The sequence below is a fragment of the Labeo rohita genome, chromosome 20 (genome assembly GCF_022985175.1).
Source record: "Labeo rohita strain BAU-BD-2019 chromosome 20, IGBB_LRoh.1.0, whole genome shotgun sequence".
Lineage (NCBI taxonomy): Eukaryota > Metazoa > Chordata > Actinopteri > Cypriniformes > Cyprinidae > Labeo > Labeo rohita.
Window position 1 is genome coordinate 152,497 of NC_066888.1, and position 288,358 is coordinate 440,854.

Consider the following 288,358-nt stretch of genomic DNA (forward strand, 5'->3'; position numbering starts at 1 on the left):
ACTTTAACTCTGCTTCAGGGTTACTTTTAACACTCTTGAGTTTGAAGTTAAATAAACTCTCAGGAGAGTTAACACCAGGCTTTTTGCTGTGTACGGACTGTCTCGTATTTGCTGATTTCCACCCTCAGCCAGTTGTACGCTGTCCGCCATTTCGCTGTAGCAAAAATAATGCTGCATAAGCAGTGCAGGTGTTTTGCAGTTAGATTTAAAAGTGAACATAAGAGTCTTCATTTTCTCCTGGCATCAGAGCCACTGAGGATGCAGTCAATTTTTTTTTTTTTTGTACTTTAGATTGTTATCCACATCGGCGCTAATGATGTTCAACTTCGCCAGTCGGAGATCACTAAAAATAATGTTAAAGAGGTGTGTGAACTTGCAAGTACGGTGTCAGACACTGTAATATGCTCTGGTCCCCTCCCTGCTTATCGTGGTGACGAGATACATAGCAGACTGTCGTCAATGATAGGCTTGATGTCTAAGTGGTGCCCACAGAATAACATAGGTTTCACAGACAATTGGACGAGTTTTTGGCCAGACCTGACCTGTTGAAAAGAGATGGTCTTCATCCCTCTAGGGGTGGTACCGCTCTTCTCTATAGAAATATGGCACATAGTCTAAGAGTTTGCACTTGAATAACTGGGGCCCAGGTCAGGAAGCAGACAGACTGGCTAAACCGACCGTCTGCTAGCTGCCTCACGTCACCGAAATCACAAAAATCAATTAATTCTCAGCACATAGAGACTCTTTCACCTAGATATCATACTATAGAGACTGTGTCTGTTTCCCAAGCTAGAAAACACAAAAAACGTCCAAACCAATTTAAGAGTAGCAATTTAATTGATGTTCAACAAATAAAATATGTATATAATACAGAGAAACAAATCATAAAGCTTGGCTTATTGAATATCAAGTCCCTTTCTACACTTTTTGGAAATGATATGATCACTGATCATAACCTAGATGTGCTCTGTTTGACAGAAACCTGACTAAAACCAGATGATTACATTATTTTAAACAATTCTACCCCCCAAGATTACTGTTATAAACATGAGCCACATCTAAAAGGTAAAGGGGGAGGTGTTTCTGCAATTTACAGTAGTACTTTAAGTATTTCTCAGAGAGTGGGCTTCAAGTATAACTTGTTTGAAGTAGTGGTGTTTCATATTACATTATCCAGAGAAACAAGTGTTAATGATAAATCCCCTGTGACGTTTGTACTGGCTACTGTATACAGGCCATCAGGGCACCATACAGACTTTATTAAAGAATTTGTTGATTTTCTATCTGAGTTAGTGATTTTAACATCCATGTTGATAATGAAAAAGATGCATTGGGATCAGCATTTGTAGACATTCTGAACTCTATTGGAGTTAGACAATACGTGTCAGAACCTACTCATTGTCGAAATCATACTCTAGATTTAATATGCACATGGAAATGATGTTAATGCCGTTGAAATTCTGCAGCAAAGTGATGATATCTCAGATCATCTAGTCTCGTGTATACAGCTAAAACTGTAAATTCAACTCCTTGTTACAAGTATGGTTGAACTATCACTTCTACCACAAAAGACTGTTTTGAAAGTAATATTCCTGACTTATCTGAACTCCTCAGCATATCCAATAGCTCAGAAAATCTTGATGATGTAACAGAAACAATAGACTCTCTCTTTTCTGACTCTCTCTAAACCGGATCTGGTGACCCCTGATCTAAACTAACAACATGCATGTTAGACGCTATTCCATCCAAGCTACTAAAAGAGGTGCTTCCAGAAGTCATAGATCCTCTTCTGAATATTATTGAATTGTCATTATTAGAATATCTCCCCAAAACCTACCAACTTGACCCCAACAAATTAATTAATTACAGACTAATCTCAAATCTCCATTTTCTGTCAAAGATACTAGAAAAGGTAGTATCCTCACAATTATGTTCCTTCTTACAGAAAAATAGTATCTGTGAGGATTTCCAGTCAAGTTTTAGACTGTATCATAGTACTGAGACTGCTCTTATTAGAGTTAAAAACGACCTGCTCTTAATATCTAATCCTGGTTGTATCTCTCTATTAGTGCCTCTTGATCTTAGCGCTGCATTTGATACTATTGACCATAACATTCTTTTGAATAGACCCGAAAATTATGTTGGCATTATTGGAAGTGCATTGGCATGGTTCAAACTGTACTTATCTGACCTTCATCAGTTCATGGAAGTGAATGAAGAGGTATCACAGTGCAGTATAGAGTACCTCAAGGCTCAGTACTAGGGCCATTAATTTATGCGCTTTACATGTTACCCTTGGGAGATATCATCAGGAAACATTCAATTTTATGCTGATGATACTCAGCTCTATATTTCTTGGCAGCTAGGCGAAACATACCAACTAACGGAATGCATAGTTCAGATAAAAAAACTGGATGATGAGTAATTTCTTACTGCTAAATTTTGAAAAACATATTTAATTATTGAACCTAAAACCTCTGCATGTAATAACCTAAAACACTGTCTAATACTTGATGGATGCTCTGTCAGTTCTATGTCATCAGCTAGGAACCTAGTGTGTGCTATTTGATAGCGATCTTTCCTTTAAAAGCCACATTTCTAGCCTTTGTAAAACTGCATTTTTCCATCTCAAAGATATATCGAAATTACAACCTATGCTTTCAGTGTCAAATGCAGAAACGTTAATGACTTCAAGGTTACATTATTGTAATGTTTTATTGGTTGTTCTGCACGCTTAATAAACTCCAGCTGGTCTAAAATGCAGTTCTTACTAGAACCAGGAAGTATGACCATATTAGCCCGGTTCTGTCAACGCTGCACTGGCTCCCTATTAAACATCATATAGATTTTAAAATTTGCTAATCATTTATAAAGCCCTGAATGGTTTAGCTTCTCAGTACTTGAGCGAGCTCTTATCACATCTCACATCCGCTGCATTCTGATAATACCTAGAATAATCAACTGCGGACGGCAGATCATTTTCTTATTTAGTGCCCAAATTTCGGAACAATCTACCTAACACTGTTCGGGAGGCAGACACACTCTGTCAGTTTAAATCTAGATTAAAGACCCATCTCTTTAACCTGGTTTACACATAACACATTAATACATTTCTATAATTAAAATCCATTACAGGATTGTTAGGCTGCATTAATTAGGTCAACCGGAAAACACTTCCCATAACAGCTGATGTATTCATTGTAAGAAGATTGGCATCTTTGCTAATATTTGTCTGTTTCATTCTTATTCCGAGGTCACCGTAGCCACCAGATCCAGTCTGTATCCAGTTCAGATGGTCCTGCAGTCCTTGTACCAGGCCGTCAACTACTTCAACTAGGTGAGCCCCAGAGATGGATCCCCAGTGAAGACCTCGTCACCTAGACAGACATCGGCCAAAAGCAAGACCAAGAGAACCTCATGAGTCCTCTGCACAATCTAACTTTGCTGTAACATGGAACAAACTGCTGGTTCGTCTGGCCAAAAGAGAACTGCCCCCCCAACTGAGCCTGAGTCTCCCAAGGTCTCCCAAGGCTTAGCTGGGAACACTTAATGTCCAGCAATATCATATACTATTTGAACTGAACTGAGCTTGATGATAACATCTCTGAATTCAATGATTAACTGCCTTTAACTGAAAATTGAGTGTTTACTGTTGTCTTTTTGCATTATTGACACTATTTAATACTGTAAAGCTGCTTTGACACAATCTGTATTGTTAAAAGCGATATGTCACGGGGGCAATCCCCAACCTACTTGCTTCAAAATTAACAAAAGATTACTTACAAATAAAGAATAATTAATACAAACAACAAATAACTGCTTGCAAACTGAAAACTATTGGTTACGGATTACAGGGGAAACTAATTATGCTCAATCTTAGCCGCTTGGAAGCAAGAGCTCTGCGGCCCAACTAATTACTCACACAATGATTCAAACGTACATCTACACTGACGTTATTCGCAACACTATACAGTCAACAAGTTGTCTGGGGCAGGAGACAGAGGACGAAACAACGAAGCTTCACAGCACGCTCTCAACAGGAGCTCTCCATAAATATTGCTTATTTATACTTCAGCGACTGTATTCAGTGAAACTTTGTTCTCCTTGCGGTGAAGTGCAATAATGTATTGGTTTCCCTTCTTCCTTTCATTGCAAAAACATTTAAACGTGCTGTGTTCAACCAAGTCTTCACCTTACCAACTGCCTTGCTCTCAGTTGTTGAAGCCCTAAAAGCGGATTCCAAATCTTCAGTACTTACCTTGCTGGATCTCTCCGCTGCTGACACAGTTAACCACCAGATCCTCCTGTCAACCCTATTGGCAAAGGGCATCTCAGGAACTGCACTCAAGTGGTTTGAGTCTTACCACTCAGATAGGTCCTTCAAGGTATCCTGGAGAGGTGAAGTGTCCAAGTCGCAACGTCTTACTACTGGGGTGCCCCACAGCTCAGGTCTTGATCCACTTCTCTTCTCTGTCTACATGGCATCACTAGCTTCTGTCATTCAGAAACATGGCTTTTCATATCGCTGCTATGCTGATGACACTCTTTCATTCCATCCTGATGATTCGACAATAACGGCTTGCATCTCAGCTTGTCTAACAGACATTTCTTGCTGGATGAAGGACCATTACCTTCAACTCATCCTTGCCAAGACAGATCTGTTTGTGGCTCCATCAAACCCATCGTTTCATCACAATTTTACCTTTCAGTTAGGCACATTAACTGTAACGTCTTCCAAAACAGCCAGAAACCTTGGAGTGTGATTGATGACCAGCTGACTTTCTCAGACCACATTGCCAAAACTGCCCGGTCCTGCAGATTTGCTTTATTCAACATCAGGAAAATCAGGCCTTTTCTTTCGGAGCATGCGTCACAACTACTTGTTCAATTTCTTGTTCTGTCCAGGCTGGACTATTGCAGTGCTCTCTAGGGATGGGGAGTTGACTTCAAAAGAGTCGATTCCTTGACGCTGAATAGTCCTAGAGTTGGAGTCGACTCCATAACTTTCCCTATACTGATGAAAATTCAAGATGCTGATGCTGAAAGCTATTCTGGCTCAGATTTGTGTAGGGGATTGGTTCGTCACTGTAGACCTGAAGGATGCTTATTTTTATATTCAGGTTGTTCAGCAACACAGGAGGCCCCTCAGGTTCACCTTTGGGAGAAAGGCGTGCCAATATTGAGTTCCTTTTGGTCTGTCTTTGGCTCAATGGATGTTCACAAAGTGCATGGATGCTACTCTGGCCCCTGCTCAGTCCATCATGTCTAGGTGGGCACAGGTTGTAGGCTCCTGGGTCTCATGGCAGTGGCTCTTCCTGTACTGGCCCTGGGGCTCCTTCATATAAGGCTGTCTCTGTGGTGGATGAAGCTCAAAGGAGTTTGCCCCTTGTGGCTGGCCCACCACCTACTGAGAGTGTTGCGCAGTTGCTTTCACACACTCTCAGTATGGCGGGACCCTCACTTCCTGTTGCAGGGGGTCAGAATGGCCTCTGTTTGCTGTCAGCAAGTTTTTACAGTCTCAGTGACCGGCTGGGGCATGGTCTTCGAGGGCAGACTGGCTTGCAGTGTCTGGACAGGGGAGTTTTCTCTTGTGGCACATAAAGAGCTTGAAGCTGAGAGATGTCTTCCTGGGAGCACTTCTTTCCGGTGCTGACGGGTTGTCAACATTGCAGTGGTGTCTCAAATAATCCATCAAGGAGGTTTGTGGTTGCGCACCTGGGACAGGCATGCATGCCACCTCCTTTGGGCTCAGAACAGACTATACTATGTAAACATAAAACCATGTCTGCATTTGTGATCATATAAACGACAAACAAGTGCTACTCTACACTGCTCAACTCGTAGTGTTTGAGTAGTCAGTAGCAAATTCTTTACAGGCTTACAGGCTGTGAGTCAGAAGTGCCAGACTTTTTAGAAACAGCCTTTGTGCACAGCCGGCCTTGTACTCTCCCAGGTTAAGGAAACAGTCTTCTGTAAAATACGCTGCACACTCAAGTATTTGGGTTGTACTGTTTTGGAACAGAGTTGTAAATACAACTTAACCACCTACACTACCGTTCAAAAGTTTGGGGTCAGTAAGACTTGTAATAGTCTTTAAAGAAGTCTCTTATGCTTATCAAGGCTGCATTTATTTGATTAAAAATATAGAAAAAAACAGTAATATTGCAAAATGTTTTTACAATATAAAATAATGTTTTTTATTTTAACATACTTTAAAATAGAATTTATTCCTGTGATGAAAAGCTGAATTTTTATCAGCTGTTACTCCAGTCTTAAGTGTCACATGATCCTTCAGAAATCATTCTAATATGCGGATTTATTATTAGAATGATCAATGTTGGATAATATCAACAGTTGTGCTGCCAAATATTTTTTGAAACCTGTGATTTTTTTTTTTTTTTTTTTCAGGATTCTTTCATGAATAACAAGTATATAAATATTTTATAACAATGTAAATTATTTATTATTAACTTTTAGTAAACTTTTAATTATTAACTTAATACATCCTTGGTGAATAAAAGTATTAATTTCTTAAAAAAAAAAAAAAAGAAAGAAAGAAACAATAAAAATGTACTAACCCCAAACTTTTGAACGGTAGTGTATTTCTAGTTGTGTCCTCTTTTGGAAGGCCAAACAAAGTAGTTTTGCTTCCGCAATGAAATAAACAGCATCTCCACAACAAGGCAGTGGTGGCGGCAACAAAACTACAGTGAAAAAAAAAGTTGCGACTTCTTTCTTGCATATACATTTGGGTGGTGTTATGCAAACCTGAATCTTAACTTTTTAAAAAAAAAATATCTGGTTACACTTTGTTTTGATAGTCCACTTTAGACATTCTACTAACTATAAGTAACTCTGCAACTACATGTCAACTAATTTTCATTAATTTGCAACTACATGTCTACTAACTCTCAGAGCAGACTGTTAGGTTAGGTTTAGGGTTAGTAGAATAAGTTGACATATACTTGCAAAGTTTAGAAGAGTGTTAGAAGATATTAAGCAGACAGTCTACTAATACTCTAATGACTAGTTGACAGTGTTGGGGGTAACACATTACAAGTAACGCGAGTTACGTAATAACATTACTTTTTTCAAGTAACTAGTAAATAACGCATTACTTTCCATAAAAAGTAACTAACGTAATTAACGCAATGTAAGTAACGCAAAATTGTAGTGCATTACTTTTAAAAGTAACTTTCCCCAACACTGCTAGTTGATATGCAGTTGCAAAGTTACTTACTGTCAGTAGAATGTCTAAAGTTGGCTATCAAAATAAAGTGTTACTGAATATCTCTATGTGGGTTTGAGACTTTAGTCTTTGCAACTTTATGGATCCTATATATGCATGAACAGCTTGTAACACTCCAAAGATAAAGGAAAACATGAAATTGCGTCATATGATCCCTTTACGTTCTTTCATGTTCCAGGGACTGCGTAGGGGACTTCCTGTCGAAAAACTCAGGGAACGGTCAGGGGACTGGATGCTGAGACACCAGATGGTGGCTCAGATTTGGAATCTTTTTGGCAAGGTGAAGGTAGATCTCTGGGGATAGATGCCTTTGCTCTGCTCTAAGACTCTAAACGTTTCTGCCAGTCAAGTTGATTCCAGCAGTTTTGTGCAGAGTAAGAGAGTGCGAGGTCCGCCTTCTCTTGATAGCCCCGTTTTTGCCATCCCAGATGTGAATCATCCAGATGTGAATCATCTGGGCCATCCCTGGAAAGACCTGCTGTCCCAACACCCTCAGCCCGAGATATGGGTGATCGGTAGTAACCTCTGATCTACCTGCTGATGTTCAGGAGACCATTGATAATTCTAGGGCTCCTTCTACTAGGAGGCTTTATTTTTCCAAGTGGAAGGTTTTTGAGTCTTGGGGTTCGGCTCATGTAGTAGACCCAGTCAACTGCCCGATTGGTTCAGTGCTGGAATTTTACAGCCGAAAGGGCTGCTATCACTTTGTGGGTTTATTGCACAACTAGTGCTGTTTATCGAGATTTGGACAAAGTACCCTTAGGTAGGCATCATCTGGTTTCTTTCATTATGCATGGAGTTAGGTGTTTGAGGCCTGCATGCTCTGTTAGTGTTCCTTCCTGGGACTTGCCTGTTGTCCTGGAGGGCTTATCAGAGTCACCTTTTGAGCCTTTGGAGTCAGCTCCTGACCGGATTCTAACCTTTTTTTTTTTTTTTTGGTGCTGGCTTCTATCAAGCTTGTGGGGGCTTTGCAGGCTCTCTCTGTGAGTGAGTCATGCATGGAGTTTGCACCTGGCCTTGTTAAGGTATTTTTATGTCCCAAGCATGGTTATGTCCCCAAGGTCTTGTCCACATCATTTCGCTTCTAGGTGGTCGTTCTTCATTCCTTTTGTCCTCCTCCTTTTGTCGTCCTTTTGTGGGCGAAAGGCTCCATCTGCTCTGCCCTGTACGAGCATTGAAATTTTATGTGGATCTCTCTCGCCAGTAGCGTAAATCTTCCCAGTTGTTGGTGTGTTTTGGTGCTGAACATAAAGGACTCGCCGTTTTGAAACAGAATTTCGCTGTGGGTTAGGGATGCTGTCTCGCTTGCACATGAGGTGCAAGGTCTTTCTGCACCACTAGGTATTATGGCTCACTCTACCACGAGTGACATTTTCAGAGACGTTCCCCTGGAGGATATCTGTGTGGTGGCAGGATGGGTCCTCCCCTTCACACTTTTATCAGGTTTACAACCAGGTTTTAGACGCGGATCCTGGTTCCCAGTTTCTCAGGACTGTAATAATGTTTGAGGGAGTTCAGAAACAGTGCTTACTGATATAGAGAATAACTCCCTTTGGAGTGGCTTTGTACTTTGCAGGTCTTTTTCATGCACAAGCAGCAACATTACGGACTAGTTGAAAATATAAAAAGCAAATCGAAATTTCTGCTTCTATATTTAATCACCTGGGTCTTGTTCTAATGCCCCATGACCTTTTGTTCTTAGACCACAAAAAACGAAGTCTTGCTCGTCATTAATCATACAATTGCAGTGAACAGCTGCCACCTTCAAGCTTTAAAACAAGATGCAAAACATCACAGCAAGCACCTCCTATACACACCAATTTCAAGTCTTGTAGTCTCTTACTATGAGCTGGTAAGTAGAATCAGATGTGTTAGATGAGGGAAACATACTAAGTATGTAGTGATAAAGCTCTCCAGGACAGTTTTGAGAAACACTGAATTAGAGCTCTTTGATATTTCACTTGTCACGTCACGCTTTCTGAGTCCAAGCCTTCTTGTAAATCCCAAAAGTAAACAACAAACAGTTTTCGATACATCACAAGAAGAAGCTAAAGCACTGAATATAATACAGATAATATTGGTTTAATTTGGTATTTATATTTTCACACCACAAAATTTTATTTTGATGAATTTGATTAGCAAGAATTTGTAATTTATATGAACATTTTGTGATGTATTTGTGCTCATCTCTGCTGATTTGACATTATAGTCAATCTGCAACACCTTTTAGCTCTAAGTGCATTTATGATTTATCACTGTTCTCTTACCTTATTGCTTAACTAGAACAAATCCCATAGTTATAAGTGTGGAACAATGCCTTCCGGAGTATTGAAATTCATTATCAGTATTTTTCAGTAATTAATTCATTAATTCAGTATTTTTTTTCTACTTAACATTTTATGTTTAATTAAATGTGATAGTTTACAGTGTGTTTGTTAAAAAGCAGTGGAATCAGGACTTTAGAATTGTAATAACAGACAAATATGTGCATGTTGTGCATTTTGTTTTTATTTTATGCAATAATAATCTTTCAAAGCTTTAATGCATTCCTTGTGCACAGTTATAGGGACCCAAAACATTTAGTAGCATAGTAATATTTATACTTATAATTACAATTGTAAAGCATTTTTGTAGCTAAAACTGTAGAGCACTGCGCTAAAGGTCACTGGTTTGATTCCCAAAGAATGCAAGAATTGGTGTATATTTTATGAATGCAATGTAAGTCGCTTTGGAAGAGGTTTCTGCCAAATGTGAAGATTATGCATAGTGATTTCTGTTCAACCATGCTGAATGTTGGTAGCCCATTCTCCTTATATGTTACTTGTTGGCTACTAATCAAAGAATGATACTGTGTCACTAAGCCATAATAAGGAGACTCACAGAGTAACATTAAGGAACCAAAATTGCTAACCTAATTGTTCAAATGACTCGTATCATGTGGATCCTGAATGCACAAACATATCTTGGCATCAGTTTGGCATTTCATGCAATGACAAAGAAAAGAGAATCAATTCACTCTTGTGTTATTTTTCATATACATGATCTACAGGAAAGGAATTCTGAATAAAAGCAGTCCTAAAGATTCTGAATTTGTCTTGATTTTGAAAGCCCCTTATTTGTTAATTTTTAATACTGATCTAATGTATCATCCAAGTGTTTATCACTATAAATGTTTGGTTGTCCTCACTGACATCTGGAGACATGAAACTTCATGTACTCTGGTGGGGTGGTGATCAGACTATGCAAATATGCTCTTCATGTTTGCAAACTACTAGTTGACCCAATGTCCATATTGTGTCAACTTAAATGTTACACAAGTTGCTCACTGCTCTCAAGTAATGCATTATACAAAACACTGATTTTGTTTTCCTAGAAAGAATTTATTATATTAACTATATTAATATAATATAATGTTACATTAAAAGTACATACTCTTGTAAAAAAAAATGCTGTTATGGACACAACATATTTACCCCTAACAGTGTACACAAATGGCTTTTGCACCAGAGGAATGCTTTCATAGTTCCTATAATTATATAACTACTTTCAGAAATACCTGCAAATACCTTTTGGCGTGTACACACTGCAGGTGCAGGATTCTCATTTTTAAAACGTGCATACGCTACTAAGCTCAGATTTGATCTTAGGGTGTACATACGCTTAAAACCACACCAACGTTCATATGTATAAAAACTGTCCTTGATGTGAAGATGTGCTTAGTGCCACGTCAGGGTCAAGACAAACATACGTTAGATTAAATGTAGGACACTTTCTACGCAAAATTTTAGAACTAAGGCCCCATGTGAAACTGCTTTTTTTTAAAAAAGTCCAGGCACTTCTGAGTCCTCCATCCTCCAGTTGTTGAGGTTGTTGAATAGCGTGCTTAAATGACACTCTTATTCAGCTATTAGTGCCAAGAGGTCCTAATAGCTCCTTTACCTTAAACAGTAGCATATGGCATTACTCCAAATTGATAAAATGTTAAATTCAGTCACAGTTGCTTTGGGTGAAATGTGTGAATATACACATTAGTACCCTTTGAGTGGCAACTGTTGTACCTAGAATGGTACCCATTTTTCTGAGAGTGTTTCGATTTTTCTGAGAAAACTGAGCATAACAAAATGTTTATCAGTGCTTGTCAAAATATATCAATTGGAGAGAATGTCTCTGCTTATATGCATCTATCCCCACCCACACTGTCCTGTTTGGCAGTATCCATTTGGGACTAAAGTCCTTTAGGTTGGCCATAAATTGAAGGTTTTCCCACTGACCACAGCACTTCAGCGGTCCATTTAGATTGTCCAGCATGGATTTCATCAGAACGGTGGTGGCTTTCACCTTGTTAGCTGTGCTCGGGCAGGCAGCAGTAGTGACTGAGAATGGACTTCCTTTTCACTGGGACAAAGCCCCAAACGAACTTTCCAAGCTGGACACAGTTGATGGGGTGATCCAGGTAAAACCATGGGACTACTTACAGAGGATGGCCTTGTACAAGCTACTGATCAATTCCACTGATCCCTACATGAGCTCCATGGGCCCTGGAGAAAAGCAAAATCCTCTGTGGAGTCTTCCTCTACAGCTGGGCTGGAAGCTCAGATCAGGTACGATCAATGTACCATTCTGATGTAACAGCAGGAATCAAGCTTTTTATGATTTAAAATAGTTGTTTGAAGCTAAACAGTGTCTTTTGTTTATTATCAGAATCTAATCAGCAATATTTTTCTATAATGAGGAACAAAACCTGTATGTAGACTATAAACATAAAAACACAGGAATCGTGATATTGCAAATACTGGTGAGTACTAAAGCAGTTGTGTGTGTGACATGCTTTGAATTTGATTGGAGATTAATTTCTGAAGAACTCAAACTGAACACCCTTCTAGATAGCTACAGCACATGTGTATGTAGTACTGAGAGATACTTTTACCATCCCTATCCAAACTAGTAAGCTTCCTCCCCAAAAAGTCCATCCCCATTCTGCAAGGCACTGAGAGACTTGGTTGTGCTTATACAATACACGACCCTTAAAGAAATTAACAACTAAAAATGCAGCACCAAAAAATAAAGACACAAATATGCATTACAAGTAAAAGTAGGTTGCAGTAAATAACGGAATACATCATGCATGTGTGTGCTGAGTTATAGGAACAAAAATGTCCTCATAATGAAGGAAAACTGAAAAATGTCTCTGTATAAAAACCATTAAATTGTGTATGTGTGAATAATTAAAATACATTGATTAAATAATTGGGTGAAAAAGCTGCCTTGCTTATAGATATGAATGTAAATATGAATACATATGTATTTGTGCTTAGGAAGTCTATACGAGTAAGGAAATGTAGCTTTAGTTGTCAATTTCTTCGATTTATATCGCAGGCCGGCTGACTGACCCAAGTTCTGGCAGTAGCAGCACCTGTGGATTGGAAAGTTCAGAACCGGTTTGCATCTCTCCTCAGAGCTGGTATGCCTGTAAGTGCAGCTCTATATTTGCACCACTAGATGGATGTAAAATGAACCGTCCTGTCTTTTCTCATTTAGGCGCTTTCTCTCTCTCTAGGTGTGAACTACTACTTGTCCGTGCTTCCGTTCCTGGCAGCGGTTCAGACTGGTGTAATTGGGAAGGGTGAGATTCAACTGAAAATCGAGGTTCCAGCAGATGTGGCTCAAGATTACTGCTCCAGCTACACTGACTGTTCCACCAAACATCCCGATGCCATGACTAAGTGGGAAAATCTTTTCCAGGTGTCATTTTTCTTTCTTTTTTTTCACTCTCTGTAGATGCACATTTATGCTGAATTCAGGTAAAAATGGGAGTTTTTTGCCATTGAAATGACTGAGAAAACATGTCCTAATTACATTTGTTCAGTTAGCAGATGCTTTATTTCCTAATTGAAAATAGTTTACTTAAAAAGACTGCTTCTGTAACAAATACTACAGACTAAATACAATGCAGTGTCAAGCAGTAAGAACAATTATCATCAGGGTTGGGGAGTATCAAAACACTCTGTAGTGCCTACAGAACATCATCATACCCGTTTGAAATAGTTACTTTTTTTTTATACAGCCTAATATCAAACCCTATTTCAAACACAATTTTGGTCTTACAACATCAAACCAATGAAATAAAAAAAAAAAAGAATAACAGGATTGGAAAAGTCATCAGTCACTTGATTTAATGCATCGTAGAGACACCTTTTGCTTTAATTACAGCCATCTTTCTTTGGATATGTTTGTACTAGCTTTGCACACCTTGGTTGGGGAATATTTGCCTATTTTTCCTTGCAGATTTGCTCAAGTTCAGTCAAATTTTGTGGCAATGAAATGCTCTCTTCAAACCCATCCACAGATTTTCGACTGGATTTAAGTTAGGGCTCTGACTTGGCCACTCAAGGACGTTCACCTTCTTATCCATAATCCTTAAGTTTTTTTGGCAGTATGTTTAGGGTCATTGTCGTGTTGGAAGGTGAATGATCTGCCACCACCATGCTTCACAGTAGGTATGGTGTGTTTTGGGTGGTGTGCTGTGTTTGCTTTTTGCCAAAAACAGTCCAAAAACTTACATTTTGGTCTCATCAGACCATACTGCCCTTTGCATGAGGTATCAGACTCTTCCAAAATTGTATTTGCATAGCGCAAACGAGACTGAGTTCGACACTTTTTTTTTATTTTTAGGAAAGGCTTCTTTTGTTTTGTGTAAAGCTTGGTAGATAGTTGTCACATGCACAGACTGACCAGACCCAGCCATAAAGCCTTGTAAGTGCTCTAAAGTTGCCTTTGGCCTCCTGGTAGCTTCTCTTATCAGTGTCCTCCTGGCTCTGTCATCCACTTTGGACAAACGACCTGATCTAGGCAATGTGCTGGTGATGCCATACGCTTTCCACTTCTTCATGATGCTCTGAACAGTAGTCTGAGGGATAGCTAAAGCCTTTGAAATGTTTTTGTAGCCTTCTCCTAACCCGTGTCTTTCTACAACTTTATCCCAGAGGTCTTTTAAAAGCCCTTCCCAATCGGGGTGAATTCTTTGCCGTACCATGCGCTACTAACAGTGGAATCTTCAAGAAACAGTTATATCCAGAAAGCATTTTAAATTACCAGAGTTATTATTTAGAATTTTAACGTTATTTTTAATGTTTTAAAGTTTAAAATGTTATTTATTTCACTAAAACAAATAATGTAAACTGTAACGGGCAATTAATGTAAACAGCAGTTGGTGATTCTTCAACTCCGCAAAAGCATCCTAAGCTGCAGTCCTGGTCATAGGTTTCATACCTCTTTCATAATAGTTAAGATTATAACAAATTTAACAAAATAACTGTCCTGAATAAGTTATTTCACATAACAGGTGTTTACGCAAACTCCACAACCCCAAATAAGTGAATTTATAAAAATTGCCCCATTCAGAAATTTATATAGCCTTTAAACTGTCTGTTGTTATCTAGATGATCCACGACTGTTTTCATGTTTTGGTTTACACACCAGGCTCTTAATGCATCCTGTTTCCTTCTTAAGCATCAGTGAATTAGTATTATATATTATTTAATATTATTAATAAAGATTGTCCGCAACCTGTGTAATCTAACAGAATTTGTTACAAATTACTTTTAAAAGACTTTTTATCTGCTTTCTATCTGCTAGTTCAGACTTCATAAGTTTGTCAATTCTCAGGGGGAGACGAGGGGAAAAGAGAGAATGACAAGTTGTTTTTTCTTATCAGAATTTTCAGATTTAATCTTGGAAATGTGAGAATAAAGTCAGAATTTTTATTGTTTTTTTTTTTTTTCCATGGCTCCATAGACTGCTGCTTGAAAAACATGATTTTCTGCAACCAGATAAGCTCCGCCCACAAAAAGTCATCACTGAATTGGTTCTATATGGTTCTAATGGTTCTATATCTGTAGGTCACTAAGTAATAATGTAACGTGTAGTTAACGCTAGTTCAAGCACATATTATGAATTTAGCAAAGGGACTTTTGCTAACCTTTGCTCTTATCCTTGTTCCCCTGTAGTCTTTGAAGGACATCAGTCACTCTGATGAGACAGATTTAATCAAAAAGGACAAGATTCTGGGATTGCTGTGGGCAGCAGAAGAGGCGTCTCTACAAACGGCCTCCTCGGCCTGCAGCGAAAGGTCCATATATATAACAACCCTTTTAACAAATGTTGCTCAATGAGATCATGCCATTTCCTTTATCAAAACATGTGGGGATATTCTTCCAGCCTTGGTTTGGCAGGTACCTTATATTGCAATCAAACAAGTTTTAAGGCTTCTTTAACTCTGTGCTGTAGGCAGAAGCTGTACTCCTCTCCCGAGGTGCGGTTTGGACAGAGCTGGCTCAGCTCAGCAGCATATGTAGCAGCTGTTAATTTCCACGCCAACATCGAGAGGTCCGAGAAGTTTATGGCTCCTCTGCCGAGCCGAGTGCTGCAGGAGTCTGATAAACCACCCCACATTGCCGATCTCAGCGCTGAGGAGAACCACACACTCTACATTTTCGGCTGGATGCACAGCGTGAATCAACTGCTTAGTAAGAATATCAGAGGAAATGGAGGGAGAGAGAAAAGTTATACATTAGAGATCCAGAAGTCTGAGACCACTAGTCAAACTGCTTCTGTGCTTTTTTTCCATTTTTAATCCATCTTTTTTTGTGTCCATTAAGTAAAATTTTAAAAAGTAACCACAATGAAAGTCTATTCAAAATTCTGACATGGAATGACGTGTGAGTAAGTGATAACAGATTTTTTTTGTTAGCTATTCCATTAAAGACAGCAGTACTGGAGCTTCATGAACAAAACCTGATAATCCTGTTCTCCAGCAGGATTTTAGATGACTTGAGAAGACTTTTGTACCATGCTACATGTGTTTGTAGCTCAATATATTGATAGAAAGATTAAAAAGTCTAAATTGTTTAGTCTAACCAATATAAATGAAAACCTCCAGTCTCGGGTGATTAAGATCATTATCTTGATTTTGTTTGAACAGGTGGTTCCCTCTTGAATCTCTGGCGGAGTGCTATGTGTTCACTTCAGGCTCGGGAGAAAGGTCAAAGCCTTCTTCAAGACCTCATTCTTGACCCCAAGTTCCCTGGATTCAGTCTCATGGGAATCCTGACAGAGATGACCACCAGCTGCTGACGCATCATCTGCTGACATCACTAATAAGCATCAATAAATATAAACACTGGGTAGAATAAATCTGCTTCTAGCTGTAAATAAGAGCTGTTTACAGCAAACAGCTTATTTCAGCCGTTTGCTGTGTCCACAACAGCTCTGCATCCCAGATAATTTACCCTGACAGTGTAAACATGCATCATTTGTGTCTTTACCAAAATAAAAAAAAACAGAAAAAAATCAAACATGGCTACTTTCCATCTCATTTATTCAAAGTAAATCCAGACAAAATGCAGAAGTGTGATGTTTCTTTCTCCAACCCCTTACAATTATATATATATATATATATATATATATATAAACAGACTGTACAAAAAACTGCCTTCTTTAGGTATGAGATAAATATAACCTTAAGGTAACAAAAAGATTGATTCCTTCATAAACATTATATAACAGCTGTGACCGTGGCAGTACCCTTTAGATACTAATATGCACCATTAAATAAATAACGTATAAAAGTGAAAGGGTACCACCCCAGTGACAACTTTTGTACCTTTTTTTCTGAGACTACATTATCTACAAGCCATTCTCATTAAGTATAGCTGCAGCCTGGAGAAATACAAGGGCTTTATGCTGGAAACCTCTAAACACTTCACTGCAGAGGTTTGGCAATAGAAAAAAAAAAAAAAAAACAGCTTTGTTGTCATTATTGCATTTTTGTTCAATGCTAATAACATTTAACATTTTTAATTTAATTTTAATTCTCGTGTTGACCGGGTGGTGCTGTATTCCATAAAAGCAACTGTAATACAAAAACACTAATTGGCTGGCACACAAATGTGACATCAGGTTAAAACAATACAGCCTTGAACGTATCAGTAAACAGATACTAAAGGGAGCTTTTGGAATCTGTACAGTGATGTGCTTGGATTTGCTTGGACATGTGGAAGCACTGAACTCGAGTAAGAGCAGGATGATAAGTCCCTTGTAGCACCACCTTTAATGGTTTAATAATATTTGAATTTTTGAATTTGCTAGGAAGCGCACTTCTGTGAAGACTGACAACAGTTTGCAGCGCTCTGATTTGCATATTTGGAATGATTGATGTAATTTTAATTAGGGATGCACGATATTATCGGACTGATATCGGAATCGGCCGATAATGACTTCAAATGTAAATATCGGCATCGGCCCGATATGAAAAATTATGCCGATATGTTTTGCCGATAAGATGAATATGTTAACTCACATGTGCTAAGGGTGTGCTAGGGATTAGATCACGTCAGCAGTGTGGCTCATTCTTGAAGCAAAGTTTTGACTGAATGAGGAGTAGATTCACTGTTTTGTATCGCTGCATTTAAACTGAGAATACACATACAGAATGATGCATAGCAATAGCACGTGCAGTGGCAGCAGCGGCTATAGGAGAAAGCGCGCCGTTGTTCCATTTGGGATAATTTACTGTTGCCTGTTTCATATCCAGTCACTAGATCGCTAAATGCACATTTTAAATGGTTTTATGGTGCTCTTTGTTGTATTTTGAAACCCAATGGCTGTGTTTGCACATGACATGATCTGCATTTAAAATAAAAAGTAATTACGGCGCGCGGTCAGTGAATTCTCTTTCTTCGGCGGCGCAACGGCAAAACACACTGTTGCTCATATGAAACATTTTTCGTGAATATGACACAAGTGAGGTACAAAGCATTCTTTATAAGTTAAATAATTGGTTAGCAGGCAAATGTTAGTAGCGACCATGCAGTGGTCATGGATTCATGCAGTTCGAGCCAATACATTTAAAGCCATAAGCGGCTGTGTGTCCTGTTTTCCCGGTTGGTCACGAATTGCCACAAACTTAATAATATTTATAGTTTCTTTTCACAAATCATCACCGTCTCACCCTTTAATTTCGCAGGTTTGTTTTCTTGTCATTTACTTTTAATCCATGTTGTCGGATCATTTATGCGGGTAAACTGCGTGTGGGAAATAAAAGATTTCGTGGCAATAAATTAAGAATTCGTTAATACGACTTTTTAATTCGTTCCCTTATTTTACAAATTAATAAATTAATAAAACGTAGGAACGAATTAACAAGTTGTAGGAAATAATTATGTTCGTGTCCCGCAGCCCTGTCAGAGCGCAGTGCACCGTATAAAATAATTAGAAATTATAATTAAACATGACTTAGTGACTACATTTCTATTACTTTCTTTCCATGTTGAATGCCTTTGTATTGCAGGGCTCTAGAATGATCAAAACTGTCACTTTTTTTTTTTTTTTTTTTTTTTAAATGTGCAAGTTAAAATTTGACGTGGTCGCACTGCTCCATACAGCGCGGGTTACAGAGTTACAAAGCCGTGGCATATTCAGGATTTCACTGATCACGCAAAGAGTAGTTTTCGTTGTGAGCGCTTCGGGTGTAGAGCCTGGTTTGTATTTGTAGTGTCAGCACGAGCCAGGTGGTGACGGCAAAAAGGACGCGACTATTCTGGAAACGATGGCGGACGGAGGATTTGGTTTTCGAGTAGGGTAAAAGACCGCTTGTTAAACCAGAGAAGGTAAACATGTTGGTATTCTTGTGCAAAAAAAGTGTACTGTTTTGCCAGTTGGTCACGAATTGCCACATAACTTAATATTTTTATTTTCCCAAATCCTCACCGTCTCACCCTTTAATTTCTTAGGTTTATTTTCTTGTCATTCACTTTTAATCCATGTTTTCGTATCTCTTACTGTGATAAATTGCGGGTGGGAAATAAAATATTTCGTGGGAATAAATTAACAATTCATTAATACTACATATTAATTTGTTCCCTCATTTTACAAATTAATAAATTAATAAATCATAGGAACGAATTAAGAAATTGTAGCAATGAATTATGTCCTGTTCATGTCCCGCAAAGCACCCTCACAGTCACCCAGTTTAGTTCTACTTTTCTGTTTTCGTTTTGAAATGTTGTATTCAGATTGCGAATTCGAAAGTGAAAGCATCCGAAGTTCGGCTTATAACATAGCAAAAGTGAACTTAATTTACAAAATTCAGATCATAAATAATGCTAGTCTACTGATGAAAAAGAAGGGATTGAATGTAAACCACTCATTACTATTTATTTAATCCTAACGAATAAGTTATTGTTAAAAACTAACTTTCCAAATAAAATGATATATATCGGTATCGGCCAAAATGAGATGAAAAAATATCGGCATATCGGATATCGGCAAAAATCCAATATCGTGCATCTCTAATTTTAATCATTCAGCCTACAACCCTGTTGAGATTTTTTAAGTAGCAATGGCTTCTCTGATGACTACAAAAAAAACAAAAAACAAAAAAAAAAACAACTGCTTTAACAGAATCACATGCCCTGGCTGCTGAAATGAGTATAGTTCAGTTTACTCTTATTTCTGCATTGTGACTGTCTTTTTGTTGAATAATGTTTTGCCTGGAAATATATGTCATAAATGGTACAGAGTAAATATTTGTATAAATATGATATGTAAAATTGGAAGCATATGTATTGTATGCTTCACAGGACTGTTTCGTTACATATAGTGTGCCAGTTAATACAAGCACCATAATGGATTTAAAAAGAATATATAACATGCAGTAAACTCAGACCATCAGTTGACCAAACAAAGATGATGCTGAACTATAGTACTTTAACCTGTTTACTCGAAGCTTGGCATTAATCCCATTAAGAGAAGCATTTCCAAAAAGCCCAGATTTGTATCTCGCGTCTGCTCTCCTAAAGGGTTAATATGTACTTTCTTTGCACTGTAATTTAAAAAGAATGGAAGACCGTAACCTAAAAATTATTTGCATTCTAGCAGATTTATAATAACGTTATGCAATTATACGACATACTTGTTATGGCCATGTCAGTCACGTCATGTGAAATTAAAATAACTGGTGTTGGAACACAGCCATAGTGAACTCTGTGTGTTGAGCCGTTGTCACCACAGTATACTTATATTGTGTTACTCGGTTTTCCTTTGCCCACAGTAACATTTTGTTCTTGGTATGTCTTTCTTATGCTGTCAAGCTGATCTACATCTATATATTCATAATCATGCACATCGTTGTCATCATCGTCATGTTTTGTGATGGATATGTTTTCCAGACTTCGGCCCTTGGCAGGATCTGAGGGGGGAATCAAACGCCCACTTAAAATTTGGGTGAGGACACAAGGACACATAAGCTTTAAAAGACAGCCTGTTAAACGTGAAGTGTGTAAATGTATTAAATACCTTCTCTTGTTCAGCCTAAATATGATAATTATAAAATAAGCCCTTGTTTGAGTTTCTTAAAAAGTGTACATAGTTCTGTCTGAACATCTTGACTGGCCAGCATAGCTAACTGAGTTTGGAGCCAATGGCCTCATTTATAAAACATGTGTACGCACAGATTTGATCTTAGAGAGCATGTACACTAAAATCCAAGCCAATGTTCAGAACAGTCCTTGACGCGGAAAAGTGCACTTCAGTTGTAAGCAGCTGTATGCACAGTATGTACGCAAATTTGAGAAAATTTGAGAAATGATCTTAGAACAAATGTAGGACGGTTTCTGCACAACATTTGATTAATGAGGCCTCTGGAAACCTGTATGAAAACAGTCACTATTTTCGTATTTTGAGTTGGTGATGCTAGAAACACTGAAATTACACACTTCATATTTAACATACACTGATAAACACTAAAGAGGGATGAAGCAGAATGTTCCTACCTTTCTGCAGTTTAGGTTTTTGAAAAGTGACTGGACTACTGGGAATCTTTTTGTCATTTCCATTTTTTGTGTCACTGCATTGCATGAAGTCATCGTGCTTAAAAGGTTCAACACAAAGACTCTGTGACAGGATGACAGAACATTGTGAAATTACACATTGTACAAGTGAATAGTTTGTTAATGGCTTCAGGATTATTTTCACTAGTCTTTTCAATAGTCTTAGTACAAATCATCAACAAACAGATCATTAAATATCATAAATCATAAATAAATATACATTTTGAATAAATGACTTTTGAGAGTTTACAAAAACAAAACAAAACAGTTGTGAACAGTACTAAAACTAATAAACAACAACAAAATATCTTGAGGACAAAGACTCTTTTCTATTAAACTATGATGTCAACACATTACGTAAAATGCAATTATGCAATGTTATATTGCTTCGCAAAGTGAGCATAACAGCAGCATATACTATAACATATATCATTATAGGCCAGGTTTAAAATGCAACAATCAGTTTTATACAAGTTCTAACAACAAATCGCTTTGATGTCTTTCTGTTTTCCCCTTGCAATGTCTGTAAGGTTGGCCTATACAATAACATCTTGATTAAACAGTTCAGTCCTTATTGCATTGTCTTAGTAAAATAATCCACTAGGAGGCGCTCAAGGGTACTTCCATCAAATTTATAAACCTTCTACCATATTTCTGTCCACTTTACTGTTGAAATAGCGGCTCTAATATCAGCTGAGGGGTCTTTATTTATTGTTCTGTATATAAAATTAATGAAATTTGCATTTAAAATGCAGATCTGCAAGCAGATCGTTTCACATGTGAGGAGATCTCTGAATATATTCTGACATTCATTATTAGATTTTTCACATTTTGTTTCTGTTAGACTTTCAGATCTCACACATTAAAATTATTTTTAACAATTATTTCTAATGTAATGCAATGTTCTTCACTTAAGAGCATTCCTGTCTACAGACTGAAATACATTTCTCATTTACAAAGTTAAATCAGTGTGAATGTGTTTTTATATGTTTTTGTATTTTATGGAGATAATAATCAAAGATTTTGATGCTGTACTCCAGCTCTACCAAGTGTCAGTTGATATAGACTCTTCACAGATCATTTCTGCAATGGCTTGGCCTTTTCTTACAAGTACTTCTCTGGATTTTTCACGATGTGCATTGGGCCATTGTCTTGCTGGAAGAACTCTTTGATTCTTAAATGCAGATCCAGGCTTCTTGTTCACTTACGATAAATGCACTCCTTAAGCATGTGTTAAATATTCTATTCTGTGTTAAATTCTGTCTCTGTGTGAAATAAGATTACAACATGAAGGCATCTCATCATGAATGAATCGTGTTTGACATCTTATGTTTCATAAACCTGTTAAATTAATTCCTTGTAGAAATAAACATCATGTTTGTTTTTGAGTTTTTACAGTTTTGATCATTGTGATTTTTCATCTGCTTGTAATTTGCAATATCTCTAATCTGCCAAAATCTAAAACACACAAGTAGTAGAAGTGCTTAGTACACATCTTCAGTTTTTTTTTTAAAGCAGTTTTGTTTGAAGGATTTTGAACAAAAAAAAAAATGTTTTGCTCGTTAACCATACCGTGGGTAAATTTGCCAAGCATTCTTTATATATTTTCTTTCTTTCTTCTTTTTTTTTTTTATCTTAAAGCTTTAAGTATTAAGTATTTTGTGCTTACAAGTGTTCTGTGAATGGAACTACTGCACTTGCCTTAGCATGAAACTCTCGTACTGTATATCTACTCTCTCATTCTCTCATCAAACCTATAGTGTACACAAGCTTTTAAATACCACTTCAGTGATTTACAGTAAGCCGTTTGAATCCCATATAACCTGCATTTTTGATTATTTCTGTTAAGTCAGGTCCACTTCACAGCTTATTCTGGCTAAGAGACACATGCCACCCAAAGATCTTGTTTGGATATTTGCTTCTAAGGGCTTTAAACTAAATTTGCCTTCACGTATGTGAAGCCACACACTTTGGCAAATCCAAGAGTTACTTTTAAATCCAGTGATAAGTCAAAGTTTGTTCCCTAGCATACTGATGTAAACGTGTATCTTGATGCACAAAGCCGTCAGACAGGAACTGGTGATTTCAGCCTGCTCTAGAAATTTTCTACGCAGTATGCATCAGATCTTCTGTGCAAGGTTCCCACACCTTGGTTAACTTCAAATTTAAAGACCTTTCCACGACTTTTCAGGTCCAATACCCTCAAATTCACTTAATGTGGGGATACATTTCAAGTGAGAGCAAGGTTACATCGTGTTACCTTGTAAGATACATTGTTACAGTTTTTATGTGGCACACACAACTATGCAAAAAAAAAAATGCATTTATTTTTGGTAATATGAAAGAGATCTGATAGAAATGCATGTAGCTAATGTAAATCAAGCAAACTGGTATGCATAGGCCATGGAATGTTGGCAAAATAACACAATAGCAGACGGGAGGGAATCATGGAATTTTTCCAGAAAACTTCTTGGACAAAATAAATTGAAGCACTTTCAAGGACCTGTATCTATGTATGTTTATTTTCATACTTTCCATGTTTTCAACTTTCCAGGGACTTTTTTTTTTTTTTTTAATTTACAGACTCATTTAAATTACAGACTCAAGCATTTCAAGGACCCATAGGAACCCTGTCTGTGAATGGTTTGTGGATGTGCTTTCTAATGGTGTGGTTACAAAATACAATGAATTACACAGGAATAACGACAGCGAAATAAACATCCTAAGATAACCTTACAAAAATTAACCATGGTTTTATTATAGTAAAAGTGTAGTAACCATGTTTTTTGGTGCATTGATTACCATTTATATAACCACAGCTTTACTACAAATACCATGGTTAAACCATGGTTAGTGTAACTTGTGGTTACCATGGTTTAACTATAGTAACTATATATATATATGGTTTTATTTGTAGTAAAACCATGGTTAATTTTCCTAGGGGACATTCTACCAGCTAATAAGGAAGTCAACTCTAAGCAGCAGAAAGCAAAAAGGCAGTTTACCTGTGGAGAGCAGCTGGAGTTCTCACTGTTTGCGCTCTCAGACCTGGACGACATCATCTTGGGAGGCCGTGGTGGAGGGTCTTTTGGTTTTTTGGGAGGCCGTGGAGGGGGTGTGATGGTAGTAACGGCGTACCTCCTGAGTGTGTAGTAGCAGTCCTCTGAGATCTCCTCTATGGCTGAATTTCCACTACATACTGGACTCTCGCCATCCCATCGCTGTTTTACATTGAGGATCAAGTCTGTGCGATTTACTGGCACCTCCCTGATCTCTGACAGGTCAGTGTTCGAAATGAGGAGGCAAGGGTCAGAGATCTCCTCCTCGATGTGCAGACCAGGCGCTCCAGCCAAAACGTCCACCTTCAAAGAGAGGTCACGCACAGACACTTTGACGTTGAAGGGCAGTGGGAACCATCGGCATATTTCCACCATGGTGTATTGACGCTTATCTTTAACAAGCTCCATGAATCCCCCCTCTAAACACATGGGGAGGCGCACAGGCTCCTTAACCTCCTTCCCGTGGCTTTTCTCTGTAACTTTCAGACATTGAAAAGCATCAGCTGCCCTCTTAGTCCCATTGTGCGAAAGCGCACAGCTTTTGCCTTTTGTCACTATAAACTCATCTCCGGCACTAACGGAATCTAGCCCGTTGTACACGGACTCAAACTCCCTAGTGGCGACCACGCGGATCTGTTCGGTCTCGCTGCGTGCCCGTTCCAGATCGTAGGCGGTGGGGAATTGCCGCGGCCTGCGTTTGAAGCGCCCGTTGTAGGACTCCGGAATAAGAAAGTGTCTTGTTGATTCACGACCCATTTCCGAGGCCAGTATTCGTTTAGCATAGAAAGCATGATGAATGATCACGTGTTCGGAATCAAAAAGCGTTTCCAGTTCTGGCGAAAGCTTGAAATGCCTTTCACATGACAACTTGGCCACCACAGGAAAAAAGTCTGGAGGCCTCTTGAAAATATCTGTAAGGGAGAGAGGCTGCACAAAGGAGTCACAATCAAACTGTTCGGTGACATCCACCACCTCCACGTCCAAATTTGATGGGATGACCAGAATTTTCTCACTGACTGTAGAGAGAAAGGGTTTAAAAGAGTTTAAAAGTTTGTAGGAGTGAAAAAAGTGGGCTTTATTCATGAGATTTTCTGTGTAAGCCAACTACCTAAACGCTTTCATACAAACATTGTTTCACTGAATTGAATATGACAGTTTATGTATAAATGGATTTATAAACATGTTCACAAAGAACACTTTTAACTCATGTTGAATAAAGCCAAAGACTGTAGAATACCCTTAAAGGGACTTTGATAAAGCCTAATGATTTTCCTAGCTAAACTTCATCTTTACTGATTGGATTACACAGCAAAAACATCTACTAGCCCTAAAACTAACCCTTTTTTACTATACACTTTACTATAAGGTCCCTTTATTTAACATTAGTTAATGAATGAATTAACATTATCTAACAATGAGCAAAACATGTGTTCAAGCATTTGTTAACCTTTGTTATTGTCAGTCAACAGTCAATTGTTAGAACAAAAGGAACTTTTGATTTTAATAATGTATTTGTACATGTTGAAATTAACATTAACTAAGATTATTAAATGCTTTAGAAGTATTTATCAGTGTTAGTTTAGTTAGATGTAATTATCAGTCACTAATTTAGTTAGTGTTAAAAATGGAAACTTATTGTGACACCAAAATCTCTAAATCCTGAATTTACTTGAGAAGCAAAAAAGACTTATTTGATCTCTTGCCTTAAGAAAATCTAACTAAGATTTAGGGTAATATTTCAGATTAGGGAACACTGTTCACTATTAACTAGTTGCTTATTAGCATGTGTATTACCAGCATATTGGCTTTTTATTAGTACTTATAAAACACATATTAATGCCTTATTCTGCATGAGCTTATTTTAGATCCCTTAAACCTACACTATACCTAAACTTAACAACTACCTTACTAACTATTAATAAGCAGCAAATTAGCAGTTTGTTCAGTGAAAACTCTTAGTTAACAGTGAATGTGTGTTCCCTAAAGTATTACCAGATTTATTGTAAAAAGTGTACGGTTACACTTTATTGGTCCAGTTCTCGCTATTAACAAAGCATTAACTATGGCTTTTGTCTCAATAAACTCCTATTTTGCTGCTAACTACTAATAGTTAGTAAGGTAGTTGTTAAATTCAGGTACTGGGTAGGATTAGGGATGCAGAATATGGTCATGCAGAAAAGGTGCAATATAAGTGCTAATAAACAGCCAATATGTTAATAATAGGCATGCTAATAAACAACTAGTTGATAGTGAGAATAGTTCCCTATGCTAAAGTGTTGCCAAAATTATACATACCAGAAAATTAAAAGTGAAAGCAAATTTTCCCCATACCATTGACAAATAATTTCTTCTTGATTTTAACATAAAGCTCTTTCAATTTTGTTGAATTTCTCGTAAACAAGACTTAATTGTTGGTTCTTTTAAAGGATGCTATTTTTACAGAAAACAAGACCAAAAAAAAAAAAAACTTAAAATTAAGAAAACTATTTGCTATAATCCTGTTATTAACAATATTTGTGTACACTACTAGAATAGGAACGAAACTATTGTCATACTCACGCTTTGTGACAGCCTTTAATTCATACACAGGAGTCAACTTCAGCTCTCCAGATACATTCTCCAGCAAATTCGAGAATAAAAAGTCCTTCTTGGGCACAGTTTTGACCTCCGTTACTGTCCTCTGTCTACCTTTGGAGATTTTCCACTCCGCTATTTCTTTCAGGTTATAAAATTGGTTGTCCTGGCACTCTGTGAAGTGGCCTTGCTGGGAGAAGCTCAGGCTAAAGCAGAACTTGGGCTCTCTGTGTAGCAGTTCACATTGCACACATCCACCGTTGAGCTCATGGGTGACAGCAGTAATTCTGAAGCTGTCTCCCTTCCGTATGACGCCCTGTGCCAGCGGAATCTCCAAACCATTGAGGAATACGGGCTGGGACAGTCTGTGGGAGCAGACCTTCACTGAGTCTGCTATCTCTTGTATGCTTCGGTACGGCTGACTGTCAGCCACTAGTCTGAACAAACCTGTCACACAGAGTACAAAGTCAAATCACTCTAGGAACAAAAAGTGGCGACAACATAGAGAATGTGGATAATGAAAATAATACAAACACATGAAGCTTTTTTAGTGAGTCATTAACAGGGCCATCATACCACTATTATTCTGGATGGTGCAATGGAAAAGAAAAAACACTATTTCTGTCCACTATCCACTATATCTGACTTTTCCCAGTGAAGATGGAGATTTTCCTCTACAAGCAATTCCAGCACAGCAAGATTATCATGGAAAACACTACATTGGACAACTTTAAGTTTAAGATCAGCAGCTGACCGTCACAGATCATAAAGACAGCAGGATTAAACCTCTGCACAAAAATGGTAACGCAGCAATGACTTTGCTCTAATTATGAACCAAAGACAGTGCAAATTTTATCCTTGCATATTAATCGCTGTTCACATCAGGTTCAAGACAAGTCTAAGTTTAGGGGCCAGTTCTCACTATTAACTAAATATTAATTACGACTGTTGCATCAGTAACCTTCTAACCTGTTGCTTATTAATAATTTGTAAGGTAGTTGTTAAGTTTTGATATGGGGTTGGATTAAGGGATCTAAATTATGGTAATGCAGAATATGGCATTAATATGAGCTTTAAAAACATTAATATGTTAGCAATATGCATGCTATTTAATAGTGAGAATTGGTCCTTAAAATAAAGTATTGCCTATATTGTACAAATATAAAAAATGAATGATCACACTTTATTTTAAGGTCCAATTCTCACTATTAACAAACCATTAACTATGACTTCTGCCTCACTAAACTACTAATTTGCTGCTTATAAGTAATTAGTAAGGTAGTTAAGTTCATGTATTGGGTAGGATTAAGGATATAAAATACGGTCATGCAGAATATGTGCTTTATAAATGCTAATAAATAGCCAATATGTTATGAATAGGCATGCTAATAAGCAACTAGTTAATAGTGAGAAATGTTCCCTATACTGAAGTGTTACGAAATGAATATATTCAAAAAGTTCATGTTATGTGACAGAATCTGTTGCATGGCCAGAAGCAACAGATTATCTTATTTATTTGATTATTTAACATTTATTCGAAACATTCACCGACATGTAAAAAAGAATTATCATGGATGATCAGATGACGAGATCTGCAACACGACTTCCTCCATTTGCGTCTTTCGGACCCTCAAAGACTGAACAAAATAAAGCCGACATCTTACACAAATGTGAAAGTAACATGCATACGCATACTTTAAAATACGTTTTTGTTGTTGTTAGCCTGTGTTTCATGTATTTGCAATTATTGTACGTATGTGAACTTTTTTAAATATTCCATTTTAAACATTTTAGTTTAAGCATTTAATCTTTTGTTAAGCATTACCGAAACAGGGTTAATGAATTTTGAAGTGAATTTATTAAAAAACAAATGTATGTAAAAAATTTCAACAAATGACACAGAGATAAATTGTGATTTAACTGAGCTGTAAAAGGTGCTTCTCAAACAGACTGATCAAGTTTAGCTATTTTCTGTTGTTTTAAACAGACACATTTTAACCAATAACCAGATCACTTGCTTATTAAAGATACAAACAATTCATTTTGGAAGTTGCATTTCAATAAGGAAAAAGTTAGTATGACACTAAAATGTAATTTGAAACAGATATAAAATATATATAAAAAAGAGAGGAAGAAAAATGTGATGGTGAGAAGGGTCTAAAGTTTTAAAATATCTACTGTGCACTGAAACTCCGTTACCTGGATATTCCACAGGAATTTCAATCTCATTGTTGCTGGAGGTCTGTGCAGTGAATCTGGTGATGGTGATTTCAATAATTTTTAGCAAATCTCCTGTTGAAAGAGAGCACTCTCTTCCAAACATCTCATACACGCAGCCTGAAAAAGAACAATTTGTTAGTGTTAAAATACACTGCAAAATTTTCAGTATTCCATTTTGTTTCGATTGCAGTAAAACTATTTCTTCATAGTTCAACACAAGCACTGGAGTGCTGTTGTGAGCAGTTAAATGACATCACAGAAGACATATTACACTTAAAGGAACTAGAAAAAGATCAGAAAGAAGTGGGTTTCCGCTCTGCATCGTGTGGTTTGAAAATAAATTTAATGTTTCTTCAACTGATAATTTCAGTAGTTTTCTTGCTAGTTAAACACTTAAAAAAATTATAGTTTAATGACCTATTTGTGAAAGCTGATATTGGTTCATATGTGAAAACATGCCCATATTCAAAGTTTAAAAACAAACTGTATAACAGGATTATGTTGCGTATTTTGCCTTTTATTAAAAAAAGAAAAAAAAAAAATCGAAAGCAACAAGGTTATTATGAATTATCATTATCAAAATTTCACCATTTCAACATGCTGTTTCTCTGCGGCAAACCATTTCTCACCTACACCATTAAACGTACACAAGCGGTTCTAGATTTTACAGTGCTCGAAATGCTAAATTTCAGCTGTTATTTGACTCTGAGGAGAAGATGAATTATGAGCAGGTAATGCTGCAGTTTTACTCTTACCTTGACAATATATTCCCGACTGGATCTGAAGCACTCTGGGGAACATTTTAGGATCCAGAAACTGCGTGAATTCGTGCAGCGTCGTAGCCATCTTCAGCTGCGGTTTTTCCAGGAGACACTTTTAAAGCTCTGGATGGGCTGAGAGACGAGGCTCTGTACCTCGTGAATCCATAAAACGTCCCGTGAGAGGGTTAACGGAGGGCTAGATGTCAGAGGAACTCCCAGGATGCCCTTTGCCCCCTCCAGACGCCCCTTTAGCTCAGCAGTGAAGACTGAGAACAAAACTGTGAGGCATCCTGCGCAGCGGAGGAGGACAGGAAGCCGAGTACAGCTCAAAGACCACAACTCAACGCATTGTTAAGCAAAGCTGCACCGGGTATCTGCAAAAATACTATGACATACACAAATCCCACATCCTCTGCCTGACTTCATGACATCAGGGCCAAATGTGAGCGAAAACAACAGGGATCCAAATCACTGAAACAATGATCCATCCAACACCACCGTTTCATTACACAACACGTCACTTACTCACTTTTATAGTGAAATTGTGCTGTTTTCAAAGCTGAGAAACCGTTTTAAAAGAATTCATTCCAAATGGGAGGAAATGCATTTTTTTAACATGTTTTTTTTATTCAAAGTATTTTTACTATTTGACATTACAGCCATAAAGCCAACAACTACAGACAAAAAATACATAACTTATTATTTCACATGATGGATTTTTTTGTTGTCGTTTTGTTTTCTATAAAATGTCCAATCAGCATCAATACTGGCTGCATCTTTCTTCTTAAATTGGCTTCGATCCTAAATACACTAGAGTCTAATACTGTATATATATTTTTTAATGCATACACTTCATTGTTTGTGTTTTTTTTTTTCATTTCCAGCACAATACAAATGTGAAAACATCAGAAAAAATAGAGCTCTTCTCTTTTCTCCTCAGCAAAGGAATAATTCACAATCAGTTACGTAAAACAAACCACGATAGCATGTAAAAGATTTCAAACAAAAAAGAAAATACAATTTTCAAATACAACAAAAAATAACACTACTTAAATCTGTCTGGTACATAAAAATCTACAAAGAGTGTCTGCAGTGAAAATTTCGGCTAAACGGGGAATGATAATGATTGTTTTGAGCTTTCAAAAATGCAAGTAAACAATAAATACAAACAATGTGCTTCATCCCTATAGACATATTTACACAAGTCTTTGGCTTATGGTCATCGTCTGCTACCGAAAAACAAAAGAACACATAATAAGCCAGCCATTTAGTGCGGAACGCAGTCTTCTCGAGCCAAAGTTACACGCTCTCCATCAGTGGATAAACATGTTTGCTCTTTCCTTTCGAAACAATGTCCATTTACACGAGTACTACTATATATGTTTATTAACAGGAACAGTGATAGACACAAAGAAATAAAGAGTGTCTTCGGCATGCAACAGCTCGGGCTTAGTGTTTCAAATGGCTGCACAAAAAAAAATAGAAAAATAAAAAATGTTTATATATATATATATATATAAAAAAAAAAAAACATGACCTCGACCAGGTGGCCGGCACTTGAATTTCGTGAAAGTCAACACAGATCCACAAATGGAGACATTTACACGCCACTCGCACTCCGTGTCACATGTAAAGTAAACCGAGTGTGCGCTGCTCCAGAAACAAACACATGAGTCCGTATGAGATGACGTCTCCATTACGACGTCTCGATGTACTCCAGAGCCAGATCATAGCAAAAGCGATACTGCTCCTGCAGAGCGAGAGGGAAAAAATGAGCTTCACTCTTAAGCAAAACAACAAAGGTCCAGATTGTGGCAATGATGAACTTTAAGTAGAGCTTAGGACAAGTACTGGCAGACTCTCTGAAGAGCTGCAGAGGATGTGGTGAAGCTGTGTGAGCCGCACCATTTGAAATATCGAGCCCTGATATACATCCGATGGAGACTCTCTTCTTTGCGCTAAACGGCCAACTAACACACATATGTGAATTTTAGTATTCAATAAATAAGGAAGGATAAAAATAATATAGATTTCTTTTTTTTTTTTTTTTTAAATTAGCTTTATAAAAATGTGGGCTTTATATGATGATTTTTGGCTTACATTGTATTAGACTGTTATTCAGTAATATGTTTACATTTTTATTTGCATTTACTGTGAATGTTTAGTGCTTGACTTGATTCCCCCCCCCCATCAGTATTTTTTGCTGTTTCCAATAAAATATCTCAGCATCCTTAAAACAGGATAAACTGACTTGAGATGCTGTGTTTTCAGAGAATGTACCTTAAATGCAGTTTATTTCTCTCAGCTCACACAGCATTATATTGTACATTTTACTACAACGTTTCTCAAGTAAATGTATCTTGTTTTAAGGATGATGAGATATTCAACAAGACAAAAATACAATGTTACACTATATTTTAGTACTGAGTGACATGATTTTCATGTTCATGTTGTTTGTTTAGGGTTAGTTACTCATAATTGTGCATAATTTACTGTTATTACTATACTACATGTAACTATGATTGAGTGATTTGCTCTGCCGTGCAGAGTGCAGATGTTGGTGCACGAGGTGCCGTTCATACCGGGCTGTCCACCATATTGGGCTTGCTGTTCCTCAGACTCTTCACAGCATGAAAGACGTCAACAACGTTCTGGCGCTTTATCATTTCACACACAATACTGATGGCACAGAACATCCCACTGCGGCCGCCTCCGTTCCTACAGAGATGAAGAGAGATGAAGAGATACATGTGTGAAATGAGGTGCGTGTCTGCACTCCAGCACACTTTTCCACTGTAACAACTGTGTAAACGTCCTGTATCCAAACCGACATCACACACATGAGAAGCCCTGCTCAAGAGCTATGCTTTTTTCCTACTACTAACACCTTATGGGTTTGCTCACCGGGGTTTCCCTTATGAAAAAGAAGTGAGCTTCATTTTATCAAAAGTGCATTTGTAGTGTACTTCAAATCTTAAAAGTACATTTTAAAAAATGTACTTGCATATAATATTATATTTATTAACTAAAAAAGGCCACTTAAGTGTATTTAAAAAGAGACATGACTATTTTTCAGACTTAAGTAACTTTTAAAAAGTGCACTTTGTAATGATGTAAAATTAAGAGTTTTACTTTAAATAACATTATAAGTCATGTTGTAATAATATTTTGTCATGCCATTGTTTTGATGTGTAAACTAACATACCAAAGCACATGCAAAGTACTGGATTCAAATTAACTCCACTGTATTATTTGATATTACATTTGTAGCTAATATATTTAAAAAATATCTTTAACTCTTAAATGCACTAAATTGCAACTTCATTGCAAATGTGTAATTAAAACAAATAAAACAAATGACAAGTTTCAAGCAAAATTGAAACTAAAAATGATCTAAAATATAATTAAAGTATATTTTAGTTTATCATAAATGTTTGTAAGTACATTCAGCAGTAAAACTTGAATAATATATTAAGACAAATAATTATGAAATTACATATGAAGATGCACTACATTTACAACTCCTTGAGTGGATCTGAAAGCACTCTAAAGTTTAGCTAATTGTATTTAATATAAATTTAAACTGTAATACATTTTCATTCATTTTTTTGCAAGTGTTCTTTTAAATGTATGCTGTACAGTGGTTAATGATGCTAGTTCACCTACAAAACGAAACGAAACAAAAAAAAAAAAAAAACCCACAATCTTCAAAATACCTCTTTTGTGGTCAACAGAAGAAATAAATTCATACAGTTTTGGAACAGCTTGATGGTGAGTCAGTGACAACAGAGTTTTTATATTTGGTGAACTACCCCTTTAAAATTTAAGCCACTATCATATCAACATTGTTTTATGTGTCAAAGTTAATTTTACTCATACAGCATAAACAATTTAAGCATAAAGCATAAATCATTTTATTCATGCTTCAACAAATTTACCTGATATATAAAAGGACAAGTAATAGTTTTTTTTTTCTGATGTGTGGGTGTGAGTAAATCTGTTATCAGTGAGAGCAGTATGAGAGTAAATATTTCTTCACAGGCAATACATTGACAGGAAATACGGAAGATATATTAGAGGAAGCTATGAGTAGACTTTGTGGTCTGACTTTTTGTCCATTCACACGTAATACTGAAGCTACTGATTAATAATACAGTACAAAATAGCTGCTTTTGTTCACTGTAGATCTACTCACAGGCAGTGTATAATAGTGCGACCATCGCCTTCCTCGCATTCCTCCTGCCATTTGTCCACCTGGAGGATCAGTTTGAGGAATGAGCGCTTGGAGGCAGGGACTTCCCTATGACCCGCCCATCCCAGGTACTGGAACTGACGGACCATCAGGTAACCTTCCTGGGGCTTAGGACACACACACACACGTCAATGTAACAATGCACTGCATTGATGTATGTACTCTGCACTTTGTTGCATTGGCAAAATAATCAATGGGTTTCAGGACATGTGGAAAAACTCACCCGGGTCAGGTTGCATATCCTGAAAAGACGACTAATGACATCACAGTCCATAGAGCAGGATATGCAGTCCACCTGTACAGGGCCGTATCTTAGCATCCCCTCCTCCGGCCAGTACTGAGGACAACCCTGTGCACACCGATTACACACGGATCAAACACATGTAGGAGTCACTGACAGTAACCCTGGTGTTGCATTAATGAAATAGTTTAACCAAAAATGAAAATGTGCTGGAAATGTATTCCCCCTCAAGTTGTAGATGAGTTTGTATCATCTCATCATCAGATTTGGAGAAATGTGTCATTCCATCACTTGCTCACCAATGGATCCTCTGTAGACAATGGGTGCCGTCAGAATGAGAGTCCAAAGAGCTGATAAAAACATCACAATAATCCACTAGTAAACCAGTCCATCAGTTAACATCTTGAGAAGAGAAATGCTGCGTGTTTGTAAGAAACAAATCCATCATTAAGATGTTTTACCTTTAAACCATCATTTACAAATCAGTAATACATAATATAGCTTCCTCCAGTGAAAAGCTACGCTGTGTGAATCAGGAGAGAAATATGCACAGATCAAGCAACAGTTTAAAGCTAAAAACACCTTAATGACAGATTTGCTACTTACAAACACGCAACATTTCATCTTACAAGACATTAACTGGATTACTTGTGGATTATTGTGATGTTTTTTATCAGCTGTATAGACTCTCATTCTGACGGCACCCATTCACAGCAGAGGATCCATTGGTGAGCAAGTGATGTAATGCTATATTTCTCCAAATCTGATGAAGAAACAAGTTCATCTGCATCTTGGATGGCCTGAGAGTAAGTAAATGTTCAGCAAAATTCATTTTTGGGTGAACTATTCCTTCAAACACACCAAAGAAATGCTCAGTTTGGCTGAACATAAACAAATTGTTTTTGACTTCACCTGATCTTTCATGTGCTCTGATTCCTCAAATATACATTGCATGAACACATGAACATACATGAACATTTTATAAGCACTTTAGCTTTAATCTCACCTGAGCCAAGTCGATCTCGTTGAGCATGACGATGGAGGTGCATCCATAATCATACACCAGCCTCCAGAAGTCCTTGACGGTGTTGGGTAACGGATGCTGGGTCACAATGAACGCGGCCGGCTGCCTGTAGCTCTGCACAACATAGAACATAATGTACTTCCAGCAAACACTCTGCTTTGTGACACTTACGCACAACAAAGACGAAGATGGGACGTTTTTCAAGATGGCCAATGTGTGAATGTGTATGATCATGCAAGGACCACAGTGAGCGTCATGAGAGAATGATATAAACGTGTGTCGTTTCCTGTGTGTGCGTGTCTTTGTCGATGTGTCAGTGTGACAAATGTACATCTCTGTAAGTGATTAAATGCATTCATTTTTCTCTGCATGCTGTAGCAAACCCAGTATAGAGAGGTTGAATGGAAAGTGCTGACATACCACTAAAGCCACGAAACAAATCCAGTCTAACAGAGGCAGAACTGAATCAGAAATTACCTGGTATTCTTCTGACGGCTTGGTTAAAAAAAGTCCAAGAGTTTGTGAAGCGTACGAGGAAGCGATTTAAAATTACCCTCTAAAATCACAACTTTTTGAGTTCAGCTGTCAAACTAGCTGATTCTGGCTGTGCCATCACCATCTCCCAGGGTCAGAGGTCATCAGCTGTGATCTACAGATCTGTTTTGGAATGTCACTGACTGAACGCACTCTCAGATATACAGAAGATTGTGCACACTGAAAAACAGTGCACTACATTAGATAGACACGAGCTAATTCACTACAGTACTTACACAAACAGCCATGACAAATGAAGCACTAGGAGATGGATGCACTGTAACTCACAGATCAATCTAGAAACTAAACAACTGCATTCTCAAATTAGAAACTGAAAATTCACACGTCCTCATGTCATTCCAAACCTATTCGGCTTGCTCTCTTCTGTGGAAGACAAAAGAAGATTCGGAGCAATCTTTAATCTTTAAGTTTTCCATATTATGAAATCAGGCAGTGACCAAGAGCTGTGATGCTCAAAACACACTAAAACTAGTTCATACGACTCAAGCTGCAAGACGTCTGATGCCATATGGTAGCTTTGGGTGAGGAGCAGATTTGTATTGCAAGTCTTAAAGGATTAGTCCACCCAAAAATGAAAATTTATCAATTATTTTCTCACCCTCAAGGGATCCTAGATGTATATGACTTCCTTCTTTCAGACGAATGCAGTTTGAGTTTATTAAAAATTATTCTGGCTCCTTTAAGCTTTATAATGCATCATCAGTCTAAAACAAGTCCAATAAAGTGCATCCATCCATAATAAAAAGTGCCTCACACGGCTCCATGGTGTGAATAAAGGCCTCCTGTAGTGAATCGATGCGTTTTTGTAAGATAAATATCCACATTTAAAACGTAATATTCACGAATGCATGTGAGTCTTGCACAAACCAATGTTTGTTTACAGGAGCAAAGGAAGCAAAGTTTCCTGACTTTAGCAAAGGAAAACCAGTCTCCTCTTGGCTTATATCGAAATCCTCCGACATTTTACAAATCCTTGTTTTGTACTTCTAATTTGTGAGCGTTGTATTGTTTTGCTCTCTCCAATGTGTGTCCACGTTCGTTACTTCTGTTACGTCCTATGTCATCCGCCCAGAACTTATTTTGTGTACAACTGTTAGTGCAAGCTAGAATAAAGTTATTATTATGTTTTAAATATGGATATTTTTCTTATGGATGGATGCAATTTATTGGACTTGTTTTGGACTGATGAAGAGAAACACACACCCATTGCATTATAAGCATTATACACTGAAAGAGCCATAGTAATTTTTTTTATATAAGTCCGATTGCATTCGTCTGAAAGTCATATACATCTGGGATGCTTTGAGGGTGAGTAAATAATGGGCTAATTTTCATTTTTGGGTAACCCTTTAACTAACCCTTTAAGGTCCTTGCACACTAAATCCAAAATTTTCGTATGCGTTTTTTAGTATTCGTCAAAAATCGTCACGCACACAACGTCCCTGACGGTGGTTCTGAATTGTCAAAACACCTTTCAAAATGCTTGCTACGGATGCGAAAAACGCAAAAAATTAAACCTGATTCAAATTTTTTTATGACGGACAAAGCTTTTGGAGGCAGTGTGTAAACGTGATTGACACAATGTGAGGCTGTATTTATTTTTTAATGTGCAAAAGTTTTGGACTCAGTGTGCAGGGACCTTTATTTGTGCTTGCGTTCAGTTAAAAGTGCATATGGACTATTTTTATGGTGGTTTCTTGTCCTTTTTTGGGGCTTGACAGTAACTGGTCACCATTCACTTTTGTTGCATAAAAATGAACATCTCCAGATGTTTTCCACAGAACGATGGAGAGAAAAAACTATCCAGATTTTGAATGACTTGAGGGTGAGAAATGATGGCACACTGTTCAGTGTTTGGGTGAACTTGTCCTTTAATAAATGACAAAAATTAACACTTTAAAGCAAGAGATTCACACTTACACTTACCTCACCCTTTCCAATAATGTTACTAAAATAATTTGGACTTTATTATTTTTGAAAACCCAAATGAAAGAAAGTTCAATTTAGGGCCACATACAGCCATCAAGAAGAATTCATTAATTACACTACTGAAAAGAAGCTAATTGAATGCTTTATTAATTCAAGACAATGATCCACATTGACACTACCACCATGTTATGCCACTCATAATTGAGCAACTGGAATAGGTTTGAAAGTGGCCCACTCAAAGGACTTGCCACCTGGATTTGTCTCTAGCTTTCTGTAGCTCCGTTCCAAAATCCAATGAGAGATCTCACTGTCTACTACCTACACTGACAGCTGCGCACTAAAGCAGCATGGAAACTCACAAATGACTGTTCTGAGATGCTGCACATTGGCACACAAATAGTGCACAAGGGACTCGACTCAGTAGAGGTTGATGTTAGCACGTTGAATTAAGAATCCACAGCACAAACACTGGAGTAAAATAATTCAGTTTTTATTGCACTGAACTGTTGTTATTAATATGTAATAATACTACAACTTTTGGTAATACTTAAAGAAATGTATGTGTATTTAAAACAGACATTTCTCATTCATCAATTGTTTCTCTGAGCTCAGCACGATGACTTCTGGGACTGACTGATCTGATACACACAATGCTGACTAAATCTAGGCATCTCAGAAGGTGCAAAGTTAAATTGCCTATCTTTTGGCTGCCCTCAAATGTTGCTTCCGTCAGCAGCTCACTAGGTTTTGGAACAGAGCGTGTGTCTAACATAAAGGAGACGAGGAAAAGTGAGAGCGAGGAAGCCATACTTACATCCATGAGCGCTGCATTGATGTAGTTACTGCTCTCTCCGTCGATGGTGATGAGGAAGGGCAGGCAGCGGTCAGGAGGGAGGTTGTCCATAAAGCGGTTCTTGTCGTGATTTCGAGGAAGGAGTGCAATGCTGCAATCTTCAGGCTGAGGCTGAGGGGTCACTGAGTTCAGCGTCTGGGCAGGAAAGAGGAAAAAAGCAGGTGAGGGCTAATTCTGCTAAGAATGGAAGTCAGATCTTTTGTTGTTAATGTCAAAGCTAAGCGTCCAGTTAAACTGTACGGTCTGTCATTTGGCAGAAACTAGTCAAACGAAGTGATCGTCAACATAAAAAGGTTGCGTTACATGCTTGCATCTTCAAATGCATGAATAAAATGATGCAAGAATACAAGTATACAAAACTTTATGAGAATACATTAATTACAGTGTTTTGTGCTGTAAATTATTCCCTACCAAGAACACAGAACCACCAAGAGATGTTTAGAAACCAAACACTGAATGATGCTTCAGCTCATAGCAATATTAATAAAATCATGTTTGATTTGTTTACTTTTGAGTTATTTATTTATTTATTTATTTGTGTTGGGTCTCCACTTGATGTCCATGCAAAATCTGGGTGTTGAAGGAAAGCCAGTAGAAAAGTAAAGCAATAAATAAGAAGAAAGAGAATTTGTTAGGTACCTGGAATTCGTCTTTGAGGTGGGAGGAATTGCTCTGAGAATCGATGCGGATCATGTCGTAGTACGCGGCTTTGAACTCGCACACGGGAATCGCCGTCTCGCCACACAGACATGCCTCCAGGATGGCATCGTGGATGAAAATGTACTGCTCCTGGGAGCCAGAGGAAACCAGGGGTTGTATGTTGTCAGTGCACATGCTTTCATTTTTGACAACCTTATTAGTTTGCCTGACATGTAGATGATGGAATTACATGTGTAGAATGAACTCTGAATTTATACATCATAGCAGCAAGGCAGATACTACAGCATGGCTGACTGCTTTTCTGTTGTTGTTGCTGTAAATATTGCAGAAATGCAACAGTGGCCCTTAGTGGTCAGAACTGAGGTTTCATTCCTCTAGATGTTTTATAGAGGTCAATGCAGCTACACTGCAGACCTTTGAACATGCATTTTCAGATACTGGCAGTAACAGCAAAATTGGTAATTTTTTTTTTTTTTTGTATACCTAATTAAATGAAAACGTGCAACCTTGGAAGCCAAAACAAAATATTAACATTATGAATTATATAACCAGTGGTGTTTTAAAAATACATTTAGTAGGGGATCATAATTTAAACACACCTCAGTCTGAACCATGTTGATTCGTCTGGAGCGCAGAGCTTTGACGCAGTTGTAGATGTCCACCACCCCCTCTCTCTCTGCCATGTCCAACATGATGTCAATCACGATGTAACATCCTGTCCGGCCGGCTCCCGCACTGACGCGAACGGAACAGGGAGAAAAATCATCATCTGTCTTGTATCTATTTCATCACTGCTTAAACAATGCACGGCGAGAGGCAAGAGCATGTGACTGTGAGCAGTGGCTCACAGTTTTCTAAACGCTACTCTTTTAAACATCAGACCTCTTCTTAAAGTTTTATTATGTACAAAAAAATAGGGTCTCAAGACATTTTTTTGGATTAAGAACAAAACATTTGTGACAGGGTGCTCAAAAAACTGAGTGTGACTGCAGTAACACTGGTGCTGTAAAGGAGATACAGTTAAAGATACAGTTAATTTATGTAAACTGTCTGAAGCAGTGGTTTTCTCCTGTGTATGAAATTTCCAAAGCACTTTTTTTTTTTTAAATACAATAATGTGTACATCCTCTTAAATGTGAAATAAGTTGTATTAAAATCTAGTTTACTTCAATTTCTTTACCTTAATGTCTGTTAAAATTATATCTGTATTTTAAAACATTAAACACTTGTTCTACACATATAACTAAAAAAGTTTATTTGATTATTTAGTATCGAGTAGTGCTGTCATAACACCAGTAAAATTTCCCAATTCTTTGCACTGTTTTTGATACAGAATTTCTAAGTGTGTTAGTCAATTATTAATGCTAATAAAAAGTACAGCAAGCAATATTTTCAGAATACGTACACACTGCTTTAAATTCAAGTGAAAAATATTAAAATAAAGAACATAGAAATACATCACGTGATAGAGCAAAGACTGTTTTTATTATTATTAGTTAGCCATCACTGATTGGTTTTCTTTTTCTTCTTTCTTCATTATTCTTTCAAGAATTATGCATTATATAATTTGACACACATTTTTTTTTTTTTTTCTTGTCTGTTGCTACAGTTATCTTTGTCAATCATTGCAATCCGCGTTCGAAACAGACCTTTGCTGTCTGACTGAACTGCGACATAATGCCACGACAACAAAGATAGTAGCAATCAAAGACTGTTAACCAGTTGAAAGGAAAAGAAAGCTGCATCATGGGATTGCTCTTTTTTTGTTTGCGTGCAGCAATGCAGATGAGACCACATCCTGTTCTTGGGGCATGAACGACAAGCAACGTGGTAATGTAAAATGGTAAAATTGTTTCTGCCAGATGTGTTAAATGGGCTGAGAATCAGAAGTACAAAGAATCATGCAAACTGCTGTGACTGACCAACAATGTCAGATGTGGACGCTGGTAGACTGAAGTGTGAGCATGACAAAATAACAGAACCAACCACAAGACCATTTGCATTTGCATATGAGCTGTGGTAAGACCCTAAGAACAGGAAATGATGGTATAAACAAATGACAATGCATTCTACTCCACAACACAAGAATAGATCTCAGCAGAAACGGACCTCCAGAGTCAACTATGCACTGCTTAAGAGAAGTGGATAGAAAATGTCAAGCTGTTGATCTGTGGTTTCTTCTGATGCTGTACTGATGCATTAAAAGAACAGTTCACCGTTGCTGAAAATGCACTCCCCCTCAGGCCATCCCAAATGTAGATGAGTTTGTTTCTTCATCAGATTTGGAGAAACGCAGCATTGCATCACTTGTCAAACAACAATAATGGATCAACAATGGATCCTTTGCAGTGAATGGAATCACAACAATCCACAAGAAAACACTCATTTTGACGGCACCCATTTACTGCATAAGATCCAAGAGTACATTTCCATTTTCATTTTTTTTAAATCTGAAAATAATTCTGAAATCAGAAAATCGTCTTGTCTTCAAACCCGTACAAGGCAATTACGATGTTTCATTAGCAATGTATTTCAGTGGCCACATTTACACATAAAAACCGTTTCATTTTCTCTCATTCACACATGCAACGTCTTTCCGTTTTTCTGCAAATTACACTGCAAATTGTCTTTAAATACTACAGCAGGTTACATAAATGTTTAAATGACCTCTACATTTCCAGCGCAAAGGCTGTATGTGTGAAGGTGTTGATGCAATGCAGTACCTGCAGTGGACGACGATAGGCCCAGCGGTGGGAGGGTTAGACATCTTAACTCGTCGGATAAATGACAACAGTCCCGTTGCGTGATATGGTACTCCATGATCGGGCCAGCCAGTGAAATGAAACTGCTTTACCTCTCGCACCTCATTAAACCCCCTCTGTGAAAATAAGGACGAATATTCACGAAACATCTGAGCACCTAAAAAATATACTGGCCCCAAAAGGTATCTGGACATTTAAGGTCACACTAATGGCAATATACCACTGCAAGTGTGGAGAAAGATGCAAAAGTGCATTTTACAAACAAAACATTTGTTTTGTTTGTTCAACCCCATTTAAAAAAGGGGCTGAAATACTACAACAACAGATGCAGTGTTGAACATGAAGACAGTCAGTGTTGTTCAACTTTATGTATGTTTGTGGTTTGTGGACAGGGTGGTGAATTTGAGGAAGAACTGACTTAATACATTCACTGACAATCACCAAATAATTGTTTTAAAAGCATATGTATGCGCAAAAGTGACGCTAATGAAAAGAAAAGATCCTGCAGCATTTGACACACGCAGATACAGACTCTTCATCTAATGAAGTCACACATTTATAACTGTGACCTAAGTGTTTAAAAGTGTCCAAATACTTTGTGTGGCCACTGTATATGGAGTTCATGAAGAAATTAAACACATGTGACCCCAGACCACAAGACCAGTCATAAGGGTGATTTTTTGAAATTGAGATTTATACATCTTCTGAAACTAAATAAATAAGCTTTCCATTGATGTAATTGTTAGAATAGGACAATATTTGGCCGAGATACAACTATTTGCAAAATATTTATCAAAATATTCAGAAAATCGCTTTTAAAGTTGTCCAAATGCAGTTCTTAGCAATGCATATTACTAATCAAAAATTAAGCTTTGACATAATTACAGTAGGAAATTTACAAAATATCTTCATGGAACATGATCTTTACTTAATATCCTAATGATTTTTGGCATAAAAGGAAAATCAATCATTTTGACCCATACAATGTATTTTTGGCTATTGCTACAAATATACCCGTGCTACTTAAGACTGGTTTTGTGGGTTTCATATTTCCTTCAGGGCTACAGAATATTAGTAACAGTTGCCATATTTGACAAAAGGTTTAAACAATAAACTTTAAACATGTTCAAAACATCTCACCCTCTCCAGAGTGAAAGTCCTGACAACGTATTCTGCGAGTGGCTCGACCTCCACAAATGTCACTTTGAAATCTCCATAAACTTCAGCATCATCGGGCCAGTACTTATAGCATTTCACCTACAGGAGGATGAGACCAATCAAACGTAAAATACAGAGGCAATCACATGCACTCTAATGCAACTTCTTGCATGTTTATTAAAAACAACTAATTGAATAACTTAAATACAGTACATATCAAGTGATGCAAAGCTAACACAGATGCATCCTGATTCACAGCAGTCTAATTTATGGATTAAATCTTAAAGTTGAACATTTGTTTAAATCCTTTAAGATGCGAGTCCTATGATATTGTGATATAAAGACTGCTGTGAAATCATTTCAAATGCTCTCACCTGTGCATAAGGATATATTTAAACAAAACATCCACAACATGCACAACTGTACAAAATGCATACATAAACATGCTTCAACCCTTTGAGAAGTGTTACAAAAGTTTGTTAGTATTTCTTTCTTGATTTTAAGGGTGAAACATGACCTGTTCCTGACAGGCTTTGTACGATTCACCCATTTTTGTCACTTATCATCACAATACGATCTGGTGGCCTGGATTACTAGTCCTCGTTCACTCTTCAAAAGGTTTTTGCAGGCAGGGGCCTTCAGGTCACATCACAGAGCACAAAACCACACAACGGCCCCTCAGCAGGCAGAATAGTGACATACCCGGCCCACCTCCACTAGGTTGGTTACCATGACGATACAGGCTGATTGCTCTTGCCAGATCATCCTCCAGAAGTCGTACACCGTCTCATGGACAGGGCCTGTGGGAAAGACAAAACTTCAGCTGTATTTCTCGAAATGTTTTTGTTCGATATCAATCATAATTTCAGTTATCACATCGTAGAAAAAAAAAACTGACAGATTTTGCATGATATGTTTTCTGATAAATAATGTTGAATGTTTTGATGGTATATAACATTTGTATCATTACCCTAGTAAAAAAGTAATGGATTTAAAATGCATTTATTTTATACTAAGTATATTTTCAAGTCTATTAACATATTTACTGACATATTGCTCAAGACGTACTGATATAAAAATACTGAATCTCACTATCGTTGAGGATTGTATGATCTTTAAATAATATCGGTCTTTAAATGCAAAATACTTTAGCACAGTCAAATATACTGAAGTATATCTTTAGTTGGACTTCAGCACTACTTTCGCACAATTAAAGTGCATTAAGTACAAAATTAGTTGTTCCAATTTTGCAGACTTTAAGAATACAATTGCAGGGTATTTTTATCAAGTACATAATATGTAAATGTATTTGCAGTATACTTAGCATGAAATAAATGTATTTTAACTACATATTAGTATATTTATTTTTCACTAGTGTAGCAAGTCCATGCACTGTAATCTGGAGGATATTATTCTGGATCGTTTACTGTAAAAGTGGTGACCTGAATTTATTACTTTAAAGATATATTTCTAAATGATTTAACCCATATAAAGTAGTTTTGGTGGTATAAATTAAAATATGTCAGTTGATACAGCATTTTTTTTTTTTTTGACTTAAAACTAGTTCTTGTAGATGTTCACATTTTTTAGGTTGCCATTTTTTTCATTGCTTGCGCATTTGTTGTTACACAAATGTTTTCGGTGAATTGCAGCCAAGTGAAAAATAAATAAAATTTATAAACAAAAAAGCATGAAATCAATCTATTTTAAATACAAAGTATACCACAAATACATTTACATCTTATCTACTTGAAAAAATACCTTGCAACTGTACTTTTAGCATACTAATCTGGTATATTTAAAGTCTGCTAAATTGGAACAGCTAATTTTGCACTTGCACTTTATTTGTGAGAAAGTAGTGCTGAAGTCCAACAAAGGATATACTGGAGTTTATTTGATTGTGCTAAACTGGAACTACTGCAAATATACTTTAAGTATGCTTTAAATAATATCAGTCTTTAAATGCAAAATATTAAAGATCATACAATCCTCATCAACAGTGACATTAAAACATATTTTAAGCTTAATACTAAGAAATGTGCATTGTGCACAAGTAGTACTCCAAATAAAGTTTAATTACAATTTTTATATCAGTAGGTCTCGAGAAATGTCAGTAACTATGTTAATAGACTTAAACTATACTTAGTATAAAATAAATGCATTTTAAATCTATTACTTTAACTAGTTTACATGTAAACATCTGTCAGTTTTTGTTCTTGGCAACAAATCAAAGATGAATTATTTAACAATCCTCATTTACCTTGAGTTGCAATGTAATGGCTGGGCCTTTGATATCCCTGCAAAAGCAACAAAAATAAGGATTTTGTTGAAGGCAGCAAACAATTCAAATCTGAGAGTACTTCATTTAAAATGGGCTATGCAAAACTGGTTTCGTTTTGAGACTTGTATTCTCAACACACACACCACGATTTCTACAAATCAAACACACACTCTGCAGGGAGACCCGACATCAAATCCCCCCTCCCACGAAAACTAAAACACACGACACCAAAATCATGAGCGTTAACTGAAACACAGGCCAGGGATGTTAACATGCATGACGTCCACGCACGGGCAAAGCAGATGAGCTGCAGCATGAGGAAGAGCGACAGAATGGAGCTGGGCGTGTGTCTGCGCAAGCGGCTCCATGCAGGTGAGCTTCAGGGCATGGAAAGGTGAGACAGGGAGGGGAAGTGTGTTCGAATGTGCCTACAGTGATACTTACATCCCTGTACAGCCAAATCTACCGCCCCAAAATCAACCGCATAAGAGTGAGAGAGAGCACAACAATGTCAGTGAGTCAGCAAGCACCTCCAACAAGGAAGAAAAGAAAGCTGTAAATTGTGTATAGTTGAGACAAAGGCATGCATAAAAGACCTCACATACGAGGGAGGGAGAGACGTTTCTCACACGTTCGCCAATGGAGGAGGAGGCGGCATCGCCACTTACATCAATGTAGTTGGCATTTATGTAGTCGGAGGACGGGTCGTCTTCCATTGGCTGCAGGATCACTCGAGAATGATCGTCTACAGCGCGACACACGGCAAACAGAGCAGATTCAGGACAAAAACACTCTGGGCTCTACTGTTCTGTTGGCATGATGCTGACTGTGCGCTTAATTGATAGTGAGCTGTGAAACAGCTCTTACATTGCATGAAAACTGGTCATATTTCACCTCAAAATCATTTGGAAGAAATGCATCTAGCAAAAGTGAATTAATGTAAAATACTGAGAATTTGGGGGGAAATGTGTTAAATTTATTTTTTTTTATGTGCACAATATGATGTCTTGAGATGTTGGGGTGAAATATGACTTGTTCTTGATGATCATCCTTAAACCACCAGTACATGATGGTTTTCTAAAGAACAGAACAAATGTTCTCCAAAAGGTGATTTAAAGGAGAAGTTCACTTCCAGAACAAAAAATTACAGATAATGTACTCTCCCCTTTGTCATCCAAGATGTTCATGTCTTTCTTTCTTCAGTCGTAAAGAAATTATGTTACTTGAAAAAAACATTTCAGGAATGCTCTCCGTATAGCGGACTTCTATGGTGCCCCCAAGTTTGAACTTCCAAAATGTAGTTTAAATGCAGCTTCAAAGGACTCTAAATGATCCAGCCCGAGGAAGAAGGGTATTATCTAGTGAAACGATCAGTTATTTTCTAAACAAATTGACAATTTATATACTTCTTTACCTCAAATGCTCGTCTTGTCTCGTCTCTGCAATGTGCATGCGTAGTCTGTGTAATCCGGGTCAGTACAGTTAGGGTACGTCGAAAAACTCTCAGCACGTTTTCTTCAAAAACATCCTACTTCGCTGTTCTACTGTTTTTTTTTACTGTTTTTTTTTGCATACTACTTGGTACCTCTGCAGCGATGTAGGAAAATTTTAAAAATGGGGAAGGAAATGAGAGGGAGGTTTTCAACATACCCTAACTGTATTGACCTGGAAAAAAACAGAGAAGACGAGAATTTGAAGTTTAAAAGTATATAAATTGTCAATTTTCACTAGATAAGGCTGGGATCATTTCAAGCAATTTGAAGCTGCATTTAAACTACATTTTGAAAGTTCAAATTACCATAGAGGGGGCACCATAGAAGTCCACTATACAGAGAAAATTCCTGAAATGTTTTCCTTAAAGAAACATAATTTCTTATCGACTGAAGAAAGAAAGACATAAACATCTTGGATGACAAAGGGGTGAGTACATTATCTGTAAATTTTTGTTCTGGAAGTGAACTTCTCCTTTAATGACTACAAAACCATCTAAAGCAGAGTGTATATTAACAAGATATTAAGTGCAGTAGAGAATATCCTACACTCTTACATGCAATGATGTTCCCGTATCGATTCTTCGTTCGATTTTGCTCTTTCTTTGCTGCATCCCAGGAAGCAGACTGACCCTCAAAGAAGCTCTAGAGAGAAACAGAGAATGAATTACAACACAGCCAAGAGGAGTTTAAATAAATCAATATCCTAATTTACTCATATTTTCATCATATTTGACAACATCAGCACAACACAGTAGTTTTAATTTGCTCTGTGTGCATGAAAATACATGTAAATTTGATCACTGAACAGTTAAGGAAGCATCAGGCGCTCTCAGCAGCCGAAAACAAAACAAATTTTCTGCATCTGGCACATAAACTCAACTGATCAGATTGTGGTTTCACAAAATAAACCGCCAACACTCTTCCTCTGTAACCAGCAAACTGATGACTGCAAAACACGTGTGGGTATAATGCTCTGAAGGCGGGGTTTCAACGGTTTCTTGGAGAAGTGTGACATTAAAAAAATAGTTCACACAAATGTATCATTTCATCACTTAGTCACCAATGGATTCTCTGCAGTGAATGGGTGCCATCAAAATGAGAGTCCAAACAGCTGATAAAAACATCACAATAATCCACACCACTCCAGTCCATCAATTAACATCTTGTGAAGCCAAAAAGTGTAAAACTTGATCTGTGCATATTTCTCTCCTGATTCAGAGATGACTTCTTTACTGGTGGAAGCATTATTATGGATTATGAACTTATATTTGAAGTTAAAAAACAATCTGAAGTTAAAAATGTCTTACAAACACATTTTTTGGCTTAACTGATGAACTGGAGTGATGTAGATTACTTGTGTCAGCTGTTTGGACTCTCATTCTGACGGCACCCATTTACTGTGGAGGATCAACTGGGATGCAATGCTACATTTCTCCAAATCTGATGAAGAAACAAACTCATCTGCATCTTGAAGGACCTGAGGGTGAGTACATTTTCAGCAAATTTTCATTTTTGAAAATGTTGAACTTTTCCTTTAAAATGTTTTCATAGTCCATCTGAACAATGGAAGACAAGGGTCGTTTCAGGAAATCTGTGTGAAAGCGATCTTTATTGTTTCCAGTTAACATCACTTAAGAGTTTGTCTGCATATTACACGTTCTCACAGTCATCGGTCTGTGTGTACATGCACTAGGGTGACAGCTTTGACTGTTGTTTTTTAGCGTGTCATGAGAGCGGCGCGTTTGCAGCCTAACCTCATACTCCTCCTTGAAGCCGTAACTGTCGGAGGTCTTCATCAGATTGATGTGCTGCAGCAGGTCGGCCACCCGTATGGCAGGATGGAGCTGTCCGGTCTGATAGGGCGACTCTGTGCCCTCGCAGTGGTACCGCGGGATGTCCAGCAGTCTGCTGTTCTCGGCCGCTGCTGTGTGGTTCTCATCTGAGAAAGGGGTCGGGAAAGATTTATTGGAACGCACACTACAGGCTTTGGACAAACCTTTGTACATGCTAAGCTCAAAGGACTCGACACACACACGCAAAACCTCACAAATGCATATATAATCCCAGAGTTGTGCACTCTGAACAGGACAGAGGCGTTTCTTCACACACACTTACCAGTTATAGGCACTTATGGGGCAGCGGGAAAGAAAAGAGTTGTTTAGTTCAGCGTCAGCTCAAACACACGGGCTCTGTAGTACAGCTGATGGGGTGATATGGACTAAACATATACAGAACACAGCTACAGGACACTAAGACGAGGGGGAGCACAAACAAAGCCACCTTCTACATCACATCCAGACAGTTAGATTTGCTAAGGCACTTCAAATTTCACTTTAGCTGTAGTTTTTTTGTGGAGGTGTAAAAGCCACACCGATATATATATTTAGACACATAAGCTGGACCACAAAAGATACCTCTGAATATTATCAAATGCACAGGAATCGCAACCACAGGAAACGATTTATAAGCAACCCCCATCGATTCTCGAGAACAAAGACGAGTGCACATATTAGTGTTGCTTCTACACAGCGTTGGCCTACATCTTGACAGAGCCACTTGTAAAGGTAGACTTTGATAATCAGACGTTATTCGGTCACAGTTTATGAGGGACTGTAACTTGTCTTCATCGCAGATGTCAGAAAGACGCAGCTGTTTGGATCAAGTGTTGTCCTCTACACTTCAGCACTGTCTCTGCCAGAGCCGTGGCCTAAAGGGATGTTTTAATACCCCACCATCATCATCATCATCATCACACCACTGTAAAAAAAAAAAAATGCCTTTCTTTCTAGCTTGTTCTGTCATGTTAGCTTTATGTTAGCATCTGACACTGTTAACCCAGATGACTGGAGTTATATTAGGTTTACATGTAAGCTGTCAGTTCAGTTTCGGCATCATCCCACAAGCTCCGGGAACACTCATAATGTCATGTGGGTGTGTGTATGAAGAGGCTTTGTTAAAACACACAAATTAGTGCTTCTCAGTTGATTCTGCTTTCAGATTTTACATTAAGCATCTGGTAGTCCTTAAAATGTTTAATTAATGTGAATCTTTTAATGATAAATTTTAGCATACTTCTAAAAAGACTAATGTACTTATTACGGAAATAATATACCTTAAAAGAAAATATATGCAAACTGAAAGTACTGTAATGTTTTCAGATACTTAACACTTAATGCTTAATGCATGTTCATTTAAACTGAATGAAAAAGGAATTTAAATTTTAAATTTATGTTAAATGCAATTAGTTGAACTTTAGAGTGTTTGTGAACCACTTAATTAGGACTTCAGTGCATCTTCATTTGTAATTTCATAATTATTATTATCTTTGGTATATGGTTAAAGTGTTACTGCTGAGCATTTTTGACAAACTAAAATATACTTTACTGTCAATGTCATTTCTATTGAAGCTTGTATATCATTTGTATTTTAGATGTACTTGTAACTGCACATTTGTAATAATGAAGTTGCAGTTCAGTACATTTAAAATGTTAAATATATATTTTTAAAAATAAATTACCTTTAAAATATAAAAAAGAAAAATAATTAAAATTCTAATAAAGTACTAAAATGTATCTAAACTGGTACATTTAAAGTCTGCTAAATTTAAACAACTAATTTTGTACTTGATGTACTTTAATTGTGAAGAAGTAGTGTTCAGTCTAACTAAAGGTATACTTAAGTATATCTGATTGTGCTAAAGTGAAACTATTGCAAGTATACTTTAGGTACACTTTAAAAATGTTGCATTTAAAGACCAGTATTATTTAAGGTCATACAATCCTCATCAGTAGTGACATTAAAAAATTTTTTAGGCTTAATATTTAAAAAAATGTGCACTGTGCACAAGTAGTACTCCAAATAAAGTTCAATTTATATCAGTAAGTCTTAAGTGACATGTCAGCAAATGTTAATAGAATTAAACTATACTTAGAATAAAAGAAATGCATTTTAAATCTAGTACTTTTTACATTATTACGATGTGCACCTTTTAAAAGTTACTGTGTTAACAAACATAGTCAGTAGTTATTCCTGCTGTCCGTGACCCATCAGACCTGCAACTCTTTTTCTGGATCACAACCCACCAGAAACATTGTGATACAGAGTAGATAATGTGTGTGTTTACTTTAGATGACCAAAAGTCCTAAAAGCCTCCATAAGTGATCTAAACTTGACACAACCTCTCTTTGGGGATATATGGTCTCAATAGCCTTATATAAAAACAATGGAAAACTACACTATGTCCTCGTTTAGCAAATGTGTGAGTCCACAGTAGCAGAAACACAGTACGTTTTCTTAGTGACACACACCGTCATCACCATTCGTCTCGCAAGACATTTGTAACATTCTGGGATTTGATTCTTCAAGCACAGTAGTTCTCGATCCGCTCCTACAGGCTCCCTGCGCTGCATGTTTTGGATGTGTCTGATAGAACTCGTCCATCGTAGAGTCCACCCACTGAACCGGCCACTTCAGTTTACAGTGCAATACAGGAGGAGCCGTGGAAATGATTGAGAAACCCTGTTCTATGTAACACAACAGGAACATGGTGGGGAGGGGGGCTACATGAGTGATGCATGCTGGGTAATGAAGGTTTTTATGTGCAGCAGGAGTACTCAGCTCAATTCAGTTCTCTACTGAAGAAAAACTCATGACTTGACATCAACTTATTGTGGGAGTAGTGTTTGGCTGGATAAATTAAAGATAACATGAAAGTGCACTTCAATTCTATAGCATAATGTATAAATTATGTAGGGAAGAGTTTGATTTTATTCATTGTGATTTGATTAGGTTGGTATATAATATTAGTTCATATGATTTTCCTTTTTGTTATGAGAAGGTGAATACATGTTTACGATATACATCATGAAATCTTTTTTCTTTTACTGTAACATGCATTGATTTAATATTAGCAAAGTAAGACCAAATGCCATATTAAAAGGAAGTAAACTGATTTCATGTTGCCTTTGAGCCATTGCACATGTTGAACTGAATTGCTCTGTTGAAACTCCAGTGATCCAGTCACAGACATGGGCACACCATACACTGAATCCTCACCTAATACAGCTGTTGGCACGAGAGGGTCATTAGGCACTGCAGAGAAACATGCAGAGTTATCATAAATAAAAACACTAAACAAATTCTCAAGAGCTGAGGATGTTCAGAAACTGAAATCAGTACGGGAGTCTTACTGCTGCGTCTGCACTTGAGATTTTACTCATGTTTCAACAGAAGTGCTCGAACGTGGGTGCGTTTTGCACGATCACGTAATATCAGGTCTGTACTAATAACTAACCTGGATGCTATGGAAATTGCAGAGGTGCACAAATCAGATTAAATGCACTTGCATTGGGTTGGGCATAAGAGAGAGGTAAATAATCTAAACTCCTGGTGTTATAGTGCAAAACGAAAATATTGTCATTACACGCACTGAACAGGCATCACTCTCTTCAGGCACGTTTTTACAATGTTTCCTCACACATATGAAGTGGAAGTTTCGAAATCCTCAGACAAGCTCGATATCATTCTACAATGTTCCATGTTGACAAAAGCCGAGGCCCGAAATATACTTTATTTTACACAAGCTGTTCTGGAGGAGTTGAGTACTCACAGCGGTTGCTGAAGTTGTGCGAGTCCATGAAGGTGACGGACATGGGCTCCTCAGCGTGCAGTGTGCTTTGGTCCGCATAACTGCGATCCATGGAGTTGACCATGTGCGTCATCTCCTGACGGGTGTTTCCGATGGCGTCCTTACGCTTCTTGGCGAGCTTCCTGATAACCCAATTAAAGAAAGAACCATTAAAGACCTATTGCTCCAGAAAACTGTATCACTGCACCCTTCACCCCACCCAAAACACCCACATTTAGGAATAAACAAAACACAGGAGAGAGAAGAAGGGATGATCCAATAGGAAAGCTTTAGTTTCATGATACAGGACAACTTTTACAGGAAACTTTTAGGAAATGCTTGCAAATTAGTGGATGAGATTCAGAGAAATAAAACCATGCCTGCTCAAATTGCTCTCTTTGTTACTGGAACATGTTATACTATCAAAAGAGATGCAACGTTGTTGTTAAAAATTACTTTTGGCATTCATGAGGGATCTTTGCTGTCTGTGCAGATCATTTTGTGATTGAAATTGTAATTCAAAATGTTTTAAAATGTGATCTTATTTTCTTTGTGTATATGCATTGGTAAAAATAGCTGTTGTATCTGTACTAACGTAATAAAACTGCAGAAAATAATGCTCTTAATCAGCATTTTTGCCTTGTTTTCATGAATGTAGAGCTGCAAGATAAAATGTAATATAAATGTGTTACAGTGCAATCAACCTGCAATCAAAAAAGATTAATGTGTCAAATCATTTTTTAGAGAAGATTACGACTGTCTGTTATTTTTTTTCTATTTCAAAAAAATATCACAAAAATATTTTACTTATTCTGTAAAATGTACATTCAGAATACAAACAGATTATTTGTACAAAACGACATATGTCTTATCTTATGCAATTTTGCTTCTTAAAACAAAAATGTGTAAAACAAGACTAAACACTGATCAAGACTTTTTTTGCAGTTAAGAGATTTTCCATGTCTGTGTCATTGTGGCAAATATAGAAGAAAATGGTTTTATCGAAACCAAAAATATATTCACTTTTCATGGTTTTACTTTTTATAAAAGTGACATGTCATGAAATGCAATGTGGAGTGTGAAAGATGATTTGTAATGCAAATGATCCTATTTATTACAAGATTTCGATGCTCTTTTCAAAAATAATAGATAAAAGCAGGAATATCTTGATATTCTGTAAAGAGGTTTTGTATAGATGTCACAGGAACTGTTGGAAAGCCATCAAAGCAGCGCTTGAGTCACCTGCTAGATAGTTTTAGCTGCAGACTAAAGGCCAACCCGGGGACACATGAAAAACACCCTCTTCACCAAATGAATGAACGGATGAGTATGTGAGGATGAGAGGTGGATGGAGACAAGGTGAGTAACTATTCCACACACACACACACACACACACACACACATGCACACACCCAAAACCAACCCCAAAAAAAAAAAAAAAAAAAAAAAAACAGACGAATAACAGACACAAGTGCAGCATTCTTTTTTCAAATAACACCGCTTGGATGCGACCGTCGCCGAGCATGTCCAAGAACTACTACAATGCAAAGGAACGTGATTGGTCAAAGCGATTTGTGTTTTCGCTTGAAAAAAGGATACTGCATCTTTAAAAGACTAACAGGACTAACCATAGACAGAGAGCAGGGAGCCCTGCATGTAAGTCACCCTTTTGCTTTTGCTTTGGTCTGAGCGTCTCTGTTACTTACAGGTAATATGAGTACGAATAGTAGCTCCTCCTGGCGAGCGAATGAGAAACAGCACAAACAGATGAAGAGATATTGGTGAGAGCAATGTGGGAATCAACCGTACCAACATAAGCAACAGATAACTAGTCAACAGCAGTTCTGATGGAAGCTTTTTTAGCCTGATCTCTTTCGCCCTCGTTGGTGGCACTCATCGAAACATGCACGTCTCGTACATTTGCGTGCAATCTGAAACCCTATTTACTTGACAGTCGTCTGGTAGAAGGAGGAAAAGAAACAAAACGAAATCAGAGCATGCAAAATCAAAATCTCTGGCTGCTCGATTTCATCATGCATTTCAGGCGCGCTGACTTGATAAATCACTGCAATAAATCTTCAAGCACAGATGATTGAAAAATATTAAAAAAGCCATTTTTAAAGAAAAGAAAAAAAGCACATATGCGGAGCACAACCAAAAAGGCACAAAGAAATAAAATAAAAATGCTGCAAATCAAATCGGTAAGCTGCTGACTTCCTGCAAAATAAGCAGCGTCAATGACCACTGTTTTAAAGATGCAGTATCTTCAGTTTGACCGGAAAACATTGGCAATCTATTGCTCAGTTGGAAAAGAGCCATTTATATTTACTGCTGTGTGTCGAGGTTCAGTATTTGCACATATTAATTCATTTTAACAGGATGGCGAAACACGCAAAAATGAAGACGCCACAAACTAAAGGTCCCACATTTGTGAAATGTGCTTAACGGTGCACTACACTCCACCTAAATAAAGTTTGGTTAGTAAAACAAAAAACGTTTTGTTTGAAATGATGTCTGTTTACATGAGACGAAGACTCAAATACTGCTCACTTTGTCTCAGAATAAAGTAATCGTGGGCAGATCCAGCCAGAAGCTTGCACCTTTGTGCGACGCTGTAGCCACAATAACAAGTGTCAGTTTAACACCCCGTGTTGTATTTCTTGTTTAGCAAAATGAATGAAAAATGACTTTGAGCACCTTCTAAGTACTACTGCACAGAATGAATGAAATATGGAGGAGGATGAAGAATCAGCCTAATGCTCTTGGGTCAGGGTGCTTTATCCCCCACAACACAAAATAAGTAACACTTTCTATGAAGCCCATATTTATAACACATTATAAGGATATTCTTAAGGCATTATAATGAATGCATAATGCATTATAAGAACCTTTTAATATATCATCTTGTAAATAATCATAACAACAGCTATGGTACAATTATAATGCTTACGCATTTGTGGTTATAACCTTTAAGAGTATGATTATTTATAACACACAATGAACACCATATTAAATTGTATCTTACTACATCTTTTAAGTGGTTAGGTGTGGAGTGCTTTTGAGTGTTCTCTGTGAGGCTAATATTAATTTTGATGTGAGCTAGTTAATAATTTTAGCTGACAAAATTGTAATGTTTATATGTTAGGTTACATTTTATTTTGATGCTCCCCTTAGTCTACTGACTATATTCGACTACGAGCAACTTTGCAACTACATGTCAACTAACTCTCAGTATTAGCAGGCTTATGTTAAGGTTAGGGTAGGTAGAATGTTGACATACTTGCAAAGTTACTTACAGTCAGTCTGTCTTTTGGGGAACCATCAAAAGTGTTAGCATACATTTAGCAGACATACTACTAATACTCCAATGACTGTTAGTTGACATGTAGTTGCAGAGTTACTTATCAACTGGTGACTAAAGGGTACCATCAAAATAATCAAACTGATATTACAGTAAAAATAGTTCAAAGCAAATGTGTCATATTACAAATTCATCTGATCTGATATCTGATCTTATGGCTGTTTGAGAAAAAATATTATTATTATTACTATAAATATACTTACAAGTGCTCATTGATTGCTTTAAGTAAAGTAGCATATGAAAGACGGCAAGATATGAGACTTATAATACATTATAACTGTGAGAAATATAATCCATTGCAACTTAAGTGGATGCAACATGTTCATTGTGTATTATAAATCATCATACTCTTAAGGTATAACTACAAATAAGTAAATATTATAATAACATTAAAACTGTTCTTATGAATATATAACATATTATAAGTTTTTCATTAAAATGCCTTAAGAATACCCTTATAATGTATTATAAATATAGGCTTCACAGAAAGTATTACCGTCAGATTTTTTTTTAACTTTAAAAGCCCACTCAATAACACCTATTTATTGTCCACTTCTATCCCCAAACAGCAGCCACAGCATCACCACAACACACACAAATGCATCCCAAATAGAAAGAAAATGATATTGGATGCACATATGACTGCTTAAATCAGCGTAAATAATATGGGTCGAAAGGTTCGAAAGATCCCTGAGCCTCCACATTTATTTGTTATTAAAGGTTATTGAAGCTTCCTCTGTGCTGCCAGTGCAACAATGAATATAAAGCATGAACTGTGTGTATTCGAGAGCGAAAGCAAGAGACCTTCAAAACTCAACGGCACTGAGCTTCCTAACTAGAACTTAAAAAAACAGAGACATGGGATCTAAGGTCAAGAGGGAAGGATGAGGGAAGAGAGAAACAACACTCCAGCAAGAGCAGGATCTTTAGGGAAAAAACATGTCACTGGAATTTAGGAAAGAGAAGATCTGGACACGAAAAACTGTCACAAGCTACAAATTCATGTAGCCTTTCTCTTCAAACAGAATCCTTTCAGCCGTGTAGTATGTACTTAAGAGTCTCCTTTCAAATGATCAAATGAACACTCCTCTTCTCTCTCTTACAGGAACATTTATGAACTACATTTGCCATGAAAAATATCCCAACGTCATTAAAACGCAATAAATTCACAGTCTAACAAAACTGCATATGATAACATGAGGGATGACCTTCCTGCTCTAACATATGATGAAGTGAGTTTAAGTTTCCCTGGATAAACCTCACTATTTCTTATGTTCACAGTGTATTAACAAATGTGAGTCTTGTGAGACAACCTATAGGCCTAATTGAATTACAAAAAAGAGCTTTTGCAAATTATACCAGCTAATGTTTCCAGTCTGGTCTGTTATGAGCATTGATTTGTGTTTGTACATAAGTGGCAGTGCTTTAAACAGCCTGCTGTTCAAGAAAGCACCACATGATGGAGCCATTAGACAGAAGCAGCAAGAGCCACTGAGAGAGCAAGAGAGAGAGAGAGAGTTAAAGTGAAAGTAAGAGTCAAGCAGGTTGAGTTTGTCAGATGATCTGGAGGAGGCGGACATGCACATAAAGCACACCCCTATCAAAACAATCAGCAGAGAGGAGCAGAGCACAGGCTCTTACCGCATTTACGCAAGTTCATCTGAACTAAACAGACTGTCTTGCTTTAGACTCACACAGCCACAGAGAAACAGACAAGCGGTTTCATGACATTTCCAAACACACACTGTTCTATTCCTTCATCTCACAGATATCAAATACTTTCTGGTGAGCCCTGTGAATGTTCACTACACAGACACACATCAGCTATTTCTACAGTGCTACACTGCAACACATCTTACATACGGCTTTTCTAACAGACTAATGCTGATTCATTCAACAAAAAATCACTATCAATACAAATAAACTACCTACAAAAACATGTGCAAGGGGTTTAATTCAGTGTTTACACTATGGTATTTCATGCAATGGAGTTGTTGTCAGAACTTGTTCAAATACGTAATGAAAAAATAATATCAAAATAAAAAATAACATACACATGATATTTGTAATTTTTTTTTAGACATATGGAATATAAATTTGCTGGATATGTTGTGCAACATTTAGATTTAGCAGGCACTTTGATCCAAAATGCAGTGCATTCAGACTATTCTGTATGAGTATACGGCTTCTCTGGAAATCGAACAGTTCCTACATCATGTTCAAAAGTTTGGGGTCAGTAAGATTTTTTATTTAATTATTTATTTATTTTTCCGAAAAACACTGAATGCTTTTATTCAGCAAGGATGCATAAAACTAATTAAAAGAAACAGCAAAGACACTTATGTTAAAAAAAAAAAAAAATGACTGTTTCCACAAAAATATTAAGCAGCACAACTGTTTTCAACACTGCCAATAATCAGAAATGTTTCTTGAGCAGCAAATCAACATATTAGATTGATTTCTGAAGGATCACGCGACACTGAAGGCTGGAGCTTCACAGCAGTAAATCACATTTTACTACACATTTACATAGAAACCACAGAGTTTAAATTATAATATTATTTCACAATATTGCTGTCTTTAACGTACTTTTGATCAAATCAAATGCAGCCTTGCTGAGCAGAAGAGACTTCTTTCAAAAACAATCAAAAATCTTACAGACCCCAAACTTTTGAAAGGTTGTGTGTATTTGAATTGGTGTGCAGTTTTGGTATGAACTTATATAAACACCCTCAAGATACAATAATATGTTCACATCAGTAAATAAATAATGAAATGTAAACGGCAGAGGGCATCTGTTAGAGCGGACAATACGATTTCAGAACAAGCACTATCTGAGTCTATTGGAGGTCCTCATACTGTAAGTGTACATGAACGGGTTTGCTGTGTGTGGATCTGATTCTCTTTTAATGGCTTTAATTGAGATTTCGCCTCGTTACGCTGGAAGGCAGAGGCTGCCGAAACGAGCGGCCCCTCGGTGGCGTGTAGTTGCTGACAGTAGTGGTGATGTGGCCCCTGCGGCTGCTCCCTGGGTGCTGATGATGTGATGAGATGGCGGTGGAAGGAGGATGTTGGTGTGCTCGTGGGCATTTCAAGAGCCAACACAAATGTACTGTAACGGCACACATTCAGAGAGCCAAATGTCTGTATCTTACCTTTTCTTCACCAGCAGGATGGCCACGAGCACCAGGAGAATGAAGACCAGGACGGCAGCGCTGATGCCGGCAATCTTCACCACTTGGTCGGTCTGTTTGGCCGGGTCTGGAATCACTTCCGGCTCCTCTGTGGCCCCTGAAGAGAAAAAGCAAATCTTTTTAATTTAACATTCCCTCATGTAAGTGTTAAGTTGAAGCCTAACAGGCTTAGCAGTTAGCACACATGCTCCAATGCAATGAGACGAGCTGCAAAATATGACAAAAGTGTTTGTTTTTTCTACAGAGAAGCCGAACTAGCACCCAAAAAAACCAAGGTCACATTTTTTCCATTAATGCTAAAACTGTTTGCGCAAGCTTCTGTTACAGATGTACTTCTAAACTCAAACATCATGAAAGTCTTCTGACCACAACATGAGCTTTATTTGTTGCTTCCAGCTCGATTAAAATGCCTGGATGTTTCACAAACTGCCATCAGCCTGCTGTGTGATATCTCTCTCTCTCGCTGCCAAAGCATAACAGAATGGGTTGAAAATGACTGTCGGATATGTTTCTCCAAACATTGGCAGACAACCACAGTATCATTCCATTGTTGAACGCTAATATTATTACCTGGCACGAATACATAATACAGAACACAAAAATGAGTCTGCTCTAAAAATAAAAGTATGAAACAGTTCAAAGAGAAGAGGCTGCCTCAGAGCGCAGCCTAAAGAACAGAGTGTGAACGATACCATGTTGAGCTAAACAGAACGTAAAACCTCTGGGACTCCATAAGCTCTGTAAAACACAAGAGTAAAGCCATCATAACTATACAGTGTATTCTCCAGGCCTGTTCAAATCACTGTATACTGGAGTCCAAACTGCAGCAGAGAACACTGGGAATCCACTGATTTTAACACTGACATGCAGATGCATGAATGGCTGAGGAGCGGCATGATGCGTCATCTATGGTGGTTTAAGACGCAAACTGATTGGGGTAACACTTGTGAAAAAGAGGTGTGTACTTACAGATAACATAATATCACTGAAATAAAAGGCTACGTAACTGCACTTTTATGACAGTGTTGCTTTGTAATCATGTCAAATTATACATTTTGCGTCGGTGCCAATAGCGTCGCGGTTAGTGCACCGACATACAGTGCAATTGCGCTCACGACGACCCGATTTCGAATTCCGGCTTGTGGTCCTTGTGATCCCACACCCCTCTCTCTTCACCCAATGCTTTCCTGTCTGGTCTACACTGTTCTGTCCAAAAAAAGGCATAAAAAAGCCCAAAAATAAATTTTATAAATTTTGCTTTATATTTTAAATCATGTTTATAATCTTTTCTTATGCATTTATTCTGATGTGTTGACTAACATACTAAAGCACATTTAAATGATCATTTTAGGTGTAGTGTGTTAATTGAAATTACATTTAAAAGTAATGTATTTTAAATGTGTAACTACTAGGATGCACCAAGCTGATAATCGATATTGGACAATAAAAAAGCAATTATCTGCACTATTGGCTATCAGCCCACTGTTTAAAAACAGGACTAATTATATCCTGTCAGTCAAACAGCAGCATAAAAACATGTCAGAGCCACAAATTGTGTGAAGAAAATGTTTCTTGTGTTAAATTTAGGGCATGTCGAGGTTAAAGCTAAACATTTTATTTTTCACATTTATGTAAGTTCTATCTGATCTTATGCACCACCCGTAGTTCAAGTCAGGGTTGCCAGGTCAGTGATGTTCCCTTCACAAAACATTACTTACGTGCCTCCAATTTAATAACCACAAAGAACTTTGTGCTTTGTTACTATTGATAAAAAAACAAAAAACAAAAAAAAAAACAAAGTCTCTGCTTTCAAATTCTGTACATTCTATCACAAAATTTAAACACACTCAGATGTGGTGTGACAGATCACTGTAGCAGCTTCAGTTCAAACGACAGCACTGTCTTTTCCGCTTTAATACAAGTTATAGCACAAAATAAACATGAATGAACATCATCAGGTATGTTGAAAGATACAGTCCAACTTACTGGGATGTATCATGTCTCATATGATCGCTCAATCAGCATTTAATCCGAAAGAAATATGTCAAATAAAAAAGCTTAATGTTGCATTTACCTCAGGAAAGTTATCCAGTGTTTACAGTTGGTTAGTTAGCTATAAAACACTGGAGGGAGCTTAATTACTGTTAATTAAATATGTATATTTGAATAAATCTGTCATGAAGACAAGTTTTTTTTTTTTTTAATGAAAACTACCCTATGACCAACTGAGTTGTATACAAATGTGTTATTTAAGTGTGATTATTAAATCTGAAAATAAATAGTATCGAATATAGTAGTCTTGCTGTTCATTGTAACTTCTCATTTACCAAATCAGAGGGTTCTGTGTATAGTTTACAGCAAACAAACTATTGTATTGGCAGATATCATTCTGAATAACTGGCATGCAGTTAAATGTCTGGAAAAAAACATTACAGTACTTGCATGTATATTCTTACAAAAGTATATTATTTCCATAATACATTTTTTTTAATTACGCTAAAGTGCATTTCTTTTTCACAACTATTTTCTATTTCTTTCAAAATGGAACAGGGTGAACAGAGAAGGAAACAGTTGTTAATAGAAGCAATTGTAATTAGTACTTAAAATGTCATTCGTGCACAAACAAACTCCTGTGTTTGATTTATGAAGTTCACTTTGAATAGATGATTCTGTATGTGTATATGAAGTTTACAAAGCAAAGTAACAAGAACAAAAAGCAGACAGTTAAATGTTTAATAGCCATTATCTGTACAACAACTAAGCAAAAGGAAATTGCTTGCTTTTTCAGTACAAACCCAGTATTACTCATTGTGGTGTGATGCAGAGCGTCTGCTCTAGTGTAAGTGTACTGCAGTGGTGCTTTGGGTCTGTAACCCTGTCAGAAATACATCACCGCCGACTGAAATACTTCTCACACACCGTTCTAACAGCAAAACTATCATTACGGCATCTACGGGTATTGATCCGAACCCGCTGCTGAACTCCAGCTCGGTGCGGATGACATTTATGGCGGTCTGGATGCTGACTCCACTCACGGCTTTGCCTGTAAATGCCGCATTGTGCGATCTGTCTGGGCAGGAGGAGTAAATGGATCTCCGGTATGTCCTGAAGCTCTACTATAAGCTTTTAAGAGTGATAAGGCAATGACCCGCTGACATGGGCCTCTTAAATAAAGCCATCAGCTGTACTCTCCTGCCTCTGGATCTGTGGGGCAGCTTATTTCTACCCAACAATAACACTCAAACAAAAGCCAAGCCCCCGTCACACAGCTTCTCTATTCTTTACAGCACATTTGGGCGAGTGAGCAGCCTAGGGTAAAATGGCCAAGACGCAGATCACTGCTGCCCTAATGCACCGGTCCTTCATCATCAAACCACTTTCTTCCTCTTTGCTTTAAGCACTGACCACACAAGTGCTGCGCTAGCTTCAGATGCCCTGTCCGCATGACACAAATACTGATGAATGTCAAAAACACACATATCTCTGTCAATAACAAATAACCTAGGCACGATCTGCAGAACAGATGTTAAACAAAGCTAGATACTCTTATTGGCAGCTACAGGAAAACATTACAGGACTGGGGAATAAGGAGGTTTTGTTTTGCTGCCACACTACATTCAATTTTCATCTGCACTACCAACATTTCCACCTATCAAAGGTGGTATTTTTTTTAGCAACATAGTTTTGTAAGCATCTCTGTTATAATTATAACTGCATAAATACTAGAATTACATTATATTATAAATATGGAAATACATTACATAACTATAAAACCCAACTAATGTTTTGGCTAACACTTTTTAGTTGACTATAATTAATGTCTAACAATTGTTGAACTTAACTGCAAAAATACTGTAAAAATGTGCATACCATGCCTTTGTTATTTAGAAAACCTGAATTTCTGAATTTATTTCTATGAGCACCATTTTATCAAGCCAAAAAACAAACAAACAAAGGCTTCTGGAAATCCATTACATTATAGGTCTTCAACCCTTGGCATTAAATATTGAGCTGTTTTCAACCCATTGTTTTCAACCGTTATTATGTACCTTACTGCACATTTCACGGCAGTTTCAAAGTTGAATGTCTAGAGAGTGGCGCTAAAACATGCATTCAATATGTGACCACAGCACGTTTTTATTACATTGGTACAGGCACGTATTGATGCTTTTTTATTACACTGCTTGAGGTACGTACAAGTGTAGTGTGGCTGTCCAGAATTCAAATATCCAGGAAGTGTTGCTAAAAGGTTAATGCTCTATCATGTTGGAAATATCCCCTACACCAAACCCAAACCCTTAACCTACCCGATAGCGTTAACAAATGCTAAAGTGATATGAAAACACATTTGTTGATGCAGCCGTGCTATTTTAACTTCCTTATGCTGTTTTTTGAACCGTAGTTTCACGGGATTCTTACTGGAGATCTGTGTATATGTGGTGTATATGTGATGTTAACGTTCAAAGTATCAGTTTTCAAATGTCCCAGGATGTTAAAATTGTTTTAAAGTCATAACATAATATTCTGCATGTAATTGTGCGAAAATGAGGGTTTATTAATTGAAACTCTGGATCTGTAAATCAATACTTTGTGTGAAAAAGAATAAAAGTTGTCAGAGTTTTACTGCCCTTTAGTGTTCATTTCAACTGGAAACTGCAGCGAATCGTATATGAAGAGCTCTTTTCCAAAACGTGATAAACGCCATTTTTTACAAAATTGAGTTCCTGCCAAAATCAGTATTGTATCTGGTCGGCATTGAAACCGCCAGTCTCCCTTTTCTGCAAAACACGATACATCTGCTCAGCCAATCACAGCGCACCATTTCACGCATTGTAAACAGTAAAGGCGGCGCTTTGAATACACCCCGCATCCATAGTTTTCAATGTTGAGTAATGTATCACAAACATATCTGACGAATTCTTTCATAAACAAAGTGTAGAGAGAGTGTAAATAAGAGATTCATTGTGCAGTGTAGAGTGTTTCGTTGATTATAATTTTGTGAGATTGCGATGAACTAAGATGAGTGACAGCTTTTAATGATTTTTAAGGGAGTTTGTAAATGAGATACTGATTTAATACAACAGTTAAATAAACAAGAAGTTAATATCAAGTGACTTACATTGTCTGACTATAACACTATTGCCTGATTTTGCTCTATTTCATCTTCAAAAATAGTTTGAAACAAAGTCACAGCTGAGCCCCTGCACATCTCCATTCAAACACAGTGATGTTTCGTTTACAAATGAACGTGCGTTTTCTAGTAAGTCAATAAATCAATTACCCATTCATAAAAAGAGTCACTTGCTATATTCCTGAATTAATCAGCCCGTTTGAATGAATCAAATGTATGATATGATTCAGAAATTAAATCAGTGACTTACCGCCACCTACTGGCAGTATTTAATTTTTATCTTCTTTTTAGTTATTAAAATCATTTAATATTTCTATGTTCACATTGTATATTTAAAACATTAATCTCAACAAAAGTTTACGAATTTGTTTGCACTTATGCCAGCTCTTTCCATCACTTATACTCTCTCTAAAAAGAAAAAGTAAGCACAGACCCCTAATGGATTTATTGCATTTTGGGGAAAAAAAAAAAAAAAAAAATATATATATATATATATATATAAAATATTTATATAAATCTTTGAAAAATCAAAATCTAGATTTGATATTATTGTTGTTATTATAACCTAAAGATGCTATGTGAAAGTTTAAAACAGAAAATAGTGGTTTTCATCTTCTTTGTAAAGAAAACACATTTTTACTCAAATTAATCAAAATGGATTTATAGCGTTTTGGAATCAAGCTCTTCATATTTAGGTATGTTTTTAATCAGTTTTACAGAAATGTATTTAGAGGCACATATTTTCAATGAGCCTGGGTAGGCTATTTTACAATAGTGGAATCACTTTACATATAGTGGTAGTATTGAATATATTTGGTTAGAAAATGAAGACTATGTCAGAGTTTTCATAATCTGGCTTTGAGGTGATGTTTTGCAGTTCTGTATACATAATATTTTTAAATGTGACATCATCACAACCAATGAGTTTGCTGTTTAACTTTTAAATAGTTTGGTTTAAGCAAGTCTTGCACCATGAAACTTTCAGAAACCCTCCACCTCCCCCAGCTCCACCTGTATACATCTGTTATGGCTAATTTCGGCATGTAAAATTATTTCACTATTCTAAAATAAATTACACAATATTCAACTGATTTCTGCTGGCTCATTATGTTCATGCACTGTATTTCTTATAGTTGTCTTGCAATTGTTACCTTAAAAAGCTATTTCTACTTAAAGGAGCTATTTTTGATTTAACCTGTAAAAATAAGTTTTGTTGGTACAAATCAATGCATTTAGGTGAATTCAGTGATGTTAACATTTTTGACCAGTTATTTATATGTTTTGGGGGTTTTTTTTCCCCCTGTGGATGAATGTAATTTATAACCCTGTCCCTCTCACCCACAGGAAAAGCAAAGACTGTAACCTTACTGGCAATCACTTTTGACATTTGGGTTAAAAGGTGATTAATCGGCGGTTCGGTGTGGTATAAGATGCAGGCCTGTATTGGTTCAGACAACAAATTTTGCCCCCTGCCAGAACACTTCTGTTTCTGTCAGCTCTTATGAGTCTGATCTGAGAGAAAAACACTAGGAGCAATTCAATGGAAATTGGATTACGTCCATTTTGGAGATAAAATTCCATGCTTAAAAACAAAAACGTATTTTTGTTGCTAAACAACACATGACGTGGGCTATATCTAATCCGTTCTGGGAGTGCTCTGAGCCGCGGGCAGACTTTTATCATTCGATTTCCTGCTGAAAAACAATTAATGAAGAGCCAGAGGAGGAAATAATGTGCAATAACTCATACGAGACACAACCGAAGGTACTGTCATTACCGCAACAGCACACTGACAATATATATGTGCATCACTCCATGCAGAAAAACACATCAGACATTTAGCTGTACAAATTGGCAAGCAAAAATGTACAAGAAAACTGTATGTCCAATATGCAATTATCATTTATAAGTCTTTAGATAGATAGATAAGACAGACAGACAGAAAAACATCCACAAATAATCACAAAATATATACAATGTATAACAAGAAGAAGAAGAAGAAGAAGATAGACAGAAAGAAAGAAAAGAAACTAAAACTAAAAGCTTCTGGGTTGGTTCAGTCTCACAGTCACCCAAAAGGAAAGGCCGAAATATTCAGAGCTGAATATTCATACATTTCACAAAACAAAACAAACCACTCAAATCTGGGTAGTGATATTAAGGAATACAAATACAATGCTTGACCCAATACCATTAAATCCTTTGTGAGCACAGTCCTGAAGCAGACATACAAAACAAAAGGGCTGCATCTGCATAACAGTGATGATTGGTAGATGATTAAAAAAATTGCTTAGTAGTTTGCTCAGAAGTTCATCCAAAATTAATTTAAAAGTACAGATAAATATTATTAGAAATGTACTTACTAAAATAATCTAAATATTCCTGAGATATGGTATGACTGTTGTCTCTCAACATTACATTACATTACATTGTTGTCCTCTTCTCCAGTTTCACATAGTTACTTAAAAACCAAAGCAGCACAGCACATCACACCATATGGGCAGATTAATGTCAAGCACTTCCAGTCTCCTGTTACTGTGGGTATGGATTATTCATTCTTTATTTTATTAGCTGTGTTATGAATGGCAGTGAAATGCTTTGTCTTCAAAGTTATCACACTGTTTCTAGAAGGACTGAGCAGTACTACCAGCTCTCTACCATCAATTTAAAAAATATAATTATGATCATTTTACCACTTCTGTATCAGGACATTACCACAAATAGATACTTATATAAATATTATTTTTGCAGTATACTGGTGCTCTGCAGTCATGTAGTCACTGATCACCTTCCAACAGAACACGGCTATGCGCTCATCATTGGTCTTCTACTCTATGTGTGGTACTGATTCCTTTAACTATATTCTTCTCTAGTGTTTATTGACAGTGGAGTAATAGCAGTGCTCACAGTGTGTTTATATGTCTTTTGTAAGCTGCTGACCTGGTAAAACAACACTTAGCTCCTCTGTATATGTGTATAGGGCTGAAATGACTATGAACTTGACTTAGGACAAACCTGTGCTGAACCATGATCTTAAAGTGTTCTCACGCAAGGCAGTAGATGTGTTGCCATTACCCTTCAAACTGTGCAAATTGAAACTGCAAATTGCAAATACGCCTAATGGAAACAAGTCAATTTTGCAGAAAGTCCCTTATATCACAAAAAAGTTTTTGTTCTATGATGAGGAGATTTTTCAGGCATTTCGCAAAACTGCAAAGGAAACGTTTTTTTTTTTTGCATTTACAGGTCACCTCGCGTACGTAAAAAGTCACATGATCATTCTTTAATGTACTATAAACTCAAAAAAACAGCTCATGTATTTACTTGCCATTAAAGCTTTAGACAACCCCTTACTTACACTGCATTATGGCTCAGACACGCGCCACTCTCGCCCTAGAAGCGGCTCTCTGCGCTGCTTCTGTAAAGATAGGCACCTATGTCTCCTACGATAAAAATTTATGGCTAGTGTGGTGGCTGTGATATACATAAATCTATTAACATCCATCGCATTATTTATTGCGAGAGGAAAAAATTACATTTTAGTCGCATAACATTGGTTAATGGAAACTGTGTCACTTCACAACTGTTTTTTTTTTCCTGCTAAATTTTTGTGCAAATCTGTAATGGAAACACATCTAGTGTCACATATCAAATTTCAAAATTATCCACACATGCCAGACTGTAGAATCTGCCAAATTAATGTGCACAAATACATGCAATCCATTTCTACTTGTATGGAGGCTTAATGGCATCTACTGTTTAGTACAAATGCACAAATATGCATTTATTGCACATTAAATGACATATAAATATCACATACTGGGCATTTGACATAGCAGTATACATATTTTAGGGCATGTGTTTGAGGGTGATGTTCATAAATGTGATGCATACGTAACTGCTACATGCTTTGAAACAGAATGGATAGTATCAAGCTTTGCAGTCAAGCTTTGGCCCGTCTATCTGTGGCCCTGTTAAAATGTTCATCTGTATTATCAAACACAGTCCCATTGCATATACTAAAATTGCTTTTCTATAACTCTGCTGAAAGCTCAGAGCACACTACACCAATCACCCCCAGAGTTCAGATGACAGAATTAACCTGCTCTTACATCATAACATCAGAGACAGAGAAAGATTAGAAGGAGAGAGACTGAAGAAAAGAATGGTAGATTAGTTTAAAGGGCTTACCTTTAAATGCCAGTTTCAAACATTGTGTTTTACTTTCCTGAAACAAAAACAACAACAATTTACAAATCAATTCTGGAAACAATTTTACTAATAGAGCAGAATCATATAAAGATGTGAAAATGATCAACATATTGAGCAGAATAACAGCAGCAGCTTGTAATGCATGTTGTGATTTTGAAACATTCTTCAGTTGCCATAGTCAAAACATTGGAAGGCCATATTTTCATATTTTTGGCAGCATTTGACAGAGGTGTGATTGACCTTGTGATCTGTTTAACAGTCAAACCATCACATGTACTGCAAAAGAATGCACAGTGCAGTCATGAAAAGGCCTGAAGCAACACAAATGGCAGCTCAAGGACAGGACAGATCAAAGGACTGTGATTCTGTGTCAGTCCTGTCACACATTCCTAGTCACTGTGTGTGTTGATATGAGGGATGTGTGTGTTCATTTGTCATCTGCTGACCTTTTCCACACTGCTGACCGCCTGAAAGTAGATGTTGTAGTTTTTGCGAGGCGCGAGTGGGGCGTTCCAGTAGCCGTGGTACGTCTTGTTGTCTCCAACAGTAAACGGCAGCGGTTCTGGGAGATTCCTGGGCGGGAGCTCCGCCGCGAAGTAATACGGCAGCCCGGTGCTGGCGGCGTTCTGATAGGACACCGGCTCACGGTAACACTCCCCGCTGCCGGCCTCCCGCCGTGCACGGTGTGGGTTTATCTCCCTCACGACAATCTGATAGGCACTGTTGATGACGGACAAAACATGACAGCCTATCAAAACTTTAGTCTTTTCTCTCTCTCTAACATAATCATACACAGAAAATCAAAAAGGCATCATTTTTTTATACAAAATAATACATCTAAGCTCTTGTTAAAGGTGTTTGAAGGAGAAGTCCACTTCCAGAACAAAAATTTACAGATAATGTACTCACCCTCTTGTCATCCAAGATGTTTATGTCTTTCTTTCTTCAGTCGTAAAGAAATTATGTTTTCTGAGGAAAACATTTCAGGATTTTTCTCCATATAGTGGACTTCTATGGTGCCCCGAGTTTGAACTTCCAAAATGCAGTTTAAATGCGGCTTCAAATGATCCCAAATGCAGTTGTAAACAATTCAAGCCAAGGAAGAAGGGTCTTTTCAAAAAAACAATTGGTCATTTTCATAAAAATAATACAATATACTTTTTAAATGTCAAATGCTCGTCTTGTCTTGCTCTGCCTGAACTCAGGGTATGTCAAAATAAACTCAGGGAGGAAATACGATTGGAGTTTTTGGACATACCATAACTCTCTTGAGGCAGAATACACAGAGTTCAGGGAGAGAAAGACAAGATGAGCGTTTGAGATTAAAAAGTATTTAAACGAAAATAACCGATCATTTAGCTAGATAAGACTCTTCTTTCTTGGCTGGGATCGTTTACAACCACATTTGGGATCGTTTGAAGCTGCATTTAAACTGCATTTTGGAAGTTCAAACTCGGGGCACCATATCAGTCCATTATAAGAAATGGAGAAAAATGGAGAAAAATGCTGAAATGTTTTCCTCAAAAAATATAATTTCTTTACAACAGAAGAAAGAAAGACATGAACAATTTGGATGACAAGGGGGGACTCATTATCTGTAAATTTTTGTTCTGGAAGTGGACTTCTCCTTTAATTCAACCGACCATTTGTCTTTGGAAGCTGGAGGACAAAATCTCCTCAATTGGTGTGGTTCCTATGTATGTTCTACCGGTCGCTAAAGTTGCCATATTTAAATAATTTTTACTAGTTTTCAATCTAATTAGACAGATGATGCATCAATTAATTAATCACTTATTAATATGGGCTGAGAAATTACTTCCAAAATCATGGCAATTACTGTGTTAAATGATTCACAACAAGTAGCATTAAAAAGAAATATTTTGATTCAACAAAGAATCTATTACACATAAACGTATAAGGCTACAATGTGGCCACTAGATTGTTTTCAGAAGCTGCATCTGCAGTGGCGTTTAGGTGTATTTACAAAGACTGTTCAGAGATGGCATGTAAGCATTTGAACTGCAATTAGCATTGCATAATTCATGCTATGAGATTAATGGATTTTAAAGGGGCAATAATGGGTTTTAAAACAATGATGGGTAAAATCAGAGAGCAGTGAACGGGAGAGCAGCACAAAAATATTTTTTGCATTCCCATTTGCTCAAATAGAGACACAATAGAGACACAACAGTTCTGCTGTCTTTTTTTTTTTTTTTTTTTGTGATATTGGGCAAAAAGAGGCAATACTGACAATACTGTGTCTAATACTTAACATAACATTAACTTTTTGTTTATCAAACATATAAAATCAGTATCACATTTGCAGTTGTGCAGATATTTGGGGGAAAACAGCACTCTTGCTCATCTGATATTGCTAAACTATATCATATGATACAAATATAAGACAAAAAACAGAAAGGCTCATTTTTGCCCTCATATCTTAAATTTTAGGCTCATATAACTGGATTCAAATAGGCTTCATCACGCAGTCGTTTGTTGTCCTGCATCGTGTTCATCAGCAACTGCATCAATGTAAGATGATGGACAGGTCTGGACGAGGCGGATGCGTTAAATGCCTTAATCATTTTAACACATTATTTTTTTCCCCATAATTAATAACATAAATTATTGCATTAAATTGACAGCCCTAACTGTTACATAAAACATCTTGAAAAGACTGTAGAAATCATTCTAATTAGAAAATCTCAGGGAAAACTCTGTGCACTAATGGGCTCATGTGCATCACATCCCTGCTACCCTTCACATTCCCAATGCTGTTTTTCTGCATTTTCCTTACTTCACTGAATTTAAACAATAAGTAAATAAAGTCTCTCCTCCTCCATCTGAGTGTGGCTGTAGGAATGAGTCTGTCACAATGACAGCTGAATTACTGAAAGACTGTTTTCAAACCCAGCTGTGACACAGAGCCTCAAACCAGTCAAACACAGAGCAGAGAGAGGAGGAGGAGGAGGAGGAGGAGGAGGAGGAGGAGGAGGAGGAGAGGAAGAGGAAGAGTCAGGCACAGCTCAGATCAAATAGGGATCTTTGTGCAAGTGTTGAGAGGAATATCGAACAGCTGAAAGAGACAGAGATGGAAGGAGAGATAGAGAGAGGGGCTTTATGAGCTGAGAAACACAGGAAGTGAATATGGGAGCAGTAATGTCACCAGCCGCAGCAGCGGCTCATTACAGCACAGAGAGGAAGTCTAATAACGTCTGGAGCACAGATGGAGGATATGAGGAGTCCGAGGAGTCACAAACACACACCTGATAGGAGCTCCTTTAGCCTGGGCAGGTTTCAGCAGGACCGTGATGGTGGTGGCCGTCTCGTTCAGGGACGCCTCCGACCCGTCATACTCCTCTAGAGTAGGAGCTACACAGACAGAGAAAGAGTGAAAGTGTCACCAATTTTCCCTTAATAAAATTATGTGTTGGGAAAGCTTCCCTGAAACTGTACTTTGTCGAGTTACAAGCTATTCACAATTTAAAGTAGTTCAGCTACAGTCTGCTAGCCTTCTGAAAAACAAGTCTGCGCAAAAACAATGAGCATCTCAAAATGCCTGACAGTATGAAACTTATAACATACCATCTATACACTGAAATAAGCACTATGAAACACAAATGCAGTAATAGTGGTGTTTATTACAACTTTTTATTAATATATTACATTTCCTTCATTTTATATTTCAGATTTTCACTTGTCATTTTAGTTTAAGGTGTGCTTTTGTCATTTTTACTAGTTTTTAAGGTGTATTTAGCATTACTGTATATTTTCTTCAGTTCTAATTTTTGTATTTTTAGTACTTTTTACTTATTTCATTTTTAAGTTTTCATTTTATACTTTATTTATGCTCTTTGATTTATCATTTTTCCATTTCAGTTAGCAAAAATGATTTTTGAAAAAAGACAACACCCTCCTTATGATGTATTTTTTTGAGCCAGTTTACTGAAATTAACCAATCTGGCCAGACCAGACAACCACTAGTACTTGGTACAATTTGACTAAAAAAATCCCCCTCAAAATATAAAAAACCCCTCTAATTTCACTCTACGTGAATAAGCAATACTTAAGTCGATTTGTCTTCCTCTTCTTTTCCAAAAGCCGTTTTTTGCTTTCCTCAAGCCGTGTATGTTTTGTTATCTCCACCTACACTTCTCTCGCTCTCAGCAAATCTGAAGTGATGGATTTCTGAAATGCTAGAAAATCACATTTCCCCTGATCAGGTCTGAATTACATCTCAGAACAGTGAAGAACGCAATAGTGTCAGAAGCCTGAGGGACGGGTGATGAGGTTACGCTCCTCATCGCTCATTAGCAAAACACAGAAAGAAGCTTTAACATCAGATTCAACTAATTGTGCTGAATCCAGCCTGTAATTTTAGATCATTTCAAAAATAGGTGCAAATTAAAACAAACAAAAGAAAACAAGAAAAGGGCTTGTTTTTCCTTATAGAAAACATCAACAGCTGACTTTGGTGAATCAATCAAAAGTTACTCAAATACATACTGATTACACAACAAAACATTCTCAAATTACATACACTACTGTCAGTTTTTTTTTTTTCTTTGTAAAGAATGAATATTTTTATTCAGCACTGATGCAGTAACATTATCAAAAGTGACAAATAATAAAGTAGTGTTATTACAAACACTGATAATATTCAGAAAAGTTTCTTGAGCAACAAATCAGCATATTAGAATGATTTCTAAATGATCATATGACACTGAAAACTGGAGTAATGATGCTGAAAATGAAGCTGTGGTCAATTAAATGTTAAAATATATCCCAAAAAACATTTTAAACTGTAACAACATTTCATAATATTACTGTTTTCACTGTGTTTTTGATCAAATAAATTTTAACTCTGGTGAGCAGAAGAGACATTTTTTTAAATAAGAATTCTATTGACCCAAACCTTTGTAAGTAACATTAAGTATTTGTAAGTAAAAGTGTATTGAGGAACTCCACATCTGTTAAAAACAACCCTGACAATAAAAATAAAGGCGCTTTAAAAGGTTCTTAATAGCGATGCCATAGAAGAACCATTTTTGGTTCCACAAAGAACCATTCAGGCAAAATTTCTTTAAAGAACCATCTCTTTCTTACCTTTTTTATAATCTGAAGATCCCTCTTTCGTCACAAAGAACCTTTTGTGAAACATAAAGATTCTTCACATATTAAAGGTTCTTTGTGGAACCATTTAAACAAAAAAAAAGGTTCTTCTATGGCATCGTGAAGAACATTTATTTTTAAGAGTGTAATGGGCTTGAGCAAATGCAAAAAAATCAGTTCTCTCTCTTCTACAGTTGTAGAAGATGAAATTCTCCTGGCATAATGTAGGTGACTATAGATATGAGATATTGACATCACATCACTGATCGGATCAGATCTGATGCAACAACGTGAGCTCACACATACCTGATATGTTGGTGGTGACGTTGAGTGTGGTTGGGGGTCCGTATCCCTTGCTGGTACTGGCCCGGATCAGGAACTGGTAGGTGGTTCCAGGGTGCAGCTGTGTGAAGTTGTGACGTGACGTGTTCCACGGTAATGACACCAGAACAGGCGGCCGCAGCAATGGCACTGACGGGTCGAATGAATGCACGCTACTGTAGCTGATCTGGAGACAACAGAAACAACATTGCTAAAACATCATCTCGTTCAAATGCATTATATATAGGGATGGTTCCTTTATTTCAGTTTTTCCAAGAAAAAAAACAAACTTATACGTGTGTGCTTTTGATACATTAGTCTTCAGGTTTGTGCTCAAACAACACAACACAAATCTGACCCATAAAACACAGTGGACTCGAAAGAAGACACTCCCAGCATTACCTCATATTGGGTTATAATGCCGTTGGGCTCCAGAGGCTCTTTCCACTGCAGTGAGATCTTATCCTCAGATGGAGTCGCTCTCACAAACTCCTTGGGAACTGGACCGGGCACTACAGCACAGACAGACACATACAAGGAGGGAAATGATCACTCAACAAGCACTAAAAGCAAGCAGAAGTGGCTTTAGCAAGAGAATAATGCTGGATAGGATGAAAGCTTTACCTCAGTGGAAAATTTGCCATCAGATTTTTAGCTAGAGACTGACATGTGTTTATGATGACCAGTGCTGATAGGCAAAATGAGGCTGATATGCAGCACCAGGGGCATCACTAGACCCTTTTTACTGGTGCATGAGCTGTGCTGCAATAAAACATTACTGATAAATCCTTATCTGATGATGAAGATTACAGTGTACCAATCTGATCATATTTCAGCAATCATGCCATGTATGCTTCCTATCAGCTGTTAGAAGCTGGTGATTCACAAATGAGTCACTATTGATGTAATTGGTCAAAAGTGTTTGTTAAAACGTCTGAAATTGTTAATGATTCAGGTTGATTCATTTAGACAGTTCACTCACTGACTGAATCATTTGCAGTAGTTTCTTACACTGAAATAGTGTAGTGTAATCAATTGCAGGAAACAAAATGTGCAAATGTTTTCTATTGTTTGTCACTGATGAAACAGCTTTTATTGTTTACGAACGACTCCATACTGTAGGTAAAAACAATTTATATTCATATATCCATAACAGTATCAGAAAGAAAAAGCATAAATATGGGGACAATGTTGAGAACGGCAGCCTGACGCAAAGGCTCTTGCTTCCACGAGTGAAATTATTTTTGATGACAAACATAAATTGCACCTAAATGTGAATTTCTTTTCATAAGTAATATTAAATGTGGACACAACATTGAGTCCGGTCTGTGAGACTACGTGCATTATAAGAACACACAAATCATTTTGCAGGAAAAAAGGGCCATCAACACAACAGAGGCAGAAATGATGGTACTCTGGTAGGAGTGTGTCATGTCATCAAAACACAAAAATGTTAGCTTCGAAAGTCATTTGCATATGCACGGATGAAAACAAACGCCGTTCTTGTTACCGGCGCACACCTAAACCTGGCTTTACCGGCATTCAGCCCGTGGAGCCGCTGACGGTGGCCTTTATTGTGCTGCAACGCTATTCACGTCAAGACGCCTGACAAAAAAAGTTGTGCAAGCGATGTGCATGTCCCAGATGTGTCAAGAAATCACAGCAGCATCTTCACAGCATCTAACCCACTTATGACTGTCAGGTACGCTTGTGTTCAATTGTTCAATATATTCCTGCCTTTATCCTTATTTGAATTATTTGCCTCACTCATCTCATCTTCTGAATAAAAAAGTTATATTTATACATTCTTGACACGTCTTGATCTGTTTCTGTTGAGAGAGATGTTACACAAAGAGGCTTTAACTGTCAGTGTAATCATGTAAACATTTTAAATGGGCCAATGCTGCACTTGATCATTTGCATATATTGTCAGTCACCTGAACTTACAGCATTTCAGCAGATCAGTGTGTTTCTAAGCGAGATGTGAGATCTATACTACATGGATAAAAGTATTGGGACAGCCCCGTTTGCAGTTATAACGGATTTCAGTCTTCTGGGAAGGCTTTTCACAAGATTTTCGAGCGTTTAGCCTAGCATTGTTCAAAATGTCTTGGTAAGTAACTGGAAGTAAGGCCCCATACCACTATTATCCCTCCACCACCAAACTTAACTTAATCTATCAGACTGCCAAACACAAAACAGGTTTCCACTGCTCCAGTGTCAGTTGTCTTTACACCACTCTATACAATGCTTAGCAATGTACTTAGTGATGCGAGGCCTGCATATAGCTGCATGGCCATGGAAACCCATTCGATGAAGCTCCCACCGCACAGTTTATGTGCTGATATTAATGGCAGTGGAAGCTCGAAACTCTTCAGCTCTGGAGTGTTGGTGACTTTTACACACGTGCGCCTCAACGCTCGGTGACTCTGTGACTTTACGTGGGCTTCAGCTTCAAGTTGCTGCTGTTCCTAAACGCTTCCACTTTCCAATAATACCACTTACAGTCGAACATGGAATATCTAGCAGTGATGAAATTTTACAAACTGACTTCTTGCAAAGGTGGCATTTTATCACAGTACCACACTTAAATTCACTGAGCCCTTCAAATCACTGATGACCCATTATTTTGCACAGATTTTTGCAACTGCGGACTGCATGACTAGCCGCTTGATTTTATACACCTGTGGCAATGAGTCTGATTGAAACACCTGAATTCAATAATCAAAAGGTTTGTTCCAATACTTTTGTCCATATAGTGCATATGGATATTGGGCAGTTTTATGGTGGGATTACAGATTCTATACATTCGGACCTGGATTCACTATTCGTGACATGGATACAAGAATACATGTTATTGTCATTGGCTGTCACTGCAAGCCCTGAGCAGAAGTGTGTCCTACCAAACCCAGGCTCTATTCAAATTTCCATTGGTTTGTTCAAAGATTTTTTGCGGAAAATATTTGGCGTGTTAAAATTGTTAACTAAACAGTTGATGGAAATGCCATTTATCAATAAAATTTCTCATGTGTCGACACAATCTTTTTCCATTTAACTTTAGCACATAAATTCTGTTTTGATAGTTCAAATGTCACAAAAATTTGTTTGGAAACACTTTTCTCTGTTTCTCTGTAGTTTAAAAGCGCATTAAATTATATTCATAGTAATAAATTATATCTAAAAATATGGTAAGAAATCTTAATTTGATGTCTCTTTAGTATGCTGCAAGTTAAAATGTATTCAATTTGTACAAAAAGTAAGTAAAAAAAAAAACACTAATTCGACTTTATTATGACAATAAACAGGCTGCGCTGTCGAGTTAGTAATGCTTAACAGAGTTGCCGACACAATCACTTTTTTTTTTTTTTTTTTTTCCCATGTAGAAGTCGGAACAACTTACAATACTTCTTCTTTTGTGGTCATTTATGAGACATTATTTAAAACTATTTAAATATGTTTTCATTCACAATAAAACCAAACATTGTGCTTTTGTAAAATAAACGAAACAAAAAGGATGCCACTTTCTCAAGAGCGCATCATAAAAATGAAACAAAATTCTGCATATAGGCTGCTACTTGTTGCACAGTTTTTTTCGTTCGTTTTGTTAATTTATTAATTATTTAGAAAAAATATATTTCACATACCTATTTATTTCTTTTATATATAGCTTTATTATGTTTTCTCCATTTGCAGAAGCACTGCAGGTGCGGGGCGATTTCCAATATAGTCTAATAAAAGTTAATCAGAAAAAAAAAATAATAGTACACCTGCGCCTGTTAATGAACATTGCTTGATGCTGAAGTATTGAAATATTCTATAGGCCTAAACTAAAAAAAAAAAAAAAAACTTCATGACACTTGTTAAAAATAGTTTTATGTAGGCCTATACAATTAAATAATAGCCTATATAATAAAGTTTTTTCAAATAGATGAAGAACAGGCTACTAGCCTATGTAATTTGTGCAATAGGTGAAATTATGAATGGATACAGCTCAAGGGCAACTTTTTTTTTTTTTTTTGCAATACACCAAAACTTATGCGACAATTCATTTTTTTTATGGATGACGTCATCACGCACACCATTTTATCGGTAAAAAGCCAGTTGGATGGAAACAGGCTGGAGTCAGCAAAAAGTTTTTTTTCAAACTGGATGGAAACTTGGCTAATGAAAGTTAAAGGAAGGAGAAATGTCGTCAGACCATCTTGGGCCTCTTGCAGGTGTGAACATTGGATTATTCATGGCTGCTCACTTGTTTTACTATATATCTAGACTTTGGTTTCACTCTCACACCGACCCTCCAATCGAAATCTTGATGGTTCACCTCAGTATGGAGGAAACAGAGAGAGGGCAAAAATGAATTCATGTCAGACTCCCTTGTGCCTGAGCACTTATCTGTGGACTGACGGCGTGCTGAGAAACTCAACTAGCCAGAGTCCAGAGCCAGGTCACTCTCCTTGTGTGTATGTTATCATACAGTGAGAATAAGTGGTCATCTGCCCTACACAGCTGCACGGAGGGACGCAGCATATTAACGCTATACGAAAAAGAGCGAGTCAGCACACCTGGACCAGCAACTACAGCACAATCACACGACACACCAAATGAACCTGTACTAAGTCATTCTAGCTCAGTGGCTCTTAACCAGAGTCCACAAGGGCACCTCAGCAAACTTAAAATAAGACAAAATAAGCTCTAAAATAAGCTAAAACAACGAAAAATCGAAATATTTCTTATTCTGAGGCAAGACACTACATGCAAACCTTTGTTTTTTCATGCACAGTTCAATTTTGAGCTATTTTGCTTCCATAACTTGGGATCGACAACCGCATTTATTGCGAGTTTCGAAATACAATTTACAATAGTCTCAAATACCATCTGTAAGAACGCGCAACGAAAATCATATTCATATTCTATTCATGACTATTAATCTATTGGATTCATGATATTAGTCAAAACGTTTACCCTATTCACCTGTAGGGTCTTTTGAGCCTGTGTCTGAATGACAACAACAATGTGTCTAAAACATTTGAATTCTCCACTGTAATGTGATCTTGTGCATAACACAGGACAGTTATTGGACATAGAGTTAATTTTCAAGAATAATGCAGAGAAACGCTCAGAAACCGATGACGCAGGCCTGTACTTTCCAGCTAGTCAAAACTTTGGATTTCCACCATATATTAATAACTTTGGTTTTCAAACCAGAAGAATGAACAATAGAACAGTTTTATTCATTTTTATTCAATAAAATGCTAAAATGTATTCATTTAAATTTTTAAGTATTTGAATGATTAATATTGTTGTGGTCAAAAAAGGGTTGGGAAGTGTCTGCTATACTGATGTGAATGCTCATACCATCCTCCTCCGTCTGGATCACGGTCTCGTCGCTCTCTTTGCGTCCCTCCGGGTTGGTGAGGATCATCTTCAGGCTGACATTGGTGTTGGGCGGCAGGTTGCCCACCACGTGTCGGGGGGCTTTGGGGTCCATCTCCAGGCAGTCGGCCTTGCTCTGGTTGGGGGTTTTGTGGTAGTGGTAGCAGATGGTGACGTTGAAGGTGTGGCAGCGAGTGATGTTGTAGCCCAGCGACTCCCAGTCCACGGCGATGAAGCGTGCCTGCGTCTCTGCGATCTTTAGATTCTTGGGTGTCCGCATGGGTTCTGAGAGAGAAGACGAGAGACGGGTTACACTAGCAGACACGGTTCACACTCAGCAGGGCTCGTATGCTGAAACACCTTCACATATCAGGAGGAGAACTAAATGTACTTTGGTGATTCACAAATACAGCTCATTGTTACAATGCAATTCAGAAGTTGTCACCCTCCTGGAGGCAAAATAAAAGTGTGATGACATGTTACAGACCCATTCATTTATTTCGATTTGTTCCACAATTGCTTGCAAAATCAGCTCATCTCACTCCGCATTTTTGTTATGACTTCTATGTTTTTCCTTCTGCATCTGAGAGATCTGAGTTCTGGACAATTCATGACATTTTATGCCGACATCATACAGGTCAATAAGTTTTACTGTCACCCAAACCATTAAAAACAATATATTACAGATCTTATAAATGATTTATTCATGTTCATGTGTAATTATTTCACCTTTCAGTTTTGAACTCACAATGGTAATTCAGAATTTCATGTCTAGATCTTCCAGTGAAACTGGTGTCGCTTGCAGGATTTCTCCAATCATTTATTTCACCCTTTCTTGCCATCCACTGCAGTCTCATACTCTCATAATCTCAGCTACACGTCACGATACTTAAGTTTCATAGCAACTTTAAAATTCTGAAAAATGACAGATCATTTCATCACTTTTTAATGACAGGATTCATAGAGATGCCTTGTTTAGTTTCAATCTCTGCTTGAAAAGCCACATAGACAAACAACAAGAGTAAATGCTGCAAACCCACACAAACTGCAGCATTTGGTTTTAAATTTCTCTTATTGATGTTTAAATTAAAAAAAGGTTGAAGTGAAAAGCGAGAGCGAACTGGTACGAGCGGCGCGAGAGAGAGACGGGAAGTGTTGTGAAAGCAAATGAGGCACCTGTGGACCAGATAAAGGCTCCTTCATACACACACACACAGATGCAGACATTTGAGGCATCTCTAAACTAGCCAATACATCAGTGAGAGAGAGGCTTCTTATAACGCCTCCCCATAATGCATCAGTGCAGCACTCCGAGATGGCTTGTAATTACTGTAACTGAGTGATTCACCTGTGCCAAACAGTTCATCAGTGTCATTACTGCACAAACACACACACTGCATCATGCAACAGCATGCAACGCACATACAGCCGTCTACTCTCTGGGACGAAACAGAGTTTTTCCATGCTGATGGCTGGTTATGAGATGTAGATGTAGATGGTTGGTTATGATTGTATGTCCAGTACGCTTTGACCCTAACGTTAATCTTTGACTTAACCTTAACTCTATCTAAACTGTAACCTTCGTGTACAGCCATAAATCAGCAAACCTCTCAATAAAGTCTAGCCTCTGCTCAAACCGGGTCTATTCCAAGCCTTATGTAACCTCTGACCTGAGAGTCAGGCAGGACTGAGCTGAGGTGTGTGGGGTCAGTGACCAGATGTTAAACACTCAATCTAGTATTGAGCTGTTGCTACACATGGAAACACACACACATCAATGCAAGAGCCCTCTAAAGCTTTTTACAGTCACAGTAACAACATATTTTCGTGCAGTTTGCTTAAAATGTCTTACACATTAAACCAGATGTGCTATTATTCAGATAATATGAATCGTTGGTTTGAATCGTTCAGAGTATGATCTATAACATGCATGAATTTTCATTTCATGCCCACTTTAAGAGATCCAGTACTACAAAATGTTGCTACAAAAAGTATTGTTTTTAGAGAAAAGGTTTGGGTTAAACAACAGACAGACAAGGATCATCAGAAGCCCAACACAACATCACTACACTTACTACATGACTATTTGGCAAATCAATAAACAACACAAAATCAAACACTGATAGGCCTGTATATTAATATATTTTTGTTAATATTCAGATATGCATATAATTATTTTATAAAATTGTATATATTGCACAAGGATAAAACAGCATGGCGTGATACAACAGATGCAGAAAATCAGCTGAAACGGTCAATTACGTTGTAAAGTTTACCAGTAACTATACACACATTTTGGATCACAGAATGCCATCACAGTTAACTGTTCTAGAAAGCCGTGTAAACGCCAGTGGCAGGTGAGAGAACATGATGCAAGAAAAGCAAACTCTGGGGAAAAACAGAAGCAGAAACCCAGATCAGTGGGTGACATGTGAACTGAGCCACGCTGAGGGCAGAAGACTAAATGAAACAGAGAAAGGAAGTACACACTCTCAGTACATGCAGCGCGGCCTGGGTGGCAGAGGGTTACACACAAACACACACACACACAGCTCAGGAGGCCCTTTCCATGTAGTCTAATTAAAACGAGACGCTCTGAATACAGATGAGGAACTTGTTAACACAGAACAGTGATTGGCTGTTTGCTCTGAGCTTATTAATAACAAAGCCTTTCTCATCATCCCTCTGGGTGACACTTTCTCTGACTCATGATTGTCATGAATCTTCACGAAAGCAAAGAAAACAAGATTTTTGGCCTGATATTAGAAAGAGAGCAAAAGCGGTTTCTTTTCTGTCATTGTAGCAGGTGGATTGTCAGGTTGAGGAAAACTTGTATCATTAGGCAGATTTAGTGTCAATGTCCAATAGATGCGTTTCTACATTTAAAAAACAAACAAACAAATAAACACAGGAGTTCTAAGACAAGCTTTCAAAGCTTCAGCTTCCTTTCATTTGATACTCTCACTCAAAGCACAAAACAGCCAATCAAATCACTGCGCTGAGAAACCCTGTTGTAATCTGCCATCAAACTAACTGAACTGTCTGTGACATAAAGGGATCTAGAATATGGAAATGCAGAATAAGACATTAATATGTGCTTTGTAAGTACTAATGACAGGTCGATATGCTATTAATGTGCCGTCGTGAGGTCAGTTAAAACATATTTCAGTAACTGCACACTATGAATCATTAGTTAAGTATCATTAAACAGTCAATTCATCCAACATTAATAGGCATTAATAAACAGTTTATAAATACAATTATAAATGTTTTGTTTCTGAGCATATCTATAATGTTTAATAACTGTATTTTCATACTTCATTAATGATCAATTTATCATTTCAACAATTACATTACTTAATACTTGTCAGTGGTTCATAAGATCATTTAGAAAGTGTAAGTAAATGATTAATAAACTATTTAAATGTACATTTATAAACCTTATTATTTAGACACAGGCTAATAGTTGCTCGGTGTGTTAATAAATGCTTTATAAACACATATTCCTGCTGTAATTCATGATTAAGTCAGGTAGTTATAAAACATTTAGTAGTTGCCAGCCATCTGTTTTTGTGAGCTCATCTAAAGTGAGGAATATTTATACATTGTAAAGCATTTACAAAGGAGATTTAAAGGCTCATTTATCTTCCAAACAGAAAAGTTAAACAAACACAACACAGAGGAATACAGAACACAGAAATATTTTTTCAAGATGGAAAAAATGAAACTGCACAACTGTACACTCGATAAAAAATGTCATATAAACCTCTGCAGTTTCACAGAAAAAAATAAAGGTAACACTTCATTTTGATAGTCCACTTTAGACATTCTACTAACAGTAAGTAACTTTGCAACTGCATGTCAACAAGTCATTAAAGTATTAGTAGACTGTCTGCTTAATATCTTCTAACAGGCTTCTAAGCTTTGCAAGTATATGTCAACTTATTCTACTAACCCTAAACCTAACCTAACAGTCTGTTTTGAGAGTTAGTAAACATGTAGTTGCAAATTAATGAGAATTAGATGACATGTAGTTGCAAAGTTTCTTACAGTTAGTAGAATGTCTAAAGTGGACTATCAGAATAAAGTGTAACCAAAATAAAATAAAATAAAATAAAATAAATATATTCAAGTGTACAGTTTTTTGCATGAGTTCTGTATCTTTCTGTGTTGTGTTAGTTTATTTTTTTTTCTGTTAGGAAAATAACTGAGCCTTTAAATCTCCTTTGTAATAGATATGCTTAAAAAATAAGAACAATGCATTTACAGCTGTATTTATAAACTGCTTACTAATGACTATTAATGGTGGGACAATGCTTTATAAAGGATAAACTGACTATTTACTAATGCTTACCTAATCATAGCGTGCAGTTATTATAAAGTGTTACCGTTTTTTCTGATATTAATAGACTTGCTGAAGTATTGTTGAAGATGCCAGATTTGTAACTACGCTTTGACAGCCGTAGCTGCAGTGAATTTAGAAAAGCAATTTATTTATACAGTCCAACAGCTTCTGTTACTCGCACGCTAAAAAGTCTGGAATTTCATTTGATTTTATTTTATGTTAGGCTTTTGGCATTTCGAATGTGAGAAAGAGACAGGCAGCCGGACAGAAAAGTCTCCCCAAGGTTTTTTTGGTAATTTGGAGCTCTGCCACCGGTGACCCTGCAGGATGACAAAACATTTGTCAGGACTTACTTACGACCGGCCCCTCATTGCCACCGTGACAGAGCGGCGGGAGAACCGCTGGCGGAGCGGCCCCGGAGGTCAGACGCAATAGAGGAAGAGGCCGACGGGAGACACCTGTTGACCTCTCCATTCTCCCCTCACACATCTAATAACAGCTCTCCACAGTAATATTCAACCCTCGTCCTCTCATTCTCTCCACGTTACAGCTGTACGCCGCTCGCCTCCGTCTCAGCCAACACGCTTATTCAGAAATAATTGATGAAAACAGAATCAAAGAGAGAGGAGGAACACGACTGAAGAAAGCTAAATGTAATAAAGCTAAAGACACGTCTCCAGGGCCAATTCAGCTCAAAACATGTCATTACGGAAGTGTCAGTCATCGCAGGGAGGGTTTGCTCGGCCTGATGTATCGCATCCTTCTCTGCTGAATCACAGACAAAAACGACGAATGCAATCACACAGTTTCCAAACAGCGCTCATTAAAACACACTCATTATTCTCCAATCTTCTGCTAATTCTGATCCCCCCCTCCCGGACTGCTCTGCCACTCTTTTCTGATGATTAAATGTATGTATCTACAGCTGTGATTGTATTAGACGAAGACAAACACTCCCCAATCGATCGGCCACTCGCACAAGCACCAATCCTGATGTTTATTCTATTAAATGAGATTTTTTCATCAGGATTACAGCAGCCGTACACTGTACATACAGAATCCTAATAAAGCAATAAAGCAGGAGAGGCTGCAGCGGGCGGTTTGACCCGAGTCTGATGTCACGCTAAGAGCCATTTTATTTCATGGATTTGCTTCATTATTTGTGCTGTAAATTTCACCCCACAGTGTTTTAGATGTAAAAGGAGTCTTGTGGTAATGTCTACTATAAAATACTAAAAATGAAAGGTGCTTCATTTCATTTGATTATTTTCACTTTTATTTGGAACATGATGGACACAAACCAAACGATCTGCCGTTTTGTGTACTTCTCATTTTAACCATTAATCATGATTGATATAGATTTGATCCAATGTTTTGTATCTCAGAATGTGGCTGCAAATGCAATTCAGATACTAAGTCACAAGTTTTATAAAACAGTGTAATAAGATTCGACCAGCTGGACAATACAAGAAAAGATGTTAAATCCTCTATTGTTTCATACAGAATTGTTCTATAGTCTATACAGTATTGAATGCAATTACATTCACAGAAGTAACTGTAATTAAAGGAGAAGTCCACTTCCAGGACAACAATTTACACATAATATACTCAACCCTTTGTCATCCAAGATGTTCATGTCTTTCTTTCTTCAGCCATAAAGAAATTGTGTTTTTTGAGGAAAACATTTCAGCATTTTTCTCCATATAATTTACAACAATTTATATACTTTTTAATGTCAAACGCTCATCTTGTCTTACTCTGCCTGGACTGTGTTTTTCCGGTTCATTAAAGTTAGAGTATGTCGAAAAATCTGAGATTGTTTGAAGCTGCATTTAAACTGCATTTTGGAAGTTCAATCTCTGGGCACCATATCAGTCCATTATGTGGAGAAAAATCCTGAAATGTTTAACTCAAAAAACATAATTTCTTTATGGCTGAAGAAAAAAAGACATGAACATCTTGGATGACAAGGGGGTGAGTACATTATATGTAAATTTTTGTTCTGGAAGTGGACTTCTCCTTTAAATTACAAAAGAAAAGTGATCCCTTACTTTATGTTTTCACATGTAAAGTAATTAAATTTTAATTACTTTAATTATTTACCTAGTAATGCATTACACCCACCACTGATGTCAACAACTAAATTAGCCATGCTCCTCTTCTTGTTATGTGTACTCAACAGCCAATCTGTGATTTGCAGCACATTCACATGCTAAAAAAGCCTTAAAACGGAGAAGAAACCATCTCACGACTCTTAGAAACTCTCGATGGCGATCATACGATTGTGGATCTCTTAAACAGGAGGGGGCGGGACAACGCGACCGTCGTCGTGGAGATAAGGAGATGTCACTCACTGTCGAGTAAAACCCACGAGAGAGGAAATTTATATGCATCCAATTCACACCCACGACCCGTGATCAATTCAGCCTGGCTGGAAAAAGCGTGAATTTAAGTGGCGAGCTGAAGGCTGATAGATCCCTGACATCCTCCATCAGTTTAAATGTCAAGCAAGCAATAAAACGTAGTGGTGAACAGCAATGAATTGCTCTGATTTGGCACGGCCCATCAAACCCAGAACCACACACACACTCTCGCACACACAGATAACATTTTTCCTGCCAACAATTACCAGCCTCCCTTTTCCTGTCTCTCTGAGCCGGGATCAATACGAGTGGAGAGCTGCATTAAGTTGCTAGATTAAAGCATTACTCCTCTGTAATAAAGCTTTATTGATCAGCCACTCCATGATCAAATCCGAACACACTTCCCTCAGACACATCCACACCTCACACCGCCCGCGTCAGCCGGGATTTCTTCGCTCCACAACAAGCGCCACTGTCTCAAAATCACACTTCCTCTCTGTCCTACACACTCGAAGAATAGTCTGAGTGAAAATAGCAAGCTGTGTTAATACGAAGGAATTTTCTGTACTGATTTTTCACAGGTGTTTTCCCCATATTTTGAATTACGCATTGTGTTTTAGGGTTAACAGAAATGTCTGTAATTTTAAAAGTCCTGGCAGAGAATGACTAGTGCCTTTTGCGTTTTTTCTTGTATTATACCTGCTTCACATTAGTCATAAATTGATAATTATTCAACGGAGACTTGAAAACAGGGTCTAAAACATTTTGGTGACTCGAGAAAACTGGCTATGAAACTCATTGTACATAATTTCATCATAAAAAAAAATAAAAATAAAATGGGGTAATGCAAATTTAATTATTTCTGATTGTGCTAAAGTGGAACCACTGCAGGCATACTTTGGGTACACTTTAAATATCTTACATTTAAAGACAATATTATTTAAAGGTCATACATTCCTCATCAATAGTGATATTAAAACATATTTTAGGCTTAGTATTAGGAAATGTGCATTGTGCACAAGTAGTACTCCAAAAACAGTGTAATTACAATTTTTACATGAGTAAGTCTTGAGCGATATGTTAGTAAATATGTTAATAGACTTGAACTATTCTAATTTTAGGTCCTGTTTGGAAACGACTCAGAACTCCCAACATTTGTGACAAATATTTTATCTTTCACTTAGGAACAAAAAATCTGTTTGTAAAGTATAGTGCTGAATGTTATGCATAAATGAGAGCTATGAGCTGGAACACAACAATTCAGAGCATATATTTATCTGTCCTGCTGTAGATAAAAAGAAATAGTATTGTTTTACTGGTCACGCTGTGTGTTTGTTGTGAAGACAATGCAATACAAAGTCTATTGCTTTGTTTTATGCAGCGGTGGTCAGTCTGTCTTTCCAATTACATTCCATTCAGTCTGCAAACTCACATTATTTCTGTGTCACACTGTAGATTCATGCACTGCATGTTTACCAGAGTTCTTCTCTACCTAGTGTACACTACGAAAACTCTTGCCTCCAACCAACAAACCCAGCACGGAGTGACATTTCAAGACAGCAAAGAGCAAAGCCATTGATTTCATTAGCAAGCGTTATTGTTTCCCATGAGGCAGTGCTTTGTGCCATTTCACAATGCATCAGTGTCTGTGGATACACACACACACACATTTACATAGAGGCTGTGGCTGTAAGGCGGTCCGTCTCCAGCCTCAGTCCAGCAGCACAGATCAATGGTAATCTCATTCACAATGACTTCTCAATGGCACAGCTACCTGATGAATAGACTCATCGATTTGCTGTTGTTCTGCCACTTCACGCAGGTGAAAACACATCAGCTCTTTTTGAATTAGTCTGTATGGGAGGAAAATGATTCCCAACGTGGAGTGGAGCGGCGGCACAGACGTCTCTTCTGTGCTGCTTTAAGCTGAGGTGTGTCCAAAGTGAAAATCTGAAGACACATTTTCTGAAAGTGAGAGTGGTGTTTGTCTACATTAACCTCACTGCTGCAACAGTAGGGTGTTGGGATTTTGTCATCCACTAAGCGAGAATATTAAATCTAATCACTTAGTAAGTAACATATTATATCAGTCGTAAGTTTATTCACAATCAGTGATGCTTCTGTTAAGGCTGTTTAAAACTGTAACTCCATCTTTTCAAACAAGACTAATTTCTTTAGAAAATGGCAGCAATAAACCACAAAAGCCACATGATACAGTGTTTTCTGCATATTTACCACTGTTCTTGTTGATTTGGTGTGTTGCCCAACAGAAAGCTGCTTGATTTGAAACTGACGACTGTGTCAGCTGAGCTTTATACATTTTTACATTTTAGCTTTCACTGAAATTTTGCATGCATGACTGCACCTTATACATAGCTCACAAAAGTAATTTAACAAAAGACAGAATGTTAAATAATAATTCTGTGTGATAAGAAGGGTTATAAAAGATCTGAAATAAAATAAAATATAAAAAACAAACTAACAAACTTTTAACTATATTTTTGGCTACTTTTTTTTTCAGATTTGGCAACATTTCTCATTTTAATTTGGTGCACTAAAATAACTACAACTGAAATAAAATTTAATATAAAAACTATATATACATTCAATGCCATTCAAAAGTTTGGGATCAGTACATTTTTTTCATGTTTTTTTAAAGTAGTTTCTTCTGCTCACCAAGGCTGCATTTATTTGATCAAAAATACAGAAAAATGTTGTGAAATACTATTAAATTTTAAAATAAGATTTCTATTTGATTATACTTTAAGATATAATCTGTGATCAGAACAGGATTTTCAGCATCATGACTTCAGTCTTCAGTGTCACATGATCCTTCAGAAATCATTCTAATAGGTTGATTTATGATTTATGAAACTTGTTTTTAAACACTCTTGGTATTAATAACAATAATGATCTGAAATAAAACTCAGGATTTTTTTTTTTTTAATTTGTGGTTTGGCAACACCCAGCAGATCAATAATCAAAAATCACTGTGCACTCCAGAATTGTGCAGATGTGACCCTTTCCTCTTCCTTACTAATAATATCATCACGTCTGCTCTCTCTGTTGACTTTGTTCATAAAAACAAGAAGAAGAAGAAGAAAGCGGCAGCAGATGAGGAGAACAGTGTTTGCGTGTGATCCTGCAGTCATTTAGCATTCAGCTCTTCACCGGCTGTCGAGCGACAGAGTGATACTTCACTTCCTTCAGCAGCATCTGAAGATGGCTTTAACCCACCAAACACGTCCTCCGACTACTTCAGACTAAACGAGCGGCGATGAGCGAGAGCGCCTGTGTATAAACGAGAGCTTTACAGGGGCGACACTTGATCACAAAGGCAATTTATCCTCGAGTCCACATAATGGAGCAATGAAAGAGAAAAGTGAAAGAGAGAGAGAGACCAGAGTAATAGGAGGCATTTCATTTAATTGCAGTAAATTGGAGGGTCAGGGAATGTGAATGTAATTTTGAAGGGCTGTTTATCGGACCGGCGGATCTTAGAGCCGACCGTCGAGCAGATATTGAAAAGCTCTCCCGCTAGAAAAGGAAGACGAGAGATGGATGGCTTTCCTCAAACAGAGCCATTCAAAACGGACTCGTTCAATGGCCTATTTGATCCCTCCTTATTCGTTTCATCGACGCGTTTGCTCCAACATATTTGGCCAACACAAAGACTGTCTGCCCACATACTTCCCATAATGCCATTACTCAGGGAGCCGCACATGTCCAGCACAGTGTAATCACGGGTAAAGATCCAATACTGGTTAGCTTTAATTATGCTTTTACACCACAAGTGAGACTCCCTGTGGGCAGGAGGAAATAGAAAACGGCCGAGAGAGAGGTCTGTAATGGGCTGCGCTTCATAAATTTCAAGACAATCAATGCAGCAGTCTGCTAATGGCGCGTACATTAGCTAAGAAACAAACACGCGCACACACGGAGCAGAAGCACACCTATCTGACAGTGTGCACTCCTTAAAATATGACACTATCAGCTCTTTATTATCAACCCCAATTTGGCCTCTAAACAGCAGTTGTTTATGGTAGATCGACAGACACGGCTCGTGTTTGGACTGTAAACTCTGACCAACGAGAATTATCGCTCTGTTTCACTCGTCATGGGCAGTTTATTGTTGCTGCAAACTGAATTCTGCTTCCTAACAAATGTTATGAGCTTGAATTAACAAAGAGACCAGTGTGCTGTAGGGCTGGACTGATCAATTAATTGACTTTAATCAGTTTTCATTCTAATGAATCAAAATTGATTCTTAAATCCCAAGATCGAAATTGGTCTAATCTTGAATAAAACTTCATTAAACATTATTTGTACCCAATAAATCATGATAAGCTTTGTTACTTTTGACGTGAAACAAAGCTTTTAAATTCTGTCAATTTTACTGTAAAACACAAACAATAAATGCCGTTCTGATTCTCTTTGACATGACAGCTCACTGTAGTTTGAACAACATGTGAAGCTATCATCTCTTCATCTTTAGTACTGGTTACAGCAGCAAATAAACATGAATGAACATCAGAAGAAACAGGACAACTAAATCAAGTCTCATGTAATCACTCAGTGTAATCAATCAGTGCTTCAACCACAAAAAAGTAAATAAAACAATGCAAACAATGTCATGTAATGTCACGTTTACCTCAGAAGAGACATTACAACTCATTAGTGTTATATTAATTATATTTTTATTTAATCGGTTGTCTTCATTTTAGTTTTTTATGACAGCCCCTACTTAAATGTTTATATTACAAAAAACTAATTGGAGAAGAAACAATTATATCATTAAAAAGTTACTGTAAAGTTAACTTGTGTGTAATTTAAATGTTTATATACAAATCAGCTATTCATAGTTGACGGGTTTAGTTGAGAGAGATTGTTTTCCTTGAGAACAAATGATATATAACCAAATTAAACAATGCTGACTTAAACTAAATCAAATTGCAAGCTTGTGAATAAAAAATAAATTTCCAATGATGAAAATGGTGTCAATACTCAGTCCTAGTGTGCTGGTTAGCTGGACAGAGGTATCTGCTAGCACTCCCATTCATCTAAATGGCAGTTGCTTGGCTGACACAGGACCCCAGGGTGTTTGTGATTTGAAGCTTGCACTCATTGACACTCGGTTCTGCAGCCAGGGAGTTTTGAGCCAATCTGAGCTGCTTTAAAGATTACGAGCTCGAAGATTTTTTTATATATAAAAATCTCACAGGGGCAATCTGGACCAAAGTGACCAGCCAAACCTTGACCTGTTGATGGAGCCGTGGCTTAGCGCTTACGCCGCCTTCTCTTCCAATTCTGAAAGGCTGGATTTTGAACTTGCAGCTTTGAAAAGTGCATTAGAACGGCACTCGATGTTGATCTCACTGCCCTTTTCTCCCCCTCATCTCCTGTACTGTCAATGGAAGTGGCAAAAAGGACAAAAATCTTGTTTTCTGCGTGAGACCATGTGAAGCATAAAGAAGAATCATCATCTCAGACTCACGCTGACTTCTGGAAAACAGCAGAACACGTGAGGAACGAGACTGATCTCACCTGATAACCTTTTAACATCACAGCCGTTCTGCGTAAATCACTCTCCACAACGAGCTTAACGCAGCTTTTATCATCAGCCTTGACACTGACACCGTATCAAAGAAAAACTCACTTTTTTCTGTACAGATACTGCATTTGGCAGAAATGCACACAAAGTTACCTCCACCAGCACTCATCCTCTCAGCTCCCGGTTGATGGCGGCTGAATCGGCATGTAAACACCTGTAAAGAGCCCAAACGAGGCTGACTCGAGGGATGAATACATAACGAACCCTCACCATCTGCTAATTACTGGAGTCCAATCAATTCATCAGCTCCTCTTACCGAGCAGAAGCCTGCGTCTGTTCATTACGCTGCAGTGTCCGTTCTGCCTGCGGGTCACCCAGAGGAGAGAACCATCACATCTCCATCACATCGCCACTCATTCCCCAAATCATAAACCAGGTAAATAACAGAACCGATAGAGACTTTTGCCGAAACCACCTGCTTCTCTGATGCGTCCCCTGAGAAAAGACCCCATTCATTTCACATCAGAGGAGATCTCAACAACATCTCACACTGTGCTCAGAAAAACTCTTCCAAGAGTGATCTTAACTGCGCTTACTAAATGTCAACTATGGATTTGTTTCTTTTCATTCATATACACTTAGTCATTTAGCAGATGCTTTTATCCAACACTACTTACAAATGAGGACAATAGAAGCAATCGAACCAACAAAAGAGCAACAACATGTAAGTGCTGTGACAAGTCCCGGTTAGTCTTACGCAGTAAATGTATCAAGCTTTTTAGGGGTTCAAGCGTGTAGCACTGAAATCCTATTGTAATCATTAGAATGGCCAAGGATCACCAATCTCCACGTAAAACTGATCTTGCAGACCAAACCGTAAGTAGTATAGACTTGAAACTTGGAGGAATGGTAGTACTCACACTGCCAACAACGTCACCAAGGCTCACCCCAATTGGCTTGACGAGGGCGCTACAGTGATCAAACATACGAAATTGCTTATAGCTCCTAAACAGTCAGTCGCAGGCTCAAGTGTATTATGTCGTTGGAACATAAGACAAAAATGCATGCCTCGGATTCGATCGTGAGTCTGGCGGAGTTTTCAGGTATTTTGGATTTTTTGAAAGAGCTACCTTTACGATCTAGTCCTAGGTTGCCACACTATTGGAACCAAACCAGTGCAGAAGATTCTCTAGAGAGTGAATATCAACAAAAAGTTCAAATTTTGATTCACCGTCACAAAGTGACATCAAAAGTAGCAGGGCCACTTTTGGTAAAAGTCCTGTAACTCCTGAACGGAATATGCCAAAGTCATAACTCCTATGTAAGAGCTCAATCTGAGGTCACAAGACAAAAATCATGGAGCTTGGCCACATGGTGCCGCTATAAGGGAAAAAACATAAAAATGACCTATCAACATGAAAATTGCTATGCACGGTCTTGGTCCAAGGTGCCACAAGTGTCTATAAGGAATTTAGCGTAGCTGGAGGCCGATCGGAACGGAACCTAGTGGGCCTGTTTGACTCACGGCCCCAAAGGTCTGTAAAAAATTATCAAATTGGCGCGTTTTTTGCACATGCACGAGATATGCAAATCATGTGACAGAACTCCTCATTCTGGACAACTTTGCCTCTAGAACCACTGCTGTCAATCAAATTGTTTGTTAAATGATTGAGAAGATGTACAAAAAAAAAAATTTTTTTTGCAAACTAGTCCTAGGTTTTTCGCTCAGTCTGGAAAAAAACACTGCAGTACAATTCTGTGGACACTCTTGGTCAATAATTACCAAAAATATGTTGAAATTTACCCTTTGGGAAATAACAGTTGTTTAGAAAGGGGGCTATCCAAATTTACCCAAAATCCTATTAAGCCTAAAGGTAAACTCAAAGCTTCACGAAACTTGGTAAGCATATGCGACAAGTGATTCTAAACAAGCATGCAAAGTTTTAAGGAGATCGGACCACAGCTGGTGCTATAACAGTCACAAATGTAAAAAAAAAACAAAAACAAACAAACAAAAAAAACAACAACATATTTATATGGCAAATTACCTGTATTTGCAAAACTTGCTTTTTTTCCAATCATTAATTTAGGTGGTTAAAGGCTTGCTAAACAATATGTAATGTCTTGTGCCATATTTGCTTAAATGCCTTAAACTCGAAGTCCAGTAATTGCTGCTTGTACCATGATATCTCAGTTATGCTTTTGTGTATTTGAACTCACGACACAGCATTGAACAATGGCATATGGTATCAACCCTGGTGTGACTTGTCTTGAATATGTACAAACATAGATGTGAGCGCTAAAGCAGATTAGAAGATTTTCACTGAATAACATCTTAAATTTCAGTCGGTTCCCTTTTAGATTATAGCACATAAGTCATATGGACATTTTCTGTTTTGCCAAGTTTATGATTTTGGCAGCCTGACAGTCACAGGTCATTATGAAAGAGAGCAGCATGGACATTCTGCTGAACATCTTTGGAACAACATAAAGGAAGACAGAATTGAAAGTTTCTGGTCAATTATTCTTCCAAGTCCTCCGAAGTATAAAAGAGGAACATTTGAGCGCTAACATTTTAACTTCAGGAGGGGGGTACAGGAGACTCTCAGCGCCACACTTTAAAATCCTAATAAAACCCCACTTCCTGCTGCATATCGTTTCACTGCGAGAGTCTCTGCGGCTTCCCTCCATCTGTCTGTCTCTCGTCTGCGGGACTATTAGAGTGTGAAGAGCTGGATTAGTTTAAGCTTTTTCCATCATCATATGTTTTCTACTGTCAGGCCTCAAATCTCCCTCCCGCTAGGAAGCACAGAGGGCCCTTATGTGTTCCTAGGCAACCAGGGACAGCCCATAATCTTTGTTTTGACAAATAAACAAGGGAAAGAGTGAGATTATGCCGCACGGGGTGATGGGAGGTTTGTGAGCAGTCCTTGTGCTGTGCCGTCTCATCTTCTTCATCTTGCTTCTGCCACCTGTCTCACACACGCGGCCCTGCGCCGCCAGCACTGGGATTGCTTGATAGTTGACACATAACCTGTCTGTGAACTTATTATTTCAACATCAAGACTGGATTAAACTGCCCACATGTTTGGAAAAAAAGGTATAAGAGTTGTCACTGGGGCAATATCCTCTCAAAAAGTAGCAGTATGTACCATTTAAGTACTAATTTGCACCTTTGAGGTACCAATATGCACACTCTAGGGTTAAATAAAGCACAAAAGTGTGCATTTTGAAAAGTTACCACCCCAGTGATGACTTCTATGCCTTTTTGTCTGAGAGTGAAGTTCAAAATGCAATTAAAATCGACTCTGTTTACTGTCTGTGGTCTTTTTGTGCTTGATATATTGGTACATTTTATTCTAAAGGAAAAAAGTTGCTTTCATAATATTTTTGTTTATTAAACTGAACAACTTTCTTCAACTCTCAAACGACTCTTCAGGCCGTGTGGGCAGAAGTTAAATGAGTTACGAATGCAACTGCCAGAATGCCTGAAGAAGATGCCAGAATGACCAGCATGCACTCCAGTTCTACATATTTCTTTTCAGATATATTTAATTGTAACTTGGCAAACATAATACTTTGTTATCATTCTAAATGAGTGTGTTGCAATATCATAATGATTTTTATACTGGCAACAGAAAAAAATATGTTTATATGGGTGGTATGTTTATCCTTTTGATTTGATTACAGATGTAGTGTGTAGTTTCTGTACCAAATGTAACTGCAAAAATAATGTGTTCAAAAAATGTTTCCTCGCTTATCTTCCATTGGTCAGTCAATCAGACAGTCCCGACCCAATCTTACCCCATTGGTTGAGTCAACCTGAAAATGTCTTACTTACCACACAGTATTGCATCATCTACTAAACATCCACACTTCAGCTTTAAACTAAATGTTATGAATGAAAGTTCATTAATCCTGCTGACTGATTTACCCAGATTACCATTTCAGACTGATTACAATGGCCCCGTTTGTTTCAGTTCACTCAACGCCGTTGATTTAAACATTACAACCGCACAATCTACAGACATTAAATATTCAATCCAGTGCTTTAGCTGAGAGGAAGAGGAGGAAATTCAAAAGATCCAGCGTTCTTTCAAGGTGTGAGAGTGCATCACACACACACACGCACAAGCAGGCCTCAGTGCATCCCACACTTGATTATGTTTCACCTTTTATCCTCCTCTGACAAGCGCTAATAAATCACTTCTTCAGTCGCGGCGGACATGAGAGAGCGAGGGAGGGGGAGAAAAGATAATCATAAAAAAACAAGCGCGTCGCCTTCCACTGTCTCTCCCTGAGGGAGCGGATAGAAAGAAAAGAGAAACGAAAAAAAAAAAAACTAATTCACACTATTCCCATGGGGAAAATGAAACAGTGAGCGTGTCACAGCAGCATCATATCAATTACCCATAAAGCAACGGGGCAATCTCGCAGCCCCCCTTAACGATCAACACCACATCAAAATTTTCAATTAAGCGAATCGTGTAGTGCCTTCCATACCTCTTTCTGAACATGTGCATTACTTCCTGCATCGCTTTTAGCTTCTGAGTTGGGTGCAATTGAAAACACTTTTCCCGATGCGTGCACTGCACACACACACACACACACACAGTGTCACACAACCTCTCCAGAGAGCTCTATTACTATCAGAGGAAAGTGAAGCAGGGGCAACAGATGGAGATATTGTTCAGACAGAGAATGATAAATTCATTACATAATGTATCGCCCATCTATGCGCTGTCTCATCTGGCCACTGTTTGCATATTGCTTGATTAATTTTCTGCAGCACTTTCAATAGAGTCACCAAAAACGGTGTGTTTGTGTGTCTGAGAGCGTCGGCGAGCAAAAGCACTTGTGTTTTTGCCATTATTGTTACATTATGGACCACATTACCATATAAACTCAATAGCTGTGCTGCACAACCTAGAGAGCGGGCCAACCAGACGCCATAGTAAGGCAGAACATGACTCTGAAACTAGGAATGTCAATGCATTCAGATAAATGGACTGCCGTTCAAAAGCTTGAAATAATTAAGATGCTTGAAAATATTTTTTTGCTGCATTCCAATTCGCCTACTTATACTATGCCCTAAAAGTGTTAAGAAAAAATACATCTGAGAGTGTAGCAGAGTAGTAGGCAAGCTTTGGTACATACTACTTCGCCATAGTTGCGTTTTTAATGGACGCTCTGTTGCTTAATTACATGCACCCTGTAGCTGTTTAAACTGCCCTGTCAATCATCTTGTCAGTCAGTATAATCCACATTTCATTTATAATTTGATTCCTACCGTATTAAAGAGAAATAAAGAGGCACTTTTGATCTACCAGTCGCGGATCTTTTATGCTGAGCACTCTGCTCATGTGCTTGCATAATAGGGGTGTAATGATACATGTATTCATACCGAACCGCCACGGTACGTGCATCTCGGTTCGGTGCATGAGGCCTTACAACGAATACAGGCAATACATCTTTAATCCAGAAGGGGATTAAATGCTGATTTGATAACCGCAAGCAGAAGAACAGCGAATGCCAGGAGTTGCGCACTTGAAAACAAAGAACACTAGACAGTGACCATGTGCTGATTCTGAACGCGTCTCTCACTGACAAAGGAGTATAACGTTACATTAAAGGCTTGCTGTTTGCGAAATGGAGCTTTGTGCTCTAATAGGATGTCGCTTTCTACCATTTGAGTTTACTTTTTGTCACAAAACTGAACTGAAACTCAGCAAATATAGGCTACGTTACGTGTTGCACTGTTTTTTGCCCTTGTCTAACAGTTAACTAAATTAAATGCCAAATATTTATTCCTTGTATGTATATATGTACTGCAGATTTTATAGCCTATATATATTATAATTTGATATAATATTTAGTGTTTTCACATGTAGGTGGAAAAAAAAATGTAATCTGTACTACTGTCTGTTTAAAATAAATGAAAAGAAATCTAGCATAGTAGTTTTTTTTTCTGTTGTACCAAAATCGTATCGAACCGTGACCCCCGAACCGTGACTTCTGTGTACCGTTACACCCCTACCGCATAATGACGTATTTAAAAGTTAATGACCAAACGTATCATTATAAAAGTTACAGTCTTGCTGCAGAAGATATATAATGTGGATAACATTAAATACATATTTTTCCATCAGGTTAGATATGATTATTTATCACTTAAACATCTTTCTCTACTTGTCCGTCGTTCGCATATATTCGTCATATTAGTATTTTATTTTTAGGACTTTTTATGCGTGTTTGTAGTTCTAATCGAATCCTCATCCACCACCCAATGTGTTGTGTATTAGCTGTTAGAGTGTGCATCAATCTGCACAAATTCTAACCAGAAGTAGTAGACCATCTGAGAATCTTTAGCATACTTCTATAAACATACTACGATTTAGGCAATATTATTTCTAATTTTAAATACTATTTAGGATAGTATGCGAATTGGGGCGCAGCATTTGTTTTTTTGGAAAGAAGTCTCTTCTGCTCACCAAGACTGCATTTAATCAATCAAAAACACAGAAAAAACAGTAATACTGTAAAATATTATTACAATTTAAAAGAACTGTTTTCTACGTGAATATATTGTAAAACGTAATTTATTCCTGTGATCAAAGCTGAATTTTCGGCATCATTACTCCAGTCTTCAGTGTCACATGATCCTTCAGAAATCATTATTCTGGGAGCATAATTGTATTTCATAATAATAATAATAATAATAATGACAACAATGAAGAACATTTTTCAGTAGCATTATAGTAGCTCAGCTGTTTTTTTCAGTGCATTCACATTCAAATAATCCTTGTACAGATGCCTGCGATACATCCTACAATATTCATTACAAAAAAGTCAAATGCTGCTGTTCAACAGTATGTTTTTGTTGAATTGTTGAGTTTAATTCCCTAGTTTTATTAATTTATCTGCTCAACTCTATCAGTGCGATCCTCAGTTTTTGTGCGTGTGTGTGAGATAAACACTTTAGAAACTAGAAACTAATGTGATAATATATTTAAAAAGATACTGTTGCTCCCGTCTTACATAGTTTGACTACTGCCTACAGCTAACAAGTTCAGTGTAGTTACAGTAGCTACTTTTTATTAGTAGCTTGTAGTGTGTTTTCAAAATAAGTCTCGTCTTGTGGAATGGGATGTCAGCAGGCGAGGTGTATCCGCTTGGAGATGTTAGAAGTCTTAGCATAATGAGGAGCTTTAAAGGCCGGAAGCTCTTGTTCATGCACTAGTGCACTCATGGTGATCCGCGTGGAGTGGGAGGAAATGAACTACACTGCACTCGTGCACTGCTACACACACTTACACTGAGGTAACGCTGTACTTTAACCATTGTACGTGCCATCTGGACTGTTACATACAAAGCAATTCCTTGAACATACAACACAATTCACACCATTGACAAACTTCACAGAATATAGTAAGTAGGCCTACTAGAGCAGCCAATTTCATATAAAAAATACTGCATGTCTCATACACTGTGTGCAGAATTATTAGGCATGTTGATATTCTGGTCATATTTTTTTTCCAAACACATTTTACCAATTCCAAACCACATCAGTCTTAATAACTACTGTTAATTTTGTGTTTAATCATTTATATGTGATATATAATTGTCCGTGAAGGCTGGAAGTGAAAAACTCCTTATATTCAGGTGTGCAGAATTATTAGGCATGTTTTCGTTTGCAGCTAAAATGAGCCAAAAAAGAGATTTAACCCAGACTGAAAAGTCCAAATTATTAAATGCCCATGAGAAGAATGCAATACTAATGCATTACAAGAATTTGCAAAGTTAAGGCTTGACCATTGGACAGTGAAATGCTTGTTGAGTCTGCATGGTCAGAAAAAACAGGTGGAGAAGAAAAGATGCATGTTAACTGCAAAAGAATCAGGAATTAAGGTGAAGAATTAGGTGTGACACCATCAGGAACCGTTTCCAGTTCTCCAGCGCCACCATTTTCCAGAACTGCAACCTACCTGGAGTCTTCAGAAGTACAATGTGTCAGGTTCTCAGAGACTTTGCTTGGTAAAAAATCCTAAAAAATGCCCCTGACTTAATAAGAATAACAAGCTGACGTCTTGTGAAATACATGAAGACAGTTTTTTTATATGCTTTAGAGACAGATAAGTTGAGAGTGACTCTTGAAGGACAAGCATCACATCCTCTTGTACCTCTGATTCAAGAATTTATCTTCTAAAATCTGGCAGTAAGTTTTGGGAGTTCATGTTTATTCCACTGATGTGGAATTGGTAAAATGTGTTTGGAAAAAAAATATGAACAGAATATCAACATGCCTAATAATTCTGCACACAGTGTACAGACACACTTAATAATGGATTAATCTCTAAAATGAGCATGCCACATTAAAGAGCATTGGGATACAAATAATGTTACGATGTTATAACACAGAAAGCATAGATTGATGGATACTGTCACCCCAGCCCTGAAGTTATCATATATTCTGATTTTCTGTCATTCTGTCATCTCAAGATGACTTACAAGAAATAAAACGGAGAACAGATCATAAGGCATGAACTCTGTGGGCTTCTGTATGTGAACTTCAGATCTCTGTACTGTTCAAGCATGCTGGCATTTTCATGAATTAATCACTGCTGTGTACGTCTGCACAAGATTCTGACAGCTTCAGTTCTGCACTGAAAATCAATGTACATTCAGACGGACTCCAGTACAAACGCTGTCCATTCGCCAAGAAATCCCTCACTGTTCCCCACGTATTTTTTTGCGGCTGCCTTCAGTGAGGATTTTTCCCCCGTGGCCGTGTGTGCGACACCGCTTACAGCAACATTGATCAGGGCAGAGTGAACTTCTGAAGCAGTAAGAATGGCATGTGCAGTAGATTACCTTTCCTCTGACGGGGTAATATTTGGTCACAGGGCTCTTTCTTCACGTCATGTTTTATTCATAGGGTTGGGGACCGGCTGTTGGTGGAGGCTGGGGTGGACTTCTGTAATATATTGGGGTTTTATTGTGCAGGGAGATTGAAAATGTTGAATTCAGATTCGGCATGTGGAAATAGGCCGTGGTTTATGTGTTTTTTTTTTGCCTGAGGAAGTCCACTGTAGAAGCGTGAGACGAGAGAGAGCGACGGAAGGCAGATGAAAGGCCAGTAAAAGGTAAAACGGACCTCGTACCTGCACTCCAGCAGCATGTTCATCCAATTGGCTTTTTTGAAATTCAAATGAGGGCTGTTGAGGACCTGATAAGCACGTAGAGTCAACACACACCTTAACCACTACACTCGCACAGGATTATGGGTAATAAGGGCAGGGAATAAATATCATTATACGTGCACAAACTCACCTCTGCATGCCGAGGTGAAGTGAGTAAAACACAGGGGACAAGAGCACATGAAGGGGGTGATTTAAAGGGACAGGTCGATCAGAAATCAAAGACATACAAGCAAAAAAGGAGAACATTGTAAGACACTTCAAGCTGTTCTTTTCCGTACAATGCAAGTGTGTAATGAATATCAAAATGCAACACTACATGCAACATTTCTGTCAATCCAAATGAATCCAATCCCATTTCAGATACTGAAAGTTCTGTTTATATGAACCCTAACTGTTGCAATCTGATCCAAATGCTAATTTTTGGACAGAGAAACCCCTAGTAAAAAAGCAATAGATTTAAAATGCATTCATTTTACTAAGTATATTTCAGGTCTATTAACATATGAACTGACATATTGATTCAGACTTTTTACTGATATAAAAATTGTAATTAAACTTTATTTTGGAGTACTACTTGTGCACAATGCACATTTTAAGCCTAAAATATGTTTTAATGTCACCACTGATGAGGACTGTATGATCTTTAAATAATATCGCTTTTAAAGGCTAAATATTTAAAGTGTACCTAAAGTATACTTGCAAAAGTTCCACTTTAGCACAATCAAATATACCTCATATATCTTTAGTTGGACTTCAGTGCACAATTAAAGTGCTTTAAGTATGCCAAATGTACAATTGCAGGGTACTTTTTTATTAAGTACATACTATGTGAATGTATTTCTAGTATACTAAGCATGAAATAAATGTATTTTAAATACATTATAGTATATTTATTTTTCACTAGGGACTACAGTAATGTCACAGTGAACATGACTGCCATATTTGCCTTGATGACATACCTAAAAAAAAAACAGCCACAAACCAGTTCATAAGGCATGAATAAACATAAACCACTGCTTTCAATGGGATCTGAATTTCATTGGGAAAAAAAGAATGTTTGTCGCTGGAATCTTGTTGCGTTTGTTGTTTTTGCTGCTTTGTTTTCATTTTCTGGGTGGAAAAAAATGTTCCCTTTAAGATGATTTGAAAATATGGTAGCACTGATCCATTAGGCCAACACTTTTGTTCAATAAATGGCCTACCAGAGCGTGTTTCTATGACAACTTTTTCCCCATATGAAGCCATTAAAAGACCTATAAACACCTACAATATGTTAAGAGTGGAGAAAATCATCTGAATGCTCAAAAGACACAAGCACCATTAACATTAATACCCAGCGCCAGCAAAGCGTGGCAAAGAGCTCAAATAAAATACAGCGTGTGGCAGGAGAGGAAGTAATTTCCATTTAAATAACGTTCTCTGGACATAAACTGATAATCTCCAGGCTTTATGATGTTTGTCTGCTGGATCTGCAGACCTGCGCTCTTTATGAGATAGGCTTGGACACAGAATATTGAGTAAATACACAAACAGAACCTGCACTCCTACGGTAAAGCAGCAAGCCGAGGTCTAAAGCGCTAGAAACTAGGACATGGGAGTTTCAGACAAACACACAAACGCACGTCTAATGAGAGAAGGGAAACAAATGAGTATGTGGGGAAACTCAGCGATTTTATTCCCCTCCACCACACACACACACTCAAGGAATCTGATCAATGTCTTCGAGACCTAATCAATCGTCTTAAACCGCAGGCTAATGGGCTTAATGACCTCTTAAAATCTTCTATGGATTGAATGTTAAAATTAAGGTTATTACAGTTGCCTTAAAAGACTGTACAAGTGCAAATCATCTCCCGGAAATCGTTAGTGGACAAAGCGCCACACGGAAGCTGCTGGGGTGAAAATCTAGCAGTCAGGTTTATTTAGTCAAGCGCTTGCACAAACACACTCCACATAGATTGATGAACAGAATGGAGTGCACGTGTAACAGAAACAAGTAATGATTTCTCTCATATTGGTGAGCTGGCAATGCGCTAAATACAAGTAATTCAGGAGAGAAACACATAATATTCTGATAATAACACACCATCATATTACTTCAGCTTACTCACCTGAATAGCACTTTTTTTCTCTTTTACATCTGAGAAGTTGTAATTCCCTAACAAATGATCCTTTCTGAGGCTCAATAACACTTTTGGTTCTACCAACAGTTTTAGGCTACTAGTGAAACCCAAAAGTGTACTCAGTGATCTAATTCCTAAGAAGGATCCGGACATTGCTACTTTCTACCATTAAGACACACAAGGAGAGCTTAGGTGGTTGTTAGGATTTTTAGGAAATAGCAGCTTTGCATCTATTAAATATTACGCAAACACTGTCTGACAACATGGTCTCCGACTGAGAAAAGATTCTGCTTAAATAAGAAATGCAGAGGCATGCTGCACAAGGCATGTTTATTGTACTTACCCAGAAGGCTTTCACCTTGACGGACGATGACAATTAGCGATTGGATTCATCCAATCTCACATTCTGCCACATAGGCAGAAAAAAGGAGAAGCCGATGTTTCCTGAAATGGCCGATGTTCATTTGTGATGTAGCTTAATTGAAAATTGGCCTGCTAAATCGAGCATGGCGTGCGTGTGGGCCTTCGGAGAGTCTGCGTTCAGCACAATCAGCACTATAACCGCACACACTCATTTAGTTCATGATAATTACAGCACCTTTTCTCTCTCGCTACAGCACAACCTTAAACCTACACACTGTGCTCAAAGTCAAAGAGTAGAAAACATGCAGCCTGGACATAAACAAACACACACAAAGCCATGGAAAACCAAGGATTTTATTTCCTTTCACTATACTACATGTGATGTATTTTTGAAAACTCAAAGTGTTCTGCAATAACATACATATTTCAAGGACCGAGTTATGAGAATTACACGATGGTTTTGATGTACCATCACACCCTGAGCGGTTAAAGATCTGTCCACATTAATTAATGGACATCATGCATTAAAGGATTAAACTAATAGACTTATAATTTCATTTAGAATCATGAAAATGTTTCTTTAGGCATGGGTCCTTTAATTTATTTTTATTTGGCATACTTTAATGTATTACTTTTATACTTTTATATTAGTTGATTGCAAAAAAACACTTAGTCACTGGCCTAAAGAGCCAATTCACTGCCTGTGCCGCAATCTGATTTCCATGAAATGTAATCTTAATTGAAATTTGGCTTCAAACTTGGTCACTCCATTGAAACTGCTTTCGTTGCTTTAGCCACAGGACTCAAGTAAGCCAGAGAGAGAATCCTCACACAAGTCCATGCTAATTTTTTTCCAGGTCAGCGCTTTTCTGGTTTATATCCTACTTGGCCAACAATAATGATGTTTTAGCAAGACTAGCTCCTCTCAGCCCACACACTCATCACCGGGGTACCTCAGGGTTCAGTGCTAGGACCCCTAATGTTTTACACTGTTTTCATTTGCAAGCGGTTTAGGATGATACTTTCTGAACTATACTCTGCTGTGTGGACCACATGGCAACTTTACAATTCCAAGACACTCTTCCTCACTTATGTGTCTGTCATAGCCACCCACTCCCTGTAGTCTATTTTCAATCAGTATCCACAAGCCCAGACACTACGATTAGTCTCTTCTAGCCACCTGGCCCTCCGACTCAAGAATGGTCACAAGAATGGTCAGACATTTCTAAATCTTTACTCTTCTTCGGCAGAATGGAGATCCAGTAACTGTTAGATACAGATATCACTCTAACCACTTCCAATATGCTACTCAAAACACAAACTATCTTATTTCCTGTAAGCTAGCATGCATGTTTTCTCATTATGTGGTGCTGTTAATTGCTTTGTGACTTTGTATTCAGTCGGTTAATTAATCCCCAGTGTGATGGTTTAAAATCAAGTCCTGTTTAGACTTGTGTAGCCAATCAACTCAGTTAGCTATTGCTGGGTAGACGCGCACACACACACACACACAATGCAGATACTCAGCCAGTTGTCGTTTTGTAGGAAACAGTCAAAGAGCCAAGATCAGATTACTTCCTGTAATCTGTATTACTTCCTGTTTCACTGCTTCCTGCTTCCTGCTGACACTTTTTATCTAGACAGGAAAAGTGTATGGTTGTGTTCAGAGTGGAATCGAAAGTCACATGACCCTAATAAATTGCATGTTTAATCTAGCGAGTGGCGTTCAGTTATTCTGCAGTGAGTCAATGAGATGTTCTAAACCGCAGCTGATATTACTTACAGTTCATTCGTCACACTATAAATTGAAGGTCAAGTGAAGCACATTACATTGTGGGATACAGTATTATGTGCAGTGTGTTTTGTGTTTAGTACTGTTGGTCATTCTGTAATTCATGCAAAACTGAACATCTACAGTACATGTCTACACTATACAGATTTGAGCAGTGTTGTACAGTAGAATGCTTCTATATCCCTTTCTCTAGGGCTACAAGTAAATAAAGTAAACAAACATATTTTATGTATAAATTATTATTAATTATAATAAAATTAAAATAACACATTTAATTTTCACCCATTACTTGGGTTCAAGATACCCAAATAATTTCTCTTGATGCAGGTCTTGGGTTGTTACAGATACTAAAACTGAAACATTTAACATTTTAATTTTAGTTTAACTTAATGTACTAAAATAAGTATAAATAATAATAATAATAATAATAATAATAATAAAAAAATAAATAAAATACATGAAACTAATCAGAAAAAAAAAAAATAAATGAATAAAAACATATAAAAACAATAATTAACATGATAATTAATAGAAGATTGACTTCTCAACTTGTTGACATGACATGATTAGATTCAGATGGTAAATATCATATACTATGTTGGGTGTCTGTCTTAGAGATAATCACCATGTTTAGAATGAAACCAACATTATTTTTAAAAACATGCTATTAATCATATCATATAATAAAATATCTGTTATATAAATAAAATATATGTTGCTACTACTGTAAATCTATATTAAATAACTATGGGATCTCCTTTTAGAATCTTTACATTTTAAAATGATTTTGTTTCTGTATTTTATAATATTATTAGTTTTATATTACCATATTTTAATGACAGTTTATTTATTGAACAAAAAAAAACAATTATTTTATTTTTTAAATATAAGCAGAAAATAGTACAAACATCGCTAAATTGATTGTTTTGAACAATTTGCATCCATACTGTGTACTGTACTATTAAAACTTGAAAATGAAAATAAAAACGTAAAAATACAATAAAATCTGATTCAAAATATTCAAAAACTGTAATATTATTTTACTGATACTAAAATAACACTGGTCTTGGCTACTAATAAAATACTAATAGAACTAATAATTAATAAAATAAATTAATAATGATAACAGAAATGCAAAAATTCTTAGCTATGAGAGTCCATTTTCCAGTACAATTTCTCCAAACCTCAAAAATCCGTTCATGCCCCCAATAAGCATCTCTTCCGTCACATCCATTATCAAATGGGTAGAAGAGATTTTGAGGGCTGGTGTGACTCCAGCAGTGTCATTACAGCCATGGTTGTATAGTTTCACCTTTCCCTCCTCAGTGTGACAGTGAGGCACGTCTCAACAGCACTGAGGCAGGAGCGAGGGATTTGACTCGGAGACACACCATTTTCTCACTGTGCTTTCTTTGCTGTCAGAATGCAACCTGTGGTGGTGGTCTCCTCTAAAGCACAGCATTACAGGCAGAGAGTGATGGGGAGAGATGGCACAGTGAGAGAGAGAGAGAGAGCGAGAGAGCAAGAGAGAGAGAGCCAGAGAGAGACAGAAAGCAGCAATACCAGATGTGCTGCTACATCCTGCCCTCTGGCTATCAGACACATGGGAATACGACTTTCAAACATACCCGGGCACACTGAAGGTTTGCAATACACCAATTTTAAAAGAAAGAAAAGAAAGCAGACAGATGGCTACAATTAGGCGGCCGAGCTCTCTGTGATACAACAAACAGTTAAAACTAGGCCTGCAATCTCAGAAAGAAAACATGCAGTTATTTTGACGAATATTATTTGAACTGCAAAATGAGAAACATTTAAAGCTGAAATGCTTCATTTCTATACCAGTATTGGTCAGGCAAGACATGGAGTCCCGCCCCAAACTCACTCCATTGGTGTTGTGGTGTTCACAATGCTCAAACAAACAGCAGAACCACCATACTTATAATTGGGACAGAAGAAAGCATTAATGCAAACACACTTCAGCTTTAACATTTCATATGACTAACACTGCGATATTCAAAGTTCAAAATACAAAACAGACGAAAATCAAATTAAAACAGCAGCTCTCATGTTCAGTGGAGGCGTGTGAAGTTTGTCTGCCAACAGAGAGTCACTTTTTATGAGTGTTCACACTTGAGTCCAAACCAAAGTCACACCTCTTTCAGTTGACCCAAAAGTGAACTGAGTGAAACAAAGCCAGTTCTCTCCCACAGTAGACCTCTTTTGGTTGCACTAAAGCCATTTTCAGTCTAGAAACCAGTGTTCAATAAATCCCTGATAGTCTGTGTTGACGTCTGTCTGCGTTCCGTCTGAACGGTGCTGAGCAAAGGGCACTGATTCAATTCCATCTCGAGTTCACGCTTATTTCTCCAGACATCATTATAGACGTTGCACTGACTTGTACTATGATGATTGAGGCAATGTTTGACTTCTCATTTATTTAACAGGGAATCATGAAAAACATGATCAATTTGCTATTTCAGGGAAATTGCCTGACATTTGTACCAAATAAAAAAGGCAGAGGGAGAGATGCCTGGAACATTGTCATAATGGTTTTTCTTGGGCTGATAATCAGGAAATGACAGAAGTCTCGACACATGCATGCACAGGACATGTATTCCAACGTATTTGTGTCTACAAAAAATAATCAGACTTATAATCATAACCTTTTCCATTCTGAACAGCCCACAAGTTCAACAGAAAGCTAATGTTCCTGGGACTGAGGATCACTACTGCTGTCGTTACTTTTCATTATGACAGAGATTACATTCCCATGAGATTGGGAGGAACTGCATCTTAGTTTCTATTCTCTCAAATCACAAATGAGATCATCTTAATATCTCAAATGTTTCTCCTACACAGCAATATGATTAAATGGAGAGCAAATACTGAAGTCTATGGTTTCTTAGATGTTTCTCCAGACAAAAAGTCCCCAGTAATCCCACAAGTCTCTGCCAGAATGTCTCCGTCTGAACAACAATAAAATCTGTTCTCAGATTAATCAACCAATAAGACTGAAAAATTGTAAATATAATAGCTTTAATATCAGAACCATGTCTCTGATTGAAGGTCAGCACGTGTGATTTTGCAGGAGAGTGAAAACTTATTATAGACTACTTAACATTGATTTGCGTTAAATGGAAAGGCTATTTGCAGTGACACTGGATGATAATATGCTTTAAATCGCTAAGTGACTGGCACTCAGTTTGCCCAGGTTCAAGTGATATAACACCGAGCCTAATCAGTCCAGTAAATATAGTGAACTAAATACATTTCTATAAGCCATTAGGTTATGCAACTTTATTGGACTACGTAAAAATACATGCATTTTTACCCAAATTCAGTTTATCTTAAGCTTACGCCCATTTTCTTTGGGGGGAAAAAAATAATATTGACAAAACTAACAAAATGCAGGACATTGCTTATAAGAATAAACCTTTACAGTTTGGGACCGTTCTGCAAAATGTGGGATGGGTGGTCACCCGATGTCTCTTAGAAAGCCATCAGATTAACTGGAAATCAACTGGAGATTTTTGCTTAAATAACACACCAGCAAATCTCACATGCCTGTTGTGTGTCTGAAAACTGAGCGACTGGCTTTGAGCTGAACAAGAACGCTGACGGATAGCGTTTTTCTCCAGGTATAGTGTGGTACGGCTCTGTGCAATAGTTTGTAACTCTGTCAAGGCCTGAGGGGCGTCTGCTGACCTCAGAGCTTTCAGGAACACAGCTGTGACAGAGACCCACCTAATCATGAGCTCAATACACAGACACGACGCTGTGAGCTTCAGCGAGGCTTTAAGTGCAAAGAATCAGTGTGCTTGGCTTGTGCTCCGACATATACAAGTGACGATGTTCGTTCAGGAAGTTACGCCTTCTCTGTGTCGGCCTTTTCAAAATGCATACCCACAACCAAGATAAACTATGCTGCCAAACATAATAATGTTGATAAATGTGAAATGTGCGCACGCCACACGAGTGCCAGACAATATGGCTTAGCGGGAAACTAACCGATGGACAGAGACAGAGAGACAGAGAGAGAGAAAATCTGAATTTAAACAGAGCACTCGGGCAGACTGGCACCAATCTAAATGTAATTGTGTAAATTCACCGGTTCCACTCAGTTCTCCCTGTCCGAGGTGAGATAAGCGTGTGATTGGCTAGAGGGAGATGAAAAAAGCCGGCGAGCGCTCCGTCTAAAGCCACGTCTAAAGCAGACCTGGAAAATGTCTTTTGCCAAAATAAAAAAATATGAAAGTTCAAATGCGATTGATGGGGGAGAGGAGCTCCTGTTTGAATTTCAATCAGAGAGCGAGCGAGCGGGCCGCGCTACTGTGCCGCCACTGGGGACACGGAGCATCTCTCCGTAATGAAACCATGCATACACTCCTCTCCTTCCTCCCTCTCTTCCACTCTCCGGAAGACACTCGTCGCTCCGTGCCTCCTCATACGAGCTGTGTATCTGTCCTCACCGAGTCTTGCCACGTTTAATACGGGAGCCATGGAAACCCGCGGAGAGAATCGCATCACGGCGCTCAAATGAAGGCACGAGGCCCTTATATGCGCTGTGACTGAGTGTTTGCTCTCGTGCGCTTCCAATTTTATAAGGGCGGTGGTATACAACGCATGGTTTGAGTCACGATTAACATATAAACACACACGCGCACACACAGTGAGTGGCATCAATGATAGCTGCTCCGTACGCTCACTTGTTTACTTTATTTTCCAATTATGTTTCCAAAGAAGCTCCAGGCAATTATTTATGTGCAAATACAATACACCGAGAGGGGGAAAAAAACACTTTCAATGGAGGTGTGCTGCAGCTAGAACAGGAAGACCCTTGTTTTGATGCTGCTTGTGGATCGTTATGAGACTGCATCTGAACCCGAACCTCCAAAGTATGCATTTTCTCCTTTTTGAGTCTGTTTGCATGTGTATAATCAGAGTAGGAGTGTATATATGAAATAACACCCAAACACTTGTGCAAACTAGGCAAGATTTACAAAAAGTACCTTCTTTATTTATACTTCGAGGGATTGTTTACCCAAAATGAACATTCTGGATTCCTTGTTTACCCAAAATGAACATTCTGGATTCCTTGTTTACCCAAAATGAACATTTTGGATTCCTTGTAACCTTTGACTTGCTCAGATGGGGTATAAAAGACACTAACATTATCAGTTTGACTGCACTGACTCAGTCAGATGAGAACACAATCTGAACTGAATTGAGCTGATAGTGACACTAACTTTGCAACATCAGCACTGTTACAGAAATGAACAGAATTGACATTGAACTAAACTAATCTGAATAATGACACTATTGTTTTCTGCAGAGCAGCTTACAAGCTGATTTGTTTTTGTTTCATAACTGATGAATTTGACAACATTAACCTTCTGTTAACCTTAACCCGTTTTTTACTGTGCAACTGCTTTGAAACAGTCTGTATTGTCTAAAGCACTATACAAACAAATGTGATTAGACCTGATTGACTTTCATTGTGTGGACAAAAACAGTTCAGAAGAAGGAAGGTCATACAGCCTTGAAAGAAATTAAAATGTTCATTTTTGGGTGAACGATCCCTTTAAGGTCTGTTCTGACTGACAGCGATTTGCAGACAAAGCGACTGGAAGTCATTCACCTTCAGTGAGAATCGGCAATTAATCAGCCAACAAGCCCGTGACACTATGCGATTCAAGGCTTACTATTTTTCCTTACGACAAAATGGATCTTTTATGATCCCTGAAATTTGACAGGACAAAAAGTGCAAAGTGTGCATCTTATTTTAATCACTTCTCCATACGAAAATGAATATGTACTGGACATGACACCAAAAGCAAAAGTAGAAAGCCCAGTGAACTGACCTGCACACTTGGTTCTGGTGATGAGAGGCGGCCCGGGCTGTCCGGTTCCCCCCTCTCCCGGACGGGTCAGCAGCACTCGGATCTCATACTCTGTGTCGGGATCCAGGTGCCACAGCTTGTAATTGGGCGAGTTGACGGCGTGGGTCTCTGTCCAGCTTCCGGATGTCATCCTGTACTCCACCTCCTTCAGGATGATGGGGCCGTCCCCAAATATGGAGTTAGCGTTTAGCTGGATTAGCAGGTACGTGGGCCCGACACCCAGCAGCTGAGGTGGAGCAATGGGTCTTGGAGGCTCTGGAAGAATAAAGACACATCTTACTAAACTGTTTCCAAAGGATCAAACTTTGAATGATCAGTTTAATGTAACACTTTAGTACAGGGAACAATTCTCACTATTAACTAGTTGCTTATTAGCATGCCTATTCATAACATACTGGCTATTTATTAGTGCTCATAAAGCACATATTCTGCATGATCATATTCTTCATCCCTAATCCTACTCAATACCTGAACTTAACACCTACCTTACTAACTACTAATAAGCAGCAAATTAGTAGTTTACTGAGGCAAAAGTCATAGTTAATGGCTTGTTAATGGTGAGAACTGGACCTTAAAATAAAGTGTGACCAATATTTTAAACAATCTCAGTGCGGCATGCAGAATCAGAAATTAAATACTTTAGTAGATTTAAGTAGTTCAATTACATTAATAGTAGCATGGAACAGCCATATTTTACACTTTTTTTTTCAAATGTCCACTTATAACCAGTGTTTGGGGCAATGCATTACAAGTAATGAGAGTTATGTAGTCAGATTACTTTTTTCATGTAACTAGTTAAGTGATGCATTACTTCTGCATTTACAATGACATATCTGAGTTGCTTTTTTTAAGTAAGTAACATAACGTTACTTTGATTTCCTTTTTTTCACTGATGGCTCTTGCAAAAATATATAACTTTTTTTGTTATTAAAAAGCAAATAAGCAAACCCAGGTCAGGTGACAAAAAGTAATGCAAAAGTAACGTAATGCATTACTATCCATAAAAAGTAACTAAGTAACAGTTACAGTAACTAAGTAACAACAGCAATGTTGTAATAAACAGTAACTTTCACCAACACTGCTTACAATTAGGGCTGTAGCTATCGATTATTTTAGTAATCGAGTATTTCACCGATTATTCTATCGAGTAATTGGATAAGAAGTCTTTTTCTTTATTAAAGGGCAATACTAAATATACAAGAGAAAATAAGATAGGCTTCTTAAAATAAACAACTAATTTGTTTCCTTTTTTAGAAAAAGTAATACATTTTATTGCTGAAATTGTATACATTTACAACCATGAAAACTAAACCCATTTAATGCATTTTTTTTTTTTTTTGGCAAAAGGTAACTTTCACCATAAAATAAATTATATATAAAATAAATGAATAAAAATACAAAAATCAATTTCACATTACTTTAGAAAAAGGTAAACATTACAACCTAAAACGAAGGCATAAATCAAGAAATCAAGGCATTTATGTAGGCCTATTTACCCACTATTTAATTCAGCTCAGAGGGACATAAATGCATTTAATTTGCAGTTACAAATGCATAAATAACATTCTGTTATTTTAAACAAAACACTGAATACTGATATTTACATGTATTTTTAAAATGAAGATACTTTAAATGTGAAATCAAAACCACCGGTAGGTTTTAGCAAGTCACTGTTAAGTAAGTGAGTCATTGAGACTGAACTGAATCATTTAATGGGTGATTCATTCAAGAACGAAACACCGTTATTTTGCTCAAAGACGCAAAACAGTGCTGTGGCTGTGTTTGGAATGGTTATTTGTTGGCGAAACAGAGCAAAAACAGGCAATATGCTGTCTAAAACGTAAGTCTCTTAATATTAACTTCTTGTTTATTGATGAACTATTGCATAAAATCAGTATCACATTTGTAATCATGCTGAGGCACTCTTCATTTGATATTCACTAACTTTCTAACTTTCTGTTTGTCACAGAGAGAGAATGAGACAATCAACATAAATGGCACTTAGTCTTTCACAAATCATAGCTAACTTGACATCATAACTAACCACCATTGATTTACGGTCTTAAATATGTCCAGCGTTTATCGGTCTGTGTGTCATTAATAATGGTCCATGGGGAAACACTGTGTTCCGTATGTAGTTACAGTAAATGGACTAAATGAAGCCTCGAGGCAAATAATTTGCCTTGATGATTTTTTTGTATTTGAGTTACTTGAGTTAGTCGAGGAATCGTTTCTGCCCTACTTACAATAGTAAAAAGAAAAAAGCATGAATTCGTTTTTATTGACCTTCCACATTTTCTCTGAACACTACAAATAAATGTATACCTTTAAGACTTAGATAAGTAAATGACTTTGTCGCTATGTTTTGAAAACTTCTTTGTATGTGACCTGAGTAACAGTATCTTGTTGTGCAACATTGCTGCTGAATATTAAAGAGGTGTTGTTATGTAAATGTGGGCGGTCATATGTTAATGAGCTCATGATATCTAGTCTCAGCCTCGGACGTCACACCCAGAGACCAATGGCTGAACGTCTGATGCATACAGCACACAAAGGTGGAAACACTTCGAAGTCGTCAGCGGATTGGTTGAATTGTACAGGATTTGTGTGTGTCACATTCTTTAACATTCCAAACCCCCTCATGAAAGAAGAAAGCCATTGTGTTTACAGTTGAAATGATGAACGCTTATCAGGATCAACTAAATGCTACATTTTCAAGAGTAGGTGAAATATTTACCATTTTGTGTGATCGGTTGCTTTACCTGTCAGTCATATGGCCTCTTGGGCGGGCCTTGGCCATTAAAAGCAGCCTACGCGAGACTACGTGATATCTGAATGAGCTGGTTTTTTTTTTTAGTTCATTTATTTCATTTAAAAGAGTTCTGTTTTCCATTAAAAAAAGCCCTTAAGCACATGTATTTTCATTAGCATTCATTGTAAGCACAATACTGCAGTGCACAAAACATGCACACATCAACAGGCAAACCATAACGATACTGCAGATGTACTCGCAAATGGCGGCACTATTACACCACACCAGACAATCCAGATGGTCCTTCAGTAACTGTGTGCGTGTTTGCCGATACATTTGGCTAGACAGACAAGCGGAGAGACATCTCATCCGCACATAAAACAAGTTAGTCATCTATTTTTTACACAAGGGGCAACCAGAGAGAGTGATGGTGTTTTTCTGTGTGTTCTGCTGCGTGTAAGAGTGCAGATCCTCCACAGCAGATCATCAGATGCTCTCTGAGAGTTCGGACGCTGCTGATGAATATGTGATTATGAATAAATCATCCAACATGGAGCACAGAAGAGGCGTTCACTTCAGAACAGCATCAGCACACGAGACGTCCTGACGAACGCGGTGACACTGGTTTTGGTGAGATATAAAAGCTCCACGGTATCATAGCGCTGATATCTAATGGGTTCCTCATCAGCATCACATTCATCTTGGTGAGGAGCTGTGAAGCGGCGTTTAAAGCTGCGAGACCGTCCACCGGTGCGACAGACAGCTCAAGCTGAGAGATGCTGTTTAGCGCGGGACGATCAGATGGAGACGCACACTCTCTCTTTCCACCCCAGATGGCTCCTGAACTCTCTATTTGTTTCAGCTAATTAACCAGCCCACATGAAGCACAGCAATAACACAAACCAATACGCCAATCACACGCCTGTTGCTTATTTCTACACGTCCAGAAACGCCAATACGATGCATGATGAGCAGATGCGATTCTCAAACTACACTGCTCGTATATACGTATATACTGCTCATCTGCTCACAGGACATTCAGTGCTCTTCAGAAAAAATGCAATGAAAAATTGGCCAACAAAACCAGATTGCCAAATTATTATTCTTTGTATCATTTTTGCAATACTGGTTGGTTACACTTGTCACATTCTGAAAGGTGATGAAGTAGTTCAAATAGAAACGTAGTAGAGATGAAATAGATGAAACACAAATGTAACACAACACATCAATACCGGAAAAAAAAGAACTGAAGAAACTCGTGCTTAAATATACGAGAAAACAAACTGAATATGAAAAATGGTCACAAAAACTGTGATCTAATTAATGAACAACCATGGTAACTAATTAGTGGTGGGAAAATGAGAACCAAAGAAAACAGGAAACAATGATGATAAACTAATCCGATTGTGACACACTTTACCTTTAAATACTTAATTATACACAAATACTTGCCTGCAGTGGCACCGCTGACTAATCACAATCAAGTACTCAGGGTCAATAAGGTATTTTATGTTAAAACAAAAGCGTACCTCTTAAAAAGATTATTTATTTATTTTGTTAACCTCTTCAGCTCTGCAGCATGTTTTGGATTTTTAATGATTTTGGCAAACCTGAATTTTAAAGAGCACCCTACTCACATACATTGGAGTAAACTGATAAAAAATAGCATCATTTCACAGACAACAGCCTAAATTTTAACACACAGGTGGAATAATTAATAGTTTTCATTGTATTTTTTTCATAATTTTATGATATATATATATATACTTTTTTTATTTAAATGAAGGTTTTCATTGAAAGTCTGGTTTTTAAGATCTGTTTGGTTTAGTTCCCTGCAGAAAGTTCAGAAAAGGTTGCATTAAACTGATAAAAGTGACAATAACTACATTTATGATGTTACAAAAGATTTCTAGATCAAATAAATGTTTTCTATTCATCTGTGAATCCTGAAGAATAAAATGTATCACAGTTTCCACAAAGATGTTGGGCAACACAACTGTTTTCAACACTGACAATAATCACAAATGTTTCTTGAGCAGCAAATCAGCATATTAGAATATGCTATAGAATAAGAATAAGACTGGAATAATATTTATATTGTGATAATTAGTGTTATAAGATGTTTATACCTTATATACTCTCATATCTCGCTTATCTAAAACTTCATCACATTGATCAGCAGCTGCAGAATGTTGTTTAATTCTCTGAATAAATCGTTGCTTGGAGTGTTTAAACCGTTTGCGTTCCTGTAAATGAGCGACCTGTGTAATGCACTTTGTGTCTTAATGGAATAAAGGAATGGAAGGAAGGAATGAGAGTTAATTGATTTATAGTGTGTTCCTGCAGGAGGAGGTGCTAGTATCGCTGTGCAATCAGAGCCGGTACATTTTAATACTGTAATCTGATTCTAGTGTGTGCCATGTTGTGTTTTGTTGTGTGTGTGTGTGACACCACTAACAGCAACACTGCAAAATTACATTTCAACAAGTAATCCAATCACAACGGCACTAATGCACAAAAGCGCTGCCCAGGCAGAGCCACACACACACACACGCACAGATCTCTCTTGTTGTCTTGTCTTGAGTCGTGTGATGACATCACCTCTGTAAACTGCACTTTTATTTCTCATGTATTATTTCAAATGACATTTACTGAAGCGAGCTGGTTTTGTCAATCACTCACTGACATATATCACTTTACCCTTTACAACCGGTTATTACAGCGTCTGGGTGAAGCGCCAAACCTGTCAAGGGCATGTCCGGGTCATTTTTCACTCCGAAATCAAAAGAATGAAATCAGGAAATGTTTTTCTTGAGCTTGTGCTACCATTCTGTGCAAGAAATGCTGCTGGGTATTTTTATCGGGCCACCGTGTCTTCAGTAGCTGCTTCTCCGTATCTGCATATCCCAAGTTTGTTCGTACGTCGTCTCGGTCCAGCTGAGTCACTCAATCTGTTGTCTTGGACATGGATGATACGCAGCCTTCTATGTGATGTAAAAGATGCTGTTTATTACTGTGTCCATCAACGGAGCACATAAAACACTGCGCTACATCTGCCTTTTACCACTAATGAAGTGGCTCCGGGACCAAAGTCGCATCAAATATGCATTAATGTGTACGGCTGCGCTTATTTGCCGGGTTCCTTAGAAAACAAAGCATCTGAGGGCAGACGGGGCTTTTTAAGAAGAGCAAAGAGCCCCATTCGTTTGTGCTTGAACCTGCGGATGAACGGCATTCATCTCAATTCATTAGAGGCAGTGACATACGCTCTCAAACACACACAAACAGACAAACACGGGCAGAGTGCTTTTAGTGCACTAGTGTCTAAATTGGCGAGCGAATGGAGCAGTATTCATACATTAGCCGAGAGCGTCTGTGTGATTTGTTTGATGCTTCGGTGGCAGGTTGAATCAGGGTTATTAAACTGTCACTAGTTTTATTTATATATGAAGATTTTAAAATTGATATAATTCTATTGTGTTTCAGTCAGTCAGCAGCAACTAAACAAGCTTTTTCAGTGCAGTTCATATGTCCTTACTTTTTGACAGAATATGCCAAAACTCTGCTGTGTGTGTGAGATTCATTTAAAATAATGGTTCATCCAAAAATGAAAGTTCGCTAAAAATGATTCACCCCCAGGCCTTTCAAGTTATAGATGAGTTTGTTTCTTCATCAGATTTTGGAGAAATGCATCATTTCATCACTTGCTCGCCAATGGATCCTCTGCAGTAAATTGGTGCCGTCAGAATGAGAGTCCAAACAGCTGATAAAAACATTACAGTAATCTCCAAATAATCCACACCACTCCAGGCCATCAATTAACATCTTGAGAAGTGAAAAGCTGTGTGTTTGTAAGAAACAAATCCATCATTAAGATGTTTTTTAACCTCAAACTGTTGCTTCCAGCTAAAATATGAGTTCATAATCTATAATACATTGAAAAAAGTTGTCTGGTCTGAATCAGGAGAGAAATCTGTACAGATCAAACACTGTTTACAAGCCAAAACAGTTCAGAACAAAAATATGTAGGTAGACTGTGGATAGAGTGGTACAGATTACTTGTAGATTATTGTGATGTTTTTATCAGCTGTTTGGACTCTTAATTCTGACGACACCCATTCACTGCAGAGGATCCACTGGTGAGCAAGTGATGGAATGCTACATTTCTCCAAATCTAAACTCATCTATATCTTAAATGGTCTGAGGGGGAGTACATTTGCAATTAAGTCTTATTTTTGGGTGAAATAATCGTTTAAAGTCAGCATGAAAAGAGACACAAATGTCAGTGACACAAAGGGAGAAATTTAGAACTTTTCTATACCTCTATCAAGCTCAGAATGCACCATAGAGTCAGTGGTCTCAAAAATGTATGGTAGTACAATTGGTAACACTCTTCAAAATATCTTATTTTAGTTGCACTAAAAAAAATAAAATAAAATACAGTCATACAGGTTTGGAACCACATGAGTGAGTAACTGATTACAGAATGATCATTTTGGGGTTTGAGTTATCCCTTTAAATGTCTGTTTCTTACACAAAGAAATATGATATATGACTTCAGAAGACTTGGAATACAGTACACATGTCATATGGAATTATTACCATACTGGTCTACTTTAGAATTTCATTATGAATTTGCCATAATTTTACAAAAAAGTACGAAGTACTAAGCTTAACTGCGATTACTGGATGGCAAGTGCATTACAAATAGGCTAATATGAAGTTCACACATTAACAGAACACAGCATATAGACTAAGATCTAGATAACAAGAAGCCATATTAGTAAAGATTATAAATGAGAATTGTTAACGATACTGCTTTACCTGTTCTAGTTTGTTCAAATTGTGCACGAAATAGACACTGCTTTGAGAGTGTCAAAAGATCTGATCGCAAAAAGGCATTACTTGAAAATTTTGCAAGTCCTAACATGTAAATATATGCATACCTCAGAAAAAACTTCACTTGCAAAATAATATTTTTGGTTGCAAATGCAACCGTTTTAGTCGCAGTCTGGAGCCCTGTATCAGCTGTTTGGACGTCCATTCTGACGGCACCCATTCACTGCATGGAATGCTACATTTCTCCAAATTTGATAAAGAAACAAACTCATCTACATTTTGAATGGCCTGAAGACGAGTACATTTCCAACAAAGCTTAATTTTTGGGTGAATTACTCCTTTAAAGTCAGCATGAAATTACACAAATGTCAGTGACACAAAAAGAGAAATTTTGAACTTCTCTGTACATCTATCAAGCTCAGAATGCGAGTCAATGATCACCAAAATGTATGGTAGTACGGTTGGTAACACTCTTTAAAATGTCTTCTTTTAGACTACAAAAAAACAAAAGCCATACAGGTTTGGAACCACATGAGTGAGTAAATAACTACAGAATGATTATTTTGGGGTGAACTATCCCTTTAACTGTCTGTTTCTTACACAAAGCGGCATATGACTTCAGAAGACTTGGAACACAGTACACAAGTCAAATGGATTAATTATGATACTAGTTTACTTATACAATTCATTAATATGCCAAAACAAATATATATTTTGAATTCAGATGATCAACAATAATGTCCTTGGGTTGAACAGGGGCTTCACCACCGTTAATTGTAACTGATTGAAATCCACACTGAGAGCGAGACAGTGAGCGTGAATCTGTTTTTGTCAGGTGTCACTGGCTGTTTCATGCAGGTCATCCATCATGTGTGGCTGACATGAGCGAATGATAGTGATGTGCCCCGCTGTTACCCTTCCTTAAGCCCTGCCTCATCTGTCTTTCCCTCACACACACACATAACAGAGCTTCTGCTCCACTACGACACACAAACACACACATCTAGACCGCTGAACACTGCCATCATGCAATTGGAAAATGCACTTGCCCTCGACTCAACGTCTTATAGTCTGAGAAATAATCTCTTTTTTTTGTCATTTATTTCACAGGCGCGAGACCTGGCAGCGACGTGTTTGATCAAAGCAAGGCCGGGTTAAAAAAGAAGAGGTAAAGGAAGAGTGAGAGAGAGCGCGAGAGGGAGATAAAGGGAAGGAGAATATGTGAGGGAGGAAAAGCAAAAGGAAATATTTCCTGTGGGAAGCATCACAGCTTTTTTATTTTGAAGTTTTGATGGGGCTTGTGAAGGGAGAGAGATGACAGCAGCCGAGCGGAATATGGATCAGGGGACACGGCAATCTAACACCTGACGGACAGCGTTAGAGAGAGCAGCAGACAGACTGATCCCTGTCTATTGCACATCAGTCTGTCTCTCTCTCTCTCAGCGCTGACAGGATATGTAATCACCTCTTCCTGTGCCGTCACCTCTCACACGCTCGGCTTCTAGGTGTGCAGTCGGCCTCCAAAACTAACACTCATCAAGCGTCAAATGCTGCTCTGACTCAACGTAAGCAACGTCTGACCCCAAAACCAAAGTCTAACTCACATCTGACACCGGAAAACACTCTGAGCGCCAACGCACCGTTCGAAAGTTTGGGCTCAGTAAGATTTATTTCTTTGGATATAAACTTTCTATTCATTAAACAATCTGTAAAAGTAAAATGCATCATGGTTTCCACAAAAATACTGGTGCAGCACAACTGTTTTCAGCATTCATAATAAAAGTATCTTGTGGAGCAAATCAGCATATTAAAATGATTTCTGAAGGATCACAGTGTTGAGAAAAGTTACTTTTAAAAGTAATGCATTACAATTTTGTGTTATTCCCTAAAAAAAGTAACTAATTACGTTAGTTATTTTTTTATGGAAAGTAATGTGTTAAGGTACTGTTGCATTACTTTCTAAATCTAGGCAGGGCTTGCTTGTTTGTTTTAATATAAAAGTTATATTTTTGGCAAATGGAATAGCCCTTTCACACCCAAAGCCTCAGGCTGAAGGAAAAGTAAATTTGCGTCTGTGCAGAAAGTTCGACACCCTTCAGCAATAATAATAATAAAAAAAATAATTTAAAAAAGTTATTAATATGATTAAATTGGATCATCGAAGGTCAGTAGGTTAATAAACCAGGATTAAATACATGAATATATTTGTATTAATTAACATATTTCATTATTGCAAGTTTGCATCATATTGTTTTCATTATTTTTGAGTAGAATGAGACAAATTAATGTATGTTCATATTCTAGAACTAATAAGTAACATCTTACTCCTGATTTCTCTCAACATGGGGACAGGAGAGTTTTCAATCAATAAATAGGGAGTTATTTGAAAAAGTAACTCAAATATTTTCTTGTAAATTAAAAAGTAATGTGCTACTTTACTAGTTACTTGTAAAAAGTAATGTGATTATGCAATTCGCGTTACTTGTAGTAATGAGTACTGGAGTAATGAGTGCTGAAAATTCACAGCAATCAATTGTTTTTACTGCATTTTTGATTAAATAAATGTAGCCTTGGTGAGCAGAAGAGACATTTATTAAAATCTTACTGACTGACTGACACTGAACAGCTCAATAATTCCTTTCTCAAAAGTCAGCTTTGTGAGCATTAATGAATATTTACAGCCGCCTTTGGCAGGTTTGGCTAAATGTTTACTTTAGACCCAGAATGCGGCGCAGGTGAGCGAAAGAAGGATATATTTGTTGGAACTGAATGAATCATTGATGCGCATCACCGACAGGAAGCCGACGCGTGTGACATTAATGAAAAGCAGCCCTGTTCTGTTCTTCATTCTCTCAGATTTCTGAGTTGTTGACATTTTGGCTCTTTTGGTTTGTTTGCGTTTGTTCTGTGTGCTCATCCTCAGGAAGTATCAGCCGATCGCGCTTCATCAAACTTTAACGATCTGTCTTTGAGCTCGTGCCGTCGTCACGCGGCGTGGAGGCAGTGCCGGAGTCTTTAAAATCCGGCTCGTTTCAACTCCCGATCTCTGGCTGTCTCTCTAGGCGTATTTACCACCGATCAGTCGGCGTGTTTACGACGGGGAGCCGCGCACTCACAGGAGGGTGACAGCCTGCTATCTAGTCATTAGAAAATCACAAGCAGCAAACAATCATCGTCTCCATATCGCTCTCGTGTCTCGACACCTGCACTTGAGAGAAATCTGTGGCGGTTTCTGCCGGTTCGGCCCGTGCGGGGCTGGTGAGACGGATTCCTCAGCTTCTGACTGTATAGGCTACACTGTTCTTTGAGGATTACAACATGTTGTTTTTGATGTTCTTCTGATCAGTCCTTTACAGGGAATCCCAAATCAGCAGTGAAATATTTACTTGAAGTCCCACTGAGATCTTTCATGACACATTCACATGTTTACAATCCTCTGATGTTGGTTAATGGTCACATGACATACAAGTAAACAGATACAATATTAAATATATTTTTAGTGTTTTATTTTGGCCTATGTTTGATTGTTTATATATAGGCTACACAACTTGGTCAAAAAATTAACTTGTGTTTACTTTATCATGTATTGCAATTGTGTTCTGAGCTGCGATATAGCATTTCATTTCATATAAAAATGTCTCATTTTGCTAATGGCCATAGATTTAAGGGTGTTGGTTCTTGTAGAGAGTGAACACACGTTACAGTACAAATGTGGATGTCTTAAATTATTCATGTTCACATGTTCAAGCCCTTGAGCTTTAAACATTTCAAATCCTCAAGCTTTTATTCTGGCAGAAATATTGGTGAAATGCTGCAAACTTCTGCCTTCAAAAATGCTGGAAATTAAGCAAATGCTAAAGTAAATGAGGTCAACCGAGCACATGTTGCACCCCCAAATAAATATTAAACTCATAGTGCTCACAGAGATGAAGTTCACATCATTTACTGTTAAAAAGCTGCTGTCCAGGTATAAATGAACATAGTGTAGCTCTTCACTTTGAAACACGCAATGCAACAAACAGGCTGTATACTTATTTAAATAAATCACAGCCTGTGATACTTGCAATTTCATTTAATATACAAAGTATTTGTCAAATGTTTGGGTAAATTATGTTTTTGGAGTTTCTTCTGCTCACCAAGGCTGTGTCTATTTATTTATCAAAAATACAGTAAATATGGGGAAATTGTGAAATATTATTACTTTTTGAAATATTTATTTTTGCTGCATATTATTTTGTGGAATTATTTTCATTTTCTTTGATGAACAGAAAGTTATAAATCAATAACATCAATTATTTTATTGACACTTTTGATCAATTATGCAATAAAAAGTATTAAACACACACACATCAAACATTTGAATGGTAGTATATCATGGCTTCTGCATAAATATGAAGCAGCACGACTTTTTTCAACATTGATAATAATATAGAATGTTTCTTGAGCAGCAAATCAGCATATTATAATGATTTCTGAATGATCATGTGACATTGAAGACTGGAGTAATGATGCTGAAAATTCAGCTTTGATCACAGAAATAAATTACATTTTAAAGGAGAAATCCACTTCCAAAACAAAGATTCACATACTAACCCCCTTGTCATCCAAGACGTTGATGTCTTTTTTTTTCTTCAGTCATAAAGAAATTTTTTTTTTGAGGAAAACATTTCAGGATTTTTCTCAATATAATGGACTGATATGGTGCCCCAATTTTGAACTTCCAAAATACAGTTTAAATGCGGCTTTAAACGATCCCAGATAAGGAAGAAGGGTCTTATCTAGCGAAACGATCGGTTATATTCAATAAATAAAAAAAAAAACAATTTAAATAATTTTTAACCTCAAACGCTTGTCTTGTGTATTCTGGCTCAAGACAGTTAGTGTATGTCGAAAAACTCTGATCGTATTTTGTCCCTCAACTTCAAAAATCATTTCAAAATCATCCTACATCACTGCAGAAGTACCGATCCAGTGTTTGCAAAGTGAACATGCAAAGAAAATCAAACACCCTTAACAAAAAAGGTACAACAGCGATAGAGGGCGATTTCGAAGTTGAGGGAGAACATGAGATGGGAGTTTTTCAACATACACTAACTGTCATGAACCGGAAAAAAACAACCAGGCAGAGTAAGACGAGGCGAGAGTTTGGCATTAAAAAGTATATAAATTGTATTATTTTTATGAAAATAACCCATCGTTTCATTACATAAGACCCTTCTACCTCAGCTAAGATTGTTTACAACCGCATTTGGGATCGTTTAAAGCCGCATTTAAACTGTATTTTGGAAGTTCAAAATCGGGGCACCATATCAGTCCATTATATGGAGAAAAATGCTGAAATGTTTTCCTCAAAAAACATAATTTCTTTGTGGCTGAAGAAAGAAAGACATGAACATCTTGGATGACAAGGGGTGAGTACGTTATATGTGAATTTTTGTTCTGGAAGTGGACTTCTCCTTTAACATATATTCACAAAAAAAATATCCTAGAAAAAAAGTAATAGATTTAAAATGCATTTATTTTTTACTAAGTATACTTCAAGTCTATTAATATATTTGCTGACATATTGCTAAAAACGTACTGATATAAAAACTGTAAGTAAACTTTATTCAAATTACTACTTGTGCACAATGCACATTTCTTAATATTAAGCCTAAATGTGTTTTAATGTCACTACTGATGAGGATTGTATGATCTTTAAATAATATCGCTCATTAAATGCAAAATATTTAGTGTACCTAAAGTATACTTGCAATAATTCCACTTTAGCACAATCAAATATACTTAAGTATATCTTTAGTTGGACTTTAGCACTACTTTTGACACAGTTAAAATGCATTAAGTACAAAATTAGTTGTTTCACTTTAACAGACTTAAATATACCAGTTTAGTATACTAGAATTACAATTGCAGGGTATTTTTATTAAGCACATAATATATAAACATGTTTGTAGTATACTAAAGATTAAATAAATCTATTTCAAATACATTTTAGTATATTTATTTTTCACTAGGGTAGCTATTTTAAATAGTAATAATATTTCACAATATTACAGTTTTTTTTTGCTGTATTTTTGATTAAATAAATGCAACCTTGGTGAGCAGAAGAGACTTAATTAAAAACATTTAAAAATCATAATGTTTCCAAAGTTCGACATTTCTATTTCAGTTTTATTTTGATCATCTGTGCAACATATTACATTTGATTTCATTAATTGTTTTCTTTTCACAAATCTCCGTTTGAGAAACACCAGTCTACAAGTTTTTGGGGTACAATAAAGCAGATGGATGGTTTTCTTAGTGGACCTGTTCTCTGGTGCCATTAGGATGCAAAGCCAAAACCTTTCAGTTCCAACTGGAGGCTTTATTTGAAGAGCGAGCGTGCGGTGGTCCTTCTGCAGGTGCGTGAGGACACGTCATTTTAGATGTCCAATAAAAACAGGGTGGTGTTTATTGACTGTTTGTGTTTGAATCTGTTTCACAGCACACGTCTTGTCAATTCGGTTTATTCTCTACAAGCGAGAGAGGGCTAATGTCATTACTGGAAACCCTTGGCTAAACGCGCCGAGCTCCTCGCATGCTGAGGGCACAACTGTGTTCCGTTGTGTTTTTTTTTTTACTTTTTGCTTTTTTTTTCCCTCTTCCATCGTTCTTCCTGCAGCTGGGGGACACGCAGATCGATACTTCTCCAGCGTAAGAATTCGCCTCTGAAATTTTCATTTGTTACAAAGCGGACCCAAACAGCCGGGAGGGCCCGCTGTCGTCCCGCATTAGGAAGAGCGGGAGCTAATAAAGCACTAGCCCGGGGTCACGTGCGACAATAGGCAACTCCGTGCCAGCTCCCATTAGCGCACGCACAAATCCATGGCCCAAAAATTTCCGCTGAAATTACCATCTTTGGTATCCTTGTAGCAGGATGTCAGCTGGGGAAGTGTGGTGGAGATATCTGAGCTGTCAGTGTGGCTGATACTCAACTGGCCCTTCTGCCCTCCGGCCGCCGCTAACTATTGCACTCCTCTCAGAGTCGCATCTGTGCACGGGAAACTTCACGCGTCACTCTCCGGACCCAGAACGCCAGTGCTCTCGCGTACAGAAGGGCTCAGGCGAAGTCACCGAAAAACAACCAATGAGATTGTTTGCATAAACGGGTTGTGCATATTAATATGCCACCATGCGCCCAATGGTAATTCGAATGTGAATACGCTTATAATATTTAGCTGTGTTTAAATAAACAGATGGTCGCTGTAGCCATGGCTGCTTCTCCTCAACGCTTTGGGTGGTTAGCCCTTAAACTAGTCTATACAAATACCTAATTTATTCATTATATATGATAATGAACATGCCTTCTGTAGCCTTTGATAACACATTTCAATATTCAGAAACTGCCTAATGAATAATTGGCACATATAATCCAGTGTAGTGTAGTCATAGGTGCCTGCGCTGGGCCTAAAACTTCTTACATCTTACCAAAACTGTCAATCGATGGTATTTACAAATAATGTACTCCCCCCCTTGTCATCCAAGATGTTCATGTCTTTCTGTCTTCAGTCGTAAAGAAATTATGGTTTTTGAGGAAAACATTTCAGGATTTTTCTCCATATAATGGACGGATATGGTGCCCCGATTTCAAACTTCCAAAATGTAGTTTAAATGCAGCTTCAAAGGACTCTTAACGATCCCAGCCGAGGAAGAAGGGTCTTATCTAGCGAAACAATTGTTTTTTTTTTTTCAAAAAATACTAATTTGTATACATTTTAAGCACAAAAGCTCGTGTAGCACAGGCTCTGGGATGCACGTCCACGATGCTTGAACGATTCATTTATTTTGAACGAATCATTAATGTGACTCGGGAAGAACGAGTCGTCTCGGGGAGTGATTCATTCAGTCGCGCATGCGCAACATCCTATTAGGTTCTGTACTGGAATTAGTTCACCTGTTTCAAGTCTTCGGGTTTTTCGAGTCGTTCATCTTATGGGGCTGTCACGTGATGAACGAATGACTCGAACCCGAAAACTTGTCAGATAAGAGGTGAGGTGAGCTAATCATAGACTAAAGACCCAGGTAAACAATGAATGAATCTTTTCTGTTTCTTACAGCATTATAGTTTTGTCTTGTTTGTAGTGTGATCAACATTTGTGTAAGCAGTAGATGTGTTAGGGAAATAACACATAACATTTTAATTATATTTTGCTAAAATGAACGAAATGACTCGAAAAAAAGATTTGTTCATTTTGGTGAACGAGACTCAAAGTTCCGAGTCGGTAAAATGATCCAAACTTCCCACCACTATTACGAATAAGTTCATCATCTGTGTAGAGTATGGACAAAAACATCTTATTTTCTCCTACAACTTCAGAATCGTCCGACATCGTTGTACCTTTTTGTTTGTAAACAGCGTTTGACTTACTTGCACTTCCTTAGTCTTTGCGTGTTCGCTTTGTAAACACTGGGCCTGTAGTTCCGCGTGACCTTTCAACATGATTCAATAGTATGCAGCGTCATGAATGCGCATCCCAGAGCCTGTGCTACATGAGCTTTTGTGCTTAAAAAGTATACAAATTTTTATTTTCCGAAAAAAATGACAGATCGTGTCGCTAGATAAGACCCTTCTTCCTCGTCTGAGATCGTTTAGAGCCTTTTGAAGCTGCATTTAAACTACATTTTGGAAGTTCAAAATCAGGGCACCAATGAAGTCCATTATATGTAGAAAAATCCTGAAATGTTTTCCTCAAAAACCATAATTTTTTCACGACTGAAGACAGAAAGACATGAACATCTTGGATGACAAGGGGGTGAGTACATTATTTGTGAATTGTTGTTTCTGGAAGTTCTCCTTTAATAGCCAGAAATCTTGTTTACTGGCCATGTAATTGTATGTGCCCTTTGTCATAAAAAAACAGACAGAACATGCATTTTTTAATGAATTATTATTATTATTATTATTTCAAATTATAAAAAAATAAATGTCACTATAATACTGCTGAACTGTAAAGCATTTAAAAACAATTTATTTTAGATAATAATATTTATTATTGTTGTTATTATTATTATTTTAAATAACAACAGTACACTTACAACACTAACATTTATTTATTTTATGATTATTATTTTTAACCCCCCTTCTATAACCACAGAGAAAGTTCTTTTTTGAAATCCTTCTCTTTTGTAGACAACTGATTTATAAACTATTCTCATTACAAACTTGGGGAGATGTTTGGCATAAAATGGCTCATACAACCAGAGCCTAAGAGTCTGAACTATGCATTTTAATATACAGCATAAATAACAAAACGAGTCCTTACCTCTGACAATGAGCCCAGCAAAGTTGGAGACGCCAGATCCTCTCTCTGATTGGGTGACGCAGCGGTAGAGATCTTGGTCCTGACTAGTCACTTCTCTCAGTCGGAAAGAGGCTGCAAACTTCCTGTGGTTGATGTTTTTCTTCTCCGCCACTGGAATGTCCTCTCCATTACGCCGCTACATATGACAACATGAGAGATGAAAATTAAAAACTGATTGAATCCGGTCATTTGGCCTCATTATAACTGCTTCAGATGTCATAATTCATCCAATTTGTGTAAATATTCACAAGCTTAAAGAGTTTTTAGAGGAAATGAAATCTGCTGACTAGATATTTTCTGGTAGTCACTTTACAGATCAGTGTTGTTCGGGTATTGGAGGCTAAAAATATGGATGAGAAAACAATCCACAGTACAAAAATAAAATGAAATAAGCAGAAATGATCTGTGAGTGAGTTGCTTTTAAGTGATCAGTATGCTTAAATTAAGTCTGTGGTGTTTCCTCAGGATTTGTAAACACTATAAGCCATAGCTGAACAACAGTGATAGATGATACTGTGCTACTGCTTTCTTAGTAGTGGTATACAGTAAATGTTGTAACATGTATCTGTTAAACAACCTAAATGCAGATAAGTGTCTTCATTTCACAAGGCCACATGCTGTGACACGAGCAAAACTGAAGGGTTAGGGTTGTTTCGTTGGGATCAGATACACATGAGCGGTGCAGCTCCAGTGATATGCTTGAGTGAATCCGTGACGGACGGCGGTCAGTGTCACAGGCGATCTGTGTGAGTGAAGTGTGAGAGCGTGCGCTACAGACCATCATTCATTAGCCTCTTTAACACTGCCGTCTCCTATTAGTCAGAAGTGCTGCAGACACCAGCACTTGCTTGCTTTCTTCATTTTTTCACCTCCTCATGTATCAGAGCAGAAAAGGTCAGTTCTTCTACGCACTTTACCACCCCGTCAGGCACTTCCTCTCGTTCAATCTTTTGCTGCGTCTCCGGCTCACTTTGTCTTCTCAAAAAGTGAAGGCCTCTCATTAGTTAATCAAAATCAAAGGTCAGCGGCAGGGCTTCACCTCAGCGCGAGATACGAAAACCCCGCTGACGCTGATATCATTAGGAGAGCAGTATTTTCCTTCGGGATGAATAAAGTGGGTAAATTTGAGGGGCGCAAGAGGAAACGCCGTCTCTGTGACAGGCTCGGTTTTAATGAAGCGTGCGTCTCTCTCCAGCTGCTTGATTAGTAATTGTAGTTATATATACCCGTTGACCATGAATAAGGGATATAGCTTCCAAAAATGATGCAATTCTTTGACTATTGCGAAATCAAACTTAAAAACAGAAGAATTGTTTGCTCCCGCACATCCTGAACTTGACATTCCCGGCCAATTAGGGGGGAAGCTTGTCTCGCTGAGAGCTTTGGTCTGATCTAAAGCACGGCTTGTGCTAAAACACTTTTTGAGCTTTAGCTCAATGGTCCTCAACTGACGGGTCAAAACTCAAAAACCAGTCACAGCCTATGTTTTGATAGGTCACAGACAGCAGGGGGAAACAATACTACATTAATCCCTTGTGACAAAGAAGTGCACTTAAGTGTATTAATTGTGTGCTTGAAGTGGAATTCAAGTATATTTTAGATATTTTTAATACTGGACTTGCAGATAATAATGAAATAATGTTTTTCAGTACATTAAAAAAAAAAAAAAGTTAAATTAGTGTTAAAATAAAATTATGTGCATTTAAAGTTTTTTTTTTACTATTTAAAGTCTTTTTTTAATTATTAAAGTAAATTTTAAATGTTTTAATATGTTCATAAGGTAAATTCTAAATCAATACAAATGTCTAATTACATATATATTTAAATACATGACATACCAGGTTTCAACAGAAATTACATTAAAGAATTTAGTAACAAGTGTAAAGTACATTAAGCAGTTCATATTTCAAAGACAACAGACGTAATTATGAAATTTCATATAAAAATTGTACTGGAAAATGTAGTCCTACTTAAGTGGGTCAAAAACACTCTAGAGTTTAATTAGTTGCATACAATATAAATGTAAGTATTTCTATAATATTTTCATTTAAATACATTGCATTCATTTTGCAATTAAAGGGACACAAAATACGATATTTTGAAAAATGCAGGTAACCAAAACGTTGATAGTTCTCATTGACTTCCATTGTATGGAGAAAAAAATGAAAATGTTACAGAAGTCAATGGGCTCAAGAAACTGTTTGGTTACAAACATTCTTCAAAAAATTATCCCAAAAGCCTAAAAACTTTTTTTGCAAGGACAGTTAAAGAACAACAGATAGACTGACCTACATTTAAAAGGAAGGGCTAAACACTTTCCATATCATTTGGTGTTGATGTGAAAAATTATGAAGTGTGAATTTTACAGGCAGTAATAACGTTTTAGTACATGTGTGTGTGTTGAGACTGTCCCACCTGCAGCCAGAGTTTGTTGTTGACGGCATCACGGACAGTGGCGATGCACTGGAACGTGGCGTTCTGTCCGGCATTCACCTCCACATCCCCCAAACGCAGAAAGTGAGGTGATTTATCTGCATTCGAAGAAAAGACAGCAACACATGAAATTCTAGCTCTCAAATACCGTAATACTAAAGCTTCTGGATTTAACCAGAGCTGAACGCTACCAGAACAGGCACATTAATGCCGGAAGAATAAAAAAAAAAAGATTTCAACCAATTATACAGTACATGCACTGACACGCAGCGTTCAGCCGGCTGCTGGCTACAGGTTAAACTGATGGTTTGTTATTGAGTGCTGGCGGGGTGGTTGAAGGTTTCAGACCTGCACTTCTGAACTGGATGACTTCTGAACTATCACCATTGTGCCCTTGATCAAGACTTTTGACCCTTTTTTTGAGAAAAATCTGCTGAGTGGCTCATCACATAATCTGTAGTAGTACGTTTGTCACAGGAAGGAAACAGACAGAAACAGTGAGCAGTTACAAGTTCAACAGCATCAGTTCTTTTTATTATCTGATTCCAGATAATTCTCCAATAAAAGATTTGTGATTCATGAACCAAACCAATTGCACCATCTTCTCCCATCTGGCTCTGAAAGTAAAACTATGTGTAGACTGTTCCTCTCTGTCAGTGTTTCATTGGCTCTCTCTCTAGTTTAATTAGACTGAGTGTTCATTTGGCAGATCTGTGGTTAGAAACACACAGAGAGGAACAATAAGATAAGAAGAAGAAGATGCAGATCTCATGTATTTTAAAAGTACTATACGACAACGCATCCTCTCCAGTCTACCCAGAACATTTACTGACAATGACACATAGCCATCAACATTTACATTTCAGTTCGAGCTCTACAAGCTTATTTTACATTCAGAGAAGTCGTCCAATCATAACACCAGCTATTTACATGCACACTTTCAAAGGTAGAGAGATGGAAATCTGAATTGCCTGTTTAGAAACTCCATTATATCAATATATATATATATATATATATATGCTAGTCCATCCATCAATTTTGCATTTACATTATCCAAAGTGACTTTCAATGCATTCATGAAACACATTTAGGGGCAGATTTACACAGTTTGCACACTCAGAAAAAAAAGGTACAAAAGCTGTTGCTGGTGCGGTACCTTTTCAAAAGGCATATCTTTGTACCTTAACAGTCTATACCGGTCCCAAAAGTGTACATATTAGTACCTAAAAGATACAAAAGTATACCTTTTGACAAGGTATCTCCACAGTGACAGCTTTTGCATCTTTTTTTTTCTTTTTCTGAGAGTGTGCAAACTACTGTCAGGATTTACTAAAGACACACAGTGATAAAAAGCTGCAGACAGTTAATGTTGCAAAATGAAATTTAATCTTAAACAAATTTGAGATTAATGGCTCTTTGAAATAACTTGCCTTAAATTATTTTCCATATCAACCCCTACAAACAAAAACCACACTTAGATATGGAATCATTCATCATTTTGGTGAAACATGCCTCAAACAAATGAGATTAAACTCTTTTAATACAGGAAACAATTATGGAATCATCAACCAAAAAACACAATTTGTACTTATGACTTAAGGCATTTATGATGTCCTGAATTCTTTAGGGCATGGACTTCACTAATGAAAAACAATATTCTTCATCAAGCTGGTTCCAACTTTCTTGAAAAGCAGTTGACAGATCAGCTTTGCAAGATGGAGCCTTGTCATGGACCAGTTTTTCAATTTCCACCATACATTTTCAGTCGGATTGAGATCCGGACTGTTTGCTGGCCATGTCACTGAGTTGATATGCCTTTCCTGAAGAAAAGTTTTAACACTCTTTGCTCTGTGGCAAGGTCCATTATCATACTAACATCATCCCCAAACTTCTTTTCTATTGATGGAATGAGAAAATGTCCAAAGTTTTAATGTAAACCTGTGAATTGACTGTTGAAGTAAGGATAGCCATTTCCCTTTTTTTTTTACCTGACATGCAACCCATATTATAAATGAGTTGGGACATTTGATTGTTTTCTTCAGGCAGTCATCTTTATACATTTCATTAGAATGGCACCAGACTAAAGTTTCAGCATCATCTTGTTGCTCACTGCAGATTTGTGATTCATTACTCAATATCACTTTCATCCAATTATTCACACTCCATGACATCTTCTCTTTAGCCTACTCTAATCTTGTTTTCTTTTGTTTATGTGTTAATGCTGGTTTTCATTTTGCCTTTCTATATGTAAATCTCATTTCATTCAGCCGGTTTCTTACAGTTATGTCACACACATCGACTCCTGTTTCTGCCCATTTGTTCTTCATTTGTTTCGTTGTGCATTTTCTATTTTCAAGGCAAATTGCTTTGAGTTTTCTATCTTGATGCTTTGATGTCTTCCTTGATCTGATGTATGTTTTTGTTGTACAATCTTCACATTTTGTTTATACTTACACTTTTACATTTTAAAAACAGCTGACTGGGAAGATTCAACTTCTTTCATCAAAATCCAAAGATGGATTTCCATCTTGAAGAACTTTTATAATCCTTTCCATCATTTCAACTGACAACTTTCTTGTTGGGGACATGTTTCCTTACAATTAGCCAAGTCAATAGCTTGTTAACGTCTGTGAGCACTCTCTTTTAACTGCTGGCTAATTAGCATTTTAGATATGTTTAGATATTTATTTCAGAAATAAAAATTACAAGCTGATTCCATATGTTTTTCCTTAACATTGAATGATTCCATAATTTTTTCCACTTTATTCATATTTTAATTTCATTTGTTTGAGGTATGTTTCACATAACTAGAGTGTTGAATAATTAAACGAAAATTGTTTTGTGTCATATCTGTGATTCTTTTATTTGTTATAAAGTAAAAAAATTGGGTGAACATCTTCTACATGTAGTGATTTCATAATTATTGCCAGGGGTTGTACAAGGTGATTTGCGGTAGTCAACTTACTGGTATTTGCACCATTATTTAACACCCAAAAAAGCATGTCTTAAATCATTACGGTAGATTGCATTGGTCATTATGGAAATGATCTGTGTCTGTCTGTCTAATTTGCTCATTGTCAGTCGATCATCAACTGCAAATCTTTATATGCCTCTTTATGGGATTGCATTATCATACTAATTTGCCCTGTTTAATAAAATTGGCCTTAAATCAGCTCTTGTTTTCCCTTGGAATCAAACCCATAACTTTGTTGCGCAGCGCTCTACTGTTTCAGCTACAGGAAGGCAGCTAGAAGGCTTTCTCCAAACCGCTGGTCCTATGTAGAGTGTTTCATAAAAATGGCCAGTATCTATATGCTAAAAGTTCACAAAATTCACTAAGGATCATAGAAAGGGGCAAAATGGAAGTGCAAAATGGTCATAAAATACTGAAGTATGACTGTTTTTGGTAAGAAGCTGTAAAAACAGTACTGACAGTATAATTGTAATTTAGATGAAAAATAGAGTGTATAAAAATCTGATTTATTACATGTTCAACATATCAACTTATATAAGATAAATGATCTAAAAAAAAATAAACAAATGCAACATTATGCATTTCATTGTTTCTGTAATGAAACTGATGACTAATTCTTCTCTGCATTTCTCCTCTTCTCTAGCTTGCATCCTAATCTCGTTGCCTAATAAACTTGGCATTGTGTTGACAAATTGCTTTTCCCTTTTCTGTAAGTTGCTCTGGGTAAAAGCGTCAGCTAAATACGTAGATGTAAATGAAAAAACAAATGAAATATAGTCCAAGGGGGTATGAGGAAAACAAATATGTTTTTTTAGTGTGCACAGATGATCTTTACAAATCCAGCAGAAGCAGGGGTCAGTCAGTGTTGTATCTATGAAAGCCAGATATGAGCTGAAGCATGCGGGAACACATGACTTTCTGATGGGAAGCCCTCAAAAAAATGCACTTTTACTGCAGGAAACACTTTCCAGCACAGCAACACAACCGATGTACAGCAAAGCTCCTTCATCTCCTCTCTTCCTGCATCATCTTAGTAAGATGTCGTTTGTGATCAGCGGAAGCTTTATTAGCAGCGTTCGGAGGGAATATAATCCATGTTGCGAGTGGCAGTAATCCCCGCGCTTCCGCGGACCAGCTGTTAATTGGGAATACCTGCTACGTGATCAGGGCTCAGCTCTGATCCCAGCCAGCAGATGAGACAGACAATCCACACGCCTGGAAAGACGCTTCGCTGGATGACAAAATATTAATCACTTAAAATTATATGTACATTGCTGGCATTTGGAGTGCTCAAGTGTAAGCGTGTGCACGTCTGCTGATTGTGCCGTCACTCGACCCCTAAACGCTTCATGTTAAGTGCAGTACTTGGCGTGTAATAAGGGCTAATTATATATCAGAGAATGTGCGGGGCTCAGACGTGTCAGAGAGGATGGCAACTCTCCGTGTCACTTATTTACTGTTTGTGCTAATACTGCCCTCTCTGATCATTTATTGATCGCGCTGCTCTTTACTGCTGATGTGCCCATAAAAACACTCGCTGCTGCTGACATGATGCTCATGTCGACACTGCCCATTCACTGGAAATATTTCACTTTAAGAAAATGATCAAAGGATCATTTCATAGCAAGATTTAATATGAAATGGTATCTGTATCATTTTCGTACTGTGTAGTGCAAACAGTTTAAAACACCTTTACTGTCATTACTAGTGTGTTTGTCAGCATCTGCTCAACAGTAAAGATCAAACTGCTTTTTTTCTCTACTAATACTGGCACTGGCTCCACCACAAATATTTTATACACACATTATCATTTAAAAGTTTGGGGCCTGTGTGTGGTTTTTTTTTTCATTGTTTTATGCTCACCATGGCTACATTTATTTGATCAAAAATACAATAAAAACAGTAATATTGTGAAATATTATTACAGCTTGAAAAAACTGTTTTCCATGTGAATCTATGTTAAATTGTAATTTATTTCTGTGATCAAAGCTGAATTTTCAGCATCATCACTCCAGTCTTCAGTATCACATAATCCTTCATAAATCATTCTAATATGCTGATTTGCTGCTCAAGAAATATTTCTGATTATTATAAGTGTTAAAAACTGTTGTGCTGCCCAACATTTTTGTGAAAAGCCTAATACATTTTATTTTCTCAGGATTCTCTGTTTAATAGAAAGTTCAAAGGAATATAGCATTAGAATTAGAATAAAGCATTCATTTGAAACAGAAATCTTACAATCCTTTATTACCCTAGTGACAAATAAGTATACTAAAATATATTTAAAATACATTTATTTCATGCTAAGTATACTACAAATACATTTACATACTATGTACTTAATAAAAATACCCTGCAATTGTACTTTTAGTATACTAAACTGGTATATTTAAAGTCTGCTAAACTGGAACAACTAATTTTATACTTAATGCACTTTTAATTGTGCAGAAGTCCAACTAAAGATATGCTGAAGTATTTATGATTGTGCTAAAGTGGAACTATCGCAAGTATACTTTAGGTACACTTTAAATATTTTGCATTTAAAGACCAATAATATTCAAAGATCATACAATCCTCATCAATAGTGACATTAAAACATATTTTAGGTTTAATATTAAGAAATGTGCATTGTACACAGGTAGTACTCCAAATAAAGTTTAATTACAATTTTTATATCAGTAAGTCTTGAGTGATATGTCAGTAAATACAGTATATTAATAGATTTGAACTATATTTAGTATGAAATAAATGCATTTTATTACTTCTTTACTAGGGTAGAAATGTCTTTACTGTCACTTTAACGTGTCCTTGATGAATACATTTATCCTTCTGTTCCAGTTTAATAAGCGCAGTCAGCTAAAAGACGCACAAGAGTGTGAGTTGTAGGAAATTACAGTTGCTTTAAATAATAGGGACAGTCCTCTTGGTTAACCTGAGGTTAAGTCTCTTACACAAGGACACAATGATGATAGTCTGTGGGGTTTGGACATTTTTAACAGTCTAGACTTTTAACTACTAGACCACACCATCCCAAACAATAACAATAACACACGCACACTCACACACCGACTCACCGCATGGGTAACTGAGCACCTGGATGTCATCAATGGCGATGAAACCTCTTCTGCCGTTTGTCACCTCTGCCTCGAATATGACCTGCACAGAGAAACAGGAAACAGGATGTGTGTTTTAGATGAGCTCATTCACACCGCTGAATCAAATGAATGAAAGAATGAAAAGAGTTTCTGTATGAATGTCATTCATTTCTATCAAAGAACATCTCTATTATTGAACTACACCTCTGCTACTATCCTTGAGAAAAAGAAGAGTGCATAATTATATTGAATGAGCACTTGTAGTGTACTTCAAAAAGTTAATCTTTTAATAATCTTTTGTTTTGAACTTATTTTGATGTGTCGACTAACACACTAAAGCACATCTTTTTATCATTTTAACTGTACTGTGTCATTTGATATGACATTTTAACCTCCTGAGCCCCGGGGGGGAGGCGGGGGGGGTATTTTGTAAAGATAATTACAAAATATTATCATATTTTCACAAGAGTGTCACTAAATTAATATTAGACATTTTTGAAGACCAAGGAGAGGGAGTGGTCATGGTGAAACATCCAAGCATTTAGTATCACTGAAAAGCCCTGAATGTGCTCTGTACGGGACATCCAGACTCTTAACACTTTAACCATATTTCAATAACAACAGAGCTATGAAATCACATATGAAGATGTCCTACTTAACTCCACTAAATGAATTTAATAAATGTAATTTAAAATTAAACTGTCATTTAATTACAAACAACATGCAATTAAGTGTTGGAAAACGTAAGCATTTTTTGTTTGTTTTAAGTATATTATAAGTATGCTAAAGTGCACTTCTTTTTCACACATGTAGCCTAACTCTGTTACACACTCTGATACTAAACTAGCCATCTGTTAACTGCTCCTGGGTTGTTAAACTGCTATTAAACTGCACTGTTCAATGACATTGTATCTCAACAATAACAGTAGTTTTTGCGATGCTCACGAGGATCGCGTTCAAATATCAGCGGTGAAACAGACGAGTCTTTGTGTCCCAGGCTCTGGTTCAGCTGCGTTCGCCTGGAGTCATTACCGCCATCAGAGATCGCCTCTGTTTATATAAAACCTGAATGCCAAATCTCCTTTTGTTAATCTCGAAAGACAAAACAGACTTTCACAAACAGTTGCTCATTTCTGGAAGAAAAAAAAGCTTTTCGAGCAAACACCCACGCGAGGACAAAAAAGACGTAATTGAAAATCCTGCGAATGGTGAGGTCAGTCTTAGGTTTCTATTACTGAACTCAAAGCACGATTGAATAGAGTTGAATTCGCTCAAAGCACGACTGAATAGAGTTGAATTCGCTCTGTACTCTGCCTCGACATCAAGGTCTGGCTTTTGTACAGCGCTTTCCAAATGAACCTTTAATGTCGTGCCCTGGCGTCAAGATCGCAGCGATCCGGCCTCTGAGCGCTAAGCCTGCAATCTGAAAGTGACCCAGTCGTATCAGGCCAGGTCCGGCTTTCAGACGGAGGAGAAACCATTTCAATTAGAGCCGCGGCCATCTGCAGCCTGTGTGAGGGAATATTGATAGCGCTTTTCTTTTAGCGGAGCGTCGCGGCCCTTTAAACTGATCTCTCTTAAAATGCCTCTGACATTTCCAAAGCAAATCTCAGGCCCGCTCTTGGTCAGTAATGCTTATGAGCCGATTATGATGTAAATCTTCAAAAGTGTTCTGGCTGAATGCCGTTATACACCCGCAGCTCTCTCTCTCTCTCCTGCTGCAGGATTCACTCGTACAGTAATTCTGCTGATCAGGCATCAGTTATGTAGAGTCTCGTTACAGTACAGCACCAGCGTTTCACAAGTGAACACAGCGGATCTGTGTTTCATCCCTAATGGTTTAGAGAGTTTTAAGCCATTTAATCTGGCCAGTGCACTGGTGTGATATTTTGCCATTTTTAGCCTTTGCATACCTAAATATTTGGTTTTCAAGCTTCTTAACCAATTCTTGTATAAGAATTTTGACCAAAAAAAAAACCTTTTTAATATAATAATATTATAATAAAGGATATATATTATAATTAATACTATATTATTTAACAATAAATAGTAATACAACAATTGATTAATTTCTTATTATTCCATGGTCTGTCAGAATACTGGATTCTGACTGGCTGGCAGGTATGCAGTAAAACAGTTTAATGTACAGGTAGTTCAAGTCCGTTTAATCACCGTTCTATATCAATGTGCTGCTTTAATTGACACACACAAACGCACACACACACACACAGAGGCCAGAGATTACGCTGCTTCCATGCGATTTTTATTAATAAATTAATAATTAATGAATTAGCTGTAGAGAGAGACGCACAGATGCAGCTTGCAGGTATGCAAACAACTGTCATCTCTTTCTTTCTCTCGATTGATAATTACTTGTAAAAATTGCTATAATTTATTCAAATAAATGTGATCTTACCGCACTATTTTATCTCTGTGTCTGATTTAAAGCGGGCAGAATGCAAGAGTTAACGAGCCGTAACTGTTGAAAATAACTGTCATTTTTACACATTTACACAGCAATACTAGTTTTAACATGTCTGTAACTTGGCAAATGACCATGGAATAAGCGAGACAATCAACAGCTTGTCATACATTAAAGGATTTTAAATGCACTCTCGTGTAGGGTGGTTCTACGCCTCTATGTCGTGCATTTAAAATCCTTTAATGCACAGCAAACCGTTGATTATCCCTTACTTAATAATAATTATTTAATAAATCTATCAATTCAAATAAACTTGACATAAAATTCCAATTTGATTTCTGGATGTTTTCTTTAGCCGTGGGACCCTGCAGTGGACCCTGTGAGTGTGTGTGTGTGTGTTTTACAGCAGCTATCAGAGAAGATGACTCAAAGACTCAACAGTGTCTCAGCTGAGGAAGCGGCTTTGGCAAGAGTGAAAATTGCTGAAATGAAGAAGAGGAGAAAAGAACATAGGATGAAAAAATGAGGTGAGAAAAAAGGGAAGAGACAGAGGGAGATATTCTGGGACTGGCGTGACATCCGGCACCCCGGCAATTATCCCATCAGCCCCGGACAAAAGCAGCTCTGAACTCGAGATGTGCACGGCTAGACACTTTCAAAACCGTCAGTGGGCTGCCTGAACCGCCAGTCCACTTAAAACAGCCTGAATAATCAGGCTGGTTCTGAATAATGAGGCTAGTCAGAGTGTGAACAGCATGAGCTATGTTGAAATTTCCAAATCACCACACAAACGAATCGACTCCACTTAATCGCAAGTTGACTTTTGTGACTAGAATGGCAACTAATGTTTTGTGTTAACAACCTCAGTGCTGTGAATGTAGTCCTTAATGCAGTTAGTGTCATTTACTGTAAATGTAAGAGACTCTTTGCTAAAATATATTATTTATTTGCAATTATTTGCACTTCAGTTATCGGCCGATTGTTTCAAAACAGCTGATAATCAGGGTTGATTAATAACATTGATTGCAACTCGTGTGTGAATGTCTCCTGTGTAGAATTTAGAGTTGTTGAAGTTAAAGAAGAAGTCCACTTTCCCTGACATACCCTAACTGTCTTGAGCCAGAATATGCACAGTTCAGGCAGAGTGAGACCAGACGAGCATTTGAAATTAAAAAGTAGTATTAAATTGTATTTTTTAATTGAAAATAACGGATCGTTTCGCTAGATAAGACCTTTCTTCCTCGGCTGGGATCATTTACAACCACATTTGGGAATGTGGTTGTAAATAACCGTTTGAAGCCAGATTTAAACTACATTTTGGATGTTCACACTCAGGGCAGCATATCATCAGTCCAAAATGCTGAAAGATGCTGAAATGTTTTCCTCAAAAAACATAATTTCTTTACGTCTGAAGAACGAAAGACATGAACATCTTAGATGACAAGGGGGTGAGCAAATTATCTGTAAATTGTTGTTCTGGAAGTGGACTTCTCCTTTAATGTGATAATAAAGGAATCTAACTTAGGTAATCCAGGTTCTATTTGACCCAATAATCACCCGCAGTTCAAACCAGGGTTGACAAGTCCACGTTTTTTCCCCTTCAACAAACATTATTTGTTGTGTGCCTCTCATCCAATAGCGACAAATTTCTTACTTCTGAGAAGAAACAAAATCTCAGCTCTCAAATAATGTCCATTTTAATACAAGTCACAGCACAAAGCAAACATGAATCAACACCAGAAGGTGTGTTGAAAGATACAGAACAACTTACCCAGATAAATCATGTCTCATGTAATCAATCAGTCAGCACAGAAAGACGTCAATAAAACAACTTGTAAACAGTATGCCACTTAATGGTGAATTTAGTTGGAAGAATTTTTTTTTCTTAAGAAAACCGAAATATTGATATAAATAAATGTTTTAGTTTAAAATGCATTTATAAAGCTAAGTGTATATCCATTGTCTTGCTAGTCACCGTATATAGCTATTTTGCCTTCACTGGATCACTGTAAGTACAAATATTCCACATATTCTCTTAATTAATACAAGATCCAAAAATAGCACGATAAAGCACATCATAGCTGTCACTGCTTGACATGTCACGTCAAACACACGTGAACCGCACACAAACACATGTAGACTGATGCACACGTGCATTAACAAACAGCAGAACACACAAATAAGACAGAAAACACAGACCAGACCTGCACATGAAACATACGCCAGGAGAGAGCCTGTGCTTTATTTGCTTCCTTTTCTCTCTCAGTTTATTTGGAACAAGAATATGTGAAAAATCTAACATTGCCAAAAGTTATTAGTCATATAACTTTAAAGTGATGATGATCCATGTACATGGACAGACATGCAGAAACTGGTAAATGAAGCTACTAAAAACAGAAATGAACACTGTTATGTTTTAATGGTAGTTCTGAGGTTAAATCTGTTATATTTCCAGAGGAATCAGATATATTTATGAGTGTTTATGAGGATGCTCAGGAAAGATCTCCTTAACAGCGTTGATCTTGACATGCAACACATTTAGTATTGAAAATAAATAAATAAATAAATAAAATACAACAACTTTAATGGTGATTTGATTTAGTTTTCAAGTTTTAAAGAGTTTAATCTCAAATCTAAATTCAAATGTTTAAATGTTACAACTTTAAGATAATTTGTTCTGGTTTCAGATTTATTTAAAATCTTGAAATAAAACGTTTTTTTTTCTTCAAATTATTTATATTTGAAATATAAGATCTTGTAATATGGCAAGTTTACTCTCAACATATGTTTTCTAGGGCTGCAATGATTCCTCTATTCTATTCGAGTATTTGATTTAAAAAAAATCCTCGAACGTGCACTATTTCATCAGATTTGTGAGGTAAATCATTTACACAAACTCAGGAGAACACATCATTATCTTTCTCAGTATGCTAACTGTTCATCGTGATTTTTAAAATAAAAGTTTAAACCCTCGCTCTGAGTTTACACTTTTTGATGCCCACATATTCAAGAAATTACAGTGGCTGTAGTTTTTCTGTCATAAAGAAACGGCCAAATATTAAAGATAAATGGACATTGGAATAGGGTATATGTCGAACGTCACCTGACCAAATCTGAAAAACAGGTCTCATTGCTTTTGCTTGTCGGAGAATGTACTAATAGCTGTTTTAAATAATGGTGATATTGATGGACTTTTAAGGTAATCAGTCAAACTAGCTAGCTGTTTTTATTGTTGACGTTTTGTTCGATCTTTATATATAAACGATAGTGAAAAGAATATAATTATATATATATATAAAAAAAAAAAAAAAACTTTTGTATATTAATCTACATATGTGATGGACATTGGTTATGATTATCTTTAGTGTCCACTTTGAAGGCATCTTTAGTAAAACAGCTTCATATTCAACGAGGCATATGCAAAACGCGTGAACCAGAAGCAACGAGATCTGGTTAGCAGAATAAGGAAGTCTGTTGCACATAAACCCTATTAAATGTTGTTGAGTCAATATTAAACAGGATTAGATCACGCAGTAAAGTGTAAAAACAAACGTCAGGCAGTTGGCGCCCTCTGCAGGCATTTGATATAATGCATAATGTACATTAGCTCTATTGTTTATAACACATTATACAGTATTAATAAAACCATATGATTCCTTGCTTTTGATACCTTATTTTAACTAATTATTATTGCCTCATTGCTATTATATATGCATTTTAAGACATTTTAAAGGCTATTGTTCACTTAGGTCTATTTTTAATTACTACAAAAAATATATATAATTATCTGATTACTCAATTAATTGTCGGAATAATTGACAGATTACTCAATTATCAAAATAATTGTTAGTGACAGCCCTAATATTTTCATCACTTTATATTTCCTCTTCAGAAAACACAAGGTATCAGTGAGGCCCTAAAACATTTCTGAAAGGTAATCTTGACTGAGACCTACTCGTGTGTGTTTGTGTGTGTGCGTGTGTGTTTGCCCTGTCGCTGAGTTGACAGCAGATCGGTCTGGATGAGGAAGCCTGCAGCTTTGCTGTCAATCAGAACCTTGTCGTAAAAATACACACACATCACTACCAGCAGACATCTATCACCCCACCCTTAAAGCACACCCACTAACACTAAGTAAAAGTCTAAGTAAAGCACTTGCTGCATACTATATAAATGTGATATAAATATGTTTAGATTTTGAGTAGCGACGAACCTCAGAATGCTTGTGTTTGGACTGCATCATGTCTAAACATCCATTACTCCAACAATCATCCATCATGTTTCTATTGAACACATAAATGACTCTTCAGAGCATTAAATTATGAAACATTGATTACATCTGAAGCCCTGCATGTACCACAATCAATATCGCTTAAGGCTGATGACTCACAACATACACACACACACACACACACACACAGACATTCAACACTCTCAGGAAAAGGAGAAACATTATGATGAGATACAGAGAGAGGGGAGGCTCTCATTTTGTTGTTTTCCTTCAGGAAAGCCAGCCGTGAGTCTTGAACACAGGCTGACAGGCTGGCGGATGGGCCTGGTGAAGGACGACCAATGAAAGCATCACAGACATGATGACCGAGTGTCTGCATGCAGGAGCACATGTGCAAACAAATTCAGTCTGGTGAACTGTATCACTGGAGAGTAAAACAAAGAGTTTTAGGGCTTTGCTATGTGGTTTCTAAGGGTGATTTTCAGAGTATTACGGCTGGTTGTTGCTAAGGTGTACATATGGTTTTATTAGGGCCCTATGAATTCTATGATGTGGAAAATGCATGCGGAATCACGGAATCCAGTGATAAAAATTGCAAATGAAAAGTAGGGCTGGACAATTAATCAGATTTTGTCTATGGACTGTGTCTGTGAATATTAAAATGCAAAAAGACGATTTTGTTTTTTTTTTGATTATCAACATTTAATTAAACTATTAAAATGGAATCCAGAAGATAAATAAATAAAAAAGACACATAATAAACAAATAAATAATACTTTTGTGGCTTTGTGAATATCACAACTGTAAATAACTAATCTACCTTAATAAAATCTCTGAACACTACTTAAGTGATTGTTAAATTAATGTCTAAAAATCAATCAGATAATTTTGTACCTATTATTTTAATTTATTATATTATTATTAGCCTTTGCATCTAAATTAAATTTAGAATTTCAATCTTAATATTTGCTAAAATTTCTAGAAAAAGGTTTTTATAAAGTCTAAAGAACCCTATAACACTTTTGGTGTTCCTGGTTACTTTATTTAGTACAGATTTTGTATTTATTTTTGGAAACTATTAAAACAAGTGCGAACGAAGTCAGTTTTAGTTCAGTGCGACAACATTAACTAACTATTTTTTAGAAAAAAAAAAAAAAGAAAATCCTTTCCAGGTCAAAAGGGCTGGAACGCAACAGGGTCCAAAGTTAAAATAAACAAATAAATAAAAATGATATTGAATGAATGAATGAATGAATAAATACATTTCACCTGACTAAACCTGTGGGAGTTTACCCACTTGTTTTCTGATAAAGCATCAACACACTTGATTTACATTTAAACTTATTTTTAAGAGATTTCATTACATCACTATAAACACTAGTACTAGTGATGTCTGACTTAACACACAGCAATAATTACAGTATACTACTAAGGAAAACTACAATTCAAACACACAAACAGAAAAAAAACAAACGCACATTCACAGTTCCTCTTCCTGTTGGCATCATTTCACTAGATATTGAGCTCGGTGCTCTCATCTCTTCACCTGTCAAGAGATGTGCACACACACACACACACACACACACACACACGGATGCACACATTTGCATTGGCTGTGCTGATCATTACCACAGCTCTCTGAGTAAACAATGAGAGCAAGGAAAAACTCTTATTGATGGCAATGTGATGCGTGGGGTGCGCTTTTTATTTATTTATTTTTTTATTTCAGGGGGCTCTGTCAGCGTGCAAAGAGCGATATGTCCTTCATCATTTGGAGAGACGTGTGCCAAAATGTTTTTCCTCCAGAATAGGCGTCCTCCATTTCAGCCCCTCCGCGTGCCAAGACTCCAGCGTAACGACGGCCCATTAGGGGCAATATATTCCCGCTCCGCGAGCAGCAGATCTATCAAGCCCAGGACTGGAGGACAGTTCATCTCTCTCTAGCAGTAATGTCTCAGTTTTGATTGTAATCTGTCAGTTCTCGCTCTCTGAGCTTTTGGAGATCACCCTGAAGCCCAATCTCTGAATGCAGCGACAGCACTATTTCACAGTGGATCCCCCATCTCTCAGAGGAAATGATAGGGATCCGTTGGAAGACGAACTTCCACAGAAGAAGTCTCTCAGTGATTGTTTCTAAACATTGTTCTGGAGGATTTTAACATGATTTTTGCTACTTGAGAAGTATCAAGAGTTCATATCATATCAAGACATTTTTTCAGACATTGTATACTTCACTTGTAAAAAAGCAATGGTTATAAAATGCATGCATTTTTTACTAAGTATAGTCCAAGTCTATTAACATTTTTACTGACATATCGCTCAAGACAAAATACAAAAATTGTAATTAAACTTTATTTGGAATACTACTTGTGCACAATGCACAATTCTTAATATTAAGCCTAAAATATGTTTTAATGTCACTATTGATGAGGATTTTTAAAAAATATCGGTCTTTAAATGCAAAATACCCAAAGTGTACCCAAAGTATACTGGCAATAGTTCCACATTAGCACAATCAAATAGACTTAAAGCATATCTTTAGTTGGACTTCAGCACTTCTTCTGCACAATTAAAGTGCATTAAGTACAAAATTAGTTGTTTTAGTTTAGCAGACTTTAAACAGATCAGTTTAGTATACTAGAATTACAATTGCAAGGTATTTTATTAGTACATAATATGTAAATGTATTTGTATTATACTTAGCGTGAAATAAAATAATTTTAAATACATTTTAGTATATTTATTTTTCATTATAGGGTTCTCATATAAAATTATATATAATCATTGTTTTTTTTTTAATATTTTTTTTTTTAATAAATTCATCATTTCTGCATGAATAGCATACTGTTAAGTTTAAGTACTAATTTTTATACATAAATTATACCTTTCACTGTACCTTAAGTAGAATTTAAATTAACTCATGTATACTACAAGTCAATAAGTAATTTATGTATTACAAAAAGAGACTCGCTCCCTTTGCTATTTGATTTGATGTTTCATGTTAATAGCTCAAATTGTATATTCTGGTAATGGCTTATAACAGAAGGTAGTGTGAATCAAGTTTGTTACAATGCTCTCACACCTTGCAGGAATTGGCAATGAAATCAGCCAAATCTTCATGTTTTTTCTGTGTGGGTTAATAACACTGTGTACAAAAAAAGATCAGGTCCAGTTCCACTCATGTATTAAACTACCGCTATTCAACCTCAAAGATGACTTGAACATATACATATAACAAGATTAACCCTCTGGGGGTGTTTTTTTTTTTTTTTTTTTTTTAAGCCCCTAAAGGAACTTAAATTACTCAGTCACTTTTGATGGTACTGTAAAGGGTCTACTTTTATTTGTATATACACATAAAAACAAAAAAAACGTTGTGCTTTTGTAAAATAAAGAAAACAAACAGGGTGTGCTGTCTGCCGCCTTGGTCTCCGTGATCTTCATTTAGAAATGCATCATTAAAATGAACTGAAACTATACAAATATAGGCCAAATATGTTAGACTATTCAGTACACTTGTCAGCATAAGTTAAGTATACTTCTTAATTTTATTTTAAAATACGTGTGATGGTAGCACACTTGAATCAACTTCTTTTTTGTAAGGGTAGCATTGTTTTCCCGGTTGTGTGCGATTCTGTCAGAGCAGCCCTGACACCCACCTGCTGAGAAAAACTAATCTACAGACCTGAGTGCGGTCAAAACGGTGAGGACTGAGAGAGACACACATACAACCTCACGTACAACAGACACGCTCATGTACGATAAGAGCCCACAGTCAAGCACATTAAATCAGCTCAATAGAGTGAGTGTGTGTAATCAGCCTAATGACTTTAAGAACATGTCATTATCTGGACAGACGAAAGCAAAACACACCATTCTCCAATCTACTTCAGACTTAGAGACTCTACAGAGCAAGAAAAAAGGGGAAGTGAAGATTATCAGTGAATGACGGCTTACATATTTTAAGTGTATTCCTTACACAGAGCTATCATGTGACTTCAGAAGACTAATATATCGTTGCCTTGGAATTATAAGGTTCTATTTGACGTTTTTGTCAAAACTGAGTTATTCACATATTCTTGTTCTGTGACACCTTATTTATATTATGTGATGTTTCTTTTGTAAGCTGTGCACATTTTGGGCTTTTTTTTTTTTTGGAAAACAAAAAGGGTTCTATCTACAGAAGTCTATGGAACCCAAAAACTTTAAAGCTCAATATCTCAAAACTGCTCAGAATGCAGATAGAACCTTATAATTCCAAGGTGGCAATATAGCACACAAATCATACCGTTACAATACGTTGATGGTGCTTTTTTCTGTTTTTGGCCTTTTGGTCGTTACAACTACAACTACACTACAAACTGTTACTGGAAAACATGATTCTTTACAAAGTTCCCTTATATTTTCCCTAAAACAAAAAGATTAGGTTAAATGATCACAGAATTTTCATTTGTGGGTGAATTCGTTCTTTAGCATTGTTAAATCACATATAAACTGTTTCACACAAACTGCATAAAGGGCTGTAAAATCGAGTTCAGCTGTGAATGAAATTTCTCACCATGTTACTTAAACCTCCACGTCAAAATTGCATGTCCATGCAAAAAAGCTTAAAACAACATTGGATGTCTGTATGTTGAGATCACGGTCATGGAAATCCCCATATATACAAAACTGCTTGAAAAACTTTAATTAAGATGTTACACTGGAAAATGTTTTTTAAGACAACAAATTATGTCTTTAGTCATTTAAAAAAGGCTACACTCTTAAAAATAAAGGTGCTTTCAAAGGTTCTTCACAGTGATGCCATAGAAGAACCATTTTTGGTTCCACAAAGAATCATTCAGTCAAAGGTTCTTTAAAGAACCACCTCTTTCTTACCTTTTTTTTATAATCTGAAGAACCTTCTTAATACCACAAAGAACCTTTTGTGAAATAGGAAGGTTCTTCAGATGTTAAAGGTTCCTTGTGGAACCACTTAGACAAAACAGGTTCTTCAATGGCATCATGTATTTTTAAGAGTGTAAAAGTATTCAAAAAGTTAACACTGTTATAGTAAATTAATTATTACGAGTTTCATTTGACTAAGGTACGTGCTCCTCTGTATGGTCATATAATGTGTATTTATGTTGGTAAAGGTTACTGAAGCTGAGTGACATATTCTAAATAAGATATTCTTCTGTATCACATGCAGAGGACATACTTTATACTCTTCCCCATACACTTATATAATAACACACAAACACACACACACACACACACACACACACACACACACACACACACACACACACACAGCAGTCTGTATACTAATCTGAGCTTCTGAGCACCTATAAATTACTGCTATGCTGGACACAAGATAAACCAGTGAGTGTGTGTTTGTGTGTGTGCTGACCTTGACTAAATGTGTGCTCTCAACACTATCACAAAACACCTCCACATACACACACACACACACACACACACAGCTTTCGTCTAAATCACTCCCCTCACACCTCCTTCTGAACCCCTGAGGGATCTTCTGCCCTGAGGGATCTTGTTTTGAGAGAAGGTGGGAAATCGGCATTTACACAGAGCTGTGAACCCTGGTAAAGTGCGAGATCTTCTTTAACCAATGACTGCAGGTGCACAATATAGTGGTGCTCAAAATATTCTTCACTGATTGTTGGCTAAATGTTATTATTAATGAGACAGTGGAATTACAGGCAATAACTTTAGCGGAACTGAAATAATTTACAGTTAAAAGTATTTCAACCATGAAGAGCATGACATTGAATCATGAATGTAGGAACAAATGCAACGCAAACATCCAGACAGAGTCAAACGAACCGGAAAGCCTAATTATACAGGTCTACTTTTAGTGCATCAGTCACCAGGTCCCAAAGGTAAGATGTTTCATGAATTTAATACTTGTTATTTCAAATATTAAGCATTACATCATAACACTAAATACATAAAATACTTTATTACTTGGGCTGTGCACAAGTAGGGTGGAGTGGGGTTAAAACGCCCCCCTACCGTTTTTCCCAAAATATCCACAAGATAAAGTTAAGATAATTTTTTATTGTAACTATGGACTACATTGACTAAAGTGAAGTATTCACTAAGACGCTTACGCAGGCGATGTACCGGAGAAAAAGCAGATTTCACAGTAAATTATCTAATTTTCAGCAGTAAGAAAAAAGTGTTTTAAAGGAGTCATCGGATGCCCATTTTCCACAAGTTGATATGATTCTTTAGGGTATTAATGAAAAGTCTATAATATACTTTGGTTAAAAATTCTCAATGGTTGTGTAAAACAACACCCTTTTACCTTGCCAAAATCAGCTCTGCAAAAATCATCCTGTTCTGGTCGAGGCTGCTTTAAATGTTAATGAGCTCTGCTCGCCCCGCCCCTCTCTTCTCTCTGTGGAGTGACGAGCCTGTTTACTGTAGCCGCGTTTAGCTAAACATGTTATTAGGAAAGATGATCACAAAGATTCATAAAAAAAACCCTTATACTCACTTCTGCTGTAAGTGAAGCTGGATCACGAATGATTTGCGCGAACATAGACGGATATATGTAGATCGGGAGACGCATTTCCTTCACAAACAAACATAATCCACTGCATCTTCAGTGGCTCAGATGTCGGGAGTAAATGACGACCACTATGTTCATTATTACAGCCAGCAACACAACACCTCAATCGCTCAATCTGAGATATTCTTGTCTAACTTACATCCCTGCTCCTGCATCGAAACAATGGAGGTCAGACTGTTACAGCTGATCTGAGGTAAGACGCTCATGTCAATCAACTATCGTGGGAGCGGGCATCTTAGAATGGCTGTATTTGAAAAAGTGGATATTATTTTTACAGATTAATTAAAAACCACTGCATGGATTTTTATCATTATAGGGTAGATTTGTACGTACACTGCCAACACACATTAATGTTCAAACAACATGTAAAAGTGAACTTTGCATCCAAAGACCCCTTTAAAGCTTGTTGTTTTGAACATCACAGTTATATATGAAGAGTTTAGATATGATACGATATGAGAACAGTAGGGCCTGTAGATCATTTTATTCAGATTATTTAATAAAAATATAATTATATTTTTAGAATGACATTATTTTTTTCCTCAAACAGTGAGGTAAAATGCGCCCAGGGAGCAATCGGCAATTACTGTAGTTATTCTGTTCTGAACACCAAATTCTTTGTTTTTCTATCAAACGTATTCTAACTAGTTGGATGAATAAGAATATTTGGACTTTATATTTAAAAAATGACCACAAATTAGCTGGTAGCTATTTAGCTAGCCAGTTAGCTTCAGCTAACAACATTTTTTTTTTCAAATAGGCTATTATAATTTTGTAATTCATAACAGTTGATTATATTCTTTTCAATTCTAAGCTAAAACTGCCTGTACTCTGGCATTTTATCCCACCCATGGTACAAATTAAATTTTTGTGAAAAATCTAATAACATGAAAACCCTGGACATTTTTTATTTTCCCCCCCATTCTACCCTACTCTGAAGTGACAACAATGATCAGTAATGTAAACAATAATCAGTCAAGAAAACATTGGAAAATTTCTTTAAAAATATTGAAGAATTTCTTAAGAAGATTTAGGAACATTTTTACAAATTTCTCAGAATTCATCAACACATTTTCTTAATCTCTTTAAGTTCTTATTTTCTTAACTGAACACTTCTAACACGTCAACAAATTAAAAGGCTGTATTTAATAGTCAGATCACCAATAAGAATGTAAAATCCAGACTCTATAATTTTGTCAACCGAGTGGTTAATTAATTAGTTAATTAGCAAGATGCTTTAGTCGAGAGGGTTAAAGCACACACATCCCTACTGATGACACACATTGCGTCCTCAAAGAAGATTACTGAAGAACACATCATAAGCCAGAGAAACCACAAAGGAACATCAATGTTTGGCTTAGAAGAAAAAAAAAAAAAAACACAGAAAAACAACTTCTTCTCTCAAGTTTAGCGATATTCAATCATTCATGAGAACTGAAGGATGACCAAAGGAACACGTGCATTAACTCATTCCCTTTGACAGCATTAATGGCGCTCGTGAACGCAGACGGAGTTCCTCAAACGCTTCAGTTCTGCGCCCTGGCGTGATTTCTGACAATCTGACATCAAATAATGAAAAGCATCTAAGGGCAGGTGTCCAGCTCATTAAGCGAGTCCGTTTGACGCGGCGACTAACGATCTGATCCGGGAAGTATGGCGCTCTCGAGGGGATGAAGACGCCCTCGGGAGATATCAGTGGAAAAAACAAAACCAAAGTGAATCAGGTCTTAAGCTAAAATAAACTGGACTCCAGCAAGTGATTTGACTCATCAGTGCCTAATTAAAGAGGACAAGAAATAACAAGCCCACACCAGGCTTTAGAGATGGACCGCGAGCGAGAGAGAGAGACTGTAATAAAGGGACGTAACATGCCTGGACTCATTAGAGGGGACACGTCTCCGGGGGGTTTGGAGGGGCAGCAGGTGGAAACTCTATACTGTGAGAAATCAAATCGAGACATGAAGAAACAAGCCCCTCTGATCCATTAGCTCGTCTCGGAAATATCATGCAATATTAATCACAACAGCGTCTCCCCGCGCCGCCTGAATCCTCCGAGCGTGACGTGCAATGCGTGCGTGCGGCCGGCAGAGGCGTCTAACCGCACGCTCCCCGCAGGTGTGTTTACATTTAGGGCTGATAAGGCAAACAGACGGCCGCTAGAAAGACTACAGCTCACCTACTGCACCCTAAACGTGTGAAAATACCATATGAATATCCTGCATGAAAAAAACCTGTATCGTCACGTTGTTTAAAATTCTGTCTCTCACACCAAAAAACAGACAGCAGAGCAAGACAGAGAGGAGATCAGTCAGGACTCCCAATTAGTCTGAACACAGACGGAGGCTTTCAGCATTCACTGTCTCACACACACACACACGCTGAAGCAGAACAACCAGTCAGATCATACACACACGGCAAACACTGACACATACACACCCACATCCACCACTGATTAAAACAAGAGAGCAGAGACTGATTATCATAGTAGTCACATTCAGTAGATGAAGTATTACATTCACACAGCTAGGCACAGTGAAAAGCTATTGTATTGTAAAACAAAAAGTCCTGTGAACAAACTCCGCTGACCCAGAGACATTTCACCTGCAGAAAACATTACTGAGAGCCATTACTGCGATCACTGTGAGTATGACAGAACTACAAAAGAAAAGCTCAACAGAACCTCTACTTTCCCATAAATCAACCAGTCACTCTAAAACTACACCAATACCTCCGACTAGCAAAACATCCATTGTGATTTTGTTCCTCATTCTTTTGTTTAGAGGGCTTGACGGCAGGAATGTGTCACCACACCGAGTTCAAGAGCTACGGCAATACAAGAAAACACCTTTCCAGCTCAGTGTTTGGTAGTACATTTGCAATGTGGTAAAAGTCAGTTTGCCTTTAGAATCTTTCCATCTCTTTGACCTGATCAGACGAACGTATCTTGCCAATAGAGTGCATTAGTGCCCATCCACTTTTTCAGTTGCTTTGGAAGTATTTTTTTCCATTCATTTTTCCCATAGGGATTTTGTTAAACTGAATGAATGAAACCAACCAGCTATGAGCAGAATCACAACAGTACAAACTTTGATTTGAAGCAAAAAAAGACAAAGATATAATACTGTGAACTTAACAGCTTTAGTGAGGGAAAGACTTACAATCCCATGAAGCATTGTGAATGCTTGAAATGTAAAACAACTGATTTAAGGCTTGTTGTGTATCCGTATTTGTGTATATATAAATAATCCAGACACCAGATATAACGTTGTATATTTTTAACTAGTGGGTACAAGACACAGATAGCAAAATAAAGTAAACTGTGACATATTAAACCCCAAAATTCTTCATACAGTGGACTACCAGTAAAACTGATAAAAATGTGGAACCAAAAATTACTCAGATATTCAGACACTTTGACCTTTGTTTTGCTTAAGTGTTGCTAAAGTGTTTAAGTGTTTTTTTCTTGCTAATGTGACCTTTTTACAGCACAGACTAAACAAAATTAAGCATTGCTTGGTAATGGGTGAACAAAGTATTGATAGTTGTGTAAATATTTTCATTCTAACAGTCGTCTGAATTTTTGGTTCATTGTAATCCATTACATACCTTTCTTTCAAATTATCTGACATTATCAAGATGAATTTGTTCAGACACAGTTTAGCTCGGAGTTCTTGTCATATTTTACTACCATTTTCTAAACTACAGCGAATAAACTGTGATAATGTGAGAAATGTTGAAGTTTACTGAAAAATACGCATATATACACAATCATTCAAAGCATATTCAGACTTAATTATGCCAGCATACGTTTTGCCGGAGTTGGCGTTTCCTATCTATTTCGGTGCAGTTTGCTCGCTATGACTGATTGGTGGAATTTTCTGTATAACATCATGAGTATTGTAGATTTTCACCACGAATTCAGCTGGTAAACAAGTTTTTTTCTTTTAAAAAACTAAGTTAAAATAATGCAGACTTATGCCTTCAACACAAGCATAAATCATCGATTAACAACCTCTGAGCTCACAGTAGGTCTGACTTTAAAGGTTTATAAGTTAGTCTTAAACATCAATTCCCCTACGCAGAAAATGTTGTGGTTGCACTCTGTAGAAAACAAACTCGCACTGTATCTTTTGATTGGCTGAACAATTCGCATACCTGATACTCATTGGGCCAAAAGGTGCTGACAGCGAGCTCCGCCTTCATCCAGTCTTTGCCTGTGCAGGAAGTGACGTTCCAGATGGGATTGGCCAGCGGCCCTTTATTGACCTTCACCAGGACGTTGAGCGTCCCGGGGCTGGAGCCGTCGGGACAGTACAGGAGATAGTTGAAGTCGATGCAGTGAGTGTCGTTTTCTTTCATCACGGGCAGCTGCAGGCGAGCCTTTTCTCCATAATCGTGCTGCGAGGTATCCACCATCATGTATGAGCCTGGAGGGCAACAAGAAGGAGAGAGGAGACACATGTGAGCGGGGAAAAGCTCAATGAATATGATCTCTTTTTTCCAAAATCCTAGTGAGCTGCCATGCTGTCTACTCCCTACACAGGCAGCAAAATGAAGCCTCATTAGTGAGTGATTTCGAGCTCTAAATGAGCACCCTTACGGAAAAGAAATTTATTCAAGTGTGCTATTAATATACTTCTTTTAAACAAAAAATAGGAAAGTATAGTTTTAGTCTACCTTTTATGTACTTCTCAGAAATGTGCTTTATATACTTCTCTGAAATATACTTAAAATTACATTTAAGTATACTTGATTTATACATGGAATTTATACATATACTTGTGCTCTGAGAATCCATGTTTTCATTGATATACACTAGGGGCGCTATTGCACATCTTCTGTACACAATTTCCAAAACACAAGTAAAGAAGAAACCAGAACAACAAATGCTTCCACATGTAATCTAACACAATCGTAAGACGATTAATGTCGACCCATGAAGAGGTAACAATGACTGTCAAGCTTTGGGGTGTTGATCAACTCCATCTACGTTTTGATTATCATGAATAGTCCTTTTTTTTTGTTTTTGTTCAAAATGTTTTATTTATTTTATTTATGCAGCTTACCCACATTCAAGTGTATGCATAAAGCTAGAATAAAATGTTTTTGTTTACAAGCAGATACCCTGTTCTTTCTTTTGATCTTTTGTATGTTCAGATACAGAACAACATGTAATACCTAAATAGGGACATAGTAGTATACTTAAAGTACTATGTAAAGTTCACTTAAAGAAAACTTATGAGTATACTTGCAAACTACTAAACCAGTAGTTTACTGAGACCATACTTCAAAGTGTACTAAAAATGCATAAAAAGTATTTAATTAGTAAACTATCAGTAAACCTACAAGTTCACTTTTAGTATAGTTGCAGTACAAACTGAAAACATAGATGTAAACTAGTTGTGTACTCAAAGTTTACTACTGTTATACTTAAAGTATACTTAAACATATACCTTTATATACTAGAAAGTTAGCCAATTTAGTCCCAAGAAGTATTGAAATAGTACACTTACAAGTATACTACTAGTACACTGATATTTGTATACTTACAACATAAAGAATCCTTAAAAATATACTTGAACTTTACTTAAGTATACTTAATAAAATACACTTGAAGTATACTTCTTTTTGGTAAGGGCAGCATTGCGTCCTGTGAAAGCTGGGGTTAGCATGTTGCTAAGCTAACAACAATATGAATAAAACATCTCTTTTTACTGTTGTGATGCATTCCGGGATCAATGATTCAATGATTCTTAAAATCAAGACTGATTTTTTATTTTTTTGTACTTTATGCATTGCATTTTTCTCTGAACTGAACAGGCCTGTTTATATTACGACTGAAATTCCCAAATGAACTGAATCGAGAGCTTGTGCAACAAAACCAAATCAGTTGCCCAGGTTTTGAACCAGATTTTTTGCTGTAAGAAAACAAAAACAAGAGTAAAACAAATTAACCTACACCAAGGAACGTACAAAATGTTGAGCGAAAACCGTTTGCCAAAAACCAAGTGAAGAAAACAAATCATTTGAGAAATCATGTGGGATTCTAGCAGAAACACACCAAAATGTAAACTCAGCCATTAGAACACAATATTTCTGAAGTTCAGAGTCAAAGACTCACTCGTACACTTGGCAGTTGGCCGTGTGCTGATTAGTGAACGCTTTTATAATCACTCCAGTAGAGAAACAGTTCCACGCTATCGGCCAAGACGCACAGGGCCCTATAGGATCTGGTTCCAGTTCTTTAAGCATGTGATTGCGCTCCGAGAAAACCATTTCAAATCTCAAACGCCCAGAGGATGGACATCAGGCGGAGAGAGGACAGACTTCACCACCATTTGTCCAAATGAGCATACATCTGTTCATCTGTCCCTCCACGGCCAGGAAGAGAGATGACCAGCTCTCTCTCTTTGATCCTCATCTTCTGTCAGAGATAAAGTCTACATGAAATCCACCCTCTTTACTGCCTAAACAAACGCCCCTGGCCATGTTGTGTGCAGTTCATCAGCTGTGTGTTATTCCAGATTCAGGCTCTTTCAAGTGTAATATCTTTCTCTGTCTCCGAAATTACTTTTTTCTCTGGTGTAACCATTGGTCATGTGGGTGGGGGAAAATAATCTTACATAAAACATGACGTCCTGACTCTGAGCTGCACTCAAGGCCGTTGTAAAATTGTGATAAACACACACCTGTGAGCACACATTTCATCTTTCCAAAACAAAATGATTCATATATTCATTCTTAGATCAACTATGGCATCCAGTGGGACAATTTGAGCAGAAATGAATTTAAGAACAGTTCAGTCTGCTCAGGTGTAATGAAAAAGATGTTTTACAATATTTCAGTAAGATTTTTTTTAAGTAAGTAACATTCTTGAGCAGCAAATCTGCATATTAGAATGATTTCTTAAGGATTATGCGACACTGAAGACTGTAAAGAAGACTAATGATGCTGTAAATTCATTCACATAGAAAACAGTTCTTTTAAATTGTAATAATATTTCACAATTTTACAGCTTTACAGCATTTTTTTATCAAATAAGCATAGCCTTGGTTTATTACATAGCACATTTAAAACAACACCAGTTGACCAAAGTGCCTTACACATCTAAAAACGGACACATAACACAACACTATATACTTCACTGTTCAATGTCCCAACACACCACATCCCAGACCTGAGTTAACAAACGGGGCGGAAAAACATAATAAGATGGCTTTAGATGTTGAATAACTACTAGCAAATCAGATATTAACCAGTAATACATATGCCTAATATTCACCCAGTCCCAATAGCTGAAGTGAGTTACATAACACTGTGTACATGAAGTTTCTTGAAAAATATAATCTCCACTCTTTTAACAATCACAGTTGAGGACATTCAGTCTGGTGTTTTCCACACTGCTGCTCCTCTTTAATTTCCATGGAAATAGCAAATGTCTGAAACAGTGATCGTTTAGATACAGGGATAGACTGTTTATTCAGGACACAGATGTAATACTGTAGACGTTTCCAGGCAGATCTTTCATTTGGGCTTTATTTACAGATGAGACTCATCCATGAGATCTACTAGGAGCTGCTGTTAGAACATCTGTCTCTCTCTTTCAACAGGTGAGCTCTGGGTGTAAGAAAGCCTCTTGCTTTTATGAGCACAGAGTTTAGATCAGACCATCAGGATGTGAGAGACGGCAAATCAAATGTAAATTGGCCAAGAGCTGCGGGCAACCCTACAATTTATATCTATCTCCTGATTTCACTGCCAGAAAACCCTGACATACTCCACACAGGATTTTGAAAACCTACAATACAAAAGAAAGTCCTGATTGGTTGTACTAACACCTGCTTTTCCTTGATTGCATTTACTCATTCACATTTCTTCACACTTTCATTGCTGTCAGAATATTGATTACTATTTAAAATATACAGAAATATACAACTACCTTTCACAATTTAGTTCCAAAACAACTACCTTTCCAATCAGCACTTAAGGTGATCGTTCACCCAAAAATGAAAATTTGCTTTTAATTTATTCTGAGGCCAGGCGACTTAGTCTTTTTTCTTCCGTAGAACAGTAAGGAACCGTGGTTCTTGACGATTCATAAAATGCAATTAAACAGCTACCAACTCTGAGAGTCAAAAAAGTGTATCAGAAAATGTTAATTTTGCCTCTTTGTTGTGTGCACATTTCACTTTTGTTCAAGCAAAAAACAGCATCATAGTATCATATGATGGTATTGTGTATTGTGGCTCATTTTGGGTAAAAGTGAGTTTTGATTGAGCAACTTGTAGATCTTGTGCTGTTTAAGCTGTAAACCTTTTTTAGACCGTTCAGTCCGATTTGATTAACTGATTCAACTAGTTCACTAAAATGAACTGGTTCAGAAGAAGAATTCGTTCTTGAACCGGACATCACTCCAGACCGTTTGCCTGAGGTTACGGATTACAGGTACATTGGGAATATACTGAGAACATAGTCAAAATATGCAGTACAAAGCAATTCTAAACTTCTTAAGATGAAATCTGGGCAGCCTGTTTGTCAATAGAGCAAACAGCTCTATTGGCTTTATTTTAATAATGCACATGCTTATTATGTGGCTACTGGATTTCTTTAAGGATATTTATGATTCTCTGTAAAGAAAGAGAGATATAACTAGCAATTACAGAGAAAATCACCTGGCTGAAATTTATTATACAGCACATTATACAGCACAGAATGACACCGTTTACCAACTGCAATCAAGTATTACATGTGTAATAAAGCTAAACACAACCTGTGTAAACAGGAAGTTAAACGATGAGCTCATGCGTCTCAGATAAGTGAACTTGCAGCAGGATTACAGAGAAATTCTGAATGCTGCCGGAGTAATTGAACCGACTCCCGGGGAAAGCATGGCGCTCACAGTGGGGCGTTAATGGCTGCAGGTGAGAACAGCGGTGTGGATGTCAGAAGGTGTGTGTCCCGCCATTTCCTCTATAAACGCCCGTTGGGTAAACACTCGTTTCTCACAGAAGCCCCAGGCAACTCGAAAGGTCAAAGGTCGGTCACGTGAACTAAACGGCGTTTCCAGATGGCACTAGCGTTCAGCCAAGAGTTACTGGCAGAAAATGAAACGGGTTCATGAGCGTTTTTTGATTTATCTAAGTGCTTCCTTATGAACATGTGCTGGAGAGTGTGGAGAAGGTTTGTGTGAACTGCTCATTAATCACTTCAGTGTAAAACGAAGAAGAAAACGACGAGAGTGACGGAGGAAAGACGACAGAAGGCTCGACATATTAGACGAGCAAGTTTGGCCGGCTCTCAAAGCCACAAAAGCACATGAACATGAGCTCAGATCCACAAAGTCAGATTTGAGGCTGGTTTAGCGAGTACAGAGCTGTGGTTTATGCTAGTATGCTGCTCAACACTGGACAGAGAACTAAACCACCACACCACTAATTACACACAACTACACCCAGTTCAACTCTCCGCTTAACAAACCTCAAACCTCACAGCTCAGGCTGAATCTAGCCAACAGCACTCTCAAAAGTTCTGCTCCAGACTCCAGCTGACTCGCTGTCTACATAGGGAACATGCAAATGCAATGGAAACCCATGATGAGTGATCAATACTCACAGTACACAGGGCTGGGCAACATGGCAAAAAAGAATATTTCACATTTTTTTTTTAATAATTTGTAACTGATTCAAGATAAAAATGTGGATTTTTGACAGTTTGAAAAGATTAATGAAATATTAAGGCATATATAAATATATCCTTTATCTTCAGAAATAATATACAAAAAAAGTGAAATATTAAAAACGTTAAATATGTAGGCATTCAGTTTCAGAGGTTAACTCAAAATGTAAATTTTGACAACTTTCAGCCTGTCACCATCATGCAAAAATCAACTATCAAACATACAGTAGTAGTTTTTCCCATTCCATTCCCCATGTCTTATATTTTTCAATGCAAAAACGCATTTAGGACTAGCAATGTGTGTTCTGTTATGGTATCATAATTGGCGTATTGCCAATGAATTGAAATGTTTGCAAATACTTAAAGCCCAGCTCTAACAGTGCACAATAGATAAATCTAGTGCTCTTTTTGAAATTGGTCAAAAAAGCACTTGTGTTGTTTTGTGAGAGAGAGAAATGTGTTTGAATTTACTGAATGTTTGTACACTGCACCACTGAAATGACATGAATACTCATATTTGCCTTTAATGAACAGCTGTGATGGATGGATTGCCCATTGTTGCCACAGGTTTGCAAGTAATGACGGATATCTGTCAAGGTTTTGCCACAGAACCATTCGCCAGTGGTAAAACTGTTCTTTTCGTAAGGGTTGCTCCAGGTTCATCACTGCAAGTTAAATGAGAAATGTTTTTTGCAGGCAGTCGTACTGCAGAAGGAATACTGTCATTCCAGAAAAAAAGCATTTGATTGGACAACAATCTGCATATTTCACTGAATGCAAGATGATGTCACCAATATCGTTTTTGCAGAAATGCATGTACAGTATTTGCTAAAAGTACTCTAGCACACAGATGACCGCAAAGCTAATAAACATGGACTAAAAGCCACAAAACTCCAATTTCATGGGGTCTTTGAAGAATGATTCAGCTTGTGAGCTTGAAAAGACAGCAATTTACAGAGCTGCTTCACACACAGTGGAAAATAGGACAGCACTTTAAGAAAGTCCAAAACAGCAAAAAAAGACATTTACAATAACAAAAAAGCAAATTATTTCTTTTAAAACCGAATTCAATAAAGCACAGCAAAATAACAACAGAACACATCTATTTCAGTTTGATCTGCTGCTCGTTTCACATGTGAAGCGCAGCAGCAAAACGGTCACTGTTTTTCACTGCAAAACACTTTATTATATCAGAAGCCCTCAGAGAACTGAATGAACAAAACTAATTGCTTTAAATCAGAGGGAAATGGCTCCTGAAGGTAACAGCTACAGATCACCACCTTTTACAGTGCATAAATCAAGAGGTTGAGACTATTTACTCAAAGACAGAAAAAGAGAGACAGAAATGGATTGAGAAACAAGAAAGTGGAAAGGAACTACCAGTCATGACATCAACTATTGATGATTTGATGTAAAACAGATCTCTGTGCCTCGTTCCAGAGGGTGTAGGAGTTCAATGTGAGCACAGAGAGCAAATCCTCAGTCAATGTGAAATGCGCAGCACATTAGTGTGTTCAGAGGTCTGATGTTCAAGTCACTCCTCAGTGGAATCAGAGCATGACTGAGCAGAAGAAAACCCATGTTCCTGTTACACACTTTTACAGAATGCAGCCTTGACCCGTGCCAAAACCACACAACTCAAACACATGCAGACACACCCAGAGCAGTTAGAAAACACTTCAACCAGCCGTATCTACATTTTTGAAGCAGTTGATTTTAAAAGCTTTAAGATTTCTAAATATGTAAACGAGCTCTGCTGTATTTGGCTAACCTTGTACGGATGAAGTGCAAACTAGCTGTGAGATGAAACGTAAACAACAACTTATTTAAACACACATTTGCAGTGTTGACACTAATTATTAACGGAATCTCATGTATTATTAAAAAAAAAAAAAAAAAAAAAAAAAAAAAAAAAAATCACAGTTACAGCAGTTGCGAATTTCTTTAAGATTCAATTAACTTTAATTCCACATCCTGTAATTCTACAAGGGCATTCGAAGTGAAGCTCCATTAGACTAGTAGATTTCACCGAATGACTAAAGGCACAGCTTAAACGAGCAGTTGTCTGAAAATATAAGCTGATCTGTTTTCTCTCAACATTCAGAGAGGAAACAGACCTGTCAAACACATCCCATCTGAGCTCTCTTTGATTGCTCATGAAATGCGAATAACTGAAATGGGCTGTTGGGTTTTTGGCAGTGATGTAAAATATGGGCATTCACATTCAGATCCCTGCCGCTCTGGCCCCGGAGCTCATCTGCTGCTTCGAGAGGAGAGGCTCAACCTTCACCAGAGGAAAAAACTGCACAATGTGAGAAAAACCTGAGAAAAAAACCCTACAAATGAAATGCATTTATGAGTCATTTTGTGGCATTAAACCCCCTCATAATACAGGGGTTACCGCTATTACAATAAAATGTGGTAACCAACCAGTCATCAAAACAATAAATTCTGGAAGCTTCTTATACTGACTCAAGGAGGCCTTGCACTGATTTACTATGATTTCACAGCAGTAAATTAACTAGCGTTTCTGCCAGAAATGAAATTTTTGCTAATTTTTGAACTTCATAGAACAAAACTGACAAATCCATAGCAGCCATTATCTAAATAAGGCTGATAAAGTAGTAGCTGAGAGGCGTCAGCGGCTATCAAAACACAATCTCGGTGTAACATTGACACTGTCACAACACTCTCAACAAGATGGCTGACAGAAGACACTCAAGATGGCTGTCACACTTCCCACAACACTAACGTGACCGTTCCGCGCTAACAGCCAAATCACAAACTGCCCACGCCACCTCTGCAGCACTCAAACACACAGCACACATCAGTCCAAACTGCTGGGCTTCTTTAAAAGTGCTCTCATTTTACAGGCCAGTGGAAAGGCCAGTGCGGCGCGCTGTCCTTCATGGCAGTGACCTACATTAACGGGAGACTGTTGGGGGGAACGGTCCCTTTTGTCAGGCAAAAACTGGCCAGGAGATGTAGAGCGGAAAGCTCTGTCACTACGCTGAAACGCTCGTCCTTCCCAACGATATTTAAATGCTCACAGTAACTCAAGAGCTTCAAAAGAGCATAACCAGTCATTCAGAGACACCAGCACTACAAACCCGGAATGAGAGTTTCAGGAGCAGGACAGTTTTGTAGTTTACCAAACTGAAAATGTAAAGATTTTAAAAACATATCTTGTCCAAAGCTAAGTTCCAGTAAAAAGAATATATCACACGTAGGCTTACATAAGTTTCCTCAGACTATCTAAAAAACAACTAATTTGAGTTATCACTCATTAGTGTTCACAAAAGTTCCTCCTAGCCATGTGTACTTTAAAAAAATATTTTTTAATGAAATATTTTTTTAGCTTAGTTCTGCTGTTTATCACTTTTGTATAAATTAGGGCCCTTTATTTAGTGAGAAATATTGCTAATGCACTGTCAGCATAACTGAGACGATCCCTGCAGTTTTCGTTTGGGAGACGATCCCGGACGAGCCCCCAATTTGTTACAAACCCTCGGCTCAAAGGGGACTCAAACAAAGCTTAAAACCCAGTTGCCCCACGCTAACAAGTCTATCAGTGTCTTTTAAAAGAAGCACACCAGCCAGCGTCAGGTGCAGCCAATGATCCGCCCATCAGGCTAAGTAATAGGAGGAGCAACCAATCACAAAAATTGCAGGGATCGTCTCAATAACTGAGATCATCTATTTTTTTTTTCCAATATAATTAAAAAACTGCTGCCTCCCAAAGTAGGGATGTTTACAAATATCGAACTTTTTTCCAAGTATCAACCATTTTAGAAATGCAATGCTCACCATGAAAAAAAATTCTACCTATTTCCTAATGCATTAATCTGTTTAGTTGGTATAATCAATTGATTTAGGTATATTCAGTGATATTAAGTGTCATATTTTTTTACTTAAAACCCGTTCAATACAGTGAGACAGCCAAAGATGCATGTCTGATTCAGGCTTGCATAGACTATAGATGTAAAAACAGCAGAGATGTTCCACATAGCTATTTTTTAGCAAATGTTTGCAGTGCAGTCAGCTACTTTTTACAAACAATCATTTGGCTGCAGTGTAGACGTAATTTGGCAAAATGACTATTTCAAAATCGTTTCCCATTAAATTGCTAAATATATGGACTCCAAGCTCTGTGTAGGATGTGCAGAACATGACAGTAAAATAAAGCAGAGAGCAGGGTGGATGAGGGAGTGCTGTGTGAAACGGCATTTATACGGTCACGTCAGGGTTACTCCCAACAGTGTGTGTGCACTGCAGTAACCTTCATTCCATTCACATGCTCTCCAAAGCCAGTTGGACAACATCATCGGACCTCACCAAACACCCCTCCAGTGGAAGCAGGTTTTCATCAGGTTTTACAGCTGGAGATTTAGGTGCGTATCAAACGGCACACGTTCTGCAGCATGACAATCAGTGTATATGCATAAGCATCCTGAGGCCAATCCATGAGGCGGATCTAAGTGCCCTCAGCTGAGACGTCCCAATTTTACATCTGAGCTGTTTCATAAAGAGCTCTATCTCCACATGAACACCACTCAACTTTACATTTTTGATGTTTATGACAGCAGAGGGACGTTAGAACTCTGTACCGAGCTTACATGTCTTCTGGGTAGAATGATTAATAAAGAAGATGAGAAACTGTCCAACATTTATTTCACCATTTACTTTTTAAAATTAAAATCAATCAGCTCGAATCTTTTCCCAAATCCACAACCCCCAAATCAAAAGCAAGCACTGTTTTTGACGCCCAGTGTAGTTTTAAAGCCACTGAACATCAGAAAGAAGCTATCAGGAGCTTCAGTGTCTGCACTCCCATTGGTAGTCACCAGTAGATCAACTCCTCATTTACAACTTTGTACATTTCTAACAGTTGCTGTTGGCTACGTTGCCTTAAATCACTAACTATTACTGAAAAGGAGCAACTTCCGGGTTGCTTTCTTACTGCAAAATATTATCAGTGTGAAAACCCCTTCAGGCAGAATGATACAAAAAAACAAAACTAGCATCTAATGCGTCTGTGCTAATCCACCATAACTCAAAAAGTATCCCTGTAGGTGTAAAGAATCCTCTCCAGGCTTTGTGCTCACTTACTGTTACAATGAGTCACTCAGCCACACCGTCCAAACGACTCCCTCAAGGACTGAGACATCAACCCATGCAGCTAGCGTCACTTAATGTTTGTAATTATGGGGAAAACACATCATGCAAACATGTTTGCATCACATTATAAAAATGTTCTGTTTGCAGAGAGTGCAGGAATGGACCATAATGAACCTCATGCACATCAGCTAATAATAAACCAATATAAACTCATGACCATTATTAGTGCACATTTGTCTTCCTCTTTCCATCTCTTTGTCTTCTCCCTTTCCATCCTTCTGTCTTTTTGAGTCTATCTTTCCATCCACATTTCTGTCACTTCCTGTCTATCATCTGTCTCTTTCCCTTTCCATTCTTCTCTCATTTTCATGTCAATCATTCTGTCCATATTTCTCTTTTCTTGTCCTTTTTTGTCCACATTTCTCCTTTCCTGCCCATCTCTGTATTTTCTTCCCATCCTTCTCTCTTTCTATCCACATTTGAAATGTTCCTGTCCATCCTTTAGTCTTGTTCTCTTGTCCATTTCTGTCTACTTTCTGTCCACGTTTCTGTCTCTTCTTGTCCATGTCCCCATCTTGTTTTCAGTTCATCTCTCCATCCACAGTTGCTTTTTTCTGTCCATTTTTGTCCACATTTCACCCTTTTTGTCTATCGTGCTCTGTTTTCCCCTCTGTTTTTCATGGCTATCGGTCTGTCCATATTTCTGTCTTTTTCTGTTTGTTTTCTGTCCACATTTCTCCTTTCCTGTCCACCTCCCTGTCTCTTTTCCAGTCCATTTCTCCAGTACAGTCCACAGTTGTTTTTTCCTGTCCATTTTGTCCACATTTCTCCTTTCCTGCCCATCTCTTTATTTTTCTCCAGCCTTCTCTTTCTCTATCCACATTTGTGACGTTCCTGTCTATCTTTTAGTATTGTTCTCTTGTCAGTTTCTCTCTACTCATGTATATCTTTCTGTCCACATTTCTATTTCCTGTCTACTTTTTGTCCACATTTTTGTTTATTCCCGTCCACGTTCCTGTCTCTTTTTCAGTCCATCTCTCTGTCCACAGTTGTTTTTTCCTGTCCATTTTGTCCACATTTCTGTCTCTTTCTGTCCATCTCTATCTCTTCCCATCCCTCTCTATTACCGTTTCTTTCTATACACATTGTTGTTGTTCCTGTCTACTATTTTGTCTCATTCTTCTATCCTTTTTTGTCCACATTTGTCTCTACCTGTCCATTTTATCCACATTTCTGTTTCTCTCTGTCCATCTCTTCCCTTCTTCCCCACAAACTACACACTAGCAAAAACAGTGAGATATAAACCCTAATGAATGCATTCCTTCTAAAAGCAGCAAAAAACCCCCCCAAAATATCAAATTATCATTTTGTTCAATTCATTTGCTCAAATGTGTTAGTCAGCCAAGCACCTCAAGCAAGATGCAACAGCTATTATCATAAAAGCTGCGATGTTCTCCTTTAGGTCCTCTCCTAGTGAAACCCTACCTGACTGAAAGAAAGGGCTGACGACCTTCTCTGTTCTCCTGCCTTGATTAATAACTTAATATCTTATTAATTAGGGAATTTAGCTGAGAGTGAAATGCTTTAATTTCCCTGAGCAGAATCTCCTGTCTGAAAACGAGTGATTAAGCATCGGAGAGGTGAAAAGTGAAGGTCGCAACGCTCCACTCTCCCCTCTTGTTCGCGTCTTCTTTGAGCGCATTTAAAACGCTTAATTGTGTCACGTATGACAGTCCTTTGACCAAAGCCTTTTTTCCCCCCTTCGGCACTTCGCACGTTTTGTCATGTAAATGGCAAAGTATTTTCAGATCCCATCTGAGGAGTGTTCAGAGAGCGGGAACGGCAGTTGAAGGAAGATTAATGCTCTGTTACCTGCCTATTTTCTCTCAACTTCTTCAGTTCTTCAGTAATGGCTTTTGCACTGACATGATAAGACACTGCTGCAAATTTGTTCAAATGTTAGCAGCCCATTAAAACATTCCTAAATCTGCCTTACTGTTTAAACAAGCCCAAGGGCAGATAAAACCATGCGTTTTCACTCTCACTCTGTGTTCTTTCAAATTGGAGACTTGTCCCACTTGCCTCAGATTCTCCAACCATGAGGTGAGGGAGGACGTTATAGTGCGTAGTGAAATCTAAATCTAGTTTAATCCAGCTGTGAACAGGCGTGTCTGATGGACTCACCCTGGGGCAGGTCAGAGGGCAGGTATGGCACTTCTTGAGCGCTGACATGTGTCCAGTCGAAGTCGTCGTAAGGATCCTGCTGGTAGTCGCACTGTGCTGGGCCATCGTCGAAGGTGCAGCCACCTAGAACAGAGGACCATTACACATGTTTCAATTCAAACATAAACGCACAACTTTATTAATACAGCATCTGGCAGCTTTCTGTGAATGAGACACACAGCGAGATCCAAAAGTCTGTAATCACTAGTGAAAATGCACATAGACTACATTTTTCTAAAGGATTTTTTCAATACAAAGAAAGTGAGTGTATTAAACCAATCCAAATACATGTTTTACATGTTTTCTAATACATCTTCAATTTGAACTTATTGTTTTGTTACAAACCTAAGAAATTAGTGCTTTTGTTTGATCACAGACTTTAATTTAAAAAGTATTTATAGGACACTTTATTTTTTTTTGTATCAAATAAACACTTTTGCTTATGATGGTGATATATGAATATGACGAGTATATGAATATGGTATGTGAAAAGGATGATCATTCAAGTGTTACACCGTGTCTACACTGGACACGACAGCTGTCGCGCCGCAACAGCTAAAGTCTGTCTACACTGGACACGACAAAGCGACCGTTGCAAATCATTTGAACTTCGTGTGAGCACGTCATAAATAGAACGCGGCAGCAGTTTACTGTCGGGAATTTGTCGTGTCGCGCCGCATCCAGTGTAGACAGCATCATTGATTACAATGGGTTCTACTGTATTTTGTCACGCCGCGCCACTCGCGTCCAGTATAGACACGGTGTTAAACATCAAAGTACCATAGTACCATCTGATGCCACCATGTGTTCAGTACTTTTCATAAGTGTAAATAACCAGTGTTGGGAATGTTACTTTGAAAAGTAAGTAGTTATAGTTACTAGTTACTTCTCACAAATAGTAACTGAGTTAGTAACAGAGTTACATCATTATAAAAGTAACTAATTACCAGGGAAAGTAACTATTGTGTTGCTTAAAAAAAAAAAAAAAAAAAAAAAAATTTATATATTAAATAACTTGGATGACCCCAATATTAAATATGTTAAACGAATGAAATTTTAATGAAATTAATTTCATTTTTAGTTTACTCACCAGTCGAATATTAAATATCTGATATAATATTATAATTATAATTAGCATTCAACTTTAGCCATTAGAACTTTAGTAATTAGAATAACCATGTATGAATGCATGTTTGTCATGTTGACTGAACTTAGGACTGGTGGTGATATTGTTTGTAATTTAGTGTTTCTATGAACGTCTTGTTACTACCGCGAATTCTACTATTAATAACAATATTAAACACACAAAGGTTTAATGAGCTGCTGGGTTCATGAATATTAATCACGTTGTCTGCGTTCGCTCTAAATGATTTGCTGTAATCAAAACAGGGACGATAATAGGTGAGCGCCAGCCAATGAGATTGCTGTTTGCACATTAGTTCCGCCTACTACCGGAGAAACCAGCAGTTCTTAAAAGCTGAAGTATTCCAAAGGAGCTCTGTTGTTTTGAGAGGAAAATACTACAAAGAATATCGTTTACACGTAGCGCATCAATTCTGCATGGTATAAGACTCTGTCACTCCGTATCTTTCCGTATCACCATCCATTCAGATGAACTGAAAAATAAAATTATAATAATATTATAATAAATGATAGTAACGCCGTATTTTATTGGTAGTAATGGTAACGTCGTTGTAACGTAGGAAACAGTAATTGGTTTGATTACTCGTTACTGAAAAAATAACACCGTTAGTAACGCCGTTTATTTATAACACCGTTATTCCCATCACTGTAAATAACCCATATGCACATGGCCAAATCTAGAGCTATAGTTTCTTCATATCGAAAGTCCTCTGTTTGTGTTTCTCAAGTCGGCTATCATGTTCTTATGACAACAACCCTTCTGTGACGCAGCTCCAGACTTTGTTACTCATTTATAGAGATTACTGATAGCTCAGTCTTATTATGAAAACTGCAGGCGAAACAGGGTGATAATGAGTACTAGCACATACAGTCAAAAACTTAACTAACAGGAGCTTTATAAAGCTTCAGAAAGCATAAATCATCTGTGATTCATACTGTTATAAACACACAGAATCAGCCGGTTTGGTATGTTAAAGTTGTGGTGCGGCAGTAATGTTTTACACATTTACAACATACAGCACAGTCTTCCCATCAAGAGTGTGTCACATCCTGCTGCCATTCTGCCTCTCTTTTTGCCTGTGTGTGTGGTTGGGAAAACCGGTTCCTCTATTCGGTTCATGAGTGTGAATGTGAATTGTTCACACTCCACAGGATGTTGAATTGATGTTTGAATTGAAATGACAGGATGATGAATTTACTGAACTGCAATTCAAAGAAATTTACACAACAGATGAATTGCATTAGTACACACAAGCTTTGAGACCAGATATAAGTAATTACATAATTAATTTTGACTAATTATGCCAATTTATTTCATGACATGTACAATATATATTTTACACTCATGCATTTTATTTTCTGGTGTTCTGCCATGATGATCCATCAAATAAAGTAGACTATAATTAAAACTTTTATGTAACTATATCATTTCATATAAATTTAATACAAATATAAAATTATAAACTCGCACACATTTCTATATTGTTATACAGTATATTGGTATTTCTATATAATAGCACATATAATTCATTGTGTGTTCATATATGTGTGTGTGGGCTCAGATGGGAGATGATGCAGTCATGGCACAGAACAGACATGAGAGTAGGCAGCAGGACGATCTGTCACCACTCGGTGTGTGTGTGTGTGTGCGCATGTGTTTTTCACTTTCTCATGCATGTCTTCTAGAGTGCTCTATTGGCTGACAAATAAGTACATTTGCAATGCTAAAGCAGGTGGCTCTTTAAAAATAAATAAAATAAATTTTAACAATAATAAACACTGTAATTGATATTATGAGACTTATTAATTAATATTTAGAAATAAGCTAAGTATTTTAAGGAGCACTTATTGAGTGTAAAGTATGACAGATTGTGTCGATCTGCTGCATGTTGCACAAACCAACAACAAGCTGCAAGCAGCAGAACTGAGGCATGCACATTTCAGCATTTTTATGGACTTTAAGGCTACATTTTGCCATTATTGGATTTGTTTAGTATAATAAAGTCCACTGGTAAGGTAAGGTAAGGAAGAATAAAATACCATCCCGCCTATTAATATTTGCATCCTCTCCAATCTCCAGCATTCAAGTACAACCTCCAGACTGGACATTCATCCGAACGATTAACTATCATCATCTTGAAAAACTGCTTGACAGGACGTCATGACTGCCTGAGAACTTGTTAGTGACTCTAAAGCAGTGCATTCATTATGTGAGGTTTTCTCACCTGTGTAAAGGTCAGACGCTCCGTGTTTTACATTCACTGACCTTTACAACCTCTCAGTGATTTCACAGAGAGAGCAGAAATCCAGACAGATGAAGGTGTTAATTAAACGGCCCTGCATAATGTTGGGAAAGAAATATCTGCGCCTTCTCAGGAGACAACACAAATTTATCTCCGCAGCGAGCCCAAACTTATACATGGAAATGAGTCCTCATCGTTCAACAGATCTTTACGCCAGACTGCGTCGCAACAAAAATTAGAATAATAACAACTCCGAGACACAAGCAGATTTTGCAGCTTCTCTAGTTGCAGGATATGTAAGAATGACAGACCTGAGTTGTGTGTTTTAATTGAAGTTTAAGGGAATATCCTCTGCCAGTGTGGTGTAGATTTAGTTTTGAGTGAGTAAAACACACGTTTCCTACATTTTGCACTTCAAACACATGCAAATGTAGGAAACGGCTGACGACGACTTCTGCAAACAGACCGTTGCAAGAGTGGATTGAGTATGGGAATCGAATGAACTAAAGAATAAGACACAGAAGAAGAAAGCTGACTTCCAGAGGGCAGGAGAGACGTCTGCACACTTAATCTGACTGATTATAATGGCGGACTAATAATACCGCTGTCATTTACTGCTAATCCACGGACTTAGTGCCATGTCATGCTAAAATCATTTGAGACGCACAAAATTAAAAGACATGTCACTTCTCATGCATCCAAGAGCACTAAAAAAAAAGTTACATTATGAGCTGAGCCTCAAACCTCTAACAACACCATAAAAAAGATATTTAGTCTATTAGGGATCAAATTGCATGAAAATAGGCCAATATAGCACAAAAAAGCTGTGGGTGGGTTTTGTTTAAAAGTGCAAATATCACAAAAATAGCTTATGCACGTTTATGAGTATTTCCCTTTCTGTTTTTGCAATATTCATCCTACTGAACGATCAGTCCTGATCACTGAATCCTACTTTAACGAAATCATATGAAAACGTTTATCAACACTGGCCTACATTTTCAGCTAGAGTTTATATCCACGTAGAATTTCTCCGGACTTGAACCCGAGAATGAACTCCTTTCTCACATATAATTTTAGTCTTGAGTGCCTTGGTATCGGCTAAATGTATTTGCGAAAGGCCGGTGTGTGTGTGATTTAAAATGCTTAAGCAAACAAAGGGACTCCCGAACCAAAGCAAAACATCCTCAAATTCAAGACAAAATACAACACCCACTGAATCGTCTCGCAGAGTTTAATTTATCTACAGCACAGGAAATTGAGCTCAGTCCTCACAGCGGCGTCTGCCCACATTCGCACACACACATAATACTCTCCAACATCACAAAACCAAACACCTCCACACACCATCTGACTCTCTTTGACGCGCTTGGCTCCGCCGAGAGGCCGGAATAGCCGCGGATAGCTGGCCCGAGGACAGAGCGCTGACAACAACGCCCGCTTATGTGCCGAGGACAGAATTCATCTGTCTAAATGGGGCAGCGGCTATTCAGGAGGTCCAAATCGCCACAATCCCACTGCCTTATGCAGCAAATATCTTTCATACCCCACCGAACGCTTGGCGTTTGGCGTTTCACGGCCGCCGTGCTCAGTTCATTGTGCAGGACAGACGGGCTGAGCGCTTTAATGAGTCCATAACGCGGCGCTCCGCTCCAGATGGGCCCGAACGCGGCTCCTGCATTCGGCGTGGCTGCAAGGACACTAACGGGGATGATTTGCATACTAATCTATGGCTGCAAATATTCAGCCTCGCTAATGAAATAATAGCCTGCTCTTCATTTACATAATAAAATAATTATTGTGTCTGATAAAACCTCAAGGGCAAAGCCCGTTCGCAGTCCCCAATAAACACGGGTTAACAACTCCATCCCCGCACGCTCGTAAACACCCACTTATTAATAGTGATGGAGAAAGAGACTTTCCCTGCTAAAGTGCAGGACGCAAATCAGCATAGAATCAGCCCTCGTTCTTGAATTAAAACTCAGGAATCGATTCCTAACATTGCAAACTAGCCAGATGTGGAAAGAACAGTATGGCGGGAGGTGACGGAATCAATCATAAAGCCATCAGCTCCTGAACTAAATTGAAAAACACAAATAATGATCCAATCAACATGAAGAAACACAAATAGCGCTTGTGTTGTTTCGGGTAAAATGGGAAAATGTTATTTTACAGAAGGTTAGTCACAGACAGCGTCAGATTAATCAACTTCATTCGAGATCTCATAAATAAAAGCTCCATTCTGCACTGCTCTGTTTTATTACGTTCGGCTTACATTTACTCTTCTCCACTATTAAGATCTGCAGTTTTATCTTATTTTTTGCCTACACTTCTAATTGTGAAAGCACAGTTTTTAACCCTACAGTGCGAAAACACTGTCAGCCTAAGTTGTTTAGTACCAGACAACCAGTCATCAACTCAATAATGATTACTTCATTAAAAATTCATGAGCTTCACAAAGCTGAAGAACCTTTAAAGTGCTGTTCCGTTTCAGTTAAAACTGTGAAGTTACTGAGAGTGACAAGCTACATTATTTTTTACAGTTTTGCTTTGATATGTCTATAAGACAAACTGAGGTGTAAAAGTAAAATCAGGCCTCTGCATGACTTGAGTTAAAAGACAGCAAAAGAGAAGTCAGCGCTACAAAATGACCTTGGTTTCACAATTTCACATGTGAAAGCCTGTAGATACACAATATGATGGTCAATGGTGTTGAAGAAAGAGATAAAACTCGAGCGACTCAGCGACTTCGGTGACTTTCAAAGCCGAACAGACAGCTGCGATGATGGCTAAATGGCTTCTCTCACTTTTACCTAAAACAAAATGTTCAATTATGTAGAAATAACAAAAGGTGACACTTGTCTGTAGGTAAACAATACGTGTCACTTCCTCCGCTGTGCCTGAGTGCATTGATTCAGAGTGTTTCGACCGCAGGTTTACGGCTGTTTTAAAGCAATCTTTGCGTGCTTCATTGTGTGTTCGTCGAGTGGACCGAGAGTCTAATCACGCTATTAACATTATTCCTGTGAAAAGGGAGAGGCAGTCTTCTTGAAGGGCATAAAGTTATTTTCTGCTTGTAGAGCAAAATGTCAAAAGCGCACACATTGTAAATGGATTTCCTACCAATTAAAACGGCTGAAAGCAACACCTTCAGAGACTGTCAAAATACTCCTTAACCCCCTCGCTGAAAGCGCTGTCGGCACGCCTGCACAAAATCACTTCCACCGCTTTAGCTGAATCACTATACACACGACGGCCATTTGCATGCCAATTAAAGAGTGCTGAGATAACGAAAGAAATAAACAATTAAAATGCATCTGTCAAAGACTGAGCAGGATCATTTTCATCACTGTTTTTACAGAATCTGGTGTGTAAAACGGTCATAAAAATGCAACAAAATGCCTTCATTTTGCATGTTATAAATTGTTCTTTCTCGAGATTTGAGGCTGAAATATGAGCTGCACATTCAGTGTGAGAGCTGCGTCGGGCACAGATGATGTTTTAAAGCTGGCCGCATGCTGGAAAACCTCTGCATGACATCAACAAGCTGAAAAAGCTCCGCACCTCTGACCTGCTCGGCAGACCCTCGCATCTGCCTTCAGTCTCATGAGGGGATCGCTGAGCCTTTACAAATCACTGCTGAAGAGGTTCACACAGAGTTAAACTCTCTCCTCTGTCCCGTGAAACGTGAGCGAAGGAGAGAAAGAAGGTAGTAGCTGAAATCAGACACTGGCACGTCTAAGCCGAGGGACTTTAACAGAGACAATGAAGCGCTGCTGAGGTGAGCCTTTGTTTCGTGGAGGCTGTTCTTCTTAAATTCATTCAACCCTATGCAACTACACTGGGCAGTAGCTTTATAAATAGATGGTTTAAGAGTTCGCCTGCCGATCCAGTCTTAATAGTTAATGGTAAACATGACTTGCTGACCTCGATGAAGACTCAAACCCGAGACTTGGCTTGAGCTTCGAGTTCAGCCCACCATTGTGCCTGCTTATATAGGCTCGTAATTATTGATTAAGCACTTCCTGAACCTACATTTGAAACTTCATGTAATACATGATTTAGTTTAGCTACAGTCAAATCAGAGAAATCTGCATCAAATACAACTACAAGTTACGCAATATAACAAACCAAATCACAGCATAATTAGTTAAATTAATGAAATATTTTGTGGAAAAAGAAATGTAGGGTTTCTTTCAATTTTACCTTTTAAAATCACTTCATTTACCAAAATCATTCCACTTCATTCCAAAAATAACTATTAATAGTAAAAGAGCTAGAGTTTGTTATAATGCACATGAACAGAAAAATGCTCTTTCAGTTTTTTTACTTCAAAATATCATGCTTAATTCAGTGTCTTACTTTCTTTGTGGTTAACTGTAGAATTTACTATCAATATCTGAGTGAAAATTGTTTCCACACCAACTTTTTTCAGTGTATGCCAAAATAACTCTGTCTCTTCATTGTTAATACATCACATTCAGTTACAAAATAAATTACAAAAATGGCAAATTATAAAGGCTATTTACAATTCAAAACAGCAAAATTTGAAAAAGAGTGGATATGATTGTTTGTCATTTAACATCTCCATCGTAAAACAATTCTGAATTAAAGCCGAAGCAGTGTTGAAAGGGACCTCACACCCGGGCTCACCACCACCCAGTGGCTTTAGGAAAACAGCACACGGTGGGCAATATGAATTTAAAGTGGTAAATACAGAGGGAATATGTCAAAGTCATATGTGCCAAACGTCCTGCTACCAGTTGGTGGCGCTATGACTCTAACTGGATATTGGCATGTAGATATCTTCAGGCCAGCACTTTTATCAAACATATGAAGTTTGGTGTAGATTGAACATTGTATGAAGTTACAACAACTTCTATTCCCATGGCAAAACATCGAACTTTGTCAGGCCGGCACGGACACGCCCTTTAACGAAAACTCAAGATCTTCTCAATTTAAAATTTAAAAGTCCTTTACAGTAAACTGACCAAATATAATGTTGATGTCATTAAATCTCTATGAGGAGTTCGTTACAACGTAATACATGACACTTCCTGTTGCCAGAAGGTGGCGCTCTGGCCATAACTGAATATGGTCATGGGCATGTGTTTAGGACAGGACTCATATCAAACATTTGAATTTTGGTGCAGATCGGACATTGTTTGCCTGAATTATAACATCTTCCTTTTTCATGGTGAAACATCGAAACACAAACATGTGCTTCAACGAAAATTCAAGATCTTCACAATTTAACGTTACAAAGGGCTTTAAATTAAACTGACCAAATTTGGTGTTGATCTGAATAAATCTCTAGGAGCAGTTAGTTTAAATACAACACCTGAAAACGGCAAAAACGGCAAAAAACTTGACGAGAAAATTCAAAATAACGACTTCGTGTCGGGTTTTGGACTTCGTAACGGGGGACTTTTTTGTAGATATTGGTGTGTTAAATGTGTTACATGTGTTACATGTGTTTACCGCACTTTCGTTTTTTGTCATCAACAAAGAGAGGGGCATTTTGGCTGTATCTAATTATTATTTGGGACATCAGAGGACATTAACATAGTGTGTGTGATTATTGCATCAACTTGCTCTGTTATAAAGCTGCTTGTGCAGTACAACATGACATGAGCGTGTTTGTCGTGCTACATCGCTACATGTTGGGAATGTAACTTTCTTGGGAAAGCAGGAGTGTTTTGAAAACAGCCGAAGTAGTGTCAGGATCCCAAAAATGAAAGAGTTTTACACTTACTCTTTTCTTCCATTGTCAAGCTCAAACAATCAAGAGCTCCCTGCAGGGCGTTCACAGTCCCACCGCCCCAACTCACACAACTCTGTGTGCTGATTGGCCAGCTCTGATGATGTCACAAAGGGCCTGGAGAGGCAGACAGCTTTTGAATTGCAGACGCACCTTCTCTTCACACGCGAGTTGTCCCGCCCTCCCAACAAAGAGAGGGTGAGCCTGACCTACTCCACACAGCCTTTGATAACAGCTCTCTGAAGACAGAGAGAGAGAAAGAAAAAGAGAGTGCGCTGGCTGGTTTACTGATGAGACGTCTCCTCTGTAGTTTAACCTGTCCCCACGCTTTCCTTCCGCACCATTTTACAGCGCTAAAGAACAAAAGACACGAGTCGGCAGCATATAATTACCCGCAAACGTGTGCGACGGCACCCGCTTGCGACACTGCCAGCATGAATCCCTCATTCTCACTTTTACTCACCGCAATCTCTCTCCCCGACAATAAAACGCCGCCGTGCCACTTTACACGCGATTACCTGACACTTAAAAACACAATATTTTTCTTTGCCACGCCGCAAAGGGAAAAAGTTTGATGTGTTCATATGGCGGTGGCCATGAAATGTCAGGATATGAATAAAAATGACGTTTCCCGTTCAGGAGAGGAAAGCGTTTCCACAGGTAATCATCAAAGCGGAAAGCTCTGGTACGGGTGAGCGCTGATGAATTCACAAATAAACGCTGGAAAACGCTGTGGAAAGGGCAGCGAGGCCTGGACGCGCAACGCTTCACCTGCGTTTATATAGCAGCGGCAGAAATGCGGGGATCTGGACGTAAGCTGATTTACAAAACGGGGAAAAAATATGAAAGGACTGAGTTAAGAACGGGGGAAAATGATGACTAGGTGAGTCGAAGGAGTGTGTGTGTAATAGGGTCCAGGGAGGATGGCGTACTTCAACTAGCTGTCACAGTGTTTGAAATTTCTCACCCGCGTTTGAGGAACTGCAAACAATCAAGTGTGGTCGGTAAATGTGCTGAGAGTGCAAGAACGCACACGTCTCCGAGATCTAGTTCTCGTATAATCTCCTGCTCGCCTCAGAGTCTGGCTGAAGCCCAGGTGAGATGACAGTGAAAAATAGGCTGTGGTTTAAAGTTGCGAGACCACGGTGAAAGCACGTCGGCTAGCTTTCTGTCTTTTCGTGCTACGGTTGGAACAGCCTATGCTCTGTTTTGGTCCTCAACAGGTTTCTTAACTAGCTTAACCAGCAAGACGCCTTTGATCGACCGGCTGACTTTTACAGTGAATCTCAGCCAGTGTTTTTAAACAGCCTGGATGTGCTCAAGGACAACTGAGACTTTTCACAGGCATTTAAACTGAACCAATAATGTGTGTCTTTTGCCCTGGTACGTAATTATTTTCTATATTAGTGAATTAGCATGATTTCTGAAGGAAAGTTTTATAAAAGGAAAGTGTGGCTGGAGTTTCAGGACCAGACCGCACCAGCACCGCGGCCTTTATATCAAAACCACAACCTCCCTAATTCATGCCAAGAATTTCTGCCTTTTACTGCTCAGAAATCCAATTAAGTGAGAAACAGCCGTATCCTCTGGCTAGCCCAGGGCCGCCGCGTGCGCTATTCAAGAGCTGACTTCTGCAGTCAAGGTAAGGAGATTAAAACAGGAGGCGTTCTGAGAATCAGACGGAACAGCAAAGCCCTGCCGAAGCCCAGATCCTGAGGCACATCCAGACTGGATGTGCGCTCATTTGTTTACCGGGTCAGCTGTAACCGTGAGGAGAAACCTGCCGGACAGGTAATGCAAAGATTCAGTGGGTGCGAATCACTGCGCTGTTGAAATCTCTATAGTTCTCGTGTTTCAGTGAAATGAGGCCTTTATGACTTCACACAATAAATCAACACCGTTGTGTCTGTGAGTGACACAACAACATCAGCTGTCATATATCTCTCAAACGATCTGCATACCTGCCATTCCTGCGATCAAGCCAGCCCGAACTCTAAACCAACAATTTCTCTCTAATAAAATGGCAAAAGTGGGAAGTTCAGAGTAGTTGGCATGACCTTTTTTTAGCAAAATATATTTGAGAAGCTTAAAAAGATATTTGAGAAACAAAGTTGTGTAAGATCGTAAGACTTGTTTTAGAGAATGTCAGGAATTAAATTTATTTTTCTTACTGGCATATTTCGTTCTTTGTACTTTAAGGAGAATTTGACAAAAACATTGATCATTACTGATTATTTTAAGCATTTTTACACAGAGATATACACAAAGATAGTTTAAATCATCATGTTGTATGAAAGATGTTCATGTGCATGTTGTATTTCCTGCGGCGTACATATCATATAACATCTTAGGAGAAAAAAGAAGAGAGTGCAGACTTACAGCATGTCACAGCCTGCACTCACTGCATCACACACACACACACACACACACACAGAGTAAAAGGTGTTTAATGGCACTGATGTGAGTGTTTTGTTGAGGCCAAATCTGCAGATTTTCTGGTCAGCAGAGTTTTACTGTCCACATCTGCAGGAGGTGATAAGCCATAAAAATGACCCACATTTGGCAGGACACTCTTACACACACACACACACACGTCCACCCCTGACTGCAATGGAAAGTAAAGCCCACTGAGAACACTAACTCCACTTCAAGCTGACGTGCCATATTTTACGCTTTTTATTTATTTACTTTTTAAACGTTAAATAATTTCTCATAATGTGTAGAATCAAACACAAGTAAGATACCACAACTGTGAAAGAAGTGTAGTTCAAGTTTATTTTATTATGAGTAAACTTAAGTATATTTTCCAAGTATACTTTATTGTGGGAAGTATAATAATATGTAAGTGTACTATTTCAATACTTCTTGGGACTAAATTGGTGGTAAATTTGAAAAACGTTTTTCTTTAGCATTGTAACTATAATACAAGTAAATCTAAAGGTACACTGTTATACAATTCTAGCACACTTTTTAGTTTATAAAATTATACTTTTAAGTGTACTTTAAATGTAATGATAGAAAAAACCTAGTCCTTGAAAACTGAGTTTTTTCTGTGTATATTGTAACTATATACTCCTTTTTATACTACAAGTACACTTTTCCAAGCAAGCTTTACATCATATATATAGTTTACTATCTATATATTATTTTTATACTTAAAAATTACTTTAATTGTACTCGAAGTACATGGACAAAAATTTGATGGTAAAACAATTTTCACCCAGAAATGTGACCCTGGACCACAAAACCACTCATAAGGGCTGAATAAATAAGGTTTCCATTGATGTATGGTTTATAATTATAGGACAATATTTGGCCTGGGATATAACTATTTGAAAATCTGGAATCTGAGGGTGCCAAAAAATCTGAATATTGAGAAAACTGCTTTTAAAGTTGTCCAAATGAAGTTCCTAGCAATTCATATTTCTAATCAAAAACTAAGTTCTGATATATTAGGAAATTTACAAAATATCTTCATGGAACATGATCTTTACTTAATATCCTAATGATTTTTTGGCATAAAAGAAAAATCGATAATTTTGACCCATGCAATGTATTGTTGGCTATTGCTACCAATATGCTACTTATGATTGTTGTTTTGGTCCAGGGTTATAAATGGTTATTTCCGGTAAATTTGACCAATGATTACAACAAAATGGCAAGTAACATACTAAATTAAATGTGATATTTTGAAGTACAAAGACAGGAATGGTATTTTCTTGCGAAACACATTCCAATAGTCTTTGAAAAAACTTTGTTTCGACTGTGCAGACTTGAAGTTATAACCTACACTACCAGTGGACTGCACATAAACATTCACTTCTGCAGGAACAGTTTGCATGTTTGAGCATCTAACACAGCAACATTAGCTCAAGCAACAGCATGAGTTTGTGTTTTTGGACTATCTGTCCGTCTCAGCAATGGCAGACGACGGGAGTGATATTTCAGTTCTGTTTGTCGATGCTGCAGACACGCTTCAGCTTTAAACATTAACCGGCGAGAGTGTGTTTGTGTGCGCTGAGGGCCTCAGAGAAAAGAAAAGAAAGAAAGAGCGAACATGTTTCCACTGCAGCTGTAATAATCGCTCCCGTCGGCACCGCTGAGGTCAACGCTGGCAGCGAGTTTAAGCGTGAGGTGACATCACACACAAACACACGGCTTTCTTTGTGTTTTTCTCTGTCAAGGCAGTTCTGTTGTTGTCGGCAACGTCTATTCAGCTCCGAATGGAGTCGAACAGAACAATCTAGAACAGCACAAACCACACACACAGAGCGCCTCTCTATTCCTGAACAAGGCCAGGCTGGATTGATCATTAACACACACGGGTAACATGACTAACTTCTGTTCCGCATCCCGAGTTAAACAAGGTCAAAATCACAGCACTGCTCTGTTCAAACAATCCTATTGTACCCTGTTAGATCAAAAGCTGACGTTTGTCATGTTTTAAATGTCAAAATGCTTTATTGTATGTCAGTTTAACAGTCACTGTCACTTAAGTCTTACTCAGGTTGACATCTTGAAGACTGTACCGCCGTGACTCTGGCATCCAGAACTTTAATCTGTCTGTTTGAGCCCAACATGTCAGAAATTAAAACAGAAATTAATGTTTATTATGGATTTAGCTGAGATTTCATTCATCTTCAGATAAATAACTAATTAACCAAATGACGGCACGAGTCAACACCGCACTGAATCAAAGACAATCCTGCTCACAGCTAACCTTCAAAGCTCATGTTCACACGGTGACGCTGGCAGGTCACGCGTCCGCGGTCTGCGCGTGTTTTTGGCTGCGCGGTGTGCCGTGCGGCTCAGAGAGGCTGAGCACAGGGCACAGAGATGCCAGTGAATCGGCCTAGTCATTAAGCCGGGCTTTAAGTCCAGACTAGAGCTGGATTTGAGGCTTCCAGAGAGCAGCACAAACTCCTCCTGCCAGCCCGTGGCACACACACATGGACACACTGAGGTAAGCTGATAACAGCCGCTGAATGCCGGCCTGAAACACGACCAGACACACACCAATCTGCTGACTTTGTTGCGATTTTTTACACTTTTATGGAAAAGAAATCCGGGGGATTCTGCGGAATGGATGTGGAGGTTTCATTCAGTTTAACTTGATTTACTGAACAAGGTCTGTTTTTCTCACTGCGTTACAGACAAAACAAGATTGACTGACTTCTTCTGAAGCCAAAACCCATTAATGACCTTTCTTTTTCTCACCTACAGCTATAAACATACAGACAGAAAGACTGTCAGCGAGAGAGAGACATTCTTGCAGTTGTAAATCTGCTCCGTCATCCCTCACAGGCAGGTAAAAGAGCATGTTCGGCTTTAAAAACGAGTGCTGAGGGCCTGCTGCAGACGAAATGACGGAGGGGAGTTTGGGAAACTTTATGGCAGCGTTTAAAGAGCAGAGAGTCATTGACTTTACACACCATACGCATGAATCACTCACGGAGCTGGAGAGAGATGCCGGCGGCAGCCCAGAGGCTGATCACTCATTGGCTGGAAATGCACGTGTAATGTAATATGAGAGCTGGAAATCAGTGGAACCAGTCTGACGCTGACTCTGTGTGTGTGTGTGTGTGTGTGTGTGTGTGTGAGGTAAGAGCACATAGTCTCAGGTAAGAGTCATTTAATGCCTCTGCACACATTCCACACTCCTCTCTGACTGCTGTTCTTTTGGCATGTAGTAATTAACCGTGCTGTTCCCAGACCAGCCGAACTGTCCTATCCCAACATCATAATACACTTTGGGTGGGACCAACTCGCTTCGTGCTTCATTCTTTAGAGCTAATTGCACATACAGTCAGCAAGAGCACAAAAGAGCTTAGAGACATTTCGAGCGATTGTATTACACCCTCGGCCCATCTCTGTTTCTTTATCTTCTTCCCTCTCTGCTGGCCTGGCAGCCCTGTCTCTCTGCATTACAGTCTCCTGGCTTGGTCTGGGCGTCTTTCACCCTAATAATGTCTTCTGACCTTGAATGAAAGAAATTAGTGACTGATGAACAATGCAGATCAGGGCGATTAACAGACAGCACAGATAAAAATAATTTAGAGTGTGTCATGTTTCCGCCACGGGCTCCGTTCCATGAAGTCCATCACCGGAGTCAGGATGTGTCCATCTGATCGCATTCAGTCCCTATCTAGGATACGTAGTCTTGTCAGACACACTCATTTATTTATTTTTTTCTACAGGAAAACAGACCAAAAATATGATTCATGTTGTACTACACAGATTTTTGTTCAATCAAATGCTTTCTTGAATAAAAACATCCCACCCCGCTACCTGAAAAGCAGTTAATCATTGGTCATGACTGTGGCATAATTACAACCTATTGGCTTCCTTTCAGCATTTTCTGCCCAAGCTTCCTGTTACAACTAGTGGCTAAACTGACACATGGCATTTTTTAATTATGGGCTTTGGCCAATAAAAATGGTCCATCTTTATTAGTTTACTGTCTGGGTGTTTAACAATAGAAAGGCAAACACTATAATTTGTTTCACATACACGCATGACGTTCAACAAATATGCATTTACATTGTTTAAGCAAGTTTTTAAATATCCCATAAAAATGTATTTCCATAAACCTCACAAACTTTGGAAATTCAGCAGTTCTTCTGATTTTCTGAAGTGTGCACTGTAATGCATTTAGTCCTAATTTCAAAATATGATGCTGTATCCAGATGCCATATTCATCTATCATATATATATATATATATATATATGAGCAATATCACATAAGTAGACTTGAGATATAGCTGTATATCGGCACAGCTGTTATTCGGCCATAGGAATCTGTGGCGGAAGGAAGTAGTTCTGCACAAAAGAGGGCATTTAAAGGCACTCCATGGTTATTTTATTTATTTGCACTCTCATGCTGAGTTGAGGCTTCTCTCAGCGGCTTTATAAGTGCAGAACGGTCGCTGACACCCTGGAGCTCACACGTCCGAAAACGTAGACACAAATTTTCAAATAGACGTTATCTTTATTAACAAACTGCACATTTGAACTATAAACAAGCACATTCTCACCTGAAAACCTCTTAAAAATACATTCCGTGAGACAAAAACAGTGATATTTCTAAAATAATACTGGATTTGGGCGTCCGCCATGACACTCGCTGTAGTACTGCAAGCAGAGTGATACAACTACAAACGGTGAATTGATGCATGTAAATTGATGCATTTCTCTGGCCACCCTACTCACTAAGGTATTGCCATTGGACATTAAAAAATCTCTATCGATCAACCACTAGTAGGAAATAGAAGTATACTCATCAAGCTCAATCTCAGTGGTCATAGTGTATGTCTTGTGGGGAACAAGCCAGCAATCTTGAAGTCACCAGCAGAGTTGAAGTCTTCCTCTTGTGGTGTTGCGGTCTTCATAAGGCTCCTCAAAACCACACAAACATGGCCTTGTTGTGGATCTGGTCTCAGTTTAGGGTCTCAGACAAAACCACTGTCTATTTCTAACATACTAAAGGTAATAATCACCTCAACCACTATCATCACAGCATTTTCCTTCTTCAGGAAATGCATGGCTCTGAATGGCTGCTGAGCTTCTGTGTTTGACGTGAGCACTGCAATATTCAGCATTCCCTCTCTTGCAGTTCATTCAGTTGGACAGTCTGGTTTTAGGGCTGACAAGCTGTGGTCTGGATCTGGAACTGATGCGTCTGGCATTGTCTCACTCTGGTTATTCTGCCCTGAGCGTTAACCGCTACAGCTCATCTCCACCCAGCTCAACCGGGTTCAGGTTTCTCACCTGCGGTCTGAACTCCCGGTGGATCTCAGGTCAGTGTCAGGTTTCCTGAGGAGCTTTTTCAGCACTGAGCTGAATGAGTGTCACACTCAGATTAAAAATCACTGCTTCTGGTTCTAAATTTTACATAGGGTATCAGGCAGAGACGCAACACAGCGCTACCAAAATGTCCTTATAAATGTATATATTTGCCTTGACCATCAGCCAATGAAAGACTTGGGAAGTGGTTTCCCATTGTTGATTATATGGTCAATTGTATGTTATTATTTGCATGAATCATCGTTTTCCCCTTTCTGTGTGTCAGGCAGCAGCTGGTTTATAGGGCTGTGGATGTACAAACTCTGTCTTCAACAATTTCACCATTTCCACTTAGTTCAGTCCTCCTGTTCTCTCTCTGTCTCCCTCTCTGTCTCTGTTGTCTTTCATGTGTGTCCAGGCATACAGGGCTTCCGCTGATCACTGCCCGAGGACACACTTACAGGCCTGACGGACACAACAGACAGAGAGAGAGAGCGGCCCACAGCCAAACGCTGCCGCCAACACTCAGCACGCTGGGAAAGGATTTACCCTCCTCCAATACCACACACACACGCACACACACACAACAGATACACAAGAAAACATTTTCACATCAAATCACTTCAAATTCTTTTTTTTTTTTTTTTCAGATATGAAACATCTCTGCTGAATTATGTTCAGTAAAGCATTTTGTTGCTTAAGGAAACACAAGTCACGTGATATGAATGATATGAAAAGTACAAATGTTGTCAGAAAATATATTTCGGATATTCCTACTTCATATCTTCAGCTTCCGACTCTGTAGCGCTCTGAAGTCTGATGTTTGGAAGATGAAATGAAGAAACAAAATGGCAATGCTAGCATGCTTTTTATATTCAAATCTTTGAATAGAACAAAACTGACGGACATTTACATTTCTGAATACAAAAAACAACCGATATTTAAATCTCCGAATAAAATAAATATGACCGATATTTGAGTTGCTAAATTGGACAAAATCGGGCAATATTTAAATCTTTAAACTAAACAAAACTGACTTATATTTAAATTTCAGGAAAGAACGAAACCAAACAATACTTAAATCTATTAAAGAATTTACTTTATTATCTATAAATGGAACAAAATCAACAAATATTTATATCATTTAATAGAAAAAAACCAACCATGTTTAAATATCTCAACAGAACAAGACATATCGATGTTTAAATCTCTAACAGAACAAAATAAACTAATATTTAAATCCCTTAATAGAACAAAATCAACTAATATTTAAACCTTTTAATTGTTTTAAACACTCAGATGTGGCCAAGTCACTGCTGCACTGACATAAGTGTTAGTCACCACCACAAATACAATAAATCTAGATCTAACTCATCTCACTTGTACCGTTGTTAAATATCATCATATTGCTCAAGCATTATTGACACAACAGTATGACTTTCTGTAAAGCTACTTTGAAATGATGCATATCATGAAAAGCGCTATACAAATACACCTGTGTACATTTGAACTGACTGTGACGTCAAACACTCACATCTTGGTGAAATCTTGGTTGAAATGTTGAAAGGTCGACTTCAAGTAGCCCTTTATTGCACTTTTCCTAGTGGAAAGTTGAAAATTCTACCTTTTTTTGGGTGGCAGCACAAACTCGGCAATACTTCAGCTCTCAAATGTGCTGCTGAGGTTGCTGTAAACCACTACTGTATGCAAAGTCTACTGAACGGTGATGAACGAACACGGTGACCAATTGCGCGATGACCTACAGAACTACAGCTTTTCAAGATGTTTGCATAAGCTGACAAAAATCTGCCTTTTGAGAATCTTCATAAAACACTGCAAACCACGAGATCTGTTGCGACTGAAGGAGGTCACCTCAACGACTCAACTCAGTACACAAACCCTCGGACACGCACTGCACTGATAACATCCCATCATTCTCCTGACACAAAGAACCGCGTCAGGTTACATTAGTTACATTAAACTGGGCAACTACAGAGAGATACAGACAGAGCGAGAGAGAACGGAGCCTCTTCATGGCTTCGGCGCTGCATCTTCCACTGCCACTTTCAATTAAGCAGCAGGAAAACTACCTCCGGTCACATCACCAGAAACAATAGCTGAACTGTCCCGAAGTGTTCATTAATTGTGATGTGTTTTGTTGCTATTTGGTCTGTGAAGCTTTTCAATTTAATGAACAATAAACAGCGCATTTGAAATGAAGAGATGTTCTGAAACATGCACCAAAACAGTTTTTTAGTTTATGTGTCCATTTCTCACACTGTCTGACACTTACAGTAGCTGCTTGTGGTACTGTACCACATATCTGTGTATTTCATATCGTTGCTGTTCTTCAGATGAGTTGCTTAAATCCTGAATCCCAGTGCAATGTACCATAAGTGATGGTACTTATCACTTGCAGAATAAGGTAAAATTGCTTTTGTCCTCCATTGTGTCTCTACTAAATGTCTAATGTAACGGTCCTGTACAGCCATCTGAGACTGTTTGTGTTACAGTATGTCACAAAGTACTTTTATTTCAAAAGAGCAAGCTTTCCATCTGTCTTCTGTATCTCTGACGTTAGGGAACGTTGTGCTCTAAATATCCGCCACGACAGAGATAAAGGACTCTGGGCTGAAGAGCTGAACATTCATGAAGACCCCTCAGATCCAATTACAGATCAACAAACACACCGTACCAACAAAACAAGCCATCCAGCAAGAGGTTATCTGAATGCCTTACCATTCTCAAAAAAATGTGGATGTTTAAACAACGTGAATGTTTCTTTAGTGTTTTCTTGATGAGCTTTAGCAGCACAGTATGAGCTGGAGTCCTGCTCAAGTTCAAGGGTTTTGTTGGCATTTTTCAAATATCACCCAAGAAAACACAGCACCCCCCATAATACACAATGTTTCGTGAGGCGAAAAACCTCCCAATGGCTTCAGCGGCTACTCTGAGAATTTGCACAAGTCGAGCAAATGCCTCATTTGTTTTCTCCAGAAGTTGCAGCCATAAATTGTAGTGCGTAAGGCGGCGGCCTTGCGGGAAAAAGCAGACACCTATGAAGAAAATGAAGATGTTAAGAACGCTGACCAGGCTGAACATGAAAAATCTGAGCTCTCGTCCTGAACTCCTCATGAAATTCATATTAGACTGTGAGTTTATGCTGCAGAGCGTCTCTTGGTCTCTCTGTCGCTGCTTTTCTGTGATTCAGAGCCGTTCTGCTCAGGAGGATTCACTGTGTGCCCTCACACAAAGCCTCTTCCACAAGAAGACCAACAGCTTCAAACACCCTTACAAAGACATACCATGGTAATATACATATAGCACATAAGGTGAATCTCACAAGGCCTGTCAAGAACATGTCTGGATCTTACACTCTAAAATTAAACAAAAAAAAAGAATAACTCAAACATAATAAAGCATAGAAGCATATTTTAGGCTCATCATAAAATGTATGAATTGTTATATTATTTTAATACATCACAATTTATGCTGTGCCAGAAATGTTTTTGACAGGTTTCATGACATGTATCCATAAATATGATTATCAAACTATACATTACAGTTCATGGTATTATCCTCAGTTACGGTAAGTGAAACATGGTACCACCACTTTTCTTTTAAAAACACTACTAATGCATCTACACACACACATAGCAAGAATGAAGTGAACCTGAAAGCACTCCTTTGTGTTCATACTGACACCTGATTCCTCCACTAACATGAGTAAATAAACACAGAACAATGTAAAGCTGATCCATTCAGAGGGTCTTTCAGTGCTTTCAACGCTTTTACTAAATCCAGTTTAGAGCTAAACACATTCCTGAGTGATCATTGGCCATTTTAAATGTCCTCCTGTAGCCCCAGCAGACTGCTGGTCTCCAAACTACAAATCTGAGCTCTTTTATTGTGACTTGCGTTTCACGGGACTTATACAGAGTGCTTTACATCACTAGTGCAATGTTGTACCGGGTGTGCTACCAAGCAAGTTTACTATGTCAGAAAATCCCTACCTAAGTCTCATGGCAAAAACGTACCTGGGGGCACTTTTTCGCGAGACGCAAAATACTTACCAATAAGTACATTTCACTGCAGTTTCCAAAAGAAATGAACACTAGAGGCAGTAAAACTCTAACACCTTTTATTCCTTTTCACGCAAAGTATGATTTACAGAGTTTGATTAATAAAGTGTAATTTTCACACAATTACAAGAGGAATATTATGTTATGACTTCAAAACAATTTTAATATGCTGGAAGATTTGAAAACTGATGCTTTTGAATGTTAGCATCGCATAGCCAGCTTCATATTTATGGGTTTTCATAGACGATAGGTTTGTTCGGTAGCTCACGCAGTACGGAGATGTACTTGAGAGGTGAAGAGCTCCTGTACAAATCCTATTTAACTATGATTAGACGAAACAGTTCAAATATGCACACAAGGAAGATTCAAATGGCATGCTTACGTCAACAAATGTGTTTTTACATCAGTTTTGCCATTTGTTAACACTATCAGGTAGGTTTAGTTTTGGGTTTGGTGTAGGGCGTATTCCCAACATTAACTTTTAGCCACAGTCCCTGGATATTTGAACTCTGAACTGCCGCAATATGTACCTGAAGCAACTTAATAAAAACAAAGCAATACGTACCTATATCAACGTAATAAAAAAGTGCCAGGGTTCATGTAGTGAACATTTCTCTTTGAAACTGCTACAAAATGCGCAGTAGCCCTGTTGAAAAATCCAGCATATGCTGGTTAGGTATGTTTTGAAGCATGGCTGCTGGTTTGAGCTGGTTTAAGCTGGTCATGTGCTGGTCCTAAGCTGGTCCAGAGCAGGAGCTAGTTGCTTAGGACCAGTTTAGGACCCAGCACATGACCAGATAAGAACCAGCTTAAACTAGCTCAAACAGCTCAAACCAGCAGCCATGCTTCAAAACATACCTAACCAGCATAGATTACGTAAAAACGGTGTTGCAAAAAAAGTCACCAGAGGTACGTATTTTTATGAGACTGGGTTGGAAAAGCCACACATATGGAGCTGGTTATGTGATGCAAATGTCAAAATGTATTAAATTTTACAAATCATGCACTATACTAAAAGTGTTTTGTGCTCATAACAGCATTGTGCAAGATATCACACAAACATAAATCTTTATTAATTCATCATTTGTGTGAAAAGGAACAAAAGTTATTGGTGCTTTAATGACACTAGGGTTCATTTCAGCTGGAAAACTGCAGTGAACTGTATGTATAGATATGTTTTGCAAAAATGTATGTAGATATTTATCTATAAATTTCTAATGGGCCTACGTAGGTCCCACTCCACTGATTTGCTTATTTACCCAGTAAGTTTCCTAAAGAGCATCACTAGTTTCACAATTGATGAAGTGTAAAGACAGAGATCTTTTAATAGTGTCTCTCATTTAAGTTCCAACAATCCACTTCAATGACTGAAAACTCAGATTCAACTATCTGATCGTGTCAGATATGCTAAAAAGGGTCTCAGTGTTTCGAGATATGCTTTAGTCTCCACAGCACCACAGCAAAACAAATTATATTTTACAAGAGAATTTTTAAGTGTGAATTGAATGTGACGAGATCAGAAGGCGTTTGATGCTTGCTTTCTTTACTGGCTGCACTCATAAACAAACATACAACATTCAAAAAGACTCATGAAGTCACAGTAACGGTCTGACGAATCCACCATCCAATGAACTTCTCACTCATTTACTGAACTCAAGTCTACAAGTAAAAATTTTTTAAATTTTTTAAGAGTATGCTGTTATACTATTAGTAGTGCATGCTACTTTTAGCCATACAGTCCCGCTTTACATTTTTGAATTGATATTGATGCTATTTGTAGGACTGATACTGTGTCCTGTACAGACTCTGATACTGGTAAAGCAGCGCACGCACACACACACAGGTGGAGCGGTGGAATAAAACACAGCACAGCAACATTGGCTGTCCATCTTCTGTGAGCAGGGTGGAAGAGTAGGAGGAAGAGGAAGGGCCATCTGGAAGTGCCCCCTGATCACAACCTCCGGTCCCAAATCCCATATGGCAGCACAGGAGCCCGACCCTCACACACACAAACACACACACACACACACACACACTTTCTCTGCTCAAGCATAACAATAAACTACAGACATAAATACATGCACACACAAACACACGCACATACACACACACGCACACCTTCTGTCCAAATGTAGCAGCACATGAACACAAACTTCCGCCTACCAATTACTTACAGCATGTCACACACACATGCACTTCGGTACAGTATGTCCATGTACAGCAAATTAACAACATAAATATTACAAACACACTGTTTGTCCAAATAAAAAAAACGACCACATACGGTTAAAACTGATGTGTGTAATTGTTTGGTAGTACTTTCCTACTTTCATACAGTTAGAGATAGATGCAAACGGAAAGGATTCACGGCATCTACCAGTGGCAGACCAACGGTAGCTGTATTTTTTTGCATTTCCATTTAACCACTCTAATGTTCTGGCAAATGAAGCAACACATTGGCAAAATCAGCACATCTGTGGCACAGACGAAGTAACTGGCATCTTAAAAGCAGGTTTAAAGAGAGAGATTACCCACACATGTGGTGTTTTTCAACAGCTGTCAGATCTCAGATCTTCACTTTCACAAGATCTATTCCAAAAGCTTAAATATGTGGCCAAGACAAGCCTCTCCATAAACACAAAGGGGCCATGATAAGGGTGCCGCAGCCAGTCTAACTGGGTCAAACTTTTCTAACACGAGAGAAGAGACTGAACGCAAGCCAAGATGGCCAAAGTGTCCGGCCTGATGTCATCTCACGGACAGAGAGACAGAAACGAGGTCATTCAAAATGGCCGTCAGCCTGAGGAAAATCCCTGGCTAGTGGAGAAGAGAGAAGAATGTGGTCAAAGACATTGAGGACAAGCTCCTCAAAGACTCCCGAATTTGATCCGTTCACATCTGAGCGGCATCTAACACAGAAGGGCTGCGTGAGATACGTAATGGCATATTTTGATTGAAATTCTTATAATTCAGATAGAAAAATGCTGTTCAAGACCATCAGCCAAATGTTTTTGCAGATTGCTTCATTCTGAAGATTTGTTTTAATGGATGTATTATTCAGTTCAAGTCATGTAAGTCATTACATTAAAGTACATTCATTGAATTAATTTTTTCATTTAATTAAATGTCACTAAATATACTTTTCTGGTGTTTTTAGCTCATCAATGTTTTTTCTGCATTATAGAGAAAGCGTGTGCATATGGTTGCCAGGTTGAGAAGATTAAGTGTCTATCAGAAAATGTATTAGTTTAAGAGAAAATCTCTGATTGGCTTTAAACTCTTGACATCTGGCAATAGCAACCACGGAAGTTTGTTACCAATGCAAGATAATGCAAATGCAAAATTAAGATGAAACATTTTCAGGATAAATAATCAGTGGGGAAATACTGCAAACGATTACGCTTAATAAATTGAGAAAAGCTTTGCAGCACATTCTGAAGTATATAATAATATTCATAATAACTAACAAAATAACCAGTTCTGCTATTTTCCTGTTTGTCTCTGTGAAGCTGCTTCAACACAAACTCTATTGTATAAAGCGTTATAGAAATAAAAGTGACTTGACCTCAATCAATTAGATATTTTTATTTTGTTTTGTAATTAAATTACACAATGTTCTGTGACTACAAACATATTGTTTCATAATTCCAGCTACTTTTGATAGAACTTTTAACTGTAGAAGTAGCAGATAAACGCTTATAATCACGCCAGTCCCTGTACTAATTGATAAACAACACTCTAAAAAAAACGGGCACAATATATTATATCATTTGAAGCAATATTTCCATATTTGTTTATTACAGGTGTTTTGCCAATTTTACACTTCATTTCATTGTGTTTTAGAGTTAACAGAAATGAATGAATAATGTTGTGTGTGATGAGCTGCCAATACATTTTCTGTTATTTTACAGATTTATTTTTTACAGTTAAGTTTTAAATTTACATCTAAACATCTTTCAGCTTTCTTTAAGAGTTTGACTCTTATTCAATGGCGTGTTCAACCTGACTTTAACACAGGAGCCTTGACGCAGAGTTAACTGCAACGAATTTACACTCCATTGAGAGGCTCTTGACTGAGTGATAAAGAGAATGAACCCAGAAGATTTGCATTATTTGTTCTCAAAAATGTTATTATTATTATTGCTGTAAAATCAGAATCTGCTTTGAGCTAAACTAAAAGCTCTTCCAAGAAGCCAAAGAAAACACATTCACACATTCCAGCGATATCTAAGAGGCTGAAGTTAATCGCTCGCTCATATTATGAGAGGATCCGAGCACACTTAGCATGACTACTAAAAAGACAGGACATCTATTATCTGCTGAATATGGGACCGCTCAACATCCTCCTCCTCGTCTCTCTGCTGAAGCACATCAGCCTTGAATATTTCCTTTCATCCGTTCATTAATGTCAAAATATTACAATTCACAGTTTTCCCTGACAGTACTCACCCCACAACACTTCTACCCTCATCTTTGAAGCACATATGCCAACTATAAAATAATAAAGTCAAGTTATTTTTTCTTTGTGTGATCACTGTCACGTAAGAACGTTTAATAGTCAGAGATTATTACATTTTTAATGCTTTCTCGTAGATCAAATGAAAGTATGATAAATAGATCAAAAGAAATTTACAAGCTGAAACAATGAAAGCCATGCTAAAATTGAGCAGAACAGCATTTGTGCTTTTGTGATATTATTTCATTTTAACATTGACCTATCTAGTGTTATTTTAGTCTGTTTAGTTTATTGATTTTTTTTTCACACTTCAGGTTTCAATTTTTTTTTCTTTTTTCTTTTATTTATTTTTATTTGTTTATGGTTTTAGTTAACGATAATTACCCTGGACCTCTCGGCATGTGTAATGACGGTAGATGTGTGAGATGGAAAGGCCCGACGGTCAGACAAAGTGAAAGAGTATTTCTGGACTTCTGACTTCCTTTGCCTACAGGAAGGTGACAGTGGGATCTCAGTCACACTAGTTAAAACAATTTCAGCAAACATCAAACATCAGGAGAGAGAGAGCGGGGGGAGATCAATCACTCAAGATGGGCTAACACTGCTCGACACACACACACACACGCACACACACACACTCCTGAACCAACACAGTGTTAGACACACAAGAACGGAGGGCTGCAGCAACTGATCGATGATAATCCATAATGAAAATAGTCAACAACAAATTTTATTATTGATCAGCTGGGTCTGTGCGATGTACAGAGAACCAGCATCAGTAATGCCACTTCACAGTGGTGAAAAACGCACTTCTGTAAACAATAAAGCATGAGTGAGTCACTGTTGGGAAAAAAAGCAGGAGTCACGCTGATAAACACACAAGAACACTTCAATCATGAGATTACGGTTTCATTTTGAAACTAAAAAAAATAATTGAACATTAAAGCTACTATGTTTAAGTGGGTTTATACAGGTTCGTTTAATTAGGTAACACAGGTAAAGCTCATTTTATGTATTATGTATTACTGTAATGGGATGTGAATGTAAGAGGATGTTTTACAGGACAGACAAATGACAGTTAGGTATTTTTGTGTTTTGTGTTCCTGTGTTCCTCACCAAGTTTGTGATTTTTCTTTATTATTTAGTTACTGTGCATTTGTTCACTTTTTTATGTAACTTTAATAAACTTTTGTAAGCACATAATGTACAGCATAACCTACATTCATATTTCACAGTAGTTATTTATAGTCTTTAAATTCGTTTGGAGGAGAACATTAGGCAGGATATGGAACTTTTTTCAAAAAAAAAAAAAAAAAACACTAAAATAACTAAATTTGGTCGTTTTATCTAATTGATCGACAAAAAAATCAAACGTGACTGAGACTTTGCTCTTGCAGCATGTGTCTGTTCATACACACACACACACACACACACACACAGAGACCTGTGTGGGCATGTGAGCTGTGCGTTTCAATAAAGACACATCAAATCAACGTCTGATTCAGCTCTCATTAACACACACACTAATTACAGAATGAGTCACAGAAAGACGTGTGTGAACTCAGCTGGATTCAACATATATTGATGAGAGAAGAACTCATTACGGCAAAACAACTGAACATTAACTAAACACGCAGTTTCACACATTCAGTAGGTCGAAGTGTCTTTGCGTTGTTCACACAGAAGGTGTTTTTGTGTTTAAAAATGCAAGTTGCAGGGCCTTGACATCAAATGAAACTTTAACATTCCAAAAAATCAGCGCTGCAAAAGATGCAACACACGAATGCAAAGGTCAAACTCAACCATCTAGCGCATGCTTACATCGAAAAACAATGGAAAGCAATACAGCTGAAAGCATGAACAAGTTCTGTGTGAACAGCCCCTTGAGGTCAAGTCTAAGTTTCACAGTCTCCCATAATGGCAGTATCTACTCATCGCAGCCGTGTTTTGTGTTCTTGCATTGAAGTTAACTGCCCTTGTTTTTAATTGCAATCTCTGCATTTGAATCATGTAACACAGCCACACCGAGTGTGCATTTGCGTGGGTGTGTGTGTGTGTGTGTGTGTGTGTGTGTGTGTGTGTATGCGTGAGACGCTGCAGATCTCTGGGTTTATTTCTTGAAGAATGAACTCTAGCATGTAATTACCTTCATCAATCTTCATTCAGAAGTAAACACACACTTTAACACATTTGGTTTTCCCTCATTTCATCTCTTTCACACACACTCTTTTCGTGGCCATTGAACAAGACTGTTTTTGCGTTTATCTAACACGGGAAACCAGCAGAGCTGGAGAAAGCTGTCTAAACACACAGCTGTATTTAACATACATTCCCCAAGTGTGCTCATTTCAATTTCCATTTGTAGTGTACTTCAAATCTTAAAAGCACGCTTTTAGAAAACCGTACTTGCAAATAATAAAATGTTAATAAAATAAAAGGCCACTTAAGTGTGAAAGACACTTTCATGACTGTTTTTTAACACACGTAAGTAACAGACTTAAGTAAAAAGTGCACCTTGTAATAATGTCAAATCAAAAGTTTAACTTTAAAGTAGGTTTTATTGTTTTAATAGTCTTTTGTGATGCTTTAAAGTACAATTACTTTGATGTGGTGACAGCAGTAACACTTTAGCCTTATTTCAAAGACAGCTGAAGTAATTATGAAGTTATGAAGATGCACTGAAGTCCTGCTTAAGTGCACTCAACTATTTGCATTCAAACTATAACATTTTCATTTAGTTGCAAATAGCATGCAGTTAAGTGCAGTTCAGACAATATTACATTCATAACCTTTTGATCTGCTGAAATGCTATTAAAACATATCTAATTTGTGCCTACATATGAATTTCTTCATATAACTACATTTTAATGTATGAGTAAGAGCAGATAGTGAAGGAGAAGCATCGTGAACTCCTCAACACACATTCACTAGCATTTAATGTCAATCCAGGAATCAAATGATAAATGGATCATTCCATGTCAACCCAACCAGAGGTTGCTAAGATTTTTTTCTGAAAAAGGATAGACATGTATAGTGATGAAAGCCAAAATATTAAAAGTCATGGATGAATATTTACTGAGTAATCCACTATTTTGTAGAGGTCAAAATGGCAGTTTCCATCTGTCAAAACAACTGCATTGAACATAGCTGTCTGAATGCCATAAATATTCTAGTTCCAAAGTTTGCATGCCTATAACTCAAGAAGTATTAAAGATACAGCAATATGATTTTAGATTTGAGTTCCTAATAAACTTTTCTTTCAAAATCTACAAAAGACCCTACATTGTTCAGTCCCAGAGATAAAGGGATCTCAATGATGCTCATATTCACATGGTTGAATATGACCCATTTTCAGTGGTGGAAAATCAAATGTTGGTCGCTTTGTATACAGCTGATATGTATTTATTTTTAAAGAACAATGTCTGAAAAATAAATTTTGAAATTAGAATTGTATCTTGACCCCTCTTGTGTTTTGACCACCCCCCCTTTACAAAACAGTGGGTTACACAGTAAATATTCATCCATGACATTTAATATTTTGGCTTTCATTACTATACACAGTGTTGGGAAGGTTACTTTGGAAATGTAATAGGTTACAGATTACATTTATTTATTTTGCGATAACAACTGGCTGGATGTACATTATCTCACTTATTACACAGCTGCTTGAAAGATTATTTAGATGTTTCGTGTCAAAATTATTGGACACGAAACACTAATCTGAGTTGAAATATTTGAACGTAAAGCTTCCATGAAGAAATCAGTTGCTAGCAAACGGCAAGTTCAAACTAGACATTTTATGGATACAGTGCAGTCATACCAGTTTTCTTATACAACATTTCACCACATAAATAATGAATTAGTAGTACTAGTTTGTTAGTTATTTATAATCCATTACAATGCACAAAAAAAAAAAAATGGCAGCAACTGCATTTGTATGAAACAACAGAGCAAGTCCACGATACCAGGATGACAGAATTAAGAAATTGTACACATAATATTGAATTAAGCTTTAATATTTTATTAGCTAATCTTACCAAACGCAAAGCTTCCGCCAAGAGAAATTATCAAGCATATAGCACTGACTTAAGTTGTCCCGAAAGAGTCTGAGCTGTGAAATAATTTAATTTAAAGCACAGCCAACACAAATTCAGACTTTTTTATTTTTTATTTTTGGGCTTTTTATGCCTTTTATTGCGATAGGACAGTAGAGAGATGACAGAAAAAAGCTGGGAAGAGAGAGAGGAGCGGGATCAGCAAAGGACCTCGAGACGGGAATCGAACTCGGGTCACCGCTCTATATGTCATAACAAGATCATAATATAAATAACATCATAACAACGAAACAGCTATGATACTGGGTTTGAAATTAAATGTTTGCATAGTTATGACAGAAAACACTAGCATCTGACAATGCCTTGGAAAAAACAATCTTAAAAAATAAAGTTTATGCATAAACCCAAACAGGAAATAAAACAAATAAGCATGTGTCCTGTTTCTGTCCTAAACTCCTGAAACATTGGTGTCTCATTTTAGAGCAGTCAGTGCAATTTAAAAGAAGTCGATTAAATCTGTAAGTGGGGGTGGGTGCGTGAAAAAAATTCAGATGTAACCCCCTTTGTAATCTCTGGCATTTTTTAAAAGTAACCGTAATTTAATTACATATTTTTTCTCAGTAACTATAACTAATTACAACTACATTTATTTTGTAATTAAATTACGTAATTCCGTTACATGTAACTAGTTACTCCCCAACACTGACTATACATGTCTATCTTTCTTCAAATAAAACCTACAGGAAGGGGAAGTTTTTACTTTTTTTTTTTTGACATGGAATGACCCAAATGTTCAGAGAGAGCAGAGCTTAAGTATAACAGTTTTTGCTGAAAAACAACCGAAAAGCTCATGCACACTGGAGCAGTATCATGAGGTACAAAAACTAAAATTAGTTACTCCTAAATGCTACATATTAGTAGCTTAAAGGTACTTTAAAAGTACATATTAGTCCTCAGTACTCATATTAGTGTTTCTGAGGCTGTAAATCATGTTGTGTTCTGCACATCCTAATATCAACAGGTTTATGTGACAAAAAGGTTTAGAGGTGAACTTTAGCAAATATCATCGTAGTATAAAGCCACTGTATCTATGAGATGCCCTCATGAATGTAGTGTGACTGTGTGTGTGTGTAAGAGAGAGGATTGTCATACTGTGTTAATCAGATCTCTCACCGTCGCTCAGCAGGATCATCACAACCGTTTGAGCTTAAGTTCCTGCCCTGTCGCTTTTGCATTCGGTCTATGCTAAATTTGGATTTAGCCTAGCATGAGCCAAGAGACAAATGATACACACAAAACTAAACGCAAACAGTGAAAGACAGTGATTTACACCGTAACACTTAGAGGCAGTCCAATACAGTAGAGTCATTTTAGGAAATATAAATCACAAATGACATCTCTGTAACATCTCCCAGAAAGCACATAGATTGCATGGAACTAAGATGTGTGATAAGAAGATAAGAAAGATAAGAAAAAGATCTGCAAGTCTGAAATCTAAAAGCAAAAATCTGAATATGAACTCAAACATCCACAGCAAAATGCATCCAAGATCATCTGATTTGTATGACAGCGATTTTATTTGTGTCTGTTTTTATTTCTCCTAACAATGCAAACGCTGGAGAATAATCTGAGAAAGATGAGACTTGACTACGATGAACTTCTGACTAACCGAACGCTCCTTTGGGTGTGTTTTCATCTCTCTATTCTCCCAGTTTGTCTGGCATTTCTGTCATGCAGCAGAAAGCACTCATTTTGTGTCTAAATTCCTGTAAGCGTCCGGTGTGCCCAAATGACCCCATTAATGGTAGTTCACACACAATGAGCTGTGGTTAACCTAAACCACATGTGGCCCGACAGAAAGAGAGAGTGGGACCCTGGGAACACACACATACACATTCGCAGCGAGACTCAGAGTTTACAGGAACATGTTGACGGCTGCTCTCACGACAATTCTTTCGGTCTTTCCCTGTTGTATTTGGCCATCAGCAAGAGCGTATCACAATGATGAGAGACGGACTGCGTGAATCACACGCAAACAAACCACGTAAGCACATCTGAGTGTAACACAAACTTTGGTGGACAAGCACACACACACACAAACACACACTACGGGAGTCGAATAAAGCACGTCAGATCAATTGTGCTCTTCTTTTCAACTGTGACCTGTTTTCTGTTTGAAAAGAAACACACTCATCAGATTTACTGACTATTGTTCATGTGCAACACAACTAACGTAACCTACATTCAAGACATTTTGTCAGTGCAATTCGTCCATACAAAACCATAACCATAAAGATTCTGTGGGATTTTTCCAGCACACTCTCCTCAACAACACACGATTTGAGGAATCATTCACGTCACACACACCCAACTTAGAAATGCTTAGAAATGCAGCAAGGACTAACATTGTGCCTACTGAAACGGTGAAGTTCATGTAAAGGCATTTTCCTTTGTGCTTTGACCTCGACTGTAATTCACGTCAACGCTAAACACAGGCCGAACCGTCGGAGGCCTGGAGTGGGGGGATGAACGAGGGTCTGAGAAGAAAGCCTTGTGTCTTTTGTTCAGCGTGGGCTGTAAATTCCAGTGTGAAGGTGTGAGGAAGGGGTCTGGAGGGTGCGGGAGGGGTTCAGCGCAGACACGCCGTCTCCTGAGGCCCCGGGACAGTGACGTGATTAACAGCAGGCAAGACAAACACGGTGAGATGAAGGGCTCTCACATCCCTCTTATTAGCATCAATTAACACCAGTATAATGAGAAAATCATCTCTACAGTACATGTTCCTGCTGTAGGGGCGGAAACTCATGTGGACTGATCAATGACACGTAAAATGAGAAATATCAACAAGAAAATATGTATCCATCTGCCAGTGGATCTGCAACGGTTGAAGTTCTTTTCTAGCATCCTGGGCTTGATAATATGGAGGGGTCAGAAGTTTGCAGTTATTAAAATGTTTAATGTTTGTGAAAGAAGTCTATTCTGCTCACTAAGGCTAAATTTTTTTATCAAAAATACAGTAAAAACAGTGAAATATGTGAACCTGGATCACAAAACCACTCCTAAGGGTCAATTTTTTTAAATATATATTTTTATCATCTGAAAGCTGAATAAATAAGCTTCCCATTGATGTATGGTTTGTTATGATACAGGACAATATTTGGCCGAGATACAACTATTTGGAAATCTGGAATCTGTGGGTGAAAAATATCAAAATACTGAGAAAATTGCTTTTAAAGTTGTCCAAATTGTCCAAAGTTCTTAGCAATGCATATTACTAATCAAAAACTAAATTTTGATATATTTATGGTGGGAAATTTACAAAATGTCTTCACTGAACATGAACTGGAACATGGAACATGGAACTTTACTTAATATCCTAATGATTTTCTGCGATAATTTTGACCTACGTAATGTATTTTTGGCTATTGCTACAAATATACATGTGCTACTTAAAGGTGCAATAGGAGATCTTGGAAAATGCTAACTTTAGCCTGATAGCACTGAAAGCGAACGTCCTACCCTCCCAGCTAATCGCCGTCCAAAGCCTCGCCTCCCGAATGCATGAACGCACACAGACTAGACGACCAGAGACAGCATTACTACGATACATTGTAAAACCGAGTTGAAATGATCAGCAGCCCAGAATAGGAAAACTGTGTGGTGCTAATAATGCTGAGGCGCTTTCCCTTAACACCACAAAAACAGTCAACCTATCAAAATAAACCACGTAACATATTTAGTAAAGGTGTATCAATTCACATTCTCCGCCAGTCCTGTATAAACTACGGCAGGCAAAGTTTTTTATTTATTTATTTTTAATATGGTGAGATGGCGGAACGTGACAACGCCGTCTAAAGAACTGCAGCTGCTCACTTAACCAATCTTACTCGTCTCAATCTGCTCAGTCTTGGTGATGTCAGTGCCCTAAACAATGTTATAATGGACTATTTCACATCCAGAGATGAAGGATCGGATGATGAAGTTCTTAAAGAGGAGTCCAATGACAGTCTGTTTTATGCCCAGTGTGTGAACAGTTGCGCTGAGCTCGCTTTTATTACAAGGTAGGCTGCATTATTCGTGCTATCTAAACATAAAATGGGTGATCAAAAGTTTGGAGACTATGCACATGATAAACAACGTTAGTCTGTTTGTGTTATGATGCAGTATAGCGCTCCTGACTTGACAGACAGCTCTCGTTAAACCTGTAAAGTAAAAGTGAGCCATCTCGTTAAAGCCGTTTTTCTCAAAATTCCATTCCTGAAAATCATCGCTATCAGCCAACCTAAGATAGTCATAACTTTGGTTATGTTCAAGCTATGAACAAAAGAAAGGGCTTGAACCCAGCTTTCATATGGTATCAAAACCTAAAAATGGTCAAATTTCGCCATGTGTTGGGTTTTCCTACATCGCGTCACATATGTTGACAGGCAGGTAGGATAGCCAATCAAAACGCTCGAACCAAGCGTTTTGATTGGACGAACATTTCTTGGTCCTACACCTTCCACAGAATATATAAACTGGTATAAATGCATATAGACCACTTAACTTAATGATTGGGATGTGAAGAGACTTTCAACCAGCATAACAAAAAATGTTTCTGAAGACAATCACCTATTGCACCTTTAAGGCTAATTCTGTGATTCAGGGGTTACATATTATTACAATTTAAAATAGTTGTTTTCTATGTGAATATATGTTAAAATATAATGTATTGCTGTGATCAAAGCTGAATTTTCAGCATCATAATTTTAGTCTTCAGTGTCACATGATCCTTAAAAAAAATCATTCTAACATGCTGATTCGCTGCTCAAAAAAACATTTCTGATTATTATCAATTAGGGATGCCACAATACTCAATATAATATCGAACCGTTCGGTACGACATCCACGGTTCAATACGCGCTTGTGAATTGCGTTTTTTTGGTTTTGCATTTAAATAACTTCCTCGTTTTATTTCTCTGGGAATCTGCTGTGTGTGCCCACAATTTCACGTGCTGAAATGAGGAAACGCTTCCCCCGCTTATATCTGAAAAAGCAACACAAGCAGAGCATCTTCCATTCTAATGACATGCAATGATAAGCCTTTTATAACAAAAGTTATAAAAACAAAAGTTATAAAAAACATTATAACTTGTTTTTAATTCACAACATCAGTCGATTATTTGAAATAACTTCCTTCTGTGATCTGATGTGGATTCTTATCACAGAATTCTATACTCATATTCTATGTATGTCGATTAGCAATGGCTTATGAAAATACACGAGATGGCTTGAAGAACACAGATAAACCATATATTATTGCAGTGTATATTGTCCTTACATTTCATCATTCAAAACGTTTAACGTTATATCTTGTTTTTATTCAGTAACAGCAATAGCGATGTTTTTTCATCCATATTACAGAAGCTGGAACGGAACGTAATCAGTGCTACTTCTTTGACGCATATGTAATTTTTTTTTTGCACGAGGGCGCCCTCTGGCATCCAGTATGAATGAAACCCATTCTATTTTGCGTAAAAATCGAAAAAATAATACCTCTCTCAAAAGAAAAATTAAGCAGACATATAGTGTACAGAGGTTTACAGGAGTATTTTGTTAATTTGTTGCAAAAAAAAAAACCCACACTGAAGTGGCAAGATATCAGAACCGAACCGAACCGAAAACCGTGGTTAAAAACCGAGGTACGTATTGAACCACGGACTAACTGTATTGTTGCATCCCTATTATCAATGTTAAAAATAGATGTGAAAATAAATATTTTTGTGGAAACTGTGGCACAATTCATTTTTCAGGATTCACAAATGAACAAAAAATTAAAATAAACAGCATAGAAATCTTCTGTAAAATTATAAATGTATTTTCTGTCACTTCTTGATCAATTTAATGCATCCTTGATGTATAAAAGTGTTTTTGGAGGTCTTTTTTCTTTAAAAAAAAAAAAAATCATGATTATTACAGTGTTTTAAAGATTTATAATAATCCTAACCATCAAGGAAATATATTACATTTTAAAATATATTCAGATAGAAAACAGTTTTGACAGCATTACTATTTTTACTGTTTTGCTAAAAAAATGCAGCCTTGGTGAGTGTCAATACATATATATATATATATTTCTTACACATTTATCTCTTTATTTTTGGCATTTATTTATATTTCGTGACATTAGGAGCAGCAGCTCTCAAAGCTCACTCGTCCCTACAGAAGCAAAGCTGAATGCACATGTGTTTGATTGACAGCACTGAATCCCGCCCCATGAGGTGCCACCTGTGCTGACTCTTCCTGCGGTCTCTCCCTCAGGCGATCACAGCTGTTCCCTAAAACATTTGACCTTATGCAGTAAAGTAGGCTGAAAACACTAGGAACAGATGCACTGCTTTTCTGTTTGTTTGCCTAAAGGAAAACGCTTGGCACTTCAGTTTATAGCAATTAAACCGGCCAAAAATCCTCACTCATACATTTAAAAGAGGCTCACATGGGTTTCCTGGCCTCAAACAGGTTAGCCTAACATTATTACATTTATAATTATAGTATTAATGCATGTAATTACTCACTTACATTCACTGAGTTATATTTATCTGTTCTGTGATAAGCATGTTATTTATATATTTATTTATTTATGCTTATTTATTTTTTATAAAAATCGTTTAGTTTTGGCATGTTTTGGACTATATATAACTGTCCTGATATCAAAATAAAGACAATATTCTCATTAAGAGAATGTAAACCTATTTTAGAATCATCTAAAATTAATATTTTTACAAAACTGCTTTTTAATATTTAAAAAAATTAAAGTGCCCACTGATAAAATATGCGGACATATCTTCTAAACAGAAAAAAAAAATCTAACCACAACACAATGGTTAGAAATATCAATATGATGCATGCATATAAACCAAAAATTCAACAGCAACAACAACAACAACAACAACAACAACAAAAAGTCTAGATAAATTGTCTAGATAAATGTCTAAAATGCCCCTAAATAATATTTTTAATTAATAATAACTAATATTATTATTCCAGCTAGGTTACAGTGATGAAAGAGTACTGCAATAGTACACCAGAGTGATTTTTGAGAAAAAAAAAAATCCTGCTTCTGTCGTTTTTTTCAATATAGTGTCATTACAAATGCTATATTAGCTTTTACAAGTGAAAGTCAGACATCAAAAGTAGGCCAGTTTGAGCTGTGATGTGCAGACACACGACACCTTAATTCCAGCTGAAGTCTGATAGGATGCTAGAGAGGATTTCACATGCGCGCATCTCAAAGGAGCCGAGAATGAAAGACAGGTAAATCAGTGTGAGTCGCACACACACATACATAGACGTGTTCAAACTTGATATCTCCAAAACGTCACAGTGTTGACACAGATATAAGACAACCTGACTCCAGTCAGATGAATCATGGTGAGGCATACGGCCTCTCTCTCGTTCTCATTTCCACTCTCATTCACACCGGTTCGCTCTCTCATCTCACATCTGTCAGCCGTTCTCCTGTCTCAGCGTGTGCTCACACGGACACCAGGTAAAAAAAAAACACAGGGAGCTGCCGATCACAATTAAGCGCCGCGCGGAGCGCGCGTATTTACCGTCCTGAAGCCGTGGAGTCAGAGGACATGACAACCATTTTGTGTAAAATTAAGCAGCAGAGTGATTTTAGCAGCATTAAACACAGCTGAAGGTTGAGCCAAGAGCTCTCGCTGGAGGAAGCGCTGTGAGATCTGCCCACAGGAAAGAAACGCAAATGAGATGACATGGAGATTAAATGCTTCTCAGATGTTTCTCCTAAACAAAAGGCTCACATATTCTTTATTTTAAATCTCATCCTGTGCTCAGATTTACCAACATAAAGAGAAAATCACAAAAGAAATCTCTTTAATATCATAACTGAGTTCCTGCTTTTCAAATCTTTTCTCCTAAAGAAAAGACTCAAATCCTCTAATGACTCCTCAACAGTGTGTGAATAAGATCTCTTCGATATTGCAACTGTTTCTCCCAGAAGTGCTCAGAGACTTCCCTAAGTCTCAGATGTTCCTCCTGACCAAATTTCAAATACTTTCATGTCTCCTTTAGAGTTGCAAATCTCAACAGCATCTCACACTGTGCTCATATTTACCAACATGAAGAGCAAATAAAAAAGACATCTTTTTAAAATTACAAAATGGAAATGTTTGCTTGCTGATGAATCTCCTGCTTCTCAGATATTTCTCCAGAACTCTGCCCAGTAATCTCAATCATTTCTTCAGAAAGACGAAGAAGTCTTTTCTGTGTCTAAAGTTTGAGATCTTAACCACATCTCAAACAGTGCTCAGACTCAAAGTCTGGGATCAAAAATCACAGACTCATCAAATCTCATTTGATTTCTCCCAAGGAATTTACAGAGAAACAACTGGAACAAAACTGACACTTGATAAGCAGCCATCTGAGAAGCTCATTAAGTCTTCTGAGCTCACAAAGAGCAACCTGAGAGCAGCACGCTCCTCCTGCGGGAAACGACATGACGCCGACACACAGCCTTTGGCGTAGCGCTGCGAGCGAGCGAGAGAGGATGTTTTCCTTCAAAGTGAGCTCACGATCAGCGCTGTGGGCTTAATTTGATAATCACCACCATCATCATAATCTTTATGGATATCAGGACGGTCACAAATCACAACACGGCGCTCTTTAAAGCCCGGGGACAGAGCAGAAACCAAATAAAACAAAAACAATCTAATGACCAAATCCTCAATCCGACTTTCCCTTCTTTGGCTGTCCATCCCGCTTTGAGATAGGGGCTCTCAGGACGGGCCGGTCAGCTCTCTAAAGGAGCTTACAGCCACTGCTGCCCATTACTGCTATAATCCACAAAGTGCTGCACAAACAACCTCCTCTTCACGTCTCGCACGCCCGCCACTTCTTTTCTTCTCCCAGTTTCAATCTCTCTCTCTCTGGAAATGCATGTGCTTCTCTGAAGGTCATTCACAGCACCTTGAGCCCATGACCCTCACAAAAATACATAAATTACGCTATACAGACTCCACAAAAGAATGGCATTCATCACTGTTTATCCTCTTCTTTCACCTGATTTGAGCTCCAACACACATCTCTATAAAAACATCACACGGCACTTTGACTTTAACAAGAAAAGAGCTGCAGACAGAGTCACTGAAGGGCAATTATACTGTTCTATCTACTGTAATATCTAATTTGCATAATATGATGTTGTGTCATATAGCATGTAATATACGCTCAATACACGTTCAATCTCTCCTCCACGTTGTTCAATTGGCCAATGCACTTTGAAAAGTGAACAGGCTCAAGCTTTGAGTATTGCATTACAATGTTTGAGGGAGTAACAGCTGCAGCACTGAGGTATGTCAATGTGAAATTACCTAAGGATGCTTGTGAATGCATGGACCACTGACTAGAGCAGGGCATTTTCACAATTTGATTCACAAGCTTGGGAACTGATTCAATTTTAATCTTGATTCAGTTCAGTATTAATTCATTTGGATATCACATACAGGTACTTTTTTCAAGGAAAAAACAAATTATACAGGGAACGCTACTGGCTGGTACATTAATATTAAAGTGATTTGTAAACAAACATTTAACTTGCACAAAGGACAGTTTTTATAATAATACCAACCTCATTATAGATTAAAACATACTACATTAACTTTCAGTTTTATTTCTACTTCCAATATGTGACCCTGGGTCTTAAGTAGCACGGGTATATTTGTAGCACTAGCCAATAATACATTGTATTGGTCAAAATTATCGATTTTTCTTTTATTCCAAAAATCATCAGGATATTAAGTAAAGATCATGTTCCATGAAGACATTTTGCGAATTTCCTACCGTAAATATATCAAAGCTTAATTTTTGATTAGTTTGACTAGTAATTAATTAGTATACATGCATTTTTGCACCCTCAGATTCCAGATGTTCAGATAGTTGTATCTAGGGCAAATAATGTCCTATCCTAACCAACCATAAATCAATACAAAGCTTATTTATTCAGCTTTCAGATGATGTATAAATCTCAATTTCGAGAAATTGACCCTTATGACTGGTTTTGTGGTCCAGGGTCACATATGTAGATGTCATTAAAACTTTGTTGAGACATAATATGACATATATATGATATATTTTAGTACGTTGTTCTGTTTCTTTTAACACCTTCTGATGTTCATTAATGTTTATTTCATGCAGTAACTAGCAGTAAAGAGGACAAGATGATCAGTTCACATGTGCTCAGACTGAATTACAACAGTGATTTCTCACGACACATCAAAAAGCACCAAAGCCACATTTATTGTTTGTATTTTGCAATAAAATTGACAATTCAAAAAAGTAACAAAGCACAAAGCATTTTGCAATTGCAGGAGGTGCTACAAATAATGTTTGTGAAGTTCTGTTCACACATCAGCTGAAAGCTAAATAAATAAATGCTTGGCATTTAAGCATTGATATCAGTTAATTGAAATGAGAATTGATTAAAATTGAGAACCCAACTCTTCCACTTACAGCTCAGCTCAGTTTCTAATGAGAATAACTTCATTCACATTCACATTGACTGAGCATCAACTCGTGCTGACAAAACCTCAGCATGAGGTGAGAAGACTATGTGGCGTTATGCAGGACTGGATTAAAAATCCATACAGCTGCATCAGATGAAACACTAAAGCGCCTGACGTACTTGTCAGGTATTGATTTTTCGTGCATAATCTGAGAAACTTCAACTAGGAGAAAAAACGCTGTCCGAAGACAATACCTGTCTGCTGTAAATAGATTTTGTAGCGAGTCTGCAAAATACGCACGGCGCTCTCTCGCAGCTGCTGTGATAAGCAACTTGCGTCCGCGGCCGCGGATTTAACACAGACATAAGGCCCTCTGTGACCTGTCAGCAACACAAGCACATACTGCTCTGCAGATGGGAAACGCTGCCGGGCGGCACACTCACATGAAAAAACACTTTTTCCTTTCATGTCTCTCTCTGGTCTTGTGCATGATATTAAAAAAAAAAAATCAAACCTCTTTCTGCTGGTGCACATGGGAAATTAATATTAACTAATAATATTATTGCCCAATTTTGTTGCAAATGCCACTGGATGTTGCTTTTAAAGTTAGTGTGAAACTCAAATGAACACTATTTCCTGTCTTAAAGGGATAGTTCAGCCCAAAATGAAAATTCTGTCATCATTTACCACCCTGTATGAGTTTCTTTCTTCTGCTGAACACAAAAGAAGATATTCTGAAGAATGTAGGTGACCATACAGCCATTGACTTCCATAGTATTTTTTTCCCCCACTGATTGGTTACCAGCATTCTTCAACATACCATCTTTTGTGTTCAGCAGAAGAAAAAAACTCATACAGGTTTGGAGCAACATGAGGGTGAGTAAGCGATGACAGCATTTTCACTTTCGGGTGAACTCTCCCTTTAAATCACATTTGTGCTCTATATGATCCACACATTGTAATCGTTCCATGCATTTTAAATGCTTGCTTATGCATGCTTTCATCAAAATGTGACAACGTGCTCCGCCTCTGTGTTGACTTTTCTATACAGTGACTTTCACAGTCTAATCAGATCGACTAATAGATAAAATCAATTGTTCTGTTCTTGTTGACTATTACATGTTGAAAAAAGCTTCATACAGATGACAGCCAGTCAAGTGCTGTTCTCCAGGAGCATCAGGCTCATTCCCGCTGGGCTGATTAGACGACCGTTACACTGAATCGCAGCTCTCAGGGTCAAAAAGCTTCAGCTTCAGTTCTTCCACTCCTCCTCAGACTCACTAAACATCACTTTACATCCCATCTCTATCATTACGTCCACACCGATGACACATGGCGAGGAAATCGGCCACAATAACGACGGGAAAGGCAAAGCATTATATTCAAATCCAGAGCTAGCCGTTCACGACTCCACGCACAAATGCCTTGTTAAAGTCACACGGAAGACCTTGTTTTCCCTCGGCTGTAAAAGCGTAAACCCACACACACACACATGCCAATGTGTGGCTGTAATCGGAGTCTGCAGCAGTCGAGTAAGAAATGTGCAGAATTTGCTATTGTGTCTGAGTGCCGTTCACAAGGCTTTCCTTTAAAATCATTTCAAAGTCAGCACGCCAGCTCCTCTAAAGAAATGCGAAAGCAAACTTTCCGCTTGTCCTTCTCTGTAATCATGTTTCTATGACAGCCTGCAATGAAATTTACTCTGAATGTACTTGAGTAAAAGAATCAAGAAGTGGCATATTACAAAAACAACTCCAGCTTTTGCTTTGAAAGCAGGGAATTCTGGGAAGTGATGGCTTTCCTGTTAGTGTGCATTTGGGGGGTAAACACAGCCGAATTATACGTTGATGTGTTTGTGTGCATTACAGCGGCTCACAGTCACGCAAACCCGCAGCTCATGTGGACTTGAGGGTGACAGAGCGGCACATCAGGACGAGGTCATTGGGTCAATTACTCAGACACAGATGCCCTGGACAGATGTTTATGATGATGATGACGGCAATGATGATGATGATGATAGCGGCATGGATTTACGACTCACCTTTCTCCGCATGTCCCATTTGAGCTGCGTCCAGAGAAAGAGAAAGAGAGCGATATCAGGGATTATCTCGCTCATTCACAGCGAGCGCTGATCCCCCTCTTCATTTCCATAACACGCTGGCATAATTACACCAGTCACTAATCAATCTCAGCCTCCCGTAATTTGCCATTTGTCATCCGTTGTTTTTGATTACTCTAATAGAATTAATCCGAGGGTTAGACTCACTGATTAATTAATCAGCAATTACATAGACAGCTGTATCCCCCCACCAACCCCTGCAGACGAGCTGTGATACGGTTACAGTCAGACAGATGTGAGCATCACCCCAAATCACAAGATTAGACAGGTCAGACGTGTCTGGAAACAGAAAACTTTTATACTTTATAAAAACGTAAGCTGAATAAGAAAAAAAAAACAGTTGGGCTTCATCTGACCTATATTTTGCAATACATTTTCTTTATTTACAAAGCAACCAATATAATGACATATAAATATAATGACAATATAAACATAATAATGACATTAATAATAATCTGGCCTGAATTTAAAAGTGACTCACATGTTGTAATTTGATAACACATACCTTGAGTCAACTCAGAAAAATGTATAGTGACACATTTGGTAACACCACCAAAACTAAACTCATGCATTCTCTCCTTTGAAAGCATTGCAACAGCTCTAGTTTGTCCTCATATCTCTATAAAACAACTAAAAACATCTGCCTAAAGTATTTGCTTTTTTTTATGACGTGCTCCGGACTCGATACATTGTGATGCTTTGCGGTCACATTTACGCCCCTAAACTGCTCTGTCCTAGAATAATTACAATTAATTGTTTATTTATTTTTTCAAAAAAGACTCTCTGTAAAAAAAGCAAAAAAAAAAAGCACCTTTAAGAACTGAACAGAATCAAATAAATTACAGTGTTGACACCGCGTTTTTAAAAGTTTATCAGGTTTCCCCTGTTTACCCTAGCTCTAAAAATCCTTAAGAAATACGCACGGAAATCCTGTGGGAATTCATATTATAATAATGTGAAGCCGATCCCGAAGGACGCGAATGGAAGCATAACAATTCTAGTAAAGACGTCTAATTCTTACAGGATTTTCTGTTCTTAAATGCGTTCAATAGCCCTTTACTTTTTACCCGGACTTAGAATACTGTTTTCCTACGAGACTGTTAAAGGAGGTTTAGGAGTTTTAAATCCTCGCGTATTTTCGTTCAATTCCCTGTGATGTCCTACAGAACCATTCGTCGAGTCGTTAGAAATAAAATCTAGTTTTTGTGTTGTTGGAAAGAAAGAATTTGCCATTAGAATCGGCTACAAATCACCACAGAAATTCCGAGCGGATTGCCGAGGAGGGTTAATAGGGTTCGATGGAGCACTTTCACTCCGCAGCTGATACCTGTGTGTCCCTATTCTCCAACACAAAACCAGCCCAAATCATCAGCACACCTCACTCATTTCCTGCCAAATGAGCCACCTGGACACATAATTGAACTTGTGAGGTGTAAACATGCGCCCGTGCCACACATAAAGGTGCGCACGCATTCAAAGCAACAACCGCATAAACTTTTGCTCGTTCCGCTCCGGGGATCGTTAAAGGTGAACCTTGGGCACTTACCGGGTGTGTACTGGGCTCCTGCGCTTCCAAACGCCGTATGCAGGAGTAAAATGCCCAAAATGATGGTATCCATATCTGTCGGCCGAGTTGAGAAAGTTTTTGAAAGTGTTGGGAAATGTTTCTTATTCCAGCCGATCCGCGCGCCCCATGCTCTCTCTCCGTGTATCGCGCTCGCTCCGATACTCTGTTGCGCTGCGAGCGGCGAGAGAGAGTGCGTGACGTCACCAGCGAGCTTAACGAGTGGATAAGCGCCCCCTACTGACGAACGACACAGGCACAGACACACACAAACTCACACACACGCACACACACACGAACAGCTTTATCAGCGGAGAAACGACTGCGCGCTTGCTTCAGTCTTCTGCTTCTCCACAGCTTTCGGAAATTAATTCAGGTGCTGTAACACCTTTTGTTTAAAACCACCCATAAAATCTTACTACTTCCTGCCTGGAAAAAGGTATCTGAGAAATCTCACCTGCACTAGGATCTGTACACAGCAAAACAAAAGCAGCCTGCACTTTTAGCCAATCGCAAAGCCTTTCTGCCTGTCAGTCATTTTGAGTGACACTGTTAGATGACACGTATTGGGCGGGGTTTTGAAAAGGAGGCGGGTGCTTCAAGGGATTAGGGCTAATAGTAGTGACTAGGCTGGGCAGAAGTTATCAAAACATTCAGCAACTTTAATGTACAGACTTCGTTTGGTAATTTAGCCTAAGTTTAGTGGTATTGTCTGTTTTTGATTTTCTAATGTAACAGGTTAAATGGCTGTTTTTTTAGACACCCGTCTTCCATTGGTCAAACAAACAAAAGGTCCCACCCCAAACTCACGCCATTGGTTCACTCAAACAAAAAGATATTTACACAGTGTTTAAAAAAACTGACACTATTGGATGAGAACAAAACTTGATGCTTAACTCACTGTTGCCTTCTGCAGAGCTCCTTTATAGCTGAATCAAATGTATTCATAATTGATTAATTTTACACAGTTATTGAACTGAATTGAATCGACCTGAATAACGACATTGTCTTCTATAAAGCTACTTATAGCTGAACTGAACTTGTTTCATGATTGATTTACTTTACACAGTTAATGAATACTAAAAGTAATTTGCACATGCCTCTTTATGATTGGTTTTGTTTTTCATACAGAATTGTGATTACTAATACTTCCACCTTTTATCTGTAGTTGCAGAGACAATGTCAGTTATTTTCTTGCTGTCTATCTGTATAGCCTTGTTTATTATGCCAATTTAGCTTGTTCTAATTCAACTGAATTAAACTGCAGTGAGAAAGAGAAAATGAAAAGTTGACAGAAATGTAGGGATGCATGTTTGTAATATTGCACAGCTGAGGTCTCAGGGTCAGAGGTCATGACCTCCTCAGCCTCCTGCAGCACCTCTGACTCTCCTGCAGTCTATACATGTGAACAACTGTATTTAATGCACTGTTCAAGAGCGAGAGATGTTGACGGGATCACTGCGTCTCTTCTCCGGCTGAACCCGAAATTCAACCCTGCGCTTACAAAAGTAGACAAAGCAGAGGAGGGCGGGAGAGAGAGAGAGAGAAAGAGGGAGGAAAAAGTAAGAATACATGCCAAACAACAAAGTGAATGAGTGAGCCGCTCGAGGCTGCAGGTATTGCAAAAATGAAAGAGAAAAAAACATAGACGAGCGCTTCAAACAGTCGCTTTGATAAACAAGGTTATGTGTACATAGCACCAGAGGAGTAAAGGTAGGCCAGGTTTATTAAAATAACTGTTTTCATCTCTCTCTTCCCCTCTGGTCTCCTCATTTCCCAGTTTGGAGCGCAGACACTACATTCGCACAGCAGCAGAATGCGGCTGTCAGTCCTGTCTGGAGCGCTGAATCCAGTCCACTTATGAAAGACTCAACTGATGCCTTTAATTATTCAGAGGCACAACAATTAAACTTGTCATTAAGTTACTTACAAATATAACTTTGCAAGTTATTCTTCAGCATCAGTTGCTAATGTTACTGTCAAACTCTCCGAGGATGTGAAAAATGGCTAAAAATATTGCGTGCTCAGGAATCAGTGTTAATGATTTAACTTAATGAGGTATGAATCATGAATAAAATGAAGCATTTTTTAAATTAAACTTGATTAAAAATAACATAACTTTCTTCGCCAACCAAATATGTTGTTATTAGTCTCTATTTTTGTGCCGCAGCTGGATTACGTTTGGGATCTCGACTGATATTAGCGTTAAAAGCATTCTCTGTACTTTCTGTTCGTCTCGTGATGGTCAGCATTTGTGATCTTCTAGACTGTAATGTCTTGAAGACATGGCCTGATGTTCTCACAGAAACACTGTGTTCTTATCATGAAGACCTCATGGCCGAATACATTTTTATGTGTGTGTGTGTGTGTGTGTGCAGGTTGATGTGGTGGTTTATGGGCACACAAACTTGTATAATGACACAGGTATTACAATGTGAATGCAGTTTATAAAGTTTACACTGTCCTCGTAAAACAAAAGGCTTATAGGCTTGTGTGTGTATGTGTGTGTGTATATATATATATATATATATATATGAGCAATATCACACATACAAGTGACACCTGTGTGATATTGCTTGCAACATTTATAAACATGACATTAATATCGAGTAATTGACATTTGATGCAGTATAGATGTCGATTTTGTTTATTTTTGCTTCATTAATGCCAAAAATACAGTGAACACACACATGCACAATGATACAGTGAAACAGCCTAGTGCAGTAACATCAAATATCAGCACTCTGGAGACATTAATTTCACCAGGAAGAGCAGGAAATATCTCTGAAGGGCTACAGAAGGTCAGTTTTGCTGGTTTGCTTGTTATTATGGTGTTATAGTGCTGTAGTTAAGTCACTTCTCCACAAATACATCCTACGGTAGATTTGACTGTTAGACAGTGAATCAAAGTCTTATGCAAAACATAAGAAAAGTCAATACAAACACACTATTACAAAGAGATTTGCAAAGGTTTTGCCTTTCTGCCAAAGCTAAACACAAATGAGCAAACAGAATACATGTAAACTCATTCAGAACCATCACCTTATGACATGATTTAAAGCAATACAGCGCAGAAATGTCACATTTCTTCCATTTCATTGTCATTCCCAGCAGGCCATAGCCAGTCTTTATTTCCATTCACAGATTTAATATGTTTGAGGATGTATCAAATGGAAACAGTCATAAATGATCTTTATTCAATGATGATTTTTCTTGTAAAAATGTTGGTTGTGAACATGCTGTTCCTCTCATACTCCACATCTGTTCAAATAAAGATTTGTATAAAGTACAGACAAGTGCTTCATTTGCTTTTCAAAAAGCCCACTTTGTAACACTTCAAGCGTGCATATGTATTGCATTATAATGCATTACAATACACATTCTGGTGCAGTCTTCGGAATTAAGCACAGTTATAATACGTACAAATAGTTTAAATGTAGTAAATTGCAGCAGCATCATTACAATGTGTAATTACACATATATTTAAATACTTGACATATTAAAGCATAATTTAGTTTATCATACAAGTGTGTCAGTACATTCAACAGGACACTTTACCATATTTAATAGATAATAGATGTAATTATGAAATTGCACTGAAGTTTTACGTAACTGCTTTTTAATGTAAATGTAAACAATTTCATTTAATTTTACATAACATGCAATTAAATATTTAAAAACACTACATTGAATTCACACTCAAGTGTATTCTATTAACATATATTATTTCATAAATCTCTTAAGGTAGATTCCTAAATATTGTGTTTTTTAAAAACCTCTTTCTACAATAAAAGCACATTACTACAGTCATCTTTGCTTCTGTCAGAGATGCTGTGTTAAATTGCAGCTTCATGCAAATTACATATTAATATTAGAATGCATGATATTGACTGTGTATCACAGCATAATCATGGTCACACTGAATGATGGCTTGTAATAAACTGTGGTTGTGTTAAATCTGGTCCTCATGAACTGCTTCATTTTCAGCAGGATAATGAAGGTTAATTATGAATTAATAGTGTTTACAATGATAAAAGCGTTCATGAGATTTGCATAGTACTCTGTGTGTCTCCCAGCTGATGACCAGTCATTCATTCACAGACGATAAGAGGACTTCATGTTATTACAGACGACTCTTCATCCACATCTACTCTCATCTCCATCCTCCCCCTTTATTAAATACTTCTAATGAAACAAATCCAGCCCCAGGTTCTGACTGGTTAATACAGTGTTTCAGTAGTGTATATATCATTGTGCAGCACCTGTAGAGATCAACTGTTAACCTTGACTTAAACGTTACACTACAGAATGACATTTCATCAAATAACAATTGTACTAAATTGTGTGTTCTTTATATATATATATATATATATATATATATATATATATATATATATATATATATATATATATTTTACACAAGTAACCCATCCAAATGCACACACACAGAGGAATGAGTAGTGAATGCAGACACAGCAGTGTGGCAGCCCCAGCTGTGGGTAAGAGAATGCTGTTTATTCATTCACCTCACCTATATTTCCTGCCTGTACTGAGACTCAGACTTGCAAACTTCAGGTTACAAATCCAAATGTCTAACCATTAGGCCACAACAGATACATCTTTATATGTAATTTCAGAATTCTGTTGTCTTTAAAATATGGTTAAAGTCACCATGAAATCAAAAATGGCAAGTGTAAGTTTTATACACAGTGTTAAAGTGTTTATTATGAAGGATTTATCTGTTCACATCATTTATTTATTTATTTATTTTTTAAATTCATTTGCACTTGTACTCTTTAATCAAAAACATTAACCTCCCCTTCCCCTCTCAACAACATCTCTTGTCTTTGTGACGTAAGACTTGAAAAAGGGGTTGAATTATGCTGACTGTTCATTTATCAGACTTTTAGCCCCTTTCACTGGAGTTTGATTGACAGACAATCTGACCAATCATGATGCAGAATTCGCCATTTTGTTCAACAAACAAACCAGACAGAAAAGTTAACAGATTAACGTCAGAAGAGTCTAACTTGAAAATGGTGTACTGACATCTTTCTGCAGTTAAGACAATATACAGTCTGATGTTCATTTATGTGTATTTTATACTGTAACCAGCAGGAAGAGATCAATTCTTGTATGAACCGTTTGAACGGAGACCCTACAGTGATCTGTCTCGGTAAAGAGCCACAAAATGTATTTATTGTTATTATTATTATACAATTTGAAAGCTGAGACTTTGTTTCATACCAAAACTAACCTGCTCTTTGCCTGTCTGTGCGTTATCAGTGTCCTCTTTGCACTGCTATGTATTTTTCTCTGAGTGCATGAAATAAACATGAATGCACGTTACAGTTGTGGTGTCTCAACCACGGAAAGACGACAACACACCATAGTCCACTGATGTTAATCCAACTATTCTGTTTGGGTTGTTTATTGGACAAAATAGTGGATTCCGTATTATGATTTGACAGATCACCTGTCAGTCAAACTGCTGACAAAGGTTGAAATCCCGCCCTACATTCCAGAAGCCAGTCCACATGGATATATGTCACAATGGGGAAGAAAAGACTATCACAACTTCCCTTTTATACCGACTTTAAAGTGTTACAAGTACTGACAAGCATTTATTATAAATAAAATAGAACTAAAATATAATTTCTACTGAAACATGTATGTCATGTCATTTAAATATATTTGTAATTATACATTCGTAAAGATACATCCTAGGATGCGCTGAGACACAGTTTCAGTGATGTTCCTGAGGTCACCGGTATTTCTGGTCTTTCATCATCATACACCCTCACCCAAGGTATCCAGCAAAGTTTGATCAGACCCTGACTTGTGTCCCAGCAGCACTGGCTCATAGATCACTCCTCTTAAGCCAATACCATCTCGAGACCATTTCTCCAGCCTTCCCCAGGGCTGCTGGGCAGCTGTTTAGGATGTGCTCTAGAAAACCCATCCCAGGGCATTGATGACATGCTGGTGAATCATTCTTCCTCAGATGTGAAGATTTACTGGGCTAGAAAGAACATTATAGACCACTCAGAACAAGAAATTGATCAGCTGGGGATCTGCCTGCTGCATCTCGATCCAGGAGATCACCTTCTCCTGCGCACCTTCCCACCGCTTCCATGGTCCCTGTTGCCACATGCCCACCATCCTGTAGGTCCTTTGCTCTTCAGCTCCAGCACGCACCTCCTCCAGACAAGCTGGTGGCACCTAACCCTGTCTGGCATGTTGCTGCTGTGCCCACCAAAGCCCTGTGCCTCAGCTGGGACTTAACACATTTGAGGCCTTATTGTACTCTCCACTTCCTGTCTGTCTGCAGCATGATGCCTGCCAATGCCACCCTTGAATCGTTGGAGTTCCAGTAGATTAGTGACTCTCTGGTGAGAAAGACCTTGAATTCTTCATCAAGGCTGCTGAATGAGAGCTGGAGCTTCGGCAGCACTCACTTTTGGGAGGTTTTCCACTGTGTACAGAAATCTGTCAACCATCAGCCTAGGACACTGAAGAAGACCTTCCCTTCCATGCTGAGGAGCAAGATGGATCTGAACTGCTCCTGTAAATGAATGCTCTTTTATTCCATATTGCTGTGTATACTGCATGTTCTGCCTAACTGAATTCAAAAATGAGCAACCATAAACAAGTTTAAACTAAGTGTCATGTTTGCACAGTATGCAGGAGCGAAATATTAAAGGGGTCATTGGATGTAAAGTTCACTTTTACATGTTGTTTGAACATCAATGTGTGTTGGCAGTGTATGTACAAATCTACCCTATAATGATAAAAATTCATGCAGTTTTTAATTAATCTGTAAAAATAATATCCCCTTTTTCAAATCGAGTCATTATCAGATGCCTGTCACACCGACAGAGGCCACGATAGTTGATTGACATGAGCGTCTTACCTCAGATCAGCTGTAACAGTCCAATCTCCATTGTTTCGATACCAGAGCAGGGATGTAAGTTAGACAAGAATTGAGCGATTGAGGTGTTGTGTTGCTGGATGTAATAATGAACATAGTGGTCGTCATTTACTCCCGACATCTGAGCCGCTGAAGATGCAGTGGATTACATTGTTTGAGAAGGGAATGCGCCTCCCGATCTACATATATCCGTCTATGTTCACGCAAATCATCCGTGATCCAGCTTCACTTACAGCAGAAGTGAGTATCCACAAGTTTCCTACACCCCATGAGGCCATGTGTCAAAAGTGGGAGCGTCTTCCGGTTCAAAGTAAACAAGCGGGACGTGACACTCATTCATTCAACAGTTGACAGGAGTGACAGGCAAATGAAGCCTCGTGAAGCATCGAGACTTTCCTCTGACTGTTTCGGGAAAAGATTCAAAGCTTCGAGAGTGTCGAAAACAGCGCAATCTGGAGGTTAGTAAAAACTAAAGCAGCCAAAAGACTAAGCTCCGTCGGAAGACACATTCACCACAATTTCCATAGATCGGTCCATGTTATATGCACAAATAAAAGCCTAACCGTGTGTGTGTTTGTTTGTTGAATTTCTGACTCTGATAAATTAATTTACCAATGGAATAGTGCCATTTAATGCCAGTATGAATATCCATATGATGTAATATAAGAATAATGTACACATATATTAATTGCATATGGCATATATTTAATTTTCCTGAAATAATTTGTGTTCTTCATATTACTTATATGACTGGGTATTTAAAAATGTAATTATTAAATAGGTCCCAATGAAAATGTACTCGCAAAGTAAGATCTGGGGGTCGAACATTAGGACACGCAAAGTGAATCGCGCACATGACTGGACAGAAAGTGAGGCTTCTACGAAGTGATTTCTACATTAACAAGCCTCGAATCGAGACTTCATTTGGCATGTCCTTTAACACAAGCTCTGAAGTCTCGGTTCAAATGTCATTTCACTAGTTATTCAAGACAGTCATTCAAGATTTATCGATCCAAACTTGCTAATAACACAAATTTGAAAAGCATATGTTGTGCATAGGAACGTAATGGCATCTCTTATAAAGGTGTGCATCTTTACAAAGTAAACAATGGTCTAAAAAACACTTAGCCTCTTTGCTAATTAGCACACAAAATACCATTGGTATACTATGTATCCGCCACCTCACCGGAAGTTGTACCCACATTCTTTTTTACAGTAGCACCTCCCGGAAACTTGTGGATAAAGTTTTTTTTTAATGAATCTCTGCAATCACCTTTCCTAATAATGTGCTAGTTAGCAAGTTTCGCAGCTAAACGCGTTAGATGCGGCTAAAGTAAACAATCTCTCAGAGCAGCACATCACTCCACAGACAGTAGAGAGGGGCGGGGCGAGCAGAGCTCATTTGCATTTAAAGGAACAATCCCTCAAAATGGGATGATTTTGGCAAGGTAAAAAGAGTGTTGTTTTACACAACCATTGAGAATTTTTAACCAAAGAATATTATAGACTTTTCATTAAGACCCCAAAGAACCATATCAACTTGTGGAAAATGGGCATCTGACCTTTTAAGCATATTAGCAGCAGCATTTAGCATCTGTGTTTATACAGCTGGAGCAAAATGCAGTTTAGAACATGCTGATAGTAACAGAAAAGAAAACGGTAAATTAAATAAGCATTCTAGTGCATGCATTATATAAACAGTGGCGTCATGTCGATGTTCACGTTTGTTATTTCTAAGGTCGATGTTTTCATCAGCTCTGATGAGTGTGTGGTTGATTTCAGCTGCACGCAGCGTCAGAAGCACGTGCTTATCGCAGTCATATCAATGACTGTGTTGTGGGAGAGGGGAAATAAGAGTTATCGCTTAAGGTCACTAACTATGGTGGTTGTAGGCTCAGGTGAAATGCATTATGGGTCGAGTAGTTTTGAGAAATGTGCTTGTGTGCTCTCACTGTGCTGTGTAATCAGAAAGCGGAGAAAGAATGTTTATATTCTACTTTTATTTCGTTTAATTCAAGTCAGTCCACCCATGGGTTTTTGTGCACTGTAACCCTGTAAAGCTGTTGTGCTGCCAATGGGATTGATGAAGTGGAGAATGTATCAAAAAGTTATAAAAATTGCAACGTATTTCCATTTTGTTAATTAACATTACACATAGTGCACGTCTAATTAGAGTTAAGCGAGTCGCTGTGGTAGCCCAGGCACACATCGTCATAGGCCGCTATTGTTAAGCTGGTCGACATGGTAGCAAAGGACCAAATACATTAACATTGTCATGTACATTACCATGCCAATTCCCTCCGAGAGTTGTTATGACAGAACAACAGTTAAAATTATAATTCATGAAAATGTGAATAATGTGCAACAAAATAATATTTTTGGTTCAGAATCGTGTTTTAGCAAGCTGTTTTGTTTCATTTATGTTCATATTTTTGTTAGAAATGTAAATTCACCAATTTTTCCTCTTGACATGACATGGCTTACGCTAATTATGGGGTAAGTTGGTATCACTGGGACATTCTTTATTTATTTTTTTGGTTATCATAAGTCATTTATTTCATGGCTGTATGTTAAAGTTGCTTTCCTTTCCTCTTGGTAACGGACATCCTTGTACCCTTACCTCATTTCTCTTTGCCTAGAGAACAATTTACAGATTGGCACAGCTTACCCCACTCCACACTCAGTCAGTGTTTTTGTTGATATCAGCTTTATTGATTGAAGATGATGTTCCCATAATATTTCAGGAGTCAGAGTTGTGCAGGGATTGCTGAAGTCTGCTCTGATGTGTTGTGCCTTGAATTTTGCATGAATGTTTGTCTCATGATTTTCTTTTATTTGGTTTTGATTGATTAGTGTCTGGTTCACTCAATCACATGAGGTTTGTGTTCACTCAGAGCTAATATGGCCTCTTACTTCTGTATATTACCATGACACAGTAAAACCACAAAATCTTTGAGAAATGAGCAACCACAACCACACGACTGCTACAGACCAAACTACTGTTCAATTTATCATAGCGTACAGATCAGCTCAGTGTCTCCAGAGTCCCCAGTAGAGCTTCTGCTTTCCTCAATCACTGAATTTCACTAGAAAAACACCATTATGGCACACAAAATGATTTATTAGCAATGCAATGATCATAAAAGCAGCTGTGATCAATCTTGTTGTGTTTGTTTAATCTAAAGGAAATTCCAGCATTAAAAACAAAAATAGCCTATCGTGAGAATATAGGGAAGTGTGATTACTGTCAGTTATATTCAAAGTGCTATCAAATCTCATACAGTCACATTCATGACAAATTACATATTTGATATGATTGTGGTGACATTATTAGTGAAGCTTGCATATTTATTGGATAACATTTTTTATGGCAAGGTTCAAATTGTTAATATTAGTTACCTATATTGGTTAGAATGAACCAACAATGAATAGTACTTTTACAGAATTTAATAATACATCAGAAGTCAAAAGTTGTATTTGTTAACATCACCTAATGCATTGTGATCTAACATGAATAATTAATGAAGAATCATATTTTTATGAACTAACATTAACAAAGATAAAGAAATGGTGTAAAAACACATAATGCTCAGTATTAATTCATGCATTAACTAATGTTATTACACTGCTCTGTTAAATACAATGTAAAATGTAATTAGTTGACTTTACTTAGAAAAAGTGTGGATTGCCTTAAAAAAACTAAGTAAAGTGACAAATGCTTACTTAGTATAGTTTACTTACACAAGAGTTGTAGTAACTAACAAAGAACTGTTGGGGGTACTTGATTCTTTACTTTAGGTTTACTTATGACTTAGTATAGCTACTCACTGACTCCCAGAGTGCATTGCGACATGAATAAATTATGGAATTGCTTTGCTTTACTGTTGTTGTTTGTATTTTCCAATTTAATTTGCTGTCTTGTGTCAGTAGTAGCACAACAAAAAACAAACAAAAAAAGCTAATAAATGGTTATTATTAATAAAATTTAGTTGTTACCATTGTTGTGATTCATGTGCTGAATGTTGAAGTCTGTGTGTGACTCATCCACATCACCCCAAACATTAAAAGACTGTATAAACCCAGTTAAAAGTTTCTTGTAGTGTTTATAAAAAAACAAAGTGTAATTGTAAAAGATCATTAACACAACCTAATGATTTAATTAGAATATAAGTCACCTTCTAAAAGCTATCTATTTATTACTTTTCTTTCTTTCAAATCACATAACTCTGATTTCATGTTGCATTGCTGCATCAATAGAAAGAAAACTATAGTAATATAAACGAAGTTCCGAGTGCCCAACCAAAAGTAACACTATTGTAACGCCAAGCCAGCAGAGGGAGCCTTCACCCCAGTACTGCCTGCATGCTCCCTCTGCTGCTTCTACTGTCACTTCCTGTTTGGCAGTATATAAGGACTCACCATGTGCTCACACGTCGAAGTATTGCCAGTTTCACCTGCCTTACCAAGCGTTTATTATTACTCTGTTGGATTACCTGTTGCGACCTTGCTTTGTTTATGGACTCTTGATTTCACGGATTACCCCTGTTGGATTGTTTGCACGTTTGGACTGTTTTCAAGGTTTGACCCTTTTCTGCCCTTTGACTATCGCTCCCTGGATTTCCCTATTGTTACGGTTGCTTTCATGGACTGTCTGCTTGGTATTTGACCCACTGCCTGTTTAAACTCTCTGCTGTTTGGATTACGTTTACGTTTTGGACTGCTTCTCCGGTTATTGACCCTTTGCCTGTTTCATCGTGTATGTTTGCTGTTGTTTATAATAAACTTCTGCAATTGGATTCTACACCGCCTCAGCGTCCTCACGTTACAGAATACTTCGCCTCCCCTGAAGCCAGCAGAAGTTACAGCGCACACACAACCAGAATCATGAACCCAGCAGTATCCCGTCTCATCTGCCTTCGTCAAGGCGACCGGTCCATAGAGGAGTATGTCGAGGATTTTTGTGGACTGTGTTATCAAGTAGATTTTAATGATGTGGCACTTAAGGACTTTTTTCGTTTTGGTTTGAACGAGCCCATTAGTTCACGTCTGCCAGGGGGAAAAATTTGTTGGTCACTGGAGGAATATATCGATCATGCTCTGCTCCTAAGCGGATCACCATACACTGTTGGGATTGTGGACGAGGGACCCCGCAATCCCGCAGTAACCACCACACCACAGCCTGTGCACGTCATGCCTGCCAAGCCAAAGCCTGTTCAAGCCACATCCACCAAGCCAAAGCCTGCTCACGCCATGCCTGCCGCTCCAGGGCCTGCTCACGCCATGCCTGCCGCTCCAGGGCCTGCTCACGCCATGCCTCAGGGCCTGCCACGCCACGCCAGAGTCTGCACGCAAGATGGCCGCCGCCACGCCAGAGTCTGCACGCAAGATGGCCGCCGCCACGCCAGAGTCTGCACGCAAGATGGCCGCCGCCACGCCAGAGTCTGCACGCAAGATTGCCGCCGCCACGCCAGAGTCTGCACGCAAGATGGCCGCCGCCACACCAGAGTCTGCACGCAAGATGGCCGCCATCCCCAAACCTGTTCACAAGATGGCTGCCATTCCAGAGCCAGTCCACAAAATGGCCGCCATCCCAGAGCCAGTCCACAAAAAGGCCGCCATCCCCAAACCTGTTCACAAGATGGCCACCATTCCAGAGCCACTCCACAAAATAATCGCTGTTTCCAAGCCATGCCTCATGATGGCCCATGTACTGGACTCACCCCTATTGGCTGTATGGGCAGCTAAAATGGCAGCTACTGTTCCTGTGCCAAGTCAAGCTACAGAACCAAGCCAAGCTACAGAACCAAATCAAGCTACAGTTGCAGCTCCAGGGTCAAGTCAAGCAACAGAGTCAAGTCAAGCAACAGAGTCAAGTCAAGCAACAGAGTCAAGTCAAGCAACAGAGTCAAGTCAAGCAACAGAGTCAAGTCAAGCCAAAGCTACTGTTCTCCATGAATCAAGCCAAGTTACAGCTGTTGTTCCCCATGAATCAAGCCAAGTCACAGCCGTTGTTCCCCATGAGTCAAGCCAAGATACAGCTGTTCTCTACGAGTCAAGCCAAGATACAGCTGTTCCCTACGAGTCAAGCCAAGATACAGCTGTTCCCCACGAGTCAAGCCAAGTCACAGCTGTTCCCCACGAGTCAAGCCAAGTCACAGCTGTTCCCCACGAGTCAAGCCAAGTCACAGCTGTTCCCCACGAGTCAAGCCAAGTCACAGCTGTTCCCCACGAGTCAAGCCAAGTCACAGCTGTTCCCCACGAGTCAAGCCAAGTCACAGCTGTTCCCCACGAGTCAAGCCAAGTCACAGCTGTTCCCCACGAGTCAAGCCAAGTCACAGCTGTTCCCCACGAGTCAAGCCATGTTGTTCCTGAGTCAAGCCATGTTGTTCCTGAGTCAAGCCATGTTGTTCCTGAGTCAAGCCAGGTTACAGCAGATCTTCACAAGCCAAGTCAAATTGCTGCTGTCTTCCCTGAGCTAAGCCACGCCACGGTTGTTCTTCATGAGCCAAGTCAAGTTGCTGCTATTGTCCCTGAGCTAAGTCAAGTCACAGTTGACCTTCACAAGCCAAGTCAAGTCACAGCTGGACTGCACGAGCCAGGTCAAGTCACCGCTGTTCTTCCCAAGTCAAGTCCGGCCACGGCAGGCCTCCCTGAGTCAAGTCCGGCCACGGCAGGCCTCCCTAACTCAAGGCAAAAAGCTATTATCCTACCAAATCCTCATCTGGTCCCCTATAACATTTCTAACCCAAGCCACGCAGAGCCCACGCTCCCAAGCCACGCAGAACCCACGCTCCCAAGCCACGCAGAGCCCACATTCACAAGCCACAAGCCCATAACATCAGCACCCACAAGGTCAACAGACACCCCACTAGCTGCTGTGCTGCCTGTAATGGCCGTAGCCATCCTCAGTATGTGGGCAGCATACTGTGCTCCAGAGGCCTCTTCTGTCCAAAAGTCTGCTCCCGAGGCCTCACCGGTCCACGAGTCTGCCCCGGAGGCCTCGCCTGTCTACGAAACCGCTCCAGAAGCTTCGTCTGTCTACGAGACCACTTCAGAAGCTTCGTCTATCCACGAGTCTGCTCTAGAGGCCTCACCTGTCCACAAGTCTGCGCCAGAGGCCTCGTCTGTCCACGAGTCTACGTCAGAGGCCTCCTCTGTTAAGGACTCTGCGCCTATGCCCCCAGAAGTGGCAGCTCCGGCTGCAGAATCTCCTCAAGGGGCGGTGTTTCCCCACGGACTCTCTGCCTGTCCAGTCACGGCCATGAAGGCCATTTATAATTGCCCTGCCACACCTGCCCAAGCATCTGCGCCCATGCCCCCAGAGGTGTCAGCGCAAGCTGTAGATCCTCCTATGGGGGCGGCGTCCTATCATGAACTCTCTGCCCGCCATGTCGCTATCAAGAAGGCCAAAGAAATCATTCATTTGCACACCGCTCTGCCTGCCCTGCAATGGCTCCCTGCTACGCCTGCTCTGCCTGCCTCGCCATGGCTTCCTGCTCTGCCTGCTCTACCTGCCTCGCTATGGCCCCCTGTTCTGTCTGCTCTGCCTGCCTCGCCACGGCTCCCTGCTCTGCCTGCTCTGCCTGCCTCGCTATGGCCTCCTGTTCTGTCTGCTCTGCCTGCCCCACCATGGTTCCCTACTCTGCCATTGTGCCACGGCCCTGGCCTTCCAGTACTTCATGGTCTGCTACTGCTTCACGGCCCAGGACCTCCAGTGTTCCACTGTCTGTCATTGCTCTGCGGCCCAGGCACGTCAGTATTTCACGGTCTGCTGTCGCTCCACGGCCCAGGACCTCCAGGGTTCTACTGTCTGCCACAGCCCCACGGCCCAGGTCCTCCAGTGCTTCACTGTCTGCCACGGCACCACGGCCCAGGACCTCCAGGGTTCTACTGTCTGCCACAGCCCCACGGCCCAGGTCCTCCAGTGCTTCACTGTCTGCCACTGCTCCATGGTCCAGGTCCTCCAGTGCTTCACTGTCTGCCACTGCTCCATGGCCCGGGTCCTCCTGTGCTTCACTGTCTGCCACTACTCCATGGTCCAGGTCCTCCAGTGCTTCACTGTCTGTCCCTGCTCCACGATCTAGGCCCACCTGCTCTACATGGACCTGGCCCTCCATCCCACCCCCTGTTTTGCCTCTGTTCCCCCACCCACCTGGACTGTTGTTTGAGCGCCAGGAGTCGCTCCTAGGGGGATTCTGTAACGCCAAGCCAGCAGAGGGAGCCTTCACCCCAGTACTGCCTGCATGCTCCCTCTGCTGCTTCTACTGTCACTTCCTGTTTGGCAGTATATAAGGACTCACCATGTGCTCACACGTCGAAGTATTGCCAGTTTCACCTGCCTTACCAAGCGTTTATTATTACTCTGTTGGATTACCTGTTGCGACCTTGCTTTGTTTATGGACTCTTGATTTCACGGATTACCCCTGTTGGATTGTTTGCACGTTTGGACTGTTTTCAAGGTTTGACCCTTTTCTGCCCTTTAACTATCGCTCCCTGGATTTCCCTATTGTTACGGTTGCTTTCATGGACTGTCTGCTTGGTATTTGACCCACTGCCTGTTTAAACTCTCTGCTGTTTGGATTACGTTTACGTTTTGGACTGCTTCTCCGGTTATTGACCCTTTGCCTGTTTCATCGTGTATGTTTGCTGTTGTTTATAATAAACTTCTGCAATTGGATTCTACACCGCCTCAGCGTCCTCACGTTACAACTATTCACTATAATGGTGAGTATTACAAAAAAAAAAAAAAAAAAACACTGATTTATGAAGTCAGCTTATGTGATGTTTTCTCAAATATTTCAGTTGTATTGAAAATTTAACATTAAAGATGACTTTGGGAAATGAGTGAATGCAAGTAGTGAAAGAAAGATATGAGTGAAAAGTCTACTAAAATTGCCCCATCTCAAAAACTTTCTTTTCTTCTTCTTCCATTGTCATGTTGCTCATTAGCAACTTATTAGTGCACTGCTGCTCTCACTGGTTTATCAATGTCATTGGCTTATTTGTGGATACTTGAATATTTTAAGTAAACATCACTCTAAGCAGCAAGTAAATTGTTTTATTTGCCTTGAAAGTAGCTGTAACTTAATAAAACCTAATAAGTATAGTAACTAAGTAAAGATAACTAATTATATCTAAGTAAGGTAAACTATTGGGTTTTACAGTGTACTCAATTCTGGTCAGTCACCTAAGGGAATGTTATTCCCCAATAACAACTGATAAAAACTAATAGCACAGGCACATCCGTGTAACTGCAGTCGGGATTCAATTGCTGGGAATATTTTTTCTTTGTGAAAGCTTTGCATTTGGTTGGCTAATAAAATATTAAAACTCAAATCTGTATTCTCTGTACAAATATTATGTCATCCTGGTATTGCAGAGATGCTCTCTCTTGTTTCACACAAATGCAGCTGCTGCCATTTTGTGATGATTGTTTTGTACACTGTAATGGATTGCAATATATCTAACAACCTGGTAAGATCATAAAACAGCTTCATCTTAAAGGGGTCATCGGATGCCCATTTTCCACAAGTTTATATGATTCTTTAGGGTCTTAAGGAAAAGTCTATAATATACATTGGTTAAAAATTCTCAATGGTAGTGTAAAACAACACCCTTTTTACCTTGCCAAAATCAGCTCTGCAAAAATCATCCCATTCTGGTCGAGGCTGCTTTAAATGCAAATAAGCTCTGCTCACCCCGCCCCTGTTTACTTTAACTGCTAAACTTGCTAACTAGCACATTATTAGGAAAAGTGATTGCAGAGATTCATAAAAAAAATACCCTTATTGTGACGGGGTCAGAGACTGATCCGGAGACGGGCGATCCACATGCGACATCTTTATTAGCAAAACGGAGTACACCAGGCAGAGTTCAAAACACCAGCAAACGGGAACAACGAGGAGTATCCAAAGAGTAAACAGTAATCCAGGCAAAGGGGTCGGGGCAGGCAGCAAGAATCAACAAACGATAACAAACAGTCCAGTCGGCAACAGAATAACAATAGAAAGGAAAACGCTCAGGATTGATAGTCTAGCTAACCAAAACTTCGCGAAGATCCCGCCAGATCGGCCGGCTTAAAATGGCCGACTGACGGGAAGTGAACCGGGAAACCCGGAACCGGAAGTGGGAGTCCAGGTACGGGGTAATGGGAAATGTAGTTGGTTAAAAGTCCGGGGAGGGTTCCCACTGGCGGCGGTCGGAGGGAGCCACAGAGACCGCGGTGGTGACAGAGCCCCCCCCCCTGCGAGCGACTCCTGGCGCGAGGAGGTGCCCGACGCCGGGGTCTACCTCCCTACGAGGAGCTGGTCGATCCGGGTGCGCCGAGTGAAAGCTGAGTGTGAGTGAGGGGTCGAGGATGTCCTCGGCCGCGACCCAGGATCTCTCTTCAGGGCCAAAGCCCTCCCAGTCTATGAGATATTGGAGGTGACCTCTCCGGCGCCGGGAGTCCAAGATCGTGTTGACCTGATAGACCTCCTCGCCGTCGATGATGATGGGGGGAGGTCCCTGTGAGGCGGTCTCCTCTAGGTTCTCCACTCCTCCCGGGTCGTCAGCGGGCTTCAACAGAGAAACATGAAAAGTGGGTGAGATACGATACTCTGCAGGCAGTTCCAATCTGAATGATACAGGTGTGATTTGTTTAATGATCTTAAAGGGACCCACGTACCTGGGATTTAACTTTTTGCAGGGTCGGCGGAGGCGCAGGTCTCGAGTTGAGAGCCAAACCCACTGTCCCGGTTCATAAGGAGGGTTGGGCCGGCGCCTGCGGTCGGCCTGGGCTTGGGTGCGGCGCACAGCACTCTGGAGATGGACATGAGCCCGGTTCCACGTCTCCTCGCTCTGCTGAAACCAGGAATTGACTGCGGGGTGGTCTGATGGTTCACCTGACCAGGGAAACAAAGGCGGTTGGAACCCTAGGATGCATTGGAAGGGGGTGAGCTGAGTGGTGGGTTTCCATAATGAGTTCTGTGCGTATTCGGCCCAAAACAGGAAGCGACTCCAGTCCTCCTGATGATAGTGGCAGTAGGATCGTAGGAAGCGAGACAGTTCCTGGTTTAGTCTCTCGACCTGGCCATTGGCCTGGGGGTGGTATCCCGAGGTGAGGCTGACGTTTATTCCGAGCAGACGACAGAAGCTGGCCCAGAGGCGAGACGAGAACTGGGGTCCACGATCGGACACTATATCTTCAGGTAGCCCATAGAATCGAAAAACCCAGTTACAGAGGAGTTCAGCTGTCTCCATGGCGGTGGGAAGTTTGGTGAGGGGGATGAATCGGCAACCCTTGGAGAAGCGATCAATTACCGAGAGTACCGTGGTGTAGCCGTTAGAGGGAGGCAGGTCTGTGATAAAATCGACGGCTATGTGTGACCAAGGGCGTTGTGGCAAGGGCAAGGGCTGGAGCAGGCCGGCCGGCAGGCGGCGGGGAACTTTGGAGATGTTGCATGTAGCGCATCTCTTGACAAGGTCGATGGTGTCGGCGCGTTGGTGGGGCCACCAGAATCGGTTGGAGAGCAACTGCAGGGTGGCCTCGATCCCCCGGGTGGCCCGAGCTAGGGGAGTTGTGTACATCAGCTAGGACCCGGGGTCGAAGGGCGAGCGGTACGTAAGTAAGGTTGGCGGGGCAGTCGGCTGGTGTAGGGTCTTGGGCCTGGGCCTCAGAGATTTCAGTCATAATATCCCAGTTCACGGGAGCCACGATGATGGCTGTGGGCAGGATGGTTTCTGATGAGCTGGCGGGTTGGTCGGGTTCGAACTGGCGGGAGAGCGCGTCGGCCTTAGTATTCTGGGAACCGGGGCGGTAGGTGACTGTGAAGTCGAAGCGAGAGAAAAACAGAGCCCAACGGGCCTGGCGATGATTGAGTAGCTTAGCTGAGCGGAGGTATTCCAAGTTCTTGTGATCGGTGAGAACTGTAAAGGGGTGTTTGGCGCCCTCTAGCCAATGTCGCCACTCCTCCAGGGCTAGTTTGATGGCTAGGAGTTCACGGTTGCCTACGTCGTAATTTCTCTCGGGGGAAGTCAGCTTGTGGGAGAAGTACGCACAGGGGAACATCTTAAGTGACTCGCCCTGACGTTGGGAGAGCACCGCTCCTACCCCGGTGCTAGAAGCGTCCACCTCCACTATGAAAGGTTTGTCAGGGTCGGGATGGTGGAGGACAGGCGCCGATGTGAATCTGTGACGGAGATCATTAAAGGCCTGGAGTGCTGGTTCGGACCAGGTAAGACGTGAGGTGCCCTTCTTAACCATGGCCGTGAGTGGTGCCGCTACGGTACTGAAGTGGCGGATAAATCGTCGGTAAAAGTTCGAAAAGCCCAGGAAGCGCTGGAGTTCTTTGAGGGTCTTGGGTCGGGGCCAGTTTAACACAGCGTTCACCTTCTGCTCATCCATAGATACTCCTTCGGGGCTGATGACGTAACCAAGAAAGGAGATCTTGTCCAGGTGGAATTCACACTTTTCCTCTTTGGCATAGAGCTGGTGTGAGATGAGACGCTGGAGGACTGCCCGAACGTGAGTGATGTGTTCATCATAGGTGTTGGAATACACGAGGATATCATCAATATAGACTATCACCCAGCGGTTCAACATATCTCGAAACACGTAGTTGATGAAGGCCTGGAAGAACGACGGACTGTTGGCCAGCCCAAAGGGCATCACCGTGTATTCATAGTGGCCCGAGGTTGTGGAGAAGGCGGTCTTCCATTCATCCCCAGCGCGGATCCTGATGAGGTTATAGGCTGACCGTAGGTCCAACTTGGTGAAGATTCTGGCAGTGCGGAGTTGTTCCAGGGCGGCGGGGACGAGCGGAAGTGGATAGCGGTATTTGATGGTGATGTCATTTAGCCCTCGGTAGTCGATGCAGGGGCGGAGACCTCCGTCCTTCTTTTTGACGAAGAAGAAACCCGCCGAAGCTGGTGAGGTGGATGGTCTAATGAAGCCCTTGGCCAGCTCCTCCTGGATGTATGTGTTCATGGCTGTAGATTCGGCTTGTGATAGTGGGAAGATGCGCCCTCTAGGGGGTGTTGCCCCGGGAAGGAGGTCGATGGCACAATCCCCTGGCCGGTGGGGAGGTAGCTGGGTGGCCTTGAGAGGGCTGAAGGCCTCGAGGAGGTCTTGATATTCCGAGGGGATGGCTTTCTTGACGGGCTGGGTCTTAGAAGGGATCTGTAACGGGATCCTAGGTTGGAGACAGTGTTCTTGGCAGTAGGGTGACCAATGTGAAATGGTGCGATTGGTCCAGGTGATGGTGGGTCCATGAAGGTTGAGCCAGGGGTAGCCTAATATGACGGGAGTGTGGGGTGATGTGATGACAAAGAAGCGAATGATCTCGTGATGGTTGGGTTCGATGTGGAGGGTGATGTCATCAGTGGTGTGATGGATCTTGCCGGAGCCTAGTGGTCGCCCGTCGAGGGCGGCCACTGTAATATGTGAGGAACAAGAGGAAACAGGTACGTGATTAGTGGTGACAAACTGGGCATCCATAAAATTCCCCGCAGCCCCCGAGTCTATCAGAGCGGTAGTCTTAATTGTAATATTCCCGAAGGCCACAGTCACTGGGATCTCACAGCGATTGAGTGAACATTCATCACTACTCACCGAGGTTGGCGGACGTGGCGGACGCGTGGGGCAGTTTGCTCTGATGTGTCCAGGTTGCCCGCAATACAGACACAAGTTGCTTCGGAGCCTTCTCTCCCTCTCCTCCGAAGACAGCTTAGTCGTGCCGATCTGCATAGGTTCAGGCGTGGTGTCAACTACGGAGGTAGCATGAGGCGTGGGCGCAAGCAGCCGGCTGGGTTTGCGAGCCCGCATGATGTTGTCCACCCGGATCGAGAGATCGATAAACTGCTCTAATGGGAGGCCCTCATCCCGACACGCCAGCTCAACTTGTAAGTCCGGGTTGAGTCCCTTGCGGTAGTGTAATTTTAAGGGGCCATCGTTCCAACCACTCTGGGCCGCGAGTGTTCGGAAGGTCAGCGCCATTATTTGCTCTCCCGCCTCTCCGTTCCCTGAGCTAGGTTCAAACACCTCCCTAAAACGTTGCAGGAAAGCAGAGAACGAAGGAAAGGTGGGTTGGTCTAGGCGCCAAACCGCCGTGGCCCACTCCAATGCCCTCCCAGTAAGCAGTGAACACACAAACGCTATCTTAGCCTCGTCAGTGGGGTGTAAGTGCGGCTGCTGACTGACAAAAAGTGAACATTGAAGCAGGAAGCCCTTACATTTCGCGGGAGTCCCATCAAACTTTTCCGGGAAAGCCAGGCGTGGGCCGGCGGCGACCGCTTGCGCTGCTGGTGGTGGTGGTGTGGGCGCCGGCGGTGGTGTCGCTGGTGGGCTCAGCTGCAATCCCTGCAAAGCTTGCACAAGCTGTCCTGTGAGGTTGGTTAAACGGTCCAGCTGCTGCTGATGGGCCAATAGCGTGGAGGCTTGTGAAGATAACTCCGTAGCGATTTGCAGTACCGTAGCGGGGTCCATTGTGGGCGCTGGTTGAACTGTCGCTGGATCGTGAGGTGGCGAAGTTTTCTGTGACGGGGTCAGAGACTGATCCGGAGATGGGCGATCCACATGCGACATCTTTATTAGCAAAACGGAGTACACCAGGCAGAGTTCAAAACACCAGCAAACGGGAACAACGAGGAGTATCCAAAGAGTAAACAGTAATCCAGGCAAAGGGGTCGGGGCAGGCAGCAAGAATCAACAAACGATAACAAACAGTCCAGTCGGCAACAGAATAACAATAGAAAGGAAAACGCTCAGGATTGATAGTCTAGCTAACCAAAACTTCGCGAAGATCCCGCCAGATCGGCCGGCTTAAAATGGCCGACTGACGGGAAGTGAACCGGGAAACCCGGAACCGGAAGTGGGAGTCCAGGTACGGGGTAATGGGAAATGTAGTTGGTTAAAAGTCCGGGGAGGGTTCCCGCTGGCGGCGGTCGGAGGGAGCCACAGAGACCGCGGTGGTGACACTTATACTCACTTCTGCTGTAAGTGAAGCTGGATCACGAATGATTTGCGCGAACATAGACAGATATATGTAGATCGTAGATATGTAGATGTACAAACGTAATCCACTGCATCTTCAGCGGCTCAGATGTCGGGAGTAAATGACGACCACTATGTCCATTATTACATCCAGCAACACAACACCTCAATCGCTCAATTCTTGTCTAACTTGTCTAACTCTGGCATCAAAACATGGAGGTTGGACTGTTACTACTGATATGAGTTAGACGCTCATGTCAATCAACTATCGTGGGTGCGGCCTCTGTCGGTGTGACGCAACAACGACAGGCTCGATTTGAAAAGGGGGATTTTATTTTTACAGATTAACTAAAAACCACTGCATGTATTTTTATCATTATAGGGTAGATGTGTACATATACTGCCAACACACATTAATGTTCAAACAGCATGTAAAAGTGAACTTGGCATCTGATGACCCCTTTAAATCAATATCTTTTATCACCATAATTATTCATGTGGTGAAATGCTATGTAAAAAGTAGTATGACTGTACCATATAATGTCTGTCTAGTTTGAACTTGCCACTTGCTAGCAACTGCTTTCTTTACGGAAACTTCACATTGAAATATTTCAACTCAAATCAATATTTTATGTCTAATTATTTAGTTTTGTGGCAAGTAGCTGTGTAATAAGCGGGAAAATGTTCATCCAGCCAATTGTTACTGCAAAATAAAGCCCTTCTGTCTTATACAACATATACAGTCAGTCAGGCTTTATTCTGCGATAAAAACCGTCTGGATGTACATTATCCTTTACTTAACAAATCAGACCTTATTGTGAAGTGTTTCCATTTAGTGTTTTATAAAGGTATTTGTAATGGTGTATTGAACAATAGTTGTGAATAGTTCTATTGTAGTATACTGTGAATGTAGTCATGTCTAAAGGGTGTTATTAGTTATGACGTGACAGAGTGAATATATATTCATACTACGGCTGTTATTGTATTACATTTTTTAGACCAGTGTTGCATTGACCTATTCAAGTTTATAATACACAATTTATATAATACATGATATAAATCTGGCATATATACAGTAAAATACACAAATCCTATATATATATGCCTGCTATATTTGTAGTAGATTTCACTCTAACATACTTTAAATCTGTGAAGCGGAGGTATGTAGTGGTCAGTGCCGATCATTGATCTCTGTGACGAGTCACATTCAGCCCGGTGTTCAAAGAGGCTGATTAATGATGTTTAACCAGAGAGGGACACACTGATCACACTGATCAGAGCGAGCAAGGAGGAGAAACACATTGATGCTGGTGATTTTTTTGTAGCATTTCTACAGCTACATTTACACAGCAAAGCTTGACGCACACATACATTAATTTATGTATCAGCCCCCTTTTTTTTTCTTTGATTTTTTTTTTTTTTTTTTTTAATCTGGAAAAACAGCAAGAGAATTAGCAGGGAAAAGTAACTGATATTTCATTGCAGAATCAGCTATATAAGTTTATTTTGGCAGAAAAATGTCCTTATAGTTTTGTTCACACACAGCGTTTTACAACCCCATAAGCATCACTTAAGCATCATTTTGACATTAGGCCCTGTTGACACATGACCTCAAAACAGAGAAAAGATGTTAAATTTATGACTGCATGTGTGAAAGCACCTGCTGGAGATCTGTTAGTGCCAGGACCTGCTCATGGAGAGCAGTTTCATTCTTTGTTTGGAGCATTTGATTCACTGCTCAATACTAAATAAAGACTTAATACTTTAATTAAAGTATTAAATACTTTAATACTTTAATTTGACTTTCAATATTTGACCTCAATATTTACAAATACATACTTTCTCTAATTACACACATTTGATTCACTCACTTCATTCAAAGTTCTTTGTAAGCTGTCATCAGATCCAGGTTGTAGTGGTGGATCTGTTCTCTGATTCTCCTTCAGCCGCTCCAAACCCGCACCTGTCCAGCCTCTCACATCAAACCTGTGAATTCATCTACAGAAATAAATACACTTTCTGCTCCTGAAGGACGGCAGTTTGACATGATTGTGTACTTCTGACAGACAACCGATTCCCTCAGGGACAGCACGAAGTCTGCAGCCGGCCTGTAAAACAGAGAAAAACTTGAACTTTCACAACATTTCACTCTGGGCTGTGAGTCTGGACAGTCCATAGCACACATCGCTCTACCTGGAGCACATTTTACATCTGTAATTTGTCCTGACAGCAGGTTATAAAGAGGATGAGAAGGTGCCGGATTGATCAGCAGTAAGCGCGGCGGTGCTTTCTATCAAGCGGGGTTTGGTACGCGCTTCACCGCTGTGCAATTATCTGCCCGCCGTTTCTGCTGTGATAAATCTGAGCTCTATTAAAACAGCAATGATTTTCCATTTAAACTCGTTTGGATCAGTTCAATTTCACTAAGTTAAAAGTGCTAGACTGCAGGCGAAAACGCACATCTCTTAAAGTCCATGAAAAAGCGGCACTTCTCGCATGCAAATGTATATTTAATCTCCTTACAACGAGATCAAAAAATGTCTTATGTATTTTCTAGTACTATATAGTGGTATTTTGTAGATTGAGGTTAAAGATATTTTGACAATGTTATACAGGATAAACACATAAAGCATGCTGATGTAGAAGATGATTTTCACAACCTTTTAGTTAAGTATACTGCCCTTAAAGCTGTAAAAATAAGACATACAATGTTTGTATCACCCGGTAGGCAATCTCATCTGATGTTTCTTGGTTTTACAAGCACCCATTTTAATAATTATTACGGGATTTCCGTTAATAGGATGTGGCAATGCGTCAACTCTCTTATTGATTAAAAGGTTGGCGAATGCTTTAGATTTCTGAATGTGAGAACACAATCCAATCGGCCCGCTATTTTGCTTTAGCTAATTCTATTTGCATGTGTAATTGCTTTGGCTGTGTCCATAACTTCATTAGGATAAAGCTACACGGCGATGTTAATGAGATCTGCTCTTATTGCTGCCTGCCTTCATCAGATCTCTCCCGCAGCAGATTAAACTCGCCTGCTTGTTATTCCTGCACACAGCTGAGCTGACAAATATGATAAAACCGAAAGCAAGCAAAACACAGGCGCACCGTGTGTGCGGCACGCTTGGCCAGTCATCTGGAGGCCGTACCGCGGCTGCGTCTTCACAAACCTCATCAAAACTTACAGAAAACAAGCAAAAAGTACCACATACTCATTTTGGATGGTACTAACTTGGTTTTTGTGAACCATGGTATTGCCATATTTCTGACATGTTGTCAGTGGTAGTACATTGTTTTTGACATTTATTATGCCATTTTTTGGCATGTGCCAAGAATTTATTTTGGTTATGCACTATGGTAATACTATTATAGTATTACTGATTTTAAACATGCAATATGTTTTTACAAACTGTGTTTGTGCACGTGAGTCACGTACTATGGTACTACCGTTTCTGACAGTTACTATTGTACGATGTTGTTTTTTGACTTGCTTTACTGTTATACAGTAATGTTTTTGTAGTAAAAGCTGTATATATTATACTGGACTGCTACCAGAGTACATTCTTGGTATATGCCAGCATGGTATATGTTTTTTTGTCATATTTTTGACAGGGTGACATAGTACCACCATAGTACTGCACTGTTTTGAATATGTACCATGTTAGTACTATCTTTTTTTTTGAACATGTATATGATATTACCATGGTTTTTTTTTTTTTTTTTTTTTTGGATGTGGATATCATCCCAACCAACAAAAACATATCTTCCTAACATTCCTGTTAAAGGAATAGAATGATTTCAAAGTTTGAAGTTGGAGGAGAAAATGAGATGGAAGTGTACTGGAAACTATTGAACCGGACGCATGCACATCAAAGAGCTAGACAAGAGTAGCATTTGTGGTTAAAATGTGTTTAAATATTAATTTATTTTAGAAAATGACCGATCGTTTCGCTAGATAAGACCATTCTCCCTCGGCTGGGATCGTTTAGAGCCTTTTGAAGCTGCATTTAAACTACATTTTGGAAGTTCAAACTCGCGGGCACCACAGAAGTCCACTATATGGAGAAAATTCCTGAAATGTTTTCCTCAAAAAACATGATTTCTTTACAACTGAAGAAAGAAAGACATGAACATCTTGGATGACAAGGAGGGGGGAGTAAATTATCTATAAATATTTATTCTGGAAGTGAACTACTTCTTTAAGTTATTAAAAATTTTGGATTGTTGTCTGAATGTTCAAGAGGTCCATAAAAAAAAAAAAAAGTTTAAAAAACAATTGTTGAACATTAGAGAAAACATTAAGGGAATGTTCCATTTGATCATTTTGCAAACATTATAGAAAAGTTTCTTCCCAAGTTCAGTATGGAGTACCACAAGGCTCAGTACTAGGACCATTGCTTTTCACCCTGTATGTGTTTACATCAAGCTAAAAACAGTTTCAGAAAAAAATGACGATAAATAAATAATGTTTTTGTGCTAATGTTTTGAGAATGTTATTAACTCTGAATGAACATTCTATATTTATAACTTTATAACACTGCCATGTTGCTGTAGACATGCATTACTAAGAGAAGTTTTTATTTTTATTTTGTAATATATATATATATATATATATATATATATATATGTAACAGTATTATTTAAACTAGCTTGGCACAAAAGTATAGTAATCTATCCATCAGCACATAACTAGTAATCATTATCTACCTGTATCCTGTATCGTCATCACTACAGCAATATGGTACTTTTTGTTGAGGAAGTTCCTGCACAGTGACTCTGATTCTCTTCACCTGCCTTCATCTTTGCTTCAAAGACCAACCGTCCTATTTGCAATCCAAATTCTACGCAATTAACTAGCATGTAATTATCTTCTGCAGCAACTGGAATAGCAACAAAATGAGAGCTTGTCACATGAAAGGTGATAATAAAAAAAGAGCCTTTAACATTAGAAATTAACATGTCACATTCTTCACCTCGGCTCCTGCATAAGTTAACGAGGGAGGCAGAAAAAGCATAAATATTAGCGCTCCTACTGCTTCACACACACACACACACACATTACTACGGCTGGCTGCTTCTTTATGCGTCATAACCACTATACTGCATAAAATCTTTTTTATTTCATTAATTAGTATTTTTGTCTTGTTTCTCAGTAAAATATGTAAACACTCCTAAAACAAGATACTTAAAAAGCAAAATTGTTTACTGTAACACTACTTGTTTTCAATTTAATCTAGTTTATCACATTGCCAAATTGTTCTTTTTTGTTTTAAGCATAAATCTAACAAAACAGTGAATATTATCCTTGAAACAAGATAAATGTATTTGCCCATGGGGTGAAACATAGTGAAGTAAATCAGCTTTTTCTGTAAGACTTAATATCTCATGAAGTCGAAGCGATCCTGTTGTAGGGATGTTTAGATATTTTACTGCAAAGCAAATCAACTGAAGCAAGACATTGATGGGCACACGTCTCCTCCACTTTTCAAATTAACGTTTGACCGATAGGGGTTTTTCAGTTATTTATTATTCAATGATCACATTTTATGCGTCCTGTCTTGAAAATGTAGATAGATCATAGAATGTGATGTATGTGCAATGCAGTAAACATAGGATTTGGAAAGACTGATCTGTGTGAGAGACAGAAATGGCTGAGGTGTGTGTTTACTGACGAACTGTGAGTTAATATGTACTCTCTTTTAATTTTCACAATGGCATTAATCATAATCAGTAAGCGCATTTTAATCATTTCCATACGGCCTCAAACTCCTTTGTTCCAGGACTCAACGGCGAGCGAGGAGAAGGATGAGGCTGGCATGGAGGGTGTGTGTGTGCTGGAGCCGGAGGCTTTTGTTTCTCTCACACAATACTCTCTTTGTTTATATTCAGTTTAATGTGCTGGAATAACTTTCACTGCCAGACAGATAGAAAGAGAGAGAGATTCAGCGGAGGGATGCGGCTCTGATTGTGTTTCGGATTCGAGATTGATCATAATATCCCCATTGGCCGCTCGCATTCGAGTGAAAAGTGCTTTCTCATTTCCGTTAATGCGAAATTTCAGCACGTGAAGACAAAATATGTAAATATGATGGGTCAAAATAATGTATACGAGTCTCGTATGCGAGTCTCCATGAGCCCAGTCACCATAAACTCACAACACAGACACACACACACTGTATGTCTGCTGCCGTATGCTTCAAACAGCTGAAATTTTCATGAATTCTGCTCCAGGTGAAGCTCAGTGTTCTGTTGGTGAGGTTATCAGTTGTGTTTGTCTCTCTCAGTATTATTTGTTTTTTAATAATTTTTTAAAAACAGAAATACTACATAAATACTACGCAAGAACAATAAAAAAAAATATTAAAATTAAAAATGATGGTCAAAAAAAAAAAAAAAAAAAAAAAAAGACATATATTAATAAATCATTCACATTAAGATGCTTTTAGAAAACGTGAATTTTCATTTCTTGCCGACTCTGAAATTATCTTTAAATAGCTAATATAAGTGTGTGCACTGGCAAAGTCCTAAACTCGACACACTCATGCCATCATACACATGCAAACACACTGCAGATAATCACTTTGCCATCCACACACACACACACACACACACAGCGGATAATCAGAGTGTTGTGTAGACAGACAGCTGCATTACTCTCCCTCTCACTCGCATTCTTTGACATCTGCTGTCACCAATATCTCTAATTGCAAAATTGGCCCTATAAAATAGGAAGAGCGGAAGCGTGTGTGCGTGTGTGTGTGTGTTACTGATGTGATAAGAGAGAGCGCTGTGATCCTGGGCCATCTTTAATTGGACTACCTTGTCATCCGTCTGATCCCGCTGTGCTCATCCACTCTTCATTTTGCTCTCCTCCCTCCACATGAAGCACAGATGAGATTGTTGTCTGTCAGATGGACTTTCCTTTTTGTCCACATCCATCTTTGACCCCCATCAGTTCAGGGAGGGCAGAGGGGCCGTTTGATTGACAGGAGCGGGTAAGGAGGTCATCGGTTCTGCCTGTCTGCCCGTTGAATGTTGCTCTGTCCCCGCTCACGCTTGCTTTTTCTCCTATTGTAACTCTGATTCACACTGGCTGCATTCATTAGTTAATTGGCTTGTTCTCAAATGAGGTTTCATCTGTGTTCTCTGGCCTGCTCTTCTAAAACTCAATTAATTTGGCAATTATTACTATACACCATATTATTGTGGACAAAATTATTGTTTTCATTGACCGTGATCCTCCTACAAAGGGTTATTTCATCTAAAAATATGATTCATGCTTCCTGTTAAAAAAGATACACAAGGGCCAGTGATTAAAGATGTGTCATTCATATCTGACCTTGATGTGCTTTTGGAGAATTTCATGGAAATGAGGATCATGAACATTCTGGTGTGTGTTTGTGTGTGTGTGTGTGTGTGTGTGTGTTCAATAAAAGAAACAATAACAGTCCAGTTAAACAAAATGTTAATGTTAAAGGAGAAGTCCACTTCCAAAACAAAGATTCACATATAATGTACTCACCCCCTTGTCATCCAAGATGTTCACGTTTTTCTTTCTTCAGTCGTAAAGAATTTTTTTTTGAAGAAAACATTTCAGCATTTTTCTCCATATAATGGACTGATAGAGTTTTAAACTTCCAAAATGCAGTTTAAATGCGGCTTCAAGCGATCCAAAATGCGGTTGTAAACAATCCCAGCCGACAAAGAAGAGTCTTATCTAGCGAAACAATTGGTTATTTTCATTTAAAAAATACAATGTAAATACTTTTTAATCTTAAACACTCGTCTTGTCTTTCTCTCCCTGAACTCTGTGTATTCTTGCTCAAGACAGTTAGGGTATGTCGAAAAACTCCAATCGTATTTTCTCCCTCAAGTTCAAAAGAATAATTTCAAAATCATCCTACATCGCTGCAGAAGTACTGACCCAGTCTTTGCAAAGGGAACATGCAAAGAAGATCAAACACCCTTAACCAAAAAGGTAAAACAGTGATATAGGACGATTTTGAAGTTGAGGGAGAACATGAGATGGGAGTTTTTTGACATACCCTAACTGTCATGAACCGAAACAAAAACAGTCCGTTTAAACTGCATTTTCGAAGTTCAAACTCGGGGCACCATATCAGTCCATTATATGGAGAAAAATCTTGAAATGTTTTCCTCGAAAAAACATAATTTCTTTACGACTGAAGAAAGAAAGACATGAACATCTTGGATGACAAGGGGGTGAGTACATTATGTGAATCTTTGTTTTGGAAGTGGACTTCTCCTTTAAGCAGGTTACATTTTAAACACAATATTGTCTGTTTTTGTTTTACTTTGCCAATAAAAATATCTCCAAAAACAAGCCACAGCAGAACTGCTGTATATATTAGAGCCATAAGTGATGTTTCATCACTGAATTAATCCAGTTTTTAAATAAAATGATTAAATGAATGACTCAATGACTCACTCATTATGACAGTGTCTTGCTGCCACCTACTGGCGGTTTTAGTTTCATATTTACAAAACATTTTAAAATTATTTTATATTTCATTATTCATTTTTCAACATATCAAACTCATAGCATTATTTATGCACACTGTAAAATAATTTTAAATTATTTGTTACCCTGCTGACTTAAAGTTTTTAGTTTAGTCAACTAAAATATTCCAGTTGTCACTTAAATTAACATTAAGTAACGTAACATTTCAAGTTGACTAGACTAAACATTTTACGTCAGCGGGTTAACAGATTATATTAAGTTGAAACAACTTTTTTATTTATTTATTTATTTTTTGTAATTGCAGTGTAAATGCATGTATACCACCTTTGAGTCACATTGAACAGCCTGTGTAATTACAGTCCTGAAGTGTCTTATTATTCTAATTCAAATTAAATGTAAGAATCTGACCATTTGAAACCATCTGTAATATGGCTGGAAAGAAAAACGTCCCTGGAAATCAATTTAAGGAGTCAAATATTGCACCAGAATGGTTCATTTCTGTCACCAGACACTTGTGAAACTCTATTCTCTACGCTATTAAATGATGTATGACTGTACTGTTATGGCCAGGAAAAACAATTTTGATTTGAACATAATCCTTAAATATTCTCATAACACTCCAATTTTTTCAAAGATTTGAACTTTTCCAAAAATAAAACATCTGCATCTATTTAAACGAGAGAGAGGGGGAGACAGGGAGAGGTACTGGAGTGCAAGAGGGAAAGTGAGACATTTGTTGGAGTTCAAGAGCCCAGAGGAAAGCATCCCGCTCCAAACGGCACTGAAGAATAGAGTCCCAGCCTGTTCAAGACCTCATTACGACTGCAGGATGGAACCCAATGGAATACAGATGCATCTCTCTCACCGTCTCTGTTTCCAACACTTTCTTGTGCCTCTTCGTTTGGACAGGGACCCCAATCGATACTTCTCAACTAGGTTAATATGGCACTTTAGAAGCAGTCTATTCATCGGCCCAGGAGTACACACTCAGATAATTGCTTTTTGAATTGGGTCGTACTGGGAGTGCGCAGGCAGCGACTGAGGCCTACCGCCCTCTGTTGGATCTCTGATAGTTTTTCTCATTGGACATCATGAGGTATTCCAGCACATTCCACAACCAAAGAAATACAGAGAAAAACTCGGAACAAGACAATAGAAAATGTGCTATGACTGGGATAATATCTTTGCTGTGTCATGCTTGTGTCTTTATTTATTCATTTTGAATGCAAGTTTTTTAACTGCACAGTAAATGATGTTCATTTTAAGTTTTGTTTCTGTAGTACTTTAAGTTTGTTTCTGCTCTGTTTCTAGATCAATTTCCTTTATCAGTTTATTTACTTTTCCTTCATCAGTTTTTTAGTTTATCAGTTACCATGGTTTTTGATTTGCCCTCATGTGTTACACCCGTGTTTAGTTAATTAACTTGTTTAGTCATTAATGTTTCCCTGTGTATTCAAGGCCTGTCTTTTGTTTAGTTCACTTGTCTTTTGTTGTTGCGTAATACTTGGTTGTCCTGTGCCCGATCCACCACCTCCATCTTTATTTTGCAACCTATTGTGACAGATCTACAGGAACGTTTGGGAGAAGCCTGAGCTATTTAGTTCTGTCATTTACAAACAACAATAATAAATTAATAAAAATACATGAAAGACAGAAGCTCATTTATTCCAAACTGTTGCTTTGTCCTATAAATATGGTAATCAATTGCATACAATTACAACATTTAAATCACATGTAACAACTACCAATAAAAATTTGACAAATGGCCAATAGGGGCACAAACTAATGCAGGGTTATTTGTAACACAGGTGGTTTAAATATTTCCACACATGCTAGCATAACCAAATTTACTGTATTTACTAGTTACCACAGCAACACTATACTGAGAAAAAAGTGTGCCAAAATTCAAAAGCCTTTTGAAGATATCGCTGAATATTAGTAAAAGTAAATTTCTGGCTGAAGTAAATTTTTTATCTCAGTTTTTAGTATTCACTTAAAATAAGACATATCACCCATCTGTTATTTATCAGTATAGATAGTTTATTAATGCTTCGCAAACCAGCAGAAGACACTAACCAGTTTTAAACTCCAGTCGTGCAGATGGAGAAAGTTGGAACACTGTGTTACAATGTGCCCCGCTATTACTAAACTATGCTATGATATAGCGATGTAATTTACGCTATTTACTTTTATGGATTTTAATGAGAAACCACAAGAAGCAGGTGAATAAAGACTGACAATCGATGTTTAATGTTCAGAAATTATTATTTTAAGAAATGTAACGAAAATTGGCTCGTTTGTGTGACTTGTGTTCTATGAGAGCTGTGTTTGGAAGGAGGGGAGTGTCTCTCAATGTCTGAATGTGTTTCATCTATTTGCCCACATTGGTTTAAATGATACTGTATAGCTGTGTTCTGCGATCAGGGCTGTCCCACGCATGGTTGCGATGTGTTCATTGTCCCAACCCTAACTCTAACTCCAAAATGAGAATAATAATAAAAAAGCCATTACATTATTTGGAAAAAGTTAATACTTTTATTTTACTAACAAAATATTTTAGTTTGTTGTGTACATGTTTTTTCATTCGATCAGATAACATTTTAAGCTGTCATATGGTCATGTTACAACGTGCCCCTCAAATGTTACAATGTACTCCACCTACGGGGCATGTTGTCACATTTGACTTCGTTTCTTTCTAGGTAAATAAGGGAAAACGTATACTGTAATTATGAAACTATGCGACATATTCGTATTAGACAAGTGTGAAATTAATGTGGATAAAAAATTATACTCTGAACCCCATGTGGATTTCACCGTTACAAATAAATTGCTGACAATTAACAAACTGCTGCCCCTGAGTATCACAAATTCATGAAAATTTCCATGTTTCCTCAGAACGTCCTGTTGTCCATGTGTACAAAGTTTTGTGAAGTTTGTATGTTGTGCTCACCAGATAGGGGCCAATTAGTCATTATGCGCCACAATCAAAAATACACTGGCATCTGCCAAACTATCAAATGTATCAATATTCGTTTTGCTTTGAGAATCTGGAGATGTTACGTATCACATTTTATATGAGTCAGACAAATGACCAGGGACAGTGGTTCTTAATTCCAGGCCTCGCATACCACCGTTCTGCCCATTTTTGTATGTATCTCTTATCATTTCAGAAGTTTGTTCTATTTGACCATAAGTGCTCTGGGAAGTGGACATCACAGGATATTCTGCCATGATTGCAGTTCGAAGGAAGCATATAAACTGCATTTAAAGGGCATTAAAGTGTGCAAGATGTGAATTTAAACTGTATTTATTTACAGAGGTATATTATGTCACACTTAACACTTCTCTAGTAAGTTTCATCTGTGTGTGAAGACGCTGCAGGTGGTGGCGTAGCACAAATCCATGAATGAATGCTTCGGAGTGAAGCAAACTTCAATGGATTTTTCGTGCTGAAGAAGTAGGGAGCAGTGAACACTGTGTAGGGTCCATGTCAAGTGGAACACAGTTCATGCATGGAGCTCTCTCTGAATCAGGTGTGTTAAATAAAGCCGGGCTCACACTACAAGATTTTTAAAATCCTAAGCGATTATGAAATCTGGTTGCAGCGCACACATAAGGAGAATCTTTGCAGATTATCTTCCCTGAAATCTTAAACATGCGCACACTACAAGATTTGAAAATTGCGGCGCATCACACACTACAAGATATTATTAAGATTATCATGACGGAGGGAGCGCCTCATGTGATCTTACACAACAGATAGTCTTTTCAGCAACTAATGTTTACAAATGTTAGTTAGCGTGCTAGCAGCTTTATGCACTCACCCGGTATGTTGAAAACTGAGACAATTTCACTCCAGAGCTTTCCTTGCTCCATGCGGTTGTGGTATGTTTTCAACATATTATACAGACAGTGTTACTACAAAAACATAAGAAGCAGTTTCCTCCATCTCCACTATCGTACAGCAGCTGTTTTGCGGTCGCGCATTGGCTGTTGTGAAAGTACTGATGTAATCATAGCCGTGATCAGCTTGATTTAAAATCCTGAATATCAAACATGTTTGATATGATCGGGGCCGCCCCAATTTGTGTGAAAGCAGATCGGGAGGTGTAAGATTCGATCTGTGGACATCTCACATTACCAGATAATCCGTGCTGAACGTCGGGACCAGTCAAGGTGCTCGACAAGATTTTTGCTCCGATTCTCGGGAGGGGAAAATTTGGCACAAAATCGGGCTAAAAATCCTGTAGTGTGAGCCCAGCTTAAGAGAGACATGCAAAATATGCAGAGCAGTGGTACTTGAGGACTGGAATTGAGAACCACTGGCCTGTGTTTAGTGTGGACTAGGAAATCCATGTGAACAAGTGTTTTGAGAGCACTGAAGGATTTACAGGAAAGATGTTCAGAATTCAAGCTAGTAGCTGTTAAAATGTGACTGGCTGCTGGTGGACATTTTTGTTGATTTCTACAATTGATTTTTCATGACTTGGTTGATCATTGACTCACTGATTCACAGGGAAAAAATGATTCGAGCCTGTATGGTTCCATAGTTATTAACTAAAATGAAAATTTATTTTAATTATAGTGTCCAAAAATGTGTTTGGGGTCACATGAATATGGGGGGATTTTGAACCATCCCACCAAGTCTGAGATCTCTACAACCTGCGTCGCTGACATCCAGACACTTTTGGACAGAAAAGGAAAAAGCAACAAATCAGTAGAAATACAAAAGGGGTTCCAGCACCTTCAGTAATGAGATTTCACATTGCATTTGGCTGCTTTCAATGTGGCTGGAGTGTGCCTGAATCAACTAAAGTGTATTAAATTGAAACTCTTTGTATAATTTTAGTATTTCGTAAATAAAGTTGGCATCTTTCCAGCTATAATCATGCATATATGTAGTGTATTGATTTTATTGACTGCGGAAAGCAGTCATAGATTATATGCACTTGCTGTCGTACACTTGCTGCTCTGGGTGTATGTTCATGCTGAGTGTGTGTGTGTGCATGTTTTTGTGACATATCAGGACACAAATTTGTATAATGACATGGGTATAGGTATTACAAGTAGAGGGTGACTTATGACGACATTGCCCCATGTCCCCATTTTTCAAAAGCCTTATAAATTACACAGAACAAGTTTTTTTGAGAAAGTAAAAATATGCACAGTTTCCCGTGAGGGCTGGGTTTAGGTGTAGGGTTTGTGTAGAGCAATAGAAAATACGGTTTGTACAGTATAAAAACCATTACGCCTATGGAATGTCCCCACAGTTCACAAAAACAAAGCTGTGTGTGTGTGTGTGTGTGTGTGTGTGTGTGTGTGTGTGTGTGCACTTGGATAGGTGGAATGCAGAGCCCAAATTCTGAGTATGGGACACCATACTTGGCCACACGTCACACGTCCTTTCCTTTCCTGTGTTTTATCCACATTTTATGGCACACACTGTTGGTTGTGTTGGCATTTGCCAATGCTTTGATGAAATGTCAATGTTATGAGTGTCTTCCTCTGAGCTTCTTCCTAGAATAACATCAGTTCAAGATTCGGCCACTGAACGCTTCAGACATACTCCATACTGCGTTGAGCTGTCACGTCCTACAAATCCCAGGACTGTCAGCGCAGCTCTGAAATGAAGGCAGACCCCCTCAGAGGAGCACTTGGGTTTTTACAAGCGCACATTTCCTGAGACAAGTCTCAGTGAAGTTTTCCAGAGCTCCACCTTTAATAATCTCCCGTATAGGGAGCCAATATGTTATCAAGACTTTCATCATAAAGCTTCTGCTGCGTTAGCTGAACATATGTGCTTTGTCCTCGTTTAAAGACATTAACCGGCTGAGTTGGAGAGAAGGGAAAACCTCTTCACCTCCGCAGTTTCCTCATTATTCTCAGCGCCCTGTAAATGGATTTGTAATTACGGCCTGTCTGCCGCGGATCTTGAGTAATTGTCCTCCAAGTCGCTCAAAGAGTTTGCGGTGCGTTCGCTGACCGTGTCCGTATTATTCCCCCTATTGATAACGCATGATGAAGGGCCATTACATCTCATTATTGCCCGCGCCGCTAGATACGAGACCGCACGGGGCTCCTGCGCCCGCGACCCCGTGCGCCTCGAGCTCATGTTGCGACCCCAAGAAAGCCGAGGCATTTTTCCAGCCGAAGCATGAACGCTTCAAACCAGCGGCTGACATTTCCTCCCGCTTCACACGGTTCTCTAATCTCAGTGTTCCTGCAGCGCAAAGTTCCTCAAATCAGAGCACGTCACATTGCCGCGCGGATAATACGCCAACCCGCTGGCCGATGTGCGCGCACCGCGCGTGGGCAGCCGGAGTTATCTGGAGGTGGGAAGTTGTAAAACAAAGACCCGGAGAACGAACGAACGAAAAAAAAAACGACAGAAAAGGGAAGACAGAAAATAGAGTGAATGCACTTGAGACATGGGCGTTTTGCCATGAAAAACTAAAGCGTATTGAATCTCATGCCTGCGGATTTGGCTGCGTTGAGAGGCTCGCCTGCCTGTGCCAAGTTCACAAATCCGTGCACATCTGTTTGCGCGTTTGAGTCTGCGCTGGCTTAATGAGATATACTCACACAGACCCGCTCCAGTCCCAGCAGCTTTAGCCCGGATCTGCGGTGATAATGTTATTCTAATTAGAAAGAACACACAGCAGCAGCCAGAACCTTAGTGTCGACATGCGCTGACCTCATCGACACTTATTACAGCATTTCTCACCGAGTTAGACTCTTCACGACGCTTTCCCCCCTTTTTCATTTAGACTTACAGACACAAAAGGAAAATCGTGTAAGACTTGTCTTGCATTTATTTTTCTGACCCCACTGGCAAAACTTTACCCCCATTTCTAAATCATTTGTGCTTTTACAGGCATGGCTCACTGAATTTGCCATTGAAATGAAGATGCCTCATACGGAAATGTAATATATGGCATGTTGTCCTATATCAAGAGTGATGTTGCTATGCTACCTATAATGTTCACATACATACGTTGTATGTGTGTAGATGAAGATATTCTTTTCATAGACAGATATTCATATATTAGTTTCATCACATATAAAATCCCCATAGTAAAATATGTATATGTATACATGTTAATACTATCTGTATGATGATTTGTATATATGTAGCAACCGTATGTGTAAACAATATATATTTTATTTATACAGTATATGCAACTTCAAACAAAAAACAACACATGGCAACAATGTACCAAATGGCTCAGAATTGGTTTTTCTATTAAATTATGATTTTCTTTTCAAGTAAAATGCACATTTCTTTTATAAAAATTGATGCATCTAATCTTAATTTCCAAATTTAAATTCCAGTTTCCAAAATCTGCCACACACACACACACACACACACTCATTGTTATGGTCACTGAAGGCTAACTCATTCTCATTGTCATCAAATGGAAGAGCCAACTCTGCACTCTTCCTATTGCCCTTTCTGTGACACTCTGTTGTATTCGTTTTCCAACAGACTAAATAATTTTCTTATTTATACATAAATACACATATACTACAATAAACACTTCAAATAAATAAATAATTGCAATCAAATTATTGATGTTACTATCTATAAAAAATCCCAATGGGGAAATACATTATTTCAATTGCACTGTGTTACAGCATTGCCATATGGCAACATTAATATTTTCTCATTTTACAGAAAAACTATGTTCGATAATGTTGATTTGTGAATAAAAATATGTAATTTTCTAACCAAAAATTGTGCTAAAAAAATAAAAATTAAATAAAATAAATTCCCCTTGAGAAGAGATATCCTCCATGTTGGGGTGACAGTGGGAAAAAAGTGTTTTGTGGCTTAAAAACAGCACATCATTGACTACCTTAAGGCTGGCCCTTTTAATTATCATATTGCGATATATTGTATTTTTTTCAGGATAACAAGGACATAGGTAGAAAGTAATTGTTGCCATATGGCAACTCCGTACCATAGAGGGTTAAATCAACATTTGGTGTGACCATCCTTTGCATTTAAAGCAGCTTTTGCCCTACTTGCGCATAGTTTTTCAGGTAGCTTTGCAGATAGGTTTCTTGAAGCATCTTGGTGATGTTGCCACAACTCTTCTGGATATATTCTCCAAACCGCTTTTCTTTTGTAGAGTCACAAAACAAAACAAACCATACAGCTGATTTTCAGAAATGCTGCGTGACCAGTGAAGCTCCGCATCGACCTTGTGACCTATTCATAAGGTTGTGCCTGGCTGATTTTAGCATCAGTGCCACAGTGTGTTTTTTGGCTTTGATTTGAACATACTGTAACCATAAGAGAAAGAGAAGAATATAATCCAATGATTTGCAATATTGTAAAATACATGAGGTATATGGACTTATTTTCTGATACTTATGTGAAGCAGTTAAACATTTAGGTGGTGGACACATCCCCCACTAACACTTGATAAAAGAAGAAGAAAAAGAAGAAGAAAATAAATCTATGCTGAGTAAATAATGACTGAATTGTTATATTGTTAAAGTATTCCTGTAAGAAAGCTTGATTCTGAGGCACCTTCTGCAAAGATGTTATTATAACCAGTGTTCATAAGTGGAACTGTTCTCAAGGACTCACTGCTGGACTTGATTGATTCTAATATTATGTTTGAGTGTGTGTATTTATGGATCCTCTCAGTATACTTTTATGAACAAAAGACACTTTGTTCCAGAAGAAACTGCCGTTCATTAGTCAGTAATCTAAAAATGTTCAGTATAGAAATTCTTTTTTTCTGTCTTTATTTATTTAAATTTCCCAAGGCTTTTAAATGAAATGTAAAAAAATGTATAACATCAGACAAACTCATTGACAGTTCAGTCGTAACATTTTATAGACTTTTGAAGAAGTATTAACAACAGTCAATAGTGAAAGCTGCTTTAAAATTGCACAGCGTAATACAAGCATGCTGGGCTGGAATACCACTTTTAACAATTAAATAATACAAAGAAATCAGTCAAGAACATCAATTCAGTTTACTGCAGTATAGTACATTTCAGATTAACTTGCATTAAATTTAGGAACGCAAAAGTAAACAAATCCTTACTTAGTGTTCAGCATAATATATTTATATTTGTGTTTTTAATAGTGTTTGTCGTTTATCATGAACTGCTCCACCTTGCCTATTTTTTTATTTTTTATTTTTTTTCAGCTCTTTAAGATCTCTAAGAGCTCTGCTGTCTCTCCAGTTGGAAAGGATGGCATACAGTATGATTGGCCTCATCACATTTAGGCCATTTCACACGTTTCGCTGAAAAACTGTCATCTGTAGCTTTTTTTTTTTCAGGGAATTGACTACAATTGACAGCATCCAAGGACTGTCAAGGGTGCATAAGGTTTCCCATATTCATTTGAAGTCTCTGTGTCCATCCATAGCAACCGTTAAAAGAGCTCTATTCTGCCAAGCGGAGGTGATTTTGGAGCAGTGCCGCCAACACTTCACAAAAGTCTTCACTGCTGGGATAAGATTTATACTTGTAGATTTCATCACATACCTTCTCCAAAATGTCCAATTTCATTTTTTGCAGTGACAGCCTGTCATTTTCCTTGAAGCCATATTTTCCTTTTCTAACTGGAGTTCAGTATCAAGAGAGAAGAAAGGAATATTAAATTGTTTTATAGATTTTTAGTGTAATGCTGTGGTAAAAACATTGATTTAGTTTGTTTAATGGTCACAGCACAGTAACATTTACTCAACCAATGGAGTGAAATTAGGACAGGACTGTCTGTGTTACTGAACAATGGCAGACAGTAAGTGTTCAAGAAAACTGCTTGAAAACTTAAGAAGTCTTTTATAATTCATTCAATTCAATTCAAATTTATTCACAATACATATCGTTGTAAAGCAACTTTACACCAAATTAAAGTTTTTACAATATATTTAGTATTTAGTATAAAAGTCCTGTTTGGGCACACTTCACCTTTAAGTCTATTTTAAAGAATAGGTCTTATCAAATTTTTATTATTATTATTATGTGTGTGTATGTGTATGTGGGGACCTAAACCTGAATACACACAGACTCATGGGGATTTGTGTCACTGTGGGGACCTAAATTGAGTTTCCCATGGGGAAGGTTTAGGGGTAGGGTTAAGGTAAGGGGATAGAAAATACAGTGTGGACAGTATAAAAACCATTGGATCTATGGAGAGTCCCCACAAGGATAATAAACCAGACGTGTGTGTGTGTGTGTGTGTGTGTTTTAATGAGTTCCTCCATAGCAAACAGATATGAGGATTTTGAGCTAGTGCTAAAGTAACTGTCTGATTTCTCAAACATGAGACTGGGTCTGTCAAACTGTAGAAAGGCCAAAAAAGTCCCTTAAAAACACTGAAATGCTTATTCACTATTACGTTCTGGTGCAGGCCTCAAATCTCATTTACACTTTCACATATTCACTTCATGGCAAGTTTGACGTGATGCCACTGGTTCTTGAGTGGTTGTTTATCAATCACAATGCATATATGTGAATGAGTTTGGAGAGTGTTTGCACTGTACCTGTGCCTTACTTGTTTGACCTTCTCTTACTCTGAACAGAGGTGATACAGGTGATACCCTGAGTAACTTATTTTAAAGGGGTCCTATTATGCTTTTTCACTTTTTGAATTTTAGTCAGTGTGTGGTGTGTATGTTTGGGCATAAAAAAGATCTACAAAGTTACAAATCTCAAAGGGAGATATTTGGTTTTTAAAAAATCCCTTTTCAAGAACTACAATGAATGACTCCACTGGACTAAAGCGTTTGTTTTCCGGATGTTATGATGTCACAACGCAGCCCATTAGAATATCATTAAAATAAATCCCGCCTACGGAAATTTAAATGGTTGGGGATTAGCCTAAACTTTAGCGATCCAGTGTGAAGAGCCACTTCTAGGATGTTTCAACGAGCCGCGGCGCGGCGGGTATAAACACAAACATTGACTAAAGTAGCCACAACCAGCTCTGGTGGCCATGTCGAAGCTGCGCCGCAGACGTGTGCAGTATAGAGGGTCAAAACACAAGTTGAATGTGCGGCTGATGTAAACACAAGTATTGACCAGAGTGACCGCGATCATCTCCGGTGGCCGTGTCGGAGCCACGCCATAGATAGATTTAGAGATTTAATGCTCAAGCAGTGTAGATAGCTTCACTTACAACGCAAGTGTTTTTTAGAACTAACTGAGCCATTTGTGCCAGGCTGGGGAGAAAGGTATTGTAATAATGTAAATTATGTGAAAAATAATGTGTTTTTTGAACCACCAAGCATGACAGCATGTTCTAGTACACCCCCAAAACAAAATCAAGACTTTGTAAAAGACCATAGTATGACCCCTTCTGACAACAGTGTCATAGTTTGACTTGAGTCAGATGTGTGGGGTTGGTCTGACTGCAAAGAACATTCTCACCGTGTTCACAAATGTTATAGAAACATTAGGACAAAACATTCTTAATATTTATGGAATGCTCTTACAACTTTATTAATATTACATATAACAGTAGGAAAACATTAAAACAACATTTTTGGAACATCCTTATGATGTTATCTGTACTTGAACATTCTAAGAAATGTTGTTTATAACCTTTAAATATAATTCTAATCACAACAAGAAAACTGGACATTTCTATGTTTTAAAAACATATCAAAACAATGTTTCCACAATGTTTTTTAATAAGCTAAATGTGTTACCTTGGCAGATGCAAAGAAGTATCTGTTGCTCAAAAATTATATTCAATCAGAGGATGAGACACTGAGAAAAAAGGTTAAAAAGTTGCAAACTGCAAAGTTTGGCTTTCAGTCGCATAAGTTTTATACAGGTTCTGCTAAATCAGCTGATGCGCTGATGTCACCTAGGACACACGGACTGCTGGATAACATTCACCAGTAGCTCTATAGCTATGTAGTCATCACTGAAAGAGGTTAGGTCTGAAGAACTGCTCACAGATAAAGACTTGAAGACTCTTGGTCATGGCCACTGTTTGACCTTGTTGTGTGTCCTGCCGGTGCAAATCTAATTTCATGATGATATTCTCATCAACGTGGAGAGAGAAAGAGAGACAGAGAGAGAGAGAGAGAAACACACAAACTGAGGCAGTTATGAAGAAGTGCTGTTTCAGAAGCTCATAATGTAATAGCCTATTAGTTGCTAGCAGTATGTTTATGATTTGTTTTTTACATGAAGTTAACTGACTGTCAAAAGTTGTTTACTGCGCTCCAGAGACAACGAGAGAATAATAAATGCACTGTAGAACAGGATCTTGTGTGCTTTTCATGCATGATTGGCCTGGTAAGTGCCTGAGCAATGAACATGGTGAATTATGACAACAACACTCAACGCTAGATAACATTTCACAGTCAGATTTGTGGAAGGAAGCAAAGCAGGCTCATTAACCTCCAGACACAGCTCCGTTTAACTTTATTAACAACCGAACACCACCAAGCAGAGCAAACGGAAACGCGGACTCGCAGACAGAGAGGACGATTTGTTATCTATTTGTCCTCAAAGGCTGTTATCATTCCTTTGATGGAACATATAACCCCGGAGACGCTGCAGAAACAGCCCAGCAGTAAAATCAGCAGGTCCAGAACCCTGCGTCTCACGTCCAGCTGAGTCCATTTCAGCTGCAGGTGGAAGAGCGCCGGGAGCAGAAGCGTCATGGCCGCCCCGGTCACGCTGCCCGTGAGGCCCATGAGGAGGGAGAAATGAGGCACGTACAGCGCCATGATGAGGGTGAGGAGGAGGAGAGATCCACGCAGGAGCAGCGTCCACCGCTCTGCCCCTTCGGCAGACGAGTTGAGTTTCAGTACGCCCGTCTGCAATATCTCTGCCGCGGCGTAGAACGGTAGGGGGTACGAGAGGAGAGCCTTTGCCAGCAGACACAGGTTCACCACTATCCGCAAAGCAGTGGGCAGGTTATCTGTTATCACCTAAGAACAAACAAACAACAACAAAAAAAGGTTCATGTAGCTCAGACAGTAGAGTGCTAGTACTGTCAAGGCTGTGGGTTAAGTTCCCAGGGAATGCAAGAACTGGTAAAATCTTTAATCTGTACCTTGAATGCAACATAATTATCACTTTGGATAAAGGTATCTGCCAAATGTTTAGGTGTAAAATATATAGTTCACCCAGACAATAATGACAGTGGCATTGGCCACCATTTACTTCCATATTGTGGAAAAAGCAGCTTGAATATTTAGCTAAATATCTCCTTTTGTATTCTACAGCAGAAAGAAGGGAGCTTATGTTCCCAGGGTCCTGTGTTCCTGAGTTAGCATAACCCCATCTAACCATGGGAACATAGGACCTGTTGTTATGCGTTCATTATTTGCTATATAAATCTAGGGAACACAAGAATAAAGTCAGGATTTTTATTAACTAAAAATGTTAATTGCTTTAGTTACAATTACATTATTAATCAATGTCACTGGTAAACTGGTAAAACCTCTCAAAGGAATTTTCAAGATCTGTACACAAATTAGTTAAAATCAGTTAAAAACAAATTAATTTAGAAATATGAAAACCAAAAAATGCCTAATATAAGCTTAATCATGAGCAGTTTGATCAATAACAGGTGTTATGAGAAGAACTCTTTCAATGGGACAGTTAATAACAACTTGATAATGAAAGTTCAAAACTGAAAGCTGTTGTTTTTAAAGATTTTCATACCTATCTGGGAAATCACATATGTCCAAATCCAGCTGTCAGTCACTGATTTCAAAGTGCACATAGTAAAAGGTATGTCAGTACAATGAAGACCATGAAATATTAAAAATGATAGCGTGCACTTTCAACAACTGCTGAAACAGAGTTAATTCAACCAAAGTCAATGGCCATGTGCCCAAATAATAAGAACATTAATCATCATAATGGTAACAGACTTTAGCAACTTTTGTACCATATGTACCATATGAAAGAAATAAGGCCAAACTGGTTTGCAAGAAACCAGCAACCAGCATGCCATGCTGGGATCCAACAAACCAGCAACCACAATCCCATGCTGGTCCCTGCATGCAAAACATACCTTATGCTGGTGACCAACAATGCTGTTTTTGTTTTCAGTAGGGTATTATTTCCACCACAACCAAATTTAAACAAAATAAGTATTGAATGTCTCTCAAAGAATGCCTCTTAGTTCTGCTGAGACTGAGAAGGTACAGAGAATGGCAGGATTTTGAATAAATTTGTCCCTAAAAGGGTGGATATTTTTGGTCTTCCTTCTCATTGAATTTGGCTCATAATTGCTTAAATTTTATATACCTAAGTTTGACCAAAATTATTTTTTGTGTGTTTTACATACCTATCATAATTACACAAGAACGTACTATGATGTCCTAAAGGCACCGAATCCCAGAAATGATCCGTACACTTCAATTTAGAAGAGTAGTGTTGAACACTTCAGCATATTCGGGCCATCCCCATTCACTACATAGGGCAGGAGTCTCCAGTTCTGCTCCTGGAAGCCCACTGTCGTGCAGAGTTTACCTCTAATTTCATTAAAGGAGAAGTCCACTTTCAAAACAAAGATTCACATACTAACCCCCTTGTCATCCAAGATGTTTATGTCTTTCTTTTTTCAGTCCTGAAGAAATTATGTTTTTTGAGGAAAACATTTCAGGATTTTTCTCCATATAATGGACTGATATGGTCCCCCGATTTTGAACTTCCAAAATGCAGTTTAAATGCAGCTTCAAACGATAACAAATGCGGTTGTAAACGATCCCAGACAAGAAAGAAGGGTCTTATCTAGCATAACGATTGGTTATTTTCATAAAAATAATACAATTTATATACTTTTTAATGTCAAACGCTCATCTTGTCTTACTCTGCTACTCTGACTGTTTTTGTTCCGGTTCATGACAGTTAGGGTATGTCGAAAAACTCCCATCTCATGTTCCCCCTCAACTTCAAAATCTTCCTATATCGCTGTTTTACCTTTTTTTGTTAAGGGTGTTTCATCTTCTTTGCATGTTCACTTTGTAAAGACTGGGTCGGTACTTCTGCAGTGATGTAGGATGATTTTGAAATAATTTTTGAAGTTGAGGGAGAAAATACAATGGGAGTTTGTCGACATACCCTAACTGTCTTGAACCAGTATACAGAGTTCAGGGTGAGCAAACGTTTGAGATTAAAAAGAATTTAAGTTGTATTTTTTTATGGAAAAAACTGATCGTCTAGCTAGATAAAACCCTTCTTCCTCGACTGAGATCGTCTAGGGAAAAATGTTTAAAATGAGAATTGTCACCAATTCTGGGTCCAAATGCTTTACCAGATACCAAAAGTAAGCAATAAATGGTGCTAATAATAACAGTACTACACTTAATGTGCACTGAAGTACTACAGAAAAATTATGATTCTAACCTTTATCTCCAAAGCAAAATCTCATTTGGTCAGACAGTGATTCAGTTTTTATGAATTGTTAAAATATTGGAGTCCAGGAACTATGCACAGGAGACTGTAGTGTACATAGTCTCTAAGCAAGCTTAGTTTGGCTTTTTCTCACTTGAAAATAGAGGCTTGGACCAGAAACAGTTTTTGCTCCGTCACAACTTAACAAGTGGATTGTTTATTGAGATTAGTACTAGTAATAAAAACTTTTGGACCCAGCAAAATATTGTACAAAATTGCATGCATTTTTTTCTCTAGTGTATGTAGTTGTAGGCTGGTCAATGAGTGCAGCCTGGAGCGAGTGTGATCAGAGCACCTCTTTGGTTTCCTCTCCCCATGTGAGGAAGGCCACCACAGAGAACGCTGTCTTCAGTACACAGGCCAGAGCGTGAGTCCAGTCTATCATGCTGTTGAAGTCTAGCCTGTCGGTCATGCTCTCCTCCAGCGTAGGCAGATAGATCTGTGATGTGTAGCTGAAAATAATCACCCCCACTGCAACCTGGAAGCCGTCGAAGTCCACCACTACCGCACTCAGCCTCCTACTGGCCCACTGCGACGACTGACGGAGGCAGTAGCCAATCACAATGAAGGTGATGAGGAACTGAGCCAGGGAGCAGAAGAGGCTCAGACGCGATACTACCCGCAGGTCGCGGATCAGCATGCAGGGCACCAGGATGAGAAAGGTGATGGCGGAGCAGGCCGCCGGGGTCAGAGGCAGGAAAAACAGGCTGTGACACATGAGATTACTACTGACAACTAAGTATAGGATGCACGTCATCACCAATTCCACCACCTGTGCAGCATTCACCACCTTGCCCCCAATGTAAGGGCAGATGTGTCTGCAGCAGGCGGTAGCGACATCCTCGTAGGTGCGTCTAACGCGGACCAAGTGGCCGTTCTCATCCTCTTCATACAAACAGGACACCAGGATTTTTCCGGTGTAGCTACAGATTAGTGCGGCTAACACCAGCAACAGCAGACCCATGTAGCCGCTCTGCAGCAGGGCGTAGGGCAGACCCAGCACAAAGATCCCCTGAGGAAACAAAAGAACACACAAAAAACATGTAGCTCAAATGATACTTCTACACAACAGTGAGATTAATTGAAGACTTGTTGAAGTCTCCTGCTTCTCAGACCCTGATAATCCCACATATCTCCTCTACAGTTTTGAAAGAGATCTCAACAATGTCTTAAACTGCACTCAGATACAGAATCAAAGTCTGAGATCCCAATATGAACTTACTTCTCATTATAATTTCTGATCTCCCACATCCACATACATTTTGTAGCTTAATACTCTTACTGTAAGGCAAGAGTTGCGTTCTTGTGGCAATTTGTATCTACGTTTTGACAAATTGAAGCTGTAGGATACTGACTTTTGAGGTCAACATGGAGTGAGAATTCTCTTATGAGGTGTAGGGGGTCATTACTGTTACAACTGCATCTGCATTTCAAAAATATTTCGATAAAACATTCACACATTTTTCTTTTAATCTATTAGTCTGCACTGACATGACTTAAAGAGGACACTGGATGCCAATTTTCATGAAATTGGTATGATTCTTTAGGGCCTTCATGAAAGTCTGTAACATACTTTAGTTAAAATTCCATAATGCTTGTGTAAAACAACACCCTTTTACCTTTGTCAAAAGCAGCTTCAAATAGCTAGGGGAGGTTTCCTAGCTAGTTCCCAGCATGCTTTGCATTAAGAAGGAAACGCTGACAAAAATGGTCATTTAAAGTGTTTTTAATGAAAGAAAATTACATGTTAGAGTTTTTATACATGTAATGGTGAGTTATTTTTGAGATTTAGAAGAGGTTTGGAGATTCAAAAAATTTTGAGATTGCCACTGTGCAGGACAATAGCTCTCATGCTTACGGTGAGCTTAGGCTTATGCTTTCAAGTTCATAATTCAGTCACTGAGCAATGACTGTGCTAATGCCAGTTCAGAGATCAGTCTTTTTTGCTTAACTCTTATGATATATTTCAACTGTTAATAAAATTGCTCTTAATGTGCCACGTCTTATTGCTATAATACTACAAAATTATTGTTAACATGTCAAAAGGTGGTTTTGCCAAATACTTCAGTTCAGTAGATTTAAAATTAAAGAAACTTTTCAGCAAAAATGCAAATAGTTCAGATCCATGCAACAAAACTAAATCAAGTTCAATTAAACAAATAATGCTTTGTTGAACCAAATAAACATTATTTGCTTAATTGAACTTGTTTTAACCTTCTTGTATGAACCTGAACTAATTACATGGCAAGGTTTAATTTAATGAAGTTCACTGAACAAGCAATTTTTTTGTGTTGTTTTTCATGTCCGCAGTTTGAAGCGACCTCAATAATGTGATATTTAGACCCTGAAATGCGAATTTTACCAGGGGAACCCTGCCAAAAAAGTGTTTTTTTTTTTTCTCCCAGAACATGATTTTTATTGGGGGACCCCCACCGAAATGTGACTGGGCTAGTGTTAGGCTAGTTTTGAGTATCAGTTGGGTGGGTTTTGTTGTGAAAACCTGGCAACCCTGATCTACGTAGAAACCGGCAGCAAACTGAAGCAGCTGGCTGAATGACACAGTTTCCAACTCAGGCAGCCCATAACAAACTGGCTGTGTTTTCTCTTTTCAGCTTTTCTGAGCGGGCAGCCATGCCAGAAACATAACTAAATGCAAAATCTAAAAAAAGTCTTTTTTTTTTCTAATCTCCCCTTCAATGCACAATTTTGATAAATTATATTTCTCTCCTGTCCATTGCTGTGGTTATCTTTATATCATTACTGCAACTTCAAAAGTCAATTAGGCATTCATATGAGGGATTTATATGTGACTCCCAAAACGTTTTCTTCAAGTGAACTTTACATCATACTTTAAGTATACCACTATGTCCCTATTAGGTATTAATTTGTATGTTATATGAATATCTGAACACACAAAACATCCAAAGAAAGAACAGGGTATCTGATTGTAAACAAAAACATTTTATTCTAGCTTCATGCATTCTTTTTTATAAACTCTTGAATGTGGATAAGTTTCATAAATAGTAATACAAAAGAAATAAATAAACAACATTTTGAACAAAAAGCCGAAAAAAAAAAAAAAAAAGACTGTGAATTGGATTCAGAATGATAATCAAAATGTAGATGGAGTCGATCAACACCCCAAAGCTTGACAGTCATTATTACCTCTGTATGGGTCACATTTCATTCCGTAACGTTACAGTTTTGGTGCTGTTTTATGACTGATGATCATGTTAAAAACGTCTGGAAGCATCTGTTGTTTCGGTTTCTTCTTCGCTTGTGTTTTGGAAATTCTGTACAGAAGATGTGTAATAGCACCATGTAAAACCATGTAAAAACATGGATTCTCCAAGAACAATATTGCTCAGATATATTTCGACTTTTTGTAGGTATAAGTCAAGTATAATTTAATGTCATTTTAAATATATTTCTGAGAAGTACATAAAGAACATTTCTGAGAAGTGCATGAAAAAGTAGACTGAAAATTGTACTTTCCTATTTTTAGTTTAAAGAAGTATACTAATAGCACATTTGAATAAACTTATTTTTTGTAAGGGGAGTTTTGTGCGGTGAGAGGATTCTGACTAAGTTGAGTGCAATGGCCAATCAGACTTGTTCAGGAAGTCAACATATTTGTCTGTGATTGGCTACATTGTTCAGCACTACAAAAACATGTTTTAAATGTTTTTTTGCAGCTCCCCAGAGCACAAACACAAATATGCACTGGAGAGGTTGCCAAATCTGTGTCATCAATATCCTATTATTACAATTTCGATTAAGGATGCTCTTGCTTTCATCTGAGGGTGCTTTTGAGAAATTATGAGAAAATGGACGTGTGGTGTTAGAGTGTGAAAACAGTGTCAAACACGTGAGTCTCATGCTGAATGTGTGAGCGTTGGCAGCCCTGTTAATTTTTACAATGTTATTTCTCCATTTTCATACAATCTGCTTAGGCCTCACTGAAGGATGGATTTAGGGGTGGACCATCATGCTTAGTTTTTTGCTTAAAATCATACATTTTTATTTGAATCCAACTGCATAAATTCGCATGAAATTTGTAAAAGAGTTCTATTTTCTCATGAAGTCAGGTTTGATCAAACATGGAGGATGCTTAGATGTTTGATCCAACCTGACCTACAGCATTTGTACTCCAGACATGAATGAGTGCTTAAATCAGTCCAGCACTACTCTCTCTCTGTGTCTCTCTCCTTCGGCTGATCCCGTTAAGGATCACCACAGTGGAATAATCCATACAGCCATTTGGCACTGGTTTTACACCGGATGACCTTCCTGATGCAACCCAGCATTGAGACTCATGCATTCCCAGTGCTGGGACACACTCACTCCTACGGGCAATTTACTGTTTCCAATCCACCCAATGCCAGGTTCACACTGCAGGATTCTCAATATCATTGGATCGGTGCACTTCTCACACTGTACGACTGTCTGGGGTTCTAGTTGCTGTTGTGTGCACACTATATGACGGATTGGTGACAGCGGGTCACACATTGCACAATGTTTCACCTGGAAAAATTGCTGCAAAAAGTTATCAGGTAAGAATGGATTTATTCTAGCCAAAAACTGTAGCCGGCAAACAGCTTGCAATCCACATTTTCTGTACACTGATTTGCAGTGAAAAATAAATAAAATATCGCTGCAAACAGCAATTACCAGGGTTTAAGTGTTTTAAGACATTTAAGCACATATAAAAATACATTACATATTATTTAGCAAGCCGGCAACCACCCAAAATCAATGATTTTAAAAAGCGTTTTTGGCAAATACAGGAAATTTACAAGAGAAATATGATGTTTTTTAACGTTTATGATTTTAACGTTTATGACTGTTCAAAAGTTATTGCTGTTTTAGTAAAAGCCTCTTTCAAACGTTTCTTGACAATTATTGATATTCACTTTCCAAAGAATCGTCCTGCACTGATTTGGTTCCGATCAGGTGAAAAACCTAGGACTAGTTTGCAAAAACAAAATACCCAGAACTTTCACCAAGGTGATGGATGAATCCAATGTGTGCGTTTTGTCCGGTTTGAGCCGAGGAGTTTAATGACATTAGACACTTGAGCCTGCGGTGAACGGTTCAGGAGTTAGGAGCGATTTTGTACTTTTGACTGCTGTAGCGCCCCCGTCAGGCCGATTGGGGCGAGCTTTGGTGACATTGTAGACGGTGTGAGTACTACCATCTCTCTATGTTTCAAGTCTCTATGACTCATGGTTTGGTCTGCACAAACAGTTTTACGTGGAGGATATTTCAAGAGCATGGGCACTTCTCTTGACATCGAGCATTGATTTGCCTCCCATTTCAGGCATTTGGCGGCGATTTCCACAAAAATTATGATGAGGGAAAATCAGGGTTAAAATCATGCAGTGTTTGTATGAGCTTTGTGCAAAACAATGGAAAAAAAAAAAACATGCTGAAATGAGAAGAACATGCAAACTCCAAATAGAAAGGACTCTCGGGAGTCTCTGCTAGGACTTGAACTAGGGACCCTCTTTGCTGTGAGGTAAAAGTTCTACACACTGAGACACATGTCACCCCAGGCCAGCACTACTCACTAAAAAAAATGTATCTATTATTTCTTTTATGGTTACTCTTTCTAAATCCATCCATCCATTCTCCAAACCGTTTGTCTTCTGTAGGGTCACATGGATTCTGGAGCCTATCCCAGCGTTTCAGGCTGTAGGCAGGAAAACAGCCTGGATGGATGGTCAGTTCATCACAGGGCTCACACACACACAGATACTTCTCCCAAGTCATTTTATGAGAACCAGAGTTGATATTTGAATGAGCCATAGCTGAGAACGCCATTAAATAATGAAGAGCAACCTCTGAGCTCATACAGGGTTGGTGCTAGTCTCACAAGCACATAAAGACGACTACGAGAGATGTTACACACACACACACACACACACACACACACAGCTGTGCGAAATACACACTCACAGTCGCACAGCAGATGGGAGTAATGAAATCACACCCTTTCACACACCCTCCACTAATGAAGTCGCAGTCATCTCTAAAGAGGCGCTAAGTGACAGATATTTTATCTTGACTGTAATTGTTGGTAAATTGCTTTGTGTTAGACACAATGAATAAAGATACAACACTGCATTCATTTCCTCTCTGGGTCCTAATGGCTGTATCTCTCGTGAACAGACGACAGCTGATCATTCACACAGAGACACGAAAGACAGAGAGAGAGAAAGAGGGAGCAGAGCCTAGTGAGCTGCATTTTTAGACTTCATAGATGCTCTTCTGACATGACGGCTGTACCAAATGGTAGCTGTGTTGGCCAGATTCGAAGGCAACATTGCTTGCATCTTTCACACTTAAGGCAATCCCAGAATGCTTTGTAACAAGCTCTGTGAAAAGCTAGCAGATGGGGTCAATGAAACACAGTCAAAATAAAAATGCATTTAATTCAATAATTTTCGAGTGAAATCAACTAAAAATTAACCATTTCACAATTTGATGTTATGTAATTTTCATGCTCATTACGAAAGCTTGTTGTTAGCTTAGCAACATTTGTTAATGTCAAGCACAAGTAGCTCTATAATTCCTGCAGAGAGCTTATCCATTTGCAGTACCATTAATCTCAATGAGATTTCTTTTCCCTCTGAAACAAATACTAACCCCTAACACTAACCTAAAATAATGCATCATCGCAGTGGCAGGTTAATTCTACAGGGTTCTAAAGGGGTAAAAAGTAGTTTGATATGCCATTAGTAAACATCCCAACCCCAACCATGCATGTAAAATAGAGCTTTAAAGTATTAAACATTACATACAAACAGCAACAGTGTCACATTCGATTAGATTTACAACTCAAAGTTCTTTAAAAAAAGAAGCCTATCCAAATGTGCTATTAGTATACTTATTTTAAACTAAAAATAGGAAAGTATACTTTCAGTCTATTTTTATGTACTTCTCAGAAATATACTTAAAATGACATGTAAGTATGTTAGGTCTAAATATATTTGTTCTATACTTGTGCTCCTAGAATCCATGTTTTCATTGTTATATGGTAAGGGGCACTATTACAGATCCTCTGTACAGAATTTCCAAAACACAAGCGAAGAGAAAACCGAAACAAAAGATGCTTCCACATGTAATCTAACATGACCATCAGATATAAAACAGCATCAAAACTGTGCAGCGTTATGGAATAAAATGTCAACCCATGAAGAGGTAATAATGACTGTCAAGCTTTGGAGTGTTGGTCAGTTCCATTAACATTTTGATTATCATTCTGAATCCAATTCATAGTCTTTTTTTCAACATTTTGTTCAAAATGTTTATTTATTTATTTATTTATTTATTTATTTTTTATGAAACGTACCCACATTCAGATGTTTATAAAAAAGAATCCATGAAGCTAGAATAAAATGTTTTAGTTTACAAGCAGATACCCTGTTTTTTTTTTTTTTTTTTTTTTTTGTATGTTCAGGTATTAATATAACTGTCACACCCCTGAACTCTTTGCATTGGTTTTTGATTGATTTCAACTTCGGGGTCAACATTGTCTTCGTGCTTATTCTTTACATGTAGTTGTGACAATACATAAAGTATACCTAAAAATATACTTGAACTTTACTTGAGTATACTTAATAAAATACACTTGAAGTATACTTCGTGATAAACAAAATGATGAAGTGTGATAATACTATTGTATTTTAAAATAAAAAGGAGAATGCTAATATTAGCTTTTTTTATGAATTTTCATCATGTTCAAACTTTTATTTTGGCAGGTTGCCAGTAAGTAAGTATATGTGTGACTTTTCTTGTCTTTATCGGACCCGGTTTGTCCCACCCTTCATCAGCACACAGACTCTGGACTTGGATGAAGTTAGAATTTATTTGAGGCCTGCACACAGAGCAGCAGGAGACAAAATGGAAGTTCAGCAATTTTTGTAGTTCCACCTATTCAGAATATGTTTCACTTTGTTAGCACATGGAAAAGATGGCGCACGTGGAAAAAGAGTACATCAGATGGAAATAACGGTATGAAAACAACATGCATACAAACAGAAAACTCGCTTTACAGATCAATCCATGTCTATGATGTTCATTACTCTTCAAACATCATCTAACATTTCACATGAAACAATATTGTTAACTTTCGGTGTGGAGCTACAACAAAAGCGACTCACCCACAGCAGTTCTCCATAGCTCTGCTGCAGATTGCGTGAACACGGGGGGGGCAATACCGCCACCGGCGTAACCAATAGGAAGCGCGATCCCATTAACGCAGGATTTATTTAAAGAATCATAGCGCTGTCATTTTTATATCGTTACATATGTGCTGAATGAAATGTCACAAAACGGCAGTGGATAGCCTAGATTTATGCTTTCAGGTCAAATAGAAATCTTATACAGTATTACAGTTTGGTAATTGTGAATGCTTCTGTCAACCACTGTCGGTACGCAAATTAGCTTATTTACACAGCGCATTTTTTATTTTGGTCATGCGTGCGCACAAGAGTACCACTTGTGTGCACCCCTGACTATAAAGCAGCTCTGCAGTGCTCCTGTTTTTACTGCATCTGACCTCCACAGACTCAAAAACAGAAATGAACTAAAGAAGAGTTCTTCTCAAAAAAAGGCGGAGCCCCAGAGCCACACCCGCCTATTACATCATCGCCACAGACCAGTGATAGTTCGGAGGCGTTTTAACACCTGGAGTAAGCTTTTCTAGAAAGTTTGCTTTTGACAAACTGTTTCAAACGCCAAACAAACCTCATTCAAACTGACAAAAGTTTGTGACCTGCATGCTGACATTTTTGCTTAAAGGCATTAAATTCAGGACATTTTTCTTATCCGATCACTTGAATCCTAAATATCATGTGAGGCTTAGCTATTCTGAATGCTGCCTTAGAAGACAACTCACTACAGAGGAAAGACAGATTCACAGAGAGTAAGACAGGTGTGTGTGAGAAGAGGGAAGGGAAGGAATGGGTGAAGAGGGAAAGAGAGGCACATTACGCTATAAAGTAAGGCAGAAGGATGAATTAAACAAGCTCAAGCAGCAATAACGAGCTGTGTGATCATTAACAGCTCTAAATATTACCCTCAGCCTCAAATGGGAATGAACAGATGAGGTAATGGGGTGTCATTCACATAAACAAGGATTTATGCTGCCATAAAGTAAATAAGGCATATTCAAACACACACAAACACTTGTGCAATTATTCTAAGCATGCAGAATCTGAGGTTAGGAAATTGCCTGATGATCTTTTACTTAACGTTTTAATTTAGCAGGATAACAGGCAGCACTTCCCAAACACCCCAGGGTGAATTCACTTCACACTTTTGAATGCAAAACAAAACAAAAAACTGTTTACATATTTGGTAAGAAAAATATATAGCATGTATTATGTTTTTTTTTTTTTTTTTGTACCAAATATACAAACAGTTTTGCTTCTTAAGTAAAAACTACTTGTTTTAAAGATGTTTAGATATATTTTAATTGTAAAATAGTAAAAAAAAAAAAAAAAAACGTAATGATTAATTTATATTTTCTGATGATCCGTGATGATCCAAATAATGACGATATGTTATATACTCAGATGTGTGCTGTCAAGCAGATTTTCAGCATTTTAAACATCTGATTAGATGCTGGAAGAGCAGTAATGCAGTAAGTTGGTCTGCTGCATTCTCCACAAAACAACAGATCATCCTAACTTTTTTGGCAGTGTTTGCAGCATTATCTGATTTACATAATTCATTTTCTGAATCAGGTGCTAAAACAACACAGACAGCTTGCGCAAACAAGTGACGCTATGAGTGAGCATAATTCAGTTTTAGTGAATCCCTGTGTGTTGTGTTGTGTGTGTGCAGTACCAGCGGCTGGCTTTGCACTTTTTCCTAGAACATTTTTATTCTTTTGCATTTCTTACATGTTTATAGTTCAAAATGAAAATATACGTTTGTAATGCAGGTGTGTCTGTGTGTGCTCACCTGTATGGCATTGGTGACGTTCCAACCCGCCTCCCAGGTTGTGATTTTCGGCCGTGTGTTGTGAGCGCCATCCTCACAGGAACCGTCTGAGCGAACTGCAGCCGGACTTTCAGGGCTGGAAGCCTGAGAGTCACACCTGCAAACGTCTCCATAGGTGTGAGCCAGCTCATCCCTCACCACCAGACCTTGGTTCTCCTCAGCGCCTGCATGGAAGCGCTTCATCCAGAGCGCCTCTGCACGAGTCTTCATCCAAGAAAGCTGAAAATGTGACATTACTCAGCCACTGAATGTGGAAAGAGTGCACAGAACTGCTTGGCTTGCATACCTTTACCTCACACAAAGTGTCTCAATCCAGCCAAACTCGCTGACATCCATCAGAAATGTCGTACTGTCTGGCCAAATGTCAGTCTGAGCACTGCAAACGCATAACGGAGATCCGGGCCATCGCACCTGTGAGGAAAACTTGGCTGTGCATCCATTTTAAATTGGGCAACACTGGCACAAAAGTGTGGAGGACTGACAGGCCGATGAACTGTAACATTATAATCACTTGAAAATGTGTTTGTCTATAGATGTTTGTTTAGAAAATGTTTTGCTTTCCATTTTGTCAGAATGAGGACAGTCTGCTTTTGGTGAATACAGATGAGACTAAATGTGTGAGTCCAACACTAGAGGGTGCAGAGGAAGTCCAGATACTCCAGAGCTCAGCTCTCATCCATGCCGACTCACCCACAGGAAAAGAGAAAAGACAGTGTTTTTGAAAAGAAGTGTTTTTGACTCACACATACTGAGAACAGTAAATTCAATTGAATATACATAAAACAAATGTTACAGCATGTTATTCACTCAAACAAACAAACAAACAAACAACATAGTATGTAAAAGTTGTTTTGAGCACAACAAAAAAAAAAAAAAAAAAATCCAATAATATGATTTTAACTTTGTTTTTTTCTTCTCATCCCTGTTAGCCATATACTCACCCTTATGTCATTTTAAACTTTCATCTGTGGAATACAAAAGAAGATATTTTGAAGTACGGGTAACCTTTTTTCCAGGAACCAGCATTGGACCTTTCAAGCTTCAAAAAGCTGCACATACCTCTGGAATGATAATAAAAGTGGTCTATGCACTTTATTTGCACTATATATCTCTTATTTGGTCTATGATAAGTCTGTTTAAAGATTTGTAAATGTTTGTAAAACAATTTTTGCAACACAAAACAATAAACTGAAATAAATAAATAAATAATATCAAACCATTGTTTTTTTTCAACATAATGTAACATTTTCTATTTATTTTATGCATGGTTTTAAAGACATGTTGCCATTTGGAACATGTCTAATTATGATTTAAAGGCCTGCTTTTTTTTTCTTTTAAATTTAAAATTCAATATCCAATATTTCTTGTTAAATGAAATGATTTGAGCCACTTAAATATGGAGTTGTAATTTGAGGATGTTTCAAGTTTTTTACACTATTTCTGCAGGGAGATGATCTTTAAAGTTTTCCAGGAGAGGAAATGCAGAGGAATGTGATCTCGGGACGCCCCCCCGCCTCAAAGCGCCCGGGATAGGAGGGCTGTGCCAGACGAGCGTCCCAAACTTCCTAAAGTCGTTCGTGGAGTTTCTGGAGGTTCCTGGACTGCGTCTGCTTTTCGCCCGAGCGCACATGAAGAAGAGGCAGATCAGGACATGAACAGACCGTGTATTCTCGTGCTCATCGGGCTGCTGTGGCGGTGTTGTGGAGCTCAGCAGAGAGGTGAGTGGACCTACACATCTTGCTTGTGTGTGAGAGCGAGCGAGCGAGCGCGCGCAAGGGATAATGAGCGCGCATTACGCGCTCTCCGAATTCATGTGTCGATTTACTCGCCTGAAATAAAGACTTTCTGTAATTTTTGTTGTCTACTTAAGTAAAAGGCTTTGCATTACGATCCACTGGCAGAATTCAAATGATGGCATATGTTTTGTTTCACCGTGACTTTTACCGTTTATCGATAAAACTAACAATATAGCAACTGAACTCGCATTACTGCACCGACTTGAGTCTGATTGTGATTTTAAATATTTACTTTTCATTGAAATCAACCATTTGCATGTCCCCATTTATCACTATTTAGCTACATTATAATTTGTCTCCGCACCTTCTGCTCAACCCTGTTATGGGACTTTTTCCCGTAAAAAATTTAAATTATATCTTATTTTTTTTTAGCACATACCCCAAACAGATATTTTCTCTTACAACCTTAAACAGTATTTCATTACGTCTATTCTTATATTGGCACAGTAGTTCAACTCCGTTACAGAAAAAAAAAAAATAATAATAATAATGATAACAGTGACACTTTTTGTCTCAGCAAGTCATAAAATGATTGACAGTGAATAATGTGGTGCAATGAAATTTCTAGTTATTAGTCATTTGCACTGATCTTCAGCCCTGTTGCACTGAAGCCACAAATGTCATGTTGTTCATTGTACTTTTATAATTACCTTTGTAATCTCCTTTTTGCATTATAACAAGACAGCTACACTGAGTGACACTACAAGAATCCATGATGTTATTTATTTAATTCATATATACAATGGGGAAAAAGTATTTTATCCCCTGCTGATTTTGTATGTTTGCCCACTGACAAAGAAATGATCAGTCTATAATTTTAATGGTAGGTTTATTTGAACAGTGAGAGACAGAATAACAACAAAAAAATCCAGAAAATGCAGCATTCAAAAAAGTTATAAATTGATTTGCATTTTAATGAGTGAAATAAGTTATTGACCCCTTTGCAAAACATGACTTAGTACATGGTGGTAAAACCCTTGTTGGCAGTCACAGAGGTCAGATATTTCTTGTAGTTGGCCACCAGGTTTGCACACATCCCGGGAGGGATTTTTTCCAACTGCTCTTTGCAGATTCTCTCCAAGTCATTAAGGTTTTGAGGCTAACATTTGGCGACTTGAACCTTCAGCTCCCTCCACAGATTTTCTATGGGATTAAGGTCTGGAGACTGGCTGGGCCACGCCAGGACCTTAATGTGCTTCTTCTTGAGCTACTCCTCTGTTGCCTTGACAATGTGTTTTGGCTCATTGTCATGCTGGAATACAGTACCCATCCACTACCCATTTTCAATGAAGGAAGGAGGTTCTCACCCAAGATTTGACGGTACATGGCCCCGTCTACCGTCCCTTTGATGTGGTGCAGTTGTCCTGTCCCCTTAACAGAAAAACACCCCAAAGCATAATGTTTCCACCTCCATGTTTGACGGTGGGGATGGTGTTCTTGGGGTCATAGGTGGCATTCCTCTTCCTCCAAACACGGCAAATTGAGTTGATACCAAAGAGCTGCAAAGTCTCATCAGCTGCAAAGACCACTTTCACCCAGTTCTCCTCTGAATCATTGAGATGTTCATTAGCAGACTTCAGATGGGTCTGTACTTGTGCTTTCTTGAGCAGGGGGACCTTGTGGGTGCTGCAGGATTTCAGTCCTTCACAGTGTAGTGTGTTACCAATTGTTTTCTTGGTGACTATGGTCCCAGCTGTCTTGAGATCATTGACAAGATCCTCCCATGTAGTTCTGGGCTGATTCCTCACTGTTCTCATGATCATTAAAACTCCACGAGGTGAGATCTTTCATGGAGCCCCAGACTGAGCGAGATTATGTGTTTATGTGTTATGTGTTTCTTCCATTTGCAAATAATCCCACCAATTGTTGTCACCTTCTCACCAAGCTACAATTCTTGGACAGCTCTTTGGTCTTGGCCATAGTGGAGAGTTTGGAATCTGATTGATTGATTGCTTCTGTGGACAGGTGTCTTTTATACTGGTAACAAACTGAGATTAGGAACACTCCCTTTAAGAGAGTGCTCCTAATCTCAGCTCGGTACCTGTATAAAAGCAGTGTTCCTACGGGTCCTTGAAATCCTTGAAAGTTTGTGAATCTGAAAAAAAAAAAAAATGTTCAAGGCCCTGGAAACTTTTTGAAAATAAACATACATAGATACAGGTCCTTGAAGGTGCTTGAATTTATTTTGTGCAATCAATTTTCTGGAAAAAATTCCCTATTATTTCCTCTGGTCCACTAATGTGTTATTTCGGCAACACTTTGTGCCCTGTGAATACTAGCTTGCTTTATTTAAATCTCTTTTAAATGAGCGGCTATTCACTTTCACTTTCAATTGACAATTCACAAAATCAGATCACATGCACTCAGTATAAAGGGAGCACATCAGACATTAGGGCATTGTCTGTTGAGCAGCAAATCCTCCACCATGATTTGTCAGTCATCTTTCCTTACTCTTGTCTTGACTCATGATCAGTAATCTGATTCCTGCAGCTTGTGTTGGTTGCCAAATCAGCATTTTTTGCATGGAATTGGGCTGATTTTAAACTGTTGTGAAGGGTTGGTTTTCTCTTGTGGGTTAAATTTTTGAAATATTGCATACATTTCATTTGACTAAAATGCTTGTATTGAAACATTTTGCATTCTACCTGTAATAAAATTGCGCAAGATGTTTTGTGATATTTTGTGATGGCCACCGGTAGGAAGCCTTTTAGATGTGTTTATGATCAATCTGCACAAGGCTGTAAATAGAGAATTTAGGAATGGAAATAAAATATTTGGAATTTTGAAAATATGGTCACCCTCCTTTATGTTATTTACGTGCATTAACGTGTTACATTAAAGTGCTCCTATTATGCCTTTTCAAATATGACCTTTCATGCAGTGTGTCATGAGGCTGTATGTGAACATAAACTATTTGCAAAGTTGTGAAGTCGACAGTGCACAATAAATAAAGTTACTGTCTATCAAAAAAAAAAGTCGGCTCACAATCGCCTGAACAAGTCATCAGGAATTCGAATCTTATTCTGTTATTGCTATACATCACGAAGTAACACATTTGCATAATGTCCGCCCACATGTTACGTCGCAAACAACTTGCCTGCCCACAAACACAATAAAATTTCCATGTGGTTTACGTCATGTCGAGAAGACGCTGTATCCTATGCTGTAAGAGTAAATTTGTTTTATGTTCACTTCCAAAAGATGAATCTACAAAGATTGTATTTTCTAGCGATCGTTCAAAATACGTAGTTGTGTATGTTATGTTGTGTAGCAACCCTGCACATGTCTTGCTAACCGGCTAACTCACGCTTCTGTAGCTCTGTTGTTCAGCTGTGGGCCCACTGTAGTCTAAAAATTTGTGATTTGATGCAGCTTGACTGTCTGTTTCGTTAGTTGGAGTAATGAGGTTGGGTCACAAAGCGGCTTTCACACTGAATGCGGAAAGCGCTGCGCTATGAAACCCATTCATTTCAATTGTTTGCGCTCCGTGAGAATGGCTTGTTTCTTCATCGACCAAAGTGCACACACAGCGGAGTGCACCACTGGTGCACACGCCGCGCTCAAAGTTCAAATGAGTTGAACTTTTGCTGCTGCGCTCTGAAGGGCTGCATTGAACCCAGCGGCCAGTGCAGCGTTTTCTGCGTTCGGTGTGAAAGCCGCTAAATGCATTATACAATGTTGAAGTTTACAACATAGAGGTGTGCCTGGTTCGCTTGCATAAGTAAATTGTGAGCACTTTCCACTGGAGTCCGTGCTAACTTTTCGATCAGCCACTTCAACCGTTCCATCGTCAAACTCCGGCTCGTAAAGTAAAATCGATGCCATCCAGGGCTGTCATTCAGTTATGGCAATGGGCGTAAAATTAAAGGTAAAATTATGAGGTAAAATTAAATCTATATTTGGAAAAAACTGAAGTTTCTTTTTGACCTTGCATACATGTAAATCTGTTTTAGGAGACTCATAAAACAATATTAGCAAACTTTAAAATGGCATAATAGGAGCACTTTAAGTGTTTCCTGCTTGAGGTACTTCGTGTTGTACCTTGCCATGACATTCAGGCGCACACAAAACTACTACAATGGCACCCCAACGTTTTACGGACACACCGTGAAACATTGCAAAAATAGGCTGAATCCGCTAAAATGTGATGCCTGGAAAATGAACGTTTCAAGATATTTGGCTCACCAAAGTAGATTACAAAGAATGGCTTGCCAGAGACCCCAAGGATCATCACTTGGCCAGGTGCAGAGCTGAATATTCTTCAGTTTTACGCAAAACAGAAATACAACAAATAGAATATCAGATCTCTGTCATATGGCCAAAAAAAAAAAAAATAGTTGTGCTTGACAAATGAAAACTTTAACAATGTATCTTATAAGGTAACACAATGTAACCTTGCTCTCACTTGAAATGTGTCCCCACATTAAGTCCTTGAATTTGAAGTTGACCAAGGTGTGGGAGCCTTGTAAAAGACACCTGGGAGCCAAAAATCTTTATAAAAAAATTTATAACTTTTATGAAATACATATTTTTTACTGGATTCTTTTTTGTTGTCTCTCATTGTTAAAATAAACCTACCATTAAAACTATAGACTGATCATTTCTTTGTCTGTGGGATCAAAATAAATAAATAAATAAATAAAAATCCCCACTGAATATACACTTCAAACCTCATAAACAATCTGTTTTACAGAATATGCAATATCCTTAAGTCAAAATAACGGTCAATATGTTGATGACAGTTCTCACGCTCTCTAACCTCTTGCCCTCTCTTCTGACACATGAGCTGTGGTCTACTTTCAGCTTTCTAACACAAGTAATCAAAGCTTTCTTCACTGAGAACCCTTGAATAAAATCAATTTGTGAGCATCAATGCAGGGACCGTGGAGTGGCCTTTTAATATCACGCTGCTTTAAATGCTTTGTTAAGATCCATATTGTTTCATTTCTGCAGTCTCTGAAATGCTAGAATTTTCCAGAGCTGCTTGTGTCAATGACATTTCTTCAGCGTTTAATGAAGCAGAGAAGATTAACCCAGAAAAAGTCTGCGTGAAGTGTGTTGAGTGTGTTAGTAGACTCACGTGCTGTCCTCTGCATTCAGACACATTTGGGTGTGTGTGTGTGGTACATACGTGACCTGCTCGCTGAGTTTAGTTTTACAGGGCCTAACTTGACCATATTAACTATAACAAAATCCTGCATGTGCTGAGAACACCAATAACTAGCTTCAGCTGTAAGACTTTTCTTGGTAATCTGCTTTGCTGCACTGAACAGCACTGGACCTGCATGGAAATTCAGGCTGGCCTAAGCTGGTCTTTTCAGTGGGTGTCTGCATAACATGAGCAGTTTTGATGTGTTGTCAAAGAGCTTTGTAGTCTCACAGAAATCCAACATCCCACAGAAATCCCCAGAGGAAGTGTTTGAAAGCAGCAGTCAGAATATGCTTACACGTGTGATCCGTCATGAGGCTTTTCCTCTTATCAAAATCAATACTCGGTTAATGTGGCACTGAGCTCTAGATGTGATGCTGGTTAGTGGCTCACAGATGCATGAGGGTTGTCTAGTCACAATGTCCAATTTATTTACTGTCAAGTGATTGTTCAGTTTATATGGTCTGTAGATGAAAGGCACAAAAGATCATGTGTTCTGACACATTTTAAAGAAACATGTCTGATATAGACATATATGATCAAAGCTGAATTTACAACATCATTACTCCAGTCTTCAGTGTCACATGGTCCTTCAGAAATCATTCTAAAATGCTGATTTGCTGCTCAAGAAACATTTCTGATTATTATCAGTGTTGAAAACAGTCGTGCTGCGCAATATTTTTGTGAAAACTGTATAGAGATATATCCATTTACCGATATTTTTCCCGATATTTAAGCATTTTACCATAATCGGTTATCAGTTTTGTAATATCGGATTCACCGATTTTGAGAATTTTGAGAATTACCAGCAGGATCGCCATTTAAGCACGTCTGAGGGGAGACGAGACAACAACAACGGCATACTAAAGCACTTGCTTAGCTGTAATTAGTAAGCTATATTTAACATAACAGCCATTAATGCACATATTAGATGTGTTACACAAATGCCTGATATGTAGCTAGTTTATGCAGCTTTGGATACACTTGCTTAAAACACCCGAAATTATATTAATATTTACTATGTAACCATTGTTTCACTTATACACATCTAAAAATATACAACTCTATGGAAATGAATTATTTATTATCTCAGCGAGCGATCACAGTTTGAATATAGTTCTGTGTAAACAGCGCTTTGTCAGAATCTAGAGCAACAAAATATTAGTGACTACCAGTTGGAAATGCAATAAAATACAATGTTCTGTTTGTTATATTCCAACATTTCAGAGAATATTATTCAGTGAATTAACATTATCCAGTGAGCTATTCTTCACTCTTTATATTAAACAGCTTAGAAACCTGCTAAAACTGTAGTTTAAAATGAAGTTGATATGACTCCTGTCCTTTATTTATTTTCTCCATGTGAAAACATTAGACATTCTACATTTGTTTTGCTTAGTGTTGCAGCTGATGCATTTTATAAATAAAAATAAATAAATAAAAAAAAGTTTTTTATTGCTGTAATATGAAGATTAAGGAGGAAAAATCAAAGTGAAGAATGGACTTACTTCACTCAGTTATTTATTTACTTTATAACAGTAAATAAATATTGGTTCTGCATATCAGTTATCGGGCACATAAACATGCAAATAATCGGTATCATTTATAAAAAAATCAATATTGGTCGATCGCTAAAACTGTAATACATTTTTTTTTCAGGATTCTTTGATGAATACTTGACAGTATTTATTTGAAATCTTTTGTAGCATTAGAAATGTCTTTACTGTCACTTTTGATCAATTTAACACCTCCTTGTCAAATAAAAGCATTAATTTATTTAAACCCCAAACTTTGGAATGGTAATGTTGATAGAGCTAGAAAGAAAAAAAGCATCTTTGTGGCTATTATGTACATTCAGGCTTAGTCTCTGAAATACTTCTGTCAGGAAAAAAAGAAAAAAGATTTCAGAATGCTTGAGGAGGAAAATCAATAGGTAATTCCACAACGCCGCCAATGAATAGCCCAGTCCGATCAGGTCTGACTTTATCCTGGTCACCGCTGATGAACAGATGCAAAAAGTACGCTCTGATGGATTGTTTTCAATGTTTTACTGATTGCTTGATGTTGATTTGCTTGCACGCAACAAGAATGGCCTCTAGGCTTATTTATGTTTGAGCAGAGAATAGTTTGAGTTTAATGACAGAGAGAGAGAGCGAGAGCAGGGGAGATTAATTTAGTTTGATATTTTCACCATTCTTCTGTTGAAGGCGTTGAGGTGTGGCACTCCATATTTTACTCTCTAGAAATGTAATGTTTCCATTGTCCCCTGCAGCCCCTCTGCAAAAATTACCTTCAGGGGTTTAAAAGCTTGTCACCAGGGCAATAGAATGAAACTGATGGAGAATATGGAGGAAATAACAGCTCAGTTACATTCAGAGGCCCAAAATGAGCAAAAATATGTAATTTGCTGCAGATGCTGATATTCATATGATGAAATTCTGATGCTTGTAATGTAAATCAGAGAGATCTTTATAACAGAATACTTACATAACTTACATAAAATGAAGTGACTATCACTTGTCACTCTATATTTCCAATAATATGTCTTATTTAGATGAGATTTAAATGATCCAAACATATAATGCAATGCAATCCAGTGATGATTTGGAGATGAACAAATAAACGTTCCTCAAAAGATGTGAGATGTTTTGGAGGCTTGTGAAGATCATTCCTCCACTGAGGAACAGTGAAAGTAAAGCTTCTGGAAGCAAACGTTCCTCAAAAGATCCTGATGATCAGATTTGACACTTGCTGATTTTTCTAAAAAATGATTCATGGAGAATCAAGTAAAGCCAAGATGCTTCAGTACAGTAAGTGTTCATCTGGAAATATTACTACTGTTATTCTCACGTTTACTTGACAAAAATCAGTAAAGATTTAGCGAAAAGGCATGTGAGGAACGAGCTGAAGGTGGATGTTTGTACAATTATGCTAAAAGACCTTTTACTTTCTAAAGTACTTGCTTTTACACCTAAAGGTACAATTTGTGCACAGTGAAAGTTCTGCAACCACTTTCTTCTTATCAAGAGCCATTTAAAGGTAATGTGTCATTGTACATTGTTCAGATCAGTGTTCTGTTCCTGGATTCTTTAAGGCACAAAGTCATAAATGGTTTTCCTACAGAGCAAGAGCATAAAAAGCTTATTCTATGACAGAGCATAAAAGCCTTTATGGTTAAAACTAGACATTTTTAATGGAACAGTTTAAAAAGTATCATTCTGTCTTCATCTGCTCACCCTCATGTCATTCCAAACCCATATGAGTTTCTTTCTTCTGTTCCTCATATGTCTTTAAAGACTTGGAATGTAGTGCATCTGTAGAACATATGGTCCACTTTTATTTACTTTTGTGGAGCTTTAGAACATCTGTCCTAATTTATTGTCATTGTTTGGAAAAGAACAGCGTGAGGATTCTTCTCGGTGTCTCCTGTTGAGTTCCACAGAAGAAAGAAAATAATGACATTATGAAAGAGTGTTCATGCTTTGATGAATTATTCCTCTTATTAAGTCACTCTTCAGTGAGGAAGACGGTGAATAACTCTACAGTATGAATACAGTTTGGGCCTGTAAGCAGAATCACAGAAAGAAGCAAAGGGTCCTGACCTTTGACCTTCATTAGAATCATATTGGGGGAAAGTCAAGTCTCCTGACACACACACAGACACACGCACATGTGCACACACGCTCTCCTTGAATGTTTTCATAGGTGGCTCGTTGAACTCCCGAGATTCATAACACTCCAGGAAGTCGCTCTTTTCATCTTTTGATGCTCTGCTGTGTTGCTTACCCTTCCCTGTGTGTTTCTCTCTCTCTTCACCTCTCAGTCTTTGATGATGGATCCAGTTTCTTTCTCTCTTCTCTGTATCTGTCCATCTGTGTGCTGACCCTCACTCTCTCCGTTGAGTTTACAGCAGCGGTTCGGCACACGTGGCCGCTGACTCCAGATCCTTTACTGACATCTGCATGCACTCCTTTCCGGACTAACAGCTGCCAGTAGGGATCAGTGTGGACTTCAGATTCAGTCCTGATTTGATCCTCACAGTAAAGCGACAATATGATGTCTGCCACTGGGACAATATTAGCATGAAGCTCTTTAATGCATGGTCTCTTCAAGAATCTGTCAAGGTTGTGCAATAAGATTTCACTAAAACATTAAAAGTACAGTTTAAAAGTACAGAAAATGCTTTACAGTTTAAATTTAGAATTGAATGCAGCTGAACTTCAGAATGTTTTTTTTGACCTAATTAACACTAAATCTAAATCTAACTAAATCTAAATCTTGCACAAAAATATGTGGCATACAAATATGTGGAAAAATGATTATTTTCAACTCTCATTCTGACCCTCTGTCTGAAGCGACCTGTTTTAAGGGGCAGGTCCTTTAGGACTTCAGTCAGTAACCGGCCACTGTTATGATTGGCTAACGTCATTGCATAGGAAACAGTACCAGCAACCCCTCACTTGCGTGTGCGGTTTTTGACAACATGATAAAAAAAAAAACAGTAATTTCCAGAGAAAGCATTATGAAATCATTTACTTACGGTTTGTGATGCAGCTGCAGCCAGATGAACTGTTTCACCTTTCAACAAATGTTTCTTTGTGAACTCTCCATGATTACAAAACAGGATGTCATTCAACAATCGGTCTGCGCAGCGCAAATAGCCAAATCCTGGATATTTTAGGTGATATAGAAATCCTGGCCAACAATCCTCTGACACGATCCGTGATGCCATTAAAAATAAACTATCCACTTGTTCCTTGCGCTACGATTCTTCTGATATCTGTACAAAGACGTGAACAAGCTGCTTAAAACAATTACGTCAAAGCGAATGTTACGTCACCTTGCCTCTCGGATAAATAAATGCTTTGTTTATAAGGTTTTTAGCTATGCAACTTTGCAGGATGTTTTAAAGGTGTCATCGGATGCTAATTTTCCACAAGTTGATATGATTCTTTAGGGTCTTAATGAAAAGTCTATAACATGCTTCGGTTAAAATTTCTCAATGGTGGTGTAAATAACACATTTTTTACCTGGCCAAAATCAGCTCTGCAAAAATCATCCTGTTCCGGCCGAGGTTGCTTTAAATGTTAATGAGCTCTGCTCGCCCCGCCCCTCTCTTCTCTCTGTGGAGTGATGAGCCAGTTTACTTTAGCCGCATTTAGCCGCGTTTAGCCACTAAACTTGCTAACTAGCACATTATTAGGAAAGGCGATCGCAAAGATTTATAAAACCCCTTATACTCACTTCTGCTGTAAGTGGAGCTGGATCATGAATGATTTGCGCGAACATAGACACATTTATGTAGATTGGGAGGCGCATTTCCTTCACAAACAAATGTAATCCATTGCATCTTCAACAGCTCAGATGTCCATTATTACATCCAGCAACACAACACCTCAATCGCTCAATCTGAGATATTCTTGTTTAACTTACATCCCTGCTCCAGCATTGAAACAATGGAGGTCAGACTGTTACAGCTGATCTGAGGTAAGACGCTCATGTCAATCAACTATCGTGGGAGCGGCCTCTGTCTGTGTGACAGGCATCTGAGAAGGGCTCGATTTGAAAAAGGGGATATTATTTTTACAGATTAATTAAAAACCACTGCATGGATTTTTATCATTATAGGGTAGATGTGTACATACATTGACACTGAACTTTGCAGCCGATGACCCCTTAATGGTACAAAGACCTCTTATATGCTGAAAGATCAAGGCACATTTGATTTCTCATGTCATGACCCCTTTAAATATTAACTTTAATTGTAATATCAAAAAAAAAAAAAAACAAACAAACAAAAAAACAAAGTACACTATTTAAAAGCTACTTAAGTATTTTAAAATACAATTAGATTTCCTTTATTTTATTATTATATTATCTAGTCTTTTTATAATATGTTACAGTTTCATTGCAGGTATATATATGTATATATATATATATATATATATATATGAAATACACAACAAGTGCACATTCAGTTAAATTAAGCACACTACTTTTTCACAAGGGAATACATGAATGTAATTGATCTAAATTGAGCAGGTATACTATCTGAATGTTAAACGTTTTTCAATCGATGTGTTGACAAGTCATTGTAATACTTTGTACATCTTTCAAAACAGAACACAAATAATAAAATAATAGTAAAATAAAAACAATTAAAATTAATATGGATAGTATCTCAGATTATTTATTGAGAAATGTTTGAGCTCATATTGTGACTTTCTAATTGAAGACCTCTGTGTTTTGGCACATCTGAGCTCAGTTTGAAACCTTGTTGCAATCTCTTCTTAAAGAGGAGAAATCATTTTGTCAGGTAAAACATCTTTCTGTGCAGATGCCTCCAGTTAATGTCATTGCTGGAGGAGAATGATGAAGATGTTAAGCACGTGTTATGTGTGACGCTTCTTCCACAGTGAGTGTGAGCGTCCAGGTGAGGGATTGCTGTGTGTGTGTGATCATAATGCAGGTGGAGTCAGTCAACAGTGTGTTGCTCCAGCTCAATGAGCCCATTTCCCAACACTGACACAGTATGTGTGTGTGTGTGCGCGTGTAAGTGAGAGCGCAGCTAACATTGTTATTACTCTCAATTTCATTTTTCAGAAAATGTGATTGAATTCATAATGCTTCACGAGATATATGAGACAGCAGTCACGCTGTTAGCCGAGGAGAGAAAATGCTTATTATATTTGGCTTATGTATTTTGCCACGCATTACAAATGTAATGTGGGCGCGCCGCGTCTGAGACCTACGACAAAGCAAATGTTAAGAGACGCGGAGGTATGAAATATGAATGCTGTCTGCTCGCGTGGTTTTTTCGTAGAGCGCCGCGCCATTTATCAGAGGTGATCTACTGCAGTGGAAATGTCATGTGACGCACAGTGATTAAAGCCAGTCTTTTGATTGGTCCATGCATTATTTAAGTTTGACATTTCAAGGGCCATTGACTGGCAGACAGGAAGTGGTCAGACAGACATGTGACTAGGAGACCAAACCTCTTCTTCAGAATAAAATACACTCTGAAAACACAGTGGGTGCACATCAGGGGGGCTGTGTTTCAAACCTAACAGAATCAGCATTTTTTGGAGCTATAGGTACACTTCTGATGCAGAAGTGCTTTCAAACTATAGCAAAATCTGGGCTAAGGGAGTGCCAGAAGTACGACATTCAAGAAAGGACTGTGATCCTGTTGGGGCCCCTTCTTATATATCTTGCAAGATGTTCAAAAAAGAAGAAATTACATTGAATTTGCAGTTGTGTGATATAGAGTTTTCTAAAAGGAAGTCTCTTCTGCATTTATTTGGTTGGGAAAACAAACAAACAAACAAACAAAAACTGTAGAAATGTCTAAAATAACTGTTTTCTATGTAAATATATGTTAAAATGTATTTTTTCCTGTGATCAAAGCTGAATTTTTAGTGTCACATGATCCTTCAGAAATCATTCTGATATGCTGATTTGCTGCTCAAGAAACATTTCTGATTATTATCAGTGCTGAAAACAGATGTGTTTTTGTGGTACATTTTATACTGTGATACATTTTATTTTTCAGGATTCTTTGATGAACAGGAAGTTCAAAGAACAGCATTTATTTAAAATAGAAATGTGGCACTTTTTATCATTTAAATGTGACCTTACTGAATAAAAACATTAATTTCTTTCAAATTATCCTGATGACCCCAAACACTGAACATTTCTGCATTTATTTATTTTAATTTATTTAACTAAATCTGGAATAGGTTATTTCCCCAAGAATAATGACAGAAAATATTTAAATCTGATTAAGTTTAGCAACGTTACTGTTTCAGAAAAACTCAGTAGTCTGTCATGCAATACGTAGACATTTTTCTTTACATCTCATTCTTCGTATGCATAATCACAATTATTTCAGCAGATGTTATGCTTTTCAGAAAGTCCAGTTACTTAACCTTGCTGTTGGACTGAAGGTCTCTGTGACATTGGCTGTATTTGCTATGGCTTCTCTTGTAAAAGATTAATGCAGTATTGCATCATTTCACATGATGATCTTCTTGTTGTTCACAAGGGCTTTTAGGCAGAGACCTGCATCTATAGTTGCCCCCCAGACCAGGCTGGAATATCAATGTTCTGGAGTCTTCATGGAGAATCGTGATCTGCGGGTGTTTATCTTGCTCTCAGTGACTTTGGCCTTTGTGTTGTGCTAAATGGATTGTGTTATTGTTGAGGACAGATGTGGGCTTTAATGTCCTGGGTTCCTGCTTTTCTCTGCTCTGCTGTTCACTCTGCAGCTGTAAATATTTCCAGCACTGACCTAGCCAGTATTCATCCTTAAATCAGGTGTTTTTGTATTGAGATTGTGTTGAGATGTGTGAAGGCTAAAGAAAAAATTCACCCCAAAATTAAATTCTGTCATTATTTACACACTTGTGTGCTTCCAGCTCTTTTCAAATTAATATCACACATGAAACGTCCATTTGAAGTACAGTTCTGGGAGTTGATTCAGTTTTGCAAAGTAAAGTAGAACATAATAGCCTATTAAATAATATAACGGTTCTCTTAATGCATTGATGAAAGACATTACCTTAACCTTAACACATTTAATCAATTTCATTTAAATGATATTTCATAATAGATCATAAGATCTTGTGTAACAGCACGTTCTGTCTTCTGGAATGTATTGCACAGAAAATCACTGTAAAAATGAATATTGCATTGGCTGGCCAGACGTATAGCCATTTAGCGCTCCTTTGCTGTGTATTTCAGCATGAGGTTAGCGAGGCCGTCAGGGGTCTATTACCCAGCAGCCCTCATTTACACACTCCTGTCCGGCCAGTCAGCACTTCCAAAGGCTTGAATTACCTGCTTGATTCATGGGAAATAAAAACGTATCAACGACACACAAGCATCTGGTGGCTCGTTCACGTCTTGGGTGCACCGCCAGCGGTGGAGCGATTGCGGAGAAACGGCGAACAAAAAAATGATTACATGGTTACAAATGTTCGCCTATATTTTGAACAAGCCATTCTTAAAGAAAAATGTTCAGCGCACATTTCCACTGCCCATTCCTGCCATTTCTCAGATGATTTTACTGTTCATTTACTGTTTTAGACCTTTGTTAAAAATCATCAAACTAATTTGGTGTTCAAAAATGTCTGGCCTACAAAAAATTGCTTGTGAATGTCTCAGTAATGCTATATTATCAGCATATATTGGATGCAATCCTTATTTCAACTTGTTTTCTTTCAGTTAGGACAGGTTTTGTATTTTTGGAACTGATTGATTGTACGCCTCATTGATCTGAGCTCATGCACCTCAGTTTTTGAGTGAAAAACAAAACAAAACATTATTTGTGGATCATTTTGGCAATATTTATCCAATAAACTGATCTGAGGTGCATGAGCTCAGATCAGTGAAGCATATGGCCAGTCAGTTGCAAAAAGACATAGTTGACAAAATTGAAAGAAAACAAGTTGATAAAAAGATTGAATCCAGTATTTGGTGATAATATAGCACAATGACAGATTTACCAGCAATTTTTGTAGCCGTTTCATTTTTAACCAGGAACAAGGTATCAAGGTGCCAAAATGATCCAATTTTTGTTATAAATCGGTGTATCCTGTGTGAGCAAAGTCATTACATTTAAGTCAAATGCAATAACATTAACTTGCATTTTCAGGGGGGAAAAATCCTCTCCAGGTCAAAATGACTGAAACGCAACTTAAAAAAGGTTGAACAGGCTTAATGTTACTCCTAATGATGAAGTAAACTAACTGACTAAAATAGTCGGAAGACAAAATGAGTAAAAGTGTCCAGTCGTCTGACTAGTTGTGTAGGTGTGTTCGAATGTCGAATCGTGACTCACTTGTTGATCGGTCTTTCATCCACTCCTGTTTTATTTAAAAGCGCACGGCAAAGAAACTAGAACATTATTTTTTCAGTGTCATCTTAATGTTTCTTTGTGTACCTGTCCATCATAGCTGAAGGTAGATTGTTTTAGATGCATTCACAGAGTGGATGAGCTCGGATGGGACGGGAGCGACGTGATTCACCTCTCAGATACGCGGCTCAAACTCCAGGGACGTGAGAGGAGGAAATGACAGAGTTCTTGTTGTGCGGCTCTGGCCTGCTCTAATGGATTTAACAGATGGACGTGTGTTGTGTTCTTGGAGGAGGTGGGCTTGACAAGAACAGTCTGTCCGAGATGCACAGTTCTGCTGTTCTCACAAGGGCCTATTATATGCTGTGAACGTGTGGGAGTGTGTGTATGCTGGGAGATACACACAAACAAACACACAACTACTGTACACCGGCCCAAAGCCTGTTATGGAGCTGTGAATATAGAATCGTGTGTAGGTGGCTTTGTGTCTTTCTCTGTAAGAACTGGTTTCTGTAAAACATCCTCAAGCTCAAGCAAACGTACACACACCTGTGCAGTTTTATTTCATTTTATTTCATGTTTTAGTTTACGATTGCATAACCAGTGTGAAATTCATTTTTAATATGATGTGCTGCTGAATATTGATGAGATGTTGATAGGTACAGGACTTGTCAAAAGTTGGGAAACTTTATGATTTAACTTTTTGAATGTTTTAAAGTGATTTTTAACATGTTTAAAGGTGTTTTTGCTCCCCAAGGCTACATTTATATGCTCAAAAATACAGTAAAAACACTAATATTGTGAAATATTATTGCTATTTTAAATAACTGTTTTCTATGTGAATATATTGTAAAATGTAATTAATTCCTGTGATCAAAACTGAAATTTCAGCATCATTGCTTTAATGTCATATGATCCTTCAGAAATCCTTTTAATGTATTTTTGATTAAATACGCAGTCTTGGTGAGCAAAAGAGCCTGACGATCATAATATTTTCTAACTTTTGACAAATACTGTAAATGTTGATGGTTATATGTTAATAAGCTCATTGATATGTTGTCATAATCATGAGAGTTCCTGAAAAAGTTGTTTCAGTTTAATTTTTGTATATGTTCTGGATGAAGAAAGTAAGTAGCAGATGAAATAATTGTGTTGTACATGAGGACCAGATTTACTAACATCTTGCTCCGGTGCAAACCCTCTTTTGGCATTAAAAACTAACGTCAGGATTTACTACACAAATACAGTGAAAAATAGTGATGAAAAGACAGATACAGTTATTTTTGCAGCTAAACTTATCCCATATCCATTTGTAGGAGTTTCCCTTTCAGACTCAATGTTTATGGGAGGAGAGTATTTAAATAAACCATGGAGTGTGATTTACTAATGTTTGATAGTCAGCTTACTGACATTTGCATCATTTATTTTCCCATTTTGCACTCGACATGGCTGCAGCAGTTGCTCATTTGAATGATGGCCCTGGGAAGCCTTCATGATACAGTAATTGAATGCCAAAAAAAATTGTTTTTGAAGATCTGGCACACATTGAGCAAAATACTACAAATTTCTCTAAAAACAATGAATGTAACATTCATCAAAGACACAATCACACTGGAGCAATGTGGGCTTTCTTGAGGGCACCGTGCTGGTCTCAGAAAGTCTTTGGTTCAAAAGACCCCCTACCTTTAGGTTCTCAGCCAAGATCCAAACACACTTCTACCACCAATCCTGTAAGAGCAGCACAACTCAACTGCTAGATCAAAGAGGACCAGAGAACCGAACATACGGGCCAGGAGCCTAGAAAAAACACTTGTCTCAGTGTAGAAGTAGTGGAAGCCACTTTGTTGTTTGAGTTCCTTGCAACAAGAACTCTCCAAGAAATTACATTTCTGTCAGTTTTCAAGGTAGGATGTAGTTTGGAGACACAGCTCCATTTGGTCAAATCAGTGTAGCAGTTTTAAAGGGATCATTCACTCAGAAATGAAGATCTTGTCACCATTTATTCACCTTCATGTCATTCCAAACCCATACTCTATTTTTTTTTTTTTTTTTTTTTTCACTTCTGTGCAACACAGAAGACATTCTGAAGAGTCTTTGCCCAACTCCTTTTCATACATTGACAGTTCATGGTGACTACATGCACTATAAGTAATGTGACAGCAGGAACAGGCTGTTAGAAAAGTTATTCCCTATTCTCTGTTAGCTCTGAAATCTTCACCAGGTTGGATGTTATTTGGAATATCTGGATGGTGAATGGTATTTGAGAATGAGGCTTACATTTAAAGGAGAAGTCCACTTCCAAAACAAAGATTCACATATAATGTACTCACCAGCTTGTCATCCAAGATGTTCATGTCTTTCTTTCTTCAGTCGTAAAGAAATTATGTTTTTTGAGGAAAACATTTCAGCATTTTTCTCCATATAATGGACTGATATGATGCCCCGATTTTGAACTTCCAAAACGTAGTTTAAATGCAGCATCAGACGATCCCAAATGCGGTTGTAAAGCGTTTTAATGTCAAACGCTCGTCTTGTCTTTCTCTCCCTGAACTCTGTGTATTCTGCCTCAAGACAGTTAGGGTATGTTGAAAAACACCAATCATATTTTCACCCTCAACTTCAAAAATTATTTTTAAAATCATCCTACATCACTGCAGAAGTACCGACCCAGTCTTTGCAAAGTGAACATGCAAAGAAGATCAAAGGTAAAACAGCGATATAGGACGATTTTGAAGTTGAAGGAGAACATGAGATGGGAGTTTTTCGACATACACTAACTGACATGAACCGGAACAAAAACAGTCCAGGCAGAGTAAGACAAGATGAGCGTTTGGCATTAAAAAGTATGTAAATTGTATTATTTTTATTAAAATAACGATTGTTTCACTAGAGAAGACCCTTCTTTCTTGGCTGGGATTGTTTACAACCGCATTTGTGATCGTTTGAAGCCACATTTAAACTGCATTTTGGAAGTTCAAAATTGGGGCACCATATCAGTCCATTATATGGAGAAAAATGTTTTCCTCAAAAAACATAATTTCTTTACGACTGAAGAAAGAAAGAGTACCTTAAAAACATATTAATGGCTAAAGTCCGATTACACTGTAATCAGCACAAACTGGGCTACGATAATATGTACGCAACATGAATGTACATGTCTGTATTTTGGAGAAAACAATGTTTATGTGTGGTTAGGGAAAAACTAAAAGTCACTGAAATAAGGCCATGAAAGTCACAAGACTTTTGAAAATTTGATGTGGTAGACTAGATTTGTTTTCTACAAAATGATATGAAAATCATCCCGTTTACTCATTCACAGAAAACCATATATTGATTTAACTTTTGTAAGACATGATTTGTGTTAGAAAGGCCGTATGCGAGGGAGTGATAAAAATGGCACAAAATGTGCCGGTGCATTGTCAAACCCAAGAGGGTTATTTTGTCCCCCTCACAAAGCATCATATGGCTTTAAAAGACTAATATATACAGAAGAGTGTAGTGAAATCCTTAAACACCACGCAGGTTTGCAACGAAATAATGATAAGGATGACGGTTGTCATTTTTTGGTGTATTAGAGACTGTTGTATGACAGTATGTCTACTGGAAGAAGATGTGCACCCAGAAAGCAAGGCAAGAACCTCTTACTTCCCCCAAAACTTGTCCTACCATTTCATATGGACCCCATTAAGAAAAAAGCGGCTCTGAGAGAACAGACTCCCTTCACAAACCGCAGTCTAACAGCTCTTAAGGCTGTTTCACATGCTGTTGACATTCCCTCATGCATTGAACTCTGTGAAGCAAAGCACCAAGGTACATGCTGTGTTTCACTCAGGTCAACCGCTGTAACATGGTGCTCAGTGTTCAAGCAGTTGTAACTCTGACCTCATTTGACCTTTAAAAGCACAGAAAACGATTACTGGACTACTTGGCTATCATTATGAGCCTAGTGTCCCAACACAACAGAAAGTGCAGTTATGCAGTAAAATGATGGTATCTACATGGAGCACTCTCCATATGGAGGTCAAAAGGCTGCATGAGAGGTGCGTTGAAGTCCTGCCATGAAAGAGACGTAATCCACTCTTCAGCATGTTAAACAGTGGACTCATTCCTTTTAAAGTGCAGCGTTTGATGTTAATCAATTCACCGCTCAACATCCTGCCATAATTGTCAGGCCTACTTTTATGGAAATGCTTTATAGGCTGATATGTGTTCGGCTCGTCTAAAGAGCCAAAAAAGAAAAAAAGAAACGGATGAAAGGAAAGTCTGTTTATAGAGTCTGATCCAATATTTTCTCTTTCTTGTACCATCATACTTCCTCTCTCTATTGTCCTCAGAGTATAAAACGTTACTAAACGTTAACCAGGAGACATTCCAACAATGAATATTTCATGTACTTAAGAGGAAACATTAATGTTAATGCTTAATATGGTCAGTTTGATATGAGACCATTCAAGATGAGCAGGCATGAAGGTCTCCACATAATAATTGTGGGCGCAAAACTCTTCTAACCTCAGACAAAAATCTCAAATTGCTAATAGCAATTCATCTTCAATTCACACATCCACATACATCTACATTGTTTCTGTAGAGTTGTTATTTAAGCAAATGTGGTTTCTTGTTAACTGTAAAGAAATGCCCCGGTCTCATTAAACACTAAATACACAAACTAGTCCTTTAAAGACATTTTGAAATCTCCTTTTAATGTTGCATGTGTGCCAAGCTCAGCATGGTATGTAGAAAGGTTTGGAAATTGTTCCAAGGCTTAGACTTTTATAGTTATCATATTTTCTTTTTATGTCATATCCAAAGCCTGTTCCTTCCTGTGTGACTTAATGTGCCCAGAGAGAATACGGACCCTAGAGCTAAAACGGTCTCTCAGCAGAGGAAGTCGTAGAAGTTCTTTAAACACTGGCCATCATTTGCTCAATCAACCCCTAGAAAAGACTGCAGGGATATGTTTGTGTTGGCCAGACGACAATATGAGGAAACAATAAGCACACGTCTACCTTCAGAAACCTCGCCGGCTGAATTATACACACCTGCAACCCTTATGCTATAGAGGTCTGATTTTTCAGGGGCATCAGACTGATGTAGACATGCATTTTTCTCTCTGTGTGTCGAGGAGTGATCCATCACATGAACTTTACAGCTCAGATGATCTAAATAAATCAAGCCATAACTGAGCAAATATGTTAGCGTGCAAAATGCACAATTCCAGAAGGGTCTTGTAGTGCCACCCGAGCAACTGTTATTAAAATAAATGGAAATGCGAAAGGATTGCTCTCTTCCAGTATATTAGACCTGTTAATAACACAGGAAAGAAAATTACATTTCATGGGGTCTTGTTTGTTCCCTTCCTGGAACAATTACTGAAATTATCTTTAGCATTTGCCCTTCAGGAAACAACTGAACCATGGTTTGACCTCAGAGGACAGTCTCAGCATTT

At 38.2% G+C, this 288,358-nt stretch overlaps 5 protein-coding genes across 20 annotated transcripts in view; 2 read left to right on the plus strand and 3 right to left on the minus strand.

Annotated features, from left to right (window-relative positions):
* Positions 1–11,474: 11,474 nt before the first annotated feature.
* Positions 11,475–16,602, plus strand: LOC127182973 (protein leg1a). Its single transcript, XM_051138688.1, has 6 exons — positions 11,475–11,850; positions 12,626–12,718; positions 12,807–12,991; positions 15,256–15,377; positions 15,536–15,774; positions 16,230–16,602. The coding sequence occupies exons 1-6, from the start codon at positions 11,556–11,558 to the stop codon at positions 16,379–16,381; spliced, it is 1,086 nt and encodes a 361-aa protein (XP_050994645.1). The 5' UTR covers positions 11,475–11,555; the 3' UTR covers positions 16,382–16,602.
* On the minus strand, positions 16,328–30,075 carry themis (thymocyte selection associated). The gene is made up of 6 exons (XM_051138687.1): positions 29,744–30,075; positions 28,968–29,105; positions 26,754–27,215; positions 24,141–25,210; positions 21,079–21,199; positions 16,328–20,495 (listed from the first exon to the last, which is right to left on the minus strand). The coding sequence occupies exons 1-6, from the start codon at positions 29,832–29,834 to the stop codon at positions 20,323–20,325; spliced, it is 2,055 nt and encodes a 684-aa protein (XP_050994644.1). The 5' UTR covers positions 29,835–30,075; the 3' UTR covers positions 16,328–20,322.
* A 529-nt stretch (positions 30,076–30,604) lies between these two features.
* Positions 30,605–210,694, minus strand: ptprk (protein tyrosine phosphatase receptor type K). Of its 14 annotated transcripts, none has more exons than XM_051138279.1 (34): positions 210,297–210,692; positions 208,673–208,696; positions 166,569–166,691; positions 153,747–154,018; positions 136,341–136,422; positions 130,275–130,390; positions 127,821–127,995; positions 110,889–111,182; positions 79,270–79,572; positions 74,317–74,426; positions 73,900–74,101; positions 71,748–71,853; positions 68,928–69,201; positions 68,461–68,497; positions 59,100–59,235; positions 54,290–54,319; positions 52,566–52,726; positions 52,013–52,048; positions 48,712–48,896; positions 47,512–47,599; positions 46,070–46,209; positions 45,909–45,926; positions 45,444–45,480; positions 43,895–43,983; positions 43,166–43,282; positions 41,987–42,141; positions 39,863–39,998; positions 39,243–39,392; positions 38,565–38,738; positions 35,249–35,380; positions 34,225–34,350; positions 33,945–34,108; positions 32,332–32,467; positions 30,605–31,499 (listed from the first exon to the last, which is right to left on the minus strand). In XM_051138279.1, exons 1-34 carry the CDS (start codon positions 210,367–210,369, stop codon positions 31,446–31,448), a joined length of 4,455 nt encoding a protein of 1,484 aa, XP_050994236.1. In that variant the 5' UTR covers positions 210,370–210,692; the 3' UTR covers positions 30,605–31,445. The 14 variants fall into 14 exon arrangements, with proteins under 14 accessions (XP_050994236.1, XP_050994241.1, XP_050994235.1 ...); XM_051138284.1 differs by having other exon boundaries at positions 43,886–43,983; positions 46,133–46,209; positions 210,297–210,691; XM_051138278.1 differs by having other exon boundaries at positions 43,886–43,983; positions 210,297–210,691.
* A 42,489-nt stretch (positions 210,695–253,183) lies between these two features.
* Positions 253,184–266,437, minus strand: si:dkey-126h10.1 (vesicular inhibitory amino acid transporter). The gene is made up of 4 exons (XM_051138919.1): positions 266,404–266,437; positions 266,073–266,315; positions 256,396–257,112; positions 253,184–253,621 (listed from the first exon to the last, which is right to left on the minus strand). Exons 2-4 carry the CDS (start codon positions 266,292–266,294, stop codon positions 253,184–253,186), a joined length of 1,377 nt encoding a protein of 458 aa, XP_050994876.1. The 5' UTR covers positions 266,295–266,315; positions 266,404–266,437.
* Positions 266,438–267,634: 1,197 nt separating this feature from the next.
* Positions 267,635–288,358, plus strand: part of lama2 (laminin, alpha 2) — a 224,208-nt gene continuing 203,484 nt past the window's right edge. For all 3 annotated transcript variants that reach the window (XM_051138593.1, XM_051138594.1, XM_051138595.1), the window contains exon 1: positions 267,635–267,829. In XM_051138593.1, the coding sequence (XP_050994550.1) occupies positions 267,763–267,829 (67 nt within the window). In that variant the 5' untranslated portion in view covers positions 267,635–267,762. The remainder of the gene's footprint in view (positions 267,830–288,358) is intronic.

Bases quoted from the DNA above. Each gene is read 5' to 3' on its own strand.
- si:dkey-126h10.1 (XM_051138919.1), bottom strand. From the start codon at position 266,294: ATGAAGCGCTTCCATGCAGGCGCTGAGGAGAACCAAGGTCTGGTGGTG. The intron at 257,113-266,072 runs GTGAGCACACAC...TTGTTTCCTCAG, and splicing joins ACGTCACCAATGCCATACAG to GGGATCTTTGTGCTGGGTCT. The intron at 253,622-256,395 runs GTGCTCTGATCA...GTTTGTTCTTAG, and splicing joins GGGGAGAGGAAACCAAAGAG to GTGATAACAGATAACCTGCC.
- themis (XM_051138687.1), bottom strand. From the start codon at position 29,834: ATGGCTACGACGCTGCACGAATTCACGCAGTTTCTGGATCCTAAAATG. The intron at 21,200-24,140 runs GTAAACTGCCTT...ATCCTGTCACAG, and splicing joins ACTCCAGCTGCTCTCCACAG to AGTCTTTGTGTTGAACCTTT. The intron at 20,496-21,078 runs GTAGGAACATTC...TTCCCCCCTCAG, and splicing joins AAAACCTAAACTGCAGAAAG to ATCCTGCCAAGGGCCGAAGT.
- ptprk (XM_051138278.1), bottom strand. From the start codon at position 210,369: ATGGATACCATCATTTTGGGCATTTTACTCCTGCATACGGCGTTTGGA. The intron at 208,697-210,296 runs GTAAGTGCCCAA...CTCTGGACGCAG, and splicing joins AGGAGCCCAGTACACACCCG to CTCAAATGGGACATGCGGAG. The intron at 74,427-79,269 runs GTATGAGCATTC...TCTGTGCTGTAG, and splicing joins GATCCAGACGGAGGAGGATG to TGCCCGGTCCAGTTCCCAAG.
- LOC127182973 (XM_051138688.1), top strand. From the start codon at position 11,556: ATGGATTTCATCAGAACGGTGGTGGCTTTCACCTTGTTAGCTGTGCTC. The intron at 12,719-12,806 runs GTAAGTGCAGCT...CTCTCTCTCTAG, and splicing joins TCCTCAGAGCTGGTATGCCT to GTGTGAACTACTACTTGTCC. The intron at 15,378-15,535 runs GTCCATATATAT...TCTGTGCTGTAG, and splicing joins TCCTCGGCCTGCAGCGAAAG to GCAGAAGCTGTACTCCTCTC.